Genomic DNA, 288358 nt, shown 5'->3' on the forward strand with positions numbered 1-288358 from the left:
TATGTTTCTTGTTTATAATCTAGTGCCTGAGAAAAGAAAACAATCCAGTGTTAGAGGAGGACTTTTGTCAACTTAATGTCAAGAAAAATCAGTATTTTGTATAAGTTAAAAAGGCAGAAATGAATTTTTTGGCCTATTTTCCAGAATTCAGTATTGTTTTTAATTTTCCCATGGGAAAAGGTTATGTAACAGGTTCTCCACTAAGAAAGAAACCAGGATCTGCTTGCTCTGAGTATAAACCAGGTAAACTATATCTTATCTCTAGGGAATGTGGCTTACTTTGCATTAAAATATTTTTTCTAGATATGAAAATAAGTAACAGAAACAGAATGATTGTAATTACCAAGATGGATATCTAGAACTCCAAAACTGGAACGATATAATTTTGAAATTTCTACTATATAATAAACAATGTCAAATCACCAGGATAACTTCATGTACATTTGTCATAAAATATGAAAAATTTCATAAGGAAAAGTCCAAGGGAGCCCGAAACAGGAATCTCAATCATCCTAGTCAAGGTTTGACATGTTTATCTGCTATTGCAAGTTTATTAATGTTGTAGCCACTGGGTTACTCTGCCTGTATATATCCATTCTATCTATCTATCTATATATCTATCTATCTATAATACTCATCTATCATTCATCTCTCATCTATCTATTCATCCACCTCTCTGAGAGATTACATAACAGATATTAGGATGAGATCCAAATAACATTTCTCTGCAAGGAAGTTTAAGATAAAGGAAGGAAGGAAAACATTGAAATATAAGCTATATCTTCCTTTCTTATAACTTACCTTACAGTACTACTGAATTTCAACAGTAAAACTTGTCTGACATTTCTACACAATATTTTTCATTCTATCTGCTATGTGCAGGTATTAGTTCCCAAGATGTCACTTGATGAACAAATACACTCTGTTGAGGAAGAGTAATTCATTTCTATTCAAGAACCAACCCCGGTGAAGTACAGGCAATAAAAACTAAGATGACTGGATGAGTAGGAGCTTAACTTGACTTGATGTCTCCAGGGAAGAAGCTGCTCTTGAGTTTTCAGGTTCCCTGGATGAGCACAAAAAACAGCAAGAAGAGACCAATGAAAGGTTTCCCCTGAATGTGGCATGTTTGTCTATGCATTTCTTAACTGAACACTCCTGGGGTAGCTGATGTCTTTTGAGAACTATTATTTATACCTAAGAGGAAAACAACTCCCAAATATTGTTGTTGTTGTCTAGAATTTTAGAGTGGCTTTTTCCCAAAGAAATACCTACAGGTACATAAATATTTCACAACTGTATAAGTAATAATTAAATTTTATTGCTCTCATAATTTTATTTTTAAATGAGTTTTACTTATTTTCAATTTATTTGACAGGTGGGATGGTGGGAGAAGAGATTTTTGCATCTGTTGCTTGATTCTCAACTGTCAGAAAAGTTCCAGTCCAAAGTTGATGTTGGAATTCCATCTAGGTCACCCATGTGTATGCCAGGGGTTCAGCCATCATCTGCTGTCTCACCAAGATCTCATTAGCAGGAAGCTGGATTGAAAACAGGAGCTGGAACTCAAACCACATACCCTGATATGGGATGCAGGCATTCCAAATGGTGGCTTAACCTGCTGGGCCACTTTACCCACTCTTCTCACATAATTTTAATTGTCTTTATTAGTTAGTACTCATATTTCATAAGTGTATCTTATTTTGTGAATCAGCTTTTCAAGAATTTATGCATTTTCTTTCCTTTGAGTTAACATTCATTTTCTTTTTGATATATGTAAATCAAGACTACTAATGCATTGTTTTATCAAAATGTAAAATATGATTTGAAATTTGTCTTTGTTTAAATATTTTTGTTTCTACAGAGTTTTAAAGTCTTGGGAAGTTGTATATGTGCCGGCTTTCCATATGAACGCCAGTTCATGTCTCAGCTGCTCCTGTTCTGATCCAGCTCTCTGCTTATGGCCTGGGAAAGCAGTGAAAGATGGCTCAAGTTCTTGGGCCCCTATACACCCCATGGGAGACCCAGAAGAAGCTCCTGGATCCTGGTTTTGAATTGGCCGAGCTCCAGCCATTGCAGCCATTTGGGTAATGAACCAATGGACCGAAGACCTTTCTCTCTGTCTCTCCCGCTCTCTGTCTATAATTTACCTCTCAATTTTTTTAAAAAAGAATATGGATCAAGAGAGCACATCCAAATAGTGTTGAAAGAATGTGGTTTTTTAAAAGATTTATTTATTTATTTGAAAGTCTGAGTTACAGAGAGGCAGAGGCAGAGTAAGAGAGAGAGAAAGAGGTCTTCCATCCATTGGTTAACTCCCCAGATAGCCACAATGGCCAGAGCTGTGCCTACCCAAAGCCGGGAGCCAGGAGCTTCTTTCAGGTTTCCTACATGGGTTCATGGGCCCAAGGACTTGGGCCATCTTCCACTGCTTTCCCAGGCCACAGCAGAGAGCTGGATTGGAAGAGGAGAAGCTGGGACTTGAACCAGCAAGAATGCTTTAACTCATTATTAGTCAGTGAGATGCAAAATAATGTAACAAGCTGCCAATTCATACTCAAAAAAAACTAATAAAAACCATATATTGCTGATATGAATGAATGAAGTTTTACCTTATGTTGTTGGGCACATATATGAAGAGTTATAGAAGTTTTTTTTGAGAAAGTAATATGAAAATAATTAATGAGGCTTATAATATAGATACTCTGCGATCTAGTTACTCCCTTCTAAACATCTATTCTATTAAAATAAAAAGGCCAATACATAGAAATATTTATTCAAGTGTTTGATTTGATGCATGGCTTATATTAGCAAAGCAGTAGAAAACCAAGTGAAAATCCCTAACGATGAATCTAAATGAACACACTCTTATGTGAGTTTTTATTGTCCCTTACTTCAGATTCAAAGTCTAGTTGAAACACTTTGTTGGCCAAGCCTAGATTGCATAGTCATGTTCTGTAAAAAAAAAAAAAAAAATATATATATATATATATATATATATATATATATATGAAAGTCAAAGTTCCAGAGAGGGAGAGAGACAGAGTCCATCCTCTGGTTCACTCCCCAGATGGCCACAATAGCCAGGGTTTGGCCAGGCTGAAGCAAGGAAACAGAAGTTTCAGCTGGGTCTTCCACATGAGGGCAGGGGGCCAAACACTTGATCCATCTTCTACTGCTCTCCCAGGCAACCAGCAGGGAGCGGATCAGAAGTAGAGCAGCCAGGATGAGAACTGGTAACCCATATGCAATGTCAGAGTAACAGGCAACTTTACCTGCTATACCGCAATGCTGGCTTCTAAATAAATATTTTTAAAGGACTAGGCCATTACTGTTTGAATATTTTTCTCTCCTGCCTTAAGATAGTGCCTTTTTCAAGAAGTTTCACAACGCCTTACCATGTCTCCATTGAATAAAAAATGAAGTAGTGAAGAAAGGGAGATCTAAGATAGAAAAGAGAAGAGAAGAGGAGGGGAGGGGTGGGGAGGGGAGAGGAGAGGAGAGGAGAGGAGAGGAGAGGAGAGGAGAGGAGAGGAGAGGAGAGGAGAGGAGAGGAGAGGAGAATGAAAGAAAACAACTTTGAAACTCCTTAGTAGAGATGAAAGGTGTGGCTTACCCTCCTAAGCCAAGGACCCACTTTGGAACTGGAAACCAAAGCCCTAGTCTGTAAATCACATACTCCTCTAACTCAGGGTTCATTCAAAAAATAAACCAAGTACAACATAGTGTTTCACAATATATTTATTTTTTATATAGATTTATTTACTTATTTGAAAGGCAGAGTTACAAAGAGAGAGAGAGAGAGGTCTTCCATCCACTGGTTCTCTCCCCAAATAGCAATGGTGCTAAGTTTGTCCAAAACCAGCAGCCAGGAGATTCTTCTGAGTCTCCCACGTGGGTGCAGGGGCCCATGGACTTGGATCATCTTCCACTGCTTTCCCAGGCACATTATCAGGGAAAGGGATTGGAAGTGGAGCAGCCAAGACTCAAAATGACACCCATATGGGACACCAGCACCATAGGAGGTGGCTTTATCTGCTATGTCACATGCCAGTCCCACAATATATTTCTTAAAAATTGCACACACACTAAATAAGCATTTTTCAATAAATAGGAATTTTTTATTGCACAACAGAATGGCTCAAAGTCAGTAGTTGAAGTATATTAATATTAGAAAAAGGGGGCTTTTACATTTTTTAAAGATTTGTTTTATTTATTTAAAAGTGACAAAGAGAGGTAGACACAGAGAGAGAGGTCTTCCATCTGATTGTTCACTTCCCAGATGGCCGCAATGATCAGAGATGCACCTATCCAAAGCCAGGAGCCAGGAGCTTCCTCCAAGTTTCCCATGTGGGTGCAGGGGCCCAAGGACTTGGGTCATCTTCCAGTGCTTTCCCAGGCCATAGCAGAGAGCTGAATCAGAAGAGGAGCAGCCAGGAATAGAACCAGCGCCCATATGGGACGCTGATGCTTCAAGCTAGGGCTTTAACCCACTGTGTCACAGCCCCGGCCCCACATTTTTATTTTTTAATGTCCATTTGATTTGAAAGACATAAAGAGAGAGAAACAGAGAGACAGAGAGACAGAGATCTTCCATGCTCTGGTTCACTCCTCAAATACCTGCAACAGTCAAGACTCATCCATGCAGAAGCCACGAGCCCAGAACCCAATCCAGTTCTCCCACATGGATAACAGGAATCCAAGTACCTGAGCCTTCATCTGCTACCTCCAAGGGTGCATATTAGCAGGAAGCTGGATCAGAAGCAGAGGAGCTGAGACTCAAAAGGACACTCCAATATGAAATGCATATCCCCTAAGCAGCATATTAACACCTCATCAAATGCCTGCCCTAGGCAAAAAGTATTTTAACAAATATTTATTGAGGCTGGCGCCACAGCTCACTAGGCTAATCCTCCACCTGCAGCACCAGCACCCTGGGTTCTAGTCCTGGTTGGGGTCCTGTTCTGTCCCAGTTGCTCCTCTTCCAGTCCAGCTCTCTGCTGTGGCCCAGGAGGGCAGTGGAGGATGGCCCAAGTGCTTGGGCCCTGCACCCACGTGGGAGACCAGGAGCAATGGAGACCAGGAGCACCTGGCTCCTGGCTTTGGATTGGTGCAGCGCGCCAGACATAGCGGCCATATGAGGGGTGAACCAACAGAAGGAATACCTTTCTCTCTGCTTTCTCTCTGTCTCTCTCTGTCTCTCTCTCTCTCTGTCTAACTCTGCCTGTCAAAAAAAAAAAAAAACACACACAAATATTTATTGATCTATTTTTTTGCTTTGTACTAATTCAGAACTGTAGGCTCTCCAGTTCCCAGAACTGAATAAATTCATTTATCTACATAGACTTGTATGAAATTTTAGCCACTATTTATCCACTATTCTCTTTAGAACTCAGTTTTTTCAAGTGTAAAATGGGAATGCACTCTGAGTCACTTCTTGAAAGATTCTCCTAGCTCTAAACTAAGTGTGTTTGATTTTCAAGAGACTGCCATTTTCTTATATTCTGTCTGGCTTAGTCTTCTATTTGCATAATGGATCACAGAGGCTGTTCTTTCCGTAGGACATTGCCTATACTAACACAATGTCCTGTAATTACTTCTTCTGCATTAAATCAAAAGATAATTTTGTTTTTAACATACGACATTTAAATAGTATTGTTGGTTTCAAGATTACTTCAAAATCCATCGTCATATTCTAATGGGATTAGTGGGGAAGGTATAATTCTCTCCAAAATGTAGGTGAGAAGGCTATAAACTGATAATGGGAAGGGACCTCCTGAATCCTGACCCAGTGCCTGCTCTCAGCAGGACCCTGTGCTACAGGGACACTGCTAAGCAACAAGGTAAACTTCCTTGTGGAATATTTATAGTTGATTACTGTTAACAAAGCCCAGTGCAACTTATTTCCATCCAAGTTAATGGTCTCTGAAGGCTGAAGCAGAAGTGATGTCAGCCCCCCTGTCATCCATACCTTAGGGACAACAGGAAGAAAGAAGCTGTTTGCCAAGGAACCCAACTAGAGAAGTCAAAGAATCAGGACACCACAGCCAACAGTTTCAAAAAGGTTATAAAGGAGAGGGTTAAGGTGAGTCATAGAAGTGTGTAGAAGGAGCACAGGGACACTAGCAAGAAGGGGTCTGTCAAAGGAGTAGACCAGGCAATCTGTTGAGCGGCGAAGGAGGACTTCACAAGGAACAGCAAAGAACAAGGAGAAGTTGAGGCTAGCAGCAAGTAATGGTCTCATGAAGATTCACACCCAGCTAGTGGTCACCAGCAGAGAAGCCTGGAAAGGGGAGGTAGAAGCACAGTACTGGAAACCCTTCTGTGACATAAAGTGTGCAGCAGGTGTTGGGAACACAGAGGCCTCTGGATCCTCCTGGCAGCGTTATGTTTGACATACACACAGTGGGATGGGAAGTCTGCTGTCAGTTTCCAAAGGCCAATTTACCTGCTGCAGTTTTCTGACCCAAATGGATTTTAGGGTCAACCTGAAGCCTAGATCAACCCACACAGGACGTGAAATGACCAAATGGAGGTAGTATACAGGTACTAATATCCTTCTTCCCCAACACTTCCTGGGAAATTGCTTCTTTCCTTATTACACTGATAAATATAAGTTGATAAAGTAATGTGTTACACACCAAATCAATGGACCAGTTTTAGTTGGTAATAGGTAAACCCAAGGCATTTTACTGTCTTTCCAGGTGAAAAGTGTTATTACTCCATATAGAGAACAATAAATTATAAAAGTGAATAACAACTGAAATGTCAAGGCAACAGGGAGGCAGGAGAAAAAATATTTTATGGGATAGGATTGTTACTAGGCAGAAAATTGAAATTTTTTTTAGTGTGAGAACAAAATTTTAAAGTGTAAATTGGTGTAGATGCAAAATATATTGTTATTTCTTTTTGGTGGGGATCTATACCTACTCCCCTTGCCCATTTTTTAAATGAGAAACAGACTAAGAATTTTAAGAGATGTGTCCCAAAGGATATAGATATCAAGTAGTGTTGGTCTCAGAACTGGAGTTCTTAAAGTTTGGGGAGCCAAATTGTGATACCTACCTAACAAAATCTTAGAGTCAGTGTCTAGATCATAGGAACATACAGACAAAGGGAAAGGCATTTGCTCAGTACTACTTGAGAACTTTCTCTGAGAGGTGTGCTACAAACTTGGGCTGAATAGAAAAGTGAGACAACATCCCAGGAACTGACAGCCTCATGAGGAAATCAGGCACACACAGAGCAAATGTCAGCACACTGGTGGTAAACCTATCATAACCACCAGCGAAGTATTCAGAGGCTACACAGCATGAGTGACCAGTTGGGGGAAAGAAGGGTGGTGTTACTGAGTAGATGACATCTGAATGGGATCCTGGAAGATCAGTATAAGTGTTCTAAACATCAAAGGAGCAAGGCCATTCCAAGTTACAGGAGTCAAAGGAGAAGGAAAAAATGTTTTTGTTAGCACATTTGTGGAGCAGAAGTGCTGAGAGGCGGCCAGAGGAAAAGTCAGCCCTGGAATGTGAGGCTCTGTCCCTCCCAGCTTTGCAGTCATCTAGGACTTTCCTTGGGCCACACAGAGAAGCACCTGGTAAGTCACCAAGCATCGCGTTAGCTGTGTCATAAGATGGATGTTATGGCGACAGTTTGACAGATCGTTTATTTTCTTTTAAACATTTATTTGTTTATATAAGGGAAGCAAATTTTGTGTATTTCATATTTACATGATGCATTTTAAACTCATGAACGATGACAAATTGTCTCAGTCTACCACAAAATGTTTCCTAGCCTTGGCACAGAGTGTCCCAAGTCCCAGAAATCACTCAGCACTGAGAAGAATAGTCTCTGTGCCACTGAAGGAGGTAGAGAGGTAAGAAGACAGTGACACAGTGATCCATGACAGATGTACCTGCAGCCATGCTCCCAGCAGGAGCCCAGCTTGGATCCCAGTTCCATTCCAAACCCTGCTGAGTGTTTCAGTATTGCCCCTGAGCCTTGTGGCCCAGGTACACCATTTGAATGTTTGTCTCCAGTTTATAAATAAACTGTTAGAGCAAATATTATTGGAAAGATGGTGTTTGCAGTATATAGTTACATAGGTAACTGAAGCATTGGAAACCAAAACCAAGATCGGAGAGGGCGGTTACTGAACACAGAGTCTGTTACTTTTAACCTTGGAGAAAACAACTGCTCCCTGAAACCAAGCAGCGTCTCAGAATCAAGAGCTGGGGAGAGTATGAGGTGATAATGATGAAGAGAGTAATGAAGAGCGAAGGTGAGAGAGGGAGATTCTTTCTGTCCATATTTGGAAATGATGCAGAATGGATATGCCATGGTTACAGATTTTAAAGGAATCCTGAGTCATATCTCTTCTTCTTTTGGCAGATGTGACCAGCAAAGAAATGCAAAGTGGCAACCAGACTTTTGTGTCTTATTTCATTTTGGTGGGCCTGCACCACCCACCACATCTGGGGGTGCCACTCTTTCTAGCTTTCCTTGTCATCTACCTCCTCACTGTCTCTGGCAATGGGCTGATCATCCTCACCGTCTTATTGGACATCCGGCTCCACCGCCCCATGTACTGGTTCCTATGCCACCTCTCCTTCTTGGACATGACGATTTCCTGTGCTATTGTTCCCAAGATGCTGGCTGGCTTTCTCTTAGACAGTAGGCTTATCTCCTTTGGCGGGTGTGTGGTCCAACTTTTCTCTTTCCATTTCCTGGGCTGCACTGAATGCTTCCTTTACACACTCATGGCGTATGACCGGTTCCTAGCCATCTGTAAGCCTTTGCACTATGCTACTATCATGACCCGCAGTGTCTGTAACTACTTGGCTTTGGGCACCTGGTTAGGAGGGACCATCCACTCACTTTTCCAAACAAGTTTCATGTTCCGGCTGCCTTTCTGTGGCCCAAACCATGTTGACTACTTCTTCTGTGACATCCCTGCCATGCTGCGCCTCGCCTGTGCTGACACCACCATTAATGAGCTGGTCACGTTTGTGGATATTGGCTTCCTGGCTCTCACCTGCTTTATCCTCATCCTCACTTCCTATGGCTACATAGTGGCTGCCATCTTGCGAATCCGGTCTGCAGAAGGGCGTCGCAATGCCTTCTCTACCTGTGCCGCCCATCTCACTGTTGTCATTGTCTACTATGTGCCCTGCACCTTCATTTACCTGCGCCCTGGCTCGCAGGAGCCCTTGGATGCGGTGATAGCTGTTTTCTACACTGTCGTCACTCCGCTGCTTAACCCCATCATCTACACACTCCGCAACAAAGAGATGAAGGCAGCATTACGGAGACTTGGAGGCTTCCAGGAAGTACAGTGTCACTGACTCCATCCAGCACAGATGCCGCAGACACGGAAATGCAGGGCACTGGATGGGACACCAAGCAGTTGACAAGATTTTCACACAGAAAGAGAAATAAGGACACACGGAGAGGATGACTCCTAAGTAGAGAGGGGGGAACCTGGAAAGTTCCACATGTAACATGCTCTCAAATGTGTTTTTCATGTATCTTCCTCTAGAACCAATCAAAGCCACTCAGCAAGGGTAGCACCTTACAGAAAAGGCCCAAGCTGAGTAAAATATCCATTTAAAGGTTGTGTTTCTCTGTGCATCTATCTATATGTATGCTATTGTGTCTATTCCCCGTACAGATTATGAATAAATAAAGCCAGCTCTTTACAGGCTATAAATAACCTTTACATAAGCCATCTGATTTGATCTTGACAAGAATTATGTGAGATGGGTATTATTTTTATTGCCATGTAATCATGTAATCATGGAAGAAATGAAGTTCAAGTGGCTTTTCCAAATTCCCTTCTGTCTTCTACCTTAACAAACATCATCGGATATGATTTTGGACTTGAACTTAAGGGAATAATTTCATCTCAGTGTGAGGCATTCATTTCAGGTGCACTGCACCATGACCTGAGTAGATCTAGTCTTCTGAGCTAACACTGGGTTCTGCTTTTTTATGTTTTTTCAAGATTTTACTTAGTTATTTAACACATAGAATTACATACTGAGAGACAGAGAAAGGTCTTCCATCCACTGGCTCACTCCCCAAATGGCTGTAACTGCTAAAGCTGCTCCCATCCAGAAGCCAAGAGCCAGGTCACCCACGCAGGTGCAGGGGCCCAAGCACTTGGACCATCTTCTACTGCTTTCCAAGGCCATAAGCAGAGAGCTGGATCGAAGTGGAGCAGACAAGACTCGAATAGGTGCCCGTAAGGATGCCGGCACCACAGATAGAGGCTTAACCTACCACACCATAACACCGCCCCCTGGGTTCTGCTTTGATGAAGTTCAAAAAGGTGTAACAATGATCAGCTTCATTGCGCTGGGTACACAGAGTGTCCCAGAAGCTTCCATGGATGTTAATAAAACAAATTGAAATTTCAGGGGACTGTATGTGCAACCACACTCTTGCATTTGTTAAATAGTTTTTTGGTTTCAGTGTGGTGTGGGTTTGAGTTGGATGGAGCACATATCTAGTTGCAAGCAAATGAGCAAATTGTGACCCAAAGCCTACCCTGATGGAGTTTCTTGTAAGTGATTTCTAAGTAACCTCATATTTTAAGATTCAAAAGTTCCACAATTGTTCCATTCTTAGTGCACCCATGATAAAACCATGATAAATGATCCAGAAAATGGGTGTAATGCAGAAAAATACTCTTGGAAAAGAGACAAGAATAGAAGTGTCATAGCAAAATCTCATTTTTTGTCAACATAGATACTTACTAGCCACATTTTTAACCCATCATTGATACACTAATGTAAACAGTGAAATATAGTAAGCATAATTTGTTAAAAATATTTGTTTGAATTTTGAGTATTTTGACTTTATTTTATTGGGTGCAAAGCACCAGGCTTGAACTAATTGATGGGAATTTAGGTCCCCTTATTTAAACCATACATAAAGAACATTCTAACATTTATGAAATATCTGTATTGGAATAGACTTTTCTGTGGGGTAATGATATTCTCATACTGAAAGCATCATAGGAAAATCACTGATTTGGGGTAACTGGTTGGGAAAAAGTTTTTATTCTATCTCATCTAATTTTCACAATTAATGACTTCTACTAATAGGACATTCTACTAATAGGACATTCTGCCAATTTTTATTGAAAAAATTTACTCATTTATTTGAGAAGCAGAAAGACAGAGAGAGAAAGAGAAGTTCCAGATACTCCTTCATTCCCCAAACACCCACCAAGGCCTCCTAGCTGTTTTTGAAGCTAGGAACCAGGAATCCAATACAGATATCCCATGTGGAAGACAGGAACCCAATTATTTAAACCACTACCGCGGCCGGCGCCATGGCTCAATAGGCTAATCCTCTGCCTGCAGCACCAGCACTCCGGGTTCTAGTCCCAGTCGGGGTGCCGGATTCTGTCCCGGTCGCTCCTCTTCCTGTCCAGCTCTCTCCTGTGGCCCAGGAGTGCAGTGGAGGATGGCCCAAGTGCTTGGGCCCTGCACCCGCATGGGAGACCAGGAGAAGCACCTGGCTCCTGGCTTCGGATCAGTACAGTGCACCGGTCACAGCGTACCGGCTGAAGCGGCCATTGGTGGCGGGGGGTGAACCAATGGAAAAGGAAGACCTTTCTCTCTGTCTCTCTCTCTCACTGTCCACTCTGCCTGTCAAAAAATAATAATAATAAACCATTACCTCTACCTTTCCAGGTCTGTGTTAGCAGGAAGCAGAGGTGAGGAACCAAAGCACAGTATGGAACTCAGGCACCGCAATATAGAATGTGTCTTATCCAGTCTTCACTGGTGTCTTAACTATCAGGCTAAATGCCCACCAAGATTTCTGATTTAAAGATGGTACACACGAGCACATACTTTGATATAACATTTATAACATATATACTTTTAAATGAAAAATGTTCTATTAAAATGTTCTATTTCACTATTTTAAAATCATACACAGATGAGGAAGATAAATTTTAGAAATTTCAAGAGAACTTAGCAGGCTACTCAGCTTCTCTTCAGGCAGAGCAACAGAGTGAGGAGGGCAGAGAGACAGAGATACAGACAGAGAGGTCTTCCATCTGCTGGTTCACTCTCCCACAGTCAGCTCTGGGCCAGGTTGAGGGCAGAAGCAAGGGACTCCATCCTGGTCTTCCACATGGGGGGGCGGGGAGAGGGCAAGATTCCAAGTGCCATCATCTGCCACCTTCCCACACTCATTAGCAAGGAGATGGTGTTTCTAATTTTTAAAAGCATTTTATAAAATTTACTCCACTTGTGTATACATTTTGATAGTTTTTAACACATTATACCAGTTTTGCAGCCAGACCCACAATCTAATTTTAGAGCATTCTGATCACAATGTGCCCATTTGCTATCAGTCCCTGTTCTCATCATGGCCCAAGGCATTTACTAATTTGCTTTCGTTCTTATTCATTTCATATACACTCATCATAGAACAAGTAATATTTTGTGTCTGATCTATTTCACTTAGAATGCTTCTGAGGTTCATTCACATTGCAGCATATTAGTATTTCCTTCTTCTTATAGCTACGTGGTACTATGTAATATGCATATACCACATTTTGTTTCTCGTTCACCAGTTTATGTACAATGGAGTTGGCTCAACATTTTGGCTATTATTAATAATGCTGCTGTAAACATTCATCTACAAATATTTCAAATATATATTTCCTATTATCTTGTTTAAACATAGGAATGAATTCTCTATGTCATTTGGCAACCTTTTATTGAGACCCTACCAAACTGATTTTCATAGGTGTTATATTATTTTGATGACCATCAATATTTTATTTCACTACATCCTTGTCAATACTTGCTACCTTCTCCCTTTAAAAAAAATAGTGCCATCCTAATAACTTTTAAATGGTATTCCACTGTGGCTTGATGTGCATTTACCTAGTGACTGATGATGCTGAATAGCATTCCGCATGCTTATTTGGTATTTCATACATGTTATTTGATACAATGTACAAAATTTCTCCCTTATTGCCAATGACAGGATTTTATTTTTATTGTCAAATAGTAGTTCATTGTGTATACATACCACGTTTTCTTTACCCATTCATCTGATGATGTTTGTCATTGGCAGTAATTGGATGAAACCAGAGGACAGCATTTGAGTGAAACAAACCAGACAGAAAGACAAATACCACATGCTCTTCATATTTGGAAACAAAAATTTAAAAAAATAAATCTGAATACAGAATATGGATTACTAGAAGTTGGGAAAGGTAGCAGGATTGAAAGAGGTTGGATTAAAGAGCTGGAAGCTATATATGGCTCATTAATTGTGACAAATTGACTAATATAATATACTGATAATAGGGGAAAGAAGGTGAGTCATATATGGGAACTCTGTATCATTACTTTACAATTTTTGTTTTGTAAATTTAAAACTATTCTAAGATAAACTGCTAAAAATGAAATTAAAAATAATAAAATTTCATTTTCCTGACTTTTTAAATTTACATAAAGGGAAGAAATTTCATGTATACAGTTTCAAGAACATAATATTTCAAACCCTCCCCTCCCCAATTGTGTTATTAGACATCTGAGTTTTAAGAGTTCATTGCATATCCTGCTGCCACCTTGTTACTGGATATGTGACTTGAAATTATTTTCTCTAAGACTGTGTTTTGCTTTCACTAGTTACTTTACTCTGAGAAAAATAATACATCCCAAGACTAGGGTGTTAGACTTTGAAGATGATAACTAATGCTCCAGGTCACATGGTGTCCTGCTACTTGGGACTGCCTCTGATTTCTTGCAGTTTTAGGATTTATCTCATATTGGTTTCCTTTCATTCAGGAATCATAATGCTGTACTGCCTTTTGCCCAGTGGCTGAATGAAATTAACTCATAGATCTTTGTCTGGTTTCTTGTACTTCCACAGTAGGAAGCTATTCCCTGTAGCAGGTAATGCTTTATGGACAGATGTAAAAATCTATTGTTGATTTTTGATAGCCTCCTTCATATCCAAAATATTTGCTGAGTATCAGATTTGATATAATCATTTTTCTGTGGGTTATCTGCTTTCTATTTAAGCTGAATATAAGAAATAAAAAAGAAAATGTGAAACAGATATTTTATAATTCTCTTTTTGACAATCTTTATTTAAAAGGAATAATGATTCTATAAAAAAGAAAAAAAATTGTGTCACTGAGCTTGTAGACATTTGTATGATTCTAAATCAGTGCTCTGGGATGCAGTGAGAAAGCAGAGGAAATTAAACAGAGTTTTCATTATCTGGTTGAACAAGAAAAAATAAGGTTCTATGAGATGAAATTGAACTTTTATTAATGTTATATCATAAATACCAGAGTTCCTGCTTTGAAATGATCTTTCATTCACTCTTGAGAGACAAGTGTTAGCCAACTAGCCTACAACATATAGAGCTAAGGATCTATGACATAGTTTTAACACCTAAGTGTGATGCAATCCTTGGTCCCTAGTCATCCCTTTTTCACAGCTAATTATATTGATTTTTAATATTTTACACAATTCTTTAGGTTCATTGAAACATATTTCAATGTGCTTATATTCACCATTTACTTGCTTGTTTTTTACTTGATAAATACAAGGAATTTTATATCGTGTGTTAAAAATCATAATGTAGGAAGAAATATCAAAAAAAATTTAAACAACTGCTGATTTGTGTAGCTGAAATTTTGCTTTGTTTCTGATTTAAAGATAAAACAAAGCTTCTTTCTTGCCCAGAATCATTTACTCCTTTTCTTGCTTACTACATCAGCTAAAAAAAAAGTCATATAAGGGTCAAAATGAGTATGCTGTTTTTCCTCAACTTTAAAAGAAATATGGTTAACTCTCATCATGAAATGGTAAGTTCCTAGAGTCATTGTACTAATTATCCTTGATCATGCTTTTTAAAGTTCCTTTCATAATACCTTTAGTTGAATTTTTTAATTAACACAAAATTATTCATAGGTGTTTTCCAATTGAAAATTTATCTCTGTTAAAAATAAGAGTGGGAATAAGAGAGGGAGGAGATATACAGGTTTTTACATGTTCCCTTGGACTTACCTCTGAGGGTAAAGCTAAAAACTTGCCATGGGACTCCAAATCCCATTAAGTGGCAGATACCAATGCCATCTTACTAGTTAAAATGATCAGTTTAAGTTCATAAAGATAGGATTAAGTGTCAAAGGGATCACATAAATAAGACCAGTGTCTGCTAATAATAATAGATAGAACTAAGAAGGAGAGAATGATCAAACATGGGAAGCAGGAAACATAGCAGACTCATAGAATGGCAGATGTCCTAAACAGCACTGTGGCCTCAGAATCAGCCCTTAAGGCATTCAGATCTGGCTAAAAAGCCCATAAGAGCATTTCAGGCATGGAAAGCCAAGACACTGTGGCAAAAAATGACCTAAATGAAAGATCTCTGTGAGTAAGATCCTGGTGGAAAGAAGGGGCCGTCAAAGAAGGAAGTACCTTTCTCTGAAGGGAAGAGAGAACATCCATCAACTTTGATTATGGCCCTGTCTAAATAGTGTCAGAGTTTGTGAATTCAAAAGACTTCCATAGCCTTGGCAGCTCATGACAAGAGCCTCGGGTGATCACTGATGTCATAAATAAGAGTGTCAATTTTTAAATCAACAACAAGAGTCCCTGTGCACTTGCTCCCCATGTAGGAACTCTGTCCTTAATGTGTTGCACTGTGAGAATTAATAGTAAAACCTGTCTTCAAACAGTACTTTATACTTTGTGTGCCTGTGTGAGTGCAAACTGTTGAAATCTTTACTTAGCATAGAGTTGATCTTCTGTATATAAAGATGATTTAACATGAATCTTAATGAAGAACGGAATGGGAGATGGAATAGGAGGTGGGACAGTTTAGGGGTGGGAGGGCAGGTATAGGGGGAAGAATCACTTTAATCCAAAAGCTGTACTTATTTATTTACTTTTTGACAGGCAGAGTGGACAGTGAGAGAGACAGACAGAGAGAAAGGTCTTCCTTTACCGCTGGCTCACCCTCCAATGGCCACTGCGGCTGGTGCACCGTGCTGATCCGAAGCCAGGAGCCAGGTGCTTCTCGTCTCCCAGGGGGTGCAGGGCCCAAGCACTTGGGACATCCTCCACTGCACTCCCGGGCCACAGCAGAGAACTGGACTGGAAGAAGGGCAACCGGGACAGAATCCGGCACCCTGACTGGGACTAGAATCCGGGGTGCCGGCACTGTTAGGCGGAGAATTAGCCTATTGAGCCACGGTGCTGGCCCAAAAGCTGTACTTATAAAATTTATATTTATTAAATAAAAGCTTTCTATAAAAAATGAAGTTCCTTTCAGCTATTATCTACTATGTTATTTTTCTTATAATTATTGTTGAATTTTACTTAATCTTTTTCAAAATTTATTGGAGGATATTTATTTTCTCCAATTGGTGAATTACAGTGAAAGATTTTGAGGTGCTAAAATATCTTTATCTTATATGCAAACATAATTTCATGTTATGACATATGTTAATTTCTAATATTTGCATCTATACTCATAAATATAAAAATTGATATTTTCTCTTGTTCATTATCTTTACTTGGAATTTATGTTAAGGTTATGTAAATTGAATAAATGCAATCTTTTAATATTTAGTCTCTAAAAAACTTATAGTGAAATTTGAGACATAGCATAATAAAACTTGCATTTCAAATATAAACATAAAATCACCAAGTCTCCAGCCAAAAAAAAATCAAATACTTTATAAAACGAAAGAATTAGAGCATAGGCAGGCATTTGACACAGTAGTTAAGCTGCTGCTTGGAATGTCCACATCCCATACTGCAGTGTCTAGGTTGGAGTCCAGGCTTCAGTGTCCATCCCAGGTTCTTGCTAATGCACACACTCAGAAGCAACAGCTGACAGCTCAAGTACTTGCATTCCCACCATCCACAGGGAAGACTCAAACTGAGTTTGAGGCTCCTGGCATCAACCTGGAGTAACCTTGGCTTGTTGCAGTCATTTGAAGTGAACCAGTGGATGGAAAACATCCCTGTCTTTTCTCTGTTCCCTTTTTCTGCCTCTCAAATAAGCAAAATAGATGAATAACAAATTAAATTTTTAAAAAAATTAAACTAGGAATCAGGCATACAAAACAAATACAAAGTGACCCATATACAAAACAAAGCAATAATGGAACTACATGGATCCCAGTGAAAGAGTGTAAGCCAATGGTTTTATTTCCAGCTAACTTGCCCTTCAAAGATTAAGGCTATGTAGAAAAAATGTTAAATATAAAAGACCTTAAAGAGTTCTGCACTGGGACCAGTGCCTGGCAGAGTAGGCTAAGGCTTCGCCTAAAGTACCAGCATCCCATATGGGCATCCGTTCCAGTCCCATCTGCTCCTTTTCAGATCCATCTCTCTGTTAATGGCCTGAGAAAACAGTAGAAGATGGCCCAAGTGTTTGGGTCCTACACCCATGTCGGAGACCAGGAAGAAGTGCCTGGCTCCTGGCTTCAGATGGCCCCATCTCCAGCTGTTCCAGCCATTTGGGGTGTGAACCAGCAAATGGAAGATCTTTCTCTGTTTCTCCCTATCTCTGTCTGTAACTCTACTTCTCTGATAAGTAAATAAAATCTTAAAAAAATTTCTGCATTCAACAATCCTTCTTGAACAATCTAGTAAACAATGAATACTAACCAAACCAAAGACGAGTAGCAAAACTTGAGCAAAAAGGCAGATTGTAAATTCAAAATGGTATAATTGCATACTCTAGATTAAAATAAAATGTGACATGATCCATATAGAAGTACATACAGATATGAGTATGGATGGATTCATGTCCGTGCATATAATTTTTTTTGTCTTGGAAGAGCCTAGGAATGATAAATTCTCAGTATCAATGAGTATAGCTGGAAATCAGATCTTAGCTTCCAGTGTCATGCCCAAATAAAAGGGCTCCCTAGAGAAGTCATTAAGACTAGGGTTGGGGGCAGAATACAACAGGAACCTGGAATATGTTGAGGTTCCAAGAAATAATAAATTAAATGGAAAAGATGGGGTACATCAATAAAAGCAACAGGGCACAAGTGGCCAAGTGAAAGAGATATAGGTGGACAAAACTAGTGCAGAGAATAAAATTGATAGTTGTAATTCAGAAGAAAACATGTACAAACATAAATAAATAAATGAATGAACAAAAAACCCACAAGACAAAATCTCAAAATTATAGCATTCATAGGCAAAATACAATAATAAGATACAAAATCAGTATGCAAAAATTATGAGAGATACATAATATACCACAGATTGAAAATGTGTTTCCCCTGAAACTTTTGTCATACCCAGTATGAAGAAATACTGGCATCATTCATCCACTAATATGGTGCCCTGAACAGTGTACAATATTGATTTTCTGATGTTACTAAAAAACACATCCTTTTGGTCTACTCAAGAAAGAAAATCATGCATACCCAAATTTAGAAATATTATACAAAATTAACGACTAGTATGTAATAAAAGGAGTTATGAGCAATTAGGAAAGAGTAAAGGAGAGTCATGGATGGGAAATGAAGGAGACTTGACGAATAAATGCAATGCAAGTTCCATACTATGTCCAGGAAGCTTAAAAAGAAAGATGCTGAGAAAATAGTGAAATTGAAATATTGTCAGTAGCCCTATAAGAGATGGGATATAAAATGGCTTGTGAAAGTCTAAATATAAAGCATGCAGAAGCAAGATCCAACAGCAAGAAAGGAGTTGAAAGAAAAGTTTCATGTAATTCAATATCTAATTAGGTTTAGGAGATAAAGGATATGAAAACCCAGGGAGATCTCGCATTTCAATATGGCCCAAGAGAAAAGCTCAATGAGAAAGGCACCTATAAACAATTCCCAAAAGTTTGAACAAAGCTTTACAGGAAGAGCCTAAATACACTCAACAAATTGTCCTGATAATTGTTCAGTCTATTCTCCAGGGCTTCACTATCAGACACTTGAGGGTTGTGGGGAATTGAAATTCTAAAGAACTCCCTCTGGGTGAGGGAAGTGGGGGTGGGGGAGCTGTTTTGTTCCTGGCTGATGTAACAGCACCAAAACATTAACCAAGATGCTTCAAGTTGGACTGCAACTCCCTGATGACACACAGCAATGATAATGTGCCTGTGACATCTGCACATGACAGACTTAATGAGGAGGACAGATACATCACAAAGTTGGAATATAGGCAATAAATATACACGCAAAGCAAGCAGGAATTACCATGCATGTATACATTCCGTTATTTACAAAGTGCATTTCTGGTAATAATTCTTAATGTGCCTCAGAGAAACTGTGGATCTCATTTTGAAAATTTCATCATCAAGAAACAGGCAGCAAGAAAACATGAAAACTGACCAAAACTGTGAATCACTTGAGGGGCAAGACCAAGATGGCATGGCCCAATGGATAATCTTATTTCAGGAAAAGGAAACAGCTGTTTATTCTCTCTCCTGAAGTCAGTTTAGCTGCAAAGGGGATTAGTAATCAATAATTGGCATGGAGACAGAGTATTCCAACCAGACCATGGTCAGCTACTTTTACCTCGAAGGTCTGATGTACATTGCTGACCATCCCAGCCTCTTTTTTCTCCTCTTCCTCCTCATCTAAACCATCACAGTGATTGGGAATCTCCTTATTCTCATCACTGTGGGCTCTGACACTTACCTGCAGTCTCCCATGTACCACTTCCTGGGGCACCTCTCCTTCCTGGATGCGTGTTTGTCTACAGTGACAGTGCCCAAGGTCATGGCAGGCTTGCTGACTCTGGATGGAAAGGTGATCGCCTTGAGGGCTGTGCCATGCAGCTGTACTGCTTCCACTTCCTGGCCAGCACTGAGTGCTTCCTGTATACAGTCATGGCCTATGACCGTTACCTGGCTATTTGCCAGCCCCTGCACTACCCAGTGGCCATGAACTGGCAGGTGTGTGCCAGGCTGGCTGGCATCACTTGGGCCATAGGGGCCACACACTCTGCAATTCATACCTCTCTGACCTTCCACCTGCTCTACTGTGGTCCTCACCACATTGCTTACTTCTTTTGTGATATCCCCCCGGTGTTGAAGCTGGCCTGTGCAGACACCACCACCAATGAGCTTGTCATGCTTGCCAACATTGGCATTGTGGCTGCTGGCTGCCTGATCTTCATTGTCATATCGTACGTCTTCATCATGGCAGCTGTGCTGTGCATCCACACAGCAGAGGGCTGGCAGCGGGCCTTCTCCACCTGTACTGCCCACCTCACAGTGGTGCTGCTCTACTATGTGCCCCCTGTCTGTATCTACCTGCAGCCAAGCTCCGGTGGGGCAGGAGCTGGGGCTCCTGCTGTCTTCTACACAATCATCACTGCAATGCTCAACCCTTTCATTTACACGCTAAGGAACAAAGAGGTGAAGCAGGCTTTGGGAAGGCTGTTGTGTCAAGTCCCTGGAGATCGCCCAGCAGGTGGCCAACCCCCATAACCTGACTGTAAGTCTCTTACTTCACCAGCAAAGGCAAGAATCAACCGTATCTTTAAATGAGTAGAGAAACGAGTTCAAGTATAAGTCAGAAAGACTGAGTTTCATCTCAGCCACTAAATCGTACCTCTATTTGGTCAAGTGACCTGTGTTAATGTCTCTGTTACAAACTCTTCGTCCACAAATGAAAGAACTGGACTAGGTGATGTCTAGAATATCCAAAATATAACTACTTTGCCTGAGGTATGGAAAAAGTTATTCATATGCTATTTATTTTATACTTGATTTTTTTAAAATTTATGTAATAATTTTATTAAGTATATAATATACACTAAAGATTGCAGAAAATAAAAATGCCAGATATACACAATAAAATAAGTCTTCAACCTGTTAAAGAGAAGAAACCACATCTTTTACAAAACTATGATAGATTTACAAGGGGGAAAAGTAACTGACTTAAGGTTACTTAGAAAGTCTCATTATCTTTATTTTCACCCTCAAAGTCATACATAGCTAAGACTGTTCTGAGTGGTAGACATACATGGATTTCAAATCAGTTGGCCCTAGGACTGGTCCAACCTTGACTCCACAAAATACAATTTTGTGCAAACATTATCTTACTTGGTTTTCAACAAGATTAAAAATAGCTAAATTTTAGAATTTTCTGAGGGCTAAGGCGGAAAGTTATGTTAAATATCTAATATTAAATAGGTGTTCCAGTTTCTTACCAATCAAGCTATAGAAATCTAAGAGATCTTATTATATAAGCCAAGATTCAAGCTGTCTCTGAATCAATAGCAAAGTTTTGGTCTCTTGATTAAGCAAGTATTTAAATAGAGTGATTATAAAAAATAAAAAGCAATTTCCACACTACAAGATGATAACAGATACATCAAATTTCTATTAAATAAGTTAGCCAAGTAAGTGGGAGGAATTGTACTATGTTCAGAAAAATGAATGAATGGCCCTAAACTAATCTATAACCATAAAAGAATCTAGAAAGTCTTACTAAAGAATTTAGATTATGAGTAAATTTCATTTCTACTTCTTTATTTCTCCTCTTTTTCATCATATATAGGAATTCTCTCATCCTCATAATTCATTTTAAATACTAAATCATAGGATAAATCAGAGAAGAAGAAGGGAAGAGACAGTTGGTAAAATGACCAGTTGATTACATAGAAGATAATAAATAACACCCTAAATGTAGGAGAAGAAAACATTGCCAATTTGGGTGATTACACTAGAGATATGAGATTTTTTTGGAGAATTAGGTTGGACAGAGCTGTTTTAAGTGTGAACAAGTCAAAGACTGTTAGAATGAGAGGAGTAAAGCTAGTCATTTTTGATGTACTCATATGTAAAACATTGTGCTAGGTGTTTTATCTATATAGATCCTCATGCAAACTATATTTAAAGAGAATGCTTTTATTTTTATTTATGTTACACAAGTGGGATAACCAACACCAAGGGGAATTTGAGTAAAGTAAGTTTTACAAAGCTGAGCAGAGAACAATGGAAGCCAGGATTTCTACTCAAATCTGTATGGTTTCAAAGGCTATACATTTCAGTTGTACAATCATACCTTAGAGATAATCAAACTCTATGCTCACAGTTTACCCAGTTATATCAGAGGTATCAAAATCATTTAAGGTCCACAAAGAAGGGAAATGTTCTTTAAGGTAAGATGTAGTTGATCCTTGAACGGTGTCTTGTCCTCTTTAAATGAAGACTTTAAACATAGCATTGCTGGAAATGAAAAACACAGAGAAAAAAATGACAACACAATGAAGATGCAGCATTCATCCATAATTCAGTTCTAGTGCTTCCACGGTATCAATATAACTGCAGGAAGGCCAGAACTGACTCGGGCAACTCATCATTCCTATCAGAGTAGGCTTAAAACACAGGTGAAAATACAGAGAGTCAAATATACAATGAGAGATGACACTAAAACCAGCTCCAGTCCTGTCCTACACCATTCCTCAATCTTGTCAAGTGCCTGCCTTTCAGATATTAGTGGATACATTATGGAAGATTTGACTATGCAATTCCAGTCTTATACTCTTCTCAACTTTAGCCATAACATTACTATATCTGTCTATCCAGTAATAACTCTTTACTCTCTTGATTTTTGCTTCTCCACATCTGTAGTATGGATTCTCCAGCACAATGGCCTATTATACACTTCCACAATGGCACTAACTGATACCCTGACTGATACTGTTATTAAAAGTTTTATCTGTATAACTGGAATATAAGAGTTTAAATGCAAAGACCCTTTATATCTATAAAGTATTGCAAGCAAAATAACTCAGTAAAAAGAATGTACTACTTCAGTCTATAAAGTCTGTGAATAATGTGAAACTCTGTAAGATGTATAGTTGTGCCATCTCTTGATGGGAAGTAATGGAATTTTAAAAAATAGCATTAAAATATCCTGTAGTGTATAGTTTATGTTTTATGGTAACTTTACACTTATCTCCCATTTTAATTATTATTAAAATTCTGGCATGTAAAATACAGTGACTATCTGAAAACACTGAAGTCAAGAGATCACAGACTGCAGAGGACCTATGATGAACAACGATTTTCCCAGGAATGTTGCAGAAATACTTGAGCTTTGGATCTAGTGTCCCACTTGGGACCCTTCAGAACCTCGCCGTAAGCATTGCCTCCATCTGCTGTTCCTGAGTTTTGTCCCAGTATAACAAACATGCATTAACAGATAAAGGGCCTTCCTGAGTTCCATGAGCCACTCTGGCAAATGATGGTACATGAGGAGGAAATGTTGGAAACTGATTCACAGTCATTCAGTCAGTTAACCACCTGGACTGCACTTGTGTCTGAGGTTGGGTCAGTCTTGTAGAATTGACCCTTCAATATTTGAGATCTCCAGGTACACAGGTCAGAATGGACTTAAACTGTAAGATACCCAGCTGATGTTAGGGAATTGTTTATTGGAAAAATAGCACAGACACCTCACAGAAACATACTGTGTTGAGTGTGAGTACAAGGAAAAACAGTTGGAGTGGACTATGTTAGAATGGTGAGCACTCTGGACTCTGAATCTGGAGAAAAACATTGGTTTTCCAATACACAATATTGATGATAAAATATATTCATATATACTCAGGGAGACTCTCAAGAACAAGAGATTTTATTTGGAAATACCAGAAGTGTTGCAATCTGGGATGGGCATGTTATCAAATGCATAGGAACATCTGAGGAAATCTGGACAACAGCACCCTTTAACAACAGACTTCTCTGTACATGCAAACTGCGTTGAACAAAGATGATTGAGGAATGGAACTCAGTACAGGAGTTGACATGTATTCATTGATGGAGATGTTTATTGATAGGCAACTGTCCTCATGCCAGGGGCTCATCTGAAATACTGGGTGCCAGAGGAATTTCCTCTGATAAATTCTGGAGGAGGGAAACCTGCAGATATTTCAGGAATGCACCCATAACAGCCTCTTCTTTTTCACATAAAAGTTTATTTTTTATCTTGTTTATTTAAAAGACAAGGAGAGAGAGAGAGAGATAGAGATAGAGAGAGAGAGAGAAAGAGAGAGAGAGAGAGAAAGAGAGAATCTCCCATCCACTGGTTCAGGTTCACTCCACAAGAGCTGAACCAGTTACCAGAAACTATCGTGGTCTCTCACACATTTGGCAGAAACTCAAGTACTTGGGCCATCATCTGCTGTCTCCCAGTTGCATTAGCAGGAAGCTGAGTTGAAGGAACTCAGTCCTTTGCAATCTCATTGAGATGCATGCATCTCAAGCAGTGGCTTAAGCCACTGTGCAACAACACTTACCCAAGAGCCACTTTCCTAGGTGCACTCCCCACTCCATTTGGTTAGGATTCAAACAAATGATTCTTTTTATTTTGAGTAATTTCCACTATAATCATCAGAAAAATGCAGAAAAGAGATACAATGGGCCAGCGCCACGGCTCACTAGGCTAATCCTCCACCTTGCGGCGCCAGCACACTGGGTTCTAGTCCCGGTTGGGGTGCCGGATTCTGTCCCGGTTGCCCCTCTTCCAGTCCAGCTCTCTGCTATGGCCAGGGAGTGCAGTGGAGGATGGCCCAAGTACGTGGGCCCTGCACCCCTTGGGAGACCAGAATAAGTACCTGGCTCCTGCCATCAGATCAGCGCGGTGCGCCGGCCGCAGCACCCTGGCCGTGGTGGTCATCGGAGGGTGAACCAACGGCAAAAGGAAGACCTTTCTCTCTGTCTCTCTCTCTCTCACTGTCCACTCTGCCTGTCAAAAAAAAAAAAAAAAGAAATACAATGAAATATGACTCCACTACTTAAGATGACTATGGTCAAAAACATATTGACAAGGATATGGAGAAAGAGAATCCAACTACCTTATTGATACAATTATAAATTAGTATATTCATTATGAATAACAGTATGGAGTTTGCTCAAAAAACTAAAAATATAGTTACCATTTGAAAAATCAAATGGGAGCATTTCTGGGTATATACCTGAAAGAATTGAAACAGTATTGCAAAGAGATATCTGTATGCTCATGTTCATTACAGCACTATTCACAAAAAAAAATCATAGAAGTAACTTAAATGTCTTTTGGTGGATGCATGTATTTTTTAAAAATGTGGTACAGATTATGGCATTGTAGTACAGCAGGTTAGGCCATTCCCTGCAATACTACATTCCATTGAGTTCCAACTGCTCTGCTTCTGATCCAGCTCCCTGTTAACATGCCTGAGAAAGCAGTAGAAAATGGCTCAAGTCTTTGGGCCCCTGTACCTACAGGGGAGACCTGGATGGAGTTCCAGACTCCTAGTTTTGGCATGGTCCAGCTCCAGCCATTGCAGCTATTTGAAGGCTGAACTAGTGCATGGAAGATTTCTCTCTCATTCTGACTTTCCTTCCATCCCTGTAACTCTACCCTCAAATAAATAAATAAATCTTTTTAAAAAATCCATAATTAGTGATATAAGATAAAGATAACATTGAATTTCACTGAAACAGAAAAGGCTGCCAAGCATATACAACTTGATTGCCACTTGAAATTTCTATCTTATACTTGGTGAAAGTATGCTTTGGTTTTTCATTTTTATAATTTTCTTCATTTGAAGGCAGAGAGCCCGTGAAAGACATGCACACACACAGAGGTCAAGGGATGTCTTAACCATTGATTCACACGCCAAGTATCCACAAAGTTCAGGGCTGAAATAGGCAGAGGGCAAGAATTAGGAGTTGAATCCAGGTATCCCACAGGGTAGCAGAGACCCAACTACTTAGATATACATTATCAGGAAGCTGTAATGAAAAACAGAGCCAGCACTCAAACCTAGGCACTAAGATATGGGTTAAGGGCATCCCTAATGTCAGCTAAACCACGGCATAAAATGTCTGCCCTAAAAGTACTCTTCTTGAACTATCTACACATTGCCATATTACAGAGAATTCAACAATTCACCTGTATTCTGCTATATTCTTTTTCATGTGTAAGCCTATTATCTGTCAGGATCCAGCTTCATTGATTTATGGATATATTGATTCTTAGTACTTCTTTATCATTATTTTGAAATAGATATATTGGGGCCTGTGTTGCAGTATAGCAGGTAAAGCTATGGCCTGTGGTGCAGGCATCCCATATGGGCGCCAGTTGAAATTCCAGCTGCTCTACTTCCAACCCAACTTCCTGCTAATGCACCTCAGAAAGCAGTGTAGGATGGTCCATGTGCTTGGGCTCCTGCACCCATGTGGGAGACCTGGAAGAAGCTCCTGGATCCTGGCTTTGGCCTGCCCAAGCCCTGGCCATTATAGCCATTTGGGGAATGAACCAGAGAATGAAAGATCTCTCTGTATCTCCTGTATCTCTGTAATTCTAACTTTCAAATAAATAAAACATTTTTAAAAGAAGCATATATATATATATACACACACACATACACACACACACAAACATACATTTGTGATAATTTAATCAGTGAAGTACTTTTACTTAAAGGTCTTCAAATTCAAAGCCACCAGTCTTATTTCAATATATTTCTATAAATGTGATAGCTTTTTACTTCAGTGATGTGTTAAAAATACAAGCAAAGATACAGTTATAAGAATGACATAATTAAATTTTATATAGAATATATGATAAAAATTAAATAATTTTAACAGCAGTTAATCCAATCCATATATGTGTCTCTGCACAATTCTTATAAAAGGCAAAAACATGAACAGCTATGATTAAGTAAGCACATGCAATGACAGCTACAGCAAAACCGTCCACAGGAAGACAATGATGGGGAAGCGTCACTGGTTAAAGGTGCACACTGATGTAACAGACACTATGTGAAAAGAAGAGTGCATCTAAAAATGACTGGGATGTGATTTTTAAATCACTATATAGAACTTTCCAAACATGTATTCTTTCATTAATTTACATGATATCTTTGAAATGAGAAAAGAAAAGAAAATCTCTTGTGCAGGGCAGGGCAATTTGGTTTTGCTTAATGGTTTTATTTATTATTTCATGGATTTCACTAGACCTCACCCATGGAACCCTTACCATATGCCCAGGGTTGTTTAAAAATGAACATAGACAGGACTTCAAAACAAATCCCTGTGTAACTCTTTTACGACATATGTATACATATCTGCTCACTCATCATGCCCTCTCCTGAACACCTGCACCCAGCTACAGCTTGCTGTAAACAGCTAGCCCTCTGAGAGCACAGACATTTCTGTCTCAGATCTTTTATTGTTAAAAAGAGCTTCATACAGTATAGATTCTGAGTTAGGTTTTGCTGATTAAATATATTACATTGGTCAACACGGTGGCATAGCTGGTTAAACTTCCATTTGCAATGTGGCATTACCATATCAGAACATTTGTTCAAATCCCAGCTGCTCCACTTCTGTCCAACTATCTGCTAAAGCAGTGGGTGGAGCCCAAGTAATTGGATCCCTACCTCCCACCTGGGAGACCCAGATGGAGTTCCAGGTTACTGGCTTTGACCTGACCCAGCACCAGACTTTGTGTCCATAATGGGATGAACAAGTAAATGAAAGGTCCTTCTGTCATCCCCTCTCTCTATCACTCTGCCTTTAAATAAGTAAATAAATACAAGGAGTCTTTCCAAAAGGCACACTATTTTTTTCTGTATAAACTTCAGAGACAAAAGGAAGAATAGAAATAATAAATAGAATAATTACTGAAGATTGAAAATCTTTTTGATGAAAGAAAAAATATTACCCGTGATTTTTAAACATTAGTTATAAAATTCTTTCCAACAAAGATATTTGATGTCCCAGTAACCACATTCCTACCCTGAAGTCCCACCAGTTAGTAACATTCAGCTTTTTATCCTTACAATATCAGTTTAAGTGCTTCAACGAAGCTGGAGTACAACAGAATAAACTATTCTCCATATACTCTCTAAAAGGATGAAGCCTGATATTACAATTCTTACATTGTTTTGACTTGTGAGAGGATTTATGTACCAGATTGATTTTCCCTATTACAAATCATTTGAATTTCTATTGTCAGTCTTAACTATTACTTCCCTAGATTTATGTATTGTGCGCCCTTAGCAGATTCAGCATCCATAACCAATCCAATTCTACTTAGGAGAGAACACTTTTCTTCAAAGTCTTACTCAATGCAACATGAACATCTTTGTTCCTCAAACTGTAGATGAAAGGATTCATCATTGGCCCCACAATGGTATAAAAAATAGTAGATATTTTATCTTGAGGCAGAGACCCAGCAGAAGAAGGCTTAAGGTACATAAAAGCTGCAGATCCGAAGAAAAGACAAACAGCAATTATGTGGGAGCTGCAGGTACTGAAGGCTTTGGATCTGCCATGGGCAGAATGGATGCGGAGGATGTTGGAGAGGATCCTGGTATAAGAAACAAAAAGAGTGAGACTGGGCACTGTTACATTGATGCCCACCACAATGAAAACCACCAGCTCATTGATGTAGGTCCTTGTGCAGGAGAGCTGGAGGAGTGGAGCTACATCACACACAAAATGATTGATGATGTTGCTGTCACAGAAGGTGAGTCTCAGCATGCACATAGTGTGGGCCATGGCACCTGCAAACCCCATTGAATATGTCCACACTGTTAACATGAGGCAGACCTGAAGGGACATGTTGATCTTGTACAGCAGGGGCTTACAGATGGCCACATATCGGTCATAGGCCATCGATGTCAAGATACAGCACTCATCAATTACAAAGAAGGCAAAGAAAAAGAGCTGAGTCATGCACTCAGCATAGGAGATGATGTTCTCTTTCACAAAACTCACCAGCATTCTGGGGATTATGACACAGGAGTAGCAGAGATCAATGAAGGACAGGTTGCAGAGGAAGTAGTACATGGGGGTGTGCAGGTGAGGGTTCAGACCAATCAGAGCAATCAAGCCCAGGTTCCCCACCACAGTGACCACGTAGATTGTCAGGAAGAGGAAGAAGAGAGGCAGCTTAAGTTCTGGCTGTTGTGTCAAGCCCTGCAGGATAAACTGGGTCACTGTGGAATCATTTTCTGAGGTCATTCTTCTCTCGAATATATCTGTGAATGGAAGAAAAATAGAAACAGTAACAGATGAGAATCCAGCTTTCTTCACCCAATCCCTCTCTCATTAGACTGAGACCAAGAACAAGAGGATAAACTCAAGCCCACCCTGCTGTGCACTTTCATCTCCTCCATTTTACAAAACTGAGAGAATGTTAAAGCTTATGGTCAAGAAGACTTAGAACATTTCTGGAAGAAGGAGATTCAGGAGCTGTCTGACAGCTCTTGACTCTACAGTGTCTCCAGTCCATGACGCCCACCTCAGGGTAAATGGTGGTCTCAGATGAAAGGTGCTGAGGCATTTCAAGAACTCCTGGGCAGCTATAGATGAGGTGTAGAAGGAAACTAGCAGGGCAGATGCAATCAACACTCACCCTTCTGCATCAAGAATCAGAGGAAGATCTTGTAAACTCTTCCCCTCTGTTCTCACTGATGTGCAGGTGGCTTCGATGAATTTCAGGGGTGAACAGCTCAGAAAAGAGATTCTTTCTTGTTTCATGTAAATTTGGGACTGAGGATGCCAGAGCACATTCTTCAATCTCCCAGGCTGTAGAGAGCCTTGAGTCACAAATCATGGTTTCTCACAGTGCCTCTTCCCAAGGTGTCCTAGCCAACACAGGTGGGGTTAAATAGCATTTGCCAGTGCCAGCAGAGCCACTTGCCAATATGACTCAGAGAATATTATGGGTTAGGAAATCCAAGGGGCCTAATTACAAATTGGAATACCTATGTTTCTCCAGTGTTTCCCTAGAGGTCAGCCTTTTAGCAAAGCACAGTTTCCTAGACCGCCTTTACTGTCAAGTTCATTTTAATGGCACTGACTTTTTAGAACAATTCCAGTGTGCACATATTTTGGTGTTCTACTAAATGAGTCATATCCCCAAAACAAAAGGCAGGATGGCCACTCATGCAACCACATCAAAATTCATATATGAAATACTATACATTTATTTGTTTTTCTTCTCACAACACATTAAGCCCCCACAATCATTTGACTTCAAGCTCTTAAAGAATAGGGTTACTATTCATTTTCTACAATGTCATTTCTGCAGCAACTTAGAGAAATACTTGGCACATATATCAGTTAGTTGATTTAAAAAAATGAATGATTGAATGATAATCTCTTCTCCATCTGTCTTGTTAACTATACTTGATCTTTCAATAAAATTTTGTCCATTCAAAAATTATTTATGTAGTTTTCATGTTATATTTGTAGACCTGAATGTGGCACAAGATAAAACATGAGTAGGGCACATATACTCAAAGAGGTCATCAAAGAGAACCAGAGAAAGGCTCACATTTCCCTCCTGCCTGAAAACATGGAGAACTTGCATAGGCTCTCCAGGAGGTCTCTCCCCAAAGGACTACAAGAGCATAAACTCAGATCAAAGGTAGGTTTGAATCATTACAGAAAGCTCTCAAGAACAAACCCTAAAGATCTGCTCAATATAGAAGATCATCAGAAGCCACTCATTATTTTTATTTATTTATTGGCACAGAATTGAAAGGGTGAAAGTGCAAATGTGGGAAGCTTTGTATGGTGGCAACCTAAAGGAATGAGCTTCAGGAAGCAAATATACCTATAATTCATCAGCCTACCAATGATTTTCAACAAAATTCTCTGAGTTACACTTTTACTATGAATGTTTCTTAGAAACCAACATGTGGAAAAGGTGTAACAAAGGAAGAATCTCCAGAACTTCTCATAATTGAGGATAAACATAGAAATAAACTTATAGATGTTAATCTATATATTTATGAAAGGTCTTCTATATGCTGATTCACTCCCCAAATGGCCTCAACAGCTGGTGCTGGGCCAGACTGAAGCCAGAATCAAGGAGCTTCTTCTGGGTCTCCCACATGGGTGCAGGGGTCCAAGAACTTGGGCCATCTTCTACTGCTTTCCTAAGTGCACTAGCAGAGAGGTAGATTTGAAGTGGAGCTACTAGCACTCAAACTGCCACCTATACCTGCTATGTCACAGCACTGGCCCCAGTTTCTTTTTATGTAACTCAAGCCCCATATTTTCTAACTTGCCAAGTAACTGGTAACTTAAGATTGATATTATACTACACAATGAAGATACATTAAAAAAAAGTGTTCTACATAAATGGATGTTTGATTTGCAAGATTATGTCAGACTAAGCTAACCTGCTAAAATACCCAGAAATCATGGCCAATGTCTAAAATGATTTATATAGTTTTCATGTAGTTTCAATGTCTAAAATATAATAACCTAGATTCTATACTGTAAAGGAGAATTTTTCAAGTAAAATTAAATTGTCCGATGCTCACAGATAGTTATTGCTAATTAAATGAAAACCACAACTTATTATCACTGATTCAGTCAAATACAAAATATTTTCATCACCACAGAATCCTCCATGTTGCCCTTTCAAACCCAAGGCTTTCTTCCTGCTTCCAGTCCCCCATTACTTCCTGGCAACCACTAATGTTTCCTCTAATTGTGTAACTTTATTATTGAAAATGGTTATGCACAACCACATCTTATGGCCAGTGAAATGCCAGGGTTCAAATCACAACTCCACTTCAAATCTGGATTCTTATTAATGCACACCCTGGGAAATAGCTGCTTGTGATTCAAATAATTTGTTTTGTGGTTTCCACATGGAAAACGAGGCTTGAATTCTCAGGCTTCAGCCTGGCATAGTCACAGTTGTGAGCATTTGAAGAAAGGATCAGAGGATGGGAGACCTTTTTCTGTGTCTCCTCTCTGTTTCTCTCTCTCTCTCTCTCTCTCTTTCTCTTTCCCCCCTCTCTACCTATCTCACTGATTTTCCAATGGATAAGCAAATAAAAGTGTAAATATAAATATGCACAATGAAAAGTTATTGCACAGTAAATGTCAAGAAAATGAAAATAAAACCAGAGAATATGAGAAAATATTTCCAAGCAATATATTTGATAAAGACCTCTTGCCCCTAATAAACAGGCAACTCCTAAACTCAATGGAAAAATTTTTAAAACAATAATCTATTTCGAAAACATTTAAAGGAACTGAATAGATATCCCATACAAAAGACATAGATGGTATATAAGAAGGTACTCAATGCCCCTCTGCAATTGTGATTTATTATGAAGAGAGCACATTTGTCCTTTGTCACAGTACTTGGCAAGGATACATGTCTCTCTATGCCAATGAGACTACAGGAAGCGTTAGGCTCCTGAATACCCAAAGGATGGGGACTTGTTGCAAAGGCAACTTACCATGTGATTGGAATTATCAGGCCTATCCACAGTCACAATCCTTGATCTCCAGGTAGGAAGGAGAGGCCAAAGATTGATGGATCAACAGTGGCCCACAACTTAATCAGGCATGCCTATTCAATGATGCCTCCATTAAAATCCAAAAGGATGGAGTTCAGAGAGATTCTTGATTGGTGAAAAAGAATGCATGCATTTGCCATGTGGTATATCCCAATTCCACAGGAACTATACCTGCACTGGGGACTCTTTGGAACCTCCCTCTAAGCATTGTTTCCATGTGTTGTTCCTGAGTCGTATTCTTGTATAATAAAAATGTCACATTAAAAAAAAAAAGGGCTGTTCAAAGTCTTGTGAGCAATTCTGAAAATGTTAAATATGAGCAGAGGATATGCAAAAGTGAATTGCAGCAAGTCAGTCAGCAATACAGTTAACAGCTTGTACTTGGAACGGTGTCTGTGATTGGATCAGTCTTGTGGGACTGACCCCTCAACCTGTGAGATCTGTCACTATCTAAAGGTAGATAGTTTCAGAATGGAGGCAAACTGTAGGATCCCCAGCTGATATTAGAAAATTGGTTGGTGGGGAAATATCTCACACAACACATGAAAATATTTTGTGCTGAGTGTAAGTGTAGGAGAAAACATCTAGCAACAGTAGTGACATCTGAGTAAATCAAAACAAGAGGATAACCTTTAAATACACAGAAACTGCTTTGGCCAATTCCCATTGGTCAAAGCAGCCCAGGTCAGGAATTGGCATTTGTTCTTTGTGGAGACAGCTCTTCTAGGCAACTCTTTGGTGACAGGAGCTTTTCTAAATACTGCTAACCAGAGAAATTTCTTGTGATAACCCTCACAAGCTATTAACTAGAGGAGTGAATTATGCAGTATTCCAGGAATGTACCCACAAAACTCTAATTTTTATATGAAAGTTTATTTTTGCATCTATTTAAAAGGCAGAACCCAGAGAAAGATAGAGATGACAAAGCTTGATTGATATAGATGAAGGTGATAGAAATAGAAATAGAGATGGAGATAGGAATAGAAATAGAGATAAGGATAGAGATAGAGATAAAGATATATATATATACATATATATATATATAGAGAGAGAGAGAGAGATGAGAGAAAGAGAGACCTCTGATTATCTAGTTCACTGCCCAAATATGTGCAACAGTCAGAGATTGGCCAGGCTGAATGCAGTAGCCAGAAACTCCATTGCATTTCCCACCAGGGTGGCAGGGACCCAAGTACCTGAGCCATTGCTTCCTGCCTCCCAGGTTGTGCCTTAAGGAAGCTGGTTCAGAAGAAGAGGAGCTAGGACTCAAGCCAAGCAACTCTGTTGTTGGATACCAGCATCCCAATAAGAAACCATACTATGCCCAATGCTGGCCCCAGGTTTTGTGATTTCTTTCATTTTTATTTCTTTTCATTTCTTATTTGGAAGCCAAAGTTTAAATTTACTAATGATAACAAAATAAGGTGGGAGAATCTTTTGGAGGTGATGGATATGTTTATGGTCTTGAATGTAATCATGATAACATGAGTGTTTGTTTATTTTTAAATTCATCAAAATATGTACATGAAATATGCCAAGATCTTTGAATGTCAATTATACCGAAATAATGCACTTTATTTTTTTATTTGATAGGTAGAGTTATAGACAGTGAAAAAGAGAGAGAGAGAGAGAGAGAGAGAGAGAGAGGTCTTCCTTCCGTTGGTTCACTCCCCAAATGGCCGCCACAGCCGGTGCTGCACCAATCCGAAACCAGGAGCCAGCTGTTTCCTCCTGGTCTCCCATGTGGGTGCAGGGGCCCAAGCACTTGGGCCATCCTCCACTGCCTTCCTGGGCCACAGCAGAGAGCTGGACTGGAAGAGGAGCAACCAGGACTAGAAACCAGAGCCCATATGGGATGCCGGTGCCGCAGGAGGAGGATTAACCAAATGAGCCAGGCTCTGGCCCCCGAAATAATGCACATTTAAAAATGAGAATTCCTTCGATGTGCTATTGAAACTCAACACATTTTAAGGGAAAAAAATCAGTGAGCTTCAAGATAGGTTCAAAGAAACTGCTTAATTCCAATTCAAAAGGAAAATGGGAAACTGTAGCATATCAAATAAATTTGGCACAACTTCAACAGTGTTAATAGAGGCATAACTAGAATTGAAATACTTTTTGCAGATGTATCCAATTGTCTACATATTTTTTTTATTTATTTTATTTATTTTTTATTTAGAAAATATAAATTTTCAAAGTACAGTTAATGGATTACAATGGCTTCCCCCCCATAATTTCCCTCCCACTCACACCCCTCCCATCTCCCGCTCCCTCTCCCATTCCATTCACATCATGATTCATTTTCAATTATCTTTATATACAGAAGATCAATTCAGTATATATTAAGTAAAGATTTCATCAGTTTGCACCCACACAGAAACACAAAGTGTAAAATACTGTTTGAGTACTAGGTATAGCATTACTTCACATTGCACAACACATTAAGGACAGATCCCACATGAGAAGTAAGTACACAGTGACTCCTGTTGTTGACTTAACAATTTGACACTCTTGTTTATGGCGTCAGTAATCTCCCTAGGCTCTAGTCATGAGTTGCCTAGGCTATAGAAGCCTTTTGAGTTTGCTGACTTCAATCTTATTCCAACAGGGTCATAGTCAAAGTGGAAGTTCTCTCCTCCCTTCAGAGAAAGGTACCTCCTTCTTTGATGGTCCTGTTCTTTCCACTGGGATCTCACTTGCAGAGATCTTTCATTTAGGTCTTCCTTTTTTTTTCCAGAGTGTCTTGGCTTTCCACGCCTAAAATACTCTCATGGGCTCTTCAGCCATATCCAAATGTCTTAAGAGCTGATTCTGAGGCCAGAGTGCTATTTAGGACATCTGTCATTCTATGAGTCTACTGTATATCCCGCTTGCCATGTTGGATCATTTTCTCCCTTTTTGATTCTATCAGCTAGTATTAGCAGACACTAGACTTGTTTGTGTGATCCATTTGACTCTTAGACCTATCAGTGTGATCAATTGTGAACTGAAATTGATCACTTGGACTAGTGAGATGGCACTGGTACATGCAACCTTGATGGGATTGTATTGGAATCCCCTGGCAAGTTTCTAACTCCATCATTTGGGACAAGTCCGATTGAGCATGTCCCAAATTGAACATCTCCTCCCTCTCTTATTCCCACTCATATTTAACAGGGATCACTTTTCAGTTAAAATTTAAACACCTTAGAATAATTGTGTGTTAATTACAGAGTTCAACCAATGGTACTAGAACAAAAAAAAAATATTAAAATGGATAAAGTATTACATTGTACATCAACAGTCAGGACAAGAACTGATCAAGTCACTGTTTCTCATAGTGTCCATTTCACTTCAACAGGTTTCCCCTTTGGTGCTCAGTTAGTTGTCCCTGATCAGGGACAACATATGATATTTGTCCCTTTGGGACTGGCTTATTTCACTCAGCATGATGTTTTCCAAATTCATCCATCTTTTTGCAAATGACCAGATTTCGTTCTTTTTGACTGCTGAATAGTATTCTATAGAGTACATGTCCCATAATTTCTTTATCCAGTCTACTGTTGATGGGCATTTGGGTTGGTTCCAGGTCTTAGCTATGGTGAATTGAGCTGCAATAAACATTAGGGTGCAGACCGCTTTTTTGTTTGCCAATTTAATTTCCTTTGGGTAAATTCCAAGGAGTGGGATGGCTGGGTTGAACAGTAGGGTTATATTCAGGTTTCTGAGGAATCTCCAGACTGACTTCCATAGTGGCTTAACCAGTTTGCATTCCCACCAACAGTGGGTTAGTGTCCCTTTTTCCCCACATCCTCTCCAGCATCTGTTGTTGGTAGATTTCTGAATGTGAGCCATTCTGCCCGGGGTGAGGTGAAGCCTCATTGTGGTTTTGATTTGCATTTCCCTGATTGCTAGTGATCTTGAATGTTTTTTCATGTGTCTGTTAGCCATTTGGATTTCCTCTTTTGAAAAATGTCTATTGAGGTCCTTGGCCCATCTCTTAAGTGGTTGTTTGTTTTGATGTTGTGGAGTTTCTTGATTTCTTTGTAGATTCTGGTTATCAACCCTTTATCTGTTGCATAGTTTGCGAATATTTTCCCCAATTGTCTAGATATATTCTAATATTTTTCAGCCCTGTTGATAAACATTTGTTTTCTGCGCAAATAAGGCTGAAATAAATGTTTGTGTGCTAGTCTTTGTATTCTATGCATTCATATATCCTGAGTAAATATGTAGGAGTAGAATAGCTGGGCCATATATTACTTCTACTTTTTTTAGAATTATTTTATTTATTTGAAAGACAGAGTTACAGAGAGAGGTAGAGCCATAGAGAGAGAGAGATCTTGCATTCCACTGGTTCACTCCTCAAATGACCACAATGGCCAGAGCTGAGCTGATTCAAAGCCAGGAGGTTCTTCCAGGTCTCCCACATGAGTGCAGGGGCCCAAAGACTTGGGCCATCTTGTACAGCTTTCCCAGACCATAACTGAGAACTGGATTGGAAGAAGAGCAGCCAGGACTTGAACAGGTGTCCATATGGGATGTCGGCACTACTGACTGGGGCTTTAACCCACTGCGCCACAGCGCCAGCCCCATATTACTTATACTTTTTAACAGTTATTTATTTATTTATTTATTTATTTATTTATTTCAAGTACCATTGCAGGGAAAGAGATAGAGAGGTCTTCAGTCTATTTGTTTATTACTCAAATGGCTACAACAGCTGGGGCTGGGCCAGACTGAAACCAGAAACCAGGAACTCCATCCAGTTCTCCCACATGGGGGGCAGGGGCCTATGCACATGGGTCATCTCTCACTGCCTTCCCAGGAGCATTAGTGGGGACCATATTATAAGCAAAGCAGCATAAACTCAAATCAGCACTCTCATAAGAGGTACAGCTATCACAGGCAACCACTTAACCTGCTGTGCCACGGTGCCAGCCCCTACTTCTATGTTTACCTTCTGAAAATTCTGCCAAAGTGTTTACTATTTCACACTCCTGTCTGTGGTGAATGAAAGGTCCAGGTCCTCCCAATCATCCTCATTTAGTCACGAATATGAAAATGGTCAGTCTTATAATTTCAAATATTCAAGTAAGTACATAGTATATCTCTATATAATTTGTATTTTCCCAATGACACAAATATCATGCAGCACTTTTCATGTTCTATCTAACCACCCTTGTAACTTCTTTGGTAAAGTGTTCAAATTTTTGTCAATTTTCAGTTGGACTGTTAATTTTCTCATTGTTGAGTTTTGATTTTTTTTAGGTTTTCTGAACACAAGTTATATTAGATATTATTGTCAGATATCTTAGTCTGTCTTTCCTTTTCATTCTCTTAATGGTATCTTTCAAAGAACAGAAAATCTTAATTTTGTTGAATTTTAATTTCTCAATTTCTTAATATGCTTTATTATTTTGGGGTTCCATCTAAGAACTTCTTGCTAATCCCAAACTCCCAAGAATTTTCTCTTATGTATTCTTTCAGGATTTTTAAGCCTTTAAGTTTCACACAGTATATTTTGAAATAATTTTTGCATACAGAAGCATTACTGATCTAAGTTCATTTTTTCTCATATTCGTCAAAGTATTTCAGCACCAATTATCAAAAAAAGGATTCAGGCTGCTGAAGTCAACAAAAATGTCTGGAAACAGAGATTAGTGACAGGTGGGTGGTGTGAAGAGCTGGTGCTGTTGGCCATTGATGGATGCTTCACACTTTTGAGAAGAATGAGTTAGAGAAAGTGTGGAGAGTGAAATTACTAGGCTAAGTGGAGTTTAGGTCTAATTTTTTTTAATCTGTTCATTTATTTTCAAAAGAAGCTTTACTATGCTATATCCCCTACAACAATATATGAGGGTGGGGTTTATTCCTATCATCACAGACATTTGGTATTATGATCTCTTTATAGCCATCTGAGGGGTATGTAGTGGTACTTGAATTAGATTTTACCTTATACATTCTTAATTCACACAAATATTGAGCTTTTTTCATATACTTATTAGCCATTTTCATGCCTTCATTTGTGAAATGTCAGTTTAAATGTGGTGCCTATTTCCTGATTTGGTAATTTCTCTCATTCATATTAAAATTGCAAAAGCTCATAGCAAGAGTCTCGGGTGATTGCTGACATCATAAATAAGAGTGCCAATTGTTAAATCAACAACGGGAGTCACTGGGCTCATGCTCCCCACGTAGGATCTCTGTCCTTAATGTGTTTAACTATGAAACTCAAAAACAACACTACTAGTCAAACAATACCCTATACCTTGTGTGGTTGTGTGAGTGCAGCATGTTGAAATCCCTGCTTAGTATATACTAAGTTGATCTTCAGTATATGAAGGTAATTGAAAATGAAACGTGATGAAGGGTGGGATGGGAGAGGGAGTAGGTGAGGGGAGGGCCACGGGAGGGAGGGAGGTTGTGGGGGGAAGCCACAACAATACAAAAGTTGAATTTTATATTCTACTTAAAACTATTGGTTGAACTCTGTAATTAATACACAATTACTCTTAGGTGTTTAATTAATGCTATAACTAGTACTCAAATAGTATTTTACACTTTGTGTTTCTGTGTGGGAGCAAAATGTGGAAATCTTTACTTAATATACGCTAAATTGATCTTCTATATATAAATATAATTGAAAATTAATCTTGATGTGAATGGAAGGAGAGAGGGAGTGGGAGAGGGGAGCATTGTGGGTGGGAGAGAAGTTACGGGGGGAGGAAGCTATTGTAATCCATAAGCTGTACTTTGGAAATTTATGCTCATTATGTAATAAAAAATTTTTTTTAATTGCAAAAGACAAGTATAAGGAAAGCCAAGCTGCAAATTGGGAGAATACATTGTCAAAATACATATCTGGGCTGGTATTGTGGCACAGTGTGTTAAGCCACTGCCTGTGATGCCAACATGCTATATTGGAGAACTGGCTCCAATCCCAGATGCTCGGTTTCCCATCCAGCTCCCATCTAGTGTGCCTGGGTAAGCAGTGGAAGGTGACCCAAGTACCTGAGCCCCTGCCACTTATGTGGGAGATCTTAATGGAATTCCAGTTTCCTAATTTTGACCAGACCCAGCCCCCGCTCCTATGGCCATCTAAGGAATGAACCTGCAGATGGAAGATCTCTTTCTCACTTTGTTTCTCCCTGTCACTTTGCCTTGAATAAAAATCAAACATTAAAAAACCCTATAAATATTATGATAAATGACTTATTCTAAGAAAATATAAACAAATCTTAAATATATTATATTTGTGTAACATATTATTTATCATTCCTTTACTTTCAACCTACCTATGTGAGAGTAATTCAAAGGTTCATGAAAGATAAATGTATTACAAAAAAAAACTATGCATGCATTTCTAAAAATTTTTGTACCAAAATGACCTAATGTTTAAATCCATTTTCCACAAACATTATGCAGTACCCTCATATTATATTTGAGTGAGTTTCTTGTAGGCAACATGCGGTTACCTCATACGTCAATACACGTTGACAACCTGCCTTTTAATTGGCCTTATAATTTAATTTATTTAGGCTATGTTGGTTTAGATGTCTGCAGAGGGAATCTACCATGGTAGTCATCAGTGTCTATTTCTACCCTTTGTTTTTCAGTCTTTCTTTTGCGATGCACTTGGCTTGCTAGGGGTTATTTAATATTTTCTCAGAATTAAATTTTGAGTCATCTGTGGTGACTTGAATTTTATCTCTCTGGGTAAATGTTTAGTATTTACCTTAGGCATACAATATTTAATCATATGGTCTACATCTGTAGACCATATGTCTACATTGCATTAACAATTTATGACATTGAGGAAAGTGTAGAAACTTTGCTTCTATTTGGAGGCCACTATTTCTGTATCTCTAATCTACACTTAAATTTATTCTGTGAAAGTTTTAATTTCACATATTACAAATTTTAGTTGTCTAAATTCTCTTTGGTTACTCTGAAAAAATTTAATGAAATTAAACTTCTGCAAATAAAAAATTTTAGCAAGTGCAAAATATTAATGGTATCAGATAAATTTTATTAGGTAACCTTGTTAACTGTTTTCAATATAATTTTGATACATTGCTGGAAGTAGTGCTTTCTTAGGAGTTTCTTTTAATTTGGTTATTGGAAAGAGAGAGAGACACACACACACACACACAGAAGGAGAATATAACAAATGGCAAGAGATAAAGCTCCCATCTGCTGTTTCAGTCTCCAAATGCCCTCAATGGCCAAGACTGGATCAGTGCAGAAACAGGAGCCAGGAATACAGTCAGGGGATGGTGGGGCTGGGGGAGGTGGTAGGAACCAAGTTACTTGACCATCATCACTGCCTCTTAGGGTCCACATTAGTAAGAAGCTAGAGTCAGGAGCAAGAACCAGATATTGAACCAGATATTCAGACGGGTAATGCAAGCAAGCTAAACACTACTCTGAACACCCTCTCTATATCTGAATTAAAGTTTTGTTTTGATATATTTACATGCCCATGTGTGTAGTAAATAATGGAGATCTTATGGACCCTTTGCATAGATTTTCCTCCTGGGAACACCTTGCATGACAATTGCACAATATCACAACCAAGATCTTAACAATGGTCTTCTATAGCCACATGCTCCTCTGTTCCAATGCTGCCTCTTCCATGACACTTGGCCAAGACCAACTGGTTTATATTTCCATAATTTTGCATATTTTTTTCACTTTGTATAAATGTCCTCTGAATATTCATACAGATTGTTGTGTGTATCAATGGTTGACTTTTTTTCTATTGCATGGTATGAAAGTACAATAGTTTGTCTAGCCATTAACACTTGGAAATATATCTCAGTTACTTCCAGTTTGGGGGTATGATGAGAAAAACTGGTATAACATTTGAGTACAGGGTGTTTTTTGTGCAATTATATGTCTAAGATAAATGCCCAGGAATACAGTGACTGCATAATTGAAGTTTTATGTTTAGTGTTTTAAGAAAATGTCAGACTGTCTTCCAAAGTGGCTATGATACCATTTAGCATCTGCTCCAGCAATGCATGGGTGAACTAGTTTCTCCACATCTGGGCCAACATTTAATGCAGTAACTATATTTTATTTTAGCCATCCAGACAGTTGTGGAGTAATATCTCATTCTGGTTGAATTTTTATTTCCATAATATCTAGTGATCTTGAACATTTCTGAATGCTTAATATTTTTGGTGCTATTTTCCATGTTAATATCCTCCTCAGTGAACTTGCTCTTTAAAATATTTTTCTATTCTCTAATAAGATGCTTGGTATTTTTTAAACTGCTGAGTTTTGAAATTTTGATGCTTTCCAGATACATTCCAGGGTTCTTCACCAAATGTAAAATTTCCAAATGTTTTCTCCCAACCTGTAGCTGGTCTTATTGCCTCTAGGTCAAAAGCATCTAGAAACAATTTAGGATAATAATTTAAATTTCCAAATATTAGACTTAATCCAAAGATCTGTTTTTCCTTTTAGAACATGTTCTGAACTCTTGAGAACATCCTATAGAATGCTTAATATATTGTTGCAAGATCACCAGGATAAGTTGTAAAAAGCAATATTTGTCTATATTATCCTGAAAGCAACCATGAGGCTCCTGGATCAAGGAACATTGTTGGTATTTTAGGCAACAGCTGCATCCATCTGCCTTGCCCCAGCCCTTCCAGGATAACATGATGAGAGCCAGTCTGGCTTTTCCTGCCTGTAAGGCCAGACATTGTTGCATTGGAGAATGATTTGAGAGAATGAACCCTTCAGCGAACATAAGAGGCTTGCCCAGAAGCCTGCCTCCATTCCGAGAGAGGGAGAAGTCAAGTCTCCCTGATGTGAACATACTTATCTAGTGTAGAGAAAGGTTAAATCTAGATTCTTGTCCTTTGAAAGTAAATAAATTTCTTCAAGGGGAGATAAGCAAGTGTCTCAGCATTTACCACATCCATCATCACCACCAGTTTTGCATGGTTATGGTTGTACACTTTGAGATATAAACATATAAGACCAGTCCTATAACCTAGGTTCCCATAAAATTTAATAGAAAGAACTAACTGTGCACAGCACAAGAATATTCACTTCCTTACATTATGTTGAACATTATTTTTTTTTTTTAAGTTGGGCTTTTTTTTTCTCTTTTTTTTTTAAACTTTTATTTAATGCATATAAATTTCCAAAGTACGACTTATGGATTACAATGGCTTCCCCCCATACCGTCCCTCCCACCCACAACCCTCCCCTTTCCCACTCCCTCTCCCCTTCCATTCACATCAAGATTCATTTTCGATTATCTTAATATACAGAAGATCAGCTTAGTATACATTAAGTATGGATTTCAACAGTTTGCTCCCACACAGAAACATAAAGTGAAAAATAATAGATGATTTTTTTTAAATGATGATGAAATCAGAGCAGACCTATTGTCATGTTTAATCCCAGTGAGAGGCAAGTTGGGAATTGATAATTTCTTTTTTTTCTTTTTTTTTTTTTTTTTTACAGAGGATCAGTTTAGTATGCATTAAGTAAGGATTTCAACAGTTTGCACCCCCATAGAAACACAAAGTGAAATATATTATTTGAGTACTCGTTATAGCATTAAATCTCAATGTACAGCACATTAAGGATAGAGATCCTACATGAGGAGTAAGTGCACAGTGACTCCTGTTGTTGACTTTACCAATTGACACTCCTGTCTATGGCATCAGTAATCTCCCTATGCTCCAGTCATGAGTTTCCAAGGCTATGGAAGCCCTCTGAGTTCTCCGACTCTTATCTTGTTTAGACAAGGTCATAGTCAAAGTGGAGGTTCTCTCCTCCCTTCAGAGAAAGGTACCTCCTTCTTTGATGACCTGTTCTTTCCACTGGGATCTCACTCGCAGAGATCTTTTGCCAGAGTGTCTTGGCTTTCCATGCCTGAAATACTCTCATGAGCTTTTCAGCCAGCTCCGAATGCCTTTAGGGCTGATTCTGAGGCCAGAGTGCTGTTTAGGACATCTGCCATTCTATGAGTCTGCTGAGTATCTCACTTCCCATGTTGGATCACTCTCCCCTTTATTTACTCCATCAGTTAGCGTTAGCAGGTACTAGACTTGTCTATGTGCTCCCTTTGACTCCCAGTCCCTTCACCATGACCAACTGTGAACTGAAACTGATCACCTGGAACAGTGAGATGGCATTGGTACATGCCACCTCGATGGGATTGAATTGGAATCCCCTGGTAGGCTTCCAACTCCACCACTTGGGGCAAGTCAGCCTGAGCATGTCCCAAATTATACATCTCTTCCCTCTCCCATTCCCACCATCATGTTCAACAGGGATCACATTTCAGTTAATTTTCAACACTTAAGAATAACTGTGCATCAATTACAGATCTAAACCAGTCATATTAAGTAGAACAGATAAAAATCTACTAAGAGGGATAATGTATTAAGTTGTTCATTAACAGTCAGGGCTATGCTGATCAAGCCACCATTTCCCATAGTGTCCACCTCACTCCAACAGGTTTCCCTCTTGGTGTTCAGTCAGTCGTCACCGATCAGGGAGAACATATGGTATTTGTCCCTTTGGGACTGGCTTATTTCACTCAGCATGATGTGTTCCAGATTCCTCCATTTTGTTGCAAATGACTGGATTTCGTTGTTTCTTACTGCGGTATAGTATTCTAAAGAGTACATATCCCATAATTTCTTTATCCAGTCTATCGTTGATGGGCATTTAGGTTGGTTCCAGGTCTTAGCTATTGTGAATTGAGCTGCAATAAACATTAGGGTGCAGACCTCTTTTTTGTTTGCCAATTTAAATTCCTTTGGGTAAATTCCAAGGAGTGGGATGGCTGGGTCGAACTGTAGGGTTATATTCAGGTTTCTGAGGAATCTCCAGACTGACTTCCATAGTGGCTTAACCAGTTTGCATTCCCACCAACAGTGGGTTAGTGTCCCTTTTTCCCCACATCCTCGCCAGCATCTGTTGTTGGTAGATTTCTGCATGTGAGCCATTCTGCCCGGGGTGAGGTGAAACCTCATTGTGGTTTTGATTTGCATTTCCCTGATTGCTAATGACCTTGAACATTTTTTCATGTGCCTGTTGGCCATTTGGATTTCCTCTTTTGAAAAATGTCTATTGAGGTCCTTGGCCCATCTCTTAAGTGGGTTATTGGTTTTGTTTTTGTGGAGTTTCTTGATCTCTTTGTAGATTCTGGTTATTAACCCTTTATCTGTTGCATAGTTTGCAAATATTTTTTCCCATTCTGTCGGTTGTCTTTTCACTCTCCTGACTGTTTCTTTTGCAGTACAGAAACTTCTCAATTTGATGCAATCCCAATAGTTGATTTTGGATTTGACTGCCTGTGCCTCCCGGGTCTTTTCCAGAAATTCTTTGCCTGTGCCAATATCTTGAAGGGTTTCTCCAATGTTCTCTAGTAACTTGATGGTGTCAGGTCGTAGATTTAGGTCTTTAATCCACGTTGAGTGGATTTTTGTGTAAGGTGTAAGGTAGGGGTCTTGCTTCATGATTCTGCACGTGGAAATCCAATTTTCCCAGCACCATTTATTGAATAGACAATCCTTGCTCCAGGAATTAGTTTTAGATCCTTGATCAAATATAAGTTTGGGTTGATTTCTGGTGTTTCAATTCTGTTCCATTGGTCTATCCATCTGTTTCTGTACCAGTACCATGCTGTTTTAATTACAACTGCCCTGTAGTATGTCCTGAAATCTGGTATTGTGATGCCTCCGGCTTTGTTTTTGTTGTACAAGATTGCTTTAGCTATTCGAGGTCTCTTGTGCCTCCATATAAATTTCAGCACCATTTTTTCTAGATCTGAGAAGAAGGTCTTCGGTATCTTGATTGGTATTGCATTGAATCTGTAAATTGCTTTTGGGAGAATGGACATTTTGATGATATTGATTCTTCCAATCCATGAGCATGGAAGATTTTTCCATTTCTTGGTATCCTCTTCTATTTCTTTCTTTAAGGTTTTGTAATTTTCATCGTAGAGATCTTTAACGTCTTTGGTTAAGTTTATTCCAAGGTATTTGATTGTTTTTGTAGCTATTGTGAATGGGATTGATCTTAGAAGTTCTTCCTCAGCCATGGCATTGTCTGTGTATACAAAGGCTGTTGATTTTTGTGCATTGATTTTATACCCTGCTACTTTGCCAAACTCTTCTATGAGTTCCAATAGTCTCTTAGTAGAGTTCTTTGGGTCCCCTAAATACAGAATCATGTCATCTGCAAAGAGGGATAGTTTGAGTTCTTCCTTCCCAATTTGTATCCCTTTAATTTCTTTTTCTTGCCTAATAGCTCTGGCTAGAACCTCCAGAACTATATTGAATAGCAGTGGTGAGAGTGGGCATCCCTGTCTGGTGCCAGATCTCAGTGGAAATGCTTCCAACTTTTCCCCATTCAATAGGATGTTGGCTGTGGGTTTTTCGTAGATTGCTTTGATTGTATTGAGGAATGTTCCTTCCAAACCCAGTTTGCTTAGAGTTTTCATCATGAACGGGTGTTGTATTTTATCAAATGCTTTCTCGGCATCTATTGAGATAATCATATGGTTTTTCTTCTGCAGTCTGTTAATGTGGTGTATCACATTGATTGTCTTGCGCACATTAAACCATCCCTGCATACCAGGGATAAATCCCACTTGGTCTGGGTGGATGATCTTTCTGATGTGTTGTTGCATTCTATTGGCCAGAATTTTATTGAGGATTTTTGCATCTATGTTCATCAGGGATATTGGTCTGTAATTCTCTTTCAGTGCTGCATCTTTCTCTGGCTTAGGAATTAAGGTGATGCTGGCTTCATAGAAAGAATTTGGGAGGACTCCCTCTTCTTCCATTGTTCTGAATAGTTTGAGAAGAATTGGAGTTAGTTCTTCTTTAAACGTCTGGTAGAATTCAGCAGTGAATCCATCTGGTCCTGGGCTTTTCTTTGTTGGGAGGGCCTTTATTACTGTTTCAATTTCTGTCTCAGTTATGGGTCTGTTTAGGTTTTCTATGTCTTCCTGGTTCAATTTAGGCAGGTTGCATGTGTCCAGGAATCTATCCATTTCTGATAGGTTTCCCTGTTTGCTGGCATACAAGTCCTTGTAGTAATTTCTGATGATTCTTTTTATTTCTGTGGTGTCTGTTGTTACATTTCCTTTTTCATCTCTGATTTTATTGATTTGGGTCTTTTCTCTTCTTTTTTTAGTTAGTTGGGCCAATGGGGTGTCAATTTTGTTTATTTTTTCAAAAAAACCAGCTCTTCGTTTGGCTGATTTTTTGTAATGTTTTTCTTGATTCAATCCTGTTGATTTCTTCTCTGATTTTAATTATTTCTCTTCTCCTACTAGATTTGGGTCTGATTTGCTGTAGGTTTTCTAGATCCTTGAGGTGAATTGAAAGCTCATCTATTTGGTGTCTTTCCAATTTCTTGATGTAGGCACCTATTGATATAAACTTTCCTCTTAACACTGCTTTTGCTGTGTCCCATAAGTTTTGGTATGTTGTGCTGTTATCCTCATTTACTTCCAGAAAGTTTTTGATTTCTCTTTTGATTTCTTCTATGACCCATTGTTCATTCAGGAGCATGTTGTTCAATCTCCATGTGTTTGCGTATGCTCTAGGGATTCCTGAGTTGCTAATTTCCAACTTCATTCCTTTATGGTCTGAGAAGCTGCATGGTATGATTCTAATTCTTTTGAATTTGCTGAGACTTGCTTTATGGCCTAGTATGTGGTCAATCCTAGAGAAGGTTCCATGTACTGCTGAGAAGAATGTAAAATCTTTAGCTGTAGGATTGAACGTTCTGTATATATCTGTTAGATCCATTTGGGCTATAGTGTCGTTTAAATCTACTGTATCCTTGTTGATCTTCTGACCGGATGATCTGTCTATTTCTGAGAGTGGAGTATTGAAGTCCCCCAGTACTACTGTATTGGGGTCTAAGTCTCCCTTTAAGTCCGTTAATAAATCTTTTAGATAAACTGGTGCCCTGTAGTTAGGTGCATATACATTGATAATTGTTATATCTTCCTGTTGAATTGATCCCTTAATCATGATATAGTGTCCCTCTTTGTCTCTCTTAACAGTTTTTGTGGTAAAGTTTATGTTGTCTGATATTAAGATGGCTACGCCCGCTCTTTTTTCATTTCTGTTGGCATGGTATATCTTTTTCCAGCATTTCACTTTCAGTCTGTATGGATCTTTGTTGGAAAGATGTGTTTCTTGTAAGCAGCAAATAGATGGGTTTTGTTCCTTAACCCAATCAGCCAATCGGTGTCTTTTAACTGGACAGTTCAGGCCATTCACGTTCAAAGTGACTAATGATAAGTGGTAACTTTGCCCTGCCATTTGCCAAAGATAAGTTCTAATATATGCTTTGAATTCCCTGTGATCTTTTGCTGTGAGCTTTCCTTCCTTGGTTTCCTTCCTTTACCTTCTTTCATAGTGATGACCGTGTTTCTGTGTTTCTGTGTGTAACACATCTTTAAGCATCTTTTGCAGGGCTGGACGAGTGGCAACAAATTCTTTCAATTTCTGTTTGCAATGAAAAGTCTTTATTTCACCTTCATTCACAAATGATAGCTTTGCAGGATATAATATTCTGGGCTGGCAGTTGTTCTCTCTTAGTACCTGGGCTATATCTCGCCATTCCCTCCTAGCTTTCAGAGTTTCTGATGAGAAGTCAGCTGTGAGTCTGATTGGAGATCCTCTGAGAGTAATCTGACATTTCTCTCTTGCACATTTTAGGATCTTTTCTTTATGTTTCACGGTGGAGAGTTTAATTACAACGTGTCGTGGTGAGGATCTCTTTTGGTCGTGTTTATTAGGGGTTCTGTGGGCTTCCTGTACTAGGATTTCTCTGTCCTTCTCCAAACCTGGGAAATTTTCTGCTAATATCTCACTAAAAAGGCCTTCTAATCCTTTCTCCCTCTCCATGCCTTCAGGAACTCTTAGAACCCGAATGTTGGGTTTTTTAATAGTATCCTGAAGATTCCCGACAATATGTTTCAGATTTCTAATTTCCTCTTCTTTTCTTTGGTCTGACTGTATCCTTTCCTGTTCTCTGTCTTCTAAGTCCGATATTCTCTCTTCTGCTTCACCCATTCTGTTTGTAAGGCTCTCTATTGTGGTTTTCATTTGATCTATTGAATTCTTCACTTCAGTCACTATCACAGTTTCCTGTTGTACTAGTTGTTTCGTTTCATTTTGATTCCTCCTTAATATTTCATTTTCACGAGAGAGATTTTCTATCTTGTCCATTAAGGATTTGTGTAGTTCCAGAATTTGTTTTTGAGAACTTCTTAATGTTCTTATCAATTTTTTGAGATCTGCTTCTTGCATTTCTTCTATGTCATCATCTTCATAATCTTGAATTGGGGTGTCTTTTTCATTTGAGGGCGTCATGGTGACTTCCTTGTTTTTATTACCTCGGTTTTTGCGTTTGTTATTTGGCATATTGAAGATATTTGGTTTCTTCACTGTGGTGCTTTTTCTTGTTATACTATGACTCTAGATTAAGTGGACTATCTGTTTTTGATGGAGCCTTAGGGCTTGAGATGGGTGTGGCCTGAGAGCTCTGTTTGGTGTGCCAAAGGTGACACTCCCAGGTTAGGCGTGGTAAATCTCTCTCTCTCTCTCTTTTTTTTTTTTTTTTTGATTCAAAAGGGAAGTTATTCTGCACAGCTGAACGAAGTTGGAGGTAGTTAGCAGGCAAATGATATACCCACAGGAGCCAGAGATCAGAAGCTCTTTCCCAAGGACCACACAGGGAATCTGTTCGGCCCTCAGAGTGGGCTCAAATTCTCCTTCAGCCTCCCACTGGGTTGCCAAAGTTACGGAATTGTAGCGTCTCTGGAGAGTGCTCACGTGAATTCCGTGAGTTCTCTCCCCCACCGTCTCTTTTTTCACAGTCTCAGTTCAGTAGCACCACAAATTTACTAGGTCCTAATCTCCTGTTAATTCGCCCCGCCCAGAGTCAGGTTTTTCTGCTAGGCTCAGGGCCGGTGCAGACCTGAGGTCACTCTGCTTATGACGTATGTCCAAGATGGCGCCTGCTCTTTGTCTTGCTCGCCCTTGAGAGGTGAGCGGAGAGAGAGAAACCCGTGTCCGTACTAGTCACCTTTTTTTTTTCTCTCTCTCTCTCTCTCTCTTCCAGTTAGCCTTGTGAACTTCCCCCCCGGGGGTCGTTCCCTCTAGTCTCCTCTCTCCGCTTGCCTGCCGGTGTCTCGGGCTATTGAGGTTCGGCTCACCTCGCGTTCCAGCGCTGGTGTGTTGAGTCTGCCGCTGATGTCCATTATTTTTAATACACTTTAAATTTCAGTATGGTTTCAGAGTGCAACTGGAGACCATTATGCTTAGTGAAATAAGCCAGTCCCCAAAAGGTAATCTTCATATGTTTTCCCTGATTGGTGATAACTAATATACAAAGTACACAAAAATTAATGTATAAGAGCAAAATTTTGAGATTTGATTTGTGTTTAGAGCCCTTACCTATACTCTTGTGGAACAGTGGTTTTTCCACTTAACTACTTGTTGAACTCTATATAGTAAAAAGCTAATCTTGTGATTATAAAGTAAATGGAAATTATGTCATTCTAAAAATGAAAAGATAAATAAGAAAATAAGGAGAAGGGAAGTTGAGAGTGAGGAAAGGAGAGAAGTGTGGGAAGTGTCACACTCTTCAAACTGTATGCATGAAATATATGAACTTTGGGGCCAGCGCTGTGGTGTAACTGGTGAAGCCTCCAACTGCAGTGTCGGCATCCTGGTTTGAGACCAGCTGCTCCTCTTCCAATCCAGCTCTCTGCTATGGCCTGGGAAAGCAGTATAATATGGTCCAAGTCCTTGGGCTCCTGCACCTGCATGGGAGACCCGGAAGAAGCTCCTGGCTCCTGGCTTTAGATAGGCACAGCTCCAGCCATTGAGGTCAGTTGGGCAGTGAACCAGAGGATGGAAGGCCTCATTCTCTCTCTGCCTCTCCTTCTCTCTTTGTGTAACTCTGACTTTCAAATAAATAAATAAATCTTTTTTTAAAATTTTATTTATTTAATTTTTTTTGGACAGGCAGAGTGGACAGTGAGAGAGAGAGAGAGAGACAGAGATTAAGGTCTTCCTTTTCCGTTGGTTCACCCTCCAATGGCCGCTGCAGCCAGCATGCTGTGGCCGGTGCACCATGCTGATCCAAAGCCAGACGCCAGGTGCTTCTCCTGGTCCCATGCGGGTGCAGGGCCCAGGGACTTGGGCCATCCTCCACTGCACTCTCGGGCCACAGCAGAGAGTTGGACAGGAAGAGGAGCAACTGGGACAGAATCCAACACCTGGACTGGGACTAGAACCAGGTGTGCCTGCGCCACAGGTGGAGGATTAGCCTATGGAGCCATGGCGCCAGCCTAAATAAATAAAGTTTTAAAAAATATATGCAATTTGCTCTCTTTGTATAATTTTTAAAAGATTTTATTTATTTATTTGAGAGGTAGAGTTATAGACAGTGAGAGGGAGAGACAGACAGAAAGGTCCTCCCTCTGTTGGTTCACTCCCCAAATGGCTGCAACTACCAGAGCTGCGCTGATCTGAACCCAGGAGCCAGCTGCTTCTTCCTGGTGTGGGTGCAGGGGCCCAAGTGCTTGGGCCATCTTCTACTGCTTTCCCAGGCCACAACAGAAAACTGGATTGGAAAAGGAGCAGCCAGGACTAGAACCAGCACCCATATGGGATGCCAGCACCTCAGGTAGAGGATTAGCCTACTCTACCATGGTGCTGGCCTCTGTATAATTTTTAAAAAGAAAAAAATAGGTTTAAATTTACAAGCAAAAATTATGAAGTAGCATAGAGAATTCACCTATGTCCCATGCCTAGATTCTTCTAATATTAATATCTTATATTAGTTTATTTGTCACAATTAATGAACTACACCTAGTTTCTCCTATTTTTTTTAATCCAAACTCTGTCTATGCCTCCCACCATTGTCACCCTCTGTAAATCACATCCCATGTTCATATTTAGGGATTTTTTTCAGCTCTCATATGTGAGTGAGATCATGGAATATTTGTCTTGCTGGGACTGGATTATTTCACTTAGCAGGATGTCGTACAGTCTATTTTCCTGCAAATGGCATGATTTCATTCATTTTAATGGTTGAATGATATTCCACTGCTTCTATACCACACTTTCTTTATCCAGTCATCTGATGAGGATACCTTGACTTGTTCCAGTTGTTTCTTTTCCTGTATACCACATGCATATCCTAATAGGTACCTGCCCTCCACCATACCACTGCCACACAGCCCTCACTCTGCAGGGTGGTCACTGTCTCTGGGATTTTACCACAGATACTCGCACTGCCTAGAGTGTTCCTTGTGCTTGGTTCCCTCTTGTAAGTCAGTTGTCACTGTAAATGTCACCTCCTCAAAAAAAAAAAAAATCCTGATGACCAGTGTAAAGTAATCACACAGTATTCTCTGTATCTTCGTATCCATGTGACTGTGCATAACACATTAAGGGTATATCCTCTTATATCTGCTCACTCATCATGTCTCCTCCTAATGAACACCTGCACTCCATCTCACCTTGCTATGAGCAGTAACCCTGTAAGAGCACAGACACCTTGTGTTCACACCCCCACAAGATCTTTGAATTTAAATAAAACCTAGTGCAGGGTAGATGCTCAATAATATTTGCTTATGAAAATGCCACATTGTTTATATCATATAAAACTCATGAGAAAAAAGGAAGAAAATAATAAAGAGAAATATGAATGATAATGAATTAATATTTTGCATCAATCCAGTGAAAAGAAAAAATTCCTCCACTAATGATTCTAAACACTTGTAATAAAGTTCTTCCCAGTGAACACATAACATGTCCATGTAGTTGTATTTCTACTCTGAAGACCCAGCAGTTAGTCTCATCCAGCTCTTTAGCCTTACATAATTATAAATCATAAAATGAAGCTGTAGGACAATGGAAGGGATGACTCTCAAACTCTCTGAAATGATGAAATTGACATCTGTAACTAATTTTCCTTATTACTAAATCATTTGAATTTTTATTATGAGTCCTTACTCATATTTCCATGAATTTATATAACATGTGCTTAACTAGGAATTGACTTCTGTAACAAAACAGCTTCACGTTAGAAGAGGACACTTTTCTTCAAAGTCTTAATGCAATGTGAATGTCTTTGTTTCTCAAACTGTAGATGAAAGGATTCATCATTGGCCCCACAATGGTATAAAAAGTAGTGGACACTTTATCATGAGCCAGAGACCCAGCAGACGAAGGTTTAAGGAACATGAATGCTGCAGATCCAAAGAAAAAGCCAACAGCAATTATGTGGGAGCTGCAGGTACTGAAGGCTTTGGACCTGCCATGGGTAGAATGGATGTGGAGGATGTTGGGGAGGATCCAGGTATAAGAAGCAAAGAGTGTGAGACTGGACGTTGTTACATTGATGCCCACCACAATGAAAGCCACCAGCTCATTGACATAGGTGATTGTTCAGGACAGCTGAAAAAGTGGATAAATATCACACACAAAATGATTGATGATGTTGCCATCACAGAAGGTGAGTCTCAGTATGCACATAGTGTGGGCCATGGCACCCACAAACCCCATTGCATACACACCCACCGTCAGCATGAGGCATACCTCAAGGGACATGGTGTTCTTGTACAACAGGGACTTGCAGATGGCCACATATCGGTCATAGGCCATCGATGTCAATATATAGCACTAATCAATTACAAAGAAGGAGAAGAAAAAGAGCTGAGCCATGCACTCAGCATAGGAGATGATGTTCTGTTTCAAAAAACTCATCAGAATTCTGGGGATTATGACACAGGAGTAGCAGAGATTGACAAAGGACAGGTTGAAGAGAAATTAGTACATGGGGGTGTGCAGATGAGGGTTCAGACCAATCAGAACAATCAAGCCCAGGTTCCCCACCACAGTGACCACATAGATTGCTAAGAAAAGGAAGAAGAGAGGCAGCTGCAGTTCTGGCTGTTGAGTTAATCCCAGCAGGATAAACTCAGTCACTGAGGAGTCATTTCCCAAAGCCACTCTTCCCTCAGACATATCTGTGAGAAGTGGAAAAATAGGAATATTAAAATGTTGACTCCACTCACTTGAGTCTAATGGGAGTGCAACACAGAAGAGGTAGTGTACTCCAGCTGTACCCACAATAGAGAAGTTAACTAAAGCCCACCCTCTATGCAACTTCATTTTCTACAATTTTTTAACTGAATTAAAGTGTAAAGATGAATGTAAAGAAACCTATAGGCAATTTCTGTAGGAAGGAGATCCAGGGACTCTTTTTCACTCTTGACTCTGCAGCATCTCCAGTCCACCTGTGCCTTCTTCAGGGTCAATTGTGGTCTCACATGAAAGGGGATGGTGCATTTTGAGGACTCCTTGGTTTCCACAAAGAACATTTTGGAGGCAAATAATGGGAAAGATACATCAGCACTCACCATTCTGCCACAGGAGTCAGGGGAGGGCCTTTTTAACTCTTCATGCTTAATACACAGGGGAAATTAGCTTTGATTGATTGTAGAAGCAAGCAGCCCAGAAAAGAGATTTACATTTGCTTTGAGCAAGTTGGCAACTGAGATAGCCAAATCACATTCCTGTCTCCCAGGATCTGGGAAGCCATAAGACAAACAGATCAAGGATTCTCACAGTGGCTCTCCCTCGAGTGTCTTCACAGCTTTGGGGGTGTTAAATAGCATGTACCAGCACCAATAAAGCCACTTGCTAATATGACTCAAAGATGTTTATAAGTTAGGAAATCCAAGGGACCTAATTAAAAACTGGAAAACCAGTGTTTCTCCAGTGATTATCCCAGAGGTCAGGCTTTCTTTCAAAAGAAAGGCAGGGTAACCTCTCCTGCTTCCACATTAACTCTTCATATATGAAATATTATAAATTCATCTGTTTATTTTTCTTATTCTTCTGATATCACATAAACACATATCCTACTCCAAAAATCATTTGATTTTAAGCTCCTAAAGAGCAGCAATATTACCCATTTTCTGCAATGTTACTTCTGCAGCAACTCAGAGAAATACTTGGAACATCTGTTAGGTACTCAATAAGTATCTGGCATATGCGTTAGGTACTCACAAAATAAAAGAATAATTGAATTATAATTTCCTCTACATCTTTCCTTTAACCTACAGTTGCTAAGAAGTATTGTTCCTCAAGCAGAAATTTAAGTAGTCTCTGTGTTTATACTTATAGACCTGAATGTAGCATAGGAAAAACATTGGGTAGGGCACGTATACACTTAGAGGCCACCAAAGAGAACGTCAGAGTTGAGGTAAAGAGCACAGTTAAAGACTCACGTTTCTCTCCTTTCTGACCCTCATATTGAGAACTTGCACAGGCTCCCCGAGAGGTCCCATTGTCTCTCCCCACAGGACTACAAGAGCACAAACTCAGGGGCTGGCACCATGGCTCACTTGGTTAATCCTCCACCTGCGGCACCAGCATCCCATGTGGGCACCGGGTTCTAGTCCCGATTGCTCCTCTTCTAGTCCAGCTGTCTGCTGTGGCCCGGAAGGGCAGTGGAGGATGGCCCAAGTGCTTGGGTGCCTGCACCCATGTTGGAGACCAGGAAGAAGTACCTGGCTCCTGGCTTCAGATCAGCACAGTGCTGGCAATGGCAGCCATTTGGGGAGTGAACCAATGGGAGGAAGACCTTTCTCTCTGTCTCTCCCTCTCACTGTCTGCAAATCTACTTGTCAAATAAAATTAAAAAAAAAAAAAGAGCATGAACTCAGAACAAGACCAGAATTGGATCAATATAGAAACCTCTCAAGTGCAAAATCCAAGGATCTGTTCATCAGGAATCACTTAAGATTTTTATTTCTTTATTGGAACAGAATTGAAATAGTGAAAATGTGAAGTAAGAAACTATTGTAGGTGAAAACCTAATGTAAAGAGCTTCATGTAGCAATTATATTTTTAATTCATCAGCTTATGAATTATTTTCAACAAGTTGTCCTGAATTAACAATGCCACTGTGAGTAGTTCTAAGAAATAGACATGTGCAATAAGTTTACAAGTGAATATTCACCAGAACTTATAATTTGAATTAAAAATAGACAAGAACTTCCCAAATATACTAACCCATATGTTTTAGTAAATGATGTTGTTGTTACAAACAAATTTAGAAAAAATAGGAATGTTGGTTAAAAAAAAAAAAAACACAGTCAGTTTTGAATATGGTAGAATCCAGTTACCAACTAGACAGCCACACAGAAATACGTGACAGGTAAATGCAAAAATAAAGGGAGCTAGAAAGGTTAAAATGTGAGGAAAACATATGGAGATGATTGCCAGAAATACTATAGGACGAGGGTAGCATTTGGCCTACTTCTTAGACAGTTGAAATGCCTGTGTCCCACTTTGGAATCTCTTGACTCAACCCCAGACTCTGGTTCCTGATTCCAGCTACTGCTAATAATGGAACCTGAGAGGCAGTGGTGATCCCTAAAATGGTTGGATTCCTGCCATGTGTATGGTAGACCCAGATTGACTTCCTGGCTCCTGGTTTCAGGCCCATGGCCATTAAAGTCATTTAGGGAATAAACCAGTTGTTGGGGGCTTTTTCATTAACTTTCTCTCTTTTTGTTTCTGTCCCCCACAGCAACTCTTAAATTAGTTAATTATTTTAGTAAATTCATGGGATTAGGTGAGTAAAAAGAAAGAGCAGAGGCAAGAAAAAAAGTGAAACCCCTATTTTTAATTTTACTATTGGGATAATTTAAAACACCATCGCTACTAAAATATATCTCAATTGCTATTTTCAGGATCTTCAAAATTCGTCAGGGAAAACTTGCAATTGAGCCCATGAGAGTGATATTCCTTAGTCTACAACAATGATGAAGACCTTAGTGATTAATTAAACTGTGTGCTCACTATGAAAATGTTAACAACTCTTATTTAGGTGACACAAGAGTCAGAAATATTCCCTGGAAGTTTATGCTACATCAAATCACATAGCAAGAAATATTTTATCCAGGATTCTAATGTAGAGCTTAGAATTAAAGTCATTATTTCCCTGCAATATAATCTTTTTTAGTCAAGTCTTTGCCGCTGCCTTCATTCCTACAATAACTCCTGGGAATCATTAATAATTTCTCCATTTCTATACATTTGTCATTTACAACTGCTATATACACTCATAGCTAATACAGAACAAAGTATCAGGTATTGAGTCCCAGCTCTACTTCCAATCTAGCTGCCTACCAATACACACTCTGGGAGGCAGCAGGTAATGGCTCAAGTAATTGAGTCCCTCTCCCATATGGGAGATACAGGCTTGTGTTCCTAGCTCCTGGCTTTAGCCTGGGCCAGCCCCAATTGCAGTGAGCATTTGAGTAATGAATCAAAGAATGGGTGATCTCACTCTGTGTCTCTTCTCTATCTGCCCCTGTCTCTGTTTCTGCCTTCCATCCTTCCTGCCTTTCTCTTTCTCTTTCTCTTTCTCTTTCTCTCTCTCTCTCCCTATCCCCCCTCCTTGACAAATAATCAATAAAAATGTAAAAATAAGTACAGAAATTGTCAACAAAAAAGAAAAAAGAAAGCTAAAAAGACATTGAACAATGTTCGAACAATGTATCTGAAAAAGGCTTAATATCCATAAAATAAAAGGGACTCCTAAAACTCAATAGTAAAAGTAAAATAAAATAGTCTAATATTTATATGAGTTTAATAGACATTTCCATAAGGTAGATACATGTATAATGGACAGATTGTATATGAAAAGGAGCTTCAATATCAAAAGCTGCTTCAATATCACTGTGAAATTGTACTGACAATAAGAAAACATTTTTGTTCTTCATCCAGGTATTTGTCAAGGACAGATGTCTTTCCTGCTAATGAGATTGCAGATGGCTAGGGCTCCTGGATACTGACAGGATGGGGACTGGCTGCATGGGAAACACTCATGTGAGTACATACAGCTATCAGCCCTATTCTCAGTCCCACTCTTTGGTCCTCAGGGAGAAAGGAGATGTGGAATATTGAGTGGGTCACCAATAGCCAATGACTTAATTAATCTTGTCTATTTAATGATACGTCCAAAGAAAACCAAAAGGAAGGAATTCAGGGAGCTTCTGAGTTGGTGAACAAGAACACATCTGCTTGCCTCATGATGCTCCCCAGCCCTACAGGAATAAAGCATATGTACTGAGGACCCTTCCAAACTTCTCTTTAGCATCACTTTCATCTGCTGTTCCTCAGCTGTATAACCCGTGTGTAAATAAAGAGCTTTCCTGAGTCCTCTGAGCCATGATGACTCTCATGATCATGCTGATCATGATCACCTTCATGATGGAACATGAGAATGGAAAGTGCAACTGATTTAGAGCCAGTCGGTCAGAAGCACAGCTAACAGCCTGCCCTTGCACAGGCTGTGCTTGGGTTGTTCTTGTGACACTCACCCACAACCTGAGATTTAACACTAAGTTCTGATAGACAGGGTCAGAATGGAGGTAAATTATAGGAAACCCAGGTGTGAGAGAATTGGTTGGTGGGGAAATACCTCACACACCTCACAGAAATGTTTCATGTTGACTGTGAGTATAGAGAAAAACAACTGGAGTTGTCCTGTTGTAGAATGGTGAGCACTTGGGACTCTTAATCCAGAGAAAAACTGTTCGTTTTATGCAGTATTAGTATTATGCAATACTAGTGTCAATTTTTAAAAAAAAAATCATATAATCATTGGGGCGCCGATTCTGTCCCGGTTGCTCCTCTTCCAGTCCAGCTCTGCTGTGGCCCGGGAAGGCAGTGGAGGATGGCCCAGGTGCTTGGACCCTGCACCCACATGGGAGACTAGGGGGAGGTGCCTGGCTTCTGGCTTCAGATCCGCGGCATGCCAGCCTTGGCGGTCATTTGGGGAGTGAACCAGCAGAAGGAGGACCTTTCTCTCTCTCCCTCTCACTGTCTAACTCTGCCTGTCAAAAAAAAAAATCATATATTCAGAGATACAGGTCCAAATGTACATGAGATTTTATTTTGGAATAGCAGAAGGGTTGCAATCCAGCTTGGGCATGCTATCAAATTCCTGGATACATCTGAGGAAATCAGGACAAAAGAGTAACTTTTAGAGAGTGAAGTAGATGCAAGCTCCTTTCAGTAAAGCTCACTGGGCAAAGAACATAGTGCAGGAGTGAGTGTTTTTTCCTCCTCAGATGCAGTTCTTCTAGGCAACTTTACTGATACCAGGACCTTGTCTAAAATACTGCAGGCCAGAGAAATTTGCTATGATAATATCTGGTATAAGGAGAAGTGCAATACACAGGTGTTTCTGGAATGAACATAAAATACCTCTTCTTTATAGATAAAAGTTTATTTATTTGAAATGGAGACGGGAAGAGAGAAAGAGAGACAGCATTTCCACACACTGGCTGATTCTCCAATCCAGGGCTGGACAGGCTGAAGTCAAGAACCAGGAGCTCTATCCTGGTTTCTCATGTAGGTGGCAGGAACCCAAGTACTTGGGCCATCATCTGTTGTCTCCCAGGTGCATAAGCAGGAGCTGAAGTGGAAGAGGAGGAGAGATTTGATCCCATGCACTCCCATATAGGAAGCAAGCATCTCACACAGCAGCTCGATCCACTTGTCGCAATGCCAATTCAAGATACCTTCCTTAGGTACACCTGTCATTTGATTTTTATCAGGGTTTTGACACAAATGGTTCCAATTTGTTATTGGTCATTTCCACACTAATCTTCAGGGAAATGCTACCAAAATCAAAATGATATATCAATTTCTACCTCAAAGTGGCTTTTATCAAAAAACATAAAATATAACTCATTTTTTTAAAAGAATGGTGGGGGTAGGGGAAGGAATAATACCTTATAATGTGCTTTAAAAATTTTGGAATTCCTGGGGTAGGCATTGTGGCAGAGCAGGTTAAGCTGCACCCTGGGATGCCAGCATCCCATGTAAGTGCTGAATCAGTTCCAGGCCTGGCTGCTCCACTTCCAATCTAGCTCCCTGCTGACACACAACACAAGGTGACCCAAGGGTTAGGACCCTGCCACCCATGTGGGAGACAAGAATGGAGTTCCTGGATTCTAGATTCCAACCCAGGCCTAGGCCTTGCAGTTATCTTCAGAGTGAAACAAAAGATGGACAATCTCTCTCTCTCTCTCTCTCTCTCTCTCTCTCTTTCTGTGTTGTTTCCTCTCTTCTGCCTTTCAAATAGATTAAAAAATTAAAAGTGCATTCTAGCTAGAAGAAGAATATATTTTCAAAACAACAAGTGAAAAGAAAGCGTGGGAAGTGAAATTGCTAGGTTAAATGGGAAGGTTAGGTTTAGCTTTATTTGAATCTGACATTTTTGAAAGAAACTCTACCATGTTATGTCTCCTCCAGCTAAATATGAGTGTTGAGTTTATCCATATCTTCACCAACACTGGGCATCATTGCTATTTTTATTTACTGTCATTCTAATGAGTACATAGTTGTAGTTCATTTTGATTTTGATTTGTATGTACTTAACACATTGTGATAGTCAACATCTTTTTCACACACTTATTAGCCATTTTCATGGCTTCTTGAGTGAAATGTCAGCCTAGATTTTGTGCCTATTTTATGACTTGGCAATATCTTTTCTTTATGTTAACTTTTAAGATATGATTAAGAACATAAAAAGTCACACTAAACTGTGAGAAATGTGTATTTTCAAAATGTGTATCAGACAAAAAGATAGGGTATGTGTCGAGATTTCACAAATAAGACCAGTGTAAGCAAATAATGAAGGATAGAATTAAAAGGGAGAGAATGATCCTGCGGGGGAAACAGGACACACAGCAGACTCATAGAATGGTAGCGCTCCTGCCTCAGAATTAACCCTTGGGACATTCGGATCTGGCTAAAAGGTCCATAAGAGTCTCACAGGCATGGAAAGCCATGACACAGTGGCAAAAACAATCTAAATGAAAGATCCTGGTGAACAAGACCCCAGCAGAAGGAACAGGCCATCAAGGAGGGAGGTGCCTTTCTCTGAAGGGAGGAAGGAACCTCCACTGTGATACGGCCTTGACTAAACAAGTTCAGAGTTGGTGAACTCAAGGGGCTTCCATAGCCTAGACAGCTCATGGCAAGAGCCTCGGGTGATTGCTGACGCCATAAATAACAGTGCCAATTGTTAAATCAACAATGGGAGTCACTGGGTACAGGCTCCCCATGTAGGATCTCTGTCCTTAATGTGGTTTACTATGAAACTTAAAAACAACACTACTAGTCAAACAATACCCTATACCTTGTGTGGTTGTGTGAGTGCAGCCTGTTGAAATCCTTGCTTAGTAAATACTAAGTTGATCTTCAGTATATGAAGGTAATTGAAAATGAAACTCGATGAAGGGTGGGATGGGAGAGGGAGTGGGAGAGGGGAGGGCCACGGGAGGGAGGGAGGTTGTGGGGGGAAGCCACAACAATGCAAAAGTTGCACTTTGTAAATTCACATTTATTAAATAAAAAAATAACTATATAACAAACAAACAAAGAAAAAGAAAAAAAAGAACTTAATGCTTTACCCTTTTAGTATTTTTATGTTCTACTTAAAACTATTGGTTGAAGCCGGCGCCGTGGCTCAATAGGCTAATCCTCCACCTTGCGGCGCCGGCACACCGGGTTCTAGTCCCGGTTGGGGCGCCGGATTCTGTCCCGGTTGCCCCTCTTCCAGGCCAGCTCTCTGCTATGGCCAGGGAGTGCAGTGGAGGATGGCCCAGGTGCTTGGGCCCTGCACCCCATGGGAGACCAGGAAAAGCACCTGGCTCCTGGCTCCTGCCAGGATCAGCGCAGTGCGCCGGCTGCAGCGGCGGCCATTGGAGGGTGAACCAACGGCAAAAAGGAAGACCTTTCTCTCTCTGTCTCTCTCTCTCACTGTCCACTCTGCCTGTCAAAAAAAAAAAAAAAAAAAAAAAAACTATTGGTTGAACTCTGTAATTAATACACAATTACTCTTACGTGTTTAATTAATGCTATAACTAGTACTCAAATAGTATTTTACACTTTGTGTTTCTGTGTGGGTGCAAACTGTTGAAATCTTTACTTAATATATGCTAAATTGATCTTCTGTATATAAAGGTAATTGAAAATTAATCTTGATGTGAATGGAAGGAGAGAGGGAGTGGGAGAGGGGAGTGTTGTGGGTGGGAGGGAAGTTATTGGGGGGGGGAAGCTATTGTAATCCATAAGCTGTACTTTGGAAATTTATGTTCATTAAATAAAATATAAATATATAAAAAATGTGTATCAGAAAAAGGACTTCTCAGTCAGATAAAGAGGGATTAGGGTATCAACAAAAATAAATCAGAGTGGTTTGCCTTTTTGACCATGAGACTTGATGTAAATGTACACAGTTTTATATGAGTCTGTGACATGTATCCAATTTTATTTTTCCAAAATAAATATTTTATTGTGTTACTATAATGTGGATAAAGCAAGTTTTTTTCAACAATGTAATCATTAATGTTACAATGTAACCATTTCTCTTACAGGTGTTACTCAGTTCTGCTTTCTTAATTCTGATTTTTCAAGTCAATTTATGAACTATAAAATAGTGATTTCACAAATACCTTATCTCACTCAGAGTAAAAGCCAGTTAATAGATTAAACTTTTGAATAAGGGCACACAATGGGTGAGCAGATATATGTGTACCTATCCTAGAGTGTTATATAGAGTCTTATACTAAGATGATGATACAGAGAGTACTTGTGTGATGTCTTTACACTGGGTGGCCAGGGAGGGCTTTTTGAGGAGGTGAAATTTACACTGAGAACTGAATGACAGGAGGGAGCCAAGTACATGGAACATTCCAGTCATACAGAGTGGCTGAGGCAAAGTCCCAGACCATCTGATGAGTGTGACAAACAGTGTGACAGTGGTGTGGTTAGGAGGGGTACATAATAGGATATTATGTGTGCAGACAAAGATTTAGGAAATAAACTTTAGGGATCAAGGCTTTGCAACCTTTGAAAAGTGGTTGTTATTTTCACCCAAAACTAACTTATTTGATACTAATCACACAAAAAACATTAACTCTTCTTTCTCCTCCCACCTTATCTCATTTTTAACACATCCTGGAGTTATGTCAAGGGTTCCATGGTGATCTGTAGTGAAATCCACTAAACATTATCTTTTAAATAACACTAAATAGCTCTGAAATTTTTAAAAGATTTATTTATTTTATTTGAAAGGCAGAATTACAGAGAGAGAGGAAGAGACAACAAGAGAGGCCTTCCATCCACTGGTTTACTCCCAAAATGGCTACAACAGCTGGGGATGAGCCAAGCCAAAACTGGGATCCAGGAGTTTCATCCAGGTGTCCCGCATGCGTGCAAGAGCCAATCTTCTGTTTTCCTAGGCACATCAGCAGGGAGCTGGATCAGAACTGGAGCAGCTTGCTATTTGTGTACACCAGCTAAGCTGCTGCGTGGAATGCCTACATTCCATACTGTAATCTAGCTTCCAGTTTATGTACACCCTGGGAGATAACAGGTGATGCCTCCAACAGTTGGGTCCCAATCACATTCATAGGAGACCTGGATTGAGGTCCTGGTCTCTGGTTTCAGCTTGGTCCAGCCCTGCCTTTTCAGTCATTTGGGGAGTATGAAGCAGCGAATGGAAGATTTCTCTCTCTCTCACTCTCACTCTTGCTCTGTATTTCAAATAAACAATAATAATACAGGGAAAATATGACTGATGGTAAATTAAGATTTTAAAATCTATTTTGTGAAAGGGAAAAATTTCTCCACAATGGATCATAAAACATTTGTAGGGATGTTCTTCCCAGTGAATATATAGCATGACTCAGCATCTATATTCCAACCCTGAGGCCCTAGAAGTTAGTGTCATCCAGCTTTTTCTCCTTATAACATCATAATTACTTAAAGGAAGCTGGAGAATAATAGGAGGAACTATTCTACAGATTCTGAATGATCTAAGGCCTAATACTGCTTTTACATACATTTTCTTGAGTTGTGAAATGACACCAACAACTAATTACTTTTCATATCATTAAATCATTTGCATTTTTATTTGGATTTTCTACTCTTCTTTCTCTGAATTTATTTGTAATGTGCCCTTATTAGGAATTGGAATCTATAACAAAAATACAGCTATGATTAAAGAAAGGATGCTTTTCTTCAAAGTCTTAGTGCAACTTGGGCATCTTTGTTCTTCAAACTATAGATGAAAGGATCCATCATTGGCCCCACAATGGTGTAAAAAATAGGGGATTCTTTCTCTTGAGGCAGAGACTCAGCACAAGAAGACTTTAGGAACATGAATGCTGCAGATCCAAAGAGACAAACAGCAATTACATGGGAGATATAAATACTGAAGGCTTTGAACCTGCCATGGGTCGAATGGTTGTGGAGGATGTTGGAGAGGATCTGAGTATAAGAAACAAAGAGGGTGAGACTGGGCACTGTTTCATTGATCCCCACCACAATGAAAGCCACCAGCTCATTGATGTAGGTGCTTGTGCAGGAGAGCTGGAGAAGTGGATGGATGTCACATGAAAAATGATTGATGATGTTGCTGTCACAGAGTGAGTCTCAGCATACATGCACTGTGTGAGCCACAGCACCTACAAACCCCATTACAAATGTCCATACTGTTAGCATGAGGCAGACCTGAAGGGACATGCTGACCTTGTACAGCAGGGGCTTACAGATGGCCACATATCGGTCATAGGCCATCGATGTCAACATACAGCACTCATCAATTACAAAAAAAGGAGTAGAAAAAGAGCTGAGTCATGCACTCAGCATAGGAGATGATGTTCTGTTTCACAAAACTCACCAGCATTCTGGGGATTATGACACAGGAGTAGCAGAGATCAATGAAGGACAGGTTGAAGAGGAAATAGTACATGGGGGTGTGCAGGTGAGGGTTCAGACCAATCATTGCAATCAAGCCCAGGTTCCCCACCACAGTGACCACATAGATTCCCAGGAAGAGGAAGAAGAGAGGCAGCTGCAGTTCTGGCTGTTGAGTTAATCCCAGCAGGATAAACTGGGTCACTGAAGACTCATTTCCTGAGGTCATTATTCCCTTGGACATATCTGTGAAAAGAGAAAAAAATAGCAATTTAAAAATATGAGAACCCAGATCTTTTCACCCATCCCTACTCTAATGACATTGAAACCCAGAATGGGGAAGAGAACTCCAGCCTATCCTCTGTGCATCTTCATTTTTTGCAGTTTATACAATGGAGAGAATGTGTAAAGATTAGTGTCGAGTACATCTGGGAAGGCAATTTCTGCAGGAAAGAGATGCAGGGTCTCTAAGACAACTCTTCCTCTCTAGCATCTCCAGTCCATGTCTGCCTACCTCAGGGTCAATAGAGTTCTCAGCAAAGAAAAGATAAGACATTACAAGGATTCCCAGGCTCCACAAATAGGATTTGGAAGGAGTTAGCAGAACAGACACAATCAACACTCACCCTCTTGTCTTGAGATCCAAGGGAGGACCTTGTTAATACTTCTCCCCTGTTTTCATGAAGGAGCAAGTGACACTGATCAATTTTACCAATGAACAGACCAGAAAGGAGATACTTTCTGTTTGAGGCTACTTTGGGAATTAGAGACTAGAACACATTCCTCAGTTCTCCAGACTCTAGGATGCCATGAATAACAGGTCATTGTTTTGGGTGGTGACTTTGACCAGAGTTTTCTTGCCAGCCTAGTGGATAATAAGTAGTGTTTTCCAGTACCAGAAATGCCAATTACTAATATGGCCCAAGGGTTTTTATGGTTGATAAAATCCAAGGGATCTCATTAAAGGTTGGAAGACCTATGCGCCTCATCTGCTTCCCCAGAGATCAGAATTTGCAGCTGACAGAAATTACTTACCCTGCATCTACAGCCTGGTTTAAGATAATGACATTCACTTTTTGGAACAACATTCTACATACACTTGGTTTCCTACCAAATGAATCACATCCACACTCCCAAATAGAAAAGCAATATGATCACTGCAGAATTCACATCATTTGTCCATATTTATACATTTATCTGTTTGTTTCTTGCTCTTATTCTCCCCACAGCATATAAATACACATTCTGAACCCACAAATAATTGAATCTGAGCTACAAAACAACAGAAATGTTTTGTACTTTTTTCAATATTATTTTTGCACCTTCTTTGAGAAATGTCTGGCATATATGTTAGGTATTCTACTATTCTTTTACTTTCAATCTACTTATATGAGGACAGTTCACAAAATTCATGGAAAATGCATACATTTAATTTTTTTGAAGATTTATTTATCCATTTGAAAGGCAAAGTTACTGAAAGAGACAGAGACAGAGATCTTCCATCTGCTGGTTCACTTCTCAGATGTCCACATTGGCCAGCACTGGGCCAGATCAAAGTCAGGAGCCAGGAGCTTCTTCCTGGTCTCCCACATGGATGCAGAGGCCCAAGTACTTGGGTTATATTTCACTGCTTTTCCCAGGCCATTATAAAGGAGCTGGATCAAAAGTGGAGCAGAGGCCAGTGCTGTGGTGTAGTGGGTTAAAGCCCCAGCCTGTAGAGCGGCATCCTACATGGCCACCAGGTCCGAGTTCCAGCTGCTCCACTTCTGACACAACTCTGCTATCACCTTGGAAAGCAGTACAAAAATGCCCCAATTCTTGGGTCCTCTGCACCCTCCTGGGAGACCCAGAAGAAGCTCCTGGCTCCTGGATTTAGATTAGCTTAGCTCTAGCCATTGCAGTCATTTGGGGAGTGAACCAGAGGAACAGAATACCTCTCTCTGTAACTCTGCCTTTCAAATAAATAAAATAATTCTTAGAAAAGAAAGTGGAGCAGCCAGGACATGAACAAGTGCTCATATGGGATGCCAGAATACCAGATGGGTGCCTTTAGCTGCTATGCCACAAGGCTGTTTCCACATTTAAAAATTTTGTACCAAAACAGCTTGATCTTTTAATTCCATTTTTCAGAAATATTTTGAAGTAGCTTCATACTGTTGTACTTGAAGTTATAGACAGTATATAGATTGATCACTTTTAAATGCACTTGACACTCTTTCCTTTAGTTGAGCCTTCCATTTAATTTATTTAAATAATTTATTGACTTATTTATGTCTTAGGAACTACTCCATATTTGTATTCTGTTTTCTCTTGTTCCTTTTTCTCACTCTTTTGTTTCCCACTTTATGTTTTTTAAGATTTATTTATGTATTTATTTGAAAGGGAGAGTTACAGAGTGGCAGTAATAGAGAGACAGGTCTTCCATCCACTGCTTCACTCCCCAAATGGCTGCAACAGAACCTATTTGAAGCCAGGAGCCAGGAGTTTCTTCAGGATTTCCCATGCAGGTGCAGGGATCCAAAGAATTAATCATCTTCTGCTGCTTTCCTAGAATCATTAACAGGGAGCTGGATCAGAAATGGAGCAGCCAGGAAATTAACCCATGTCCATATGGGATTCTGGCACTGTGGGCACCACTAGTCACCACCAGGTCTTAGTGTCAGTACCCTAACTTTTTTTAAGATTTATTTATTTGGGGCAGGTGCTGTGGCATAGTGGGTAAATCCACCGCCTGCAGCTGGAACAAAAATATCATTTGATATTGCACTCAATCTACATAGAGGAAATACTTAAGATAATTTTTCAAAATAGGAAAAGGTAAAAGTAATTAAATAGAAGTAAGATTTTTACAGTTTTCTTAAAGTACTGTCAGTTGCGTAAGTTACATGTTGTGATATCTATGGTAAACACTAAACATATAGAGAGAAATAAAATTCAGAGCACTATAGATGACTCAAATTTGAATTCTTTTTTTTTTTTTTTTTTTTTTTTTTTTTTTTTTTTTTTTTTTTTTTGACAGGCAGAGTGGACAGTGAGAGAGAGAGACAGAGAGAAAGGTCTTCCTTTGCCGTTGGTTCACCCTCCAATGGCCGCCGCGGCCCGCGCGCTGCGGCCGGCGCACCGCGCTGATCCGATGGCAGGAGCCAGGAGCCAGGTGCTTTTCCTGGTCTCCCATGGGGTGCAGGGCCCAAGCACCTGGGCCATCCTCCACTGCACTCCCTGGCCACAGCAGAGGGCTGGCCTGGAAGAGGGGCAACCGGGACAGAATCCGGCGCCCCGACCGGGACTAGAACCCGGTGTGCCGGCGCCGCTAGGCGGAGGATTAGCCTAGTGAGCCACGGCGCCGGCCTCAAATTTGAATTCTGAAAAAAATATCAAATAACCCTTGTGGAGGCAAGAAAATGGGAAACAAGGAGTAGGCATTGTGGCACAGTGGGTTACAGTTGCTTGGGATATCTGCTTCTTATATCAGAGTGCTGGTTCAAGTCCTGGCTGTTGCACTTCTTGCTGAGCACCCTGATACTGCAGGAACTTGAGTTCCTGCCACCCATACAGGAGATCCAGATGGGGTTCCAGGCTCTTGTCTTCAGTTTAGCCCTGCTTCCATTATGTAGGACATTTGGGGAGTGAATCATCAGATGGAAGCTTCCTTTCTCTCTCATAGAGAGAGGAGAGGCACTGAGCAGGGGAGGAGGAAGTCTTCCATCCACTGATTCACTCACCAGTTGGCTGCAATGGCTGGAGCTGCACCAATCTGAAGCCAGGAGCAAGGAGCTTCTTCCAGGTCTCCCACATGGGTCTTAAAAATATTTTATATAGGGGCCAGCACTGTGGCTCACTTGGTTAATCCTCCACCTGCAGCGCTGGCATCCCATATGGGCACCAGGTTCTCATCCCAGTTGCTCCTCTTCCAGTCCAGCTCTCTGCTGTGTCCTGGAAGGACTTGGGCCCCTGCATCCACATGGGAAACAAGGAAGGGGTACCTGGCTCCTGGCTTCGGATCGGCACAGCACCGGCCATGGCAGCCATTTGGGGAGTTAACAAACAGAACGAAGACCTTTCTCTCTGTTTCTCTCTCTCACTGTCTATAGCTCTATCTGTCAAATAAATAAAAATAGTCTTATATTTTATATTATATTTTATATTGATATTTTATATACATCTTTTTATATTTTTTAGTATTTTTTATTTATTTGACAGGTAGTCATTGCATGTCACAAAAGTGTCAATTTTGCTTCTATAGATTACCTTTTAGGTGCTCTCTTAGTTATCACAGGTCAGGGAGAACATATGGCATTTGTCCATTTGGGACTGGCTTATTTCACTAAATATGATGGACCAGACCAAAACCAAGAGTCTGGAGCTCCATCTGGGTTTCCCACATGGATGGCAATGACTCAAGTATGTGGGCCATCCTTTGCTTCCTTCCCAGGCATAGTAGCAGGAAGCTGGATAGGAAGCAGATTCAAACTGGGACATCACAAGGGGCAACTTGAAGCACCGAACCACAATACAAGACCATAACATTGTTTTGCATTACTAAAAAGGAAAAAATATAAATTGGCAACTAGTATATTATGTGGCTGCCACATGGAATTTCTGCTTTACACTCAATGAAAATGTCCCTTTATTTTTAAAAGTTTTATTCACTGATTTTATTTATTTGAAATGCAGAGAAAGACTAGCAACAGCTTTTTTTCATACTATTTGTTGAACTCTTCACTTAGTATAGAGTTAATCTTACGTGTATAAAGTTAATTGAAAATAGATCTTGGTAAAAAAAAAAAAACAAGAATGGGAATAGGAAAGAGAGGAGGAAGAAGGGTGAGAGTGTAGGTGGGGAGAGTCCGTTTGTTCTTAGAGTTATATTTATGAAATGGATGAAGTTTGTATATCTTAAGTAAAAGTTTTTGGGGGGCCAGTGCTGTGGTTAAAGCCCTAGCCTGAAGCACCAGCTTTCCATATGGGTGCCGATTCTAGTCCCGGCTGCTCCTCTTTCAATCCAGCTCTCTGCTATGGCCTGGGAAAGCAGTGGAGGATGGCCCAAGTCCTTGGGCCCCTGCACCCACATGGTACATCTGGAGGAAGCTCCTGGCTCCTGGCTTTGGATTGGCACAGCTCCAGCCTTTGCAACCATATGGGGAGTGAAACAGCAGATAGACAACCTCTCTCAGTAACTCTGTCTTTCAAATAAATAAAATAAATCTTTTAAAAAAGGTTTCTGGAAAAGTTATGGTGGGGAGAGTCATTGTAATCCATAAGCTGTACTTTGGAAATTTATATTCATTAAATAAAAGTTTAAAAAAAAAAAAAAGGTTTCTGGGGAAAATAATTAATTAATTATTTGATCAATCAATTAAAAAAAAAAAAAAAACAGGTTCAGACAGAGAGAGTCTCTCACTCACTGGTTTACTCCCCAAATCAAAACAATACAAAATGGCTTTCAGACAAGCCAAGTATCAGCTTACTCACTTTCCCAAATGTCCACTCTAAAAAACATTCAATAATTTGTCCTTCCTTCAGTTACATTGCATTTAATGTACAACTTACTCATTTGTATGTGTCTCAAGAATGAAATGCAACCCAATGGAATTGTCTTTTAGACATCTTGCCTTCTTAGGACTTCTTTTGATTGATTTTGAAATAAATAAATGATAAGTAAAATTACAGTTGTACCATCAATAATGTACAATACTGTTGTTTTCAAGTTTATATCCACTGCACTTGTAACCACATATTTCTGTAAATATAATGCTTTTAACTTCAATGTTGTATTAAATATATAATTGAAGTTATAGTTATACAAACTGTAGAAATAAGCTTTCTAAGAAATATTTATTAAAAACTAAATAATTTCAAAGGAAATAAACTCCACACATATTGATGAGTAATTCTTCTCAACTACAGAACATGAATAGCTACAAACAAGTTTGTCCATGCAAAAGCAATGACAACTACAGTACAACTGCCAGCAGGCAGATATGAGTGTAAAATGTCACTGATTATAAGATACATATTGATTTTGGGACATTAGGTAAAAAGAAAAGTGCATAGAATTACTGTAATGTGACTTTTAAATCAGTCAACATGCACCCCTCCTCCACCACACCACTGTCACACTGACCGTTGTACCCGCTGGGATGGTCACTGCCTCTGAGCCTTTGCCCCCGCTACTCCCTCTGCCTAGAGTACTCCATGTGCTTAGTTCCTTCTTGTCTGTCAGCACTCATAGGACATATCACCTCCTCAGAAAAGCCCTTCCTGACCACTCTGTCTAAAGTACAACTTGCAGGTACTCTATCATCACCTTAATATATCATTCTGCATAACATTTCCATGATATGTCTGCATGTATCTGCTCACTCATCATGTCTTATGAACGCCAACCCATGTACACCTTGCTGTAAACAATCAGCCCTCTGACAGCTCAGTCATCTCCTGTCTTTATCACCAGGAGATCTTTGAATTTTAAAAACATCTAGGTACAGGGTACATACACATTATGTATCTGCTTATTAAAATACTGCATTATTTATATCACATAAACCACTGAGGAAAAAAGGAAGAATGAAAATAATGAGAAAATTATAATTATTTAAGATTTTGACATCTATTTAGAGAGAGGAAAAGTATTTCTCTACCAATAATTGGTAAACATTTATGGTAAAATTCTTCCCAATGAACACATATGATGCTTCAGTACCTATACTCTTTCCCTGAAATACAACCAGTTAAACCTTTTATCTGGCTGCTCCATAAGGTTATTTGTATTTCTTTTTTTTAATTTTTATTTTTTTTTATTTTTGACAGGCAGAGTGGACAGTGAGAGAGAGAGACAGAGAGAGTTTATTTGTATTTCTTGTTCTTAACCAGACCCAGAAGAAAATCCTTGGTCTCCATATCTCACCCTCTCCTAAGATGACAATGAGAACAGACCAGAGACCAGAGGGAGAAAAGCATCCTTTGCAGTTCTGCATTCATGAAAACAAAGCAATCCCCCAAAACAAAATCTCCTATAACTTTCAACAGAGGGTTGCTAAATTAATAAATGAATTTAAGTCCACCAAACATGATATCTCCATGAAAAAAAAAAGCTGCACAATTTCCTAGTCAAAAAGCTCACAGTCTTATCATTTCTGGTGTAATTTTCATGCAACTTTTTCTATTTAAAACACACATTATAATTCCTGAAATTTATCTTAAGAACAGAATGAACTCTTCTTCAGACTTTCTCTGAAAGGCTGAAGTTCTGACACTCCACTTCTTTATATTTTCTTCATTTGTGATCTATATAACTAAATTATTCCTATTTTCTAAATTATTCACATTTTTATTTTGATTTCTTACTCTTCTTTCCATGAATATACATATCATGTGTCCTTACCCAGAAATGGCATTGATAACTAATACCATTTTATTTAGGAAAAGAACTTTTTCTTCTGCAAAGTCTTACTCAGTGCAACATGAACATCTTTGTTCCTCAAGCTATAGATGAAAGGATTCATCATTGGTCCCACAATAGTATAAAAAACAGTGGATACTTTATCTTGAGCCAGAGACCCAGCAGGAGAAGGCTTAAAATATGTAAAAGATGCAGCTCCAAAGAAAAGACAAACAGTGATCATGTGGGAGCTGCAGGTTCTCAAAGCTTTCGACCTGGCATGGGCTGAATGGATGTGCAGGATGCTGGAGAGGATCCTGGTATAAGAAACAAAGAGAGTGAGAATGGGCACTGTTACGTTGATGAGCAACACAATGAAAACCACCAGCTCACTGATGTAGGTGCTTGTGCAAGAGAGTTGGAGGAGAGGAGGTGTTTCACACATGAAATGATTGATGACGTTGCCATCACAGAAGGTGAGTCTCAGTATGCATCCAGTGTGGGCCATAGCACCTGCAATTCCCATTGTATATGTACACACCGTCAGCATGAGGCAGATCTGAGGAGACATGATGACCTTGTACAGCAGGGGCTTGTAAATGGCCACATATCTATCATAGGCCATCTATGTTAAGATATAACACTCATCAATAGCAAAGAAGCAGAAGAAAAAGAGCTGAGTCATGCACTCAGCATAGGAGATGGTGTTCTGTTTCACAAAACTCACCAGCATTCTGGGGGTTATGGCACAGGAGTAGCAGAGATCAACAAAGGACAAGTTGAAGAGGAAGTAGTACATGGGGGTGTGTAGGTGAGGATTCACAAAAATGAGAACAATCAAGCCCAGGTTCCCCACCATAGCAACCACATAGATTCCTAAGAAAAGAAAGAAGAGAGGCAGCTGCAGTTCTGGCTGTTGAGTTAATCCCAGCAGGATAAACTGGGTCACTGAAGACTCATTTCCTGAGGCCATTCTTTCTTCACACATACCTGTGATTAGAGGTACAACAGAAACATTGAAATATGGGAACCTTGTTCTCTTCACCCAATCCAACACTAATGAATTACGACCCAGAATGAAGGAATGAACCCAAGCCCACCCTTCTGAGCACTTAATGTCAAGAAGACCTGGAAGCAACTTCTATAGGGAGGAGCTCCTGGGATTCTTCAACCACTCTAAACTGTACAGCCCCTCCAGGCCACGTTTTGCCCTCCTCAGAGTCAATGGTGGCATCAGCAGAGAAGGTGAGCCATTTTGAGTATTTCTGGGCTCCCACAGATGAGGTTTGTGAGTACTTAGCAGGACAGATACAGTCAACACTCACCCTTTTCCCTCAGGGCTCAAAGAGGACTTTGTTAACTCCACTCCCCTATTCTTACACAGGGGCAAGTGGCACTGATAAGTTTGGGCAGTGAGAAGTTCAGAATGATTTTCCTGTGTTCTGATCAAGTTTGGGATTGAGGGAACCAGAGCACATTGTTCAGTACCCCAGGCTCTGGGAAGCCAGGAGTCACAGATCATGGTTTCTCATGGTGGCTTTGACCGGTGTTTTCTTGTGAGAATATGTTGTGATAAAAGGGATTTGCTGATACCAAAAGAGCCACCTCCTAGAATGACCCAAGGGTTTTTTATGAGTTAGGAAATCCAAGGGACCTCATTAAAAATATGAAAACTTATGTTTGTCTTCTGTTTCCCCAGAGATCATGCTTTGGAGCTAACATTAATTGCCTCCACTGCATTTACAGACTAGTTCATGATAATGACATTCCTTTTTCCAACAGCAACTTTACACACACTTGCTTTCCTACCAAATGAGTCCTATCCCAAAACAGAACCAGGATGACCTCTCCTACACCTGCATCTCTTTCTATATGAAATACTGTAAATTATCTGTTTGTTTCATGTTCTTATTTTTTTAAGATTTATTTATTTATTGGAAAGTCAGAGTTACCCAGAGAGAGGAGAGGCAAAGAGAGAGAGAGAGAGTGGTTTTCTTTTCTTTTTTTTTTAATAAAAAGAAAACTTTATTGTTAGAAAGTTTCATATCATACTGTATCTTTACACTCATCCATTGGTAGAAATTCTTCTTTTTTTTAACTTTTATTTAATGAATATAAATTTCCAAATTCTTCTTTTTTTTTTAACTTTTATTTAATGAATATAAATTTCCAAAGTACGGCTTATGGATTACAATGGCTTCCCCCCCCGCATAACGTCTCCCACCCGCAACCCATCCTATGGTTCACTCCCCAGATGGCCGCAATGGCCGGAGCTGTGATGGTCCGAAGCCAGGAGCCAAGAGCTTCTTCTGGGTCTCCCTCATGGGTGCAGGAGCCCAAGGACTTGGGCTGTCTTCTACTGCTATCCCAGGCCACGGTAGAGAGCTGGATCAGAAGTGGAGCAGCCGGGACTAGAACCAGCACCCATACGGGATGCCGGTGCATCCGGCCAAGACATTAACTAATTGTGCCACAGCGCTGGCCCCATCATGTTCTTCTTTCTACAACACATAAACACACATTCAGAACTCACAAATATTTTAATATAAGCACAAAAATATCAGGTACATTATCTATTTCCTTCAATGCTATTTCTGTAGCACCTTTGAGAAATACCTGGTACACATATTAATTACTCAATAAATATTTTATAGTAAAGGAATGAAAGAATGATAATCCCCTCTCCATTACTCATGAAACCCATAACAAATTTCTAGCCCCAAAGAACAGGCATATGTAGTCTCAATGTTTCTTGTAGACTTGAATTTAACACAAAATAACATAGGAGGAGCATGTAAAAGGCCATTTCTGAACTCTCAGAGGTCATGCAGGAGAACTTCAAATTAGTGGTGATGAGTGCAGGAAAAGACTATAATTTCCATCCTCCCTGAACATTACACTGAGAATTTTTAGTCTCTCAAAAGTTCTCAATGTGCCCCCTACAGGACTGCCAGAACAAAACTGCAGGTCAAAGCCACATTTAGATCAGTAGAGAAAGTTCTCAAGTGCAAAAACCAAGGAGCCATTCACTACAGAAGGTTTTTATCTTTATTTTCATTTTTTAGCACAGAATTGAAATAGTAACGGTGCAGATGTAGGAAGATTAATATGGTGGGAATCTGAAGGAATGAACCTCAGCAGACAATTAACATTTATAATTCATCAGCCCATGAATGATTTTCAACAAAAAACCCTGAATTAGCAGTGCTACTGTGAGTAGTTCTAAAAATACACTTGTGGAAGAAGTGTTACAATGGAAGATTCAATTTCTCATATTTATAGTTAAAATAGAAAAAACTTCCCAAAGATTGTAACCTATATGTTTGAGTAAATGATGTCATTGCTGCAAACAGAAAGAATGCACAAAAAGTAGGAACATTGGTTAAATTTGTACATTCAGTTTCGAAGTTGGTGGGCTTGTGTTGCCAAATGGACATCCAAGTAGAAGTATACAGTAGGTCTATGCTCAGGTAAAGGTTAGAACATGGAGAAAATGTATGGGGGTGATTTCCATAGATATTAAAGTTATGGGACTGGTGCAGAGACGATGATTACTTAGAGTGTCGGCAACCATAAGAACATCTGCTTCTGACATTAAAGTATCTAGGTTAGACTCTAGGCTCTGGTTTCTTATTCCAGATTCCTGCTAATATGGACCCTGGGAGGCAACAGTGATGTCTCAAGTGGTTGTATTTCTGCCACACATATGGGATACTTGGATTGAATTTCTGGCCCCAGGCATCAGTCCTCAGGCCACTGAAGCAATTTAGGGAGTAAACCAGTGGATGGGCACACTTTCTCTCCCTCTGTCTCTCCCTCTTGCTTTCTCTTCTGACCCCAACTCTTGAATTAATTAACTAATCATTTTTTTTAAATAAGTCATGGATAAAGTGTTAAAGAGAAAAGTAGAAAAAAGCAGAGGCAAGAAAAATGTAAAACACCTATTTTTATTTCACTATTAGGATAATTTGCAACTCGATAATTACTAAAATGCATCCCAATTATTATATTCAGACTCTTCAAAATTGTTAGGAGACCAAAAGTCCTTAAGGGAAAACTTGAGAATTATCCCATGAGATTGATATTTCTTTATCTATGGAAATGATCAAGACCTTAGTTATTCATTAAAATGTATATTTTCTATGGAAATATTAAGAGCTCTTATTTAAGTAAAAAAGAAGAGTCAGAAACATTCCATGGAAGTTCATGTTGCATCAAATCACATTGCAATAACAGTTTTATTCCAGTAATTTAAGCTAGAGCTTAGAATGAAAGTCATTATTTCATCTGCAATATAGCCAGGGCACCTGGAAGCAGATACAGTATGAATGTAGAAAAATTCTGGGCTTTCTTTGCATTGCAAAAATATCTCATTCCCTTCCTTTTTTCTTTTTTTTTTCTTTTTTTTTAACTTTTATTTAATGAATATAAATTTCCAAAGTACAGCTTATGGATTACAATGGATTCCCCCCACATAACATCCCTCCCACTCGCAACCCTCCCCTTTCCCACTCCCTCTCCCCTTCCATTCACATCAAGATTAATTTTCTATTCTCTTTATATACGGAAGATCAGTTTAGCATACCTTAAGTAAAGATTTCAACAGTTTGCTCCCACACAGAAACATAAAGTGAAAAATACTGTTTGAGTACTAGTTATAGCATTAAATCTCAATGTACAGCACACTAAGAACAAAGATCCTACATGAGGAGTAAGTGCACAGTGACCCCTGTTGTTGACTTAACAAATTGACACTCTTGTTTATGGCATCAGTAATCACCCTAGGCTCTTGTCATGAGCTGCCAAGGCTATGGAAGCCCCCTGAGTTCACTGACTCTTATACTTTTTAGACAAGGCCATGGTCAAAGTGGAAGTTCTCTCTTCCCTTCAGAGAAAGGTACCTCCTTCTTTGATGACCCGTTCTTTCCACTTGGATCTCACTCGCGGAGATCTTTCATTTAGGTTTTTTTTTTTTTTTTTGGCCAGAGTGTCTTGGCTTTCCATGCCTGAAATACTCTCATGGGTTTTTCAGCCGGATCCGCATTCCTTAAGGGCTGATTCTGAGGCCAGAGTGCTGTTTAGGACATCTGCCATTCTATGGGTCTGCTGTGTATCTCACTTCCCATGTTGGATCGTTCTCTCCCTTTTTTATTCTATCAGCTAGTATTTGCAGACACTATTCTTGTTTATGTGATCCCTTTGGTTCTTAGTCCTATCATTATGATCAATTGTGAACAGAAATTGATCACTGGGACTAGTGAGATGGCATTGGTACATGCCACCGTGATGGGATTGAATTGGAATCCCCTGGTATGTTTCTAACTCTACCGTTTGAGGTAAGTCAGCTTGAGCATGTCCCAAATTGCACATCTCTTCCCTCTCTTATTCCCACTCTTACATTTAACAGCGATCACTTTTCAGTTAAGTTTCAGCACTTAAGAAGAATTGTGTATTGATCACAGTATTCAACCAAAAGTATTAAGTAGAACAAACAAAAAAATACTAAGAAGGATAACATATTAAGTTGCTCATCAACAGTCATGGTGAGGGCTGATCAAGTCACCATTTCTCCTAGTGTTCATTTCACTTTAACAGGTTTCCTTTTTGGTGCTCAGTTAGTTGTCACCTATCAAGGAGAACAAGTGGTATTTGTCCCTTTGGGATTGGCTTATTTCACTCAGCATAATGTTTTCCAAATTCTTAACAGGGATCACTTTTCAGTTAAAATTTAAACACCTTAGAATAATTGTGTGTTAATTACAGAGTTCAACCAATGGTACTAGAACAAAAAAAATATTAAAATGGATAAAGTATTACATTGTACATCAACCGTCAGGACAAGAGCTGATCAAGTCACTTTCTCATAGTGTCCATTTCACTTAAACAAGTTTACCCTTTGGTGCTCAGTTAGTTGTCACCAATCAGGGAGAACATATGATATTTGTCCCTTTGGGACTGGCTTAATTCACTCAGCATGTTTTGCAAATTCCTCCATCTTGTTGCAAATGACCGGATTTTGTTGTTTTTGACTGCTGTATAGTATTCTATAAAGTACATGTCCCATAATTTCTTTATCCAGTCTACTGTTGTTGTGTATTTGGGTTGGTTCCAGGTCTTAGCTATTGTGAATTGAGCTGCAATAAACATTAGGGTGCAGACCGCTTTTTTGTTTGCCAATTTAATTTCCTTTGGGTAAATTCCAAGGAGTGGGATGGCTGGGTTGAATGATAGGGTTATATTCAGGTTTCTGAGGAATCTCCAGACTGACTTCCATAGTGGCTTGACCAGTTTGCATTCCCACCAACAGTGGGTTAGTGTCCCTTTTTCCCCACATCCTTGCCAGCATCTGTTGTTGGTAGATTTCTGTATGTGAGCCATTCTAACCGGAGTGAGGTGAAACCTCATTGTGGTTTTGATTTGCATTTCCCTGATTGCTAGTGATCTTGAACATTTTTTCATGTGTCTGTTGGCCATTTGGATTTCCTCTTTTTAAAAATGTCTATTGAGGTCCTTGGCCCATCTCTTAAGTGGTTGTTTGTTTTGATGCTGTGGAGTTTCTTGATTTCTTTGTAGATTCTGGTGATCAACCCTTTATCAGTTGCATAGTTTGCAAATATATTTTCCCATTCTGTTGGTAGTCTCTTCACTTTCCTGTTTCTTTTGCAGTACAGAAACTTCTCAATTTGATGCAATCCCAAATGTTAATTTTGGCTTTGACTGCCTGTGCTTCTGGGGTCTTTTCCAAGAAGTCATTGCCGGTACCTATATCTTGCAGGGTTTTTCCAATGCTCTCTAATAATTTGATGGCGTCAGGTCATAGATTTAGGTCTTTAATCCATGTTGAATGGATTTTTGTGTAAGGTGAAAGGTAGGGGTCTTGCTTCATGCTTCTGCACATGGAAATCCAGTTTTCCCAGCACTATTTATTGAATAGACTGTCCTTGCTCCAGGGATTGGTTTTGGATCCTTGTTCAAATATAAATTGGCTGTAGATGTTTGGAATGATTTCTGGTGTTTCTATTCTGTTCCATTGGTCTATCCATCTGTTTCTGTACCAGTACCATGCTGTTTTGATTACAACTGCCCTGTAGTATGTCCTGAAATCTGATATTGTGATGCCTCCAGCTTTGTTTTTGTTGCACAAGATTGCTTTAGCTATTCGAGGTCTCCTGTGTCTCCATATGTATTTCAGCATCATTTTTTCCAGATCTGAGAAGAAGGTCTTCAGTATCTTGATTGGTATTGCATTGAATCTATAAATTGCTTTTGGGAGAATGGACATTTTGATGATACTGATTCTTCCAATCCATGAGCATGGAAGATTTTTCCATTTCTTGGTATCCTCTTCTATTTCTTTCCTTAAGGTTTTGTAATTCTCTTCGTAGAGATCTTTAATTTCCTTGGTTAGTTTTTTCCAAGGTATTTGATTGTTTTTGTAGCTATTGTGAATGGGATTGATCTTAGAAGTTCTTCCTCAGCCGTGGCATTGCCTGTGTATACAAAGGCTGTTGATTTTTGTGCGTTGATTTTATACCCTGCTACTTTGCCAAACTCCTCCTTGAGTTCCAATAGTCTCTTAGTAGAGTTCTTTGGGTCCCCTAAGTAAAGAATCATATCATCTGTAAAGAGGGATAGTTTGAGTTCTTCCTTCCCAATTTGTATCCCTTTAATTTCTTTTTCTTGCCTAATAGCTCTGGCTAGAACTTCCAGAACTATATTGAATAGCAGTGGTGAGAGTGGGCATCCCTGTCTGGTACCAGATCTCAGTGGAAATGCTTCCAACTTTTCCCCATTCAATAGGATGTTGGCTGTGGTTTTTCATAGATTGCTTTGATTGTATTGAGGAATGTTCCTTCCAAACCCAGTTTGCTTAGAGTTTTCATCATGAAAGGGTGTTGTATTTTATCAAATGCTTTCTCGGCATCTATTGAGATAATCATATGGTTTTTCTTCTGCAATCTGTTAATGTGGTGTATCACATTGATTGTTTTGTGCACATTAAACCATCCCTGCATACCAGGGATAAATCCCACTTGGTCTGGGTGGATGATCTTTATGACGTGTTGTTGCATTCTATTGGGAGGATTTTATTGAGGATTTTTGCATCTGTGTTCATCAGGGATATTGGTCTGTAATTTTCTTTCAATGCTGCATCTTTTCCCGGCTTAGGAATTAAGGTGATGCTGGCTTCATAGAAAGAATTTGGGAGGACTCCCTCTTTTTCGATTGTTCTGAATAGTTTGAGAAGAATTGGAGTTAGTTCTTCTTCAAATGTCTGGTAGAATTCAGCAGTGAATCCATCTGGTCCTGGGCTTTTCTTTGTTCGGAGGGCCTTTATTACTGTTTCAATTTCTGTCTCAGTTATGGGTCTGTTTAGGTTTTCTATGACTTCCTGGTTCAATTTAGGTAGGTTGCATGGGTCCAGGAATCTATCTATTTCTGATAGGTTTCCCTGTTTGCTGGCATAACAAGTCCTTGTAGTAATTACTGATGATTCTTTTTATTTCTGTGGTGTCTGTTGTTACGTTTCCTTTTTCATCTCTGATTTTATTGATTTTGGTTTTTTCTCTTCTTTTTTTAGTTAGTTGGGCCAATGGGGTGTCAACTTTGTTTATTTTTTCAAAAAACCAGCTCCTCGTGTGGATGATTTTTTATAATTTTTTTTGGATTCAATGTTGATTTCTTCTCTGATTTTAATTATTTCTCTTCTCCTACTAGATTTGGGTCTGGTTTGCTGCAGATTTTCTAGATCCTTAGGTGAATTGAAAGCTCATCTATTTGGTGCCTTTCCAATTTCTTGATGTAGTCACCTATTGATATAAACTTTCCTCTTAACACTGCTTTTGCTGTGTCCCATAAGTTTTGGTATGTTGTGCTGTTATCCTCATTTACTTCCAGAGAATTTTTGATTTCTCTTTTAATTTCTTTTATGACCCATTGTTCATTCAGGAGCATGTTGTTCAATCTCCATGTGTTTGCGTATGCTCTAGGGATTCCTGAGTTGCTAATTTCCAACTTCATTCCTTTATGGTCTGAGAAGCTGCAAGGTATGATTCTAATTCTTTTGAATTTGCTGAGACTTGCTTTATGGCCTAGTATGTGGTCAATCCTAGAGAAGGTTCCATGTACTGCTGAGAAGAATGTAAAATCTTTAGCTGTAGGACTGAAAGTTCTGTAGATATCTGTTAGATCCATTTGGGCTATAGTGTCGTTTAAATCTACTGTCTCCTTGTTGATCTTCTGTCCTATTGATCTGTCTATTTCTGAGAGTGGAGTATTGAAGTCCCCCAGTACTATTGTATTGGGGTCTAAGTCTACCTTTAAGTCCCTTAACAAATCTTTTAAATAAACCAGTGCCCTGTAGTTAGGTGCATATACATTGATAATTGTTATATCTTCCTGATGAATTGATCCCTTAATCATTAGTGTCCCTCTTTGTCTCTCTTAACAGCTTTTGTGGTAAAGTTTATGTTGTCTGATATTAAGATGACTACGCCCGCTCTTTTTTTCATTTCTGTTGGCATGGTATATCTTTTTCCAGCCTTTCACTTTCAGTCTGTATGGATCTTTGTTGGAAGGATGTGTTTCTTGTAAGCAGCAAATAGATGGGTTTTGTTCCTTAAGTCAGTCAGCCAATCGGTGTCTTTTAACTGGACAGTTCAGGCCATTAATGTTCAATGTGACTAATGATAAGTGGTAACTATGCCCTGCCATTTGCCAAAGATAGGTTCTAATATATGCTTTGAATTCCCTGTGATCTTTTGCTGTGAGGTTTCCTTCCTTTACCTTCTTTCATACTGATGACCGTGTTTCTGTGTTTCTGTGTGCAACACATCTTTAAGCATCTTTTGCAGGGCTGGACGAGTGGCGACAAATTCTTTCAATTTCTGTTTGCTATGAAAAGTCTTTATTTCACCTTCATTCAAAAATGATAGCTTTGCAGGATATAATATTCTGGGCTGGCAGTTTTTCTCTCTTAGTACCTGGGCTATATCTCACCATTCCCTCCTAGCTTGTAGGGTTTCTGATGAGAAGTCAGCTGTGAGTCTGATTGGAGATCCTCTGAGAGTAATCTGACATTTCTCTCTTGCACATTTTAGGATTTTTTCTTTATGTTTCACTGTGGAGAGTTTAATTACAACATGTCGTGGTGAGGATCTCTTGTAGTCGTGTTTATTAGGTGTTCTATGAGCTTCCTGTACTAGGATGTCTCAGTCCTTCTCCAAACCTGGAAAGTTCTCTGCTAGTATCTCACTAAAAAGGCCTTCTAATCCTTTCTCTCTCTCCATGCCTTCAGGAACTCCTAGAACCCGAATGTTGGGTTTTTTAATAGTATCCTGAAGATTCCCGACAATATGTTTTAGATTTCTAATTTCCTCTTCTTTTCTTTGGTTTGACTGTATCCTTTCCTGTTCTCTATCTTTTAAGTCCGATATTCTCTCTTCTGCTTCACCCATTCTGTTTTTAAGGCTCTCTAATGTGTTTGTCATTTGATCTATTGAATTCCTCACTTCATTATGATTTCTCGTCACTATCACAGTTCCTGTTGTACTAGTTGTTTTGTTTCATTTTGATTCCTCCTTAATATTTCATTTTCACGAGAGAGATTTTCTATCTTGTCCATTAAGGATTTCTGTAGTTCAAGAATTTGTTTTTGAGAACTTCTTAATGTTCTTATCAATTTTTTGAGATCTGCTTCTTGCATTTCTTCTATCTCATCATCTTCATAATCTTGAATTGGGGTGTCTTTTTCATTTGGGGGCGTCATGGTGACTTCCTTGTTTTTATTACCTTGGTTTTTGCGTTTGTTATTTGGCATATTGGAGATATTTGGTTTCTTCACTGTGGTGCTTTTTCTTGTTATACTATGACTCTAGATTAAGTGGACTGTTTTTGATGGAGCCTTAGAGGCTTGAGATGGGTGTGGCCTGAGAGCTCTGTTTGGTGTGCCAAAGGTGACACTCCCAGATTAGGCATGGTAGATCTCTCTCTCTCTCTTTCTTTCTTTTTTTGATTCAAAAGGGAAGTTATTCTGCACAGCTGAACGAAGTTGGAGGTAGTTAGCAGGCAAATGATATACCCACAGGAGCCAGAGATCAGAAGCTCTTTCCCAAGGGCTACACAGGGAATCTTTTCGGCCCTCAGAGTGGGCTCAAAGTCTCCTTCAGCCTCCCACTGGGTTGCCAAAGTTACAGAACTGTAGCGTCTCTGGAGAGTACTCACATGAATTCTGTGAGTTCTCTCCCCACCGTCTCTTTTTACACAGTCTCAGTTCAGTAGCACCACAAATTCACTAGGTCCTAATCTCCTGTTAATTCACCCCTCCCAGAGTCAGGTTTTTCTGCTAGGCTCAGGGCCGGTGCAGACCTGAGGTCGCTCTGCTTATGACGTATGTCCAAGATGGCGCCTGCTTTGTCTTGCTCACCTTTGAGAGGTGAGCAGAGAGAGAGAAACCCGTGTCCGTATCGGTCACTTTTTTTTCTCTCTCTCTCTCTCTCTTCTAGTTAGCCTGGTGAACTTTTCCCCCAGGGGTCGTTCCCTCTAGTCTCTCTCCGCTTGCCTGCCAGTGTCTCGGGCTATTGCGGTTCAGCTCACCTCGCATTCCAGCACTGGTGTGTTGAGTCTGCCGCTGGTGTCCCAAACTATGGGCTCCCATGCTCTCCACGCAGGTCCACTGTGAATCACTAGTTCCGGAAGAGTTTCTTCTGCTGTTTCTTCCCCTACTCTTCCTTGAACCTGCAGTATCTCCACTTTTATTAAACTGTCTCTCCCCGGACTATCAGTGTGCTCCCTTCCTATTCTGCCATCTTGCCTGCAACCTCCCTTCCTTTTTTCATGATGGCCACATGAGAGTAACTCAGTTATAACAAAGTATGGCAAATGATTCATCTTTTTCACTGAGATACATCGTAACACTAAGCACTCATTTCTGACTTCTTTTAGGTAATGGAAGCCCATATGTTCTAACTTGCCAAATCAGTGGTAATTTAAGCTTTATATTACACTATATCATGCAGAAAAGAAAAATGTGTTTAACTAAGAGGACTTATGGTTTGCAGGATCATGTCAAACTAAATTAACCTTCTAGAACATGCAGTACCACTGGCCAATATATTTTAATGTCATGACCAAAGTTCTATAATGTAAAGGAATTGTTTATAAATAAAAATAAACTATCAGGTGCTCATTTCTACAGAAAGTATTTCTAATTTAAAGAAAATTGTAGCTTATTTTCATAGGTTCAAACAAAATATAGAGTATTTTCATTACAAGAAATTTTCATGTTGCCCTTTTATACTCAGTTCTTTCCTGCCTCCATTTCTCCCTTAATACATGGAAACCACTAACATTTTTCCATTTTTATACATTTATCATGGAAAACTACTATGTAAATCCACATCTCCTATCAGATTGCCAGAGTGTAAGTCCCAACTCCACTTCTAAACTAGCTTCCTGCTAATGCACACCCTTGGAGGCAGTTAAATGGTCCAAGCAATTGGGTCTCTATCTCTCATGTAGGAGATCCAGAATTGAGTTACCAGCTCCTGGTTTCAGCTTGAACTAGCCCCACTGTTGCAAGCATTGGGGGAAAAATCAGCAAGCAGGACATCTCTGTCCGTGTGTCTCTGTATCTCTCTTATCCAACCCAACTGTTCCCTGTCCCACCTTTGCTTTTAAAATAAACATGAAATGATAACATGATCAACTGTCTAATTGGGATCTAAATCACACAAGAAAAGTCTTCCATATAACATTTCAAAAGGACTGAATTTAAGAACTGATTTAGTAGCTGTTCTTATTTTTAAGATGGCATTAGGGAATAGATTTAACTATTTCTGAGGTTTCTTGGCATAGTTGACTTTAAAAACTGATTTACCTTTTCTAGTTTTCATGGATATTATGGCCTGTAGGAAGAATGTGTCTTGCATGTAATTCTTAAGGCTTTATATATTTGCTGAGTTATCATAGCAGTGAAGAAGGGAGACTGTTGCTCTGCAGGGTGCCTGGGAACCCAAAGCATGGAATAATATGTTTTGGTAAGAATTCAGCCACTCCTCTTGCTTTTTCTGTGTGACTTGGGAAGGCTTCTAACCATCCAGTGAAGCTATCTATAAAGACCTAGAAGTGCTTAAACTGTCCAGTAGAGGGTGTTTGAGTAAACTCCGCTTGCCAGTCTTCCCCTGGATGAGTGTGTTGATGTTGCATGGCTCAGGTGGAAGTAGGAAAAATTGAGGATAACCTGGCTCATTTTGGAAGCATAGTTCACAAGCCCTCATTGCTTCTTTAACAGTCTTGCTGGGGTCTTCTTTCCTACAAATCACAGTACCACACTGCAGTCATGAAATCTCTTCCCAAGTGAAGAGCATTATTTAAATATTTAATAATTTCCTGCTTGAGGAAAAAAATTCTTGACATCATGTTTTAATCATCCACCAGCATCCTTCTTAAGTCCCTTTTCATTTGCCCATGTCTCCTCTTCTAAAGGGTATTGTGAACTTATAGGTAAGTCTCCTGAGACAAGCATCAAAACAGCTTGAGTTTCTATGGCCTGGAAGGCTGACATCTTAGCAGCCCTACAGCTAAGTTATTTCCTTTAATGATCTGAGTATCCTCTTTTGATGTCTCTGACAGTGAGTTACCACAATCTCCCCAGGCATCAATACTGCCTATAGTAGTTTTAATATTTCATCATGATATTTAGTTGGGAAGCTCTTTGCATTAGGCAGACCTCTTTCCTTCCTGATAGCACCATGGGTGTGTAAGATTAGAATAGTGTATTTGGAGTCTCCTACATATTTCATCTCAATCCCTTCACTGGTTGTGGAGCCCAAATACGAGCAGCAAGTTCAACATTTTGGGCAAAGAAATTGGGTGGCAGGGTTTTTCCCTCTACAACATCCTGTAGGCTAACAATGTCCTTCCAGATTTTTATATGTGTAACTCTTTGTACCAGTAAAACATTCAGCATCAGAATTAAGTAATTGCGCATCCTCTAGACCTGGTTTGTTAGAGTATGTCTGTTCCATAGTTTCTGTGCAAGAGTGTGATAATTCCCTACCATCTGTTTCAGGCAAAATGTTGACTGGAGTTAAGGTTTGACAGGTTTTGAGGATTTGAGGACTCAGGGGAGTCCTACAACATGGCCTGATAGCTTAAGAATTGACCTCAAGAAGACAGTATTGTGTGCAGCTTATTAAGTCTCTGATTTGGATGTCAGTATCCAAATCAGGGTGTCAGAGTCCTAGTTTCTCCACTTTTTTTACCTTTTATTTAACAATAAAAATTTCCAAAGTACAGCTTATGGATTACAATGGCTTCCTCCCCACCCCATAATTTACCTCCCACCCACAATGCTCCCATCTTCCACTCCCTCTCCCATTCCATTCACATCAAGATTCATTTTCAATCCTCTTTATATACAAAGATCAGTTTAGTATATATTAAGTAAAGATTTCATCAGTTTGCACCCACACAGAAACACAAAGTGTAAAGTATTGTTTGAGTACTAGTTATAGCATTAATTCACATTGCACAACACATTAAGGACAGAGATCCTACATGAGGAGTAAGTGCACAGTGACTCCTGTTGTTGACTTAACAATTTGACACTCTTGTTTAGGGCCTCAGTAATCACCCTAGGCTCTTGTCATGAGCTGCCAAGGCTATGGAAGCCTTTTGAGTTTGCCGACTTCAATCTTTTTTAGACAAGGTCATAGTCAAAGTGGAAGTTCTCTCCTCCCTTCAAAGAAAGGTACCTCCTTCTTTGATGGTCCATTCTTTCCACTGGGATCTCACTTGCAGAGATCTTTTATTTAGGTTTTTTTCCTTTTTTTTTTTGTTTTGTTTTGTTTTGTTTGCCAGTGTCTTGACTTTCCATGCCAAGACAGATCCGAAAGCCTTAAGGGCTGATTCTGAGGCCAGAGTGCTGTTTAGGACATCTGCCATTCTATGAGTCTGCTGTGTATCCCGCTTCCCATGTTGGATTGTTCTCTCCCTTTTTTATTCTATTAGTTAGTATTAGCAGACACTAGTCTTGTTTATGTGATCCCTTTGACTCTTAGACCTAGTAGTATGATCAATTGTGAACTGAAATTGATCACTTGGACTAGTGAGATGGCATTGGTACATGCCACCATGATGGGATTGAATTGGAATCCCCTGACACATTTCTAACTCCAGCTTCCTAATAATGCAACTGGGAAAGCAGCAGGAGATGGCCCAAAATCTTGGGTCCCTGCCACCCATGTGAGAGACCCAGATGGAGTTCCTGGTTCCTCAATTTGACCAGGCTGTTGCAGCCATTTGGAAAATAAACCAGTGGGTAGAAGTGCTCTGTGTGTTTGTGTGTGTGTATGTCCTTCCCTCCCCCCTTTGTCACTCTTCCTTTCAAATGCATAAACAAATAAATCTTAAGAGAAAAAGAGTTAACCTCTAGTTAGCCATTGATAACATTTAGCATCAAGGACCCCCTGTATTTGATGAGGGATAGTTCCTCAAGAGTTGATTTGGGGCTGGCGCCGCGGCTCACTAGGCTAATCCTCCACCTTGTGGCACCGGCACACTGGGTTCTAGTCCCGGTTGGGGCACCAGATTCTGTCCCGGTTGCCCCTCTTCCAGGCCAGCTCTCTGCTGTGGCCCGGGAGTGCAGTGGAGGATAGCCCAAGTGCTTGGGCCCTGCACCCCATGGGAGACCAGGATAAGTACCTGGCTCCTGCCATCGGATCAGTTCGGTGCACCGGCCACAGCGCGCTGGCCGCGGCGGCCACTGGAGGGTGAACCAACAGCAAAGGAAGACCTTTCTCTCTGTCTCTCTCTCTCACTGTCCACTCTGCCTGTCAAAAAAAAAAGAGTTGATTTGGATATTGCTTCAACCACTGTAACAGTAGCAGCTACAGTCCTCAGGTATTCTGGACATCCTGCTGCCACATAATCTGGCTGTTTACAGTGGACCACTGGCTAAGTCCCCAATTTCTGACTATGGATACCTAAGGCTAGTCCCTTCCTTTCCTCTATGTACTGAGAAAATGACTTTTCTACACTGGGGAGCTGTAGGGCAAGAGCAGTTTTAGTTTTTACTTCAGTTCTAGAATGTTCTCTGGAATCCCCCAGTCCATTCCAGGGGCTCCTATTCTGTTTATTTAAGGCTCATATAAGAGCTTCACTATGTCCTCAAATCTAGGAATCCACATTTTCTTCAAAAGCTTGTCATTCCTACCAATGTCCTGAGTTGCCTACCTGTTAAGTGTGGCAGCACTGAGAGATTGCCTCCATGTAGTCAATTGTCAAATCCCATCTTCAGGGAGCAATTGTATGTCCTGGATATTTTATCTCTTGTGATAAGATTTGGATTTTCACAGAAAAAGCAACAGCCATGTTCTCCCAGGAAATTTAACATCCTTATGGCATTTTCATCAGTTTTCTAATAGGATTACAGATGAGGAGATCATCTGGATAATGGTTCCTTATTTACTCAATAGATGTCTCCCTAAGAGGGATATTGGGCATTCTGATTCTATGAGTAAACTATGAGAAACTGTCAAGTATCCCATTGCACAGCTATAGAGAGAAGTAACTTTTTTGGCCTTTTCTTCCCATCTACTCCAGATTTGGTGCAAGACTGACATGTCAAGGGTCCAGAGAAGTCAACTAGGACAGAGCAAGCCACTCCCATGTCTAATAAGATTTCAATCATCAACCTGTCATGTCAAGGATCACTTTAGGCACCTCAGCAGGGAAGGTCAAATATTCCACTGAAGCCAGTGGGTGTCTTTGGGCCTCTTGAGTCCTCAGCAGTCTCCGCCACAAGGTACAGGCCGATCCATGCCATATTCAGGACTCCAGGCAATCTCATCTCTAGTGCCCTTCCTGTTGGCACAGACGGCAAGGCCCAGGAAGCTTCCCTCTTCCATGCAAGCAAGGATAGTTCTTTATCCAATGGCCCTCTACCTTACAATGCTAATATTTGGTACCAGAGAATGGTGGCTCTAATACCTATTGCCCAGATCCCATGCCTCCAAACTTCTCTTGGCCTGGGTGTCTCCTGGGTGACAGTTAAGCTGTGTACCATAAGAAGTCTGGCCTTGCATCTCTCCTCCTGTGATCCCAGTTTTCCTCCTCAGTCCCATTTCAGTCCTACCTTATCTCCAAGCACTGTGTTTACCATTTGATTTAGTGCTATCTAAAGACCATTAGGGCTCAGATCCATGGTCTGGCCATTTTGTAATTTTCACCTATTATCAGGTGTGGACTCACTAGTGAAGTGAGTGCCCAGTACTTGACCATCCTGGCATAATTACATGTCATTATTGTAGTTTCTAAAGTCTTCAACCAATACTCCCTGTAGTTTATTGGTTTTACTACACCTTTTTTTCATTCCCACTAAGAGGTAAGTTATGAAGTAATTCCTATTGTCCAGATAAGGAGATCCCATCTGGTAATTTCAACCAGGAACAGTTATGGGGAGGGCCATGAATCCCACCTGGGTGCTGCCCTATTTCACTTGACCTTAGGCAGCCCCAACAGCTACCCTTCACTTTTCCTCCACTGTGTGTTTTAACTCATAGACAGTAGGACCTCTCTGTCTTGCCAAGTCAGGTTGTAAGTCATAGTAACTCAAGTAAATTCTTGCATGATTTTTTATTGGTTCTCAAAAAATCATACAGGCTTTTCCTTGCTTAAGGAGATATAAGACATAGAGAAAGAATGTGGGCCTTGATGTTATCTCTGTCCGCATTGGAGACCTCTCTCAGAGGGAGGAGGTTTCTTTCAGACTTTTTATATCATGGCTCACTGCAAGTATTTGCTGGACTTAGGACTCTCATCATCCTGACTGGAGGGTACTGAAGGTAGGGGTGGAAAAGACCTCTAAAAGGAGAAGAAAAAAGAGTACCCAGTTGAATGAGGAAACAACCCAGGAAAGAAGAAGTATAGGATCCTCCTGCTCTAGAGGTCAGGGTGAAGAAGAAATGGGAAAGTAAGTGGACCTCATTGGAGGAGCACATGGTAAAGAATTATCTAACTAATCAGGCTCCTGCTTAAAAAAGGGAAACTTGATGGGAGCCAGACAAACCCTACATGCTTGTTTGGGTCAGGATCCTGATATAGGGCCATAAAGGCTTATTTGGAAGCTCTGCCCATTTCCCTCCTCTCTTACAAAACTGATCCAATTGGAGAATAGTATTATAGCTAGTGCACTCATTTATTGGGCAAGTATTCCTGGTCCTCCAGCTTGCATCCAGGCCAGGCTATGTTATTGAAAAAGGAGCCCCTTTTTCTTTAGACTTTCCAATTTAAATTTGTCCCATTCAGCCAAGATGCACCCTAATGTGGAGTCCCTAGGGATAGAGTTCTCTGTTTTTGGTTCTATCTCTTACTTGATGCTAGGTTTATTTTCTCTTTGATGTAGTCTCAGTTGCTTTATATCCTCTGCCACAGGTACCTCTCTTTCTTAAAGAATCAACAACAATAGTATTGTCAGTTCCTGCGAAGACTACAAAGAAGTGCATAGCACTTATTCCTAAACTCTAGATAGGTGCAAGAGGGGGTATTGAAAAGTGGCACCCAAAGCCACAACACAGAAAGCATGTTTAAAGAGACAGAAGACGAGAGGATGGTATTTGTGGAGGACAACTTCAAAGAAAAATTCCTAATAGAAAATAGCATAGAGAAGTGATTGGGCAATAGTGATTTGCAATATCTACAGCCTGAAATATTTGCTCAGGCTTAAGAGGCAAATCAAAGAAGTGATAGAGAAATGGATTGTGGAAAAGCTGCTGCTGTTTCAATAATTGTAATTTATCCCCAGGAGTGAGGGCTGCAGTTTATGTGTCTGGAGTTTTCTATGCCCTTCTTAAGAGTTTCTCAGAGGTAAAAAGAGTAAGAAGACTGAGCAAGGGGCAGTTATGTTTCCAAAGATTTTGGAAGTGGTAGAAATATGAAAGAATAGAAGTTTCCTTAGAGTTTCCAATTAAGTGGCCCTCCCCAGTGTAGTGGAGAATGCATTTGAGGGCCCCAAAGGAGGAAAGAGGAAGAAAGTCCTGCCTGAAGTCATTGGATAAGTATAGAGCCATTTGATCATCCTTACAGAGGCAACAGTGGTTTGGAAACTAGGGAGAGGAACAGAGTGAAGAAAGCAGAAAGATTCATATAAGCCAGGACTGACAGTCAGATATAGCCATGACCTGAACAAGGAGGAACAAATGAAAAAGAGATAGATCCTAGTCAACCTGCACAGCATGGGCATGTGCCCTACTAGTGCATCCAAGATTGACATTAGGCTTTGACTAGGATTGCTTTAATCAGTACAGTGTAGAGTATGCACTCTCACCACCCTAGGATATAAGGCAGCTAAGGTTCCTGGATGGGAATGAGATTATAGCTCTAAAGGAAGTCACTGAAAAATCAGATCTACTCAAGTGTCCTAGAGTATCTGTCTAGAGTATAATTCCAGCCTTTGGAGAACCCTCCCAGAATCTAGCACCCACAGTGAAAGATTTGGGGCCCCACTGAGTACCATAAAAGAGAAGGAAAAAAGATAGTAGTCATCAGTAGTCAGGCAGTCAGGCCAATTCATGAGAGAGGATTGAATGAGGTGTGGGTGTCTCAAATTTAGCTGGATTAGGCTCCATTGTCTCTTAGTTGACTGTAGCCTTTTGGATGGCTTGCCCTGGAAGATGGTGCCAGACAGTGAGAGCTGCCCAGCACCCAGGTCCTTGACTTTGCCTCAAGAAAGAATTGAAAAGCAAATCAGAAAAGACTGAATAGTGAACAGCAAGCATTTTATTGCAATTCCAGCTTTGTACTATGGCATACAATGGAAGATAGCAGTGATGGCACAGTACTTGAGTCATTGTAACCTACATGGGAGACTCAGATTGAATTCCAGGCTTCTGGCTATTGCAGACATTTGGGGAGTAAATTTTATTGCCCTAATATTTATTTCCCTAATGACTAATAACATGGAGCATTTTTTTCAAGCAATTTACCATCCACTTGACTCTTATGAAGTAACTTCTCAAATTTTGTACATTTTTATTTAAGTTGTTTGCTTTCCTATTATTGAATTTGGGTATTACTTTAGGTATTCTGAGTGTAAACTTTATAAGATGTTAGCCACAAATATTTTCTTCTACTTTATTCTTGGCCTTTTTAATAAATAAAAATAACCTAGAGTGACTAGATGGATTTTTTAAAGAAAAAGAAAAAAAATACCACTATGAGCTGCTGACAAGAATCTCACTTCACCAGGAAGGCCTGATGACCCCATCTAAAGTACAACTCACAGGTACTCTCTGTATCATTACCTTAATATATCATTCTGCATAACATTTCCATGATATGTTCGCAGGTATCTGCTCACTCATCATGTCTCCTTCTGAACACCTGCAACCTATTCTACCTTGCTATAAACAGTTAGCCCTCTGAGAGCATAGATGTTTTGTGATCTTCACTACTAGATCTTTGAATTTTAAAAATAACCTGTTACAACGCAGATGCTCAGCTAATATCTGCTGATGAACATGTCATTATTTATACCATGTAAGTCTCCTCCATAAAAAGGAAAATGAAGATAATAAAGAGAAATTGCTGACAGATAATGGTTTAAGATTTTAAAATCTGTTTGGAGAGAGGAAAAATTTCTGCACTAACAGTTAGTAAATATTTATAGTAAAATTATTCCCAATGAACTCATAGCATGTTCCAGTAACCACCTGCCCTGAAGTCCAAGTGTTTAAACACAGTGGAGGTCTTCTTTATCTAGATATTCTAAAAGATCATTTTTGCTTCCTATCTTTAACCAGAACAAGACAGAAACCTTCCAAGTCTTACCATCCCTTGAGATGACAATGAAAGTGGACCAGAGACCAGAGTGTGAAGAGTATCACACTTCTCCCTTAATGGAAACAAAGCAATCTCCCAAGACAAAAGCCTCCAAAACATTACACAGAATGTTGTTCAACTTATGAATAAGTGAATGAATCTAGATTCACAGAAGTTAATATCTCCATGACAAAGTTGCACAGAAATCCTAGATGTGTCAGAGTCTAAAAATTCAGTCTTACCATTTATGGAGTTAACATCATTCAACTTTTCCCTCTTACAGTGATATCATTACTACATTTTTTCCTGAGAATAACAGAATGAAAAGTTCTCCAGGCTCTCTGAAATGTTGAAGGTCTGATACTCCACTTGCATCCATTGTCTTGACTCATGAAGTGATCTATGTAATTAAATTAATTTACCTCTTTTCCAAATATTACCATTTGATCTTGATTTCTTACCCTTCTTTCCATGGATTTACATATCATGTGCTTTTTACTAGGAATTGGCATCTATAACAAAGACTGCTCCAAGTCAGGAAAGTATGCTATTCTTCAAAGTCTTACTCAATGCAACATGAACATCTTTGTTTCTCAGACTATAGATGAAAGGATTCATCATTGGCCCACAATGGTGTAAAAAATAATGGATACTTTATCTTGAGCCAAAGACCAAGCAGGAAAAGGCTTAAAATACATAAAAGATGCAGATCCAAAGAAAAGACAAACAGTGATTATGTGGGAGCTGCAGGTTCTTAAAGCTTTTGACCTGGCATTGGTAGAATGGATGCACAAAATGCTGGAGAGGATCTGAGTATAATAAATGAAGAGAGTAAGACTGGGCACTGTTATGTTGATGCCCACCACAATAAAAATAACCAATTCATTGATAAAAGTGCTTGTGCAGGAGAGCTGGAGGAGAGGAGGGATGTCACACAGGTAATGATTAATGATGTTGCCATCACAGAAGGTGAGTCTCAGCATGCATCCAGTGTGAGCCATGGCACCCACAAAACCCATGACATATGCACATACCGTCAGCATGAGGCAGACCTGAGGAGACATGGTGATCTTGTACAGCAGGGGCTTACAGATGGCTACATATCTATCATAGGCCATCGATGTCAACACACAGCACTCATCAATTACAAAGAAAGAGAAGAAAAAGAGCTGAGTTATGCACTCAGCATAGGAGATGATGTTCTGTTTCACAAAACTCTCCAGAATTCTGGGGGTTATGACACAGGAGTAGCAGAGATCAATGAAGGACAGGTTGCAGAGGAAGTAGTACATGAGGGTTCAGACCAATCAGAGCAATCAAGCCCAGGTTCCCCACCACAGTGACCACATAGATTCCCAGGAAGAGGAAGAAGAGAGGCAGCTGCAGTTCCGGCCATTGAGTTAATCCCAGCAGGATAAACTGGGTCACTGAAGACTCATTTCCTGAGGCCATTCTTCCTTGAAATATTTCTAGGAGAAGAGAAGAAACAGTTACATTAAAACTAAAGCCCAGTTGTGGGCATTTTGCCTAGGAGTTAAGATACCACTTCCAACATCCAAATCCCTTATTTTTACCAGAGTTCCTAGGACAGAGTCCCATTTAGTTCTTTTTTTTTTCTTTTTTTATTTAATAAATGTGAATTTACAAAGTGCAACTTTTGTATTGTTGTGGCTTCCCCCCACAACCTCCCTCCCTCCCGCAGCCCTCCCCTCTCCCACTCCCTCTCCCATCCCACCCTTCATCGAGTTTCATTTTCAATTACCTTCATATACTGAAGATCAACTTAGTATTTACTAAGCAAGGATTTCAACAGGCTGCACTCACACAACCACACAAGGTATAGGGTACTGTTTGACTAGTAGTGTTGTGTTTAAGTTTCATAGTAGAACACATTAAGGACAGAGATCCTACATGGGGAGCCTGTACCCAGTGACTCCCATTGTTGATTTAACAATTGGCACTGTTATTTATGGCGTCAGCAATCACCCGAGGCTCTTGCCATGAGCTGTCTAGGCTATGGAAGCCCCTTGAGTTCACCAACTCTGAACTTGTTTAGTCAATGCCGTATCACAGTGGAGGTTCCTTCCTCCCTTCAGAGAAAGGTGCCTCTCTCCTTGATGGTCTGTTCCTTCTGCTGGGGTCTTGTTCACCAGGATCTTTCATTTAGGTTGTTTTTGCCACCATGTCATGGCTTTCCATGCCTGTGAGACTCTTATGGACCTTTTAGCCAGATCCGAATGCCCCAAGAGTTGATTCTGAGGCCGGAGTACTGTTTTGGGCATTTGCCATTCTATGAGTCTGCTGTATTTCCTGCCTTCCCTGCAGGATCATTCTCTCCCTTTTAATTCAATCCTTCATTATTTACTTATACTGGTCTTGTTTGTAAAATCTCTTCAACACTTACCCTATCTTTTTTTGATCGGTTGTGTACTTATACTTATCACTTTACCAAGTGCGCTAGCATTGGTACATGTCTCCTTGATGAGATTGAGTTGAAATCCCCTGGCACATTTCTAGTTCCACCATTGGAGGTAAGTCCTAGTGAGCCTGTGCCAAGCTATATATCTCCTCTCTCTCTTATTCCTACTCCTATGTTTAACAGAGATCACTTTTCTGTTAATTTTTCAACGCCTAAGAATGATTGTGTATTGATTACAGAGTTCAACCAGTGGTATTAAGTAGAACAAGAGCAACAACAACAACAACAAAATACTAAAAGGAATAAAATAGTAAGTTGTTCCTCAACAGTCTAGACAAGGGCTGATCATGTCATTGTCTCTGATAGTGTCAATTTCACTTCAGTGGGTATATTTTAGATGCTCGTTTAGTTGCCATCGATCAGGGACAACATATGATATTTGTCCCTTTTGGACTGGCTTATTTCACTCAGCATGACATTTTCCAGCTTCCTCCACTTTGTTGTAAATGCCCAGATTTCACTGTTTTTTACTGCTGTATAGTATTCCATAGAGTACATATCCCATAGTTTCTTTATCCAGTCATCCGTTGATGGACATTTAGGTTGATTCCAGGTCTTAGCTATTGTGAATTAAGCTGCAACAAATATTGAAATGCAAATGGCTCTTTTTTTCTCCCCTTTAATTCCATTTGGGTAAATTCCAAGGAGTGGGATGGCTGGGTCCTGTGGTAGTGCTACATTCAGGTTTCTGAGGACTCTCCAAACTGTCTTCCATAGTGGCTTGACCAGTTTGCATTCCCACCAATAGTGAATTAGTGTCCCTTTTTCCCCACATCCTTGCCAGCATCTGTTGTTGGTTGATTTCTGTATGTGAGCCATTCTAACCGGAGTGAGGTGAAACCTCATTGTGGTTTTGATCTGCATTTCCCTGATGGCTAGGGATCCTGAGCATTTTTTCATGTGTTTGTTGGCCATTTGGATTTCCTCTTTTGAAAAATGTCTGTTAAGGTCCTTGGCCCATCTTTTTATTGGGTTGTTTGTTTTGATTCTGTGGTGTTTCTTGATCATTTTATAGATTCTAATTGTTAATCCTTTATCTGTTGTGTAGTTTGTGAATAACATCTCCCATTCAGTCAGTTGCCTCTTTACTTTCTGTTTCCTTTTCTGTAAAGAAACTCTTCAATTTGAGGTAATCCCATTTGTTTATTTTATCTTTGATTACCCGTGCCTCTGGGGTCTTCTCCAGGAATTCTTTGCCTGTTCCAATATCTTGAAGGGTTTCCCCTATGCTCTCAATTAGTTTCATGGTGTCGTGGTGCATCTCTAGTTCTTTGATCCATATTGAGTGGATTTTTGTATAAGGTGTAAGCTAGGGGTCTTACTTCATACTTCGACATGTGGACATCCAGTTTTCCAAGCACCATTTGTTGAAGAGGCTGTCCTTGTTCCAGGGGTTGGTTTTAGGTCCTTTGTCGAATATGAGTTGGTTATAGATGTTTGGATCGATCTCTGGTGTTTCTATTCTTTTCCATTGGTCTATCCATCTGTTTTTGTACCAGTACCAGGCTGTTTTGATTATAACTGCCCTGTAGTATGTCTTGAAGTCTGGAATTGTGATGCCTCCAGTTTTGTTTTTATTGTAAAGGATTGCTTTAGCTATTCTGGGTCTCCTGTTTCTCCATATGAATTGCAGCACCGTTTTTTCTAGGTCTTTGAAGAATGACTTTGGTATTTTGATTGGTATTGCATTAAATTTGTAAATTGCTTTTGGGAGAATGGACATTTAGATGATATTGATTCTTCCAATCCATGAGCATGGCAGGTTTTTCCATTTTTTTGTGTGTCATCTTCTATTTCTTTCTTTAGTGTTTTGTAGTTTTCATCATAGAGGTCTTTGGCATCCTTGGTTAAATTTATTCCAAGGTACTTTATTGTTTTTGTGGCTATTGTGAATGGGATTGATCTTAGAAGTTCTTTCTTGGCCACAGCATTAACTGTGTAAACAAAGGCTGTTGATTTCTGAGCATTGACTTTGTATCCTGCTACTTTACCAAACTCTTCTATGAGTTCCAATAGTCTCTTATAGGAATTTATTGGGTCACCTATATATAGTATCATGTCATCTGCAAATAGGGATAGTTTAACTTCCTCCTTTCCCATTTGTATCCCTTTAATTTCTTTTTCTTGCCTGATGGCCCTGGCTAAAACTTCTAGGACTATATTGAATAGCAATGGTGAGAGTGGGCATCCCTGTCTGGTGCCAGTTTTCAATGGAAATGCCTCCAACTTTTCCCCATTCAATATGATGGTGGCCATTGGTTTGTCATAAATTGCCTTAATTGTGTTGAGGAATGTTCCTTCTAACCCCAATTTGCTTAGGGTTTTCATCATGAAAGGGTGTTGTATTTTGTCAAATGCTTTCTCTGCATCTATTGAGATAACCATATGATTTTTGTTTCTCAATTTATTAATGTGATGTATTACATTGATTGACTTTAGAATATTGAACCATCCCTGCATACCAGGGATAAATCCCACTTGGTCTGCGTGAATGATCTTTCTGATGTGCAGTTGAATTCAGTTTGCCAGAATTTTGTTGAGTATTTTTGCATCTATGTTCATCAGGGAGATAGGTCTGTAGTTTTCTTTCTCTGTTGTGTCTCTTCCAGGCTTAGGAATTAAGGTGATATTGGCTTCATAGAAAGAGTTTGGGAGGATTCCCTCCCTTTCAATTGTTTTGAATAATTTGAGAATAACTGGGGTTATTTGTTCTTTACATGTTTGGTAGAATTCAGCGGTGAAGCCATCTGGTCCTGGGCTCTTCTTTTTTGGTAGTGCGTTTACTACTGATTCAATTTCTTCCATGGTTTTGGGTCTGTTTAGATTTTCTATATCTTCACGGTTCAGTTTAGGAAGGTTCTGTGTGTCCAGGAATCTATCCATTTATTCAAGTCTCCCCAATTTGTTAGCATACATCTCTTTGTAGTGGTTTCTGATGATTCTTTTTATTTCTGTTGTGTCTGTTGTTACATTTCCATTACTATCTTTGATTTTACAGATTTGGGTCTTCTCTCTCGTTTTTTTGGTTAGTTGGGCCAATGGTGTGTCGATTTTGTTCATTTTTCAAAGAACCAGCTCCTGGTTTTGTTGATCTTTTGTATTGTTTTTTCGTTTGTTTGTTTCAATTCTATTTATTTCTTCTCTTCTCTTTAGTATTTCTTTCCTCCTGCTGGGTTTGGGCTTGATTTGCTGCTGTTTTTCTAAATCCTTGAGGTGCATGGAGAGTTCATTTCTTTGGTTCCTTTCCAGCTTCTTGATGTAGGTACCAATTGCTATAAACTTTCCTCTTAGCACTGCTTTTGCTGTGTCCCACAGGTTTTTATAGCTTGTGTTATCATTTTCATTTGTTTCTAGAAATCTTTTGATTTCTCTTTTAATTTCTTTGATAACCCACTGTTCATTCAGGATCATGTTGTCCATTCTCCATATGTTTGCATATGGTGTAGAGATTCTTGGGTTGTTGATTTCGAGTTTCACTGTGCTATGGTCTGAGAAGCTGCATGGTAAGTTTCAATTTTTTTGAATTTGTTGAGGCTCCCTTTATGGCCTAGTATATGGTCGATCCTAGAGAATGTTCCATGTACTGGGGAGAAATACATGAACTCTGTGTCTATGGGGTGGAAAGTTCTGAAGATATCTATTAGGTCTGTTTGGTCAATAGTGTCAATTAGCTCTGTTGTTTCCTTGTTGAATTTCTGTCTGGTTGATCTGTCCATTAGTGAGAATGGAGTGTTGAAGTCCCCTGTTACTATTGTATTTGAATCTATATCTCCCTTTAAATCCTTTAGTAATTCTTTCAAGTAGCCAGGCACCCTGTAATAGGTGCATATACATTTATAATAGTAATGTCTTCCTGTTCGATAGATGCTTTAATCATTATATAGAGGCCTTCTCTGACTCTTTTAACAGTTTTTATGTTAAAGTCTATTTTTTCTGATATTAGCATGGCCACACTAGCTCTTTTTTGATTTCTGTTAGCTTGGAGTATCTTTTTCCATCCTTTCACTTTCAGTCTGCATGCATCTTTACTGATAAGGTGTGTTTCCTGAAGGCAGCATATAGATGGGTTCTCTTTCTTGATCCAATCAGCTAGTCTGTGTCTCTTGGTAATAGATTAAGACCACTCACATCAATGTGATTATTGTCAGGTACTGTCTTTTCCCAGTCATGTTTCCTGAAATCAGCTGTTTATGTATTTTGAACTTTGTTTGTACCTTACTCTACATTTGCTTTTGTTTATAGTGATATTCTTGTTTTTGTATTTCTGTGTGCAGCACATCTTTGAGCAAGTGCTGTAGGGTTGGACATGTGGATACAACTTCTTTCAGTTTCAGTTTGTCTTGCAAGATCTTTATTTCCCCTTCATTAATAAATGATAGCTTTGTAGGGTATAGTATTCTAGGTTGAATTGTTTGAAAATTACAAAACCTTAAAGAAAGAAATAGAAGAGGATACCAAGAAATGGAAAAATCTTCCATGCTCATGGATTGGAAGAATCAGTATCATCAAAATGTCCATTCTCCCAAAAGCAAATTATACATTCAATGTAATACCAATCAAGATACCAAAGACCTTCTTCTCAAATCTGGAAATATGATGCTGAAATACATATGGAAACACAGGAGACCTCAAATAGCTAAAGCAACCTTGTACAACAAAAACAAAGCTGGAGGCATCATAATACCAGATTTCAGGACATACTACAGGGCAGTTGTTATCAAAACAGCATGGTACTGGTAAAGAAACAGATGGATAGACCAATGGAACAGAATAGAAACACCAGAAATCAATCCAAACATCTACAGCCAACTCATATTTGATCAAGGTTCCAAAACCAATCCCTGGAGTAAGGACAGTCTATTCAATAAATGGTGCTGAGAAAATTGGATTTCCATGTGCAGAATCAGGAAGCAAGACCCCTACCTTTCACCTTACACAAAAATTCACTCAACATGGATTAAAGACTTAAATCTATGACCTGACACCGTCAAATTATTAGAGAGCATTGGAAAAACCCTGCAAGATATAGGTACTGGCAATGACTTCTTGGAAAACACCCCAGAAGCACAGGCAGTCAAAGCCAAAATTAACATTTGGGATTCCATGAAATTGACAAGTTTCTGTACTGCAAAAGAAACAGTCAGGAAAGTGAAGAGACTACTGACAGAATGGGTAAATATATTTGCAAACTATGCAACACATAAAGGGTTGATAACCAGAATCTACAAAGAAATCAAGAAACTGCACAACATCAAAACAAACAACCACTTAAGAGATGGGCCAAGGACCTCAATAGACATTTTTAAAAAGAGGAAATCCAAATGGCCAACAGACACATGAAAAAATGTTCAAGATCACTAGCAATCAGGGAAATGCAAATCAAAACCACAATGAGGTTTCACCTCACCCCGGTTAGAATGGCTCACATACAGAAATCTACCAACAACAGATGCTGGCAAGGATGTGGGGAAAAAGGGACACTAACCCACTGTTGGTGGGAATGCAAACTGGTCAAGCCACTATGGAAGTCAGTCTGGAGATTCCTCAGAAACCTGAAGATAACCCTACCGTTCGACCCAGCCATCCCACTCCTTGGAATTTACCCAAAGGAAATTAAATTGGCAAACACAAAAGCTGTCTGCACATTAATGTTTATTGCAGCTCAATTCACAATAGCTAAGACCTGGAACCAACCCAAATGCCCATCAAAAGTAGACTGCATAAAGAAATTTTGGGATATTCACTCTATAGAATACTGTACAGCAGTCAAAAACAATGAAACCCGGTCATTTGCAACAAAATGGAGGAATCTGGAAAACATCATGCTGAGTGAACTAACCCAGTCCCAAAGGGACAAATATCATATGTTCTCCCTGATCGGTGACAACTAACTGAGCACCAAAGGGGAAACCTGTTGAAGTGAAATGGACACTATGAGAAACAGTGACTTGATCAGCTCTTGTCCTGACTGTTTTTGCACAATGTAATACTTTATCCATTTTAGTATTTTTTTTTTGTTCTAGTATTATTGGTTGACCTCTGTAAGTAACACACAATTATTCTTAGGTGTTTAAATTTTAACTGAAAAGTGATCCCTCTTAGCAATTTGGAAAATATTATGCTGAGTGAAATAAGCCAGTCCCAAAGGGACAAATACCACATGTTCTCCCTGATAGTGACAACTAACCAAGCACCAAAAAAGAAACCTGTTAAAGTGAAATGAACATATGAGAAACGGTGACTTTATCAGCCCTTGCCCTGACTGTTGATGAACAACTTAATACGTTATCCCTCTTAGTTTTTTTGTTTGTTTGTTTGTTCTACTTAATACTTTTGGTTGAATACTGTAATCAATACACAGTTATTCTTAAGTGTTGAAACTTAACTGAAAAGTGATCGCTGTTAAATATAAGAGTGGGAATAAGAGAGGGAAGAGATGTGCAATTCGGGACATGTTCAAGCTACTTGCCCCAAATGGTAGAGTTAGAAACATACCAGGGGATTCCAATTCACTCCCATCACGGTGGCATGTACCAATGCCATCTCACTAGTCCCAGTGATCAATTTCTGTTCACAGTTGATCATACTGATAGGTCTAAGAGTCAAAGGGATCACATAATGTCTGCAAATACTAATTAATAGAATAAAAAAGGGAGAGAATGATCCAACATGGGAAGTGAGATACACAGCAGAGTCATAGAATGGCAGATGTCCTAAACAACACTCTGGCCTCAGAATCAGCCCTTAAGGCATGCGGATCTGGCTGAAAAGCCCATGAGAGTATTTCAGGCATGGAAAGCCAAGACACTCTGGCAAAAAAAAAAAAAAAAATGACCTAAATGAAAGATCTCCGCGAGTGAGATCCCAGTGGAACGAACAGGTCATCAAAGAAGGAGGTACCTTTCTCTGAAGGGAGGAGAGAACTTCCACTCTGACTACGACCTTGTCTAAATATGATCAGAGTCAGTGAACTCAAAAGGCTCCCATAGCCTTGGCAACTCATGATTAGAGCCTAGGGTGATTACTGATGCCGTAAACAAGAGTGTCAATTTGTTAAGTCAACAACAGGAGTCACAGTGCACGTACTCCTTATGTAGGATCTCTGTCCTTAATGTGTTGTGCAATGTGAATTAATGCTATAACTAGTACTCAAACAGTATTTTTCACTTTGTGTTTCTATGTGTGTGCAAACTGTTGAAATCTTTACTTAATATATACTAAACTGATCTTCTGTATATAAAGAGAATTGAAAATGAATCTTGATGTGAATGGAAGGGGAGAGGGAGCGGGAAAGGGGAGGGTTGCAGGTGGGAGGGAAGTTATGGGGGGGAAGCCATTGTAATCCATAAACTGTACTATGGAAATTTATATTCATTAAATAAAAGTTAAAAATTTTTTAAAAAATAATATAAATAAAAAATAGTGACTGCTGAAATGAAGGCAATAAAAATAAATATTATGAAATAAATTATAAATGTAAAAAAAAAAAAAAACTTGAAATATATCACGCCATTCTCTCCTTGCCTGTAGTGTTTGCGATGAGAAGTCTGGGTTGAGTCTGATTAACTTACCCCTGAATGTGTTTTGTCATTTCTCTCTGGCACATTTTAGGATTTGTTCTTTGTGTGTCACTGAGCTGAGTGTTGCCACAATGTGTCACGGTGAATTTTTCTTCTGGTCTTTCCTGTTGGAGTCCTGGCTATCTGCTGGATTTGTCTGTTATCCAGCTGCCTTTGTTTGAAGTTTTCTGATATTATTTCATTGAAAACACCTTCCAATCCATTCTCTCTTTTCACCCCCTCGGGGACTCCTATTATCCGAACATTACACCGTTTGATTGAATCTTGCAGGTCTCCGACCGCATTTTTTAATTTCTTCTTCCTGCGTTTGAACTGACTGTATTATTTCTGGAAGTTTGTCTTCAAATTCTGATATTCGCTCTTCTATTTCATCTGTTTGATTTCCAAGGGATTCCACGGTGTTTTTTATATGGTCAATTGAGTTTTTCATTTCCAGTATTTCATTCTGGCTTCTCTTTAGGATCTTTAATCCTTGGGCTTGTTTTTCATTCAGCTCTCAAATCTGTTTCTCATTATTTTTAAGTAATCTGGTTATTAATTTTCTGAATTCTTTTTCTGGCATGGTTTCAAATTCTTCTTCTTCAGCCTCTGTTATGGTTGGTTTAGCCTGCTCCATTGGCAAGTTTATATGTTCTTCTATATTCTTATTGTGAGTTTTTGTTTTGTTTTTCAGCATTCTGTTTGGTTTATTTTTCAGGTTGATTTCCCTCTGCTATAGGCTGCTGTGGGTCTGTACCAATATCCAGTGTAAGCAAGCTGCTCTACCTCCTAGAGTTTGTTTATTTATTTTTTACTTATTTATTTATTATTTTTTTTGTAACTTGAGTGGGCTGGTGTCAGGGCTTTGAGGTGCCAATCTCCACCCCTTGGAGGCTGGTTTCCCTGTTCCTATGTTCCCCTTTATGTGTCTGTGCTTGGTTTTCATTTGTCAGCCACTCTCCCTCACAGTTCCTTCAGTGCAACCACCTTTGGACTCCACCCCTGTTGCTTCCTCCTTCTGAGCTGAGACCAGCCTCTGTTAAGCTGGAATGTAAACAAGCAGGATGGCTGCTCTCTGCCCACTGCAGCTCTGATTGTGTGGAGGATCCTGGCATTTTTTAATCCCTCAGTTCATCTCCTCTTCCTGCGGGCGCTATTCGATTTTTTTTTTCTTCTCGTAACTTGAGTAGGCTTGTGAGCTGCCCTACCCCACTGTGCCCATCCCCAGCGTAAGGAGTGTCTTATCACTCCACTCCACCTTTGGACTCCACCTCTGGAGGTTAGTGCTGAGGCAGAGGCAGTTCACCTTTAAGCCCAAATGTAAACAAACAAGATGGCTGCTTCCTGCCTGCTGCAGCTCCGATTTGGGGGAGGGTGGAGGCAACAAGGGAACCTGGTGTGTTTAGTCCCTCAGTTCATCCCCATGAATCATGCACTCTTTCCGCAGGCACTACTCTGTGCTGTTTTCGATTTCCTCCACCACTCAGTCATGCATTTCTCACTGTCTGTCCCAGGGTGGCTTGGGGGGAGGGGCAGCAGTGGCTGGTGCAGCCCAGCGAGCACCCTGCCTCACCTCAACTTCTAGCGCTGGTGCATACACACTCCTGCTGGTGTCCTGCGCTTCAGGCGTCCTCCTTGCAGGTCCACCCGGTCTCCCCAATCTCAGAAGAATTTCCCTTTCCCCGAAACTACAAATTCTCACCCTCTCTGTGAACTTTTCCTTCCTGGACCATCGGGGTGCTCCCTCCCTATTCCACCATCTTCCAGGACCCCATTTAGTTCTACATTGCAGCTTCCTGTGAACATGCATCCTAGGAAGCAGCTGGTGAGAGCCCAAGTACTTGAATCCCTGCCATCCACTTAGGATACCCAGACTGACTTCCTCACTCCTGGCTTTAGCTGTCACCTGCTGCTATTTGGATATTTGGGGAGTGAACCAGTGGTGAGGTGGGGGAATCTCTCTCTTTCTGTTTATCTGTTTCACTCTCTGCCCTTCAATTAGTAAAATAAATTATAAAATAACATATTAAAACATGAGACTCCAACTCCTTCCACCCAACCCTTTTCTAAAGAGATTGAGACTCAGACTGGAGGAGTGAACTCACGCCCACGCTTCTGAGAACCTTCATTTCTCCATTTCACTTTATAAAATGTGTAAAGATGAGTAACAGGAATGGCTAGAAGGCAACCTCTGTAGGAAGGAGATTCAGAAGTCCTATGACCATATTTAACTGGACAGCATTCTGCTCCATCTGCCTTGAGAGTACACCAGGGCCACCTCTGGGTCAATGGTGGTTTCCACAGGAGGGGTGAGTCATTTGAAGAACTTGCCTGCCAAGGATGAGATTTGGAAGGAGACCCACAAGGCAGATACTATTAACACTCACCCTCCTGCATCAGCAGTCAGAGGCAGAACTTGTGAATCTTGGCCCCATGCTCACAGAGGCAAGTGGCTCTGAAGAATTCTGTGTGTGAACAGCCCAGGAAAGAGATTCTCTTTTGTTCAGGGCAAGTTTGATACTGAGGGAGCTAAAGCACAGACTCCAGGTGCCCTGGTTCTGTGAAGCCATGAGTCATAGATCACGATTGTTGGCCAGGGTGCCTTTGCCAGCTAAAGGACTGATAAATAGCATTGCTAGTGCCAGAGGTGCTGCCTGATAATATAACCCCTGGGTTTGTTATGTATTAGAAAATCCAAGAGACCTAATTAAAACTGAGAAGGCCTATATTTTCCCAGCATTCCCCCCAGAGATCAGGCTTTGCAGCCAAAAAATTTACTTACCCTGAATTTACAGCTTTGTTATCATATTGACTCTTCAGAACTATATCACTTTACATACATATTTGTTTTCTTCCAAATGAATCATGTCACAAACTAGAAAAGTATGAAAATAAATGCTGGCATCCACAGCACCTGTCCCTTTCTGAAACACTATACATTTGTCCATTTGTTTCTTTTTCATGTTCTCTCCACAACACAAAAGCATACATGCATTCACCCACAAACATATGAATCTAAGCTCTAAAGAGCAAGGATTTTTTTTTCTTCAATACTATTATGCAACAATTAGGATGATATCTAGCATATTTATTAGATACCTAATAAATATTTAATAATGAAATAATTAATGAATAATTGTTTCTATCATTTCTGAAACCTATATTTGACCCTGCAAAAAATTATTGTCCTACAGGCAAAGGCTTATGTAACATCAGTGTTTTTATTTGTAGACCTGGATGTTGCACAGAAAAACATGTAGAGCATGCAGAAAATCACTTCTGAAATTTCAGAGGCCACTGAAGAGAACTTCAGAGTAGAATTACTGAACTCAGAGAAAGATTGCAATTTCCTTTCTCCCTGAATATCACATTGAGAACTGGAATAGACTCTTAAAAGATCTCAATGGCTCTGCCCACAGGAATGCAAGAGCATAACCTCAGATCAAAGGCAGCTTTGAATGATCATAGGAAGCTCTCAAATGAAAAAAAGTCAAGAATCTCCTTACTATAGGAGATCATCAGGAGCCACTCAAGACTTTTCTTTATTTTTTTGCACAAAATTGATCTAAGATTGATATGGTGGGCCCCAGGTGGAATGAGCTGCAGGACTCAATTATGTTTATAATTTACCTGTCTGATTTTCATCAAAATGCCCTAAATTATCAGTGGCACTATGAGTTGTTCTCAGAAACAAACATATACAAGGGATACTACAAGAGAAGATTCATTGAAACTTCATAATTGGAATAAAATGGAGAAAACCCTTCAAAATGATAGTAACTTATAAAGTCTGACCCTGTGGCATAGCAGGTAAAGCCACCACCTGCAGTGCCAGCATCCCATATGGGTCAGTTCAGTTCCACTTCTGATCCAGCTTTCTGCTATGGCTTGGGAAAGTAGTAGAAGATTGCCCACGATGGTCCCTGCACCCAAGTGGAAGACCCAGAAGAAGTTCTTGGTTCCTAGATTCAGATCTGCCCATCTCCAGTGGTTGCAGCCATCTAGGGAGTGAACCAACAGATGGAAGACCTCTCTCACTCTCTGCCTCTGCCTCTGCCTCTCCCTCTCTGTAGCTCAGCCTTTCAAATAAATTTTTTAAAAAGGTTTTTTTAAATAGTAATTGGAGTAAATCACAGTGTTGCTCAAACAGAAATAACTCAAAAAATGAAAATACTGGTAAAAAATTTTAAATTCAGTTTGAACACTGTAAGCATGATGTGCCAAAATCATACAATAATTAAATACATAAATAAGTGTAAAGAGATAGTTAAAATGGATAAAATCATACAGGGATTATTTCCATAGATATAAAAATAATGTCATTCACCTTGGGTAAGTGTGTGCCCTAGGAGGTGAGGCATTTCACATCAGAGAACCTGAGTTTGACTCCCAACTCAGTCTTCTGACTCAAGCTTCCTGCTAACTCAGACTGGTGACTTAGCATGGCTCAAGCAGTTGTAGTTGTTTTCCTGTCACCAGAATGGAAGACCTGAGCTGGGTTCCTCACTCCTGTCTTTCACCCCCCAGCTAATGTGAGCTGGGAGTGAAGGGAGTGAACCAATAAATGGAAGTTCTTTCTTTCTCTCTCTCTCTACCTCTGTGTGTGTGTGTGTGTTTCTAATAAAGAAGTTAATAGATATTGACTAAAAATGAAATTAGAATTTAGTGAGTTATGAGAAAATTAGAAAAAGAGTAGAGAGTGAGGGGGAATTGTGAAACCTCCCATTTTGTATTCTATAATGAAGATAATTTAAAACTCAGGGGCCAGTGCCATGGTGCAGTATGTTAGTCCTCCACCTGTGGCACCACCATCCCATATGGGTGCCAGTTCTGGTCCCTGCTGCTCCTCTTCTAATCCAGCTCTCTGCTGTGGCCTGGGAAGGCAGTGGAAGATGGCCCAAGTGCTTGGGTCCTTGCCCCCACAAGGGAGACTGGGAGGAAGCACCTGGTCCCTGGCTTCAGATTGGCACAGCTCCAGCCATTGCGGCCATTTAGGGAGTGAACCAATGGAAGAAAGACCTTTCTCTCTGTCTTTCCTTCTCACTGTCTGCAAATACCTCTCAAATAAATAAATAAATAAATCTTTTAAAAATAATTAGCAAAATACATTCCAACTGGGACCCAAAATACCTGAAGGAAAATTTGAAATGTATCCCTGGAGATAGAAATTCCTTGCTATAGAAATTCTATTGCTATAACAATGAAGACCTTGGTGATTGATTAAAATGGATATTTTCTATGGAAATATTAAGACTTCATTTTTCTTAAAAGATTTATTTATTCATTTTAAAGTCAGAGTTACACAGAGAGAGGAGAGGCAGAGAGAGAGAGGTCTTCCATTCAATGGTTCACTCCCCAGATGGCCGCAATGGCCAGAGCCTTGCTGATCTGAAGCCAGGAGCCAGGAGCTTCTTCCAGGTCTCCCATATGGGTGCAGAAGCCCAAGTACTTGGGCCATCTTCTACTGCTTTCCCAGGCCATAGCAGAGAGCTGAATCAGAAGAGGATCAGCTGGGACTAGAAATGGCACCCATATGGGATGCTGGCGCTTCAAGCCAGGGCGTTAACTCACTGCACCACAGCGCTGGCCCCAAGACCTCTTATTTAGGTGAAGAAAGAAGAAACATTCCATAGAAGTTTATATTATACCAAATCACATTGCAAGAAGAGTTTACTCCAGGGTTCTAAGTTAGAACTCAGAACAAAAGTCATTATTATTTCAGTTTCAACATAACCAGGGTACCAACCAGCAGACATGGAATGAATGTAGAGAAATTGTAGGATTTTCTTTATGTTGCAAAACTATTTTACTCCCTTTCTTCCATGGGTTTAATGGTCAGATTAGCTTATGTGAAATTGTTGTCCTTTTCACTAAGCTGTACTACAGTTTCTTTCACTGATTCCTAAATTCTCTTTAAGGTGGCTCAAATCCTATATGTTTTAACCTGCCAATGTCAGTGGTAATGTAAGCGTTATGTTCCACTGTAATTTATCATACAGATACAGAAAAGGAAATGTATACTTTATCTGAACTGATTTTCAAATTACAAGATTATTTCACACTAAGCTAACTTTATAGAAACATTAGCTGGTATATTTTAAATATGAATATGTAAATAAGATTATATATTATAACAGATTTTTCCAAGTAAAAATACATAAGACCCTCATTTTATGCATGTAAGCATTACTAATCTAAAAAATCACATCCATGTTACTGTTGATTTTCTTTCTCCCTGCCTCCTCCACCCTGTCTTAATACCTGGAAATCATTAATATTTTCTCCACTTTTGTACATTTATCATTCAAAAATGTTATATGCATTTCAACAAAAGCAAACTACATAAAAACTGTGTGTTTTCTTTTTTGTTTATTTAAGTGTGTTTGTGATTGCTCATTGGAGCATATTTATAATGACCACTTTAAAACTGTCTTGTAATTCTACTGTCTCTGTCACCTTGGTCTTAGCATGTTTCTACTTTGACTTTGAAATCTTCCTCATTCTTAGTAAAACAAGTGATTGGTTTTGAAACCTGGATATTTTTGTATCTTGTATGAGACTGAATGTTATTTGAACTTTCTGGCTGGGAAATATGGAGACACGACCTCACCGTCCAGTAGAAGTCCAGTTTCCTGTTACTCCTAATTTATGCTTTGGGGAGCTAGAATTCAAGCCCCTCGCAGGGCATCCACTCTCTCTGCAGTGTCTGTGCATGTATTAACTTCCATAAGTAAGAGAAAATGGGATATTTTTCTTATTTTTCTGGTTTATTTCATTCAGCATAATTATCTCTAGCTGCATCCATTTGGTTTTAAGTGTTGGATTTCATTCTTTTTGATGGCTGGGTAATATCCCATTAAGTATATACATACCACACTTTCTTTATCCAGTCATCTGTTGATGGACATCTAGGTTGGTTCCATATCTTAGCTATTGTGAATTGAATTAAACTACTGTAAACATGTGTGTACATACAATTCTTTCATATGCTGCTTTCATTTCCTTTGGATATATGCCCAGGAATAGGAAGGTTGGTCATATTATAGACCTACTTTTAGTTTTCTGAGGAATCTCTGTACTGTCTTCCTATGTTGTGGCAGTCTATATTCCCACCAACAGGGCATTAGGCTGTCTTTTTCTCCAAATTCTTGCCTTGAAGCATTTCTCCTTTGTTCCCCTCTAATAATTTAATGGCTTCAAGGCTTGGGTTTAGATTCTCGATATTTTAGTTGACTTTGTACAGGAGCTAAGTTAGGGGTCTCATTTCAAACTTTGCACATAGAAATCAGATTTTCCCAACCTCATTTGTTGAAGAGACTCCTTTCTCCAGGAAATAATTTTAGCTGATGTCAAAAATTGTTTGTAGGTGTGTGGGTTAATGTTGGGTTTCTATTCTGTTCAATTGGTCCACATGCCAATGTCAGTGAGGACCATGGAATTCTCCCTTAGTCAAAACTCACAGCAGCATAGGTTGCAGCAGCCTCTTCTCACCTGGCCTGGAAAGATGGTGCTTCCCAGCTGGGCGCCAGCCCATGAATATGCAGGAGTCACTGGTGGTGCACGACTGGCAATTGCATGTCTATTCTCTCATCTCACTGCTCCACAGAGACTCTTTTCTGTTCTGTCCATTATCCACTGAAAATTTCTGCCAAGCTGTCTCCTTGGAACATGACCCTTCCTTTGTTTTCCAGATATCTGTCTGTGGGTAAAGTCAGTGTAACTTCTCCCTAATCAGCCATCTCTGATCTGCACTGGATCACAGTCTTCTAACTCTTTATTTCTGGAACTTTTTTTTTACTACAACGATTAAGCCTTTGACTGCAGTGTAAATTAGAAGTTTTATCTCTGGGCCAGCACTGTGGTACAGCAGGTTAACGCCTTGGCCTGAAGCGCCAGCATCCCATGGGGATGCCAGTTCAAGACCCAGCTGCCTCTCTTCCTATACAGCTCTCTGGTATGGCCTGGGAAAGCAGTAGAAGATGGCTCAGGTCCTTGGGCCCCTAAACCTGTGTGAGAGACCCAGGGGAAGCTCCTGGCTCCTGGCTTCGGATGGGCACAGCTCCAGCTGTTGTGGCAAATTGGAAAGTAAACCAGTGGATGGAAGACCTCTCTGTCTCTCTTTGTCTCTGCCTCTCCTCTCTCTGTATAACACTTTCAAATAAATAAATAAATATTTTTAAAAAGTTGTATCTCAAAACAGTAAATTTAGAGCAATATTATTCATTTACAGTCTCAAGAACATTAATAGTGTTACTTTAAAATGGTCTCCAAGTGTAGTGCATGTGGGATACAGTGGGTTCCTTCACTGGAGTTTTTCTGAATGACTCTCATATGTGATGAGAATTTCAGTTCTCCAAAAGGAAAATACATTTTCCAAATTTGTTTAGGGAATCCTTTCAAGAATGGCAGGCATAAAGCAAGCATTCTTTATATAGCAGTACCAATCTGAGTCTAAGTGAGCAAGAGATGTAAGAAATACATTGTTATCTATTTTTAAATTGCTCAACCAATTTCTAATTCAATTCACTATTACCAGCTAATAGACATACAGTTCTCAGTTTTCTAGTGCCAAGGAGTTAGGGCCTTGGAGAAAAGTATCTGTCACCCACCTGAGCCTCTGTGTCATCTCAGGGAACCAGCGCCTGTTGAGATCTTATTGCTCTCTGGTGCTGGGGAGCCAGTCTATACAGAAGCCAATGAAACATAGCTCCCTCAAATAGAGTGTGTCACTGAGAGCACTCTTACTAAGCTGATCCATGTTGAGGAACAAGAAACTGGGTGTAAACAGGGCCCATCTGTCTCAGATGTGTCTTTGGGTGGGGTCATCTTTGAAGCCTCCATGTGGATACCATTCAAGAAACTGGATTCCTGTCCCATAATCCTAACAAGCCTGCTATTTTCCTTGAATTTTTCACCTAAATCCTAATGCCTCAAATACTGTTAGCTTCACTAGAAGACTTCAATTATTTTTAATATTTTTTCACTTGTATTTAATAAATATAAATTTCCAAAGTACAGCTCATGGATTACAATGGCTTCCCCCCCATAGCTTCCCTCCCACCCACAACCATCCCATCTCCCGCTCCCTCTCCCCTTCCATTCACATCAAGATTCATTTTCAATTCTCTTTATATACAGGAGATCAATTTAGTATATATTAAGTAAAGATTTCAACAGTTTGCACACACATAGAAACACAAAGTGTAAAGTATTGTTTGAGTACTAGTTATAGCATTAATTCACATTGCACAACACATTAAGGACAGAGATCCTACATGAGGAGTAAGTGCACAGTGACTCCTGTTGTTGACTTAACAAATTGACACTCTTGTTTAAGGCATCAGTAATCACCCTAGGCTCTTGTCATGAGCTGCCAAGGCTATGGAAGCCTTTTGAGTTTGCTGACTTCGATCTTTTTTAGACAAGGCCATGGTCAAAGTGGAGGTTCTCTCCTCCCTTCAAAGAAAGGTACCTCCTTCTTTGATGGTCCATTCTTTCCACTGGGATCTCACTTGCAGATCTTTCATTTAGGTTTTTTTTCCTTTTTTTTTGTTTTGTTTTGTTTTGTTTTTTTGCCAGTGTCTTGGCTTTCCATGCCTAAAATACTCTCATGGGCTCTTCAGCCAGATCTGAATGCCTTAAGGGCTGATTCTGAGGCCAGAGTGCTGTTTAGGACATCTGCCATTCTATGAGTCTGCTGTGTATCCCACTTCCCATGTTGGATCGTTCTCTCCCTTTTTTATTCTATCAGTTAGTATTAGCAGACACTATTCTTGTTTATGTGATTCCTTTGGTTCTTAGTCCTATTAGTATGATCAATTGTGAACTGAAATTGATCACTTGGACTAGTGAGATGGCATTGGTACATGCCACCTTGATGGGATTAAATTGGAATCCCCTGGCACATTTCTAATTCTACCATTTGGGGTAAGTCAGCTTGAGCATGTCCCAAGTTGTACATCTCCTCCCTCTCTTATTCCCACTCTTATATTTAACAAAGATCACTTTTCAGTTAAATTTAAACACCTAAGAATAACTGGGTGTTAATTACAGAGTTCAACCAATAGTATTAAGTAGAACAAAAAAATACTAAAAGGGATAAAGTATTAAGTTGTACATCAACAGTCATATTTATTTATTTTGAAAATTAGAATTACAGAGAGAAAGGGAGAGAGAGAGAGAGAGAGAGAGAGAGATCTTCTTTCATCTGTTGGTTCACTCCCTATATGGCTGCAATAGCCAGTGTTGGGCCAGGCCAAAGCCTTGAGCTTCATTTGGGTCTCCCAAGTGGGTAGAAGAGGCCCAAACACTTGGGCCATTAACAGGTAGCTGGGTCAGAAGTGGAGCACCCACAACACAAACCATTGCCAATGTGGGATGCTGGCATTGCACACAGCGGTTTTATGCACTACACCACAATGCCAGTTCCAGGAGATTCAATTTTTTAAACACAAGCAACAGAGTTCTTCTTTCCTAATATTATTGTTGTAAATTCTCTTCCAGAAGTAATGACCTAGACATTTATTGGGAGAAAGTGGAAACAAAGAATATCTGAGGGGAAACCCCTATTATTATTTCAAAGTTATTTTCCACCACTCTTAGATTTACCTTTAGAAAATGCTAATAAAGAATTTGACATTGGAGTAGGCATTTGCAGCAGTGGTTAAGTCATATACCTGGATCCCATGTGGGAATGCCTGGTTCAACTCCTAGCTATTCTACTTCCAATACAGCTTCCCATGAGTGCACACCCTTGGAGGAAGCAGATGAAGCAGATGACAGTTCAGGTACTTGGGTCCTTAGCACCCATGAGGGAGAACCTAAAATACTTCTGGGATCCTAGAAAATGAAGTGTTTAAAGTGGGTGAATAAAAGGATGAGTGAGGTGATGATGCTGCCTTGAGTTTGGATTATGTGTCTCATACTAGGTTAATAACCCTCGATAAAATGAATGCCCCTTGTCTTGGAACATTGTAGTTTGTCATGTGGCCCCTTGTGTAGTCCTCTCCTCCAGTGGATCGGGGGCTTGACCACGTGACACTGGACTTTTCACTGATGGGGGATTAGCAAACATGAAGCAAACAGAGGTTTGAGAAGTGTTTGGCATCTCTTGCTCCTGGAAACTCTTCCTGATACACATGCAGGAGGCAGAGCTTCTCTTTAGAAGACATGGAAGCCAAAAAAGAGCCAGCATAAATCCAAAGACCCTAAAGGTATCCCCAGTTGCACTGTCAGTTGACTGCAAGCCTTTGAGTGACTCAGGTAAGACCAGAAGGACTATCCAGCTGAGCTTGTAGCAAATCCCTAATTATGGGAAAATAAAATGGTCACCAAAGCCAGTCAGTGATAAAGTAATTTTATTGTATTCATAAGAAAAATAAACAATAGGATAAAATAATTTAATAGAGTGAAAGATACAAATGATCCTTAAAAGAGTGTGGAAGAAAGTTGAGCTTATGCTATGTACATTTCAGTATTCTGCAATACTGAAATTTCCTATACATCAAACTATCAGACTTTTAAAAAGTCATTTGATTCAATTAGTTTTAAGTGGGATTTGTGAGGGGGGCAGAGCCAAGATGGCGGAATAGTGAGGGCGCACACTGATAGTCAGGGAAAATTTAGTTTAATAAAAGTGGAGTTACAGTAGCCTCAGAAAAAGGATCAGGAAAAAATTGCAGAGGAAACTCTTCCAGATCTACTGGCTGTGACTCGGAGGACCTACAGGGAGAGCAAGGTCGCCTACCAAGCGGAAGCCAAGCTGCGGGAGCCGCAGGGTCTGCACGCCAGTGTTGGAAGGGGAGTGGATGTGACACAGATGGCCAGCGGGCAGAGCAGGGACGCCCAGGGCTCCAAGTCCATACATTGGTGCTGGAAGGGGAGGTGAGCTCAGTAACCTGACACATTGGCAGGGAAACGGCAAACAGAATCTAGAGGGAAGTGGGCTTGAGGCGGGAAAGTTCACCAGACTGACTATAGGAGAGGAGGGGAAAAAAAAGTTGGGGGGGGTACTGGTAGAGACGAGTTTCTCTCTCCGCCAACCTTGCAAAGGAAAGCAAGAGAAAAAGAGCAGGCCCCACTCTGGATATACATAACAAAAGGGTAGAGCTAAGGAACTGAGGCCTACAATTCAGTAGCCTAGGCAACCCAGTGGGAGTCCACAGAAGAAACTGAGCCCGCACAGACTCTTTGGGTAGAAGCCAGAGATCGGAAGCTAAATACCATCAATTCTGCTCAGCTGTGTGGTATTACTTACCTCCTGAATAAAAAATAAAATAAATAAATAAGTATATATATATATATAGAGAGAGAGAGAGAGAGAGATTTACCATGCATAACCTGAGGGTGTCACCTTTGCACACCCGTAACCCGGAAGAACCAAGCAGAGCTCTCAGGCCACACCCATCTCAAGCCTCCAAGGCTCCTCCAACAGCAGACAGTCCACTTAACACAGACATAGTATAAAAAAAAAACTCACAGTGAGGGAAGAAGAATTAACAATGCCAAGCAACAAACACAAAAATTGAGGGAACAAGATCAACAATGACACTATGATGCCTCCAAATAAACAAAACACCCCAAGCCAAGATTATGAAGATGATGAAATGCAAGATACGGATTTCAAAAAAATTATGATAAGAACATTTAGAAGTTTTCCAAAGCAAATCCTTGAACTACAGAAATCCTTATTGGACAGGATTGAAAATTTCTCTTGTGAAAATGAAATTTTAAGGAAGAATCAAAATGAAACTCAGAAACTAGTAGAACAGGAAAGTGTGATAGTGAAGAGAAATCAAAATGAAATGAAGAGCTCAATAGATCAAATGACAAACACATTAGAGAGCCTTAAAAACAGAATGGGTGAAGCAGAAGAGAGAATATCAGACTTAGAAGACAGAGCACAGGAAAACATACAGTCAAACCAAAGAAAAGAAGAGGAAATTAGAAATCTAAAACATATTGTTGGGAATCTACAGGATACTATTAAAAAAACCAACATTCGAGTTCTAGGAGTTCCTGAAGGCATGGAGAGAGAGAAAGGATTAGAAGGCCTTTTTAGTGAGATACTAGCAGAGAACTTTCCAGGTTTGGAGAAGGACAGAGACATCCTAGTACAGGAAGCTCATAGAACCCCTAGTAAACATGACCAAAAGAGATCCTCACCACGACACATTGTAATTAAAATCACCACAGTGAAACATAAAGAAAAGATCCTAAAATGTGCAAGAGAGAAACGTCAGATTACTCTCAGAGGATCTCCAATTAGACTCACAGCTGACTTCTCATCAGAAACCCTACAGGCTAGGAGGGAATGGTGAGACATAGCACAGGTGCTAAGAGAGAAAAATTGCCAGCCCAGAATATTATATCCTGATAAGCTCTCATTTGTGAGTGAAGGTGAAATAAAGACCTTTCATAGCAAACAGAAATTGAAAGAGTTTGCCACCACTAGTCCAGCCCTGCAAAAGATACTTAAAGATGTGCTACACTCAGAAACACAGAAACATGGCCATCAATATGAAAGAAGGTAAAGGAAGGAAACCTACCAGTAAAAGAGCACAGGAAGCTCAAAGCATATACCGAAAATATCTCCGGGAAAATGGCAGGGCAAAGCCACTATGTATCAATAGTCACATTAAATGTTAATGGACTTAACTCTTCAGTTAAAAGGTACAGACTGGCTGAATGGATTAAAGAACAAAACCCAACTATTTCCTGCCTACAAGAAACACATCCCTCTAACAAAGAGGCATGCAGACTGAAAGTGAAAGGTTGGAAAAAGATATTCCATGCCAACAGAAACCAAAAAAAAGCAGGTGTAGCCATATTAATATCAGACAAAATAAACTTTAATACAAAAACTGTTAAGAGAGACAAAGAGGGGCACTATACAATGATCAAGGGTTCAATTCAACAGGAAGATGTAATTATTATAAATGTATATGCACCTAATTACAGGGCACCGGTCTATTTAAAAGATATGTTAAGGGACTTAAAGGTAGACTTAGACCCCAATACAATAGTACTGGGGGACTTCAATACTCCACTCTCAGAAATAGACAGATCAATAGGACAGAAGATCAACAAGGAAACAGCAGATTTAATCGACACTATTGCCCAAATGGATCTAACAGATATCTACAGAACTTTCAATCCTACATCTAAAGACTTTACATTCTTCTCAGCAGTGCATGAAACCTTCTCTAGGATTGGTCACATACTAGGCCATAAAGCAAGTCTCAGCAAATTCAAAAGAATTAGAATCATACCATGCAGCTTCTCAGACCATAAAGGAATGAAGTTGGAAATTAGGAACTCAGGAAAGCCTAGAAAGTATGCAAACACATGGAGACTGAACAACATGCTCCTGAATGAACACTGAGTCATTCAAGAAATCAAAAGAGAAATCAAAACCTTTCTGGAAGTAAATGAAGACAACAACACAACATATCAAAACTTATGGGATAGGGCAAAAGCAGTAGTGAGAGGCAAGTTTATAGCAATAGGTGCCTTTATCAACAAATTGGAAAGTCACCAAATAAATGAGCTTTCAATGCATCTCAAGGACCTAGAAAAACTGCAGCAAACCAGACCCAAATCTAGTAGGAGAAGAGAAATAATTAAAATCAGAGAAGAAATTAATAGGATTGAATCAAAATAAAACATTACAAAAAATCAGCCAAGTGAAGAGCTGGTTTTTTGAAAAAATAAACAAAATTGACACCCCATTGGCCCAACTAACTAAAAAAAGAAGAGAAAAGACCCAAATCAATAAAATCAGAGATGAAAAAGGAAATGTAACAACAGACACCACAGAAATAAAAAGAATCATCAGAAATTACTACAAGGACTTGTATGCCAGCAAACAGGAAAATCTATCAGAATGGATAGACTCCTCGACACATGCAATCTACCAAAATTGAACCATGAAGACATAGAAAACCTAAATAGACCCATAACTGAAACAGAAATTGAAGGAGTAACAAAGGCCCTCCCAACAAAGAAAAGCCCAGGACCAGATGGATTCACTGCTGAATTCTACCAGACATTTAAAGAAGAACTAATTCCATTTCTTCTCAAACTATTCAGAACAATTGAAAAAGATGGAATCCTCCCAAATTCTTTCTATGAAGCCAGCATCACCTTAATCCCTAAGCCAGAGAAAGATACAGCATTGAAAGAGAATTACAGACCAATATCCCTGATGAACATAGATGCAAAAATCCTCAATAAAATTCTCACCAATAGAATACAACAACACATCAGGAAAATCATCCACCCAGACCAAGTGGGATTTATCCCTGGTATGCAGGGATGGTTCAACATTCACAAATCAATCAATGTGATTCACCACATTAACAGATTGCAGAAGAAAAACCATATGATTATCTCAATAGATGCAGAGAAAGCATTCAATAAAATTCAATACCCTTTCATGATGAAAACTCTAAGCAAATTGGGTATAGAAGGAACAATCCTCAATACAATCAAAGCAATCTACGAAAAACCCACAGCCAACATCCTATTGAATGGGGAAAAGTTGGAAGCATTTCCACTGAGATCTGGCACCAGACAGGGATGCCCACTCTCACCACTGCTATTTAACATAGTTCTGGAAGTTTTAGCCAAAGCCATCAGACAAGAAAAAGAAATCAAAGGAATACAAATTGAGAAGGAAGAAGTCAAACTATCCCTCTTTGCAGACGATATGATTCTTTACTTAGAGGATCCAAAGAACTCTACTAAGAGACTATTGGAACTCATAGAGGAGTTGGGCAAAGTGGCAGCATATAGAATCAATGCACAAAAATCAACAGCCTTTGTATACACAAGCAGTGCCACGGCTAAGAAAGAACTTCCAAGATCAATCCCATTCACGATAGCTACAAAAACAATCAAATAACTTGGAATAACTTAACCAAGGATGTTAAAGATCTTTATGATGAGAATTACAAAATCTTAAAGAAAGAAATAGAAGAGGACACCAAAAAATAAAAAAAATTCCATGCTCATGGATTGGAAAAATCAACATCATCAAAATGCCCATTCTCCCAAAAGCAATTTATACATTCAATACAATACCAATCAAAGACATTCTTCTCAGATCAAGAAAAAATGATGCTGAAATTCATATGGAGGCAAAAGAGACCTTGAATAGCTAAAGCAATCTTGTACAACAAAAACAAAGCCGGAGGCATCACAATACCAGATTTCAGGACATACTACAGGGCAGTTGTAATCAAAACAGTATGGTACTGGTACAGAAACAGATGGATAGACCAATGGAACAGAATTGAAACACCAGAAATCAACCCAAACATCTACAGCCAACTCATATTTGATCAAGGATCTAAAACCAATTCCTTGAGCAAGGACAGTCTATTCAATAAATGGTGCTGGGAAAACTGGATTTCCACGTGCAGAAGCATGAAGCAAGACCCCTACCTTTCACCTTACACAAAAATCCACTCAACGTGGATTAAAGACCTAAATCTATGACCTGACACCGTCAAGTTATTAGAGAGCATTGGAGAAACACTTCAAGATATAAGCACAGGCAAAGAGTTTCTGGAAAAGACCTGGGAGGCACAGACGATCAAAGCCAAAATCAACTATTGGGATTGCATCAAATTAAGAAGTTTCTGTACTGCAAAAGAAACAGTCAGGAGAGTGAAGAGACAACGGACAGAATGGGAAAAAGTATTTGCAAATTATGCAACATATAAAGGGTTGATAACCAGAATCTACAAAGGAATCAAGAAACTCCACAACATCAAAACAAACAACCCACTTAAGCCGGCGCCGCGGCTCACTAGGCTAATCCTCCGCCTAGCGGTGCCGGCACACCGGGTTCTAGTCCCGGTAGGGGCGCCGGATTCTGTCCCGGTTGCCCCTCTTCCAGGCCAGCCCTCTGCTGTGGCCAGGGAGTGCAGTGGAGGATGGCCCAGGTGCTTGGGCCCTGCACCCTATGGGAGACCAGGAAAAGCACCTGGCTCCTGGCTCCTGCCATCGGATCAGCGCGGTGCGCCGGCCGCAGCGCGCCAACCGCGGCGGCCATTGGAGGGTGAACCAACGGCAAAGGAAGACCTTTCTCTCTGTCTCTCTCTCTCACTGTCCACTCTGCCTGTCAAAAAAAAAAAAAAAAAAAAACCCACTTAAGAGATGGGCCAAGGACCTCAATAGACATTTTTCAAAAGAGGAAATCCAAATGGCCAACAGACACATGAAAAAATTTTCAAGATCACTAGCAATCAGGGAAATGCAAATCAAAACCACAATGAGGTTCCACCTCACCCCGGTTAGAATGGCTCACATTCAGAAATCTACCAACAACAGATGCTGGCGAGGATATGGGGAAAAAGGGACACTAACCCACTGTTGGTGGGAATGCAAACTGGTCAAGCCACTATGGAAGTCAGTCTGGAGATTCCTCAGAAACCTGAAGATAACCCTACCGTTCGACCCAGCCATCCCACTCCTTGGAATTTACCCAAAGGAATTTAAATTGGCAAACAAAAAAAGCAGTCTGCACCCTAATGTTTATTGCAGCTCAATTCACAATAGCTAAGATCTGGAACCAACCTAAATGCCCATCAACGGCAGACTGGATAAAGAAATTATGGGATATGTATTCTTTAGAATACTATACCGCAATAAAAAAAAAAAACAATGAAATCCAGTCATTTGCAACAAAATGGAGGAATCTGGAAAACATTATGCTGAGTGAATTAAGCCAGTCCCAAAGGGATAAATATCATATGTTCTCCCTGATTGGTGACAACTGACTGAATACCAAAAAGGAAACCTGTTGAAGTGAAATGGACACTATGAGAAATGGTGACTTGATCAGCATAACCCTGACTGTTAATGAACAACTTAATACGTTATCCCTCTTAGTATTTTTTTGTCTGTTCTACTTAATACTACTGGTTTAATTCTGTAATTAATACAGTTATTCTTAAGTGTTGAAATTTAACTGAAATGTGATCCCTCTTAAATATAAGAGTGGGAATAAGAGAGGGAAGAACTGTACAATTTGGGACATGCTCAAGCTGACTTGCCCCAAATGGTAGAGTAAGAAACATACCAGGGGATTCCAATTCAATCCCATCAAGGTGGCATGTACCAATGCTATCTCTCTAGTCCAAGTGATCAATTTCTGTTCACAATTGATCATAATGATAGGACTAAGAACCAAAGGGATCACATAAACAAGTCTAGTGCCTGCTAATACTAACCGATAGAATAAATAAAAGGGAGAGTGATCCAACATGGGAGGCGAGATACTCAGCAGACTCATAGAATGGCGGATGTCCTAGGCAGCACTCTGGCCTCAGAATCAGCCCTGAAGGCATTCGGATCCAGCTGAAAAGCCCATGAGAGTGTTTCAGGCATGGAAAGCCAAGACACACAGGCAAAAAAAAAAAAAAAAAAAAAAACCACCTAAATGAAAGATCTCTGTGAGTGAGATCCCAGTGGAAAGAACAGGTCTTCAAAGAAGGAGGTACCTTTCTCTGAAGGGAGGAGAGAACTTCCACTTTGACTATGACCTTGTCTAAATAAGATAAGAGTCAGTGAACTCAAAGGCTTCCATAGCCTTGGAAACTCATGACAAGAGCCTAGGGTGATTACTGATGCCTTAAACAAGAGTGTCAATTTGTAAAGTCAACAACAGGAGTCACTGTGCACTTACTCCTCATGTAGGATCTCTGTCCTTAATATGCTGTACAATGAGATTTAATGCTATAACTAGTACTCAAACAATACTTTACACTTTGTGTTTCTGTGTAGGTGCAAACTGTTGAAATCTTTACTTAATGTATACTAAACTTATCTTCTGTATATAAAGAAAATTGAAAATGAATCTTGATAAGAATGGAAGGGGAGAGAGAGCATGAAAGGGGAGGGTTGCGGGTGGGAGGGAATCATGGGGGGGGGGGAGCCAATGTAGTCCATAAGCTGTACTTTGGAAATCTATATTCATTAAATAAAAGTTTAAAAAAATTAACAAATAGTAATGATACTTTTAAAAAAAGTGGGATTTTGGCCGGCACCGTGGCTCCCTAGGCTAATCCTCCACCTTGCGGGGCCGGCACACCGGGTTCTAGTCCCGTTCGGGGCACCGGATTCTGTCCTGGTTGCCCCTCTTCCAGGCCAGCTCTCTGCTGTGGCCCGGGAATGCAGTGGAGGATGGCCCAAGTGCTTGGGCCCTGCACCCCATTGGAGACCAGGATAAGTACCTGGCTCCTGCCATCGGATCAGCGTGGCAGCCATTGGAGGGTGAACCAATGGCAAAGGAAGACCTTTCTCTCTGTCTCTCTCACTGTCCACTCTGCCTGTCAAAAAAAAAAAAGTGGGATTTGTGAAAATGGTTTTTTTTATGCATTCATTCTTAGATTTAATTACTTTGGATGTAGCAAAGATATTTATGTTATATTGAAAGTCATCAAAAGAATCTCCATGGAATTTTAAAAAAGGATCTCCAAGGTATTTAAACTAGATATATTGGACCAATAAAAAAGTATGTTTAAGAAAATCAGATCTTGTACACTTTCTTTTGCCAAAGATGTGACTTTTCTGGAGGTAGTCTTAGTTTAAGGTTCTTCTTATCCATTCCATTACTAATATATTCCATCATTCTTCACTAGAAGGTAAAGATTTTATCCAAGTTTAGAAAAATATTGTGAACATTTGTCAAAATATCTTTTAGCCCAATGTGAAAGGATATATGGGATAAAGGTCATATGTATCTGTAAATGTCAAAATTCAGGAACTCAGAAAATGAAAGAACAGTTGGTGGAGCTGGCAGCAGGTATGGTCTAGAGATCATCTGTCAATGTTGCCTTCTTGCTAATTATCATAACTTTTGTGGATGTGGATGCATCAGATGTATGCATTTGTTCTGTAAAAAAGAAACAACAGGTTGTCTTGGTATAAATATTCTAAGACACTGGAGACATCCCAATTCCTGATGAAATGGATTTTCCCAAAGATTTTTCCTGTAAGTGATGAGGTGAATTTCACAAAACCAGGAAAAGTCAATCTGAAGGGACAATGACACATGTGCTCCAGTTCTGATCCTGAACTCCACCTATGAGTAGAGTGCTTGTTGCCTGCAGTTAGCTAGGTTGGGAAGTACTAGCTAGCTCTCAGTTTCAATGGAATCTCTACTGCCCTATGAATTCTTTTCCTTTTTCAGCTGTTTTAGTTTACATCTGCATCTGATTAACACATAAAGCAGCCTGAGATTTATATATTCTCTTGTCTATATTTTAGAGATAAATTGAAGCTGACAGAGAAACAAAAATAATACCACAGGAAAATGATGCCATGAGATTTTTCACTCTGGAAAGCTTGTTTGACAGGAAGACAATACCCTTTTCCTCAATGATGCCAGTTTCCTTCAAACTGCTTGAAAAAGCACTGGGAGACTATCGAGTGGAAAAGGGAACTAAATCAAACAGGCATTGTTTAGAACCCCTCACTTGAGTTTAATCTAGAGCATATTGACAATATGTAGAAAGGTCTTCAAACCATTTGTGGAAAAATAGAATTAAATTAATACACAATTATTCTTAGGTGTTTAAATTTTAACTGAAAAGTGATCCCTGTTAGGAATTTGGAAAACATTATGCTGAGTGAAATAAGCCAATCCCAAAGGGACAAATACCACATGTTCTCCCTGATAGGTGACAACTAACTGAGCACCAAAAAGGAAACCTGTTAAAGTGAAATGAACACTATGAGAAATGGTGACTTGATCAGCCCTCACCCTGACTGTTGATGAGCACCTTAATATGTTATCCCTCTTAGTATTTTTTTTGTTTCTTATACTTAATACTTTTGGTTGAATACTGTAATCAATACACAGTTATTCTTAAGTGCTGAAACTTAACTGAAAAGTGATTGCTGTTAAATATAAGAGTGGGAATAAGAGAGGGAAGAGATGTGCAATTCAGGACATGCTCAAGCTGACTTGTCCCAAACGGTAGAGTTAGAAACATACCAGGGGATTCCAATTCACTCCCATCAGGGTGGCATGTACCAATGCCATCTCACTAGTCCCAGTGATCAATTTCTGTTCACAATTGATCATAATGATAGGACTAAGAACCAAAGGAATCACATAAACAAGAATAGTGTCTGCAAATACTAGCTGATAGAATAAAAAAGGGAGAGAGCGATCCAACATGGAAAGTGAGATACACAGCAGACCCATAGAATGGCAGATGTCCTAAACAGCACTCTGGCCTCAGAATCAGCCCTTAAGGAATGCGGATCCGGCTGAAAAACCCATGAGAGTATTTCAGGCATGGAAAGCCAAGACATTCTGGGGAAAAAAAAATACCTAAATGAAAGATCTCGGCGAGTGAGATCCCAGTGGAAAGAACGGGTCATCAAAGAAGGAGGTACCTTTCTCTGAAGGGAAGAGAGAACTTCCACTTTGACCATGGCCTTGTCTGAATATGATCAGAGTCGGTGAACTCAGGGGGCTCCATAGCCTTGGCAGCTCATGACAAGAGCCTAGGGTGATTACTGAGGCCCTAAACAAGAGTGTCAATTTGTAAAGTCAACAACAGGAGTCACTGTGCACTTACTCCTCATGTAGGATCTCTGTCCTTAGTGTGCTGTACATTGTGATTTAATGCTATAACTAGTACTCAAACAGTATTTTTCACTTTATGTTTCTGTGTGGGAGCAAACTGTTGCAATCTCTACTTAATGTATGCTAAACTGATCTTCTGTATATAAAGAGAATCAAAAATGAATCTTGATGTGAATGGAAGGGGAGAGGGAGTGGGAAAGGGGAGGGTTGCAAGTGGGAGGGACGTTATGGGGGGGAAGCCATTGTTATCAATATTCTGTACTTTGGAAATTTATATTCATTAAATAAAAGTTAAAAAAAAATTTAAAAAGTATTACTATATTGTGGTTCCAAAAATGTTTTGATTCAAAACATCTTTTCAGTATATATGGAAAGGTTATATAATGAAAAACCAGCCATGAATTTCAAAACATTTTGCTGCCACAATGAACTGAAACAAGTAGTTTGGGCTCCAGTACATTGATCTCTGCCATTCATATAAGAAACCTGGATTAAGTTCTTTCTTTGTGCATTAGCCTACCCAGTCATTTGCAGGGTGAATCAGTGTTACTTTGTCACCAAAATCACCTAAACAATCCAGGGTACCTGATATTTCTGAGCAGTTGTCCTGATTTATTGCATTTTCTTCCACGGGGAAGGTAATGTCTTCCCCAAAAATGCTGAAGAAATGTTCAATTAGAAATTGTACAATGGCAACCTGTAACAAAAATGGGCAAAAATAGAATGAATTTTTATATTTGGCAACAGTATATACCTTATTCCATACAAAAATCGTATACCTAACACAAAATGTGAAACTCAGAATTTCAGGAAAAATTCCGAGTTGACAAAAAAGTATGAAAATCCATTTTCTCTGGCAAATTATGTCAATTTTGAGAGCACTTGGGTACATATTTTTATGTTATTCTAGTCAGTTGATTAACATTATCATTTCTGAACTTAGTTTTCAGCATTTTTCATCAATGAATACCTCTTTACAGATATGACATTTTCAATTAAGATTTCTAGAATGGTTAGAGTAAAAATATATATCCCATTCTGAAATCTGTAAAGCAACAAAATAGATGCAAGCTTGGGGAATTCACTTTCAGGGGTGTATCCTAAACTTGTGAATCAAAGATTCTTGTTTAATTCTTTTGGCAAGAAAGGAGGCAAGTGGAGAAAATATATGCCTTTCTAACTTCAGTCTCTCCTTGTGCAATGCCCTGCCTCATCTCAGTATGACTTTCTGAAGGAACTTAGAGAAAATCTTGGCCCCTTTGGCATCATGAATGCATTAGGATATTTTCAAATTTCAGTTGATATTATATTCCATGAGCAGAGATGAAATCAGATTCAGGCATATCTCTGAATGAGTCACAACTGGCAAAGGGAGTTCAGTGTGCACACCCACATTGCCAAAGCCACCCTAGCAGTCACTCAGCTCCTCTGAGTTACAGCTTCTACCATTTATCAACTGAGGAAGCCTTGGCTTACAAATGTCTCCCTCAATGGAGAGACCTAGACTTGAAGACTGTTTTGTACAACACAAAGTCCATGTTCATTTCCTTTTTGTTAAATGTGTTTTTTTAATTTGAAAGGCAGAGTTACAGAGAGGAAAAGGCAGAAAGAGAAAGAGACAGTCCATCAGCTTGTTCACTCTCCAAATGGCCACAAAATACAGGGAACCATCTTTCACTGCCTTCCCAGGCACATTAACAGGGAGCTGGATCAGAAGCAGAGTAGCTGGGATTTGAACCATCACTGCAATATGGAATGCCAATATCATAGACAGCTGCCCAACCTGTTGTACCATAACATTGGCCACACTCCAAGCTGCTATCATCATGTGACTCTCTTCTTACTTTACACTATTATCAGTCTTGTGTTTGGTTTTCAGATGGGAAATAAGAAATGATCCCCTGCTATCAATGTCTCGCTTACTATCTCACCTGCCCACAACTGCCAGAAGAATGAATGACTATGGCCCTCCAGCGGAGTACCTAAAGTGAGAACTTCAAAATGGTCCATCAGCATTAAGATAGTGAACTGTAAATGCAAAGTGGAGACAGTGCTCCCTAGGGCATACAAAGGAGACATCTAATTACCTTTCTCCTTCTTTCCTTTCTTCTTGCTGAGATTGTGGAACCACGTAGCCAAAAAAGACTTGGAGCTACACAAGATGACAACTTTGAAGCTGTCATATTATTCAAAGATGATTGCTTTGCAATCTTCTCTAAGACTCCAAATAGGGAACACAGGAGTTTAAAGTTCGATTTTGGCAGCTTACCTAAAAGTCTGAACATAGAAAAGTATACTCTTAACACAAGAACTTTAATTGAAGACATTGTACATCCAGAGAAAAGGAACTAAATGTTTTGTTTGTTACTGGCAAAAGCCAATGAAAGTACTGGTCAATGTCCTAATGTGTCTTCAAAGTATTGTCTGCAATATTTCTTCAAATCTACTATGTCACGTGTTAAATTGAGCAAATCTCATTACTATCTAATGTAACAGAAGCATATTTAAGATATTTATTAAATGCCAGAATTTGACCACTTGGAAGCTTCTTGATGAATGTACCTCTTTGCTTCTTTGTAAGGTAGTAGCACAAGAATGCCACCCATGGCAAGAGTACAAAGGTTTCCAGTTATCAAATAGACTCATCACAGCTTAGGACTACACACACAAACATGTCATGAATTCAATTCCTAGACCTCCACTGGACTTCTCTGGCTAGCTAACACATTGACAATGATATACAAAGACCAATGATCAGTTGGGCCCCTTGCCTTTGACTTGAACTTATGAATTTCCTCCTGTATCCAGGCAGTATGTTCAGGATGAGTACAAAGGTCAAGGACTCCGTATTAATAATGTTAAGAGAAACAAAGGAATGACAGCAGCATGCATGACCCACATACCTTTCTAAACTGGCCTCCATCTGTGTGACCAAAAACTCTTGTCAGTGGTCATGATTTTTTTTTTGACAGGCAGAGTGGACAGTGAGAGAGAGAGACACAGAGAAAGGTCTTCCTTTTGCCATTGGTTCACCCTCCAATGGCCACCACAGCTGGCGCACTGTGGCCGGTGCACCGCGCTGATCCGAAGCCAGGAGCCAGGTGCTTATCCTGGTCTTCCATGGGGTGCAGGGCCCAGGTACTTGGGCCATCCTCCACTGCACTCCTGGGCCACAGCAGAGAGCTGGCCTGGAAGAGGGGCAACCGGGACAGAATCCGGCACCCCGAATGGGACTAGAACCCGGTGTGCCAGCGCCACAAGGTGGAGGATTAGCCTATTGAGCCGCGATGTCAGGCTGTGGTCATGATTTTAATGGATAAAGTGCTAAAACAGCTGATATTTTTAAGAGATTATTGGTATCCTCACCTCTGAATTGCTGCTATTTGAGTCTCCTCATTCCCTTTATCCAGGACACAAAGCCAGTTATTATACAGGTCGTCCGTAAATATACTTCCTGGGATACTTCCTAAAAAGCCCTTATAGGGATTCAAAAAAAAAAGTTATTCTCCTGGAAAACATGATTGGCTAACCTACAAGAAAACTTTAATTGAAGTACTCAGTTTAGTCTCCAATTTTTTCACAGATACCACCAACTCTGACCTACAAAGAGCTTGCTTTCAACTCTCCACTTATTTCCACATGTCAAGCCACAGACTTGCACTTTGGCCAAAAGTAGAAATATAAATGAGGGTTCTAGGCATGATGGGAATGAAAATAATGTATCCTCCCATCATCTGTCAATTCCTTCTTAGGTACATTTTACAAACTAGGACAAACGAGATTTGCTGATGAATCATCCTCATTCAATTATTTTCTTAACAAGAAATAAACATACACATATTGCCTGTTTATTTCAGGCCTGGTGCTTTTAATTCTTAGCAGGAAATGTTTAGAATCAAATAACATAAGTACCCACACTCATCCATGCAGTCACATGCACATGGAAAGGGAGGAGTAGGCCTTCTGACTTGTGCTGTGTGGGTTCCTAAGGAGAAAACTATCATTACAGCCTCACTCTTCATGTCTTTATAGATTCAACTCTTCCAGTTGTAAGCATAGGTTACCAGACACCCAATTCTTACCTACACATTATTCTGCACAACCCACTGGCTGGCACACATACAATCCCCACAGAAAGGAGACAATCATAATTTATATAGAATACAATTTCAGGTCTTTGCCTTTCAGAGCAATGGATGAGCTTCCTAAGTGGAGCCATGGAAGATCAGTCTACTTATGGTGTTGATGAATAATGTTAATATCATTAAATTGAACCCTAAACTTTCTCAGGTTTTCATTTTCTTTATGATGGCATGTAGGGAACTTGTTATAGATGCTTGCTAATGTTGTTTGCACTGGTCTCATTATATAGACCATGAACCTTTGTAATAGCAACTGGTTTAGGAAATGCACTCAAGAAGCTATCTTCATTATAAGCCAGTGAAGCTCACTCATTTTTAATATTTATTGAGCTATTATTTGTTCCAGAAACAATTACTACTGAAGATAGAGCAATGAAAAGAGAGCTTCATTCTAGTAATATCTTTACTGTGTGATCAGTGTCCAGTAGACTTCCATGGAAGTAAGGAGTGTTCACTGAGTATTCCACGGAGTGGACCCAGTAAGCGGAAAGCAGAACCACTTGAACACTGGCTGGCTCTGGGAGTTTGGCAGACTCAGTGCACCTTGGGCTGATGCAAACCACACTAACAAACACTTGGGTCATTTGTCTTTTCTGTGGTTTCCTGGATCCTGAGGCACTGCACATTAGTGGAGCTAGTTCTTACAGCCACAACACAAGCCAAGCAGAAGATGTGAAGGAAATCATGTTAGGCCTCTGCTTCTAGACACCTCAGTGGCAAAATCAGTGTGGCCCTGTTCACATTCCTATTCCTACCCTAAAACAGTTCTCTAGTTGTATGACATGGTGTTATCAAGGATCAGATTGCAAAGTCTTCAGGGAGAATCACTGAGTCTTGCTGGAAATTAAATTGATTTCATGTGTATACCTTATGGGGGGGTAAAACTCAACATGTTATTCATATTATTGTCTAAGCACAGTCATGTCAAAATGAGCCATTACTATATTGTTGCTATGTGTCCTATGGCCAAATATGAGGAGGGGGAAGGAAACATCAACTGGATAATTGCAGTGGAATTTTCAGAACCTGTTTGAAATCACAACCACACTACCATATTTTTTACACAGCTTCTAAGAAGTAGTAAAATGTATCAATTCAATTTTTTCTCCATTCTACTATTTCTCACATATAGAAATATACTGAAATACTTGTGATTTAGTTGTATCATTTCAAAACTGTATTTATTTTTCATGGAGTTGAACGGAATGTCCAGTCTTCTGAAATAATTATGGCTATTACACCTGCATTGATAGTGAGATTTTGAGGTAAAGGCTTATGTTGGGAGCAAGGTTACTCCACACTCTCTACTGAGGATAGTGTGTTAAATGTAGTAACTACGAACAAAGCATATCAGAGTGGTAAAAGTGAAGGAACGCAAAAAGGTAAAAATCCTTCACATACCATTTTTAAAGTGCAGACATGACAAGAGCCTAGGGTGATTACTGATGCCATAAACAAGACTGTCAATTTGTTAAGTCAACAACAGGAGTCACAGTGCACGTACTCCTCATGTAGGATCTGTGTCCTTAATGTGCTGTACATTGTGATTTAATGCTATAACTAGTACTCAAACAGTATTTTTCACTTGGTGTTTCTATGTGGGTGCAAACTGTTGAAATCTTTACTTAATATATGCTAAACTGATCTTCTGTATATAAAGAGAATTGAAAATGAATCTTGATGTGAATTGAAGGGGAGAGGGAGCGGGAAAGGGGAGGGTTGCAGGTGGGAGGGAAGTTATGGGGGGGGGGGAAACCATTGTAATCCATAAGCTGTACTTTGGAAATTTATATTCATTAAATAAAAGTTAAAAAAAAGAAACAGGAGAAAGGGTGATGAGGAACTGAATGTGAATGGAGGTTCTGATGGTCTCTTTTGAGTATTTGTTGATTCACTGTGAAGCAGAGTATGTGCTGCTACAGCACAGTTCTCTTAACAGTTTTCAAAAGCTCAGAAGTCTTGTGTGGAAAATTATCCTTTGTTACAAAGACAGTGTGAAAGTTACCCAATGCAGGATACTTGCTTGGGTAGGATTTTGTATATAGAAGGGTAGGTCTGACAGTATTTTTTTTTTTCGAGTAGCAATAAAAATGATGGTATTTTTGTATTGGTTCTTGAGGCTGAGGAAAGCATGTGCAAACCATGGGATTTTAAACTGAGAGAGTAGCTGCTTTTAATAAGAACTTTATAGCATGTTTTCCACAATCTTAATGCCACAGGTCTATTATTATTCTTGGATCATCATCATTAAGGAAACCCATCCCACAGCTTCCATACCATACATGGATGATGCTAGCACTTTTCCTACCTTTAATGTAGTTGCAACATCAATAACAGACTCACTCTCCCAGTTCACATGGCGTTCATAATTTAGTTTGTACCTTAGGGTTCTGCATGATTTCTCATTGCCATGTTTTTTGAAAATGTCCTTTGTAAGTGGACCTTTCTGTTCAATTAAAAGAATCATATCCTTTGGATAAAATAAAAGGCATAAAATCATATGATATTTCATATCCACAAGTCCCAAGCACAAGCATGCCCCTGTTGTGACAGAAAGCTATTTCATACAAGGTTACAGGTCTGGAGAACAAGAATAGAGATCAAATTTAGAGATCTCATTTTGGTGTCTCTGAATGCACTTTGTACCCAGAGTCATTCCATGTTCATACAACAAAACAGCTTAAGTGCTTGATTTAACAATGTCATCCTTTGCAGTGAATTTTTACTTTTAAATTCAATTTCTCTGCTTCTAGGCCTCTATGGAATTGCTCTTTTATAAGCAAACGTTATATACTCATTCTCCCCAAAAACCAATAATTGCCACATTAATTGTCCAATAATTGTGGACATCATATTGCTAGATTTATTTTCCATTCCTTTATTCCCCTCCAAGTGACTATATACCCCATTTCTATCTCCTGGTCTGCCACGTCACTTTAAAACCTGTCTCCTCTCAGAAACCTTAGGATTGCATTCCTGTGTCACTAGTCTTTTGTTTCCTACTGCTCTATCTTCATAACAAATACAGAAAAATAATTCTCAGAGTCAAGTATCTTAGGGCATTTTCTTTTTGTTGTTGTTTTGTTTGTTTAATTATTTAGGTATGTATTTGAAAGGCAGAGTGACAACAGTGATGGAGAAACAGAGAAAGATCTACCATTTGCTGATTCACTCATCAAATGGCCAAAACAACTCCAGGGCTGGGTCAGACTGAAGCCAGAAACCAGAAACTCCATCCCAGTCTCCCACATGGGTGGCAGGGGTCCCACTATTTGGGCCTCATGTTCCCTTCCCAGTCTTTTTTTCTCTCTAGGGCATCTTCAGCCAAGTACACCACCAGCAAGTACCTACCTCAGTGACCTTGGGTACAAAAAAGAACTTTACTAAGACTTTCCTTTACTGGGGGTGATGATACTCACAGATTTGCCAGTATTCACCATGAAAGATGCAAAGTCCAGTGCCATATCTACTGTGTACCTGACATTATGAGTTTCTTCACTTCTAGTCTAAGATTCCCTTACTTAAAAGATGAACTTGGTGAGATACTGGACCCTCAATAAATTTACCACTGACTTTATAGTCCACCAATTTTCAGTCAAATAGTCCCCAATCTGCAGCTTTCATTTCACAAGTTCTGTTAGAGTGGAAAGAGTAAAACATGCCAGTGGATGAATTTTTATGTTGAAGCCTTGGAGAGAGAAATGGAATACATGTGAGGTATGTTGAGTGGTAAGATTGAATTGTATAGAAGAGAAAATGATAAGAAACTTGAGATCAGTGGATAGTTCAGGTTCTGAAGGAGACAAGTGGAGAATGTGAAGGTGAGGTGGACTCACAAAGACTCAGACACACAGAGCCCATTGGGAATTTCCTGTGCATGTGTATGGGGTGCTTTGCTGAAGCCAGTGACATAGATAGCTGTATCTTCTTTCCTGTTGAATTTTCCATATCACTTGAAATGCCTACATAAGATTTTCCTTCATTGAAGTAGCACGAATAAAGCTTCTTAGCCAATGCTGGTGGCTATCTAATGATTCCTCCACTTGGGTGACAGACAGACGAGGAGACTTGACCCTTCCAAAGGTGGGTTGTTGAAAACCAAAATGAGACCTACCAGTAGAGATCTGGGCAGTTTGTCTTCTTTACAAACATCTTGAATGAGAGACTCAAATAGCTGAACTGGCCGAGGTGAGCTCGGGATAGGTTCTTTGGGCTGTAAATCCTTGTTTCTACAAAGACCCCACTGATTCAGCCACTTTCTTACTGAATGTATCGTTTGAGTTCTCTTCATGTGACAATCTGAGGGAGAAATGAGAGGTTTAGATGCAAAGCTGAAGTCAGAGATGCTCATTTACAGTGATCCCAGGCTATAGCACACGTATTGAAGTGGCTAGAAAGAAATTGCATCTCTTGTATAGAAATGTCTAAACCCTGAAATGGCACCCAGCACCCAAGTGGTGAGAACATGTTCTACTTTCCCATATCATAGAACTGCTAATGAAATCTAGAGTTTGAACAGTCTCATGTTCAATTCTTTAGTGGGAATATTTGCCAGACAAGGCTAGCCACAGCTTGTTGCATTATACAGTGAGGTTTTTAGCCTGTAGAGGTGCAAGTTTCCTGATGCTAAGTTTAAACTGCATGTTCATTATCAAGTCTCATTTGAAAAGCTAAAAGGCATTTGATATTCCAAATAAATCAGAAGCTGATAATCATCTCTGTTCATAGTCAGGCTCCTCTCACTTTGGGATTTCTTTTCTTTTTTTTTTTTTTTTTATTTGATAGGTAAAGTTATAGACACTGAGAGAGAGAGACAGAGAGAAAGGTCTTCCTTCCATTGGTTCACTCCCCAAATGGTCGCTACAGCCAGCGCTGCACCAATCCAAAGCCAGAAGCCAGATGCTTCTTCCTGGTCTCCCACATGAGTGCAGGTGCTTGGGCCATCCTCCACTGCCCTGCTGGGCCACATCAGAGAGCTGGACTGGAAGAGGAGCAACTGGGACTAGAACCCAGTGCCCATATGGGATGCCGGTGCCGCAGGAGGAAGATTAACCAAGTGAGCCATGGCACCGGCCCCTGGGATTTCTTATTTGGCATTTGGAATGCCTAACCACTGCCTACTATCTCCAATCACAGGAATCTCTTTCTTTGCACAAGTTTTCTGAGCCTACTCCTCAGCCATTCTCTGGCCCCTTCTTCCTGAGGGCTGAGAACTTCAGGCAAGTCAGTGGGTGACCTTATTCCTCTTTCACCAGTTGGTGTCATTGGTTGTGTGGAATAATTCTCAATGGCCTTGTTCCTTGTGACATCTGGCCAAGTGAACCAAAATGCTTTCTTACTGATCAGCAGCCCCTGCAAATTGAATGCTGATCAAGGATTGCTTCTCAAAGAAATGGTGATCAGTAACAAACAGCTGAATTCCAAGGATTTACTGCTCAGGTGCATACCTTTTCAATAAGGTATCTAAATGCTTTCTCAGTTAACCTCCTTATACCAAATCATAAACTGAGTCAACTCAATGCATTCTTAAAGCAAGAACTTTAATTTAAAACATTGTAAAAGTCATGTGTAGCCTGATAGATGACTGTGTTTCCAAAATCCGACTTAAAGACACATACACAGGGCACTTGATGGGCATTGTGTGCATCACCATTGCACACACATGAGGGCAGCACTCCTAGTGGACAGAGATCAGGAGGGGCTCCTCATTATGCCACTTAGAGGAACAGATAATCAAAATTTTTAGAGCTTCAGGTGGCTCAGTTTGTACATGAACAATACTACTTGCACCTCTTTGACTGGGCTACGTAATATACTACTCAACAGAGTCTAGGTAGGTACATAGTGGTCTAACCAAAGGCAATTAAATGATCCAGGGTACCTGCAGTTGCAGGGTAGCTTTTTGGATCTATTGTGATTTCTCCAACGCAGGTGAAGATGTCACTCCTAAAAATCCTCACGTAATTTTCAATTAGAAATTGAACAAGGGCAACCTGTAACACAAAGGCCAAAATAAAATGTATTTTTATATTTTGCATCACTATAACCCATATTTCATATATGAATTGTGGATCTAACAAAAATGTGAAACTCCAAAAATTCAGCATTGATATTAAAACATATAAACCCATTTTTCTCTATGAAACATTATCAGTTTTGAGAGTATTTGTGCAACAGATATCTAAATTCTTTGAATCCATGGATTAACACTTTCAGTTTGCACCTTTTTTGTGGGCAGCTTACATTGATGACTACATTTTTAGAGATATGACATTTTCAATTAGGAGGTTTGAGGTGAAAAAGTATAGTCACATTTTAATATTCATATAGCACCCAATAGACACAAACTTGGGAATCTCAATTTCAAAGTAGTCTGTACTCAGGAAGCAGAGATTCTCAGCAGCTTCTATTGGCAAGAAAGGAGGCAGGTAGAGAAAAAATGTCTGCTTGTCTGACTGCAGTCTCTCCTTGTGCACTGCCCCACCTCACCTCAGCCTTCTGCCTCACTTTCTGGATGAGCCTGACTTTGTCATGTTGTCACTCCACTGTGATGTTCTGGAATCTTAGGCTCATTCTTTTTAAATTTTATTTAAGTTAGGGAAGTTTCATCTATTTCATATACACAGATTTTGGAACATAGTGACACTTCCTCCCCTACCTGCCTCCCATCTATGCTTCTTCCCATCCTCCACCTCCCTCTCACATTCCTATGCTTAATTTTTACAGAAATCTATTTTTCAGCTTCTTTGATGCTTAGTGTAGGCTCATTTTTATGTTCTTCCAGCAGAGCAGAAATCAGACTCATATCTCTGCATGAGTCACAATTAGCAGAGCAAGGTCAATGGGTGCACCCACACTGCCCAGACATTCAGGCAGTGTCACCCAGTTCTTGCGTCACTGTAATTATAACCAGTACATAAATAAAAATCTTCAGCTGGGAAACAGTGTTCAACGTCACACTCAGTGGTGATGCCAGCATAGAACCTTGTTTCCTACAACATCAAAGCCCAGGTTCATTTCTATTATACCACATGAATTTTTTCTTTCTAAAGCTTATCTTGAATCTGTTGTCCTGATTCTTGGATGGAAAAAAGTGACTCAGTGCTCTCCCAATCCATTAGTGAATGCAAGAAGGATGAATATATTCCAGAGGAGTACCTGAAGTGTGCACTTCAAAATGATCCATCAGAATTAATACACTGAATTTTAGACACAAAGTAGAGACAGTGCTCCCTACGGGTAAAAACTAGACATGCAATTACCTTTCTTCGCCATTCTGTTTTTCGTTCTGAAATGTCAGAAATACGTGGCCAAAGCAGGCTTAGAGCTACCTGCGTGGACAGGTCAGAAGTTGTTTCATTAAAAGATGTTGAATTCATGGCTATTTTAAATAAGGAGCCAAACATGGACTGTAAGATAGTAGCATTGGGTATTGGAAGTAGTGTGAAAAGCCTAAACACAGAAAAATGCATTCTTAAAGCAAGAACATTAATTTAAAACATTGTACTTACTGATGAAATGGAGCAAAATGCCTTTAATGCCATTAGCACAACCAAGTTAAAATACTGGGGAATGTAGCAAAATGTCTTCAAAATATTTTCTGTAATATTTCTCTGAATCTACTACATTATGTGCTAAGTGCAGCAAATACCATTAGAACTCAATTTAATAGAAGCATATTTAAAATAGTCATTGCACTCTAGAATGTAGCCAACTGAAAGCTTCTTGATAAATTTAAACAGAAATTAAATAAAAATAGCTCCTTTGCTATTTAAAGTAGTAGCACAAGTTTAAGAGTGCAAGAATTATTAATTGTCTAAAAGACTCATGCCAGGTATTAATGCACACACAAATGTGTCATTCAATTAAATTCCTGAACCACTTTTAGAATTCTCTGGCTAGCTGACTTTTTGATAATGTTACACAAAGACTACTACTCGATTATTACTCTAGCTTCTGTCTTGAGCCAATGATTTCCTCTTTGTAAATGTCAAATATTCTGCTTGTGTATAATCCACTCCATAAAAATAACATTTGGAGACAAGCAAAAACTGAATGACAGAGGGAAGACTGGTATCCTTTTCTAAACTAATCTCCACATGCATGACCAAATGAAACCCTTTGTCATAGGTCTTGATTTAATAGATAAAATGGCAAAATAGAAGCTGATTTTTTTTAAGAAAATATGGAGGTTTTTTTAGAAAGCCCCAGAGTAATTACTGCATTATCACCTTTGAAATGCTGCTATTTGAGTTTTCTTGTTTCCTTCATCCAAAACATGAAGCCAGCTATCATAAAGACGATCCGTAAGAAGACTTCCTGGAATGCTTGAAAGAAAATTCTTATATAGGTAAAAAAAAAAGAAATAAATCATATTATTCTCATGGGAACAGCCATTGGCTAACCTAGAAAGAAAACTTTTGATGCTTTGAGTTTAGTTCCAATGTTCTTCACAGACACCAAACTGTGACAGCTCCAAGACTATCTCCAACTCTCCACTTAACTTGTTCTACAGAAGCATGCATGTGGATTTTCTGTGTCCAAAAGCAGAGAATACATACAGGGTGTCTAGACAGTGGTGGGAATGGAGACAAAGTCTACTGCCATTATCTGACACTTCCTTCCTTAGAAACATCTTACAAACTAGTAAGATCTGTTGTTGAGCCATATTACTTCTACTATTTTCTTGATAAGAAATAAATATACACATTTAGCCTGTTTATTTCATGCCCACTAGTTTTAATTTCCAGCAGTAAAGGTTTGGAATCAGATAACATAAATATCTACATCCATGCATACACTCATATACACTTGGAAAGTGAAGATGAAAGTTTCTGACTTGAGTTGTGTGTTCTCAAAGGGAGAAAACTCACATCACAGTCTCATTCTTCACGTCTTTATGGAAATTAATCTCTCTATAGGTCTTTTTATTTTAAAAATTTATTTATTTGAGAGGTAGAATTATACACAGAGAGGAAGAGACAGAGAAAAAGGTCTTCCATCTGCTGGTTCACTCCCAAGATGGCCACCATGGCCAGAGCTGGGCCGATCCAAAGCCAGGAGCCAGGACCTTCCTCCTGGTCTCCCTTGTGGGTACAGGGGCCCAAGCACTTGGGCCATCTTCCACTGCCTTCCCAGGCCTTTAGCTTGGAGCTGGAACAGAAGTGGAGTAAGCGGAACTTGAACTGGCACCCATAAGAGATGCCTGTGCTGCAGGCAGAGGTTTAACCTACTAGCCACAGCATTGGCCCCTCTTTATAGTTATAAGCAGAAAGGCCTTGCATATATTACCATATGCCTAGTTTTTACCTACAAGTTATTCTTTACATCCATTGGCTGAAACACGTATAATCCCCACAAGAAGATTTTAAGCATAATTTAGATATATCACTAATCCAGGTCTTTAGTTACCCAGACTATAGATAAGCTTCCTAGTGGATCCAAGGAAAGTTTGCTCATTTATGGCACTGATGAACAATGTTAATAACGTGAAATTGAGCCCATGAAACTTTATGAAATTTCAGTTTCTTTATCTAAGCATAAGTAGTTGGTTTAAGAAATGCATCCAGGCAACTATCATCATTATAATCCAATGAATATTCATACATTTTAATATTTATTTAACTAGGGAGTCCGGCAAGATGGCGGAATAGGAAGGGAGCACACTGATAGTCTGGGGAGAGATAGTTTAATAAAAGTGGAGATACTGCAGGTTCAAGGAAGAGTAGGGGAGGAAACAGCACAAGAAACTCTTCCGGAACGCGTGACTCACAGCGGACCTGCGTGGAGAGCGTGGGAGCCCACAGTTCGGGACATCAGCGGCAGACTCAACACACCAGCGCTGGAACGCGAGGTGAGCCAAACCTCAATAGCCCGAGACACCGGCAGGCAAGCGGAGAGAGGAGACTAGAGGGAACGACCCCCGGGGGGGGGGGGAAGTTCACAAGGCTAACTGGAAGAGAGAGAGAGAGAGAAAAAAGGGTGACTAGTACGGACACGGGTTTCTCTCTCTCCGCTCACCTCTCAAGGGCGAGCAAGACAAAGAGCAGGCGCCATCTTGGACATACGTCATAAGCAGAGCGACCTCAGGTCTGCACCGGCCCTGAGCCTAGCAGAAAAACCTGACTCTGGGCGGGGCGAATTAACAGGAGATTAGGAGCTAGTAAATTTGTGGTGCTACTGAACTGAGACTGTGAAAAAAGAGACGGTGGGGGAGAGAACTCACGGAATTCATGTGAGCACTCTCCAGAGACGCTACAATTCCGTAACTTTGGCAACCCAGTGGGAGGCTGAAGGAGAATTTGAGCCCACTCTGAGGGCCGAACAGATTCCCTGTGGGGATCTTGGGGAAGAGCTTCCGATCTCTGGCTCCTGTGGGTATATCATTTGCCTGCTAACTACCTCCAACTTCGTTCAGCTGTGCGGAATTACTTCCCTTTTGAATCAAAAAAAAAAAAAAAAGAGAGAGAGAGAGAGATTTACCACGCCTAACCTGGGAGTGTCACCTTTGGCACACCAAACAGAGCTCTCAGGCCACACCCATCTCAAGCCCTAAGGCTCCATCAAAAACAGATAGTCCACTTAATCTAGAGTCATAGTATAACAAGAAAAAGCACCACAGTGAAGAAACCAAATATCTCCAATATGCCAAATAACAAACGCAAAAACCGAGGTAATAAAAACAAGGAAGTCACCATGACGCCCTCAAATGAAAAAGACACCCCAATTCAAGATTATGAAGATGATGACATAGAAGAAATGCAAGAAGCAGATCTCAAAAAATTGATAAGAACATTAAGAAGTTCTCAAAAACAAATTCTGGAACTACACAAATCCTTAATGGACAAGATAGAAAATCTCTCTCGTGAAAATGAAATATTAAGGAGGAATCAAAATGAAACGAAACAACTAGTACAACAGGAAACTGTGATAGTGACTGAAGTGAAGAATTCAATAGATCAAATGAAAAACACAATAGAGAGCCTTACAAACAGAATGGGTGAAGCAGAAGAGAGAATATCGGACTTAGAAGACAGAGAACAGGAAAGGATACAGTCAGACCAAAGAAAAGAAGAGGAAATTAGAAATCTGAAACATATTGTCGGGAATCTTCAGGATACTATTAAAAAACCCAACATTCGGGTTCTAGGAGTTCCTGAAGGCATGGAGAGGGAAAAAGGATTAGAAGGCCTTTTTAGTGAGATATTAGCAGAAAATTTCCCAGGTTTGGAGAAGGACAGAGAAATCCTAGTACAGGAAGCCCACAGAACCCCTAATAAACACGACCAAAAGAGATCCTCACCACGACACGTTGTAATTAAACTCTCCACAGTGAAACATAAAGAAAAGATCCTAAAATGTGCAAGAGAGAAACGTCAGATTACTCTCAGAGGATCTCCAATCAGACTCACAGCTGACTTCTCATCAGAAACTCTAAAAGCTAGGAGGGAATGGCGAGATATAGCCCAGGTACTAAGAGAGAACAACTGCCAGCCCAGAATATTATATCCTGCAAAGCTATCATTTGTGAATGAAGGTGAAATAAAGACTTTTCATTGCAAACAGAAATTGAAAGAATTTGTTGCCACTCGTCCAGCCCTGCAAAAGATGCTTAAAGATGTGTTACACACAGAAACACAGAAACACGGTCATCAATATGAAAGAAGGTAAAGGAAGGAAACCAAGGAAGGAAACCTCACAGCAAAAGATCACAGGGAATTCAAAGCATATATTAGAACTTATCTTTGGCAAATGGCAGGGCAAAGTTACCACTTATCCTTAGTCACTTTGAACGTGAATGGCCTGAACTGTCCAGTTAAAAGACACCGATTGGCTGATTGGGTTAAGGAACAAAACCCATCTATTTGCTGCTTACAAGAAACACATCTTTCCAACAAAGATCCATACAGACTGAAAGTGAAAGGCTGGAAAAAGATATACCATGCCAACAGAAATGAAAAAAGAGCGGGCGTAGCCATCTTAATATCGGACAACATAAACTTTACCACAAAAACTGTTAAGAGAGACAAAGAGGGACACTATATCATGATTAAGGGATCAATTCAACAGGAAGATATAACAATTATCAATGTATATGCACCTAACTACAGGGCACCAGTTTATCTAAAAGATTTATTAACGGACTTAAAGGGAGACTTAGACCCCAATACAGTAGTACTGGGGGACTTCAATACTCCACTCTCAGAAATAGACAGATCATCCGGTCAGAAGATCAACAAGGATACAGTAGATTTAAACGACACTATAGCCCAAATGGATCTAACAGATATATACAGAACTCTCAATCCTACAGCTAAAGATTTTACATTCTTCTCAGCAGTACATGGAAGCTTCTCTAGGATTGACCACATACTAGGCCATAAAGCGAGTCTCAGCAAATTCAAAAGAATTAGAATCATACCATGCAGCTTCTCAGACCATAAAGGAATGAAGTTGGAAATTAGCAACTCAGGAATCCCTAGAGCATACACAAACACATGGAGATTGAACAACATGCTCCTGAATGAACAATGGGTCATAGAAGAAATCAAAAGAGAAATCAAAAACTTTCTGGAAGTAAATGAGGATAACAGCACAACATACCAAAACTTATGGGACACAGCAAAAGCAGTGTTAAGAGGAAAGTTTATATCAATAGGTGCCTACATCAAGAAATTAGAAAGACACCAAATAGATGAGCTTTCCATTCACCTCAAGGATCTAGAAAACCTACAGCAAATCAGACCCAAATCTAGTAGGAGAAGAGAAATAATTAAAATCAGAGAAGAAATCAACAGGATTGAATCAAGAAAAACATTACAAAAAATCAGCCAAACGAAGAGCTGGTTTTTTGAAAAAATAAACAAAATTGACACCCCATTGGCCCAACTAACTAAAAAAAGAAGAGAAAAGACCCAAATCAATAAAATCAGAGATGAAAAAGGAAATGTAACAACAGACACCACAGAAATAAAAAGAATCATCAGAAATTACTACAAGGACTTGTATGCCAGCAAACAGGGAAACCTATCAGAAATGGATAGATTCCTGGACACATGCAACCTACCTAAATTGAACCAGGAAGACATCGAAAACCTAAACAGACCCATAACTGAGACAGAAATTGAAACAGTAATAAAGGCCCTCCCAACAAAGAAAAGCCCAGGACCAGATGGATTCACTGCTGAATTCTACCAGACGTTTAAAGAAGAACTAACTCCAATTCTTCTCAAACTATTCAGAACAATCGAAGAAGAGGGAGTCCTCCCAAATTCTTTCTATGAAGCCAGCATCACCTTAATTCCTAAGCCGGAAAAAGATGCAGCACTGAAAGAGAATTACAGACCAATATCCCTGATGAACATAGATGCAAAAATCCTCAATAAAATTCTCGCCAATAGAATGCAACAACACATCAGAAAGATCATCCACCCAGACCAAGTGGGATTCATCCCTGGTATGCAGGGATGGTTTAATGTGCGCAAGACAATCAATGTGATACACCACATTAACAGACTGCAGAAGAAAAACCATATGATTATCTCAATAGATGCCGAGAAAGCATTTGATAAAATACAACACCCGTTCATGATGAAAACTCTAAGCAAACTGGGTATGGAAGGAACATTCCTCAATACAATCAAAGCAATCTATGAAAAACCCACAGCCAACATCCTATTGAATGGGGAAAAGTTGGAAGCATTTCCACTGAGATCTGGAACCAGACAGGGATGCCCACTCTCACCACTGCTATTCAATATAGTTCTGGAGGTTCTAGCCAGAGCTATTAGGCAAGAAAAAGAAATTAAAGGGATACAAATTGGGAAGGAAGAGCTCAAACTATCCCTCTTTGCAGATGACATGATTCTTTATTTAGAGGACCCAAAGAACTCTACTAAGAGACTATTGGAACTCATAGAAGAGTTTGGCAAAGTAGCAGGGTATAAAATCAATGCACAAAAATCAACAGCCTTTGTATACACAGACAATGCCATGGCTGAGGAAGAACTTCTAAGATCAATCCCATTCACAATAGCTACAAAAACAATCAAATACCTTGGAATAAACTTAACCAAAGACGTTAAAGATCTCTACGATGAAAATTACAAAACCTTAAAGAAAGAAATAGAAGAGGATACCAAGAAATGGAAAAATCTTCCATGCTCATGGATTGGAAGAATCAATATCATCAAAATGTCCATTCTCCCAAAAGCAATTTACAGATTCAATGCAATACCAATCAAGATACCGAAGACCTTCTTCTCAGATCTGGAAAAAATGGTGCTGAAATTTATATGGAGGCACAAGAGACCTCGAATAGCTAAAGCAATCTTGTACAACAAAAACAAAGCCGGAGGCATCACAATACCAGATTTCAGGACATACTACAGGGCAGTTGTAATTAAAACAGCATGGTACTGGTACAGAAACAGATGGATAGACCAATGGAACAGAATTGAAACACCAGAAATCAACCCAAACATCTACAGCCAACTTATATTTGATCAAGGATCTAAAACTAATTCCTGGAGCAAGGACAGTCTATTCAATAAATGGTGCTGGGAAAATTGGATTTCCACATGCAGAATCATGAAGCAAGACCCCTACCTTACACCTTACACAAAAATCCACTCCACATGGATTAAAGACCTAAATCTACGACCTGACACCATCAAGTTACTAGAGAACATTGGAGAAACCCTTCAAGATATTGGCACAGGCAAAGAATTTCTGGAAAAAACCCGGGAGGCACAGGCAGTCAAAGCCAAAATCAACTATTGGGATTGCATCAAATTGAGAAGTTTCTGTACTGCAAAAGAAACAGTGAGGAGAGTGAAAAGACAACCGACAGAATGGGAAAAAATATTTGCAAACTATGCAACAGACAAAGGGTTAATAACCAGAATCTACAAAGAGATCAAGAAACTCCACAAAAACAAAACCAACAACCCACTTAAGAGATGGGCCAAGGACCTCAATAGACATTTTTCAAAAGAGGAAATCCAAATGGCCAACAGGCACATGAAAAAATGTTCAAGGTCATTAGCAATCAGGGAAATGCAAATCAAAACCACAATGAGGTTTCACCTCACCCCGGTTAGAATGGCTCACATGCAGAAATCTACCAACAACAGATGCTGGCGAGGATGTGGGGAAAAAGGGACACTAACCCACTGTTGGTGGGAATGCAAACTGGTCAAGCCACTATGGAAGTCAGTCTGGAGATTCCTCAGAAACCTGAAGATAACCCTACCGTTCGACCCAGCCATCCCACTCCTTGGAATTTACCCAAAGGAATTGAAATTGGCAAACAAAAAAGAGGTCTGCACCCTAATGTTTATTGCAGCTCAATTCACAATAGCTAAGACCTGGAACCAACCTAAATGCCCATCAACGATAGACTGGATAAAGAAATTATGGGATATGTACTCTTTAGAATACTATACCGCAGTAAGAAACAACGAAATCCAGTCATTTGCAACAAAATGGAGGAATCTGGAACACATCATGCTGAGTGAAATAAGCCAGTCCCAAAGGGACAAATACCATATGTTCTCCCTGATCGGTGAAGACTGACTGAACACCAAGAGGGAAACCTGTTGGAGTGAGGTGGACACTATGGGAAATGGTGGCTTGATCAACATAGCCCTGACTGTTAATGAACAACTAAATACATTATCCCTCTTAGTAGTTTTTTTTTGTCTGTTCTACTTAATATGACTGGTTTAGATCTGTAATTGATGCACAGTTATTCTTAAGTGTTGAAAATTAACTGAAATGTGATCCCTGTTGAACATGGTGGTGGGAATGGGAGAGGGAAGAGATGTATAATTTGGGACATGCTCAGGCTGACTTGCCCCAAGTGGTGGAGTTGGAAGCATACCAGGGGATTCCAATTCAATCCCATCGAGGTGGCATGTACCAATGCCATCTCACTGTTCCAGGTGATCAGTTTCAGTTCACAGTTGGTCATGGTGAAGGGACTGGGAGTCAAAGGGAGCACATAGACAAGTCTAGTACCTGCTAACGCTAACTGATGGAGTAAATAAAGGGGAGAGTGATCCAACATGGGAAGTGAGATACTCAGCAGACTCATAGAATGGCAGATGTCCTAAATAGCACTCTGGCCTCAGAATCAGCCCTAAAGGCATTCGGAGCTAGCTGAAAAGCTCATGAGAGTATTTCAGGCATGGAAAGCCAAGACACTCTGGCAAAAGATCTCTGCGAGTGAGATCCCAGTGGAAAGAACAGGCCATCAAAGAAGGAGGTACCTTTCTCTGAAGGGAGGAGAGAACCTCCACTTTGACTATGAGCTTGTCTAAACAAGATAAGAATCGGAGAACTCAGAGGGCTTCCATAGCCTTGGAAACTCATGACTGGAGCATAGGGAGATTACTGATGCCATAGACAGGAGTGTCAATTGGTAAAGTCAACAACAGGAGTCACTGTGCACTTACTCCTCATGTAGGATCTCTATCCTTAATGTGCTGTACATTGAGATTTAATGCTATAACGAGTACTCAAACAATATATTTCACTTTGTGTTTCTATGGGGGTGCAAACTGTTGAAATCCTTACTTAATGCATACTAAACTGATCCTCTGTAAAAAAAAAAAAAAAAGAAATTATCAATTCCCAACTTGACTCTCACTGGGATTAAACATGACAATAGGTCTGCTCTGATTTCATCATCATTTTTAAAAATCATCTATTATTTTTCACTTTATGTTTCTGTGTGGGAGCAAACTGTTGAAATCCATACTTAATGTATACTAAGCTGATCTTCTGTATATTAAGATAATCGAAAATGAATCTTGATGTGAATGGAAGGGGAGGGGGAGTGGGAAAGGGGAGGGTTGTGGGTGGGAGGGACGGTATGGGGGGAAAGCCATTGTAATCCATAAGTCGTACTTTGGAAATTTACATTCATTAAATAAAAGTTTAAAAAAAAAAAAAAAAAAAAAATATTTATTTAACTATTATTTGTCCTGCAGTCAGTAGCACTTGAGATGAAACAATGAAGTCAGAAGACACAGTCCCATTCCAGTAAAACTTCACTATGTCATTGGTCTGCAATAGCACCCATATCAATAATATGTGTTAAGCAGGTATTTTGTGGAGTTGGATCAGCCTGTGGAGAGAGGAAATCCTCAAGCTGTGGCTGGCTCTGGGAGCTTGCCAAACTCAAGGCACTTTTGGTGATACAAACCACTTGAACACACACTTGCATCATGTGCCTTCTTTCTGATATCTTAAACCAGGTGAAAAGCTGGATTTTTTTAAAAAATTTATTTATTATTTATTTGAAAGGTAGAATTACAGAGAGAGAGAAAGAGAAAGGTCTTCCATCTGTAGTTCACTCTCCAAATGACAGCAATGGTGGGAGTTGGGCCAATCTGAAACCAGAAGCCAGAAGTTTGCTCTGGGTGTCCCACGTGGGTTTTTTAGAGGCTGAAGTATTTGGGCCACCTTCTGCTGCTTTCCCAGGAACAATATAGTAGCAGGCAGATGGATGGGAAATAAAGCAGCTAGGATTCAAACCAGTGCCCACATGGGATTGTGGCACCGCAGGAGGTGGCTTAACTGGGTATGTCAGAGTGCTGGCCCTGGGAACTGGTTATTAAAGTCACAACACAACCCAAGAAGATTATGCCAAAGATATTTGCTATTGGGTCTCTGCTTCTAGACACCTGAATGACAAAATCAATGTGCCCCTGGTTATATATCTATTTCTTGTCTAAAATAATTCTCTAGTTATCATACTTGGTAATCATAAAATTTATTTTTAATCATCACTACAGTGACATATTTTGTACATAGCTCTTAAAAAGCAGCAGGATGGATTGATTCATTTTTTTCTCTGCTCTTTTATTTTCTCTTATAGAAATATAGCAGGTACTTGTGATTTAGCCTCATCTTTTCAAAATGTATTTATTTTCCATAGAGATAACTAAATATTCAGAATTCTGAACTAACTTGGGTACTACACCTGAATTCAGAGTCATTTTCAAAGCAAGGCTTGTGTTGAAAGTTACTCTACTTTTAGTACCATGGATAGTGTGTCAAATTAGTTACTAACCAAGCATACCAGAGTTCATGAAACTGAAAGAAGGCAAAAATGGTGAAATTGTTCCTATACCACTTTTAAAGTGCAGACATAGGGGACAGGGGAAAAAAATCATCATTAAATAAATGGAGGTTTTGATGGCCCTTTTTTTTTTTTAGCCTTTGTTGATTCAGTGTAAAGCAAATTCTGTAACAGCTTTCAAAGCTTAATAGAATTTTTTTAAAAAGAGAGCTTGGTGATAATATGGTGTGAAAATCATCAAATCCAGAAGGTTTGTTTGGATCCTCATTCTGTGTTGGGAAGGGTAAGTTCTGACATGATTTTGGGAACAGCATTATAATAATATTAGTTCTATATGGATTGTTGAGAATAAACAGGACAGGGTCATCTGTGATGATCAAAAAAAAAAGCATATGAAGTCCACGGGGCTTTCAACAACCAATGAAGTAGTTGCCTTCAACATGTACTTTGTGATATTGGTTTCAGAATCTTAAATTTAGACCTATTATTGTTCTTAGGCAACCATAATGAGTGAATATAGGTGATGCTAAAACTTTTCCTACCATGAAGGTGGTTGCAACCACCAGAACAGACTGCCTCTTCCAATTCACCTGACGTCCCAAATTCAATTTCCTCTGCAGTGCTCTACATGATTTCCGATTGCCCTGTTTTCTAAACATGCCCGGTGTGCACAGACTTTTGTGCTCAATTATGAAAAGCATATCCTGTGTGTGAAATAAAGGGTATAAAATTATATGACATCCCATTTCCACAAACCCAGAACACATGTATGTCTCTGGTATGACAGGTACCAAAAATATGAAAAGTTACAGCTAGCTCTACAGAGAATGGAATGAAAATAACTATGAAGATTTCATTTTGGTGTCTCTGAATACATTTTGTATCCACCAGTCATTCTATGTTCAAACAACAAAACATGTTAATGCTTGATTTAACAGTGTTATCCTTTCCAGTGAATTTACACCTCTAAATCCAACTTTCCCAATGATTGTCCCCAAGGGTGGACATTTTATTTCTATATCCGTTTCCATGTTATACTCCCTTTAGAGTGACTATATACTCCATTTCTGCCTCTTAGAGTTGTCTTCTCCTTTAAAACCAAGCTGAAAACTGTTTTCTCTGAAACCTTCTGATTGCATTCCCTTTTACCAAGTTTATTTTTTCAATTTCCTACTGCCCTATTTACATGTCTAATGCAGAAGAACAGTAAGTTTCAGAGTCAGTTATTCTGCAGCATTTTCAATCAAGTATGCCATTTGTTTGCTCAGTGAGCTTGGTCACAATAAAGAACTTCATTAGGACTTTTATTCCTTTGGTGACATGGGGATGTCAACACAGATTTCTTCTACATACACTTATGGAAGGTGCAAAGTCTAGTGCAGCATCTGCCATGTAGCTGACATGATGAATTTCTTCACATCTAGCCTACAAATCCTTACATTAAGAGATGAGCTTGGCTGAACCCTCAATAAATGTACCACTCACAATGTAGTACCCCAATTTTTATAGGCCTCAACCTGTAGCTTCCAATTCACAAATTCCTTTAGAATGAAGGATTCACACATGCCAGGGGATGAATTTTTTATGTTGAAGCCCTGAAGAGACAAATGTAATACATGTGAGACATTTTGAGTGGTAAGATTAAATTGCCTGGAAGAGGAAATGACAGGAAACTTCTGATTAGCAGATAATTCCGGTTCTTAAGAATCCAAGGAGAATGTGAAGGGGAGGTGGACTCACAGAGACTCAAACACAGAGCCCATTTTAATTTTTCTGTGCAAGAGTATGGGGTCTTTTTGCCGAAACATAGACTTGCTTTTTTCACTCTGCAATACCTAAATGAGATTGTCTGCATTGCAGTAGCATGAACAAAGCTTATCAGCCAAATATGGTGGCTATCTCATGTTTTCTCCACTGGATGACAGATTTCAATGAGGAGACTTGACCCCTCCAAGTTCTCTCAACAAAGATGGGTTATTGAAAACCAAAATGAGACCTACCAAGAGAGGTCTGGGCAAGTTGTCATTCTTGCAAACATCTTGGATTAGAGACCCAAATAGCTGAGGTGGCTCAGGTGTGGGCAGGGTAGGTTCTTCAAGCGAGCTGTCCCTGCTTCCATAAGAGCCCCACTGATTCAGCCACTTTCTTAAAGAATGTTCACTTTGAGTACGTTCCTGGTGGGGATCTGAAGAAGAAGTGAGATGATTAGTTGCAGAGTTGAAGTCATAGATACTCATTTACAGCATTTCCAGGTTATGGCACATATGTTGAGTAATTAGAAAGGGAGAAATTGTATCCTTTGTTGTGTAGGAAGGTCTACATTCTGAAATTGGCTCCCAGAACCCATGTGCTCTCCTTCCCCATCTCCTAGAAACTGCTAAGGAAATCTAGAACAGTCTCATGTTCAACTTTTGTGGTGAGAATACTTGTTAGATGGTGCTAGCCACAGCTTGTTGCATTGTACCATGAGGTTTTTAATATATAAAGGTGCAAATTTCCTGATGCTAAGTTTATAGTAAATTCATGGGTAAGATCTCACCTGAAAAAGTAAAAGGCATTTGGTGTTCAAACCAATTGGACATTGATGATCATCTTATTGCATAGTAATTCTCCTCCAATTCATTTATCTTCCCTGGCATTTGGAATGCCTAGCAATTGCCAACTATCTCCCATCATAGGAATCCACCCTTCCGCACACAAGTGCCTGAGCCTACTCCTTAGTCATTCTCTGGCCCACTCATCTGTAGGGATGGCAACTTCAGGCAGCTTAATGGATAACCCACATTTGCAGTCGGTGTCCTTGGTTGTGTGCAATGATCCTCTATGCTCTTATGCTTTGTGACATCTGACCAAGTGAACCAAAATGATTTCTAACTTATCAGCAGTCCCTGCAAAATGAATGCTGATCCAGAGTCGCTTTTCAAAGAAAAGGTGATCAGTAACAAACAGCTGAGTTCAAAGGATTTATTGCTGTGTGAATGCCTTCTCAATAAGATATCTTAACATTTTCTCAAATAATCCCCTTACAGCAAACACTGTAAAATTCAACTGAGGAGCCAAGGTGTAGCCTGATAGATGGCTGTGTTCCATAATCAGACTTTAAAACACATCTACTGGCCACTTCAAGGGTATTGAGTGTATCACCTTTGCATACACATGAGGGCAACTCTCCTGGTGGTAAGAAAGATCAAGAGGGCTCCTGGTTCTGTTGCCTCTTCATGGTACTAGTCTGAATTATAGACTACTTAGCAGAAGTTTTGGTTCATATAAGCCCTGATCCAAATGATTTCAGTTCTCACTCATTTGACCCAAAGCAGCCTAGACATCATTTGACTCAATCCTAATACTACATCCAGTTTAGTAGTCTCTAGGAAAGATGCAAGCAAGAAAAATGTCAGATCTACCTAGAATTCATTTCTGTGCCATTTTCAAAGAAGAGAAAGAAGGAAGAAGAAAGTCAATGCATTATTAAATCCAAGGGCCTATTTCTGTATGTAGCATGTGCAAAGTTTTGTCCAAATTTTACATTAGTACATAGCTTGTCCAGTTTAATGCAACCTGATGTACCTACACTTAAGGACACACAATTGTCTCATGGTCAAACTTCAGGTTGATTGTAAGCCCATGGATAACCGAGATTCATACAAAAGAACTGTTCAGCTGAATCTTCACTAAAGCACTAACACGCATCATCAAGCAAATGAATGGTTATACAAGTGATGTGTGTTATGGAATCATTCTTATTGCATCCATAAGAAGCATATACATTATGGTAAACAACTAGGTATATGAATATTTCTAAATATGGTAGAAATGGAAGATGGAATATGTATTTTATCAAATATGTCTGAGGAAGTTCTAAATGTTTGTGGAAATGCAATTTAAACTTTATTTTTATTCAACCACTTTTAAATGCATGCATAGATGTCATATGAAGCACATTTCATTAACTTTGCACAATAATGTATTCATACCAACTTGTTACAACACGTCTCAATAGGATAGTTTCAGACACCTGCAAGGTTATGGCATCTTTATTCAGCAAATATTGATGTAATAACTAAGACAAGGTTTATATGGAAGCATGGGTTGAATGCTGGTGGACTCACTGATGCTTTATGAAAAAGTGATGAGGACAATGTCCTGAAAAAAATCAGCAGTTTGCAAATTTTAAGGAGTGACAATAGGATGTTAATGATGAAGCCTGCAACAGCATACCATCTACAAAAATTTGCACTTGCCCTGATGGAACAGAACTGACTAGTAGCAGCAGAGACTTTAGAAAACACCATTGACTTGGGGCCAGTGCTGTGGCATAGCAGGTAAAGTCGCCACCTGCAGTGTCAGCATCCCATATGGGTGCTGGTTCGAGTCCCAGCTGCTCCACTTCCAATCAGCTCTCTGCTAAGGCCTGGGAAAGCAGTGGAGGATGGCCCAAGTCCTTGGGCCCCTGCACCCACATGGGAGACCCAGAGGAAGCTCCTGGATCCTGGATCCTTGATCCTGGATCCTGGATGCTGGATCCTGGATCTTGGCTTTGGATTGGCACAGCTCTGGCCATTGCAGCCATTTGGGGAGTGAACCAGTGGATGGAAGACTTCTCTCTATCTGCCTCTTCTTCTCTCTGTGTAACTCTGACTTTCAAATAAATAAATCTTAAAAAAAAGAAAACACCATTGACTTCTCAGAAGGGCCTAGTTTCACAATTAATGCCTGAAAAGTGAGTGATGAACTAAAGATAAATGATCTAAAAACATAATCAAAAGTATCTTCTCTAGCCAGCACCATGGCTCAATAGGTTAATCCTCTGCCTGCGGCACCGGCACCCCAGGTTCTAGTCCCAGTCAGGGTGTCAGATTCTATCCCAGTTGCCCCTCTTCCAGTCCAGCTCTCTGCTGTGGCCCGGGAGTGCAGTGGAGGATGGCCCAAGTCCTTGGGCCCTGCATCCACATGGGAGACCAGGAGAAGCACCTGGCTCCTGGCTTTGGATCAGCGTGGTGCACTGGCCGCAGTGCACCAGCCACAGTGGCCATTGCAGGGTGAACCAATGGAGAAAGGAAGACCTTTCTCTTTGTCTCTCTCTCTGTCCACTATGCCTGTCCAAAAAAAAAAAAAGTGCCTTCTCTTAGTTGAAAGTACCTCATGGATATCATTTTACCAGAAATTTGGTTATTATTGGATGGAATGTGTGGCCTTAATTTAAACTCAGAGAAAGCCTGCAGACACTTTGAGAAAATAGTCCATAACACACTGTTAAAGGAAATGAAGCAAAAGCAAAATCCAAGGTAGTAATGGAGATTCAAATCTATGGAGATTAGAAAATAGAGGACAGAGAGCAAGGTGGGCCTTAACATTTTTGAGAAAGTAGTTATTGAGGTAATGTTAATGAAAGTATAGTGAAAACAAAAGAAGTAGTAATAGGATTCTTATCTTCATAACTCAGAAAATGAACAGCAGAGAGCTGGGTAGACTCGTACCAGGTGGGACCTTGTCAACTTCCCCAACTTGTGCCTCCTCATCAGTCTCTATGCTTGAGCAGGACTCCAGAGGTGTCTGCAATTCCTCTGTTAAAATAAAAAAAAAAAAACAGTTGTCTTAGTATGAATATGCTCAGATACCAGATTCAACTTCTGGTATTGGGACAAAAAATTATTAAATACATGCACTGCTTCCTCATGATAAGTATTTTCTTAAGTTTTTAAGCTTCATGAAAAAAGTTCATGAAAATATACATTATGAAAAAACTATGCATGGATTTAAAAATGATTTTGACCAAAATAAATATATAGATTCCATCTTTATATTTTATTTTTAACTTTAAGTACCACCTTTGAATGAAATATGTGAAGTCCCCTTGCATAAAGGAGAAGGCGAGATCAGATGGGATGAGCTGGCAACATCATAAATGCTCATCCAGTGTCCAGCTGAGAGTCAATCATTGAAAAACATGAAGCTACAAAGTTGTCTTAAATTACAATGTTTTGTGTCCAGTTCTGTACCAGGAAATTCAGTTCTTTCTGGACACAAGCTGTGAGAAGCAGTGAGAAAAATCTTGCAGATATTTTTGGAAAAGTTCTTAGTGTAATATTAAAGGAAGCAAGGAATAACAAGAGTCATGATAACAGTGCAAATTCTAATCATCAGTGATTTACAAAATAGAAGACAGAGAGCTGGATGGGTCCATACCAGTTATGGATCTGAGGTCTTCCTCTACGTGATCTGTGTAATCAGTATCTATGCTTGAAATGGGGGTAGGCACCAGAAGTGGTACCAGGTTATCTGTGGAAAAGAAACCAAAAGGTTATCTAAATTTTTGTTGTCTAAAAATTTGTATAAATATTCTCAGATTCTAGACTCATGTCAACTTCTGATATTGATAAGTTTTGAATCCATTTATCTATCCATCCATGAATGTTTTGAGGCTTCATGGGAAAATTAATTAAAATATATTTTATGAGAAAATGATGTATGGATTTAAAATTTTTGGCCAAATAAACTCCTGTTTTCAATTCTAATTTATATTTTTTATTTTTATCTCTGAGTACATTTCTGCAGGAAATGTCCTCTTAGATAAAAGAAAAGGAAAAAAAGATCCAATAGGGTGAGCTGGTAACTTGGAAATTGTTCATACAGTGTTCAGCTGAGAACCAATAATCAAAAACCATGAAACAAAAAGGTTGTCTTAGCTTAAGGTGCCTCATGTCCAATTTTTTATCATGAAGTTCAATTCTTTCTTTACAGAAATGGAAGATTTCATCCAAAGTAAGAAACATCTTGCAAAGTTTTTTTTTAAAGAAGTTATTAGTGTATTGTTAAGGGGAGTTCAGGAAAAATCAAAGTGGTTAAGTAATTACGGAGATTCTAACCTAGTAAAAATTCTGACATAAAGCTGGGTGGGCCCATATCAAAGGTGGGCTTAGAGTCACCCTTCAGCTCTTCACTTGTTTTAATCAGTGTCACATCCATGGGTTGGCAATCAAGAGATTGCACCTCCTTAGTATCTGTGGAAGGAAAAAACAAAGATTGCCTTGGTTATCAATATTCTCATATAATGGAGTCAGGTCAATTCATGATCAAATGAGCTTTCCAAAATATTTCCTCTAAGCAATAAGATGAATATGATAAAACCACTGATTGGAAAACATAGGAAGGGACTCATGATACATGCCCCCAAGTCCTACTAAACTCACCCTTATCAAATTGCTAGATGTCTCTTAGCTACATCTACCTAGGATTGAATGGTACAAATTTCTAGGCTCATGGGGATTTCTACTAGTCATATTTTGTGATGTTCTTTTTAAACTAATTTGTTTTGCATTCATCATCTTTAACCCTTAAAGCAATCATAAAATTCAGATATTCCTTCCATATTTTACTGGTATGAGCCTGAGTGACAGAATAACTGCCAAAGACAGGGCCACTACTCAATGATGGCACAGGGTTCTAGCTTCCAGAACAATTGGAAGACATCAGAGCAAGTGCTTTGCTCCTCAGTGATGCTGCTTCATTTCACACCCTTTCAAAGAGCACTGGAATCGTGGGATGCTTCAGGTACCCCAGAGTGTCAAAGGAGCCGATATAAAGCAGGCAATACTGTGAGCCTCTTCAATGAGTTTCAACCTGGACATATTAATGATATGTCTGAGAGTACTTCAAAAAGTTTATGGATGAAAGAATTTTAAAGTAGGACTTCATGTTGGTCAAAAATATTTTCACATGATGTCAAAAATATATATTATGAAAAATTATACATTGATTTGAATATGTTTTGTGCCATAAGCCTGACATTTTAATTCCATGTTTCCAAAGAATTTGTGAGGTACTCTCATATGAAAAGGCCCCATTTAAATTAGGTTAGAAAATGAATCCACACAATGGATCATAGCATGAGGTCTCTCAAGCAGTTATGATTTGAACAAGCAATTCTGTACATTAGGGACCTCTTCTCAACTTTTCTTTGGTCTCAAGACATTATGAAACTGCTCCTGAACTGTGGAAGCCTTGAAAAGGCAGGGGCAGTAGAGTCGTGGGCAGTACAACATTGTTCTTGGTACTGGCCCCTGAGCTCTAGAACTGACACTGCCTAAGCACCTTTCTCACACCTGGTGGCCTTGTTATCTGTTTCTCAGCAAAGCCAGTGACCCCAGATGGAGGATCTGCCATGTTCTCATGGAGATCCCAGAAAGCTCTCACCCACAATGTTGTCACTGTCCCCCGAGACATTATTGCAATTCACAGCATTGTCCCCAGTATTGTTGTAGAAAATCATGGGTCTCTTCCGCAAGACTGAATTGGTGGCATCTTTAAATATCTCAGGACAGTTCTGTATTAGAAAGTATGTCAGTGAAATCTGTGACACAAAAGGGTGAAAATAAGGTATTCTTTTTTAATTTTACATAGCCATAAATCATGTCATATGTGAATTTTAACATTATAAGAAACATGAAATTCAGAATTATGAGAAAACTTCAGAGTTAACATAGAATTATATAAACTAGTTTTCTCTCAGAAATAACCATTATACTCTCTAGAATATTGGGTAACTAGGGATTTGCTGAATTGCTAACATTTTCAAATCAATGGCTTCACCATAAAGATAATTTCAATGTCATCCATAAAGGAAGTTTGGCAGGTCATCAAAGAAGGAGGTACCTTTCTCTGAAGGGAGGAGAGAACTTCCACTTTGACCATGGCCTTGTCTAAATATGATCAGAGTTGGTGAACTCAAAAGGCTTCCATAGCCTTGGCAACTCATGACTAGAGCCTAGGGTGATTACTGATGCCATAAACAAGACTGTAAATTTGTTAAGTCAACAACAGAAGTCACTATGCACTTACTCCTCATGTAGGATCTCTGTCCTTAATGTGCTGTACATTGTGATTTAATGCTATAACTAGTACTCAAACAGTATTTTTCACTTGGTGTTTCTATGTGGGTGCAAACTGTTGAAATCTTTACTTCTTTACTTTATACTAAACTGATCTTCTGTATATAAAGAGAATAGAAAATGAATCTTGATGTGAATGGAAGGGGAGAGGGAGCAGGAAATGGGAGGGTTGTGGGTGGGAGGGAAGTTATGGAGGGGGGAAGCCATTGTAATCCATAAGCTGTACTTTGGAAATTTATATTCATTAAATAAAAGTTAAATAAAAAAGGACGTTAGGGGTGAAGATGTATGGTTGCATGGTAAAATCTCTAAAGTATTCAGTATACAAAGACTTGTGAAATACACTGGCCCAATGATATACCTTAAACTTGGGAGGCAGAAATTCTCAGTGAATCCTTTGACAAGAAAGGAGTCAGCTACAAACAGAACTTCTGCTTGACTAGGCTTCCTGTAGCCTTGCTCTGTCTCCCCTCAGCCTTACATTGAGAGGGAGCTCGGGGAGGAACTGTGTCTGCATTTGGAATGTTGTGGCTCTCTTAGGATGCTCTGCATCCAGTGCCAGCAGCAGAGAAGATATAGACAAGCATTTCTCTGAATGAGTCACAGCTGGCAGAGTAAGGTCAAGGTGTGTGGAGCTAAGTGTGCTCATTTTGTGCAAGCAAACAAGGCAGCGTCACTGACAGCCAGGAGAGATGGATGCTACCCCCACTGCCATTGCTCAGCTGAGAAAACCCTGGTGTAGAGACCTGGCTCAAATGTACACAACCTTCAACAATGAGAATTAGAATTGTTGCACCTTATTTGTCCAACAAACCCCAGGTTCCTTTCTATCATAGTGCATGAGTTCCTACTCTCTCCATGGGTAAGTCAAATCACTGTTCTGTCTCCTGAAAGGGAAAGGAGAAGTGACTCACTGCTACCTTTTTCCTACCTAACATGCCGCCCTCCTGTAGCTCCCAGGATAGGATAAATGAACTTAACACTCTGGAGCAGTATCACTAAAATGTTCATTTTAAAAAATGGTCTTTCAGAATTCATATCCTGAATTTCAGATTCCAAAGGGGACCCTGCTCCTCAAGGGCATAAAAATGAGACATCTAATTACCTTCTTCCTTAATTCATCTGCTACCTCTGAGCTTCTGGAAGTTGAATGCCATAGAGGAAGAATTCTTGGGGCAAGACACAATGATAAGTCTGAGGTAGTCATAATTTTGAATGTAGACTGTTGAACAATTTTGTTTAGGGACCCAAACAGGCACTTCAGGATAATCAAATTGGCTTTCGGCAGCTGGGCTAAGAGCCTAAACACAGAAAACGCAGTCATTTTCTTCAGCAACTTGCATATACAAAGAAAATAGGGCACTTTGAATGCCTTTTAACACAACACAATGAAAATACAGAAAATGAACCAACATGTCTAAAAATCACTGCCTGCAGTTTTGGTGAAACCATAGCAATGTGCTTTAACTGCAGCAAACTTTCTGAATACCTAAGTAAGCATAAGTAAATTTTAAAAAACAGTGTTGCATGCCATATGTGTGGCACTGAAAGTTTACTGTTGAAATTAAACAGCACACAAATTGAAAGCACTACCTTCTTTTTAAAGGTAGTAGTACAAGAATGCTGCCTCATGACAAGAGCCCAATGTTATAATTTAACAGACTCAGTCCAAGTTCAAACACATACAAAAATGTTGCATTGTACACCACATATAGACCTCTCAGCTAGCTCTTGGATTATATTTAGGTCAGACCACTGATAAATTGGTCTTATCTCTTGGACCAATGGTATTCCTCCCATATCAATGTCACAAATTCAGAATGTGTACAATGGTGAAGGACTCCATATCAATAACATTAGGAGAGAATTAAGAACTAAGTGACAGAGGCAAAGCCTATATCTTTTTTGATTCTGGCTTTCATTGTGTGACCAGTGAGACCCTTTCACATTGTTCCTTTGTTTAGTGGATAGAGCTCTTAAGCAGATCTAGTATTTTTCTGCATGCTGTGTAGGCTGTGGTTGTGAAGCAGAGTTAAAGTACAGTAATTAATGGCCAGCGCCGTGGCTCACTAGGCTAATCCTCTGCCTTGTGGCACTGGCACACTGGGTTCTAGTCCCAGTCAGGGCACCGGATTCTGTCCCAGTTGCCCCTCTTCCAGGCCAGCTCTATGCTGTGGCCCGGGAGTGCAGTGGAGGATGGCCCAAGTCCTTGGGTCCTGCACCCCATGGGAGACCAGGATAAGTACCTGGCTCCTGCCTTCGGATCAGCGCGGTGCACCAGCCGTGGCGGCCATTGGAGGGTGAACCAACGGCAAAGGAAGACCTTTCTCTCTGTTTCTCTCTCTCACTGTCCACTCTGCCTGTCAAAAAATAAAATAAAATAAAGTACAGTAATTATTGTATCAACACCTCTGAATCGCAGGTACTTTATTCTCGTCCTCTTTCTCAAATACATCAAGCCACTGGTCATACAGCTTGGCTGAAAATATAGTTCCTGGCAGGCTTCGAAGAAAATCCTTATAGAGTTTAAAAGATAAGTCATGTTAATTTGATGCCAAATATATGAGGTTAATTACAAAGAAAAATATTTAATTGAAATATTCAGTTTAATCCCAACTCTCTTCTTAGACATCCAAACTATGACCTCCAATTCTCTGAAGGGCTCATGTGGAAATGGGTGCTTAACTTTCTTCTGACTAAAGCTAGAAGCAAAAAAGAAGCAGCTAGGAAGTTCTGGGAGTGAAGAAAAAGTCTCCTCTTCCTGTGTGAATCATCTTGTTTGTATATTCTAGCAAACTCATTCAAACCTACAGAGTCTGGTTCTGCATCACCCTCAACCCTATCACTTCCCCAAAAGTATAGAAAAATACCTGTTTTACTTGTTTATATCAGACCCAGTGCTTTTAAACCTTAACAACAAAGGTTCTTAATCAAATGAACTAAATATAAATACATGCACTCATTTACAATGTTAAGTGAGGATTTGAGCTTCTGATGGCAGTTATCTGTTGTTCTTGCGGACAAAACTCCCTAACAGCCTCACTCTAGATTTCTTTCACACCTTAACATTTAGTGTTCTCAACATGAAAACAGAGGATTGTGGAATATGCATTTCCAAATTCCCAATAGGTAGGTTGACTTCAGAATGAATCCTTATGTTGGAACATATATGCCCTCTATACAAGGGAATCATACAACTTAATCAAAGCACCAGTCTAGGGCTTAGAGTATTTGGGCTAGATGCATGCAAAGGAAATCTTCTTAACTGATGCGTCAGAATATTGGTCACATCATGTGGCTGATGAACAAGTCTTACCACTGTAAAGTCAGTCCTTCTCCTAAATTTCATGAAACAGTCACATTTTTTGGACAACAGTGAGGGCAGGCTGTCATTGCCTTGCCAGCTTTCCTTCAACTGGTCTCACTAGAAGCCTCAAAACTCTCAATAGCAATGAATATAGAAGATGCATTCCAACAACTACTGCAATTGTAATCCAGGAACAGTTCAGTAGCTCTAATTGACAGCTCAATTCAATTTGGTCCTGATCAAATATTTGTGTCTAGTCTGGACCACCTCTCCAGGTATTTCCCATGGTATTTCCCAAGGATCAGATTTTAAAGCCTTCAGTGGGGTTTCTCTACGTCTTGCTGGAAAGTGACATGAATCTCATGTATGTTCCCTAGTATATGTTGCTATGATCTGAGTATAGTATTTGTCACCTATAAGTCATCAGTGGCCTATTGCTATTTCTCATATGGCCAAACATGGAGGATAAAGAAAGACCAAATGTGATACAGATTCTCATAGGTTTTGAAGGCCCATTTGTAGATATTATCATGTTAACATATTTTTCCATAACTCTTAACAAAATTCAAGTATGTGGAAGGGTATGTGGTTGTTATTATTTTCCCTTTTGCAAGTATTCCTAGATATTTAGAAATTTTTGCATCTTTTGAAACCTACTTATATTTTACATTGATTATATTTTAAGAATTCTAATCCAATTTTGACTGCTGCATCAACTTTTAAATTCAGATTTCTGAGATGTGCCTGATGTTATAGGTGGATTACTGTTCAAATACAACTGTGACTATTGGGCTAAGCCCAATCCAAAAAACAAAGTATACCAAAGGTGATCAAAGTGAAGTCAAGTACAATGGCAGAGTCCTTTGTCCACCACATTCTTTTAAAAAGGCATAAAAGACAGGGGAAATGACTGAAGATTTTCTTTGCATCTATGTGCATTTGTTGATTCATTGTATGGCAAATATTTGCTGACCATCAAAAACTTCTAAGAATGGAGTGTTCAGAGGTCAGTTTGAAGAAAAAGGAAAATTTATCTGACATCCAATGTTTACACAATGAAGGGAGTAGTTGCCTGCTACGATTTCCTGTCTCTTGAGTATTCCATCTATTAAATCTATTAACCTTGGAGTAGTCGTGATGAATGAAACCATCCACATACCTCCATGTTTTGCATACATGATGCTAGAACTCTCCCTACCTGTAATACAGTGGCTGCCACAAGAGGAGATTCATTGCTCCAGTCAACTGTACCTCCGGAACTTATTTTTTGCTTCAGGGCTGTGTAAGATGCTATGCTTCCTGGTTTCCTGAATATTCCCTCTGCCTGTGATCCTTTGTCAATAAAGTAAAGTAAATCCTATGGCAAATAAAAAGGAGAACAAGAGGTAGGGCATTCCAGATCCAGAAGCCTTGAACAAAGGCTTATTTCCATTTATTTTCACAATACTGTTGTATTAATACAAAGATAAGAGATTCAATGTAGTTCACAGATACAATTCTAAGAATATAATGATGCTTCCCTCTCTGCCCTTCCTCTATATCCACTCACGCTCTCTCCCCACCTTTCACCCCTACTTTATTTTCTTTTTTTCTTTCCAATTTAGACAAAAACAGCAAGAGTGTGTGAGGGGACACTGAGAGAGCTGAAAGGAATGAAGGAAATTGTTTTGGGATCTCTGAATATATTTTTAACACTTCCATCTGAAGAATTTCAACATGCTTTTATCATATTTTCTTTTTCAGTGCACTGAACTTTTAAATCAAACTTCTCTGATTCAAGCTTCTAATGAACCACTCTTTATTAATTATTAATTTACTATGCTTTTCTCAGTACTTCCTTGATCTTGCCCACATAGGGAAACTTAGCTGTCACACTTATTTATCATTGGTTTACTATGCTTCAGTGACTGTGACCCATTCCTACTTCCTGTAGTCCCTTGTACTCATTTAAATCCAGGCTAAAAATCCATCTCTTCCCTGAATCTATCTCGGACTGCATTCTCTACTCACCAGATTTTCATTTCCTATTTCTCCACCTTCATGCCCATGGGAGAAGGTAAAGGATTTTCAGGGTCAGGTATTCTAGGAATGTTTAATCTACTAGCCCACTCATTTTCACTCTAACTTTGGGCATTGAACACAACCTTAACTAATACTTTCTTTTTATCCGCTGTTGATGTCTGGATGATGATCCTAGCAACTCCTTAAACTTGTTGCAAATTCTACAAGGTCTGGACAATATTTAACATGAAACTAACTTGATAAACTCCTTCCCACCTAGCATAACACTCCCTACATCTAGTAGAGTACATGGGAGTACTGGACAATCAACAAATAGGGTGATTATGAAGTATATTAATTGGAAATAAAATGGGCCACATTCTCACATGATAGAAGCATGAATATATGCCAAAGGATGTATGGAAGCATTTGAGCTACAAATAGCATACCTGTGAGATATGCTGAGTTGCAAGATTGAGTCATTTGAATGAGGAGGAAGCAATGAAAGGACACTGAAAACTCATGCAGAGTTCAAGGAAGAGGTTAAAGGAGAATCTGAGGGTGAGGTGGACACAGTGGTTCAGTCACACATAGCCCTTTGTGGTTTTTCTGATCAGTTCTATGTGGATCTTAGCTGAAATCAGTGGAACCAATAAGAATATCATTTTTTTGCTTTTGTGCCTGACTGTGAAATCTAAATCTGATTTTTCTTCCTTGAAGCAATACTAATAAAGCATTTCAGCCAAAGGAAGGGGCTGACACAAGATTTCCTCATCTGGAAACCGAATAACAGGAGGACACCTAACTCTCAACATTGCTGTCCTTGGAGGGTTGTAGAAAATTGAAGCGAGACCTACCAAAAGTGGGCTAGTCAGTTTTTTCTTCCTAGACAGCACCAAGAGGGAGGCTGCATGGAACTGGACTGACAAAGGAGCTGCTGAAGAGTCCCCCTTGGTCAGATCACGCCACTTTTTGCTCTTGTTCGGCCTGAACAGTCGGGTCATATGCCTACCTGGAGAGGAAAGGAGGTTATTAGAGTAGATGAGTGAACTAGATTCTAGTTTCCACCTTTCTATTTGACAGATATTTTCAGCCATAGTTAGAGAAAAGAGAGAAGTTGTGTTATTTATTGTGTAGAAACTCCTACATTCTGAAATCGGCCAATCGCATTCATGTGGTATTGATGAATTCTTCTTTCCCATTTCCTGTAAACTTGTAGATAGGAAGCAGATATTTAGCCTAGTGGTTAAATACCCGAGTCCCATAGTTTGATTTCCAACTCTTCCTCTTGATTCCAGATCTTTCCGAATGCAGACTCTGGGAAGGAGGCAGCACTGAGGACTCAAGAAATTGGGTTCCTCTCAAGGGAGATCTGATTAAATTTACAGATCCCAGTGTTGGCCCTGACCCAGCCATGACCCTTTCTGGCCATTTGGGGAGTGAATTGAAGGATATGAAATTTCTATCTCACTGTGATATTCTCTCTCTCTCGCTCACTCTCTTTCTCTCTTCCCCTTTAAAATCAACTGCCAATGAAATACAGAGGTTTGAAGAGACTCAGGTTCAGTAGAAGATGGTCCAAGTCTTTGGGCCCCTGTGCCACGTGGGAGACCTGGAAGAAGCTCATGTCTCCTGGCTTCAGATCAGCACAGCTCTGGCTGTTGTGGCCATCTAGGGAGTGAACCAGTGGATGGAAGACTCCTCTCCCTCTCTCTCTCTCTCTCTGCCTTTTCTCTCTGTGTATAAGTCTGACTTTCAAATAAATAAATAAATCTTAAAAAAAAAAAAAAGAAAATCAGTTACTGCCACCATATTTCTCATTTTCCTAACAAGTTTCTTAGCAGAGATACATCTATAAAAAGAACACTGGAATGATAGCAGGAAAATGGAAAGCAGGAAGCTCAGAAACCCCTAACCACAAAGATTCAGTCCGGGTCTAATCTAGATCTGTGTCTGAAGCAGATGTGTAAAGTCAGCTTGCTGTGGGCTCATTCAGAGTCCATTCAAGGGGCCACCATTGAAACATAACTGGTTAAGCTGCTGCCTGAGATACTGCATCCCATATGGCCACTGGTTCAAGTCCTGGCTGCTTGACTTCCCTTCTAGTGCCCTGCTAATGCACCAGGGAAAGCAGCAGAATATGGTCCAGATCCTTGGGCCCCTACACCCATGTGGGGGACACAGGTGAAGAAGCTCCTCGCTTCTGACTTTGGCCTGGCCGAGCCCTGGCTGTTGGAGCCATTTGGGGAGTGAATCATGGGATGGAAGATCTCTTTCTCTCTCTCTCTCTAATCCTGCTTTTCCAAATAAATAAAATAAATATTTAAAAAAGATTCAGTTCAGGCTACAACCCCTCAGCCACTTCTGCCCAAGGCAGAACAGATCCCAGTTCAACTGCACAAATCTTTGCTCTCCTAGAGATCTTCCACTTTGTGTCTAAGTCATGCAGTAAATTGATCACCTGCTGCTCTCAGCTGAGATTCAGAGATAAGCCCAGGGATGGGAAAGTCATGACTTCTCAGAAGCTGCACTGTAATGTGACATAGGTGGGTATGGGCACAACTATGTACAGAAAATACCCAGGGCATCCAGAGAAGACTAAAGACCTAACACAGAGAAATGAAGACAAACTTCTAGACCAGAGTTTGGTCTTTGAATGGATTCTGTAAGCCTGAATTTGCATGGGCATAGGGTTTCTGTTTCTACTGCTCCCCTTCCCCCATGGAGAGGAGCTTTGGGTCATGAATTTCTTACCAGGGATGTGACCTGAAAGAAGGAAGTTGCTGAAAAAGAAAGGACTCACCACTCTTGCACTGGCCTGTGGCCTGGCACCTGGGTTTCAGAATGAAATAGCCGCATACATGTGAGCACAACTCTTCTAAGGTAGATTCGTGGAGGCTGGGAAGAACGACAGCATTCTCAGATGCAGGTGACGGGTGCTCAGCTCGAAGGTAGGTTGTTTGAATTGTGTATATATTTTCGTGTCCTATGCAGAGAAAAATTTCAATATAGATCAGGCTGATGGGGATGATCAAACATGCCTTGTCATCAGCATGGGTACCACACTAGGGCCTGCTGAAGTTCTCCTGGGCCTTTGGGAAAGAAGAGGGCTGTCTTGTGAGTGAGTATCATGCAAACTCTCTGAAGAGACACCATGTAAAGCAGGTGTCCCAGCAAGGAACTTTTCAAAAGTAAAGAGAACAAAAGTGGAAACCTGTTGCCTAGTTTGGAATGCATACATCCCTCTCTGCATTCCATGTTGGTGACATCTGCTGTTTCCATCAGAAAATATATAAGGCCTCCTGATTTTCTGCCTTGACACCGACTAGATTTTTATGTCTCCTGCAAGTTACTTGACCCCACTATGATTACCTTCATCATTTTCAATCCTTAACCTCCCTTGTCACATAAACATCTAAGTGCAAATGCATGACGAAACATCAGTGGTTAACATTCTGTGAATTATTAGACCATACATGTCATGAGTTGCTGTGATCAATAATCTCACTTCTGTGCTGGCAATCAAGAGAGACTTCATTTCATGTTGTCAGCTCTATAGTCAGGACTGCTCAAGAGCAGTGGAACCATGGTTTGCTGTGACCATTCCCTCTCAGGGGCCCTCCCAGCTAACTAGCCAAGGGAAGGCAACAGGGTGTTGGAAACCTAGAGGCATTGTGCAAAGTGCTGTTTCCAGAGTGCAAACCCAGTCATTTATTTTACTCTTACATCCTTGAAATTGCTGGTGACCCAAGAAATTCTCAGAGATCCTATAATAGAGGGTCGATATTTATCACAAAAGTGAAGATGCCTGTGGTGATTCCTGTGTCCCGCATTGAACTGCCTGGGTCTGATCCCTGTCCATAGTTCTTAATTTCAGCCTTCTGCTAATGCAGACCTTGGGAGGCAGACATGATGGCTTGAAAAGCTGGATTCCTGCCACTCATATGGGAGAACTGGATTGAGTTTCTGGTTCCTGGCTTCTGGCTCCTGCCTCAGGAGCCATTTAGCACTTACTCAGTCTCTCCTGACTCTCTCTCTCTGCTTCTCAGAAAATAAATTTTAAAAATTTAAATATCCTGTACCTTAAGATGTATATTTTGATATTTTATTAATTTACTATAAAGGCAGAGTTAGAGAGGGGAGGTGGAGAGAGAGATCTTCCATCTGCTGGTTCATTCCCCAAATGGCTGCAATGGCCGGGGCTGGGCTAGGTTGAAGTCAAGAGCCAACAGCTTCATCTGGGTCTCCCATGTGGGTGAAGAGGCCCAAGTCTTGGGCCATCCTCTGCTTCTTTCCTAGGTCCACTTGTGGGGAGCCAGATGAAAAGTGGTACAATCAGGACACGAATCAGCCCCATATGCGATGCCAGCATTGCAGACAGTGGCTTAACCTTCTACACCACAGTGCCGGACCCAAGATGGGTTTTTTTTTTTTTTTACAAAGAATAAATGTTCTCTTTTTTCCATTTACAATCTATCACTGAATTTTACTTTTTAATTTATTTTTTTTTTCATTTTCATCAGGCAAGATAGTGAACAAGAATTATAGTAACTTCTGTCTTACAGGAAAAGAAACTTCCATGACTTTAGCACAATAAAACCAAAATGTCAGGATGCACAGGAGTTAATCAACACTTGAGTGTTGAGAGCCTGTTAAAGTACACATTCAGGATGGCAGCCAAGGGGCCACCATGAATGATAAGCTCTTAAAATCTTCAGAGCCAGTAGTGAAGTATGAACCTGTTCTATGCCTACGTGTAGAACATGTGTTATGTAAATTAAAAGCCTTTTGTTAAAATATATTGCCAGTTTTTACCATTTTTACATTATTTTATTGCCAAATAACTTTTGCAAAGATGTCAACGTTCAGTGAAAACACAAAAAAATAAACAAACGTGCATTGTGCAGGTGGAAGTTTCCTCAGATGCACTCAGCGATTCCTGTATTCTGAGACTGCAGTATATCTTTCCAAAAAAGAAATTTCATATTTAAATTTTACAGATTACGTGAAGACATCCTAAGTTACACATGAAAGTGCTTCCAAGATTGTTGAACTGTAAGCAGGTAAGAGGAAATGCTGTGTGATCTTCCTAGGAATCATCTTCAACATTTTACTGCAAGGTCTGTGACAAACATTCTCCCTCCTCTCCTTCTAACCACTCTGTTTCTATTAAGGACATGAACAAGTTTGCTCATCCTTGAATTGTTTGTTCTGTAGCTAAATTGCTCCAAAACTATCTTAGGAGAGGTATAATCCTTTTATCAATGACCTCTAGATCAAATGCTACAAAACTCAACCTTACAGGCCTTTCTATCAGAAATGTGATTATTTTGATTTTCTTATTACACTGATACACATTCTGGGCATAGATTTGGCATTAAACAAATCTTACCAATAAGAGGCTGTGGAACCTCTTCATTTGCAGAGTTGACCAAGAGTTGGTAGTCTTTTTCAGAGCCCTTGGAGAAAAAAGAATGAAGCATCACAACAAATCATCAGTACATACCTTCAGGACTTATTTCCTTAGTGTTTCCACATTTCCAAACAAGAAAAGGACCGGACCAGTGTAAATGCTATTCCATCCAATGGGGTGACCACAGTTTTTGAGTTAGCAAGACTGGTTTGTTTAAGTACCTCCTGTCCCTCTTAGAACCTCCAGGAATCTACCCCACATTTTTGCTGTATCGCTGTTGATAAGCCATGTATCTGTGGACCACAGTGTAGTTGGCTGGGTGCTTTCTGTGTGCTCCATGGAATGAGAAATCACATTTATGCCTTTTCAAAAGGAAAGTCTGATCCTGAGAATTCTGCCTTCTGCTATCCAGTTTCCTTAGAGAATGTTGCGTTTACCCTCACATGTCCTTGTCCACACAACCCTTTTGCCTATGGAGTCACACACCTGCCATGACTATGCTTAAACCAAATAACACTTGGAGGATATCATAAGATACCTTGAAAGAGCAGAATGTCAGCCCACTGGCTTCCATTCAGACAAGCCTCATTCTGGAGACAAAAGGGACAAGGACTCTAATCTGAGGAATAGGCCAGCTCCAGGAAACAATCCCCCTAGCAGCTCTGGAAATGCTAGTTGAAACCAACACACCTACACTGTGTATCTCTTAAATAACTTTCGTGTCTTCCAAAGGAGACTGAAGCAAAAACATGATTCAGATGGAGTTAGTGTGGAATGCTAGTATGATTGCTCTTGATTCCTGATGAGAACACAAGACCTTGACATTACAGAGTATCCCAGAGAAGAAGGCTATCTCACACATGCATGCACACACACACACACACATACACACACAGACGCAGCATAATATTCTCAAAACTGTTCTGCCAATAGGAAGTGAGACCTCAGAAAAGTCATTTCTTTTAAGGTAGGAGTTAAAAAGCTTCTGTTGAAATACCTTGACTTGGACATAGACAAACTCTTTGTCAAAATGGAATGATTTCTTGTCTGATGATACCAGTCACTTCAACAAAGGAAAACACTGCATACTAAAGAAAATGAACTATGTTTTTTAAATCAATGTCCTGTGACCCACCCCCCTAACAACTGACTCTGTTCCAAGACTGGATTGCATTCCTGGCTCCAGGCTTCAGCTCCAGAACACCCCAGTGCATAGTGTGCATTCAGGCACTAAACCAATGAGTTGGACCTCTCTATACAAGCTTCTTTCTCTCTGTTTTTCTCTATATACATCTCTGCCATTGTATTTCTGTCTGTCTGTCTCTCTCTGTACATGTCTTTTTGAAAATATATCAGTCACAAAAAATCAAGGTTGCTATTTAAAAGTGGCTGTTAGTTACTTACAGTTAATCCTAGTACTGGCAGTGATAGGTTGATGACATCATTCGCTGTGTCTAAATTGGTTACTGTCACAATTATAGACTGTAAAAGGAAAAGGAGAAAAACATTGCTGAAATGGAAGAATTTTGGAGCACATGACAAAATTATTATCAATTGTTACCCATAAGTTAAACACAAAGTTTGTTTTTAAAGTTCACAAAGTGTAAAGTAGAGCACTAGTCCTTAGTTAGAACTTATTTTCATTCCTTTATATAACAGGAAGCCAATAGAAAAAATTTCAGTAAAGCATATAATTCTTTTTAAATAAAGAAGCTATGACACTCAAAATAAAACAGCTTAGGTGAGGTAAACAAATGCTGCAAATGCTGAGAGGGCATTTATTTTAGTACCATAACTTCTCACACATTCATTTCTAGTCCCTTAAGAACTGGCTATCACAGCCACTCTTGTTTGACCAACCAGAATGGAAGGAGCACTTTATCTGAGTTAATCACCAAACTTACGGAGACAATAAATCCAGGGCTTACAACTGAATGTTTTAGAAATTGAAGTTCCATTCCCAGCTCTGCCAGTCAAGAAGGGATCTAAAACAGCTCTCTATTGCCCTCACATTCACAGATTCCTCTATGGAAACCGGAGATGATTTACAGAAAAATCACATGAATAGTGTTTGTGAAATCAAATCTAGAGTTCACTAGATACTATACAAGACATTGTTTTTAAATAAGATAATATAGAAGCAAGAGCATGTATCATGGATTTAGTTGGAGAAATCAGACAAATCCATAATGAGGTCTGGGTCCTCTAATAAGCAATGCTTAAAGGGAACAAATAAATAGCAAAATTGGACTCCCACAGGCCTTAAGTATATTAAAACAAACTGGGTAGAAATATATTTCCAATTTATTTCTTTCCTTTGAATTCTTTTTTATAGGAAGATTGTCTTTATTATGTTTCATCCCCTGATGTTCTCTTAATAAAAGGGCATTTGTTAAGGAAATCAGAAAAAAGTATGATTGTAATTTACTAAACAATTTCATTCATTGGATACCATGCTCCTAATTTTTCTTGTTCTTTTTCTTCAATTAGATTTTTTATTTATAAATATAAATTTCCAAAGTACAGTTTATTGATTACAATGGCTTCCTCCCCCATAATTTCCCTCCCATTCGCACCCCTCCCATCTCCTGCTCCCTCTCCCATTCCATTCACATCAAGATTCATTTTCAATTATCTTTATATACAGAAGATCAATTTAGTATATATTAAGTAAAGATTTCATCAGTTTGCACCCACACAGAAACACAAAGTGTAAAATATTGTTTCAGTACTAGTTATAGCATTACTTCACATTGGAAAACACATTAAGGACAGATCCCACATGAGAAGTAAGTACACAGTGACTCCTATTGTTGACTTAACAATTTGACACTCTTGTTTATGGCATCAGTAATCTCCCTAGGCTCTAGTCATGAGTTGCCAAGGCAATGGAAGCCTTTTGAGTTCGCCAACTTCGATCTTATTCAGACAGGGTCATAGTCAAAGTAGAAGTTCTCTCCTCCCTTCAGAGAAAGGTACCTCCTTCTTTGATGGCCCCGTTCTTTCCACTGGGATCTGACTCACAGAGATCTTTCATTTAGGTCTTTTTTTCCAGAGTGTCTTGGCTTTCCATGCCTAAAATCACTTTTCTATACTAGCCTTATTTCCTCCTAAAATATTTTGTGTGATCTAAACTTACTATAAAGAACAAAGAAATGAGATATCTGGGATATCTAGTGCACAACAGTTCATAAATCAAATTTTACTCAATTGAAGCTATTCTTCCCAACAGCATGGGAAAATGAGGTAGAAACATGCTGATCTCCTAAAAGTGTGATCCCTCCAAGTCAATTCAGTCCTGATATTTTATAGAAAGGAACACCTTTCCAAAATCCACTCTATGTGGAACAACAGCTCAATGCAATACTTGACCCTGGAGTTCACCCTATCAGGAAATGGAGCATTATAGGAGTCAACTGATAAAATGGGAGCATGAATGGTAGATTACAATATTATATCAGTGTTCAGTTTACAGGTGGAGACTGTATAACCACTGTACTGCCTGGAAATACACAGGCATTCAGTACTGAAGGGCTTTAGTGAATGTAACTGGCCTTTGGAAATAGATATTCACATGCAAATGCCTAGATAAACCAGAAAAAATAAATAGTAATGCAAGTGGGGCAAAATGGTACCAAAAAGGAACCTTGGGATAAAAAACATTTGATATAGTTAGCACTCTTTTGTACATTTCTGTATGTTGACAAGTCTCCAAAATAAACAAAAGTATTTTAAAATAAAGTAGATATCATTAAAAAATGAAAATAAGAAGCAACAAAGGGACAAATACCATATGTTCTCCCTGATCGGTGACAACTGACTGAACACCAAAAAGGAAACCTGTTGAAGTGAAATGGACACTATGGGAAACGGTGACTTGATCAGCATAGCCCTGACTGTTAATGAACAACTTAATACATTATCCCTCTTAGTAGTTTTTTTGTCTGTTCTACTTAATATGACTGGTTTAATTCTGTAATTAATACACAGTTATTCTTAAGTGTTGAAAATTAACTGAAATGTGATCCCTGTTAAACATAAGAGTGGGAATAAGAGAGGGAAGAGATGTATAATTTGGGACATGCTCAAGCTGACTTGCCCCAAATGGTAGAGTTAGAAACATACCAGGGGATTCCAATTCAATCCCATCAAGGTGGCATGTACTAATGCCATCTCACTATTCCAAGTGATCAATTTCAGTTCACAATTGATCATAATGATAGGACTAAGAGTCAAAGGGAGCACATAAGCAAGTCTAGTACCTGCTAACACTAACCGATAGAATAAATAAAGGGGAGAGTGATCCAACATGGGAAGTGAGATACTCAGCAGACTCATAGAATGGCAGATGTCCTAAATAGCACTCTGGCCTCAGAATCAGCCCTAAAGGCATTCGGATCTGGCTGAAAAGCCCATGAGAGTATTTCAGGCATGGAAAGCCAAGACACTCTGGCAAAAGATCTCTGTGAGTGAGATCCCAGTGGAAAGAACAGGTCATCAAAGAAGGAGGTACCTTTCTCTGAAGGGAGGAGAGAACCTCCACTTTGACTATGACCTTGTCTAAACAAGATAAGAGTCAGAGAACTCAGAGGGCTTCCATAGCCTTGGAAACTCATGACTGGAGCATAGGGAGATTACTGATGCCATAGACAGGAGTGTCAATTGGTAAAGTCAACAACAGGAGTCACTGTGCACTTACTCCTCATGTAGGATCTCTGTCCTTAATGTGCCGTGCATTGAGATTTAATGCTATAATGAGTACTCAAACAATATATTTCACTTTGTGTTTCTATGGGGGTGCAAACTGTTGAAATCTTTACTTAATGCATACTAAACTGATCTTCTGTAAAAAAAAAAAAAAAGAAATTATCAATTCCCAACTTGACTCTCACTGGGATTAAACATGACAATAGGTCTGATCTGATTTCATCATCATTTTAAAAAAAATCATCTATTATTTTTCATTTTATGTTTCTGTGTGGGAGCAAACTGTTGAAATCCTTACTTAATGTATACTAAGCTGATCTTCTGTATATTAAGATAATCGAAAATGAATCTTGATGTGAATGGAAGGGGAGAGGGAGTGGGAAAGGGGAGGGTTGTGGGTGGGAGGGACGGTATGGGGGGGAAGCCATTGTAATCCATAAGTCGTACTTTGGAAATTTATATTCATTAAATAAAAGTTAAAAAAAAAAGAAAGAAATGTTTTAATTCCAAAAGAAATACCACCTTGTGGAAAATACTTTAATAAAGCAAAACACTACAGTTTATGTACATTTAACAGGTATTATTTCTGAGCATGCCCATTCAGATACTACTGGTTATTATTGCTTCATATTACCAGTAAATTACTTTTTATGTATACAAAGACATAGAACTATATGTGAAAATATATTTTCCCATATGGTCCTTTCCAAATGCTCGCTCACTTGCTCTCTCTCCCTCCTCTCTCTCCCCCTTCCATTGCTAATCACCTCCACACACACACACACATACACACACACGCACAACTTCTTTGTCTCTCACAATCCCTGCCTCTATTCCTGTCTACCTCCCTTTTACTCTAAGTAGGAACTTGAAGCTTCAATTGAATAAACACACTTACAGAAGTACTTCTGTTCATAGCCTCAATGTTGATTTCAGTAAGGATGCTATGCATGTAGTTCTCTTCTTTGGCTAAATTTATTTGCCTAATAAAATTCAGTAATAACCAAAAATAGATGAATTAGCTATCGGCACATTTCAGATCAATCCATATTGCAAAAATTTCTGTATATTTGATGTTTTATACATATACATATATATATTACAGTATAATTCAGCAAGATCAAAGTATGGATAGGAACTATAAACAAAAATAATTCTGGAAAATAAGACATGGTCCAGAGACTCACAGGTGGCACTGTGATCCACTACTCAAAGTACTCCTGCCTGGATTGAAGGCCCTGTAACCTTCTAGGGTTGAAGAGTAGGAGGGGGCAATTACTTTGAGCCTCACTCAGTAGAGTAAGCTGCACTCACAGGAATGTAATACATAATGAGAATAACGTTAGCTCCAAGCCACAGGCTGGCAAAAAGGAAAAGATGAGAGGGGCATTTAACTTCCTCAACAATAAAGCATGCATGTAAATGAGGGAATATTATTGAAAGCATATGCAGAAGTCCAAATCAGAAATTATTTGAGGACAGTTTAACAAAGTATCTATTTTTAATAGTGAAATAATTTGGGGCCATGGCTTGCAGAAATTTACACACTTCTATCACAAACTAAAGATTCAAAGCATGTATTCTGGCCAAATACCTTTCAAGTAATGAATACCATTTTTCTTTTATCGCTGAAGATCTGCAATTAGACAAATGGGAAAAATTAGATGTCACAAAACATAGATTCTACCATGCTGGGACGGTCATTGCAGATTACCATCCAGAAGGCAGTGGCGGCTGGTGGGAATGCAGGTGTAGGTAGTTCTCTCATACTCAGGTTCTCGATGAACTCTGCTCTTGTACAGCAACGTCACAAGGATGGAAACAGGTTTCACAGTGAAAGACACTGATTTGGAATTTAAGCATTAAATTTAAATTTAAACAGTAGACTATGGGATGCAAGCTCTGTGACCATGGGAAAGTATGTGAACTGTTGTAAGCCTCAGTCTCCACAACTGAAAAAGTGGTTAATTAAACCTCAGAGAGTTCTTGAATCTCACTTGCTCTCTCCTATTTCTTTATCCTCCACCATCTCCTTCTTATTGATCCTTTATCTCTAAATAATAACTTTCTTCAAACTGAAGTTTTGGTGGAACTGAATCCCCTTTGTGAACCTAAATGGCCATAAGAACACAAAATAGCCCTACTCTGTGTAAACAACTACTTTTTAGCTATTAACTTCACAGATGCCCACTATAAAGGGTCAAACACTAATAATTTTTCTGAGTTGAATGCCATACACTTGTTGTGCTAAAGTTTAGTATGTGCAAAGGAACTGGTGAGCAACTATCAATGACGAATATATGAGAAGTCTATAAATTCATCTGAAACTCTACTGGGGAAGATAATACCTGCATCTTGAGGGGAGTGATGTCGGACAGTGGATTGTATTTCAAGCCTCACTCCCTCCAATTTTCTTTCTAAACACCAAACACCTACTCCCCAAGTAGCTCCCAGAGCCCCTTTGAAAAGTCATTGCTGGAAAAAAAAATGAAGTTACTACACTAATTCCCACTATTTGACTATCCTTTCAGTGGTATTTGCATACAAAAACCTCTTGGGAGAAAGCACAATGCAGCCAAGTGCTATGACTAGAGGTCAAAATGTGAAGCAGTGCCATATTACATGAGCAGATTAAGATGCTTTTCTTTTCAAAAAGAAGTTTGGACAAAAATTTAATGACTTTTTTCTATCTATCCTGGACAAGAGGTGGTCAACTGTGTCCTTCCATGTCCAAGTAAAACAAGATAGAGTTGTGGTACTTACGGGAAAGTGGCCACAAAATTCAACAGTGGCCATCCCAGACGGAACGATCTCTCGACTAAACAGGGTTTGCCTTTTCTCTGTGTATCACGTCCACATTCAGCTATCCATAGGTGGTTCACTGGTATTCTGTAGTTTATGTTGAGAGACTTCTCATAGCTAGGAAAGATAATCAAGCAAAGTCTCTGTTAGTTGGCTACTTGACAAAATTCTCAACAGCTGAGCTCCTGAGGAAACCCAGGTTCTCCCTGTTTCAGGACAACCACCTCTCCTTCACATCTGTTTCCCTCAGTGCAGAGCACAGAGAGGCCTTCACCAAGAGTGTCCTCAGAAAAGGCTGGCCCAGGAAGACCTGAACACACAGAACTGCAGGTAGCCAATAGCTACCAATGGACTGCTCTTTCTCTGAATGCTGACTATGGGGCATGGAGCACACTCTGTATATTAAAGATACTACTTTTTGAGAGAGTCACTCTTATTATCTACATATCATGTACTTCAAAAAGTACTTCAGAGGCCAAAGATTGAAAATGGCCTTTGTGAAGAAACAATTAAATCCTCTTCATTATTGCATACAAACTAAAATTCACTTACCGTACAAAGTGCATACATGTCACTTGATCAAGTACTTGCTGAACTTGGTTACTAGATCACCCTAAAATGTCAGCAAGTTTCCCCAGAACCTGAAGGTGGGCTGAAGTCTAAGGGAACCTAAGTCACCCAGTTTCTCTCTCGGGATAAGAGGAACAATGCTGCACTGATTCGGGGTGACTGATTTGACCAAATTAATTGAATCAAGGCATAACACAATGTTCCATTGTGAGAGTGAGGTGTTACAAAGAAGAAATAAGTTTGTTCACATAATGGGGTTATTTCTTTACAAAGTATATTATTGCTTAACAAAGAAGCTTGTCATACTGATAGTGACTGTGAATGTACCCAACCATTTACGATGGTAATGGCTTCAATCAATTTGCTAAAATATGTGATACGATCTTAGGTAAGGTGGCAGCATTCAGCACTCAAAAGCACCCTATCAAACAACCTATGCTTTCTCTGTCTCAAAGGTCTGAGGTATATAAGCCAAATTCAAATACCTTTGACTGCTTATCCTTTCTGATATCCACAATAGATGTACAAAGTAAATAAAATTGTCTTTTAAAAACTGCCCTATTCTTGATTGTATTTTCTACAGTGTCATAACACAAATCAGGACCTGCATGTTATTTGTTGATTAAATGAAGAATCAAAATATTTGCAAAAGCAAAAGTAAAATCACTCTATTTGCTTATAGTAAGAGTTCATGAAAACACAATTTATTAGTGGTAATATATTTTATGAAAATCAGGACAGCATATATTATATACATACCTTGAGTTAGATATTAGTAAAACCAAATGATACAAAATTGCCAAATGCTTCTTTTTCTTCAATCCAGCTCTTAAGGTCACAGGGCCATGGATCAGGATTTCATGGTCAACACCTTCCAGCAATGTGATCTTTTCAATTCGGTTGTCAACCGCAGGGAGCAAGCTGTCCCTTAGGTACACCAAACACCCAGAACAGACAGTCATGATCAAATATATGACAGTTTATGCCAAATTTTAGTGGTTGCCCTGTGATAAAAATTATAGACTCAAGTCCCCAAACAGCTCTACAGCTACAAGCCAAGTGAGGTTGTAGTTTTCAAAGCTATCAAAGAGAAGAGGACACTTCAGGAGCTGGATGGAAACCACAATCAAGGGCAGTGCCCAAGGGCAGGCCCTTAGAGGTGGGGGAAACAAGGCAGCAGCAGCTCAGATCAGAGGCCATGGGGAAGGGGGAAGAAGGGCCCTAGGCTGAGAGTGTAACAAAAAGGGAGCAACCCACCACATCTAATGCTGGGCAGACACTTTCTGAGGACTGACCACTGGATGTAGTAACATGGAGGTCATGGGTAACCCTGAACAAATGAGTTTGGAGAATTGAAAGGAGGAGGGTTGTTTGGAGGCCTGTGCTAGGCAGGGTGGCCACCCTAAAGATGCACCTACTCTGACCCCTATAACCAATGAATGCACCACTTGGCAAAAGAGGCTGTGCAGATGTAAGAATGTGAACAATATTATAGGGAGATTAACCTTGTGAGCTGAAACTACTCACGGGAGCCCCGAAATTGAAGAAATGTCACATGGATTGAGTCAGGGAGATGCACAAAAGGTGGAACCAAAGAGAGCTGAAGGGTAAGAGAGAGGCTGAGTGAATCACACGGGTAGGAGCCACATGTGAACGTGAGACAGAACACAGCCAGCTCCCAAGAGCCAACATCAACCATGAGCTGACAACCAGTGGGGAAAGGGAAACCTCAGTACTGCATCCTCAAGGAACAGAATTCAGCCAAAGATCTGATGAGCTCAGAAGCAGATGCTGGCCCAAAGTCGCCAGGAAGAAGGGCAGCCTGCCACCACCATGACCAGGCCTAACAAACCCTAATCAGAGGACCCAGAGAAGACCAAATAATCCTCTGACCTACAGGCTTGGAACAAGACATCCCTGTGCAATCTTAAGTCACTAAGTCTCTGATAATAGTTGTAGCTGCACTTAGGAAAAAAAAAAGGATTTTGTTCTGTGGGACTGTGCTTTGCTGTAATAAGCACAAAACTATCTGAATGTAGACTTGAAGTCAGCAGGAAATGGAAACTAGAAAAAGTTTGAGGAAGCTGTGAAAAAAGATCTTGAAGACTCCTTGAGAAGAACCATGGACATTCAGGATTCTGCCACTGAAGGCTCAGAAGGTACTGAGAGACATTAACAAAATTAAAGTACCAATGTCTCTACCTAGCCAAGTATCACTGGAGCACATACAATAAGAAAATGTGTGATGTGGAAAAACAATATCAGTTTATAGTGTTACATTGAAAGATAAAAGTAAAATATCAAAAGCAAAATTCTGTAAAGTTCTCCATAATCATTTGCTGCTGTTTCATTCTGATTGACAGCAACAGGTATGTCCATTGACAAAAGTTCCTGTCACATTTTTACTGGAAAATAAAATATTTTCTTAATGTTTTAAAGCAATTTATCTCTTTATATATATATATATATATATATATATCCATTCAGTTACCTAATAAACACTTATTCTACCTCAGTCACTATCTACATGCTGTAAGGGCCACTTAGATATGAGTTTTTACTTACCAAGAGCTTAAAAAGGAGAAAACACTTTTTTTAAACCTATTTAATTTACCCACCATAGGTAAAACAAATGACATGAAGATTTGGGAAAAAGTAATTATAACTGACTTTCATGTTAACATGAAAATTTGTATAATGATGGGTCTATTAAACTGAATCCCATCTTACATAAATCAATATTCACATTTGGAGGAGAAAGTGCTAAATAATACCAAATGATAATAGAAACATCCAAAAGTTTCTGAACACCAGAGCATGCTTAGATATCAGTTGAAAGAAAGCAAAGGAAAGAAAGAAAGAAGGAAAGAAAGAAAGAAAGAAAGAAAGAAAGAAAGAAAGAAAGAAAGAAAGAAAGAAAGAAAGAAAGAAAGAAAGAAGAGGAGAGGGAGGGAGGGAGGGAGGGAGGGAGGGAGAGAGGAAGAGAGGGAGGGAGGGAGAAAGGGAGGAGGAGGAAGGGAAGGGAAGGAAAGGAGGGAGGGAGGGGGAGGAAGAGAGGGAGGGAGAAAGGAAATCAGAGTGAAAGAAAGAAAACTAGAGTGAAAACAAATGAAGTTCTTTCATAAATAAGGCAGCCCTTTCAGAGACCTACAGAAAATTATTTCCCATGGAGCCAAGGTCTCCCCTAAGCATACAAATCTGCTCTCTTGAGCTCAAGGGCAGTAATCTAAGAAGCATGATCAGCTTTTCATTAAATCAGTGCTAAGGCTATAAGTTCCTGTTTCAGGCACCAGCAGAGAACAGTTCCTGGGACCCCCAGTCTGTCAGGATGATCAGCAACAGTAAAAGGAGGGCCTACCTGGCGCAGTGAACTTTTGAATGACGTCCGAAATGTTTTAAACGCTTTTTGGTTGATGAAAACATCTTTTTTTTTTCTTCAATTTTAAGCACTAGAATGCAGTCCTGTCTGCAGCAATCGCTAAAACACTGTGGGCTAATCCACAAAGACCAGATTCTGCAGTAGTCAGGACAGCCCACCATTATGATGTCACCACTCTGAGGCTCATGTCCTAACCAGGATTCTCACAGGCTGACATACTGGTTTCCTTGATTTTGGCCCCATGTTTCGATTCTTCAATTGTTGATTCACACAGAGTTGTAACAAATAACACAGAGATACCAGCAAACTTTCATTCAGTTCTCCCAAAAAATACAGTACAATTGAATATTACTATAAAATTATATAATATTGTATATAGTAACATTATATACAATACTAAAATAAGTTTTTCTTTATTTATTTATATACTTGAAAAGCAGAGGGACAGCCAGCGAGAGATTTTTTATCCTCTGGTTCACTCCACACCTAAGGCTGTGTCAGGAGCTCTATCCTGGTCCCCAACATGAATAGTCATGGTCCAAGTACTCTGACCATAATTTTCTGTCTTTTCAGGTGCATTAATAGAAAACTGAATCAGAATGAGAGCAGCAGGGACCCCAGCTCACACTCTGATATGTGTTGGCATCACAAACAGCAACTTAATCCCTGTGCCACAATGCCAGCCCCAAAGTAGGTATTTTTATTATTTTTGTCTTGATTTGTTTGTTTCTTTAGAAGCATCTAAGGCTGGGCAATGTGTAAAAATATGACATTTATTTATCTTAAAGTTGAGAGGCTGAAAGGCCAAGATCAGATGTCCCACTGATTTTGCCACCTTTCCTGGCTGGTATCTCCTTGCTGTTTCTTTACAAGGCAGGGAGAAAGAGGTGAGATTCAACATGGGAATTTGGAGACACACAATTCACACCACATCAGTCTTACTTCAGTTATTGCATTGAACACTGATGCTTCTACACTAAATGCCAAATAGCATATCAAGGTGATGCTATGCCAGTAATACCAGTATTTAACCACATCACATCACAACACAAAGCTATTTTCTTCTTTCTATTTTTTCCTTAAAACTTTAAGTGAGTGTTGAAATGGCAATATAGAAAAGAAGACTTTGTAGAGATGATCACAGGAGATTTGGGGTCAAACTACGTGGTTTTGAATCTGCTTTCATTATTTACTACCTATGGGACACTGAGCAAAGCAGTTATCTGTTAATGTCTCAGTGCCTGTATTTGCAGACATGATGGGCAGAGCTCCTCAGAGGGTGTCAGGACAATTACATGAGGTCATACTACAGAGAACTGAGGATTGTACCTAACACAGTAATCCTGTAAACATCAGGTATGCTTCCTGGAGGCAGAAAGCCTTCCCCTTGCAAACTAGCAAATGGTATCGTGGGTGTGCTTCCATGTCCAGAGAAGGGAGAAGGAACAGGTGGTAAAATCAAATACATGGAACAATGACAAGGTGCCAAGCTCCTGGCCAGGTGGCCTACGGACACGACCTCACTTCTTCCACTTCACATTGTGAGCTAAGAATCTTTATTTCCATTCCACAGATGTAGAGACTGATGCTTAGTGGAGTTAAATAACTGAGAGCCACATATTCAACCTTTTGTAGTCAGGATTGTTGGATTCCTGAGTTACACAGTGTTTCCACAATCAAGCAATGCTTTCCCCTGTGGAGGAGGGAAAAACACTCCTCTATGTGACATCACATCCTGTCCAGGGAGGTTGCAGACTCAGGTACCTGGCATGTATCTGAGGCTTCATCACTCTCTGTATCTAGAGAGGGTGCTCATTCAAACTCACTCACTCTCTTCTCTTTCATGGCTGGTTCTGAACATTTTAACCTCTGTGGGCAGCTTGTTGCCAACTCTCAGACAGCAAGTTGGCATCAGCTGTCAGAGCTGGCAGGAGACATCTGTTAATTTAAGCATTTAGACCCACCTTCATGACAATGGCCAGGCTGTCCACGGTGGCCAGTTTTAACAGCCCTTTCTTGGGGTGGCAGTGGGGTCCAATATGTTAAGCCCCTGCATGCAACCTCATCATCCCATTTGGGAGTGCCAGTTTCACTTCTAGTTGCTCTTCCTCCAATCCAGCTCCCTACTGATGTGTCTGGGAAAGCAACAAAGGTGGTGCAAGTACTTGGGCCCCTGCCACCCACATGGGTGACATGGTTGGAGTTCCTGACTCCTGGCTTCAGCCTGGCCCAGTTTCAGTCACTGCATCCACCGGGCAGTGAACCAGCAGAAGGAAGAGTTCTCTCTCCTTCCATCTCTCCCCCTTCCTGTCTGTCACTCTACCTGTGAAGCAAACAACAATAAAAACACTTTCCACTCTGTGCTCAACCTGATCTTCATCCTGAGTCACTGCTACTGTGAGTTTTCCCTTCTCAATCTGCTGCTCTGATGCTGTCATATTTGCTCCACCACGTGATGCATCCCCACATCCTGACAGAAAGCACTTGTCTCTGTGCCCTTTTCTGCCCTCTGTGGAACGTAACTGGAAGTCATACTGAGCCTTTCGGGAACCCAGCTGAGGACAAAGACTGCATTCAGTGATATGAGTGGAACCCTGAGTACCATATAAGAATGTGCCATAACACTAAGAAATAAATAAAATTTTGAGACAATATTTGAAAAATTTAAAACAACTGTAAGATATGGGACGTACAAAATATCTATGTTGGAGATGGTGTTGTGGTGCAGTGAGCTAAGCTGCCATCTGCAACACCATCATCCAATATGAGAGCCAGTTTGAGCCCCAGCTGCTCTGCTTCCAATCCACCTCCCTGCTAATGCACCTGGGAAAGCAGCAGGTGATGGCCCAAGTCCTTGGGTTCTTGCATCCATGTGGGAGACTCATAAGGAGTTCCAAGCTCCTGGCTTCAGCCTGGCCAAGCCCCAGGTGTTGCAGCCATTTGAGGAATGAAGTAAGGATTCTCTCTCTTTATCTCTCTCTCTCTCCTCCCCTTTTCTTTTTCTCTCTCCCCCACTCTGAGTGTGTATGTGTGTGTGTGTGTTTGTAAATCTGCCTTTCAAATAAATACATAAATCTTTTTTAAAAAATCTAAATGCACCTTAAATAGGTACATAGGCACTATCATCTTTTCATTAAAGGGAGAGTTCTTACACCACAGAAGAAAACTGTAGTACTAATATTACAAACTCTTTGCCATGATTCATAGAGATGAAGGGAAAAAAAAAAAACTCAGCTTCAAAACAGGATAACACAAGAGGCAAAGGGAGAAAGTTCAAGGAAAACAGATGTAACAGTTAACTCCTGAAGAAAATAGATACCTAAAAGAAAAGAAAAATTGATATTTAAAAAAAGTTAACACTTCCAGAATCAAGAAGGGAAAGAGTGACTAAGAATTAAGAACAATCAGAAACATTTAATGTTTTATGTTTATGATCCTAGATAGTAAACACACTATTAGCCAAATGAGTAATTTCTTGAGGGTTTGAAGTCTAAGCTTAAGGAATCCCATGATCTAACACTTGACAAATGTATTTCAGTTTTTAATGTCCTAAGATTACATGTTTTCCCTCAACAGGTAAACCCATTCTAAGTGGTCCATGAGTATAGGGCAATTTAATAATTGGAATAATGTAAATGCTATTTCAGTTTGCCCAGCCAGCATACAAATAAAACATGAAAGACAACAACAACTCTGATTGAGAGTAAAAGCAATAGAAGTATGTATCTAAAAATAATATAACATAAATGTTAAAGCAGTAGAGAGATATGACAGGTAATGTCACACAAATGTGTTTACTAAAACAGACAACAAAATATACAATTTCAACATATTCTTTAAAATTGAAAAGATAACCACCAGAAGACCCAAACAGTATGACTTGGAAGTCATAGGTATAGATAGACATGGAAATGGTGGAAATGTGGCCAAACTATCTCTTCTTTCAGTAGATTCCTTCTGCTACAGTTTTCTGAATTTGTTTCCCAAAGTCTTGTGCTAGAAACTCAACCCCCAGTGCAGCAGTGTTGGGAAGTATTTTCATCATGAAGCTTCTGCCTCATGAATGGATTAAAGTCCTTTACTCAGGAGTGGGTTCAGTATCCAAGGAACTGGTATGAAAGGAAAGTGAGTTAGGAGGGCCAGTACTGTGGCACAGTGCTTCACCTACTACTTGTGATGCTGACATTCCATATTTGGAGTGGTGGTTTGAGTTGCAGCTGCTCCACTTCCACTCCAACTCCCTGCTAATGCACCTGAGAAGTCATCAGATCATGGCCAAAGTACTTGGTCTCCTGCCAACCACATGGAGAATCAGAATGCTGTTCTTGGCTCCAGGATTTGGTGTGGCCCATACCTTGCTGTTGTGGCCATTTTGGCAGTGAACCAGGAGATGAAAGATATTTCTCTGTCCATCTGCCTTTAAAATAAATTAATAAATCTTTTTTAAAGAGTGGAGCAGGCCTGTCTTGCTGTCTCTCACATGTTCCTTTATGCTCTTTTGCCCTTCCATTAGTTGTCATGTTATGACACAGCAAGAAGGCCTTCATCAGATGTGGTCTCTTAATCTTGGACTTCCCAGTCCCCAGAACCATGAGCCAAATCAATTTCCAGTGTTTATAAATTACACAGTGTGTAGTGGTCTGTGCGGATCACAAAACTCACTAAGGCACTAACTGCATTGAAAGCCAAGAAGTGGGAGTATTAGCATATGATTTAAAAAAATACAATAACCACCAACATAACAGAAGAGGCTTTAAAATAGGGAGCTAGATTAGAAGTGGGGAAGTGTGGGAAAAAAGCCAGGTGGAGGATTTACTTTTTGTTGTTTGATGTTTTGTATGTGTCTGTATATTCACTTTATCCTATAAAAGTTAAAATGAGAACAAAAAAATGTAAAGCTTGCTGCACCTGCTGCTCTTAGCTCTACCCTCACTCCCACCCCTTCCCCAATGGCAGCCATTCTTCCTACATTCATGATCAGATTCTAAGAAGAAGTAAAAGAGAATAATAAAGAACAATCATGCTCATGTGTGGGCTATCTGGGGTCTTTCTACCTGGTTCTCAAGATCTCTCTTTTTAATGGACCAACCTTTTGAACTAACTTTTGACTAATCCATGGCATCTAGAATCTCATTAATGTTTTACAGAGCAATGGAATTATTCTCTTATTTCTTGACAAGAGTTAACATCAATTCATTGATCATTCCTGTGTCCTTATAGTTTTTTTTTTAATTATTGATTAGCATCAACTACTTGCCAGTTGAGATCTATTTGATCTCTCTAGGCAAGAATGACAAGTCTGTGGCAGAGTGATGAAATTACTAGAACCAAATAAATAGAAAATCATCTATTAAGTTACAGTGCTGAGGGAGAAGGATAGCAGTCAGTATTCTATTCCTTCTGTTTTCAGAGAGAAGAGTGAATTTCACTTCACTCCTGAAGAGAACATACCTGAGAAACTTCAGAAGTTTTCTCTAGACGTACCCCAACTTGCACTGAGGTGCTGAAAGCAATCGACACTAGACATGAGGACATGAAAACACAAGAAAGAATAATGTCTCCAGTGCTCACTGACAAAACAGTGACGTACATGACGAGTTTCCCAGAAGCAACAACAATGCCACCAGAAACAACACACACACGGAAACTCACACACATGGATTTGTGGGGGCACAATTGCTAACAGGTCATTTGGGTTCAGGAAATAGAGACTCACCAGCTGTGCACTCCATTTTTCTTTTTTTAATGTATATAAATGGAACAGATTTCATGCATTTCTTATACAGTTTTAAGAACATAATAATACTTCTCACTCTCCCTCCCTTGCTCTCTCCCACCTTCCTCCTTGCTTCCTTATGGCTGTGTACTCTTGCACTGGTCTTCCATGCAGCTGGGACCCAAATGTTCTCTGATCTTTGCCAGCTATAATACAGGAATCTGTAAGTTGTATACTATTCCCTTTGGTTGACAAGAGTCATTTCCATGATTCTATTTGTGACAACTTTTGCAGCAGAACTGTAGTTTCCTTTCTGACTACTAATCTCTTGGAGGGCTGAACAAAAGTAGGAATTTGAATTGATTTAATTTCAAATGAACCACAGAAGCCATGTCCATCCCTGTGAAAGACAACCCAGGATACAGAGGCAGTTATAAGGATTCAGGTATCCAAGAAAGACTCTGCCTGAGATTGAGCTGCTCCTATGAAATGGGAACAAAGGAATTGGAAATTTTACATCTGTTGGTTTTTCATGTGTGAAGGAAAAAGTGGAACATTTTTATGTTATCTATCCAGTCTTTGCAATTGCTTCAGGGAGTCTGGTGAGATATTTTAGACAACATAACTGGCCATGATTACCGATAAGTACTAGAATAGGGAATGGATTCTCAGTTTAGAATGCTCATCAGCAGTTTAAGAGGGACTTAACAGCAGAAAGATGCAGGGCTTAGACATAGAGAAGGCAACAGTCCTAGGAGCATGCAGACTTCCCACAGGGATGAACAGCCCACCCTGGCTCACCTCTGATTACTTGTGCAGTCCTGTGGGTGGTGGCATTTCTTCTCAATCCTCCTCCACGATTTTTCTATATCAGCTTATCACCATCGAATCCTGATGTATTAAGATATTCATGGTGTACTTTTGAAATCTTTTGCTTACAGCAATGTGCCAAAATACTTTAGGTATACATATTTCTGAATACAGATAGACACCTATCTGTTTATCTAAGTATCTATGATTAGAAAAAATGTCTTAAACTGCCTATCTGGAGGCTACCTCAAATCCCCTTAAACAAGGACAATGGAACACGCACTGTTCCCTGCTGAGAGAAGAACAAACAGGCAAATGCAGGGAGGGAAACTTAATGCTCCACTATTCTAGTTTGTATTCCAATCCTGATATCAGAAAATGGTACTGCAGCCTTCTTTCTCTCACTCTATCTCAAGCAGCAAAGGAATCTTTCCAAAACAGCATGTGGCCCAAGTCTCCCACTTCCCCATCAACCCAACCTGTATTCACTCCAAAGCTCACTGAACAGGTGTGAGCACCTCACTGGTGCCTGGCACAGGAGATGATCCAAACCCATGAAGCTCCCTTTCCAGATCTGGAAGCACTATACTCACAGCCTGTTGTACAGAGCTATGCTGGCTATTAGTCGTTGCAAATACACAATCCAAAAGCTGTTTTGTAGAAATATTGTGGCCACCAGAATCAACACATCTTCAAAACAAATAATTTCTATACTTGGAAAGTGAGTCTGCCCTTTCTGAAAGTAAATTCACACCCACGACCCAAGGCATCCACTATTATATATATTATAATATATATAATATATATATTATATGTCCATGTCTAGACAGTTTTCAAAGATGTTCAAGATATTTCCTTTGCATCAAAATGAAGTAGATGTGGTCCATTTTATATTTAGAGGCCTTTTGGTGCACAGATAAGATTCCAAGACCATAAAGATTTTGTGGGAAGTTGTTTGGCTCAGGATGCCAGTACCCCACTTGGGATTCCTGGGGTTTGAGACCCAGCTCCTTTCTTGATTCCAGCCTACTGCTAATGTGCACCATGGGAGGCAGATGATGGTTCAAATACTTGGGTTTCTGCCATCCATGTGGGATACCTACACTGAGTTCCTAGCTCCTGGCTTCAGCTTAACCCAGCCCTGGCTGCTAAAGACATTTGGGGAATAAATCAATAAATGAGAGATCATGTTACCCATTTGTCCCTGTCTTCCTGTCTCTCTACCTTTCTAACTGATAAAATAAAATTCTCTTAAATTTTAAAAATGTTGGTCTGCTCTAAGTCTGACTGTGAAAATTTGCCAGGACCAGTGCTATGGCATAGTAGGCTAAGCCTCCACTTGCTGTACCAGTATCCCATATGGGTGCCAGTCATATCCTGGCTGTCCCTCTTCTGATCCAGCTCTCCGCTTATGGCCTTGGAAAATGGCCCAACTGCTTGGGCCCCTGCAACCGCAGGGGGGACCCCTAAGAAGCTCCCAGCTCCTGGCTTCAGATCAGCCCAGCTCCAGCCATTGAGGCCATTTGGGGAGTGAACCAATGGGTGGAAGAGCTTTCTCTTTGTCTCTCCCTCTGTCTATATCTCTACCTCTCAAATAAATAAATGAAAACTCTTTTAAAAAAAGAAAACCTGTTTGCCTAGAAAATGATGCAAATAAACATAGTTGAAGTAGACTCTACAAATAAATAATTATATTGCATTTCTCTCTTATAAAACTATATCAGATGATAGCAGAGAACAATAGGGAATGAGTTAACACAAAACAACTAAAGTTATTAGAGTGTCAGCTCTGACTTTTTTCTGCCAACCCATTTTTAAATGGTCTGGTTGCTGGGCTACAAGCTTTTTGCCAGACTAGAACAGAATTGTAACTCTAATAGATGAAGTAGCCAAACTGAATACTGTTGGCTTTCAAAGACATAACCCATTTAGAATGGAAAGATCTCTAAAGATCTGATTTTAGAAAATATAAATAACATTTGAAATAGAGGGGACAGCTTTTATTCTATATTTATTACAACATAAATTTTGATTATAGTCACTGAGCACAATGACTTGAAATATATTTCATATATTAATAAGCTTGAACAATACATTATTATTTGCAAGTTAAGCCAAAAGGAAATTCCTCCAATTCTCTCTGTAATGGAAGCTGGGGGGAGTCATGGATGGGCTTCCTTGACTGAAGACAGAAGCAACAGTCCATCTCAACTTTAAACAACAGTACAACTGATATGCCCATGAAGCCCACAATTCAACTTCTCACAACAGCATGAAATTCAGTGAAATAATTCACATCAAAGATGTAATAAACTGGGCTGGCACCACGGCTCAACAGGCTAATCCTCCGCCTGTGGTGCTGGCACACCGGGTTCTAGTCCTGGTCAGGGCGCCGGATTCTGTCCCAGTTGCTCCTCTTCCAGGCCAGCTCTCTGCTGTGGCCAGGGAGTGCAGTGGAGGATGGCCCAAGTCCTTGGGCCCTGCACCCCATGGGAGACCAGAAGCACCTGGTTCCTGCCTTTGGATCAGTGCAGTGCACTGGCCGCAGTGCGCTGGCCATGGCAGCCATTGGAGGGTGAACCAACGGCAAAGGAAGACCTTTCTCTCTCCCTCTCACTGTCCACTCTGCCTATCAAAAAAAAAAAAAATGTAGTAAACCAAAGATGCTAAGTGATTTTAATCTGATGCATTAATATGTTTGAACCCAGAAATCCCCATGTGAACTTCCAACCATAAAAGCTGAATATTACAATGTAGTCCATAAGCTGTACTTTGGAAATCTATATTCATTAAATAAAAGTTAAAAAAAAAGAAATTAAAAAAAAAAAGCTGAATATTAGTCTTGCAGGCTGAAGACATTCAGCTCAATTTGAACATTACAGCATTAGTGACATCTGGTGGAAAATGTCGGAGTTACAATGGAACATTAGCTAGCTAGTCTGATCTTCCATGTACAGTAATTTTAAGAAAAATTTACTATTAACACAAAAAAAGTATCAGAAAACTATCAAAAAAACTGACACATTATGAATGCCAATGAGGTTTTAACATATAGTTTAAAATACATAGCAGGGGACTGGCATTGAGGTGCAGCAGGTTAAGCTGCCACTTGTGGCCCCAGCCAAGAAATGCAGAGGAATGCAAATATATGCATACATTGTACCCCTTCCTGTATCACATACACAAGCACACATCTGCATGATTACATACATACATACATATACATACATATATATATATACATACATATATAACAAAAGGACCACTTTTCCAAAGCTTCTAAAAACCACGATTCAGGGCCAGCACTGCAGTGCAGCAGGTTTTAAGATGCAGTCTGCAGTACTGGCATCCTGGATGGGTGCCAATTTGAGTCCCTGCTGCTCCACTTCTGGTCCAACTCCCTGCTAATGTGCCTAGGGAAGCAGCGAAGAATGGCCCAAATGCTTGGGCCCATGCAGGCATGGGTGACACCTGGAAGAAGATCCTGGCTCCTGACTTAAGCCCAGCCCAACCCTGGCCATCGTAATCATTTGGGGAGTGAACCAGAGAATAAAAGGTCTCTCTCTCTCTCTCTCTCTCTCTCTCTCTCTCTCTCTCTCCTTTCTTCTGAGCAGTTTTTGCTTATTGTTTTCCTATTATGAGATTCCATTTCTTTTACTTGTATTACTGAATAAGTTCATTTTGTCACTTTAAGAAGGTACAAAAATGGTACATGGTTATTTTGGTAATGGTATTATGGTAACAATATGTGGTTATTTTAAACTGCTCACCAAAATTTTAGTATTGTATCTTACATAGAAATAATCCACAAATTAATCTAATTTAGTGTTATTCTGGGGTTCTAAAGTCAAATAACACTATATAAGTATGTTTAAGCAGACATACTGAAGAATTCAGCTAGAAAATTGCAGGCCCAAACCTCCTTCCCCAAAGCTGAAACCCTGTGGGGTGGGGGTTGTATAGTTTAGGTTCCTTATCTTTACAGCTACACCTGTGTGAGGATAAGGGGCCAAAGCTGTGTAACCCTTGCAGGAGATGTCCTTTGAACTCCCCACATGTGCTTTGAGTTTCCCTGGTGAGATTGCTAATGAGCTTCCTTTGGTGTGAGATGATTTGCTAATGAGCTTCCCTTGGTGTGAGAGGTGTGAGATGATTTGCTAAATGGTACCATAATGTGTGGAATGTCTCTGAAAACCTATAAAAACCCTGACCCTTGACTTCTCAGGGCTGCTCTGTTCCTGCGTGTTCAGAGGGCTTCAGCATGCTGGTCTGAATAAACCCCTTGCTGACTGCATGAGAGGGTCTCTTGGAGTCGTTCCTGGGGTGGTGGACGTTTCTCGACCCTAACATTTGGAGGTCTCACTGAGACCTGGTCTGCTGCCTGTGGACGCCTCCAACGGATATCTCTTGGGGTAAGTAAAGGCACCTATTCTTGTTATTCTATGTTGTGTTGTTATTCCGGTAGTCTGTGAACACTCTAGGTCTGTTCAAGTTTTCTGGTTTTCTGGTTATTGCGCTGGTGTAGTAGCTGTCAGGGCAGGCGCGTGAGCCCTTCCTGACTGTGGCCGGCAGACGTGCCCGGGGGCCACAGGCTATGGCCCTGGGGGACACCCCAGGAGGAAAAAGGAAGGCTGGGGACACCCAGGGGCTTCCGTTGGGTAGATGTTAAGTCTGCATCTGTATTGCCAGCGCAGTCGGTACGGCCGGTGTGGCCTGCGTATTATTTTAGGGTTTTTACAGACACTCTAATTGGTCGTTGTGTATTGATTTCCGTCATTGTCTCCCTGTTCATGTACCTTGTGTTATCTGAAACCATGGGTCAGACTGTGTCTACTCTGTAGGGGACGAGGCTCCCCACATCTGTAGGAACGAAGTGGGTCGCTCCCGCAGTGCGGCGCAGTGTGGCGCAGTGCGGCATGAGGCCAACGGTCCACTTTTGTCTTTTTTGTCCAGTGTCCTTTTTTGTGAGTCTCTTTGGTGTTTGTTTTTGGCTGTTTGTATTTACCTTTCTGAAACTCGTACAATGGGACGGACTTAGACAACTCTTAGAAAAGGAGACTAACCACCCTTTGTTCTGCAGATTGGCCTACTTTGAAGTAGGGTGGGCGCCTGAGGGCACCCTTGACATCCTGGTCTGGCAAGATCTGGTAGAAACTCCCTTTCCTGGTTAAAGCCTTTTTACTCCCTCAGGAACAGCCTTCGAAGGAGATTTTAGCCGTCCAGGACTGTCCTGGCACTATTCTATTTTACAGGGTGACTCTGAAGATTTTTTTCCCTCCTCCTTACCAGCCGCCCGGCCCTGGCTGTGGGGCCGGCAGTGGGGGCACAGGAGAGGGTACAAGAAGCAGCTTCCCAGGGGCCAGCAGATCCCTCCACTTTCCCTTCACTGGCAGCAGGGAAACCCCTGCTGTGCCGTTAGCAAGTGCTGGGAACCCCCTGTGTGTTCAAACAAAGCTGGCCCTTTGAGCCTCAACCTGCAGGACTCAGCTGGGGCCCAGGAATGGCTGGTGGAGGATGGGAAGGCGCGCCTCCTGACTCATTTCTCAGGATCCTAACTCCCCGAGCCATACCTGTTTCCCCCAGACTGACTCCCCATGGCCAACCAAATGGGGCAAGTAGACAGATCTTCTGGACTTCAGGACCCGGTAAGTCACCCTGGGGCGCTCTGTACTCAGGCCCGCCTTTGTGTGGAAGGGCGAGGCTTCTGTTGCCCCTCTGCCAGGTACCTGTCTGGTGTCTGTAATGGAAGAGAGTATGTATGTGGTGTAAATGTGTTTGTGTCTCCAAGGCCCTGCAGCTACGGAGTCTGAATGGGCCCTAACCTGCAGCTCTGTGTTCACCAGGCGGGCGAAGCGATCTCAGTCCGCATCAGTGCCTGTTTCAGAGGTTTTTATCATTTGTTTTGTGCAACCAAGGGGGACATTTTAGACTTTTAACTCTGTTTTGTGGTATGTTAACTCCACCCCTTTGCTAGGAGTGGAGGGGTGAAAGGTCAGCTGCCTGTCGGCATGGGGTAGTAATAACTTAAAATTCTTCTAAATCAAGTTAATCTCTGAGCTTTTCACCCAGGACACCCCAGCCCCCTGGTCCACATTCACTCTTGGGACCCGTCTTGCAGCTGCAGGAACAAGTCTGTTTCAGAGGCAGTACCAGGTATCTGACTGTTGACTGGGTGCAATCTGGGAGCCGGCAACAGGTGCTGTTATTCACTGCTGGGATGGATGGTGGCTTCTTCCCAACAGACACCTTTTGTCCCAGATTACCTGGCCTACTCCCTGCTTCATCAGCTTCATGGAAACACATGGGGAAAACAGCTTAGAAGCTCTGGTCAACTGGTATTACATGACTGCTCCCCATGCTTGACAGAGATGTAACTCGGAAATGTAAACTTGTGCCTGCAGCAATGCCAAACAGGGGCCCTCACAGCCACCAGGAATATGAAGAACAGGACAAAGCCTGTTTGGAGGCCTAGAGAGCCTCTGCTGGGTAGTAACTTAGCAAAGTCTAAGGACACCTGTTACTGTTTGCAGGACTCAGGCTGGGTGGAGTCCTTCCACACCAGAACAGAAAGCCAGAAAAGGCACCAGGGTTTTGCTGATTAAGATTTCACCCAGGTATGGGGTGCCTACCATTACTGGGAGATTGAGGCTGAAATTTGATGTGTTGCCTTGTTTAAAAATGTTGTCTTAATTTGGAGATTCTTAACAGGTTATTCCAAAATGTAAATCAAGAAAATTTGCAGATAAAAAAAAATCACAAGTGTAAATATGTGCTTAAGAAAGGTTAAAAAGAAAAGTGTGTTTTCAAAAAACATGGTTTGTAAAAATGACCAAATCCTGATGGCTAGTTTACTCTAGACCAAAATGGAAATGATGAAATGCTTTAAGTTACAGAAGGTGTGAGGAAGCCACAGAATGTTAACCAGATATATTGGATTTTGAGCCTTCTTGGCATCCTTCAGTCATTCAAAAAAATTAATTTCAAACATTTAAACTTTGACAATTTACAAATTGGCCCTTGGAAATTGTCGAACATGTTTCTCATCTTGTAGAGACACGAACTAATCAGGCTATTTGGATTATATCAGAATTACTGTCAAAATATAAAGTGGTGAAAAGTTAGTCTAATCATCTTGTGTTACAAGACACGATGGTTATCTTAATGAGAAAGCCCCAGAGGCCTAAAAGAGTTAAATACTTTGTAGAATCCTACAAGTGCTTTCAAAAATATTATAAAGTAAGCAAGTGCCTCTTGGTTAATAAGTTTATAATTTTATATGTGGCAACTTAATCTTGTCATCTACAGTTTTATATCAGATTGGCTGCTCATAAAACTAAAGCATTGTTCTGTGTTTAGCTATCCTCCTATAGGTTCTGATGGAATTTTTCCAGCCACATGTATTGTATTCAGTGCTTTGGGATGATTGTAACCAAATGAAGCCAATAACATATTAAAGGTACCAACTGTGAGAAAGTATGGTTAGCTGAGGTTAAATTTGCTGGTTAAACAAGCTACATGTAAGATATTTAAGATGTTTCCAAATATATGTATTAATATTTATGAAAGGCATTGGACCTTCTGGTAAATGTTTTCTTAGGTTGTTATCTAATGGTTAAAACTGATTTCTAAGCTTTCATGTGCTATTGCTATTGTCAGTAAGCGATCTGGGACTGGCTTCCCCATTTCCCTAGATGGCTAGCATTTTCCTGTAATGGCATAGCCAAAATAAGAACTTAAATTATAATTTCTTAGCTAGATTTACTTCACCATCAGCGAGGTAAACAGTAAACAGGAAAGACCTCCCTTTCAAAAGTTTTCCTCATGGGCATTGTCTGCCTCAATATAAACTACAGAACATGCCTGTGACTACAGACTTCACTGAAGATTAGAGATGGGACTTGAGCACCCCCTTGACTTGCATCCTCTGGTCTGCTTTAACAAAAACCAGGAGGAAAAGAAAGCTAGGCATCAGAAGCAGTGGGTGGCAGACCTATTAATGGCTGCTCTGTACAGTGATCTGCCCTCAAGGAGACCCAACAGGCCAGTCCACTGCAGTGGCTTTCAACGTGGCAAGCCTGGGCTTCAACAGAAGTCAGCTTGTGAAGAGCCCTGGCAGCTCTTCCAAGAGTTGGATCACTGGAAATGGACCTGCCCTGGAGTCGAAGGACACCCAGGTCAGAGCCACAGATCTTACTGGCTCTAAGCTGAAAAGCCCTTCACTCAGCCCAGCTTCCAAAGTGACCACTGCAGCTGAGGGGACAGCCAAGTAGGGTCAGCAACACTGCAGGCAGAGATGTAAATATCCTGTTAAAGATGCTACCTGCCTTTACCTGGCCAGCTCTCCTCCCAGGCCAGCTAGGTAATGGAAGTCAACAGGGTGCCCTCCCCAAGGAGGTTCTCTCCTCCCTTAGGATGTACCCTATGTAAAGAGATAGGTCTGGGCCTCTTAACTTACAAGGCTTTAAAGCCCACCTGATTATTAAGCCCCTTCTGTAAGTTTCTATTTGGCTTAGACAGCATCTTTCTGTCCTTTGTTATAGACCCTGACTAGAAGACCAAGGGTCAGCACTGTACAGTTGATGGTCCTGCCATCTCAATACTAGCCCCTAGATGAGCAGGCCATTAGAGTGGGTGGAAGGGGACCATGATTGGTCCCCATAGTTACCAGTAGAAAGAGGGAATGAAGAATTCAGGTAGAAAATTGCAGGCCCAAACCTCCTTCCCCAAAGCTGAAACCCTGTGGGGTGGGGGTTGTATAGTTTAGGTTCCTTATCTTTACAGCTACACCTGTGTGAGGATAAGGGGCCAAAGCTGTGTAACCCTTGCAGGAGATGTCCTTTGAACTCCCCACATGTGCTTTGAGTTTCCCGTGGTGAGATTTGCTAATGAGCTTCCCTCGGTGTGAGATGATTTGCTAAATGGTACCATAATGTGTGGAATGTCTCTGAAAACCCTATAAAAACCCTGACCCTTGACTTCTCGGGGCTGCTCTGTTCCTGCGTGTTCAGAGAGCTCCAGCATGCTGGTCTGAATAAACCCCTTGCTGACTGCATGAGAGTGTCTCTTGGAGTCGTTCCTGGGGTGGTGGATGTTTCTTGACCCTAACAATACCTCTGAACATAGTCACTAACATTAAAAAGTTTTTCAAAACTATATTTCAAATTAGCTTAACACAATTTTATATTGATAATCTTGAAATATTCTCATGTAATAGCCTACTTGATCAGACTGGTATGAAATCTAAACAATTCATACTACCTGGGCGCTTCATGAGAAACCTAAATCTTATTTTTAAATTGTGTGTTTGTATTGAACTCCATCACAATACCTGGGGAAATCCTTGTAAGATTTCTTAAACTGGGGGCCGGCACTGTGGTGTAGCAAGTAAAGCTACTCGTATCCCATATGGGCACTGGTTAGAGTCCCAGATGCTCCACTTCCAATCCAGCTTTCTGCTATGGCCTGGGAAAGCAGTAGAAGATGGCCCAAGTCCTTGGGCCCCTGCACCTGTGTAGGAAGACCTGGAGGAAGCCCCTGGCTCCTGGCTCCTGGCTCCGGATTGGCACAGCTCCAGCCATCACAGCAAATTGGAGTGAACCAGCAGATGGAAGGCTTCTCTCTCTGCCTCTCCTTCTCTATGTAACTCTTTCAAATAAATCATTAAAGAGGTCTTAAACCAAGATTATGCAAAAAAATAGATTTATTGGAAAATTCATCTTAATTAAGGGGATATTTTCACAGAAATGTGTGAGGAACAATTACATTTTTAACAAGCTAACACACTTAAAATATTAGAAGTCAAATCTTTCAATTGTGGGAATTCCTGGATTGTTATATTTATGTAGTCATTTCTAATTCTCTATAAACTACCCAGTTGGTCTCCATTTAAATATTCAATATTAATTTGTAAGTTAATGTATCACTCCCACAGAGGTAAAAACACAGCACATAATGAGTGATAAATTTTGTAATTACAGGTATGCATGTATCTCTTTGTCTGCTTAGCTTATAAATATCCAAGAAAGGCACATTAAAATTCCTCTCAATGATTGAGATTGGATTAGGTATTCTTGTTTCTGTACCCCACAGTTATGTTTTTGGTTTCTACATGTTTAATACTGTATGTATCTATATACATAAATGCATATATGTATAGTATCAGATTTTTTATTAGAGGTTTATTTGAAAAGTAGAGTTAGAGTAAGAGAGGGATAGACACAAAGAGAGGTCTTCCATCTGCTGGTTCACTCCCCAGATGGCCACAATGGCTGGAGCTGGGACAATTGGAAGCCAGGAGCCAGGAGCTTCTTCCAGGTCTCCTACATGGGTGCAGGGGCCCAAGTACTTGGGCAGTTTTCTTATGTTTCCTAGCTGCATTAGCAGGGAGCTGGATTGGAAGTGGAGCAGCCAAGACTCAAACCAGTGTGCATATAGGATGGCTTTACCCACTATGCCACAACACCAACTCTAATATTATATATTAAACTTCATATTTTTTAGTTCACACAGTTATATTGTTTTACGAGTTCAACCACAGTCACACACAAATATAGTATCATTAGATATTAAACTTTATTGATTCACATAAGCTATGTTTTTGATGTATAAAACAAAACATACCGCTCTGTTGGCATTCCATATAGGAGGGCTGCTTCATCTCTGATGTGCCTGGGAATGCAGCAGAGAATGGCCCAAGTACCTGAGTCCCTGCCACCCACGAGGAGACACAAATAGAGTTCCCAGCTCCTAACCTCAGCCTAGCCCAGCCCTGGCAGTTGCAGCCTTCAAAGCAGTCAACTGTCTCTGAACAGAATAAAAGCTGAATTTAAAAGTTTCTGGGGGCCGGTGTCATGGCTCACTAGGTTAATCCTCTGCCTGCGGTGCCAGCATCCCATATGGGCACCAGGTTCTAGTCCTGGCTGCTCCTCTTCCAGTTCATCTCTCTGCTGTGGCCTGGAAGGGCAGTGGAGGATAGCCCAAGTGCTTGGGCACCTGTGCCCACATGGGAGACCAGGAAGAGGCACCTGGCTCCTGGCTTTGGATTGGCATAGCTCCAGCCGTAACAGCCATTTGGGGGGTGAACCAAAGAGAAAGAGACCTTTCTGTCTCTCTCTCTCACTGTCTATTAATTTTTTTTTACAGATAAAGTTTCTAAGCAAATATGTAGTTTAAAAAACAAATTCCCACATACAAATCTTCCAAGCATCCGTTCCCTCAAGAACACTCCCCCTGGTCTCTCTATCCCACCTTTCCTAATTCCTCATTCTTTGTGTTTTCAGTTCTCCATGAATCTTCTACTCCATCCCTCTTACTCCAATAAGCAGACTTCCTGACTCAGCATTCGGTCTGGCCCAACTGAACATGCCAACCCTATCCATAACGTCACTCTAAACTGACATAAACTCACAGACACGTTAAACCCTAGAAGCAAGAGCAAGTTTTTATATCATCTGTAACTTGACTTCCAAACTTGTATACACCTGGGTTGCATTAGTAGGTAATTTAATGTATGAAACTTACAAATGACTCAAATGAGGATACATGCCTTATAAAAATGATACAATTAAATAGTAAATATAAAATCATTGGTACAATGCCTGGAACATAGTAAACTCTTACCAAATGCTACTTATATAATCATGGCAATGAAGGTGGTGCTGACACTAATGATAGCAACAGTGGTAATCATTAAGAAACTGACAGAAATAAGTTATTAGCACAACGTAATTTTGTTTTTCTTCACTGACAAACATTCAATCAGCATTCTACACTTATTTTAACATTTGGATCCCTCCTCTTTCTGGGAAATTTAAAAAATGTGTTGAACTCTTCAAATGTATTTTGTGTCCAAGAAGTGATATCAGAAAAGAAACCCTGGGCCGGCGCCGCGGCTCACTAGGCTAATCCTCCGCCTAGCGGCGCCGGCACACCGGGTTCTAGTCCCGGTAGGGGCGCCGGATTCTGTCCCGGTTGCCCCTCTTCCAGGCCAGCTCTCTGCTGTGGCCAGGGAGTGCAGTGGAGGATGGCCCAAGTGCTTGGGCCCTGCACCCATGGGAGACCAGGAAAAGCACCTGGCTCCTGGCTCCTGCCATCGGATCAGCGCGGTGCGCCGGCCGCGGCGGCCATTGGAGGGTGAACCAACGGCAAAAGGAAGACCTTTCTCTCTGTCTCTCTCACTGTCCACTCTGCCTGTCAAAAAATAAAAAAAAATAAAATAAAAAATAAAAAGAAAAGAAACCCTAAGTTTACCACCTTTATGCATTCTGCAGTTGGAACTTTCTCAGCTTGGCCAACAGAATACTCACCTGGGAAGGTGCTCTGTGAGCCAAACACTACTTTTATACAGCATTCAAAACTTTTTCTCCAGCAGGCACTTGGGAGCAGTTCTGGACACTCGTCCCACATTCCAGCTTGGGGTCAATGCTCTAGGGGACCGAGAAAGTCCTTCTGCCTCCTCCACAGCTTCTTCATGGCCATGATCACTTCCTTGTTTCTCAGGGTGTAGATGGCAGGATTCAGCATGGGGGTAACCATTGTATACAGCACAGAGACTGCTTTGTCCATGGAGAATGTCCGAAAAGGCCTTGCATAGATGTATATGCAGGGCACAAAGATTAAGGTGACCACGGCAATGTGAGAGGCGCAGGTTGACAGCGCCTTGCTACGATCCTCCCGTGAGTGGCTTCGGAGCATGACCAGCAGTGCTGTGTAGGATCCCAGCAACACCAGGAAACACATCAAGGTCACCAAGCCATTGTTAGACACCATTAGAAGCTCTAAGATGAAAGTATCCGTGCAGGCCAATTTGATCAACTGAGGAACATCACAATAAAAGTTGTCCAGCTTGTCAGGCCCACAGAATGGCAGCTGGATAGTCAATACAACCTGTACAATGGAGTGGATGAAGCCTCCCACCCAGGAGGCTGCCATGAGGAGCCCACAGACTGTCTGATTCATAATGAATGTGTAGCGCAGTGGTTGGGAAATGGCAACATAGCGGTCATATGCCATGACGGTCAGCAGGAAGATCTTGATACCGCCAATGAAGTGGAAGAAAAAGAGCTGAGTCAGGCAGGCATCAAAGGAAATGCTGGGGCTGCCCGAGAGCAAGTCAACCAGCATCCTGGGCACCATGGTGGAAGAGTAGCAAAAGTCCAGGAAAGAAAGATTACCTAAGAGAAAATACATGGTTGTGTGCAGACGTGGGTCAGAGGTCACGATGGCCACAATAAGAAGATTTCCAGTTACAGTCACAAGATATACAGCACAAAAGACAATGAAGAAGAAGCACCGCAGCTCCCATACCTGAGAGAGCCCCAGGAGGACAAATGCTGTGACCTGCGAATGATTTGCTGGATTCACCTGCTGGCTGTGACCAGTGAAATGCATCTGGTAAGGAAAAAACACACATTCATCAGAGGATCTGCAAAGTGCCCTGACACAATCTCCCCCATTCTCCACTACTTCAGTTACCACAAGCAGGGGGTTATAAGCGGTTCTACAGGACACCAAGCAGCTGAACATCATATGTTGATGTAATGAAACTCAAGGGCATAAAGCTCAGGACTGTGCTGGTGCTATTTTTGATTTTTGAAAATAAACAGTGATCAACCCTCAAAAACTGAGAAGTAAGGTATAAAGGAAAAATCTCTAGACTGAAAAGGAACATGAATTCCATCACTAACTAGTTGTATCATTGTTAAGAACCCTCTGAAGTTCTCTATGCCTCACTTCTCTCATCTATGATAGATTAACCAAAATACCCTCAGAGCCGTCTTCTTTTATTTTTTTAACTTTTATTTAATGAATATAAATTTCCAAAGTATGGCTTATGGATTACAATGGGCTCAGAGTCTTCTATAGTTTAATGTCTTATAGTATATGTGGCCTTGATTTAGAAAACCTGATGGATCTCCACATGCCAGGCATGCAGAGAGATCCCCTGACATAGTTCTCATTTATATCCCCAAATAAAAAACATCTGAAAGATACCCATAATATCCATGGATAAATACCATGGCCTTCTGAGAGAGCTCTACCTAGGATGTATATTATCAGTCCTAGAAGGATGCTTCTCAGCCTTTTGGCTAAGCTCAAGTGAAGGAAGTTGATATTATGGGAAAGAGAGAAAAATAGAAAACATGGTTTACCCTTTTCAAGGATATTAAAAAATAACTCTTTCCACTAAATTAAATAAGAAAACATGAAAGAAAAAGCTTCCTGTCTTGTGGCTCTGGGAAACTCAAAGAAACCAGTCTGTGGAGAAATAGAGGGAAGGGTAACTACAATACTTACCCACCTCTGAAGAGTTTGAGTATCTTTGTTAGTTTCAGGAACAATACCCACACTACCTGCTCAGTCAGGTGAAGAACAACAAAGGAGACTATAAAGATCAATTGAAATTTAAAAACTCATCATCTAAATGCAGAATAACCTCAACATTTCAAAATACTGAAAAGGTTTTCAAAATTCATTTCAGTATTTTATAAAGATGTTAGGAAATCTGACAAAATGAACTCTGGAACAAATCCCTTCACATTCCTTAATAGAAATGTTAACTATCACTTGAATTTAATTTTAAATAGATGTTTTAATAATATGTTCCTTTCTTGTCTCTATTCACTCATTAAGCATTTGCTAACTCTCCCTTACTGGGCACTATGTTCACCACCAAGGATTTAAAGAGAACAAGAGCATAAATGACTTAGGGCAACTCCAGGTGTGTAACACTCTGCAGAGGGCCTTCCCCTCCGGACTTCCTGCCCATGTCTTTAGTTTCATCATTCTGCACAGCACAAAGCTTCTCTCACACAAACCATGTGATCTGGAAGACACCAAACAATTCAAAGTTCTCAAAACCTGTCAAGCTGTGGGGTGAGGGGTGGGGATGGGCGGAGTGGGGTTATGCAGCATTGTGGGGAAGTGAGTCAAGCCAAGGCCTGAGATGCCAACAACCCATATGGATGCAGGTTCTTTTGTTTTTGTTTTTATTGTTTTTTGTTTCTTTTTTTTTTTTTAAGATTTATTTCATTTATTTGAAAGTTAGAGTTACAGAGAGGGGTAGAGACAGAGAGTCTTACATCTGTTAGTTCACTCCTCAGATGGCCACAATGGCCATAGCTGCACCAATCCAAAGCCAGGAGCCAGGAGCTTCTTCCAGGTCTTTCACATGGGTGCAGAGGCCCAAGGATTTGCCCCATCCTCCACTGCCTTCCCAGGCCATAACAGAGAGCTGGATCAGAAGAGGAGCAGCCAGGACCAGAACCAGCACCCATATGGGATACCTGCACCCCAGGCCAGGGCTTTAACCCACTGTGCCACAGCGCCAGCCCCAGGTGAAGGTTCTTATCACAGTTGCTCCACTTCTGACCCAGCTCCCAGTAATGAGCCTGGGAAAGCAGCGGAAGATGGTCCAAGTCCTTGGGCACCTGCACCCACATGGGAGACCTGGAAGAAACTTCTGGCTCCTGACTTTGGATCAGCACAGCTCCAGCCATTTTTGCCAATTGGGGAGTGAACCAGCAGATGGAAGACCTCTCTCTTTCTGCCTCTCCTCTCTCTGTATAACTCTAATTTTCAAATAATAAAATCTTAAAAAGAAAAAAAGAATGCCAGTCAAATTCTACTTGCTCCTCTTCCAATTAAGCTTTTCGCTAATGTGTCTGGGAAGGCAGCAGATGATGACCCAACTACTTGGGTCCCTGTCACCCATATAGGAGACATGGATGGAGTTTCAGGAACCTGGCTTCAGCCTGGCCCAGACCCGGCCTTTGCAACCATTTAGGTAGTGAACCAATGGTTCATATTTCTCTCTCTCTCTCCCTTTCCTTCTCTCTCTCTCTCTCTTCCTCTCAATAAATATTTTTTTAAAAAAGGAAAAGTCACATTTAAACTTAAAATATATTTAGAAAATACAGTTGAGCATTCTATGTATCAAACTTTACAGACATTAGGCAAATTAGTAAGAATAAAATTATAATCATAATTTCATGTATTTGAAGATAAAAAGAAGGAAAATAGATAAATTAGAATCCAACAAAAGACACTACGAAGGCACTGGCACTGTGGCACAATGGGTTAAGCCACCATCTGCCATGCTGGCATCCCATATGAGGCCTTGATGTTCTACGTCCAATCCTGCTCCTTGCTAACGTGCCTGTGAAAGCAGCAGAAGACTGTCCAAGTGTCTGGGCCCCTACACCCAAGTTGGAGACCCAGATGCAGCTCCTGACTTCTGACTTCAGCCTGGTCCAGTTATTGCAGCCATTTGGGGAGTGAACCAGTAGATGGAAAATCACTCTCTTTCTCTCTGTCTCTCTCTCTCTCTGAAAATCTGCCTTTTAAATACATAAAAGAATCTCTTTTTTTAAAGGTATTATGAGGGTACTATGCAGCAGCAGGTTAAAGCCTTGGCCTGAAGCACCAGCGATCCCATATGGGCATCAGTTCGAGTCCAGATGCTCCTCTTCCTATCCAGCTCTCGGCTATGGCCTGAGAAAGTAGCAGAAGATGGCCCAAGTCCTTAGGCCCCTGCACCCACATGGGAGACCTGGAGGAAGCTTCTGCCTCCTGGCTTCATATCAGCGCAGCTCTGGCCATTGTTGCCAACTGGGGAGTGAACCAGCAGATGGAAGACCTCTCTCTGTGTCTCTACCTCTCGCTGTAACTCTTTCAAATAAATAAATCTTTTTTAAAAAAAGGCACTATGAAGGAAAAATATAGAGTCAAGAATAGCCTACCTCTCTCCCATCTCCCACAATCCCAAAATAAAAAATGGACATAAGAAAAAACTCATTCTTTGCCTAAATTAACAACCTATATACAAATATATGGCAAACTTAAGCAAGATAGAAAAAGAAATGCAAATACAGAGGCACAGCACTGGGAGCTATCAAAAGAACAAATCACAAGAATTTTTTTTTAAATTGTGTGAAATACATATAAATAAATTTTAAGATCTAGTTACATGGATGTTTTAGGAAAATATAAAGAAGCCAACTAATGTTTTGAATGTGGAAAACATAACAGTGCAAATAATAACAATATAAATTCAAGAGTTTGTAAAAGAGTGCCCCTTAAACAGTAAAATACTCGATGGGGATAATACACTAATCCATCAAGATACACTTGAATCTTGAACTGCTATATTACCAGAACCTAACAGATATCTAGCACACAATATTTCAGTAACTCAATATTTACTTATAGGAAGAATAAAATACACTAACCACTAATTAGCAGAGATAATGATTGCAGCTATGGGGCAGGCATTTGGCCTACAATTAGGATACCCACATCCCACACTGGAGTGCCTAGTTCCAATCCCTGGCTCCAGGCCTTGACTCCAGCTTCCTGCTAATGCAGACCTGAGAGATGGCTAGGATGGCTCAATTAGTCACCTATGCAGGAGCGTGGATTGAATTCCTTGATCCCAACTTCTGTTCAGCCTAGTGCTACCCATTGTGCCTATTTGGGGAGTGAACCAACCCATGAGGACTCTCTGTTACGTGTGTGTGTCTGTGTGTGTGTGTGGTGGGGGGTGTATGGGTGTGTGTGTGTGTGTGTGTGTGTCCTTGTACCTCTCTCTTCACTCCCCCTCCTTGCCTCTTAAATACATGCTTTTGTAAAAATGTGGTGACCACCCCTATTCTTTTCAATAAGGCTAATATATTTTTACCACTACAATGAGACAAACACATACCCAATTAGAAGAAAAATATTAATTAATCTCAACACGAATATAGGTGTGAAGTTCTGAATAAAATACCAGAATATAGGTGTGAACTTCTGAACAGAATCCCAGAAAGTCAGAATCTGGAACTCAATGCAGGTCTCCCATGTGGATGTCAGGGACTCAGGTACTTAAGCCATCACTGCTGCTCACCAAGATGTACACCGGCTGGAAGCTTTACTAGAAGTGGAGCTGGGACTCAAATCCAAGTCCTCTGACATGGGATGTGGGCCTTCCCTGTGTTACCTTAAACACTGCACAGACACCAGCCCATTCTGCATTTCTGAAATTGAACTCCTTGTCTATCTTCCCACATCCTCCTGCTGCAAAACCTTGGTAATGACTATTCTTCCTGATTCTGTGACTATGACATGTTTGGATTTCACATACAAGGAAAATCTTGCAGTATTTGTCTTTCTGCATCTGGATTATTTTACTTAGCAGAATGCCCTCTAGATTCCTCTATGTTGTTGCAATTGGCAGAATTTCTTTTTGTTTCAAGGCTGAAAATATGGTTATGTTGTGTATGTGAGAGAGAGTGAGCATGCACACATATGGGACAAGTTGTTTTTTAATGTATTTATCCATTGACATTTAGGTTGCCTCCACATATTGGCTGTTGTGAATGATGTTAATAGAAACATGAAAAAAAATGTCTTTTTTGAGAAGATAAGATTAACAAACCATTAGCTGAACTAAGAGAAAAGAAAGAAGACTTACATAAATAAAATCAGAAGTGAAAGATAAAATTTTACATTGAATTCTCCAGGAGTATTAAGAATCATGAGACAATTATAAGCTATTATATGGTGACAAACATGATAATCTGAAAAAAATAATAAATTCCTAGAAATGTGCAACCTAACAAAACTGGATCAAGAAAGATAAGGCTTGAACAGACCAGTAACAATAGAAGGATGAACCAGTAATCAAAAACCTCACAACAAAGAACATTTCAGGACCAGATGGCGTCTCTGTTGAATTCTACCAAACATTCCAGGAAGAATTCTTAAACTGTTCAAAACAATAGGAGAGGGAACACTTCTAAACTCATTTTGTGGGGCCAACATTACCCTGATACCAGAACCAAACAATGAAACTGCAGGAAAAGAAAATTACAAGCCAATATCCCTGATTAAAACTGATGCAAAAATTCTCAAAAAAATATTAGCAAGCAAAGTTCAATTGCACATTGAAAGGACCACACACTATGACCAAGTAGGGTTTATCCCTGTGGTGCAAGGAGAGTCAACATACACAAATCAAAGTGCTACAACTCATCCTTAACAAAATGGAAGAGAAAAAACATGAACCTCTCAATAGATGCAGAAAAAAAGCTTTAGCAATGTTCAACTCAATAAAAATAAATTTATAATTCAACACAATGTTAGCCAAAAATGCTAGTAGTAATTTTTTAAGAAGTCGGATAGGTCATTCATAAGATCATCAAAAAAGGAACATGCTAAAAGTGGGAAATATTTTTAAAAATCTTTCATTACCAGATATTTAGAAGAACAATGCTCATGCATTTACAATAATTAAAGGGATGAACTGTTATCGTACAAAATGACAAATGAGACAGAATAAATGATATGCATACACCCATAAACTCACACACACATAAATATACAGACACTATACACTCATACTGCGTGCAGGAATTTAAGATATGATGAAGGTAGTACCTCAAATTAATAGAAAATATCAACTACTGAGTAAAGTTTTTCTAAATATCTATTTTCTTTAGCAAAAACTAATGTTTGACTTGTACACACTGTATATAAAAAGCAAATTCCATGTGGATAAAAATTTCTATTTAAATAACATTTAAAACAAATGTTCTAGAAGAAAACAACAGTCCAGGCCATTGTGCTGATTTGAGGAGTGAATGAGCAAATGGAAAATCCCTCTGTCTCACTCTCTCATGCCCCATCCTGCTCTTCCCCCTCCCCATTTCTCCTTCTCTTTGTCACTCTGCCTGTCAAATAAATAAATGAAGCTTTTTTTTTAGATGTTTTTGTTTATTTATTTGAGAGGTAGAGTTAGACAGTGAGAAGGAGAGACAGAGAGGTCCACCTTCCATTGGTTCACTCCCCATATGGCCACAATGACCAGAGCTGCACCGAACCGAAGCCAGGAGACAGGTGCTTCTTCCCGGTCTCCCACAGGGGTGCAGGGGCCCAAGCACCTGGGCCATTTCTACTGCTTTCCCAGGCCACAGGAAAGAGCTGGACTGGAAGTGGAGTAGCCAGGACTAGAACCAGTACCCATATGGGATACCGGCACCGCAGGCAGAGGATTAACCAAGGGAGCCATGGCACTGGCTCCAAAATGAAGCTTTTCTTTAAAAGTTGGGGCCCAGCATTTCGGAAGAGCAGGTTAAGCCTCTGGCAACACTGGCATCCCAAACTGGAGCACTGGTTCCAGTCCTGAATGCTCAGCTCTGCTTCTGATTCATCGCCCTGCTAGTGTGCCTAGGAAGGCAGAGAACGATGGTTCAAGTTCTTGGACTCCTGCCACCCATGTGGGAGACCTAAATGGCATTCCTCACTCTTGGCTTTGGCCTGGTCCAGACCTGGCTGTTATGGCCCTTTGAGGAGTGAACCAGTGGATGGAAGATCTCTCTCCCTCTTCCTGTTAAATAAATAAATAAACCTTTTAAAAAGGCTTTTTAGACTTTTTATAATCTTAGAGTGGATAACCCTTTCTAAGCAAGACACCAAAGCCAGAAGTCATAAATTGTGGGTGATCCCTTGAGATTGCCTGCCTGAGATTTCACCCCTGCCTTCTGCCAATTAGCTTGAAGATCGAATAGACTAGTAGCTTTCCAGGTGGCCTGGGCCACACCCAGGAGCAGTTTAACTGATTGGCAGAAGGTGGGGGTGGGGGAAATGTGCCTGGAGCTCCTGCCGCCTGGCAGCAGTCAGGCTAACTGCATGGGCTAGGCAGGCAGTCTCAGGGGATCGCCCACAATAAACCATAAATGAAATGACAGAAAATGTGTTACACAATTTAAAACTTTGGTACTCCATACACGTCGCAAAGTATAAAAAGAAACTACAAATTTGTGAGAAAACATGGAATACACAGGCTACCAAGCCGTATGATTAACATAGGAGCAATACCTTCCAAACACAAAGACCACCCCCTATAAGTCAGTGACTGGAAACTCGATAGCAATACCCACGGGGTATATGTAAAGATAATCCACAGAAGTACAGTGAAGGTATGAAAAGATGTTCAGCTGCAAAAGCGGTCCAGAACACATGATTCAACTTAGGTACATTAATAAGACAAAACTTTTTGAAAGCTGAAAATTCCTGTTGTTGTAAAAGGGGCAGAAGAAACAGTCACTCATCCACATCACTGAATGTCAACTCGTACTTCCTTTTGGAAATTAATTTGGCATTTTCTGTCTAAAATGCCAATAAGCACACATTTTGACTCAGCAATGCTACTTCTAGGTAACTAACACATGGAAATCATAAGAAATACAAAGATGAATGTACTGAGGAAATTGCAATCTTATTTGCTATAAAAATATAATAAATTATGGAAATTTTACAAAATGAAGCACATAATTTTTAATATCCTATCTGTTTTTAAAAATTGTATTTTGGGGAGCTGGCACTGTGGTGTAGCAGGTAAAGCCACCACCTGTGATGCCAACACTGAATATGGGTGCTGGTTTGTGTCCTGGCTGCTCCAGTTCGGATCCAGCTCCCTGCTAATGGCCTGGGAAAAGATGAAGCTCCTGGCTCCTGGCTTCAGCCTGGTCCAGTACTGGCCATTGCTACTATACTAGGAGTGAACCAGAGGATGAGAGATTCCCCCCCCCCCCCCCCACACACACACACACAGGTGCAGTGGCTCAAGGACTTGAGCTATCTTTTACTACTTTCCCAGGCCATAGCAGAGAGCTGGATAGGAAATGGAGCAGCCGGCACTCGAACTGGCACACATATGGGATGCCGGCACTACAGGCAACAGCTTTGCCACAGCACTGGCCCTGAGGAGTTTCTTAAGTCATGATTTGTGCTGAAATAATTAATCCTCTTTTTTTTTTACTATAATATATTTGAAAACAGATTTATGCCAGTGGAATGCTGCTACTTGCATGGAAGAGATTGCCAAGTATAAAACTTTAAAAATTATCAATGTTCTGTTCACTGGGTTTGCTTCCTGTCTCTCACCAGCCCAGGAGGAATTCTCTGCTAACGGCACCAGCAGATTCCCTGGGCTCTCTACCTCAGACTCTTCTGTGCCCAGTCTTACTTCTCAACTCTGAATTATTGCTTGTTTGTGTTCAATTCTCGGATACTTAATCGGAGTATTGTAGAAAGGTCTTCCTCAACATGAGATGACTTATGGTTTTCTCATGACCAATTTCCTGACCAAAGAAAGCAAACCCATCCTTGGCTAAGTACGCAGTCCAAATGCTTATTTAACACAGTCGAATTAGAATAAATGTCAAGTAAGAAAAATAGTGTATTTTGCATGCTCTAAATCCCCTCCTTAACTTCCTATCAAATTTACAACAGCTGCTATTTCAAACTGGTGGACAAATGATAGATACCTCTAAATATAATATCTCCTTGGAGCTTCATCCTTCATCAAATCATTGAGGGGCCGGTGCTGTGGCATAGTAGGTTAAGCCTCCATCTGCAGTGTCGGCATCCCATATGGGCAGCAGTTTGTGTCCCAGCTGCTCTTCTTCTGATTCAGCTCTCTGCTTATGGCCTGGGAAAGCAGTGGAAGATGGCCCAAGTGCTTGGGTCCCTGCACTGGTTTGAGAGACCCAGAAGAAGCTCCTGGCTCCTGGCTTTGGATCAGCCCAGATCTGCTGTTGTGGCCCTTTGGGGAGTGAACTAGTGAATGGAAGGCTTCTCTCTCTTCCCTCTCTCTCTGTCTGTAACTCTACCTCTCAAATAAATAAATAAATAAAATCTTTTTTAAAAATCACTAATTGAGCATTGGCTTCTCTCACTTGCCTCTAAGATCTTATAGGTAAGGGTTGTGTGTAACTCATTTTCTGATATAGAATCTTAAATGCTTGTGACACATAACAGGAAATCAATAATTTTTTAATGAATGGATGAGTGAATGGTACAATTCCGGCACCAGTGTCTGGCCACACATGAACTAATATGAGTTTCCTGTAACCCTTAACCACACGCCACACATGTAGGCAGTAGATCTCACTTCTCTACTGATGAACTGCGCCACATAAATCAACTGGACTTGTTAATGAATTGTTAAAGTTTCCCTCAAAGATAGTTCAGGATTTAATCCATCAATCCATTCAGTCACCTAACTAGGTCCATCCCTAATAGTTGCAGGGTCCATGGAAAGAGTACAATGGGTACTGATATACCTGCATATGTATTTAGAGTTATAATTCAAGCAAATAAACTTTGAAATGCAATAAATTCCTCCTCACGTGATGAATATGCTTGGCAAGTGATTCAAAATGTCAGGTATGATTTTGGAATTCTTAATCACTGAGAAGGTCTTCTCTGGCATGTAACAGGATGGGAATAAACAATTCTATCTTTCTTGCTATCTCCTCACCCCTGCCTTTATGCTGCTCATGAATGGGCCTCCTTTTTATGTATGTGGATGTAGCCCCAGCTGTCTCCAACCTCACCACCCAGAAAACAGCAATCACTCCTTGGCTATAGGAGAGCACATACTTTTGCCACCATCCACCCTTGGGAATGGTGAGAAGTACGTCCTAGAGAAGCAGAGAAGTCCTAGAAAAGCACCTGCAAATGTGTTCAGGGTTGTTTGTGCAAAGTTCTGAATGCAGAAACATGACTTAGAGACTTGGAGAGGGTAGCTGGAGTGGGGAGTTCAATATAGACACTTTATCATGGCATCTCTGATGCTTTGCCTCGTGACAAGAAGCCTTAGAAGAGGGGCGGAGACAGAAGTTCTCTTGATTAGGGTCTAAAGCCAATAATGCACCCAACAAACTGAGTGCCTACTCATCAAGCTATGTTTTCCATACAGTGTTTACAGCGTGTGTATTTCAATGACATCCGAGGACAAACCAAACCAACAAAAGGAAAAAAAGAAACACCAAGAAATGAAAGAGAAGAAAAATCCTGGAAAGACCTAGGTGGGAAGCATTCATTATTTGTTTAAATTCACCTTTATGAAACAATTTAGTTCCAAGGAGATTAACGTGAAACCAGAAGCTTGTGCAGTCCAGTATAGTAACTGCTAGCCAAGTCTGAGAACACACAGTGGAAAAGAGGCAGTTCCTTCAATAAAGGGCGTTCGGAAAATTAGATGTTCACATATAGAAAAATGGAATTGGGTCCCTGACATATAAAAATCGATTGAAGATGCATTTAAGGCTTAAAAATAAGACCAAATAATATAGAAAAGTTAAAGGAAACACCACATAAAAGTGATCTGGACAATGATTTCTGATTTGCTCCCAAAAGCACAGGCAACAAAAGAAAAAATAGACAAATTGGATCACATCAAACTAAAAAACTGAGCAATGAAAGAAGCAATTTACAGCATGAAGAGACCAGCTACAGGTAGGAAGAAAATATCAGCAGATCATATATCTGATAAGGAGTTAATATCCAAAATATACAAAAATTCATGCAAGTCAGTAGCCAAGAAAAAAATAATGGGCAGGAGTTGGGCATTTGTAACAGTAAGATGCCACTAGGAATGCCTACATCCCATATCTGAGTTTGAATTCCAGTTCTGTTTACAATTCCAGCTTCCTGCCAATGTGCACCCGGGAGGCAGCAATGATGACACAAGTATTTGGATCCCTGACACCGACATGGGAGATCTGGATTCAGTTCTGAGCTCCTGGGCCAGTTCTGTGGGCACCTGGGTAGTGAACCAGAGAATGAAGCAAACTACAGCAATCTCTCTCTCTCTTTCCTGTCCTCTCTGCCTCTGACTTTTCAAAGAAAAACAAATGTTTTCAAATATTTTTTAAAAATAAAAACAAATAAAGTATCTGAATAAAATTTTTTCAAAGGAAGATGTACAAATGGCCAACAGATACATGCAAAAATTGCTCTCTATTGAGTTTCCTCAATATACTAAAACTGTTGGGTCGGCGCCATGGCTCACTTGGCTAATGCTCTGCCTGCGGTGCTGGCATCCCACATGGGTGCCGGGTTCTAGTCCTGGTTGCTCCTGTTCCAGTCCAGCTCTCTGCTGTGACCCGGAAGGGCAGTGGAGGATGGCCCAAGTGCTTGGGCACCTGCACCCACATGGGAGACCAGGAGGAAGCACCTGGCTCCTGGCTTCAGATCGGCGCAGTGCCGGCCGTAGTGGCCATTTGGGGGGCGAACCAACGGAAGGAAGACCTTTATCTCTGTCTCTCTCTCCCATTGTCTAAATCTACCTGTCAAATAATTCAAAAAGTAAAATAAAACTGTTGTTACCAAGTGATCCAGTAATCCCATTTCTGGGCATATATCTGAGGATATAAAATCAGAATTTTGAAGAGCTATCTGCATCCCCATGCTAACTACACTGCTATTCATAATAGCCCAGTTACGCAAGGACCTAAGTATCCATCAATGGATGAATAAAGGAAATATAGGATGTGGACACAAAGAAACACCATTCACACTTTCACAGAAAGATAACCCTGTCATTTGGGACAACATAGATGAATCTGGAGGACAATAGGCTAAGTGAAATAAGCCAGACCCAGAAAGACAAATACCCCATGTTTTCACTTAGATGTAAAATCTAAAGCTGTTGAGCAAATAGAACCACAGAGTTAAAATATAGTTTCCAGAGTCTGGGAGAATAGAGAGAAAGGAGAGATGATGAAAAAAGTTTTAAAAAGTTCCATTAGGAGGAATGAAGTTTGTGAGATTTCTTGCACAGCACTGCAACTATAATTAAAAACAGTACCTTGGGCCAGCGCCACGGCTCACTTGGCTAATCCTCCACCTGCGGCGAAGGCACCCGGGTTCTAGTCCCGGTTGGGGCGCCGGATTCTGTCCCGGTTGCTCCTGTTCCAGTCCAGCTCTCTGCTGTGGCCCGGGAAGGCAGTGGAGGATGGTCCAAGTGCTTGGGCCCTGCACCCGCATCAGAGACCAGGAGGAAGCACCTGGCTCCTGGCTTCGGATTGGCACAGTGCACCAGCTGTAGCAGCCATTTGGGGGGTGAACCAACGGAAGGAAGACCTTTCTCTCTGTCTCTAACTCTGCCTGTCCAAAAAAAAAAAACTACCTTGTACACATATGTCATATGTAATAATACCACTTTGTGTCCCACAAATATGTACAATTATTATTTTTCAATTTATAATACATTTTAATGAATTAAACATAAAGATTGGGACCAGTGCTGTGGTGCACTAGGTTAAGCCCCCACCTGCAGTGCTGGCATCCCATTTGGGCACCTGTTCATGTCCCAGCTGCTCCTCTTCTGATCCAGCTCTCTGCTATGGCCTGGGAAAATGGTAGAAATGGCCCAACTGCTTGGGTCCCTAAACCTGCCTGGGAGACCCAGAAGAAGCTCCTGGCTTTGGATCAGTCAAGGCTATTGCAGCCATTTGGGGAGCAAACCAGCGAATGAAAGACTTCTCTCTCTCTCTCTCTTTCTCTCTCTCTGTAACTCTGTCTCTCAAACAAATAAATAAATATTTGAAAAAACAGAGATTACTTCTTTAACTTGCACTGGCCTTATATTTATGTGCTCTCAATAGCCCCAGGTGGCAAGGGGTTACTCTGCTGCACAGCTCAGACAGAGGACATTTCCATCATCACGGAAAGCTCTTCTGAACAGTACTAAAAAACAAAAAATCGAGCTTCATTTCAATGGCCTTCAAGGTTGGTTGTGACACTATGATCTGTGTCCACTTTCGATTCTCTGTCAATATGTCCCTGACACTAGACAACTATTTAGAAAATCAAAATATGGATAACAGCTTCAACTAATCTTGTGTGCAATATGAAACATTTTGTAAGAGCAACCCCAAAACTTGGAAGTACTGGGCAAGATGTCCTGCCTAGGCCACTAGTCTAGATTCAAGCTCCTTTGAACAGACTCATAAAAACAGAGTTGCATAAATACATAAAAAAACTGGATTCCAGTTTTGGTTTTCCTTTAAAAATCTGTATAGCCTTTAAATTTACTTAATTTCTCTGAATTCTAGTTTTGCTGTCTGTAAAATTGAACTGATAACAATGCTTCCAATTTTCTGCACTTTGATATTTTAAGTATCAAATAATGCAAGACACCCAATAGTAGAAATACAAGATTACTTCAAGAAGTTTGTGGAAAATGAAATTAAAAGATAAACTTATTTTGATGCTCAAAATTTTTAAATCCATGCATAATTTTTTTGCAGAATGTGAATTTTCCATGAATAGGGAATGTCTGGGTAAAGTTGAAAATGTCCAGTTTAAAAGAGAAACTATGGTAAGAAGTAGTAGTAGAAAAGTAGATGAAGGGAAGATTTTGGCCTCAACTTTAAATGTCGGAGTAATGAATTCCTGCTTTGGGTAGGGTTAATAAGCAGGGAAGCAAAGATATAAAATCTATAAAAATCCAGGCTATGGCATTTGAATTTCGGTTTAAGGAATGTTTTTAAACCGGGGACTTTTCCTTTAACGCACTAGTTAGAATCACAGATGTTTTATGCTTCTGCTTAATTACTCTATTCAAGTGAGCATTAATTACTCTGTTTCCACTTAGAGAGGAAACCCTTAGTTTAGTTTTAAATCTTATGCTAAAAAGGGAGACAGCTAATCCAGGAGAGGGTCTTTGGCTGGATTCCCAAGTCACTCCCTTGGAAAGGAGGCTCAGGGAAGTGAAAGGGCATCCCAATCTCTCAAGGTCAATTAAATGCCACAGCCCTCCTCCAGTGGATCCTTTCAGGCTCAGATGCTTCCAGATGAATAAGAGAAAGCTTAAATGCATGGAATAGCTGTGGTTCACTCACCTGGAGCTTTCCTTTTAAGACAGCCCTGTAGCAATCACGAATAGGTAGATTCGGGCTGAAATATTTAAAACTGCAAAGCCCTTGAGAGGGCTTTAGGAATTGAGGTTGGCACTTTCTCATGCAAAGGGATTATTGACAGAGCAGGAGGCGAGTGCCAAGCATGGGGCAGGCAAACCACTGGTGCTCACCCAGCCCGGATGCCCTTGGGACCACACCTGGAACCAGGGCCTGGAAGGGCAGTGACCCAAGCCGGTCATCCCTGTAGAATAAATTAACTGCTCTCCCTTGTCACCACATCACAGTGCTGTAGTTCAAGCATCACATTTTTAATTACTTTTCTCAAAATTCATATATTTTACATATCATATTTTATAGTCATGCCAAAGATTTACTGTGAGAGTAAAACTCCAGGCAATTACCTCAAAACTACACCTCAATCTGAGGTTTTTTTTTTTTTTTTTTTTTTGATTCTCAAATCACTTTTTGTGCAATTATTCTTTTTAAAGAGTTATTTAAAGGGCTAGTGTTGCAGATCAACTCAACTCCAGCCATTGTGGCCATATGGGCAGTGAACCAATAGGTGAAAGACTCTACCTCTGCCTCTCTGTAACACTGCCTTTCAAATAAATAAATAAACCTTTTTTAAAAAGTTATTTAAATAATTGATAATGTTGTATGCCTAATAAGGTAAATTATTTGCTGCACAAATTCTCAAATTACCAATGTCTTCTATTGATGCTTGTTATACAAGGGGGTTTGAAAAAGTTCATGGAAAGTGCACTTACTAAAAATCTTCACCTAGATCTCAAAATCTTTTGCACCAAAATTTGATGCCACTTTTGATTCTTTTTTAGCAGTCAAGAGCCACATTTTTGTCTTTTAAATGTTATCTAATAGTTTATGTTTTGTGTTTAGAAAGGCATCACCAATTCCAATCCTCATCCTATATCTCCTAAATTTTATTCTGCTGCTTTCCTTTGTTTTTTTTCCTTTAAATCTACAGAGTCTGGCATTTTCTTGATTAAAGAGCTAATGTTTTTTCTAAAAAGCTGAATTTATAAACTGGGCTTTTTGTGTGTCTTGGACCTTTACCCTGGCTTGTGATTTCTTTAAAAACCACATACTTGCCGGCGCCACGGCTCAGTAGGCTAATCCTCCACCTTGCGGTGCCGGCACACCAGGTTCTAGTCCCGGTCGGGGCGCCGGATTCTGTCCCGGTTGCCCCTCTTCCAGGCCAGCTCTCTGCTGTGGCCAGGGAGTGCAGTGGAGGATGGCCCAAGTGCTTGGGCCCTGCACCCCATGGGAGACCAGGAGAAGCACCTGGCTCCTGCCTTTCGATCGGTGCGGTGTGCTGGCCATTGGAGGGTGAACCAACAGCAAAGGAAGACCTTTCTCTCTGTCTCTCTCTCTCACTGTCCACTCTGCCTGTAAAAAAAAAAAAAAAAAAAAAAACACACATACTAAGTTTTTCAATGTATGCAAAGATTTGCTGCAAGAATAATATCAGTCCTTTGAAGAATCTGTCAACTCTCTTACCAGTACAACTTCACCCTTATTGTTTTTGAAATAATATACGTACATATCTTCCGCTGCTTTACCAGACTCATTAGCAGGGAGCTGGATAGGCAATGGATCAGCCAGGACTTGAACTAGCACCCATGTGGGATGCCAGCACTACAGACAGGGTTTTAACCAACTGCACCACCGAGCCAGCCCCTCAGCTCAATTCTTAATTCTAACCTCCTGTTAATGCAAACTCAAGGAAGCAGTAGGTGATTGCTAAGTGTGTCCTCGCTATCCAATAGGGGACCCAGATAGAGTTCCTGGCTCCTGGCTCCTGGCTCCTGGCTCCATGGCTCCCAGCTCCTGGCTCCAGGCTTCAGCCTGACCCAACTTCAGCCATTTTGGATATTTGGATAGTAAACCAGTGGATGGAAGCTCTCTGTCTTCTTGCCACTTTAATTACACACACACACACACACACGCACACACTAATTTTTATCCTTTGATTTTATCCAAAGATAAAATCTTTATCCAAAGATTTTTTTAAAAATCTAGTTGTTGTTGAACTAAGACCACTGTATTTCTAAATTATTGAAGATCATGAGGGGGATTTGTTTCTGGTTGCTGCTCCATTTCAAACCACAAATTAGAAAACTATAAGATGCCTATTGATATTATAATAGTTTCCTGGTTTTTTTTTCTTTTTTTTAAAGGAATTTATTTATTAACACATTAGATTTCCAGAGTCACAGCAAATTCATGATAATTACTACAACACATTCTCATCAATGTTCAAGCTAATGTAATATTAATACAAAGAGAACAAATTTCATGCAGTTCATATATACAATTCTAAAATTTTCTACAACAAATAACAAATTTATTTATTACAGTGTTTGAAGCCGAGAAGTCCAAGATTGAGGTACCAGCAGATTGAGAGCCTGGTGAAGGCTCTCTGTTTTATCTGAGGTACCTTCTGGCTGTCAGGACGGGTTGAAGTGTGGGGAGGTGGTGGGGGGTGGGGAGGGATGGAATCCCACCATGTTCCTAAATCTGTATATATGAAATATATAAAACTTGTATAACTTAAATACAATTTTTTTTAAAAAAATTGAAATTTAACTAATGGAGCATCTAAAGTCTCAGTAAACTAGTTTTTTTTTTCTTACTGTTAAGTAACTAGTCCAAATGCAATATGTAATGTTTTAAATTTTTATAGACACCTTATTAAAATGATTAAATATTTCTAAAATAACATTAGTGGGTAAAATATTAATAAAAATGACACAGTATTTTTGAGACTATTTTTTCCTAACTAGAAAGGCTATGGGATTCATAATGAGCACAGATATGTATATATATTTGCCACTTTAACCCTGCTGTTCTATAACATTAATAATAAGAGGAAATTCATGAAGCACAAAAAGAAGAGCAGAATTTCCAGAGAAAAATCTAGTAAACACTTGAATTTTGGATGCCTCAAACACAAAAAAGCTCACAGTGCTTTTAAGCACTATCATTACTGTCATCCTTTAGGTAGTGCAAATCTTTATTTCATTTCTAATTTTACCCAGAAATAAAAACTAATTCATTACATAATGCATCTTATCAATTTCAGTTTTCAAGTATTCAGGTAATATGACCCCAAGTATTTTATTTTGTGCCAGGAAAACACTTACAGAGTATTAAAGACAAGGAAAAATTCATATAAAATAACTAATACACTCTTCTGCCCAAAGACATAAGAACCAAGACTTAACACTGTAATTGCACAAATAATATGTAATAAGAGAAGGAAAAAAAAAGACAGTCCAATGTAATCAATGTCTTCTTTTTCAAGATTCAAAAACAGATTCCCAGTAATAGGATATTCTGAAATCTAAGGAACTACAAAAAAAAAATCAGAGTACATTAAATTTCTCTGCCATTTTTCCATAAATGTTTCTATTGTTTACCTTATATTTCCTTGGTACTTTTACTGGGAGATTTTATGCCTTCACCTTTCATAGTGATGACCAGGTTTCTGTTTGTAGCACATCCCTAAGCATCTTTTATGAGGCTGGACAAGTGGTGACAAATTCTTTCAGTTTCAGTTATGGAAGGTCTTTATTCTACCTTCATTCATAAATGAGAGCTTTGAAGGGTACAATATTCTGGGTTGACAGTTTTTTTCTCTTAAGACTTGGAATATATCTCACCATTCTCTCCTAGCCTGTAGGGTTTCTGATGAGAAGTCAGCTGTGAGTCTAATCAGAAATCCTGTGGAAGAAACCTGGTGTTTCTCTCGTACACATTTTAGCATATTTTATTTATGTTTTATTGTGGAGAGTTTGACTACAATGTGTCATGGTGAAGATCTTTTCTGGTCATGTCTATTAGGAGTTCTATGTGCTTTTTGTATTTGGACATTCTTTTCTTTCCCCAAATTAAGGAAGTTTTCTGGAATTATATCATTGTAATCCATTTTCTCTTTCCAAGCCTTCAGGAACTCCTAAGACCCACATATCGGATCAGCTGATAGTATCCCATAAATCTCCATCACTAGTTTTTAGTTTTATAATTTCTTCTACTTTTTTGGTCTGACTATAAAATTTCCATAGATTTACCTTCTAACGCGAATGTTCTTTCTTCTGTCTCAACACGTCTGTTCTTTAGGCTTTCCACCACATTTTTTATTTGTTCTATTGAATTCTTCATGTCCAATATTTCATTTTGACTTCTTTTTCAAATCTCAATTTCATGGGAAAAATATTCATTCATGCCATGTATGGATTTCTTTAATTTGTAAATTTGCTTCTGATTACTTCTAAGTAATCCTATGATCAATTTTTTTGAATTCCATTTCCAGAATTTCTTCAATCTCTTCATTTCTCATTCTAGTATTGACGGATTGCTGTGTTCCTTTGGAGGCATCTTGTTGTCTTCCATATTCCTGTCTCTTGAGCTGCTGCATTTATTTTTGGGCATTCGTGGAGATACTTGGTGGTTGGTTTTTTTTTTTTTTCCCTGTGATGGCTTTTTATCTCTGGACTATGCCTCTTGGATTAGTGGAATATCTGCTTTTTCAGTGCTGGGTGTGGCCAGGGAGCTCTGTTCAGTGCTTCAGGGTGAGGAGATTGTTCAAGGTGACGCGCAAATTGGGTTGGTAAATATCTTCTTTTTTTTCATCAGAGGGAAGGATTAATCTGCTCTGTTGGCAAAGTCTCATGCTCACCTCCTCTCCTCCAAGGAGACCAATGCCTGACCGCTAGCCCCAGTGTGTACAGTATTCATTCGTACGGCCACAAGAACCACACAAAGGATCCATGCAGTCCTTGGTGTGAGCACAGCTCCCACAGCAAGGACCCTCATCAGGGAATCAGGGAACCCAGAATGTGTGGAGCCAGCCACAGTGACTGCCCAAAGGCCCAGCCACTCCCAGGGCCCTCACACAAAACCACAGTGTTTTTGCAGTCCCAACACACAAGGCTCCCACAGTCCCGAGCGCCCAGCCCTCTGTCAATCCTCCCAGCCATACTCAGGTGTTTCTGCTCAGCTGGATGCTGGGCTCATGGACATGAGCTGGTGTACATTTAAGTATGTCCAAAATGGTGCCTGCTCTGTCTCAGATAGTTACAGGATGTTGGTGCCCGGTTGTCCTAGAGAGAGAAACATGTTCCCCTTTTTTTTCCCTCTGGGTTGGCAGGTACACTGTCCTGCACAAGGCTCCAAGCCCAACTCATGCCAGGCTCTTCCCACAGCTTCATCACCACTGACATGGGCTGCTGAAGTCTGGTCTCACCTCACTCCCCACAGCTGGTGCTGAGGCTCTTGGCTGCTGGGGTCCTGAGTAGTGCACTTCCACACCCTCCCTGTAGGTCCACAGTGTTCTGCTAATTTGCGTGGAATTTCCTCTGCCATTTTCTACCTAACTCTTCCCTGACATTGGACTCTCTCCAAGGTTTTTTTTTTTTTTTTTTTTTTTTTTTACTATCTTCCCCTAGATAAGAGCAGTAATCTCCCTCCCTGTTCCAGCATCTTGGTTGTATCTTGTACATATATTTTTTCCAAAGTACAGTTTATGGATTACAATGGCTTCCCCCCTCCCCCATAATTTCCCTCCCACTCGCACCTGTCCCATCTCCCACTCCCTCTCCCATTCCATTCACATCAAGATTCATTTTCAATTATCTTCATATACAGAAGATTGATTTAGTATATATTAAGTAAAGATTTCATCAGTTTGCACCAACACAGAAACACAAAGTGTAAAATACTGTTTCAGTACTACTTATAGCATTACTTCACATTGGAAAACACATTAAGGACAGATCCCACATGAGAAGTAAGCACACAGTGACTCCTGTTGTTGACTTGAAAATTTGACACTCTTGTTTATGGCGTCAGTAATCTCCCTAGGCTCTAGTCATGAGTTGCCAAGGCTATGGAAGCCTTTTGAGTTCACCAACTTCGATCTTATTCAGACAAGGTCATAGTCAAAGTGGAAGTTCTCTCCTCCCTTCAGAGAAAGGTACCTCCTTCTTTGATGGCCCCGTTCTTTCCACTGGGATCTGACTCGCAGAGATCTTTCATTTAGTTCTTTTTTTTTTTCCAGAGTGTCTTGGCTTTCCATGCCTAAAATACTCTCATGGGCTCTTCAGCCATATCTGAATGCCTTAAGGGCTGATTCTGAGGCCAGAGTGCTATTTAGGACATCTGCCATTCTATGAGTCTGCTGTGTATCCTGCTTCCCATGTTGGCTCATCCTCTCCCTTTTTGATCCTATCAGTTAGTATTAGCAGACACTAGTCTTGTTTGTGTGATCCCTTTGACTCTTAGACCTATCAATGTGATCAACTGTGAATTGAAATGTATCACTTTAACTAGTGAGATGGCATTGGTACATGCCACCTTGATGGGATTGTATTGGAATCCCCTGGCACAATTCTAACTCAACCATTTGGGGCAAGTCCAATTGAGCATGTCCTAAATTGTACATCTCCTCCCTCTCTTATTCCCACTCTTATATTTAACAGGGATCACTTTTCAGTTAAAATTTAAACACCTAAGAATAATTGTGTGTTAATTACAGAGTTCAACCAATAGTACTAGAACAAAAAAAAATACTAAAATGGATAAAGTATTACATTGTACATCAACAGTCAGGACAAGGGCTAATCAAGTCACTGTTTCTCATAGTGTCCATTTCACTCCAACAGGTTTCCCCTTTGGTGCTAAGTTAGTTGTCACCAATCAGGGAGAACATATGATATTTGTCCCTTTGGGACTCTTGTGCATATATTTTATTATCTCAAAATACACACAAGGGTGTAGACAGAGTTATAAGTTTAGTTTAGTGACAATAATCTTGGAAATATAAATATACAGTTTTTTTCATATTAACACCCATCAACTTTTGAAAGCTGCTCTATGCATGAATTTCAATTTTTACCAAAATAAATTTTCAATTCTATTTTCCATAAATTTATTGAAATACCCTCATATATTGTATATATTTATGTCCACATACATATAAACATGGGTATGAATATATCAATGAATATTAATAAAGAATACATTCCTTATGAAGATATTTTTCTTCTTAAAAGTTTTGTCAGTGCATTTTTCACTTCCTGGTTCCTCAGACTATAAATCAGTGGATTCAGCATGGGAATTACCGTGGTGTAAAATACTGAGGACACCTTCTCCTGGACTAGTGAACTGCTAGGAGCAGGTTTGAGATACATGGACATGAGAGACCCATAAAACATAAGAACAGCCAGCAGGTGGGAACTGCAGGTGCTAAAGGCTTTGGACCTGCCATCTTTTGAGTGAATACGGAGGATGCTAGTGAGGATAAAAGCATAGGAAATGATGATTGTCAGGCTGGTGGTTACCATGTTAAATCCCCCAATGATGAAAATCAGAAGTTCATCTATGTAAGTGCTCGAACAAGAGAGTTTAATGAGGGGGACGATGTCACAGAAGTAATGTTTAATGATGTTTGGTCCACAGAAAGACAACCTTAATATACAGCCACCATGAATCATAGCATCAGTGAAACCTACTGAGAAGACAGCAGCCACCAGCAGAGAACAGACCCGCGGGGACATGATGCTGTTGTAGAGCAGTGGGCGACAGATGGCAACATAGCGATCGTAGGCCATGGCTGCCAGCATGTAGCATTCAGAAATGACAAAAATGCAGAAGAAAAACAGCTGAGCCATGCATCCAGAAAAGGAGATGGCTTTATCTCCATATAAAAACCCAGCCAGCATTTTGGGAGTGATGACAGAAGAATAGCAGAAATCTAAAAAAGATAAACTGCTGAGGAAATAGTACATGGGAGTGTGAAGTTGGGAGTGCAACCTAATAATGGCGACCATGCCAAGGTTTCCCACAGTGGTAACTACATAAATCCCTAGGAAGAGGTAGAAAAGGGGCAGCTGAAGCTCTGGTTGTTCAGTGAGGCCTGAAAGGAGAAAGACAGTCACTGTGGAATGGTTTCTCATAGCCTTTCTCATTCAGCCTCCTTTGATAATTCTGTGAAGATGAGAGGGAAAGAGCCACATTAGAGAGAATCCCACTTATCTCCAACTCCCCAGGGCCAAGATCTTTCTAATTATGAAACATTGACTTTGTATGATGAAAACCAAAAAGCAGCACCCAGAAAAACAGTCATTAAGAACATCTACCTTGCTTGTAGATTTTATGAACAATCAACACATGTTCCTATGCCCACCAGTCTCTCCAGTTCCTTCAGACAATGACAGTCTTTCACTCCAGAGTGAGAGGCAAGATTAATGCTGAAGACTAGACCCAGACCATGCTGGGGTCTGAAGCAAATCAGTTCAAGAGGTGTATAAAGAGGAGGCTGGGGGTGAAGATACTTTTGTTGATGACACAGTTACCTAGGCTGACCCCATCTCCAGAACTTCCTGTGAACAGGTCAGTTATGTCAAGGTTTCCAAGAGTGTTCCACAGAATTTTAGTTCTGAGGAGTTGCTAATAGGTATATGAAATAAGTGACCAAACATTGTATGATTTACACAGAGTTAACTTAACCAAAGGATGGCTCAGTCTTCCTAGAGGACTCCACAAGACAGTCTTTTCCAAACTTATTTGATAATAGATCTTCCCCACACTTATTTTGAAAACATACTGTACACTAGTGTGACTCAGAACACATTTCAGGAAATATTTGCATTTACGTGATCACTCTATTTTTCATCCAACTGTAAGTTGATGCCCAAGTGGCAGGTTTATTCTTCTTACACTTCAGCACATGTAGGTGTTGGTTAAGGGCAGACCTCCCCGAAGTGTTTCCATCTTCTGAATTTTTGGCCGTCCTATGGGATAAGCCTACCTCTCACCAAGCCACTGAGAATTTCTTGATGCTCAACTGCTGCCATATTGAAACGCCAAACACCCAGATATCTGTGTTCCTCATGGAGGCACCCAAACAGCACTTCCTGTCTACAAACACACCTCTCTTCAGGAGAGGGCAAAGATGTTGCACTTCTTTGACTTGCCTGATCTGGGATCTACCATGTCCTTAACTCTGAGAAATCTAACCATGGTTCTCTGAATGTTGAGCAGCTCACAAAGCCCCCTCCACCTCCTCACGTGTGTCCAGAGATTGTATGGGAATCTGCTCAGACATCTGAGTCAGCATTTTCTCTTGTTACTGAGTTCAGGATCTGCGTTACTCCTTGGCTTTTCAAGAGGTCACCTGAGTCATTTTGATCACAATCGTTATTGCTTTATTAGGACAAGGAAGTCTTCTTTGGCAACTTGAGCTCTGAGCAGGTTTCAAATTCCACAGAATATATATTTTTTTGGATCTGCTCTTCTGCCATCCTCAGGGATGGAGATGGGCAATCATCTGCAAAACAGTGTCCTGTTGCCCTGTGCCCATTACCAAAACACCAGAGTCTTCCTTTCCTGCCCTCTCGCATCAATTAGCATGCACAGGTACAGTGTAGTCACAGAGACTACACAAAAATATCAAGAGTGTTCAAGGGCACTCATGTACAGTTTTCTGTTTTTATCTCATGGGTTTTCCCATGCATTCCTTTAATCTATCCCAAATATCACAAACACAATGACCACTCCCAGAATGTATTTAATTTTCCCACATTCCCCTAATCCAACTGGGCATGCCATCAAAGAAACATGTCTTCCATGTTGCCTGTGGTCTTTGTTTTATTCCAGTGTCCTGTTTTCTGCTCTTCTTGGTTAGATCTCTCTTTCCAGTATTGCACTTCCCACAAACATTTTCGGCTCATGTCCTTGTTATCAGTGTGATCCAGAGGCCAGCAGCAACAGTACCCTTGGGGAACTTGTTAGATATGTGCAGCTCCAGGTCCTACCCTCATCCCCTACTGAATCAGGATCTGCATTTTAACAAGATCCCGACAGGGCTTGTGTACACATCAAAGTTTGAGAGGTAGTATGTTAGATTATTCCCTCTTGAAGCTGAAATTTTCTTTCTTGTTTTTTTTCCCTCCTCTAAACCTCTCCCTTTTTTATCTCTGTGCCAAAAACATTATATGATCACATTAAGCTCATCTCTTTAATTATCTTCTCAAGAAAAGCTCTCTTGAATAAAACATAGAAACTATATAATTTTATATATCACTATTTTTCCACCTGTATTTGAATGCTTCAGTTCTATAGCAGTGTAATAGTCACATTAAACAGCTTGTTACAAAAAATTCTATTATGCTGTTGTGTTTGTAGGAAGACGTGTTATACAAATCTGCCTTAATACACATAAAAATTGGAAATGGTAACCAGCATCTACTATATCTAATCAACTACTAATAACAGAGATGAAATTTTGTTAGATGGCATGTCTGAGTACCTTCTAAAATAAACGACTACCCTGACTCATGGGACTCATGTGTTGTTAGCAATTATCAAAAAAAAAATTTTAAGAGAAAGAAGGTAGGAGGCAGTGGGGGAGGAAGAGAGGAAATACAGTTGTATTCTTGGAGTCATATCTATAAAATTCATGAAATCTGTTCTCTATATATTAATATATTTTAAAATGTAATTTAGAATGCATAGTAAGATGGCTTTTAAACATTTTGGTATATGACACAATATTATTAAACATATAACAATTGAAGATATTTTTTGAAAGTAGAGTCTGCTTTGCATTGCACATTAGAAATATAACATGGCCACATGGACAACTTAAGGTTTCCTAGAAACTTATTTTTATAAAAGCAAAAACAACAGATAAAATCAATTTTAATAATGCAGACTGATTTGGTGTGGCCAAAATACTATCATTTCAATATGTAATCCATATAAAAATCTTAATGAAGTTTACATTCTTTTTTAAAAGTCCATAGTGTATTTTATACCTAACAACACAAAAGTCAAAGTAGCCACATTTCAAATGCTCAGTAGCCACCTGTGCCTGGAAGTTATATATTAGACAGCACAAGTCTAGAATACATACTGTTTTCTGAATCTGACTTGGCAAATCTTAATTGCCTCCCTTTCAAGAAAGAAACCATTAGTACAGAGATGGCAAAAAGAGCCCTAATCATGAGTCACAAGATTTAGTTCCAATTCCAGCTTTAAGGTTTACAGTGCAATATGTGACTCATTAGAGTCTCTCTGTGTGTCATGCTTTCACCCATAAAAAAATAATACTTGCTTCAAAATATCATGCAAATCAAGTAAGACAATGGCATCAACACACTTTGTGCATTGTCATGTCTGTGTAAATATGTTTAAAGCTGGCAATTTCACATATTAATTCACAGAATTAGCTCTAGTCTACTAAATGAGATCAGTGGTCAAAGCACAAATGAGGCTTAAATGGTTGCCCATGGCCTCTTTTGTCTACTCCTATGTCTTGGTAACCTGAAAACATGCAGAAACTTTTGGGCTCATATGTGGACAATCAGCAGTCGATTTTAGAATACGTTTTAATGGCCACACAAGATGAACACCGTAATTCCAAAACTCACTCTCTTCCTCCTGAAGATTGCAGGTGAGTTTCTCTTACCCTCCTCCCTGTAGAAATTAAGATGGATGAACTATAACTTCTTCCTTAACAGATAACAAGAAACTGTGACTTTCATTCCCAGTCTCAGTATTTAATATCTAGAAATATAAAGACCAGTAGTCCCAAGAGTTTCTTATCTCCTGAGGTTTGCAAGTTTGTGTATTTGTAAGAACTGTTCCCAAGCTAGCCTATCATTTGGGGCTTCTACAATAGATTAAGTCCACTGATAGAAAAATAAGCCTCTTTGGAAGCTCATTAGTTAGTCAAGCAAATGTATTTACTGCTGAATGAATGAAGAAACATATACCGTGTGTGGCACAATAAGGTTTGGGCTCATAGATCAAACATCTCAATCACTATCATCTTCAACAGTCAAGAGGATCTTCATGAAAGGGCAGATTTTGAACTTTGCTTTCGAAGTTGAAGATAATTCACTTAAACTGAGAAGATATAAAGGCATATTCAAGATTTAGATTCAGATATAAACAGAGGAACAAAGAAGTAGAAATAATTATGTGAAAAACTTTGATAGTGGCATAAAGGCAGTGGATTCAATTCAGTATTGACTAATTATGGAAGCAAATTGTGTCAGTGATGATTCGGAGCCCAGAATCCAGTCTGCAGGGAGGCTTCTCTTGGACGCCTGGTGGAATATACCTGGTGAGCTTTGGATGATCTGTTTGTGATGCTCTTGAAACACTACATTCACTTGAAAGTTCCAAATTTTCAGGGACAAACAAGTAGGTCCAGATGTGAGTTTGAGAAAAATTGTGACATTATTTCATATTACCTCAAAAATAATTATGCACTTGCACTGTTAAAGACAGTGTTTTGGAGACAGAGTAATGGCAGTTCATACTTTATTCATTCAACTATTTGGGAGCTTGTTGAGACAAGGAACAATTTCTCATCTATGACTGTTTTCCCTATTGACTTAGGACAATGGTTGGCATACAGTTGCTTTAATTCTTTTAGCATCCTCACCCTCATCAGGCATCTATTTCTATCAGAATGCTTCATTATTGCTTGTCTAGAAAATCATGATCTGAAAAGCTAAAGAAAATGGGCTTATGGGGAAAATTTTCATCTAGCAGATAACTCACAAAATGAGATGAATTCTATAACTAAATGAAACAAATCATAAATGATGAGGTCTGTGATATTAGAAGAGTAAAGAATATGGCACGATATTCTTTCTTATCCTTAAAGTCAAATACCATGCATAATCACATGTTATACTTATCCTTGAAGGTCCGTTGCATAGAAAGCTACTGGAGTCAAGTACAAAATGTCAAGCATAGTCAGGATACTTCTTACTAGCTTATTATATAATGAATGACCTTTGGTAAAATAATTATTTTATCAGCCTGTCATGATTATGTCCATTACTATCTCACCATTCAAGCAGTTTATTATGGAACTAAAATTTATTTATAATTTCCTACACAAATATCATATAAAATATAGTTGATTACAAAAAGCCAAATGAGCAAATATAATTCAAAGGCAAACAGAAATGTTCCGATTATCATTATTCTTCTTTGCTAAAACTGATAATCAAAGTTGGCTAAGTAATATCTTTGCAATTATGCCAGAAATTCCTCCCGAAGTATAAAGAGAACCCTTAGGCCAAAAATAAGAAAATCATAAAGTCAGGGAGGATGGAGAGGTGACTTTACTATTGTTGTTGTTGTTGCTATCTTTGTTTTGTATTTTTCAACCTTTTAATCCTCAGCTAGGGCCTTTGGGGGGTTTTAGTTGGGGTGCTAGGTTTGGGAAGAATAACATAACCCATTTGCCTCCTGCAATCACTCTCACTATCACCATCTTAAATGCTGCAGGCTCCACCAGTAAAGGATACCTCCACTGCTACCTTTGCCCTAACAGAGCCAAGGGCAGGTGAACTTGGTTGTGTTTTGCTACATGTTTTATTCAGGAAATACTAATGGTACGTCAGTGCCTCACCAAGTTTATATTAAAAGCAAATTTCTGGTTGCCAGTGTTGTAGGGTAGTAGGCTGTTTCCAAGTGTGGCTCCAACATCCCATGGGGTGCCACTTCATGTCCCGGCTGCTCCTCTTCTGTTCCAGCTCTCTGCTATTGCCTGGGAAAGCAGGAGATGATGGCCCAAGTGGTTGGGCCCTTGTATCCACATTGGGGATCCAGAAGAAGCTCCTGGCTCTTGCTCAGCTCAGGCTGTTGCAGTCATCTGGGGAGTGAACCAACACATGGAAGACCTTTCTCTCTCTGTCTCTCCCATTCTCTGTCTGTAACACCACCACTAATTTAACACTAACTGTACTTTTTTTTTTTTTTTGACAGGTAGAGTTATAGACAGTGAGAGAGAGAGAGAGAGAGAGACAGCGAGAGAGAAAGGTCTTCATTCCATCGGTTCACTCCCCAAACGGCTGCCATGGCCAGCACTGTGCCAATCCGAAGCCAGGAGCCAGGTGCTTCCTCCTGGTTTCCCACACGGGTACAGGGGCCCAAGCACCTGGTCCATCCTCCAATGCCTTCCCGGGCCACAGCAGAGAGCTGGACCAGAAAAGCAGCAACTGGGACTAGAACCCAGCACCCATATAGGATGCCCGTGCCGCAGATGGAGGATTAACCAAGTGAGTCATGGTGCGGGCCCCTGAATCTTTTATTTCTTATCTAACAACTTTGTGGTGGAGTCTTTGATGATTCCTATATATAAGATCATTTATGACCTGAAGTTGTGAAACTGCCAGAAGAAAACACAAGAGAAATGCTTCAGGACATTGCATTAGACAAGGATTAAAAAAAAAAAAGTCAGATTCCAAGAGCACAAGGAGTAAAGCTAGAAATAGATAAATGGCTGGAGCTGGCACTGTGGCACAGCAGGTTAAAGCCCTGGCCTGAAGCGCTGTCATCCCATATGGATGCTAGTTCTAGTTCCAGCTGCTCCTCTTCTGATCCAGCTCTCTACTATGGCCTGGGAAAGCAGTAGAAGATGGCCCAAGTCCTTGGGCCCCTGCACCCATGTGAAAGACCTGGAAGAAGCTCCTGACTCCTGGCTTTGGATTGGTGCAGCTCTGGCCATTGTGGCCATCTGGGGAGTGAACCAGCAGATGGAAGACCTCTCTGTCTCTACCTCTCTCTGTAACTCTGTCTTTCAAATAAATAAAATAAATCTTAAAAAAAAGAAATAGATAAATGATATTTTGTTAAATTAAAGAATATCTGCAAAACAAAGGAAACAGCAGAATGAAGAGCCAATTTACAGAATGGGAGAAAAAATTTCAAGCTTTACAACTGACAGAGACATAATAACCTGAAGTAAACAACTCAGTTGTAAACAATAATAATAATCTAATTTAAAAGTGAGCAGTAGACTTAATAGACATATCTCAAAGACATACAAATGTCCAACAAATAAATGGAAAAAAATGTTCAACATCACCAAATATCAGGGAAATGGGAATAAAATCACAGTGAGATATTATCTCACCCACTGTTAGATTGGCTATTATCAAAAAGACAAAAGGCAACAAGTACTGGAAAGGATATGGAAAAAAGGCAACCTTGTACAAGGTGGGTAGGAATGTAAATTAGTACAACCATTGTAGAAAACAGTATGGAAGTTCCTCAAATAATTAAAACTAGAACTACCTTAAGATTCAGCAAGCCCACTACTGGGTATATATCCAAGGGAAATGAAATCAAAGATATCTGTACTCCATGTCTATTGCAGTGTCACTCCCCCATTCGTGGAGGAACGACACTAGACCCTCTGTTGTTCTTTCGTCTGCTCGGCCCTTCCCGGGTTTGCTGCTGGTCCTTCCCGGGTTGGCTGCCGATCCTTCCACCTCCGTGGAAGGGCGGCTCCCCCTGCCACTTTCCCCACTTCCACGGGGGAGTGGCACACCGCTGGCCGGCTCTCTCAGGGGCTGCTCAGATGTTATCCAGATGTTCCCTTTAGATGTTCCTGGTGCATGTTGTCTCTCTCCTCCTTTATAGTCCTCTTCCACCAATCCCAACTCTGCTACCCACACACCGAGTGCGCTGCTCTCCTCTAATCAGGAGCAGGATCAGCTCCTGCAGGTTATTGGTCGAACTGGAGGCAGCTGTGTAAAAGTTGTTTACTCCTCTCCCAGCGCCATATTGTGGGAGAGCAGATGCATAGAATAAGTCTTAATTCCAGTAACTTAGTCTAGTCCGGGTTGCTCCCCACATTGCAGCACTATTCAAAATAGCCCCCAAAATGGAAACAACCTGTGTCCATCCACTGATGAATGCAGAAAATGTGGTACATATCTACTGGAGGATATCACTCAGCCATAGGATGAAATCTTGTGATTTCCAACAAGATGGGTGGAACTGGAGGCCACTATGTTGAATGAAAAAAGTCAAGCAAAGAAATACAAGTATCACATGATCTCACTCTTAGATGGAGCCTAAAAAACAGGGATTTCATAGACTTTAAAAGATAATGTAAGTTGCTAGTGGCTGTGGAAGAAAGGGGAAAGGAAGGCTAGGAAAGGTTGATTAATGGGTACCAAAAATCACAGCTAGAGGAGACTAAAATTTCTGGGGTTCTGCCACACAACAGGGTGGCTATAAGTAATGTTAATGTACTGCAGATTTCTCTATTAAGAAAAACTAGAAGATTTTGAATATTTTACCATAAAAATGTTAAATGTTTGGGGAAATAAACTTATCCTGATTGGTATGATGCAATACATCCACGTATTCACAATATCATATAGTACTCCACACCTATGTAGAATTTTCATATATCTGCTTTAAAAAGTTGGTAGAATGTTTTTAGACAGTTTACATAGATATACAGGTGATTCATGAAGAGACACCTCAAAAACCAAACATTCCCCAGATTTGTAACTCCTGAACTAATAAGTTCCTTGTGTTCCATCTCAGAAATACTGAGAATAGTGCAAAGGGCCCCAGAGAATAAGTAATACATCCAAACACTACTCACAGCATTTACAACATCCTTAGGCTAAGAGTGGGTTCACTGGATGAGATTTTCAAAGGTTAGCACGCTGGAAAACCATCCAGGGCACCTGCTAAGAATGGATTCTATGCCTGCCCCTTTAAGGAATCTCCAATATCAATAACATCTCAGTGGGTTATTCAGTTAAGAAAGTTCTGCACATCAGGGAATCCATCCTTAATACCAATCCCCAGTTCTCTGAAAGATATCCTGATGAATCAGAGAGCAGTGAAGTCAAGTGACTGGCAAATGCTCCTGAGTAGAAGTGTAGACATACACCATAAACAATGTTATGTAGATAGCTTTTGTCCATAAATGCCACCATCACCATCTTCAGTAGGACCCAACAGTCAGAGAGAAAACATTTCACTTTTGTTGTAAGTGCCTTCAGTGTGCCGCACACTCTGTCCCTTTCCTTTAAGGATGATGTCAAGGGGAACTGTTTTGGCTACAAGGAACAGGATATAGTATTGCCTTGGATACATGACCCTCCATGGGAACCAGACTACCTGCAAGGACCTCTCAACTCCAAGCAAAAGAGTATTTCTGGGGGCCAGTATTGTGGCACAGCAGGTCAAACCACTCATTTGAGTGCCACTTCGAGTTCCGACTATTCCACTTCCAGTCTAGCTCCCTGCTAATGAGCCTAGGAAGGTAACAGAAGATGGCCCCACTACTTGGGCCCCTGGCACTCACATGAGAGAACCAGATGGAGTTCCAGGTGCCTGGAATCAGCCTGGCCCAGTCCTGGCTGTTGCACTCACTTGAGGAGTGAACCAGTGGATGGGATATCTCTCTGTCTCTCTCTGTCTCTGCAACTCTGCATTTCAAATAAATAATAATTTTTAAAAAATGAGTATTTATGGTGGCATATAGGGAGGTCCTGGATACCATCTTTTCACCTTAAAGAAAAAAAAAAGTATTCAATTGAAAGTCCCAGAAACCACACAATTAAAGACTTGTCTACAAAATCTCAGCTCTGGGAGACAGAACCTCAGGAGTTCTTTGTAACTTATTAAGCTTTCTGACTTGCAATTATTGTTTGGATCACAGAGGCACCTAATCAGAATGCTAAGGAGACTACACTCTGATTTAGATTTATAACATTTCTAATTCTTCATGGTCTCCAGAGCTCATGCTATTTAGAAAAAGGTTTAATTGCCCCAGATGGGACTATGTTCAATTATTTACAGGTGAATTCTATAATATTATACTATTATATAGTAATGCTACATTACTATTTTTAGATACCTACAGGTGGGAAACATTTTTTTCACGTTCATACTACCTCAAATGGATTCCACTTTTTAAAAAGATGTCTCTGGGAGCCAGAACTGTGGCATAGTAGGTAAAGCCTCTGCCTGAAGTGCTGGCATCCCATATGGGCACGGGTTCCAGTCCCAGGTGCTCCACTTCCGATCCAGCTCTCTGCTATGGCCTGGGAAAGCAATAGAGGAGGGCCCAAGTCTTTAGGCCCCTGTACCCATGTGGGAGACCCGGAGGAAACTTCTGGCTCCTGGCTTCGGATTGGCACAGCTCTGGCCATTGAGGCCATCTGGGGAGTGAACCAGCGGATGGAACACCTCTCTCTCTCTCTCTCTCTCAGCCTCTCCTTCTCCCTCTGTGTAACTCTGACTTTCAAATAAATAAATGAATCTTTTAAAAGATCCCTTAGCCTTTCATGCTTATCTTTCATAAGGATAACATGATGCATGAGTCATGGTGTACTTTTCACTTGCAAACCCTGCAAATCTGATAGTTCAATATCTGAATGGAGCAGACATACAGAGAAAGAGAAAATATATATACTTTTTTGAGGTTCTCATTTTCAAAGTCTGTTCAGATCCTTTACCAGGATGGGTATTTGGTCTAATGGTTAACCTGCTGGTTAAGACACCTGCACCCCATGTCAGAGTACCTGAATTCCCTCTCAATTCCAGCTTTCTGCTTATGTGTACCCAGGGAAGCAGCAAGCAAGGAATCTGGCCTTTGGGTTCCTGCCATCCACATCTGAAACCTCGGTGAAAAAGGGATTTTTTGAAATTCATGCATATAAGGAATCTTCAAATAGTTCATGGGAAATGTTTATTATAAAACAATCTGTGCCGGCAACGCGGCTCAATAGGCTAATCCTCCGCCTGCGGCGCCGGCACACCAGGTTCTAGTCCTGGTTGGGGCGCCAGATTCTGTCCTGGTTGCCCCTCTTCCAGGCCAGCTCTCTGCTGTGGCCTGGGAGTACAGTGGAGGATGGGCCCTGCACCCCACGGGAGACCAGGAGAAGCACCTGGCTCCTGGCTTTGGATCAGCGCGGTGCGCCGGCTGCAGCGCACCTGCCACGGCAGCCATTGGAGGGTGAACCAGCGGCAAAAGGAAGACCTTTCTCTCTGTCTCTCTCTCTCACTGTCCACTCTGCCTGTCAAAAAATAAAAAAAACAATTAACAAATAAAAAATCTGTGCCTGGATTTCAAAATTCTGCCAAATTGAAAAACTTCCATGCCTATACGCACAACTGAAGCAGAGGAAAACTGAATCACAAGACCAACATAAATTAAATATGTGAAACTTGTATAACTTAAATAAAATTTTTTAAAAATTAAATAATTACAAACAGAAAAGAACACAACAGAGAAGAAGGTGTTTAGCCTAGCAGTTAAAATATTTTAACATATACTTTATTGAAAAACATAGATAACATGTTAAAAGACTCTATGGCATTAGCATGAAAATGTAAATTAACATCAAAATGATTTACAAGACATCTATTAGAAGAGCTTAAATTTAAATAGACTATTGATAAGTATGAATAAGGATAGAGCAATTGGACAACTCAAACATTGCTGTGGGGAATATCACATGGCACAGGCTCTTTATAACACAGGTCAGCACTCTTTGTAAACAAGTCAAGCATATAAATACCATGTACTCTCACTTCCAATTATTTACCCAAGTGAAATGAGGATTTAGGCTCAAAGGCTTGTACACTGAAGCAGTAATGCTAGTAAAACCAGTGCTGTCTTATCTGACGCACCACCTTAAACCTCAGATGCTGTTTTATGCTCTGGCCCCAAAGCCATCTTGTACAATAAACTTCTGTCCCAAGCCCAGCCTGGCTTACTAGAAGTCAGGTGACAAAATGGCCCAACCAGAAGCATCAGCTCCACCTGCACCCTAACGGGATTTGCTGCTCCCACTTGCTTACCTCTGCAAAGCTATAATAAGACCTATTTTTCCACACAGGCTCTCTCTCTTGCCCTCTCTCTCCAGCCTATCAGATCCCTTCCATCCCCCAGACAATAAACTTTTCCTTTAATTCCAGGATTTTGTGTGGTTTGTGGTAGTCTTTCACTTAAGATAGCCAAAAACTAGAAAAGGTCAAAATGTTCACTAAAATCCATGGATAAAAATTTTGGTAAAAATCATCCAATATAATTCTTTTCATAAATAAAAGAAGTTAACTACTAAGATACCTCATTACAAGACTGCATCCAGAAAGCATTGTACTATGTGAAAATAGACACTAAAGGCTACATTCTGCATGATTTTAATTTATATGATACTGTAGAAAAGACAAACCTATAACAAGGTCTCTTAATCAGCCCTTAAGGCATTCAGACCTGACTGAAAAGCCCATGAGAGTATTTCAGGCATGGAAAGCCAAAACACTCTGGCCAAAAAAAAAAAAAAAAAAACAACTAAATGAAAGATCTCCACGAGTGAGATTCCAGTGGAAAGAACAGGTCATCAAAGAAGGAGGTACCTTTCTCTGAAGGGAGGAAAGAACTTCCACTTTGACCATGGCCTTGTCTAAATATGATCAGAGTCGGTGAACTCAAAAGGCTTCCATAGCCTTGGCAACTCATGACAAGACCCTAGGTTGATTACTGATGCCATAAACAAGACTGTCAATTTGTTAAGTCAACAACAGGAGTCACTGTGCACTTACTCCTCATGTAGGATCTCTGTCCTTAAAGTGCTGTACATTGTAATTTAATGCTATAACTAGTACTGAAACAGTATTTTCCACTTTGTGTTTCTATGTGGGTGCAAACTGTTGAAATCCTTACTTAATATATACTAAACTGATATTCTGTATATAAAGAGAATTGAAAATGCATCTTGATGTGAATGGAATGGGAGAGGGAGTGGGAAAGGGGAGGGTTGCGGGTGGGAGGGAAGTTATGGGGGGGGAGCCATTGTAATCCATAAGCTGTACTTTGGAAATTTATATTTATTAAATAAAAGTTAAAAACAAAAAAAATAAAGAAAAAATAAAAAAATATCAAAAAAAAAAAAAAAAACCAAGCAAACAACCACAGAAAAAGAAAAAAAAAATAGATTGGCTTAAGTTTTATTTTTTTGTCTTTTTTTATTTAAGGAATTTATTACTACATTAGATTCTCAGCATCATAGCAAATGCATAATAATCATTACAACACAGTTTTCATCAATTCTGCTAATGTGCTATCAATAAAAAGAGAACAGATTCAATGTAGTTAGTAGATACAATCTAATAAAGATACTTACTCTTCCTTCCCTCCCTCACCCTTCCACTTCTTTCCTCTCTTCCTTCCTTCCTTTTTTAATTTTTGAGATAACATATTTTATTACACCTTATGGTCAAAGACTTAATGTTCCACTAGACTCTAATTCAGCAGGAATATAGGCAAGGGCTATAAACAATAATCAAATGAATTCTATGATTATTATACTCATATACGGTAAATTTTAAAATAATCACAAATCACTAAAACTACAATAGTATAGCATTTTTAACCATTGGTTTGATAAAGATATAAAACAAAGCTTAACAAAATTATATTTGCCTCAGTACTGATAAGCACAGGGATTTATTTCTGTTATTTGTTTTTGGTTTTAGGGTTTTTTTGTTTTTTTTTTTTTTCAACTTTAGCTCCCGCATTGAAGGGAGAATATGTGGTATTTCTCTTTCTGTGTCTGTCTTCATTCACTAACTCAACATGATTTCCTCCAGTAGCATCCATTTTGATACAAATAGTAGAGTTTCACACTTTTGTATTGCTGAATAATATCCCTGTGTGTGTGTGTGTGTGTGTACCACATTATCCATTCACCTGCTGATGTACACCTTGGATGATTCCATTTTGGCTATTGTGAACAGTGCTAGCTAGTATAACATGGTGGTGCAGGTATCTCTTTGATACACCATGCTCATGTCTTTGGGTATATAGTCAGTAGTGGGATTGCTGGATCATATGGAAAGTCTATTTCTACTTTTTAAAGAAATCTCTGTACTGTTTCCCACAGTGGTTACACTAATTTATAGTCCCACCAACAGTATGTAAGAGTTCCTCTTTCTCCATATCCTCACCAGAGTCTGTAGTTTCTGTCTTGTGGATAATAGCCATCTGACAAAGATGAGGTTAAGGACCTGCTCTCACAACCTGCAGTGTAACTGAGACCAGATTCTCGGGGACTGAAGATACACATCCTAGGAAGCACAACTTCACCTCAAAGTCACAGTTTTCCCAATGCAAACCACTGTAGACAAGACCACTGTATCACTTATAGACACAAATGACAAGATTTAGCAAAATAAAATAAAATAATCACTCAGAGGCTATACTTCTAGGCTTACCTGGAACAAAAGCCAAAGCAAAAAGATACCTCACATTCCATCTAAACCACAAACTCTTCTCCAGTAAAATCTACTCCATAAAGAAGAGACCACTACACTAGATGCACAGATGTTAACACAGGGAGATAAACATAGGAAGCTTAAAGAAGCAGGGTAATGTGGCACCTCCAAAAGAACACAACAGGGCTGGAACACATATTATAGCGAAACAGATAAGGCTGCTGCCTGCTATGCTGGCATCCCATATGGGCACCAGTTCATGTCCCAGACACTCCACTTCTGATCCAGCTCCCTGCTGATAACTGGAAAAAGCAATGGAGGATGGCCCAAGTGTTTGAGCCCCTGCCACCTACATGGGAGATCCACATGAAATTCCTGGCTCTTGGCTTTGGCCTGGCCCAAACCTGCCTGTTGTGGACATCTGGGGAGTGAACTAGCAAATAAAAGATATCTCCCTTTCTCTCTTTCTCTCTCCTTCTCTCACTGTAACTCTAATTTTCAATTAAATAGATAAAAATGATTTCAAAAATCAAAAGAACACAATAGTTCCCCAGTATTGGATCCTCTTCTGAAGGAAATGTATGAATTGCCAGAAATAGAATTCAAAACAATGTTTGAAAGGAAACTCAATGTGACGCAAGAGAATACATATAGACAGCTTAAAGAAATGAGGAAATCAATGATTGACATGAAAGAAAAGTTTGTTGAAACAGAAATCATTAAGAGGAATCACATAGAAATTTTAGAGATGATATCTACAATCAACAAAATGAAAAATATGATTGAGAGCTTTAACAACAGAATAGGCCAAGTGGAGGAAAGAATTTCTGACCTCAAAGACAAGACTTTTGAAATAACCCAACCAGGCAAAAATAAAGAAAAAAGAATTAAACAGAATGAAGAAAGTCTATATGAAACAGGGCTACCATTAAAACAAATATTCATAATATAAGGATTCTTGATGCAAAGAAAAGGAAAGAGGCATTGAGAACCCGCTAAATGAAATAATAGTTGAAAATTCCCCAGGTCTTGAAAGAGACATGGACATCCAGATACAGGAAGCTTAAAGGATCCCAAGCAGACTCAATTTTCTCCATGGCATATTATACTCAAATTGTCAGAAGTTAAGGACAGTGAGAGAAAAGCATCAAGTTACATAAAAAGGAAACCCAATTAGACTAAAACAGACTTGTCAGCAGAAACCCTACAGGCTAGAAAGAGCAGGATGATGTATTCAAGATCTTAAAAGAAAAGCACTTCCGACCAAGAATATTATATTCAGTGAAGCTATCCTTAAGAAGTGAAGGAGAAATAAAGCATTTCCCAGATGAGCAAAAAGAGAAAATTCACCACACCAGATCAGCCTCACCAGAAATTCTGAAGGGAGTCCTGCTTTAGAAGTAAACACCATGAAAACACATGACACTACCAAATTCACTAACAGAACAAATATAATCAGTAACTGATTAACAATATGATAGATGTTAGTTCTTATCAATACTAACCTCAAATGTAACTGGATTAAATTCTCCAGCTGAAAGATTTAGGTTAGCTGAATGAATAAAAAACCAAGATGTCATTTTTGAGATAACATATTTTAATACACATTATGGTCAAAGACTTAATGTTCCACTAAATAAAGAGTTCAACAAGTAAAAAAAATTTATATATAGGCAACAAATTTCAGGAAAAAGGCATTTAAATAAATAAAAAACTAGAGAAACACATAAAAGATACTCAGGAAAAGAAAGTATGAGCCATGAATTTTATAATAGCTAAGCAATTATTTATGATTGAAAACAGTATTGAGCATATAAGGTCTACATAACTTTGTACCAGTTTCCCTTTTCTAAAATATCTATTGGAGGATAAATGTCATGCTATGAATCACAACTCAATGTAATGGAAACTTCAGTAAGAAAATAAGTTGTAAGGACTGAAGACATTCTTGGGTGGCTCTACAACTGAAACAAAAGGTCAGTGGAAAGGCAGAAATGAAATTCATATTCACACAAACTGAACACAACAGAATCTTTAATATGGGAAGAGAGTAAGTAAAATTGAATCTCACTTATTACTTTGTAAGATCAAAGGAAATCACTTAAAGCTTTCCAACAAAATACCAAAAAATAACTATTAAGTGTAGTTAAGTAAATCTGACGAAAATTCTATGTCTTAAAGAAGAAATGAAAGTTTGAATGAATATTAAAATTCTCTTACTGTAGTTAATAATTAAAAATAAATAAACATTAGAAATAAAAAGCTAAACGAAATAAAAGTAGTAGAATAATGAAAGGCTAGATTAAAGCTATGTCTCCCTAAACACCAAAAACATTTTATAAGAAGCACAAATATCACATAATTAATATTATATGCATTAATCAAATATATTAGTCAAAATAATATACACATTAATCAAATATATATATATTAAATATACCTCATAAAATGAATATACAAAATGGCCTAATGAACTGACTCCAAATGTTGAATGCATGTGGGCCTAAGCTGCATATCTTGTTTGAGAATTGGAAAGGACCTTACAGAACATTTTTCCCAACAGCTACAGAATACACATTCTTCTCATCAGCACATGAAGCAAAATTCAATTTTACACTGCAGACAAGAAAATATGCTCACATAGAAAAGCTAAAAATAAGAATAAACTAGATGTTCAAGAAAATGCAAAAAAAAAAAGGAAATCAACAGTCACAATGTTAATTCCAAACAAAATAGAACCAGTTCCAAGAATTACTAAAGAGACAATAACAAATAATGATGAAAGCTTTCATTCACAACAAATATATGAAACGTTTACAAATACTATTTAACAACTAACATGGCAGTAATTTTTGTATAGCAGAGACTATTGGGTAGATAAAGATCATAGCCATAATATTAAGATATCATTAATGCAACTTTCTGAGTTCAAAATGAAGTAGACCTAAAATAATTTACCCTGACTTGATCAGCCCACATTATGTGTTTGGCAATGTCATAGTATAGCTCAAAAATTTGTAAAACTATTCCTAATTTTTTAAATTCTTTTTAATATTTAAAGAGACAAAAATGTTAACCCATCTGATATGATCTTTACACATTGAATATATTATTAAATTATCACTTTATACTCTGGAAATATATGCAGTTAAAATAATAATTAAAAAGTAAAATTATGGCCAGCACCGCGGCTCAATAGGCTAATCCTCCACCTTGCAGCGCAGGCACACCGGGTTCTAGTCCCCGTCAGGGCACCGAATTCTGTCCCGGTTGCCCCTCTTCCAGGCCAGCTCTCTGCTATGGCCCGGGAGGGCAGTGGAGGATGGCCCAAGTCCTTGGGCCCTGCACCCCATGGGAGACCAGGAGAAGCACCTGGCTCCTGGCTTCAGATCAGCGCGGTACACCGGCCACAGCGCACCAGCCGTGGCGGCCACTGGAGGGTGAACCAACGGCAAAGGAAGACCTTTCTCTCTGTCTCTCTCTCTCTCACTGTCCGCTCTGCCTGTCAAAAAAAAAAAAAAAAAAAAAAAAAGAAAGAAAAAGTAAAATTATGATATAGAAGACCTAACTAAATTTAATGAAAAAAAGATATTATGAATGTACATCAAATTTAAATCTCAGTATCAGAGAACACCTTCTTTTCAAGTGTGTAGAATGCTCCTAAAACATAACTGTTACTCCAAGTATAAAAGAAGTTCTCAGAATTTTTTAAAAGTATCCACAATGCAAATAATGTTCTTAAAATACAAAGCAATAACAGTAGAAATTAATAGCAAAAAATTCCTTCCTAGTGCAAATTAAAAATATGCATTTTAGGGGCCAGTGTTGTGGCACAATAGGTTAAGCCGTTGTTTGCAAAGCTTGCATCCCATATCAGAATCCCACCTACTCTACTTCCAAGGCAGTAGAAGATGACCCAAGAACATGGGCCCCTGCCACCCATGTAGAAGACCATGATGGATTTCCAGATTGCTGGCTTCAGCCTAGCCCAGACCTATTATGGTCATTTGGGGAGTGAACCAATAGGAGGAAAATTCGCTCCCTTCCAACACCACCTCTTGTGATTTTTCAAATAAGTCAATCAATAAATATGTATATTAAAATATATTTTAAAAAAAGGCCAGCACTGCGGCTCACTAGGCTAATCCTCCACCTGAGGCGCCAGCACTCCAAGTTCTAGTCCCGGTTGGGGAGCCGGATTCTGTCTTGATTGCTCCTCTTCCAGTCCAGCTCTCTGTTGTGGCCCAGGAAGGCAGTGGAGGATGGCCCAAGTGCTTGAGCCCTGCACCCGCATGGGAAACCAGGTAGAAGCACCTGGCTCCTGGTTTCAGATCAGCGCGGTGCGCCGGCCGCAGTGGCCATTGAGGGGTGAAACAACGGAAGGAAGACCTTTCTCTCTGTCTCTCCCTCTCACTGTCTATAACTCTACCTCTCAAATTCAAAAAAAATCTTTAAAAAAAATAATGGGGGAAGTATTGTTTTAATTAAGTGAGGAAAGGGGGGGGAACTAGTTTTGCCATTCTCATTTGACTTTGTAATGCAAATGTCTAACAAAAAAGAAACAAGTGAAAACAATCAGAGATCTAAGAATTATAAAGAATGAAGTAAAATGGTGTCATTTCTGAGAACATATGAAAATAAAACTTGAAACCCAATGATAATAGATAATACCATAAAAGAACAATAATAAGGGCATGCAATAGGAGAATGGTATAAAAATGAACATCTCAAGTCAATAGACTTTTATACACAAATAATAGAGAATACAAAAACACAGTGGATGTGAAGATCTATTCAAATGACACCCATAACGAGAGATCAACACATTACTTCACAGTCATTTTCCAGCAGATTTAAACATAAGCAATGACATAAATGGAGAAAATCAATAAACAAAGTGCTTTGTAAAATGTTGCATTATAAAGACCATTATTTGCATAAACATTTTACTTTTTTAATCCATGAAATACTCAAAATTTGTCATGTGTTTGGCTACCAGGGAAGCTTTAACATTCAAACAGTACATTGTTTCAGGGTACATTCTTATTACAATCCATTTTAACAAAGGAAAAGAATTAGAAAAAATAGCAAACTGAAACCCATAGCTTCTGGTAATGAAGAATCCATGGTGAAATAAAAGCTAAAATTTTAAATGATCTAATATGAAACAAAAGGGGGGGATGCATATGAAATGTATGAGACACAAGCAAACTTCCTGCCTAAAGAACAATAGATAAATCTAGTCTAAGTGCTGGTGCTGTGGTCTGGATATGGGTTTGGGTGCTTCCCAGAGGCTGATGATGAAAGGTTTGGTCCCAGGATGGTGTTCCTGAGAAGTGGTGGAACTTCTGAGAGAGAGGACATAGTAGGAGGTCCTTTGGTGATAAGCAGGATGCCCTGGGAGGGGACTGTAGGCCCCTCTCTCTCTCTCACTCTGAATCTCTGGTGACAAACTCTTCCATACACGTGCACTTCTATTGTAATCTACTGCCACCCCACTCTCACTAGAGACCAGGTCAATGGGACTCAACTCATCTGTACATTGAACCTCCAAACCATGAGCTAAATAAACCTTTTCTCTTGTGACATTAACTGCCTCCAATGTTTTGTGATAATGATGAAACAGTTCATCTGAAATGTTAAAGAATAAAATTATTTTAAGCAGTTTAGAAGATAAAAGCAAAAAAAAAAATTCTAGAAGAGAAAAAAAACTAATCAATACAAAAGCTTGAAGTAGGGGCTGGCATTGTGGTTCAGTGGGTTAAGCCCTGGCTTTTAACACTTACAGCCCAGCTGCTCCACTTTGGATCCAGTTCCCTGCTAATGCACCTGAGAAAGCAGTGGAAAATCACCAGATATTTGGGCCTCTACTACCTATGGAGGGGATCCAAATGGAGTTCCTGGCTTCTTGATTGAGCCTGGCCCAGCCCTACCAATTATGTCCATGTGGGTAGCGAATCAACAGATGGACAAACTCCCTCTGCTTCTCCCTCTGTCTACGTCTATGTCTGTCACTCTGCCTTTCAAATAAATAAACAAACCTTTTTTTAAAGTCTTTAAAATAGCAAAATATTGTATTAAAAATCTTATTTCCAATTGGGTAAATATATAAGTAAAAAGATTTTTGAAAAGACTGATAAAACTACTAACCCTCTAATAACTAGAATAAGAAGAGAGAAAGCAAATGATATATTGTCCCCCTGCCACTACCACAAAAAAGTCAATCTTTATCTTTAAGGATATTAAAATATGAAATTATGTCTGGTATTTGTTGCAGAATAATTCAGGTTACAGTCACTGAAGCAAGATTAAAGATTCATAAATATTCATCATACTATTCTCAGCTTTTTCCAATTACACAATTTCCCTTGAAGCTACCATTCCACCTTTTTTTTTGTTGTTATTTGAATAAAAGTACCTGTTTCAAAAGAAACTGCCTCTACTTCTACATCCACTTCTCCCATCATTCTACCAGATTGCCAAACTCAGCAGCCTATGTTCATTTTGCACCTAATTTGATTTCTCTGCAGCATTCGAAAACACTGGTCAATCCCTTTTCAAAATGAGCCTCACAGTTACTGGAAGTAACTGGTTAGATGGAAGGTATACCTGGTTTTTCCAGTACTCTAGGCCCAAGGGTCAAGGGTCAAACATAAATAATTCCATGACAGTTAGCAGCCTTGAGAGCAGGCTGGTCTCACTGCAGTGCTGCAGGGTGGAAGTTATCTTCTCTGTTCCACAAGATACTTCAGCTTCTGCCATTGCCAATGCCTCAGCAGTCACCAAAACCCCAGATTTTGCCCTTCCTCCTGTGACTAATCAAATCAGAGAAGTCTATGAAATAACCGCGCAGTCTCAGCTAGAAATCCCACTCACAATGGTGTATATATCAAGCAGAAATATGCAGGCCATCAACATGCTCTCCTCCTCCTGGGCCACAGTCTTGTTGACAATAGGAATCATTGTGGATGAATGGGTGGAGCTGATCCCCAAAAGACAAACGATCAAGGTGAACCACAGTCCATGGATGACATGCTGCATTACTACTTGGCCAGAAGGTCAGAACTACCCTCTGGGAAGAAATGAGTGGTGAGGAAGGGTTCATCATTGCTTTAGTTTCCTGCACCTCACCAGCTTTTCCATTCTTCTATGGCACAACTTTCTCAAGCGGCAGTGTGTCCATTTCCAGAAACAACACAGGCAAGGCAGACTCCACAATCCACCATTTGCATGTTTGAGAGAAAAGTTCAGAAGCTTACCTATTTATCTGCTAGGCAACTGAGAAACGTTGGCAGTAGGAGTGGGGGTGAGGGCAGCGTAAAGCACAACTTGAGTGTGCGGAGTGTGAAAGGAAGGGAACTGGCAAGGAGGAAAAATAGGTTGCGTTGCCTCTGAAAGAAGGCAGGGTGAATTGGAGTATTTAACAAGAAATGAGTTCTGAGAAAATAATAGGAGAGAAAGAGGCTTACAGATACCAAGACAGGAAGCAGTTCTGGGTTCCTCTCATTCAGCTGAAGGGCCCTGCCCCTTTATGCTGCCTCTCTTGCTTTATTTGTTACTTAGTCAAATCTTCACTCTGTTCCCATTTCCACCTAGTGATTTCCCAGCCCCTTGCCTCACTACAGCTCTGCTTCCCAACAGGTGAGCTGGAAAGAATCCGGATGATGATGGTTGCAGTCCTCGGCATTTCCTTCTCCCTTAACTTGATCCTGGGTCTGGAATTCACCTATGTGATTCCTCAGAACATATATATACACCTCCTCACTGCCACCGAAGGTCTCCTCTCAGGTAACTTCCGAGCTCCTCTAACACAGGTGGGAGGTGTGACGGGTTTATGGGTCCAAGCTGCAGCCTCTAGCTAACTGACCTTCCCAGTTCTCTCGGTCAGACCTACATACAGCTTCTGAGTTAGGTCTATCACCAAAGCCAGGTCAAAGACACAGCCAATCAGAGTGAAACCTGGGAGGTCACGTGTATCTTGGGGGAATTAACTGAGCAAAAGAAAGTTCCTGAAAAAGGACTCTTTTTTTCCTCCTGTCTGGACATTAGGTATCCTTCTGGTCTGTGCACTCCTACTATATCACCAAAAGCTAAGTCAAGGTGAATCCGTGTACTTCACTAGATACAAGATCTCCCTGGCCACTTTCATTGCCTACTTAAACGTTTTCTTCTTTTTTGTCACTGGTGAGTGTCTGCAGGGTCTATGAAGGGTGATAAGAACCAATGCAGCCAAGATAGAGAAGAAGGTGAAAGGGTGGGACAGGGAAATGAAAAAAAAAAAAAATTCTACCCCTGCATTTTGACAGGCTAAAGCTCACCTTGATCCATTCTGCAGGACAGTTCCTATAGGGAGAGAGCTGGAGATCGGGCCTGTGTGAAGAGTGTCTTCTGTCTTTCACACCTTTTCCACCTTTAGGCAGAGATGACCACCACGGTCTCAGTCAAAGAGCACGGCTGGGACAGAATGCTCAATTATAGAGAGGGGCAAGGGACTGCGGAAGTAGAGTAAAGTGCCAAGCCTGCTTGAGGACAGGGAAAAGCAACAGCTGATGCTAAAGGGGCACCTACCAAAACCAGAAACCTTCATTCTTAATAAGTCTTTAAATTTTCATTTGCAATTGCACTTCCTAACCCGGAAAAAGACATCTCTTCCCTCAAAAAAAGTGTTTAAGCTACTGTGCATATAATTCCAGTCTCCTCCACTAAACCATTCCCCTCCCAGATGGAATAGGGTAGTTGGCTGGGACTCACTGGGCTTTGGGTCAGGGCCTTCTGCCAACATGGAGGGAAGTGTGCCTAGGACTCTCCATTGTTCCTTCATCCCACTCCCTGGTTTCTCATTTCCCTAGGAATCATCTCTCTCATACAGTGCAAGCAGTCCATAAATTGCAGCACCTGGCTGCACCTCACTACTCCTGCCAAGGAACGTGAGAATACACAGCTACCTAAGACTTCTGTCCAGGTGACGTCATTACCAGAAAACACCATAATGCCTCGCAGCATTGTCCGCAAGCACTCCTCCATGAGCTCGAAGGAAGATATTCCAAGCAAATCGCAAGTCCAGACGCGTCGTGTGACCTGGGCTTTATGATTGGACAGTGGGTACCTTTCAGTACATGCCCATCTTTATACAACTGCTTTGTGACTGTGTGCCATGTGGTCTCCAACCCTCTGCCCGCATTTGGCTTTGTGTTAATGACTGTGAATGGTTTGGAGACCTGTGAAAAGATCCAGATGATGGCTTTCTTTTTTATCCTGACATGTTGAATAAATAGTTTCTTCTACAATATTTGTTGCCAGTGTAATAAATATTTCCATGTAAATAAGACTTGCTGTATTCTTAACTGTGTATACCACAAAGATTAAAATACCTTTTATCATGACATGTTTCAAATATACAGAATACAAGACAATATGACAAACACCTATATACACATCCCTGAACTGTATAAATGTTAAAATTTCCTCTAGAAAATTTTCAACTAAATTTAGAGATGGAGGGGCAGGAGTTTAATCTAAGCTGCCAGTTGGGATATCTACATCCCACATGACAGTGCCTGACTTCAAATCCTGGCTCTGCTCCCAATTCCAGCTTCCTGCTAATGCACACCCTGTAAGCAGCAGATCTTGGCTCAAGTAAATGAGTCCTATCCACCCACGTGGGAGACCTGGACTGGGTTCTGGGCCCCCAGCTTTGGCCTGGCCCAGCCCCCATCACCGCAGACATCTGGGGAGTGAACCAGCAGATGGGAACTCTGTATGTACCTCTGCCTGTCTCTTTCTCTACTCCCTCTCTCCCTCTCCCTGTCTCTCAAATAATAATAATAAATATATCAATACAAAAAATAAATAGGTATAATTAATTTTCCTCTAACCTCTTCCTAATCTCATTCATCTCCTTTTTTTTAACATTTATTTTGTTTATTTGAAAGGCAGAGTGCATGATTAAGACACATCAAGTTCAATTCCAGATTCTACCTTCAATTCCAGCTGTCTGGGAGGCAGCAGATAATGGCTTAAATACCTGGGTCCCTGCTACCCATATGGGAGATTTGGATTGAATTCCAGGCTCCTGGAATTGGCTGTTGCTAACATTTGAGAAGTAAGCCAGCTGGAGGTGTCTCTCTCTCCTCTCTCTCTCTCTCTCTCTCTCCCTTTCAAATACAATGAAAATTAAAAATAATTTTAAATACATTAAGAAATAAGTTAGTTCTTTGCTTTTAAATTATTGCTAACTGTGTGGTGATACATGGTTACAACAAAGTAGAAACAAACCCTGTTCAGAAAATCTTATGTCTTCAGAAGATTAAAACTTATCTCACATGAGAATACAGGTAACTGCAGCAGCAACAGAACAAGAAGCAGTAAGGCATTTTACCAAGGAGAAAACAGTACAAGAAAAGATGCAATAATAAAGAGGCCATATGTCCGTTAGATTATAGAAAGCAATTGCACGTAACTCAGTGTACAGCAAAGACCCACTACAAATATATATATATATATAATATATTTGAAGTCATACAGAAGGAACGATTTTGAATTCTGATTTCTGAATAAACCGAATGATGTAATATAACAGTTGTCTGCATTTATCTGGGTAGCAGATGAATGAAATTAATAAATTTTATATTTCTAGTTACATAGTTTGTGCTCAAAGATTTTCTCACAAGGTAATAAACCAGAATATTTTTTCTCAAATTGATCTACCTGAAATATAATGTAATGATGGTCTATACAATGGAGTGCTAGGGGAAAATTCTGTATGTGATGTAAGGAGAAATCTCTGGAGGATGCCCTGAGTAATTATATAGAATGACAGCCATGCAGAGACCGACAGGGCGTCTACTCCAGTGTTCAATGCAGTCCTTACACCATCACTCACATTACCACTGTCAACTTTGCTATTGCTGTTGGATGTTGCTCCTCAGCCTCTTCTGTGAGGATTGAAACAATCATAACCTGTCCATAATGTAATCCGACCTTTAATCCAGTTATGACATTTTTCACTTTGCTGTGTATTTTTTTTATTTTTTTTAAAGTTTTATGATCAAACCAATGGTTCCATGTTGTTGTTGTTGTTGTTGTTGTTGTTGTTGTTGTTGTTTTTGGACAGGCAGAGTGGACAGTGAGAGAGAGAGAGAGAGAGAGAGAGAGAGAGAGAAAGTCTTCCTTTTTCCATTGGTTCACCCCCACAATGGCCACTGTGGCCTGCACGCTGCGGCCAGCGCACGGTGCTGATCCAAAGCCAGGAGCCAGGTGCTTCTCCTGGTCTCCCATGCAGCTGCAGGCCCCAAGCACTTGGGCCATCCTCCACTGCACTCCCGGGTCACAGCAGAGAGCTGGACAGGAAGAGCAGCAACCAGGACAAAATCCAGCACCCTGACCAGGACTAGAACCTGGTGTGCTGGTGCCGCAGGCGGAGGATTAGCCTATTGAGCCACGGCACCGGCCTGTGTATTTATTTTTAATTGAATAAACATCTATTATCCTACCACTACCCAAGAACAAGAACCATATCAATAATAGCAGCTACCTCCATCCAAGCTCCCCACACCAATGATAAATTTTGTGTTTATAATTACCTGTTTGTGAATTGCTTTATCATAAATACACATTTCCAGTTTTTGAAACTTAGGAAAAGGAATTTAATATCACTATATAATGTTTTCTGAGACTTATTTTGTTATTCACATACTTGGTACTAAAATTGATTTTTTTACACATACCTGTACCTCATTCATTTTCTCACTATATTTGTATTTCATTGTACTATACAGTTGTCCTCAGTCTTTGTCTAGATCCAGAAATCACCCTCCCATATCATAATCCACAAATGCTCAAGTTCTTCATATAAATGAGTTAGTATTCCCATAAGCCTATAGACATCCTCCCACTTGCTTTAAATCATCTCTAGATTCCTAATAACACCTAATCAATATAAATGCTAGGCAAATAGTTGTCATAATGTTTATGAATAATGACAAGAAAAATTTGTACGTGTTCAATACAGAAGCAACTGCTTGTTCTAATATTCTCAATACATGGTTGATTGAATCTGAAGATGCAGACTGATGGATGTATGAGGACGCCAGTTTTTATGTTCTTCTGTAGTCTGCCAAAAGGGCATTTAAACTGCTTTTACCTTTGCCATCATAATCAGTAAATCTCTGGACAGTTCTACATTTGTCCAAGTTTCTCTTGCGTGGAACAGGGGGTTGTAGGATAGGCAATTATCTCACTTGACAAAATAAGAGCAATTATTTTAGAAAGCAATTGTTTCCTTTTATGCACCTATCAGCAATGTCTAAGATATTTTTGATGCACATCTTCCCTATCACGCGATACTTTCAGAACTCCTGGGTTTTGGACAATTATGTTCATATGAGTTAGTACTTCAGTGTGGTTTTTTTGTTTTGTTTTGTTTTGTTTTTTGTTTTTTTGACAGGCAGAGTGGACAGAGAGAGAGACAGAGACAACGGTCTTCCTTTGCCGTTGGTTCATCCTCCAATGGCCGCCGCGGCTGGCGCCTGTGGCCGGCGCACCGCGCTGATCCGATGGCAGGAGCCAGGTACTTATCCTGGTCTCCCATGGGGTACAGGGCCCAAGCACTGGGCCATCCTCCACTGCACTCCCTGGCCACAGCAGAGAGCTGGCCTGCAAGAGGGGCAACCGGGACAGAATCCGGCGCCCCAACCGGGACTAGAACCCGGTGTGCCGGCACCGCAAGGTGGAGGATTAGCCTAGTGAGCCGCAGCACCGGCCTGAAGCCATTAAATATATTAACAATAATTACATCTATAAAAGTGACCTAGATCACCAGGGAAGATAACAAAAGGAGACAATCTACAAATTAGTTGAAGGATGGGCAACCAAAAGAAGAAAAATTAAGAGAGTATGGTACCACAGAATAGGATAAAAGACAAGGGGAGAACATTTCAAGTAGCATCGTGACAGACTGAAAGTATCTTCTACATGCAGTGGCAACAGATCTGAATGACTTCAATAAAAAAAATATATAGGATCTGGGAAATAAAACCTAAAAAAGAAAGAGGGAACATAAAACACAATACTATCAAGAAAGTTGTCTGGAATATAAGCAGTACTGTAATATGAAGGAAATGTGGATTAAATCAAAAATTATTTTGAAATACAAGATGCATTTTTGTGAAATGTTGGCTGTAAGAGTGCAGATGTGGGGACAGGCTGAGGCTACAGGACACAGGGGAGGAGTAACACTGGGTTGGTTCCCAGGGATGGCCAAAGGTAATGGACATCTGGAACACTAGTGGAAAGCTAGTTGTTGGGAGAAATTTGGGTTACAGACTAGTAACTAGGGGTGGATGCATTGAGAAGAGGAGCCATACCATGTAACATGCAAATTGTCACAGTGCCCTAAAAAAAAGATTTAATTTATTTGTTTGTTTGTTTACTTATTTATCTATTTGAAAGTCAGAATTACAAAAAGAGAGGGAGAGACACAGAGAGCTCTTCCATCTGCTGGTTCACTCCTAAAATGGCCACTTTAGCCAAGGTTGGGCCAGGCCAAGAGGCAGAAGCTTCATCCATGTCTCCCAGGTAGGTGCAGGGGCCCAAGCACTTGAGCCATCTTCTACTTCTTTCCCTGGAACATTAGCAGAGAGCTGGATCAGAAGTAGAGCAGCTGGGACTCAAACCAGCACCCATGTGGGATGCTGGCACTACAGACAGCAGATTAACCCACCATACCATGGCACCAGTCCCTCACAGTGCCTTTGGACAGCTGCCCTAAAGTGAATCTTAAGAAGACCTAAAGGCTTGGCCCTTGACTTTAAGTAGAAAATGATCACAAAATAAAGTATAATTCTATGGGTAGGCATTTGGTACAATAATTTAGTTTGAGTCTCAGCTCTGTTTCCAGTTCTACCTTCTTGCTAATGTTTACCCTGAGAGGAATCAGGGATAGCTCAAGGACTTGGCTCCCTACCACCAACATGGGAGAACTGAATGGAATTCTGGGCTTCTCTCTCTCTCTCTGCTTCTGTCTTTATCTGTCTCTTTGCATTTCAAATAAAAATAATTAATAAAGTTGATAAGTCAATGTAATTTTTTTAAAAAGTATAACTTTAATAACATATGCAAAATAGAACAAAATAATTAAGTCCATCGTTGAATAATACAATTTATTATTATTCATTGGTCAAAAATTATTTATTTAGTCATCCATGTACTATATGCTTTAGTGCCTATTATGTATGACAGTGAACAGAAAAGACAAAATCTATGACTTCAATCAGTTTAAATACAGTAGGTGGTGACACACCACAAATAAAATATAGAAAAAAAATTGTATGAAAAGATACAAGGTGACAAATGTTATGAGAAAAACTAAGGCAAGGGGAACAGGAAGTCTAGAGAATGAGTTTCAATTCTATATGAGGAAGTTAAGAAAGCCTTCTCTGGGAAGATGATCTTTAAATAAAGATAAAAAGAGGATGAGTGCATGAGGCATGTGGATATCTGGGAGAAAGGATTGCATGCAAGCCAGAGTGTAAGAAGCAGGTCCTTGTGCTGTAACAATCATTCACCAAGGGCAGAAATCATCTGAGAGCCTCTGCTGCCGAGGGGACCCAAGTTCATCAACACATGGCACTCTTAGTGAAAGCCAGAACACCTAGAAGACTGAACTGATTCCAAGATGCTAAGGAATTGGCCATCAGTAACTGTCACATGTAAGCAATAAATACCAACCAAATGTAAGAAAGCGATCAAGTAAAGCCATGTGATTTACTCATAGTGTCATTCTGAAAGTTTCTTTCAATGAATTCCTTCCATAACAATTTGAAGTTAAAGATTTAAAAAAGAAAAAAAAAGATCATCTGAAATAGAATTTGCACCAGTGGTTCTCAAAATCTAGTTTCTGGGCCAGCAGCACTAACATCACTTGGAAAGACATAAGAAATTAATACAACCTTGACCCACTACATCAGAAAACCCTGGAGGGGAAGCCCAGCAACGCATGTTTTAGTAATCCTTGTGGCTGATCCTGAAGCAGGCCAAGATTGAGAACCATGAGTGATGGAGAACCAGGTTAGCTTCCATTACCAAGAAGCCTGCATCACTGCTGGGCCCAAGAAGAGTCTTGATTAAATATCACCAAGAAAATTGCCATAAAATGTTCTTGACAAGTGATTTTTTTAAGTCATATAGCACACAGTACAAGGGTACTTCAGAAAGTTCACAGAAAACTCAAATTAAAAGATAAATTTATTTGGGCATAAAAATTTCAAAATCCATAAATACAAAGAGTCTTCAGAAAGCCCATGAGAAAAGTGTATTATGAAAAAAAATGCATCAATATCAAAAATTTCTGCACCAAAATAAGCATTTCCTTTAATTCCACCTTCCACAAGGTTTCTTGAAATCCCCTCATAACTTTTTTTATGCACCTTGGGCACCTGGCAATGAAATGACGCAGACTTCCCAAATAAAGAGGTCCCATCCTCACTCACCTAAATCTTCTGTGCTCCAACTCTCTCTGGCTTTTTCTGGTTCTGAAAAAAAAAAAAAAGTTTTAGTTCATATGATTTCTTCTCATTTTCATTTGAAGGAGAATGAGAGATCTCCCATCCAATGATTTACTGATTCACTTCCCAAATGCCCTAAACAGTCATGGGTGAACCAGGCCAAAACCAGGAGCCCAGAACTCCATCCAGTTCTCCTATGTGGATGGCAGGGATCCAAGTACTTCAGCCATCAATGGCGAATTTCAGCAGGAAGCTGGGAGTGGTGGCAGAGCTGGGACTTGAACCCAGTCACTCTGATAAGGGAGGGGAGCATCCCAAGCAGCATCTTAGCCAGCATGCCAAATGCCTGACCCTTAGTTCATATGAATTAATTAATCATATGTATGATTATCACTATTCAGCTCAGTATTTATTCACAAAAGATATGTTGAGTATATTTACTGAATTGTGGTCCTGGACAAGTCGCTTATTCTCTGTTAGGAAAAGAGTGCAGTTTGGTGCCTTCTCACACGGGGCACCAAATGTAAGAACAGGGGTGCAAAACAGAGAGGAAACAGAATACGAACTCGCAGCCAGACCAGATTTATTCAGAGAAAATAAATCTGCAGAGGCCAATCAATTGCCATCATGCTCACAGACCAAATAAACCAAAAATGGCAGAAGCCTTGACCCCAGCAGGCTGGTGCATTTTATATCTTAGGTGGGCTAGTGGGCGGGGCAGTAGGCAGAGATGAACTTCTCCATACTGGTTCTTCAGGTTTGGCCCACTGGCTTCCAAACCTGGGGAAGAATGCAGGGGTGGGATGGGGGACAATACAGGGTGTGAGACAGAGCTGATCTCTTGAAAGAAGGCAGGGGTAACAAGAAACCTAAAATGGCTGAGGCTATGTCCTTGTTCCATCATCCTCACTATCTCAGTTCTCTTATCAACAAAATGAATTCCAAAATAGTTTCTTTTGCAGGGACAATGTAGCATAAACTTGAAAGGAGTTATATCACTGTATGTTATAGAAACACTGGATAAATATTGTGTATTCTTTTCAGGACCTTTTCTAAAATTTTATGTGAGCTGCTAATGATACAAAGATGAACAGGATATAAATAATAATTTATATCTTAGTTTGAGAGAAATGGATATATAAGAAAATTTCATGACTGACCCATTCTAAAAATAAAGGAATTAGTACATCTGATTTTGGCCAAGGTAGAACAACAGAGGTTCTGTTTTATCTTTTGACTTAAGAAACTAAAGAAATGACAAAAATACACGAACCAAACACTTTCAGACATTGCACGGTGGGAAATGAAAGATTGCAATCATGGAGAAAAGTAAAGTGAATGCTCTGGCTTACAACCTGCATGCAGCACGCGGGAGAACATGCAAACCGCGTGGAAATTTTTCCAGCTTTTGAAGCCACAGCTCAGCATGCATCAGGCATTTGGGGCAGTGATTAAGACACCATTTAAGATGCTCAAATCCAACATCATAGTGCCTGGGTTGGAGTCCTAGTTCTGTTTCTGATTCCAGCTTCCTGCTACTGTGTACCTTGAGAGGCAGCATGTCCTTGAGTCCCTGCCACCCACATGGGAGCTTTGGATTGAGTTCCAGGTTCCTAGCTTCAGCCTGTCCCAACACTGCCTATTGCAAAAATTTGGGTAGTGAATCAGGGCATGGAAGATCTCTATCTGTATGTCTGCCTCAGTCTCTCTGTCATTATTCCTTTCAAATAAGATGGAAGTAAATATTTTTTTTAAAAAGAATGCATGAGGCTGGGGCCGCGGCTCACTAGGCTAATCCTCCGCCTGTGGTGCTGGCACCTGGAGTTCTAGTCCCGGTCGGGGTACTGGATTCTGTCCTGATCACTGGTCTTCCTGTCCAGCTCTCTGCTGTGGCCTGGGAGTGCAGTGGAGGATGGCCCAAGTGCTTGGACCCCTGCACCCACATGGGAGACCAGGAGGAAGCACCTGGCTCCTGGCTTTGGATCGGCGCAGTTCACTGGCAGTAGCAGCCATTTGGGGGGTGAACCAACGGAAGGAAGACCTTTCTCTCTGTCTCTTTCTCTCACTGTCTAACTCTGCCTGTCCCAAAAAAAGAAAAATCTCTCTCTCTCTCTCTCTCCTTTAAAAAAAGAAAAAAAAAAGAATGCATGAAAAAGAAATTACCTGGAAGTACGAAAGAATCCACAAGAAACCAATAGGCCAAATATTTTTCAGTGTTCACATAGGGATGAAAATAGTTTGTGTTCCTATCAGTCAGATTGGAAATACCTCTTAATATATAGAGCACTAGATAATGAAATAAGCATAAATTATCCATGGAGTAAAAGCAAACTTAGTTTTTGCTTAACAGAATTTTGAAACAAGATTTTAAAAGGATCAAATTGGTCCACAAGTAACTATTGACTAGAAATAATGCAATAAAATCTATCAATAGCAATTTAAAATTTGCACTATCCAATATTTAAACAAAAATTGCAGGAATGTTTTTGCCTGAAATGCACCCAGAAATGGGTGATTTCTATTTGTTCTGTTCTTTCTCTCACATGCAAAACTCTGTTCGGGAAGCCTGACCCAATTTCCTCTTGGCCCCATCAGTCTGTGGAGGATGTCAAAATAAAATTCCAAGTGTCCTTGACTCTTGCCCATCTATATTACCCTGACACATTCCATAGGCTCTCATTCTCCTGTGTACCACCAAATGTATCCTGGAATCCCCCAGGGATGCTTCATATATATTTATGAATTGTCACTTAAATTTCTGACTCAGGTGGTCCTGCCCTGAATTACAGTCTTTCAAACCACTTGAGGGAAAAGCTTCCTCATGGTCACTGCTGTCTACTCCCTATATGAAAGTGGGTGTCAGTGACAAAGGGCTGTCTTTCAACAACCTTGACACAGATCATTGAGGTGGTAGATATATTGTTCTGTTTGCTGGTATTCCTGCTATAGATAGGGAAACTAAGCTATATTCAAACCAGAAATTAGAAGAATTTCCATTATCCCTGTTTCTCTGGTCACAGATGTAAGGTTGCTTATACATCATATCTACAAGATCTCTTTACTTTCTTCATAGGGACCCTCTACTTATAATGTTAATGTTTATTTGTTTATTTATTTTAGAATGGCTACAATTGCATGTAGGATGGGGAGAATCGCTGTGTTCTTAAAGTTGTATTTATGAAATGCATGAAGTTTGTATATCTTAAGTAAAAGGTTTCTGGTGGTGGGGGGAGGAATGGCTACTATTAAAAAGACAAAAGGTACAAGTGCTGGTGAAGATGTGAAGTCATAGTGGAAAGCAATAAGGAAGATCCTTAAAAACTTAAAAATACAAATACCATATAAGCTAGCAAATCTACTACTTGGTATTTTTTTAAATACTTTTTTTTATTTGACAGGTAGAGTGAGACAGTGAGAGAGAGAGACAGAGAGAAAGGTCTTCTTTCCATGGGTTCACCCCACCAAATGGCCGCCACTGCCAGCACGCTGCGCCCATCTGAAGCCAGGAGCCAGGAACCCCCCGCCCCGGTCTCCCACGCGGGTACAGGGGCCCAAGCACCTGGGCCATCCTCCACTGCCTTCCCGGGCCACAGCAGAGAGCTGGACTGGAAGAGGAGCAACTGGGACCAGAACCCGACACCATATGGGATGCCGGCACTGCAGGCAGAGGATTAACCAAGTGAGCCATGGCACCGGCCCCTACTTGGTATTACATTTATATATGTACTTAAAATGAAATCAGGGCCGGCGCCACAGCTCAATAGGCTAATTCTCTGCCTTGTGGTGCTGGCACACCGGGTTCTAGTCCTGGTTGGGGCTCCAGATTCTGTCCCGGTTGCCCCTCTTCCAGGCCAGCTCTCTGCTGTGGCCAGGGAGTGCAGTGGAGGATGGCCCAGGTGCTTGGGCCCTGCACCCACATGGGAGACCAGGAAAAGCACCTGGCTCCTGGCTTCAGATCTGTGGGATGCGCTGGCCGCGACGGCCATTGGAGGGTGAACCAACGGCAAAAGGAAGACCTTTCTCTCTGTCTCTCTCTCTCACCGTCCATTCTGCCTGTCCAAAAAAAAAAAAAAAAATGAAATCAGTATGTCAAACCAAGCACTTGCATGTTTATTACAACATTATTCACAAAAGGTAATGTGGAAATCAATCTAAATGTCCATCAATGGATGAATGGATAAAGAAAATATGATGTAGGTAAACATAATAATAGAATATTATTCAGCCTTTAAAAAAAGAAAAACTGTCATTTCCAACAACATTAATGAGCCAAGAAGGACATTATGTTACATGAAATAAACCAGACACAAATAGATAAATATTATGTGCTCTTACTCATACGTGAAATCTTAAAAAGTTGATCTCATCAAAGCAAGGTTACCAGGACCTAGCTGTGGAATAAGCACTGGGGAGATGTTGGTCAAGGAATATAAAATTTCAAACCATAACTTTAAAAAAATTTTTAAAAGAATACAAAATTTCAGCAGTATGGGAGAAATAAGATCAAGAGATCTATTCTAAATGATGTTAGGAGAGTGGATGTGATCTGTTCTCTCCACAAAAATAGTAACCATGTAAGAAAATTCAAGTGTTGGTTAACTAGAATTAGTCATTTAAAATGTAAATGTACTTCAAAGCAAGGTGTTGTGCACAAAAAACATACTATTATCTGTTGATATAAAAAATAAATTAAAATATGTATTAAGACTTTGGTGTTTGGGTGCTTTGGATACACTAAGTAAACCAGGCACAATCGTTGAGTTTAAGAATTCTTAGATTCCTCTTTTCACATTTATACAAAGATACTTCAAAAAGTTCATCAAAAACAGAATTAAAACATTTTTGGTGCAAAAATGATTGAAATTTATGCATAGTTTTCTAATAAGAAACATTTTGCAGGAACTTTTTGAAGCCCTGTGGAGCTGGGCTGTAAGAGCAGCCTGCACTCTCCTACTGCTGAAGAGAGATGTCCCCCTATTATAATTCCCACATTAGTAATGGTATAGGGAAAGAGAAACATGTAGTTCACATTGTAGACTTGCGTCTCTGCGTATCAGGGGCAAAACTCTTTCCAGGTGGTGCTATCCCTTAGAGTCCTCCTATGCTCCTTTCGCCATCACAGGCTTGAGATACCAAGGTCCAATATGAAGGAGAATGACTCTGAATTACAAAATCTGCCTCCCTCCCGTGATGGGCAAGAGGAGTGTTGGCATATCTCACACCACCCAGAATACATTGAGAGTAGGCTTCAAGGCCAACAAACAGGAGCTTTCCTTTTGTTGTTCTTGTTCTTCAGAGACCCATGGGAGAGGCGACAGCTACAGGAGACAGCTGGTCGCAAAATTAAGGGTTTGGTATCATAGGTCCTCGCCACCTCTCTTTCTGTTGATTTCTACCTGAGAAACAAATCTTAAAATTTCAGGAAAAACTGTATTGAGCAAACATGGGCAATCACACTTTTTATTGTTCATAGATTATCTTCTAGATAAAGGAAATTCACTGATAAAGAGTTTACAAATAAAGTTTGAAATAGTTGGCATTTGCAAAATTCAGTAAGTCACATAGCAATTCAGTTCCAAATTCTCAACTGATCTTGGAGCAGAACCAGGTTCACAGAATGGAAGACTGATATTTCATTTAGCAAAAATTGATTCTCAATAAGTGTAAGAAGCAGAAGCCTCCTGTACCAGGAGTGGCAGAAGGTTATGCCTGACCCAATTCTATGGATTTAACAGCTATTCTCATGCCTTTGAATAGTAATAAGGCATAGGTGACATAAATTTTCAGTTAGGGCTACATCACATGGCATGTTGATGCATGAGAACATATTGCAGCTACACAGTGCCAGGAAGGGCACTGGTAGGGGAACACACAGCTGTCTCCTATAAATGGACCATAACAGGATTGACAAACGTAGGAGCAGCTGACAGGAACAGCTGAGATTCGTGACAAACTGATACAGATTAGAGAGGTATACACCTGTTCAAAGATTAATTTTTGGAAACCTGGAAATGGCGAGCTACATTATGAATTAGAGTAGTCTTTAAATCAGAATCAAATGTCTTGGGTCCCATTCCTGGCCCACCCACAAATGAAAGCAACAGTTTCAAGTAAATCAATACATTCCTATTTTCTCAATTGCCCCAACTGTAAAATAAAGCAGCTATTGCCTAGGACATCAGACTTCATCAAAACTTAGATCAATGCTAATCAAACTTTACTATGCAAGCAAATTACCTAGAAAGCTTATCAAAAATGCAGAACTAAATTACTCGAACTTAATTGAGATCCAGTATTTTGCATTTCCAACAGGTTCACACAAAATTCAATCATTTGTTTATTTTTTGTACTAGAGCACTACAATTTGCTAATTCTCCTAGGCAGAACTGATCAATAAAGGAACAGTTAGGATTGCCATTTTAGATTATGGGGTGAGGCAGATAAGTGAGTGGAACAGAGAATAGACCAACATATTAATCAGGAACACAGGCACAATCCAAAACTATGAAGAACTGGTACTGAAGTATACTATGCAAGTAGATATTGATAGGAAAAACATTTTAAAATAAAACAATGAGCATTGGTAGGAGTGTTTGATTCAGTCTGGATCCACAGCTCCAGGGAACTTTCATTTGTAAAGTGAGTCGTGAGCTCTGTGGTTGATTAAAGAAATAAGAAACTTATTTATCGTGATAGCCTAGAGAATCCTGGGTATCTGATTAACAGTATCATTATCAGGAAGCTCTGGGCTTTTTTACTTCTTTTTCCTTTTGTTTCCTCTTTCTCCACCCTCACTTATCTTACTCCTTTTCTTTTTTTTTTTTTTTTTTTTTAAGTTTTCACAATCTGATTTATTTGGACTTAATATCCTCCCTCAGAACATTTTTTTTTATCTTTTATTTAATGAATATAAATTTCCAAAGTACGACTCATGGGTTACAATGGCTTCCCCTCCCATACCGTCCCTCCCACCAACAACCCTCCCCTTTCCCACTCCCTCTCCCCTTCCATTCACATCAAGATTCATTTTCGATTATCTTAATATACAGAAGATCAGCTTAGTATACCTTAAGTAAGGATTTCAACAGTTTGCTCCCACACAGAAACATAAAGTGAAAAATAATAGATGATTTTTTTTAAATGATGATGAAATCAGATCAGACCTATTGTCATGTTTAATCCCAGTGAGAGTCAAGTTGGGAATTGAAAATTTCTTTCTTTTTTTTTTTTTTTTTTTTTTTACAGAAGATCAGTTTAGTGTACATTAAGTAAAGATTTCAGTCGTTTGCACCCCCATAGAAACACAAAGTGAAATATACTGTTTGAGTACTCGTTATAGCATTAAGCCTCAGTGTACAGCACGTTAAGGACCGAGATCCTACATGAGGAGTAAGTGCACAGTGACTCCTGTTGTTGACTTTACCAATTGACACTCCTGTTTATGGCATCAGTAATCTCCCTATGCACCAGTTATGAGTTTCCAAGGCTATGGAAGCCCCTTGAGTTCTCCGACTCTTATCTTGTTTAGACACGGTCATAGTCAAAGTGGAGGTTCTCTCCTCCCTTCAGAGAAAGGCACCTCCCTCTTTGAAGACCTGTTCTTTCCACTGGGATCTCACTCACAGAGATCTTTTTGCCAGAGTGTCTTGGCTTTCCATGCCTGAAATACTCTCATGGGCTTTACTCCTTTTCTATTCCAATTCCCTCCCCTCACCCCCTTTCCTAGCCTCTCCAGACAGGCAGTCATCATTTAGGTAGTTCTTTAGAAAACCTGCCATCTTTGAGATGCAAATAGCGTCAAGACCTTGTCCTCAGTTGCATGACCTGGGGATATCCTACTCTAACCAGAGAATTGTCCCTTTAAAATTTAAGCAATGAAAGTAGTGCCCCTACTCTCCCTGTCTCTATGGAATTGTAGGAGCCTAACTTTGATGGGCCCCAATTAGCAAGCATTGATGGCCTAATTACAGAGGAAAACACTTACCAATTAAGCATAATTCACTCTGCTGGACATATCCCTTTGATGAACCTCCCCCAATGTCCCCTAGTACTTTTGGTGTAGGCAGACAGATTCAGGATAAAATTGATTAGGTCTGTGAGCTGGAAGACCACACTTTCACCACGTTCCTGTGTGACCTCATGCCCCTAATGGATGCCCACCTGTCCATTAGACTACATAACCACTCCCCTTTGGAAGTGGATAAGAGGCCTGGAGCATGGTGGGCCCTTCCCTATGTTGCCCTTCCACTCTCTGCTTTCCTGCCTGCATGCTTGCTCTCTGCTTAGTATGGACCCAGCTTAGCTTCTAGACTTCCCTTTCTGCCCTGTACAAAGCCCTTACTCTCCTGCACATTTCTCTCACTGAATAAAATCCTTAAAAGCTTACCACGTTGTCTGGTTTATTTGCACCAGTATTCAGAATTCTCTGAATATGTGGCAAGAGCCCACAGGCATATTAATATTGAGGATTATTAATAAGCAGTCTGATATCATCATCTCACCATACTGGTAAAATCCTCTCACATCATCTCAGTGGAATTGAGTCCAGACTGAGTTCCAACCTCCTTCTCCTATGGCAAGAGCTGTGAATAAAGTCCTCTCTGTTTGACTTTGCATGGTGCAAGTTCTGCTTTGATGGTGTGCATAATTTTAATGTATGCAGATAGCATTATTTTATATAGCATACTGTGCTTCTTGTTTTAACTGAGAATTATGTTTTATAGATATGAGCATGATTTTATGTGTATGTCAGCTTCATTCTTTCTGACAGTAGCTTAATAATCTGTAGTTGAGCTTTGACTTCCTCACTATCTTCCTTTTTATTGTCATTTGTTTTTGCATGTTCTCACTCCTTTTTTTTATAGATTTACTTATTTTAAAGACAGAGTTATTAAGAGAGGTAGAGACAGAGACAGGTCTTCCATCCGATGGTTCACTCCCCAGATGGCCTCAATGGCTGGAGCTGCGCCAATCCAAAGCCAGGAGCCAGGAGCTTCTTCCAGGTCTCCCACATGGGTGCAGGGGCCCAAGGACTTGGGCCATCTTCTGCTTTCCCAGGCCACAGCAGAGAGCTGGATCAGAAGAGGAACAGCCGGGACTCGAACCATATGAGTTGCCAGCGCTTCAGGCCAGGGCATTAACCAGCTGCACCACAGTGCTGGCCCCGTCATTTGTTTTGCTTTGCAGTTGTTTGATTATTGACAAATTAGAATTTATATTTATGTGCATGTTTCTATCTAGTTTTCCTCTAAATTGCTGAGTTTTGCTCATTTTTCTATTGTGTTCACTGTATTACTCTTATTGTATTATTCTTGTAGAAGTTCTATGAACACTATGACTTAATTCTATGTGGTTATAAAAATTGTAAATATGTCTCCCAATCAGTTATCTATATATTAAGCTTGTCCACAGTATACCTTGTAGTATATTGTGAAATCAAGGTAACTCAGATTTATCAATCATCTATCTTATGACTTATATTTTATAACTTTAACATCTAAATTAAAGCATCCCAAGCCATATTTCAAGATATTATCTTATATTTTCTTCTATTTGTTTCTTGATTTTGTTTCACTTTGTCTTTACATTAAGAATGTTCACCCATCTGGAGTCTTCCTTTATGCAATATGGTTTGTAGGGATGTGGTTTTAATTTTCTCTTCTGTTTAACACTCTCTTAGCCCTTCTAATTTGTGATTTTTTTTTGTTTTTCTAGTTATGAGACATTTCTCTCCATGATTTCCTCAAAAACCATCTTCTCTCCATTTTTCTTCTTTCCTACTAAGACCAATCTGTAGATGACAGCTTAGCTTTTGTTGTGTTTTTAAACAGCTAGGTCCTGGTAAACACATTCTATCTTGTTTGCTTTCTAAACACGTTCTATCTTGTTATCCTATTCTGTTGCCTTCAGAAAAGTCCTCAGTGTAATTGTTCAACTCACATATGGTTCTTAACTATATTAATCCTAGAGTTTACTGTGGTCCTTATTTTAACAATTGTGTTTTGCATACTAACATTTGCTATTTGGCTCCTCAATGTGATTTTCTGTCCTTTTAAAGTTTCTTAACATCTTCCCTTAAATCCTGGAGTATCCTTATTTTGTAAATTTTAAATTCTTGTTCTAATGAGTAATTCCACTTCAGTTTTTATATGATGATATTTGTCTTTATTTATAATAGAAACTATATTTTTCCTTGTCTATTATTTGGCTGTGAACTCGTGTACCCCTAGAGACACCAACTGTTCTTTTTGGTAATGTGTGTTGGGGAACAGCCAAAAGCCATCTGGTTATTGTAAGGGAGTAGTTCACAAACCATGGGCCTTGGACAAACCTGATTCACTGCCTGTTTTATTAAAGAAAGTTTATTGGAACACAGGGAATGTACATTCATCTACATATTGCCCATGACTGCTTTAGCATAACAAGCAACAGAGTTGAGTAATGACAACAGAGAAGATACAGCTCACAACGTCTAAATTATTTACTATCTGGCACTTTTCAGAAAAAGTTAATTGACTGCTGATTTAAGAAGTGGAGAATATTGCCCAGGACCATAAACCCTTGTCATTACTTCCAATCACTGCTTTTCCATCAGTCAACACCTGTGTTGATTTCACCTTTGAGGTGATTTCCTTACAGTGTAATATGCAATATGATGGTCTCCATGTAGAGGAGTTTACAAATGTTTCCCAGCCTAGTCCCTCAATGCCTTGCTTTGTGCCCTAAGAACAATGTCACCACCACTTAGCTCATCAGAGTAGAGAAACGAAGGAAGGGAGGGAGATAGAGAGGGAGGGAGGAAAGAAAGAGGGAGAGAGAAAAAAGAGAAAAGAAAAAAATGATTTTCCTCCTTTAAACCCCTTCACTCCACCTCACCTCACCTCAGAGCCAGTGTTGAGGGCAGGGAAGATACCAATGTTTTCCAGAGCCCTCGCTTGTGAGTTTAAAATAAAATCATCAGGAAACTTGGGATTCAGATCTTCACCTTCCTCCTCCCAGCTCGGTCTCTTCAATGTGTGGCCTTCTGAAATGTGTCTTTAGTACACAGGAAAGTCGACAGCAGGAAATCATCTTGTCCAAAATGTCAGTAGTGACAAAGCTGAGAAACCCTGGTTTGCATGAATATAGAGGTCAAATAGAGAAAGAGATACTTATAACCCACTGGGCTGTTTTCATGGGTCAGGCACATAGCAGTACTTTATATTAATTATTTCACTTAATTCCTATAATAACCCAATGATACAGTTCTTTTATAATTCCATTACTATTATACAGAGGTGTGTGTGTGTATGAGAGAGAGAGAGAAAGAGAGACTTTATCACTTGGATACAATCTTACAATGTTAAAGATTTTAATAAACCCTGTTCTTTGTCTACCCAGATATATATGTGTATATATGTGTATATATATATGTATATTACATATGTGTGTGCACACATCACACACACATGGAGGGAGAGAGAGAGAGAGGCAATATCACTTGTCTACCATCTCACATAAGGAAGTTGAGAAATCTGGATTCAACTCAGTAACTTTGAGGCTCATTACACTTTATCAATCACTTTGCTACAATATCTGTTTCAGGGAATGTGATCTACAAGTAGGTGGGGTATTAACTTTATGATTTAATATTAATTACTGCGGTCCCAAGGTGCTTGTAGGGTAGCATTAGGGATAGTGACTTTCCTCCTATAGAGCTGTGTATGGAGAACGGGCACTACTTTGCACTGAGGACCAGGAGGAATTCTTGTTGGTAAATTGAGTAGAAATTTGAGTCCCCAAAGATCTGATGCTGGGTTTATGATGCACAGAGTGTAACACACGCTCAGTAATTTCTACCCTCAAGGGGCTCATCCAACTTGGGAAGAAAACTTAAAGGCAGGAAGAGTGTTTTGTACTTCTACTCATTTGTCTGAGAACTATGAAACATGGAACAGATTTTCATATGAATCAGATGACTTGTGGAGCTTTTTAAAAGATTATTGTTTACCTCTTAGCAAGGAAAGAAAAAAATTTTCTGGGAGAGCTCTTAAATAGCAATCATGGCATATCCTCTATCATAGCTCTTCTAACATCTCAAAGGCTGAGGTCGGTGATGATGGCTGCAACTCCTTTCATCACTAGAAGCTTTGTCTCCACAGTAGAGTGGAGAGGAGGAGCCCTCAATGTGCAGCCTAGTGAGGCTTGCTGAGAAAGAAAGGTGAGCTCTGAATTACCTTTCTTTTAATAATTTCCCTTCAAACCCAAAACTATATAAATGAAGGGTTATGAGGATTACCACATATGTGTTGCTTTTTTCAGCACTCAGTGACGACTGAGGAGAACAGGGGAATGAAGTGTGGAGACACTGGGAAGTGTATCAGCATTCTTCCTGGTCAGACACACACACACAGGTGAGGGAAGGAGGAGATGTGGAACCCTCAGGAATCAGCCTAAGAAAATTCGCTCCCTGGAGATCTTGCTTGAGTCTTCAGATAGCCCTGAAGGTCCTTCCCCTCTGGAGACAAAAATGAGAGTTCGTTGTTAATATCACCTTGTATTCCTCTGCTCACAGATCTACTGGTGAAGTGAATGGCTATGGAAAAAACTCGTCAGTGGTGGAGTTTGTTCTTGTGGGATTGTCAGAGCAACCTGAGCTAGAAATGTCCCTGTATTTTCTGTTCTTGGTGAACTACGTGGTTACTGTGCCTGGCAACTTGAGCTTAGTCACTCTAATTTGCCTGAATTTGCACCTTCACACCCCCATGGACTTTTTTCTTTGCAACCTGTCCTTCATTGATTTCTGTTATTCATTTGTCTTTACCCCTAAAATGCTGATGGGCTTTATTTCAGAGAGCAACATCATCTCCTTTGCAGAATGCATGGCTCAACTCTTTTTCTCTGCTTTTTTTGTCAACTCTGAGTGCTATGTGCTGACAGCCATGGCCTATGATCGTTATGTGGCCATCTGTAAGCTGCTGAAGTACACGGTTGTTGTGTCCCCAAAGGTTTGTTTTCTGCTGATGTCTGGTTCATATTTGATGGGGTTTTCTGGTGCCATGGTCCACACGGGGTTTATGCTTAGGCTCACCTTTTGTGATTCCAAAACCATCAACCACTACCTGTGTGACATCTTCCCCTGCTTCAGCTCTCCTGCAGCAGCATGTATGCCAATGAGCTTGCCAGCTCTCTCATTGTAGGTACCGTTATCATTGCATCGAGCCTCATTACCCTAGTATTTTATGCTTTCATTCTTTTTAATGTCATCACATGTCTCCAGCTAAAGGTTGGTCCAAAGCCATCTGCACCTGTGGTTCCCATATCATAACTGTTGGTCTGTTCTATGGATCTGGGTTGCTTGAGTATGTGAAGCCATCTTCTGCTGAATCTTTCAGCCAAGGAAAATTTTTGTCTGTGTTTTATACTCTCGTAGTGCCCATGCAGAACCTCCTCATTTATAGCCTCAGAAACAAGGATGTCAACTTGCTCTAAAGAAAACTCTGAAGAGAATTACAAATTAAGCAGCACTGCTAGGGCTGAGTTGGTCCTTTTCCATGGCAAGGTCTTTTTGTCCTCTTCCTATACCTCCTCATAAACTTCCTTCTAATCTCTTTCTTTCCTCTCTTCATCTTTCTTTCTATAGTCTTGGCAGGATTTCTACTCTAAAACACTTTCTTCTCTCTGCATGCAATACAGCTACGTGTGTCTTTCTTGGATGAGGGTCATCTTGGTCCCAAGGGGGCTCTGCCCCAGTTTCCATCTTTATGCCTGATGCAGATACTGAGCTGATATCTTTTCCTATCTAAAGGTAACCTACTTACTAGTTATTTCGTATGTGTCTTCATTATTCAAGGCAAGGCAAGGCGTTGGGTACTGTCCAATGTGTTCATTTCTTTCTTCCTCTTCTGAAACTATTACATAGAGTGCTTTCCTCTTTCAAGTATCTTACTACTTAAAACTGCATTAAAACAGGAGCCATGACAGAACTTGTGGACATGGTACAGATGTCAATTTTTTAGGATTCTTTCAGTCATGGTTCTTATTCTGGATTTTTAGCCTCATATCTATATAGGGACCATACACTTTATTGGATTAAGTTTCTATTGTCATTGATGGTTAGGTGAGGCTCACGGTTCTGCCCACCTTTCTCAAACTCCACCCAAAACAACAAGGCCTCAGTCAACTGATACTTTGTGATAAATAGAATTGAAATATTGATAATTTTTCCATTTATATGTGGATTGTGTCTGTGATTGTGATGAAAAATTACACAATGATATTCCTGCTTACAGTATCAAGAGCCACATGTGATGTCAAGTGTCTTTGTTGCCCTGGTTGTGTAACCAGGGTTTCCTTTTGCAAAGGAAAGTCTATTTATTTCTTTTAAAACACAAAAACATGTGTGGAGATCTTGCTCAATTGAGATTTGTTTGTTTAATATGTAAATTTTATTTATCCTTTTTTTCTTAGAAGAAATAATTGAATCTGAATTCATTAATTCATTACTGTATGCCACCTTCTTTACAAATCCTATTAAATATCCTACATATCCTATGATTAGGATATAGTTATATGACTTTTTCTAGGCCACACAACTAATCACACAGAAGCTAGTTTTTCTTTCATTCTTTTTTTTTTAAAGATTTATTTATTTGAAAGTCAGTGCTACACAGAGAGAGAATGAGAGGCAGAGAGAGAGAGAGAGAGAAAGAGGTCTTCCATCCACTGGTTTACTCCCCAGTTGCCTGCTAGTTTTTCAAACCATTGTACATCCTAAGAAGAAATGAAAAGGAGGGAGGGAGGGAGAAAAAAGAAGGAAGGAAGGAAGGAAGGAAGGAAGGAAGGAAGGAAGGAAGGAAGGAAGGAAGGAAGGAAGGAAGGAAGGAAGGAGAAAAGAAAAAAAGGAAGAAAGAAATTGTGAGAGAATAGAGAGAACCTCTGGAGAACTCTTAGAGAATGGGCTGAAAGTGAGAGTGGTACGGGAACTGACTCTCAGCCAGGATGCTGACAGATGAGCCGTGGACTTTAATGCCCAATGAGAATACACTCATGACTCTTTAAAGATCGATTTTAAAATGGGGTAAATAGGATGGGCAAAAAGGAAAAGCTTCATCATGCTCTTGTTCAATGGTCAGTCATTTTCTGGGAAGATAAGACTGAGGAGTTTAGGTCGAGTTTTCCTGGTGAGACGGGGTTATGGTTTCCACAGTAGTACTTTCATGTTTTGCTCTCTCCCATCCATCCTTACTTTGAATGATTTCAGTGCGGTATGGCCTTCAAGAGACCATGGTTCTTACCACTGCATTTTTATATTTATGGAAATCTATCATGATTTTTGAAAAATTTTTAAAAGACTGGCTTTTAAGATTAGCCTTAGCATGGAAAGCCAAGACACTCTGGAGGGAAAAAAAAAAAAAAAACTAAATGAAAGATCTCCACGAGTGAGATCCCAGTGGAAAGAACAGGTCATCAAAGAAGGAGGTACCTTTCTCTGAAGGGAGGAGAGAACTTCCACATTGACCATGGCCTTGTCTAAATATGATCAGAGTCGGTGAACTCAGGGGGCCTTGGCAGCTCATGACAAGAGCCTAGGGTGATTACTGATGCCATAAACAAGAGTGTCAATTTGTTAAGTCAACAACAGGAGTCACTGTGCACTTACTCCTCATGTAGGATCTTTGTCCTTAGTGTGCTGTACATTGAGATTTAATGCTATAACTAGTACTCAAACAGTATTTTTCACTTTATGTTTCTGTGTGGGAGCAAACTGTTGAAATCTTTACTTAATGTATGCTAAACTGATCTTCTGTATATAAAGAGAATCAAAAATGAATCTTGATGTGAATGGAAGGGGAGAGGGAGTGGGAAAGGGGAGGGAGCGGGTGGGAGGGATGTTATGGGGGGGAAGCCATTGTAATCCATAAGCTGTACTTTGGAAATTTATATTCATTAAATAAAAGTTAAAAAGAAAAAGGTTAGCCTTAGAAGATAATGATGTCAGCTATGATCTTTACTTTAATCTGAGTAAAATTATTGTTTTAGGGAAGAGCCAAGAATTTACAATTATGATAATACTGATCGCACCATTATAATTTTAAGACTTTCATTCCTTAAAAAGAATCTAAATGCTTTGTATTACTTCTATACTTCTTTTGTCTATATTCATTATAGTACTTGGTTAAATAGAAATCTTAAATTGATTTGGTTTGAATTTCAACCTAAAGGACGTATTTTACTATTTTTAAAGATTTCATTTATTTATTTTTATTTGAAAAATAAGATTTGAAAAATCACATACACAGGGACAGAGAGAGTGAGCAAGAGCAAGAAAGAAAGACAAAGAGAGGCCGGAACCACGGCTCAATAGGCTAATCCTCCGCCTGCAGCACCAGCACACGGGGTTCTAGTCCCGGGCAGGGCGCCACATTCTGTCCTGGTCATTTAGCTCCTTTTCCTGTCCAGCTCTCTGCTGTGGCCTAAGAGTGCAATGGAGGATGGCCCAAGTGCTTGGACCCTGCACCCGCATCGGAGGCCAGGAGAAGCACCTGGCTCCTGCCTTTGGATCAGCGCAGTGTGCCGGCCGCAGCGCGTCCACCACGGCGGCCATTGGAGGGTGAACCAACAGCAAAGGAAGACCTTTCTCTCTGTCTCTCTCTCTCTCACTGTCCACTCTGCCTGTCAAAAAAAAAAAAAAGAGGGAGGGAGAGAGAAAGGGGAGAGAGAGAGAGAGAGAGAGAGAGAGAGAGGAGAAAGAGTGCTTCCTTGTGCTGGTTTACTCCCCAAATGCCCTAAATATCCTGGGACTGGAGCTGGGCCAGTAGCCAGGAGCCAGGAACTCCATCCAGATCTCCAAAATGGGTGGCAGGGACACAAGTACTTGAGCCATCACTTGCCCAAAGTATTTATCTTGAAAGTTCACATGCTTTCAAAAATGATATAGAATAAGGGGCATGACATCCATGTCTATAAATCCTTAGTACTCAACAAAAACCTGCAATGTGAATCCACAGGCATAGGACATTACTGTGGTCTGAGTACTAGATGTAGTAAGGAGTACTCCCTGGTGAAGAACAAATCAGCAAATAGCCTGGGTCAATTCTGTGAAATCAACAGTCTCATTTTTCAGGACAGATTGCTTGTATTGAACTGGAAAATGTAACTTATTTAACTTTTTAATTAAAATGACATTTTATAATATTTGTAACTAAAGTTGTTCAAAGTCAAAGGCTTTAAATAATTAATGTCATAAGAAAGTAGACATAAGATACTGATAGAATATTTGAGCTTATTTTACCATTATTGAATGTTTGGAAGTTTTCTATGTATGCTTTGGGAGCGATATGGGTACATATTTCAAATCCTCTTGCTGTGTTGTAGCTTCTCCACACACACAGTCTGAATTGGAGAAATATTCAGCCTTATGCACTCGACTTTTGGTGTTGCCTTTACAGTCCAGCCTCTCTCTCTCCAGATCAGACACAAGCTACTATGGCTACTCTACAAATGCAGAAGCTTTCTGCAAATTAGGACTTCTCTGTAACTTTGAAATACACGAGATGAAAAAGTGAAACTGGTTCTGAAGTGAGTCGACACAAAATTTGTAAATGGAAAAAGATGATATCATACATCCTTTGAAAATGATTTTGATTTTAAATTTTTGAATGTTTTAAACAGTTATTTAAAACTCTATGTTAAATTGAATATCTATTGTTGTTCCGGTGATTGTAAAAATTTAGTAGTTATTGTTATTAAGAATTCTTGATCAGTAATTGCAAGAAGTTGTTTACTCCCAAAAACCTGAAACTGGGGTGAGGTTGTGGTACAGTGGCTAAGCTTTCTCCTGAGACACCAGTGTCCTAAATGGGTGCCAGTTTAAGTCCCAACCACTTCACTTCCTGTCCAGCTCTCTGCTATGGCCTGGGAAAGCAGCAGAAGACGGCCCAAGTCCTTGGGCCCCTGTAGCCATGTGAGAGTCCTGGATGGAATTCCAGGCTCTTGTCCACAGCCAGGCCCAGCCTAAGCCATTGCAGACATTTGGGGAGTGAACCAATGGAAGGAAGATCTCTCAGTCTCTCTGTGTCTCTCCCTCTCTGTGTAACTCTGCTTTTCAAATAGATAAATAAATCTTTAAAGAAAAAAACATACCTGACAGAAAAAAGTATTCCAGAAGAGAGCATAGCATAAATAAAATAATCACAAACTCTTTTAATCATGTTTTGTTTTAAATAATTTACATCGATATGTTATACAGTGAATAAACATAGTAATTTTTCTTTTTACCATCAAGCATATCGTGCACGTGGATCAATTTAATAAAGAAAGAAAAAATGAAAGAAAAAATAATCAATAAAATATCTACGTAGGTCACAAAATAATGTCGGGAATTTTTATTCGGTGTTTTTGGCTGTGTTTTTCCCAAAGTGGAAACCCCGAATGCAGCACAATACTAGATAGGTAAGTCGTTATGTAGTTCACTCAGGGCAAGTGGACTGGGTACATGGGATTCAAAAATGTTTTTTGCACCAAAATAAGCTTATCTTTTAATTCCTTTTTGCACAAACTGAAGTATTCTCATATAATGACTATGGATCAATTTATACCATCTGGATGCCAACACTGGGAAGGAGGGAAGCATGCTGTTGTCTTACACAGTAAACATTTTTTCTCCCCTTCTCCCTAATGCCAGAAAAGTTTGTTAGAGTCTGAAAAAGCCCACCGCCCGAGGAACGACTCCAAGAGCTTTTTCTCTCATGCAACCAGCAAAGGGTTAAAGATTTATTGATTATCCAGCATGCTGGGGCTGTCTGATCATACATGAGCAGAGCAGCCCCGAATAACCAAAGGTTAGGGTTTATAAAGGCAAAAACCGCAAAACCGGGAAGGGGGGAATACATGGTTGCTATGCACGGTTGCTATACACAGTTGTTAAAATCAAAAGAGAGTACATAAAATCAAGAGAGTATATGGTTACTGGGGTCAACATAACCTAAAACCTAAGTGAAATTAATATTTATCATAATCTTGACAATACCAGTTACAATATTACAATTAGCAATTAGGACTTGACATTAATGTAAGACACAGACAAATCACATCTTTATTATTAGCCCAGGTAACCCAGGTGCAACCTTTCTACTTTTAAGTTTGAGCAATCATGCTAGGGGGTTTTTGTGCGTTGCCAAGGGTGATGTAGTGCACTGCTATTGTCCGACTATTTGAGATCATAGTTTCAGACCAGAGTCTCACGGTGGGGGGGTGCTTTCTCAGAATGGAGTCTCAAGTGCTCCAAAATGGAGTCCCTACTGTCAAGGTGCTACTTTACTCTGTCTTATTTTTACAGCTGTACCAGGAAGGTTTAAACCTGTAAGCTTAAGCTTAACTTTTTACACCCGCACATATACAATTTTAACTCTTCAAGTTCAGTGCATAATAATGTCTGAGAGAATTGGTGATTTTGTTAGTTCTCCTGGCTATGAGGCTGGCTCTGTGGCATATTTCTGAGAGAAGAGGCACAAAATAAATGCTGTTTGCAGGAAACTATTTGCTTCATGGTATAGGGGACTTCTTTTGCTTTCTGTTTGCTTTCCCTTTCTTATTTGGGTACAGTTGTGCTTAAATGTAATTGTCGGAACTAGGCAGTTATGTCGTGAACATGAAGGAACAAACTCCCAGAACCATGGCCAACAGACGCTGTGCAGTGGTCGGCCCTTGATATGAGTGTTTGGTTATTTCATAAACTCCAGGACATTCTACTTCTTACTTATTGTGTTCTTTAAAGACTGATTTATTTGAAAGGCAGACTGTTAGAGAGAGAGGTACACACACACATACACAGAGAGAGAGAGAGATCTTCCTTCTACTGGTTTACTCTCCAAATGCCAAAACAGTTGTGGCTAGGACAGACTGAACCCAGGAACCAGGAACTCCCTCTGTACATCTCCTGTGGACGGCAGGAACATCAGTACTTGGTCATCTGCTGCCTCCCAGCCACGTTAGCAGGAAGCTGGATCAGGATGCTGGGGGCTAGAACCTGAACTAGCATTCCAGCGTGGGGTGTGTGCATCCCAAGAGAAGCTTACTTTGCTGCCATCACAGCACTCAGGCCCCGTTCATTACCATGTGAGAAATGGAAGCTCCTATTTTAAAAAGATTTTTGACAGATTATTCCATGATTCGAAGGAACTTTGTTATTAATAAATGAGTTGAAATCTGCATGTCCTAAATATTAAAGGTAAAATTAATTTATGATGATGGTAAGAGTTTGTGAAGACTTTAATTTGACTTTAAATCTCACCTGAGGAGTGCTTTGTATGTTTTGCTTTCTCTCGTGACTTCGAAATGTAAGCACTCTTCAAGCCACCCTTCAACTGATGATTGGATAAAAAAAATTCTTGTGGCACCAGCATTCCACAATGGAGTGCTGGTTTGAGTCCTAGCTGCTCCGCTTTTGAGCCAGCTCCCAGTTAATGTGCCTCATGAAGATATACAAACAAATAAAATGTTTCTGGAAGAAAAAAAAAGAAGTCAACAGAAGATGGCCCAACTACTTGGACCCCTGCTCCCCATGTGGGAGACCAGGATGGAGTTTCTGTGTCCTAGCTTTGGTCTGGCCCAACCCTGGCTGCTGTGGTTATTTGGAGAATGAATCAGCAGACGGGAAATCTCTCTATGTTCTATCACTCTGTGTTTTGAAAAAATAAATATTTAAATATTTGAAAAACATCTCTTTCTTATATATTTAAGAAATTAAGAGTTTACATATAAGAGTCAATGCACTCAGGGGCTGGCACTGTGGTGTAGTGGGTAAAGCCGCTGCCTTCAGTGCTGGCATCCCATATGGGCGCTGGCTTGAGTCCTGGCTGCTCCACTTCTGATTCAGCTCTCTGCTATGGCCTGGGAAAGCAGTAGAAGATGGCCCAAGTTCTTGGGCCTCTGCACCTGCGTGGGAGACCTGGAAGAAGCTCCTGGCCTTGGATAAGCAGAGCTCTGGCCGTTGTGGCCATCTGGGGAATGAACCATCAGATGGAAGACCTCTCTCTCTCTCTCTGCCTCTTCCTCTCTGTAACTCCACCTTTCAAATAAATAAATAAATATTTCAGAAAAAAAAATTCAATGAGGAAAGGTGTGTATGGAACGTCTATCAGAAGTTATGGGAATGTGTGTAATGACAACTGGTATTTACTGTTCATCATGTAACCGTATTCCTTGTACCTTGTTTAACTGTCACAACAACCCAGTGAGTGAGATATTATTATTACTACTCCTATTTTAGGAATTCTGTACCAGAAGCACATGGAGGTTAGGTTAGTTGCCCAATGTACTATATAGTCAATGAGTGTAGGAAGGTCCTCTTATTCCACAACCACCACTGATTGCTAGGATGAGAATAAATTGATGTTCTTATTACTAAAATGATACAGTTAAGTTCTGAGCACGTGGTGGGCATTTGACGTTGTTAATGCACCTGAATCCCACATCTGAATGTCTGCCTTCGATTCCCAGTTCAGACTCCAGATTCACCTTCCTGCTCATGCAGGCCCTGGGAGACGGCACTGATTGTTCAAGTACTTGGGTCCCTGCTGCCTTTCTGGGAAACCTAGATTGAGTTGCTGGATCCTGGTTTCAGCCCAGACCAGGCCTGGTCATTGTGGGCATCTGGGGAGTAAAACAGATGGGAGTTTCTCTCTCTCTCTTCTTCCTTCCCCTTCTCAAATAAATAAGATATAAAGATATACACATTTTTTAAAAAATATATACACATTTTTTTTAAAAGGACTTGCCCAGACACTCATGTAGACATCTGCAGCAGGTGTTTAGAAGTCTCTACTTTAGAAAGGACCATCATTACACATGATTCTAATGACTCTCAAGACAGGCAGCACCTGAGTTACTCTAATCTTTGAAAAATTTCAGATAAAGAAATCAGTAAGTCTGGAGGCAGATCCTGTGGGAATTGCCAGTTGGGATGTGAGATGAAAGAACCCAAGCCGTAGATTTCCCTGAAGAGATCCAGACAGTAGGGAGATGGAGTTGATTTTTGGCCCTGCTTTGGGAGATGTACAATCCCTTGAGAGAAGGGGAAACTTGAGTACAATTTTAGCTAAATACTAATCAGTCTAGAGTGTAAACACAATCCCCTTTTTCCTATCTGACATCCAGAATCCGTTCTCTTGGGAAGAGACTGAACAAGCTTCTATCCTTTTTATAACCAGGTACACTATATAATAAACTTACTTAAATCTTCTGTGTTCTTATCAAATGGTAAGTGTGGTAATAATAAAGACTTTATTTTTCTCTGGTGCTAGAGAGAAAAATGTATTATCATACATTATGCTATTAGAAATCATCATACATTATGCTATCAGAAATATTTCCAGGGCATCTCAGGAACCAGGTGTGGATGGCATCCTCTTAGAACCAAAGGAATTGAAGGATTCAAAATTATGGAATCTGAAGCTACTTTTCCAAGAACAGAAGATTAAACTACAAGACAAGGAAGGACGGAGGTATGGACTAAGGACAGTGAGTTCCTGAATTGTATGAATGTTAATGTCCTCTGTTTAAGGATGGAGACAATGGTCAGCTTTGCAATGCAGCAGGTTAAGTCTCTGCATGAAATTCCAGCATCCCATATGGATGCAGGTTTGAGTCATGGCTGCTCTACTTCCAATCCAGCTCCCGGCTGATGGGCCAGAGAAAGCAACGAAAGACAGCCCAAGTGTCTGGGCCACTGCCACCCATGTGGGAGACCAGATGGTGCACCAGGCTCCTGGCTCCTGGCTTCTGCCTGGCCCAGTCCTGACTGTTGCTGCCACTTTGGTAGTGAACCAGTGGATGGAAGATCTCTTGCTCTGTAACTCTTTCAAATAAAATAAATAAATATTTAAAACAATAAAAAAAGAATGGAGGCCGGGGTTCTAAACTAGACTATCCTGCCCTGATCCCGCTTTGTGCAATCCTGAATGCAAGTCAAGCAGGGAGAACGTGTTGCAGGGAGGAGCCCACATCAGTTCCTGCTCCACAGACAGAACTCTGTCATTTTTCTGTGACACAGACAGCAACTTAACCTCTACCAGACCACGCTTCCTTAGTTTAGCATTAGGAACAAGGTTTTTTAAAGATTTATTTATTTTTTACTTCAGAGTTACACAGAGAGAGGAGAGGCAAAGAGAGAGAGAGGTCTTCCATCCGATGGTTCACTCCCCCAATTGGCTGCAACAGCCAGAACTGCACCAATCCGAAGCCAGGAGCCAAGAGCTTCCTCTGTGTCTCCCACGCAGGTGCAGGGGCCCAAGGACTTGGGCCATCTTCCACTGCTATGCCAGGCCATAGCAGAGAGCTGAATCAGAAGTGGAGCAGCCAGGACTACAACTTGAGCCAATATGGGATGCTGGCACAGCAGGCAGCAGCAGCAGCCTCACCTACTACACCACAGCGCTGGCCCCTAGTCTTTATTTATTTTTTTTTTTTAAGATTCATTTTATGTATTTGAAAGGCAGAGTTAGAGTCCGAAGCCAGGAGCCAGGTGCTTCTTCCTGCTTTCCCATGCGGGTGCAGGGGCCCAAGCATTTGGGCCATCCTGCACTGCCTTGCCGGGCCACAGCAGAGAGCTGGACTGGAAGAGGAGCAACCGGGACTAGAACCCAGCACCCATATGGGATGCCTGCGCCGCAGACAGAGTATTAACCAAGTGAGCCACAGTGCCAGCCCCCAAATTCAAATGTCTACGTTTTCCTATAATGCTGGAGCTGAGCCTCTGTCGACTACACATTTCTACTTTGCCAACCAATACTCACATTCTGTTAAAAATAAATAACATCTCAAAAAATATAAAAGCAAAACTGAAACAAGTTTGTAGAAAATGATCTGAATACTTGGCATTGATTTAATCACATGCAGTGAAAAAGAGTAAGCACACTATCCCCAAATGCCACAGCTGGCATTATGTAAATAAACCACTAAACAGAGATTCAAATGTCTTTTCTTCCCATATATGTGAGAACACAGTTGTATGTTCATGTGTCTTTTGGAGGGGATCCTCCACTCAGTATTACTTTAGTGGGCTTCAGTGTCCAACTTTCTTTAAAGAAACCATACGGGAGAGAAGACCCCTCCCTACACCCCTTGGCAGCCAGAAACCAGATGTGTTAATCTGAGCTACACAGTTCCTGCTCCCACCTCAGGAAATTCATCTGCAATGATGAAAATCAATGGGGCCATTGAGAACTATTTGTGTGGTGAACTATTTGTGTGGTTACAGCAGGATCCAATAGCGTTATGCAACAATCTTATGGAACAGGAGAATGGTGCTTTGGCCAGACTGTTCCTGCTGAGCCACATCCACCTCTTGGCTTCTGGGGTTGCATTGGTTCTGCTCACTCCAGGTACTGCTGTACAATCTCACACCACGTCCACAACCCCAGGATTCTTGCTGCCAACTCCTAGAGCCACTTGCAATTACTTGTCAACATAAACCTTTTTTAAAGATTTATTTTATTTATTTGAAAGACAAAGTTAAGAAAGAGAGAGAGAGAGAGAGAGAGAGAGAGAGAGAGGTCTTCCCTCCGCTGGTCACTCCCCAGATGGCTGTAATGGCCGGAGCTGAGCTGATCCAAAGCCAGGAGCCAGGAGCTTCTTCTGGGTCTCCCAGGCAGGTGCAGGGGTCCAAGGACTTGGTCCATCTTCTACTGCTTTCCCAGGCCATAGCAGAGAGCTGGATTGGAAGAGGAGCAGCTGGGACTAGAACCGGTGCCCACATGGGATGCAGTCACTTAAGGCCAGGACTTTAACCTTTTGCACCACAGCGCCAGCCCAGTCAACATAAACCTTAACACAGTGGTTTCCCTGCATCCATGTAAGACAAATCATGAACTGAAAAAGACATATTTGTGAAAAATGTTAACTTCTAAGTAGTAGATATGAATAAATATTGAAGGAAAGGTTTTAGAGTGTTTTAATTCATAATTAATAATATACTGCAATAGTTTTTGTAACCCTCTCTGTATTTCACTTCTCAAAGGATAATACCCTAGTTTCCTGCTCTAACAAGTAATGCTATTATTGGCTTTCACAATGGTGGTCCTCATTCACATAAGAACCTTGTCTGCAACAATTTGGGATATTGACACTAAAACTTAGGAGTTAGGTTATATATAATCTTTGCATCTATTGAAAATTATAGGGAAGACAAGATCCAAAGGACCTAGTTTACCATTTTTATTAAATTTAGTGTAAAATTCAGATAACAACCTCAGAGAGCAGGCATTTTGCCAAGAGGTTAAAATACCTGCATCTCAAATTGGAATGCCAGGGTTTGATCCTGGGCTCCCGCTTCTGATTCAAGCTTCCTGCCAATGCACACTCAGGGAAGCAGCAAGTGATGATGTACATAGTTGGTCTGTGCCACCAAAGGGAGACACCTGGATTGAGTTCATCGCTCCCAGCTATAGCACTGGTCATGGCCTTTTGTTTATTCTCTCCCTTGCTATCTTGCTTGCTTGCTCTCTCACTTGCTCCCTCACTCTCCTCCTCTCTTTCTAGTCTCTGAAATTAAAAAATGTTCACACCCATGTCCTAGCCATGTGCCCAACTACATTCAACACAGGATTAATTAAATTCACTGTGGACTCTGGACCCTGTGATATTCACTCAGGATTAAAGGAAGATATAAGAGAACTAATAAATAACACAATGTGTCCCAGATAATGTTCATTGTCTCCCACATCGGCAGCTGCCTCTCCTTTTTATTTCCAAGGTTAGAACCCTGTTATCTACATCTCTAAACCTCTACTGACATCTTTATACAATGACAAATAATTTTAAAATAGCCTTTTAATGAAAGAGTTTCCAGCCTACTCTAGAACCCAACAAGCAATTTTATGGTCACAGTGAGGACAATAAGTATGTGGGTTCCCAAGTACATATGGTTGGTTAAAGAGTCTGGGAAAAACCATAAAGAAAGTTTTCTTTAAACATAAAACAGAAAAAAGGAATTAACTGAACAAAAGATGACATGGATTTTGTCAGATGGGGAGTGTGGGAGCAAGGCAGAGAGAATGTTCAAGAAGAAACTACTTGAAGGAAGGCTAGAATGTAACAGAACACTGTGCATCTCAGGGAGATCATAAGCATACAATAGCCACTGTGTGGAAATTACACATTAGGATGGAAAATAGATGCAGCAAAATGTTGCTATCAGTTAATTTCTAAGGGGTGGCCCAGTATGTAGAATGAGAATTTATTCAGTCTCAACAGGAACTGGATTGCAATCAGTTATCCAAGGCTAAGACTGGGTGCTACGAGAGGAGGAGTGGAAACTTCAGTAGCTAAAGAGGATGTCACATGCCCACCAAACACCGAGTTGAGGAATGCAGACTAATGCCCTTAGGACTACACACATGGTACCCTTTGTAAAATGGTACTCTTTGTAAAATTAAATTAGAGCCTCAGAATTCCTCAGTACTGACATCCTTATATGAGGAACTGCAAGCTAACTTAGTACAAATAGCTGAGTTGGAGTCAATTACAGCAGCTGAGCTTCCGACAATGGTAGGCGGCCAGCTGATTCAAATAAGGCAAAACACCACGCTGTAACTAATTCCTCTGTCTCTGTATATCACTTCTGTTTTCTGTCCCCAACCACATTTCAGTCCCCGAGTTCCTTAAATCTGTTCTGGTCCTGCTTCAATCTGAAAGCTAATTAAGAGCTTTCAACTAAATTTGTTGTAATTTTATCTTTTGACAGCATCATGGTTATTTTCAGCTCAGAAATGAATATGGATGAATCAGCAGAACAAAGCCTCAGAACTCGAGACTGTGTATTCTAGAGAAGAATAAAGAGACTCCCTCCTCTCCAAGGTGAACCTGAGGAATTCTTGCTGTGCTCTCCACAGAAATTCTACCTATTATTATTAAAAAGAACAATAGATGAATTCCCTGCTCTGTTCTTTCTTGCAGTAATGTTTCTCCTAAATACCGAAAGAAATGATGGCAACACTCATTGACTCATTCATTCAATCATTCAACAAATATTTTTTTGAACAGTTATTATGGCAGGTACTATATTTGGGATATAAAAAAAAAAGTTACCTACATTCACAGAACTTATGACTTGGAGGAAAATATCCTCTATAATACATATTATCTAACATATTATACTTCATAACACAATTATATTATTTTAACATTTATGTATTTTAACATGCTGTGGAGAATATGTGTTTACTTTGTGATGCACTTGATCTTTTATTGTTATGCTTGTTGTTTAGATTATTGACAATTTTATCATAGAACTCACTAAAGATTGTGATCATTGGGGCTGGCACTGTGGTATTGTGGATTAAGCCACCACTTGCAATGCTGGCATCCCATATGGGTGCTAGTTCAAGTCCTGGCTGTTTCACTTCCGGTCCAGTTCTCTGCTAAAGGCCCTGGAGAGTAGGGTAAGGTGTCCCAAAGTCCTAGGTTCCTACACCCACACATGAGACCTGTATGAAGCTCCTGGCTCCTGGCTTCAGTCTGGCCCAGCCCTGGCCCTTGGAGGCCATCTGAGGAGTGAACTGATGGATGGAAGCTTGCTCTATCTATCTATTTACCTACCTACCTACCTATCATCTATCTATCTATCTATCTCTATCTCTCCCTCTCTCTCTGTAAGTCTGACTTTCAAATAAATAAAATAAATCTTTAAAATAAAAAGATTGTGCTCCTTACCAAATCCAGTAAAGTCTAGATGACCCCAAAGGAGACTCACAATGTGCAAGGCCCTGGTGAAGAGATGGGCTGCATGAGCTCATGCAGAGCTGGTCCATTTCACACCCACATGTACTTGCTGGGGTGGATGCTCCATGAGACCTTTAAGTTGTCCACATAGTACATGCCACATATCCAGTGCCAAATGCAGCGTCTCATTGGTGTTCAGTAAGCACTAAGGAGCATTTATTCAGATAATAAGTAAAAGGGAAAAGAGGAGAAAATGTGGCCAGTATCCTGAAACCAGTCAATGAGAATGAGGAATTTGTTCAGGATCTGGTCACAGAGCCTTGGAGAATGTATCTGTATTCCCAGCGACTGTTCTCTAAGCCCTGGACAGAGAGGGCTGCAGGAGCACTATCCTCACCCCACCCCTGCCTCCAGGGCGGAGTGTGTCCTCCCACTCTGAGAGGGGGAGGAAGCCGCAGGAGACGAGGTCATTGGATGTCTGGGAGCTGCACCAGATGACTAGTTCCTGGGCACAACCAGATCCTTCTGAAGGCTTGGAAATCTTACAAGGAATTTCACAGGAATTGAATTCTTGCATTAGTTTGCGGAGGTACAAGCAGATGGAAATTATGTGTTTTAATGAATCATTTCTTGTTTTCAAATCTCAGGATCAGAGGTCGTCAGTGCAACCCTGCCCCCCATGCGTGGTAAAATATCTTTAAAGCATTTCTGGTAGAAGCTCATTCACTTCTGCCTGGATATTTTTAGTTATGGTCACCTGAACAAAGGGCACGTCCAATGCCTCACACTGTAGATAGCACGAATTCAACAAAGATAATTTTCCCAGATCCATGAAGTGGACATCAATCACCTGAAAAATTCACAAACACTTTAAAAGGTTGCAAACAAGTAAAACCATAGTTTTAATTCACAAAATATTTATTAAATTTCTGTGGGATGTCAGAATTATAATTTAAAAGTGTGTATCAGTATCAGTCTTCTTTCTGTTGAGAAATTAACTATTTGCAGGAAACAAATGTTCTACCCACATGGTTATTAGAAGATCAGTTCACAGCACATATATTGGTTATACAAAAAAAGTGTTGTATGATTTTTTTGAGAGAGAGAAAGAGAGAGTGTGTGTACACGCACTCCAATCCACTGGTCTAGTCCTCAAATGTCTGCAACAGCTGGGCCAAAGCTGAGAGTCAGGAATTCAAACCAAGTTTCCCACACGAGTAGCAGGGAAACAACTACTTGAGCCATCACCAATGCCACCCAGGGTCTGTTTTAGCCAGAAGTTGGAGTCAGAAACCAGAGCCAGGAGTGGAATTCAGGTAATCCAGCATAGGATGTAAGCATTTTAATCACTAGGCCAAATTTTAATTACAACACTCAAAATTTTATGTATTTTTAAATGTAAAACAATAAATGCCTGACCAGTACAAGGAGACACAACTCAAAAGAGAAACTAAAAATACTAAGCCAGGTAGTTCACTTAAGTATCCACCAGGTTGTGCTAGTGACTCAGTAACATTTTTAAACCAAAAAAAAATTATAAATGAAAAAGAATATTTCATGAGACTCATATTTTGTATCTTAGGCCCCTAAAATGTAAACTCATGGATCTTCTATAACTCCTTTTATAAAAATTAAACTCATCGAAACACAATTTTTTAAAAATAAAAAGTATTCTTTAGAGAAAAATTAATTAAACAGTTGGAATATATTCAATTTGCAAAACATATTGGACAATGTCTTTGTTGGGTAGTGGAAGGAGTAATGGCTAAGACTTGACAATCACAATATAAATAAAATACACAAGTATAAACAAATAATTCCAATACGACAGGATCATCACTGGCTCCAAGTGTTTCTTGTTTTGCTCACTGCTCCATTCCAAAACCTAGAATATATTAACAGCCCAATAATTATTTGCCAAATGAATGCTGTCATGAATTCATGATTATATAATAGATGTTGGTAGTTTTTATGTTCTGCTTATCAATATAATCTAGGATCTAAATGTGAAATTTTAATATTGAAAACAAGGCATGATTGAATATTTCTATCAACCAACAATAAATGTGTTTCTATCAAATAGTGTTTGAAACCAGGTTAAAATAATCAGGTGAATTTTTTAAATTTTTACTTATTTGAGAGGCAGGGTGGCATAGACAGCTGGTTGCCTCTCCAAATGCCCACATCTAGGGCAAAGCCAGGGTCAAAGCCAAAGCCAGGAATGCAATCTAGGTCTCACATGTGGCAGAGCCAGCACTGCTGCCTCCCAAGGTCTACTTTAGCAGGATGCTGCTAGAGTCAGACTGGAGCCAGGAATTGAACCCAGGTCCTGTGATGAGGGATGCAGCCATCTTACCTACTAGACTAAGTGCCCAACCCTATTTGGTGACAATTTCAATTTTACAAATCTCTCAGATCCACAGGAATAACTTCTCTTTCATTTTAGAATAAATGTTGTCAAAAAGATTTTTTATAAGTTCTCCCCAGAATATTTTGTATTATTCAATTGCATTATTAAATTTGTTGTACTTTATTTTATTTCAGCATATAAAATTAGTTGACAATGAATTTTAACTATATACAATCTCTGGAGAGACATATAAGCCCAGAATAAAGCTAGCCCATCTTTCAACCCTGTAAGTGCTAATATTGAAAACAAGGCATGATCGAATGTTTCTTCGTATCAACCAACTGTATTTATTCTGCTCTATGGACAAAGTTATCAAGAATATTTGCATGTGTCCACTTTGGCATTGAAATCACTACAGAATATTTCTCACATAAGGACATGGGGCACCATCTTTACTACTACCTTCTTTTTCATGTTGTCAATCATCTCTCAATTGCTGATCTCTATTCTCCCATTTCTCTATTTCATGTTTCTATTTCTTTCCATTCCTTCCTGGAATGCACTGTGTATTAGTGCAGAACCCCTGCAGCTGAAACCAGACAAAGATGGGCTTAACTAAAGTGGGATCTGCCACATTCTGATGGCTTTAGCAGATTCCTTAACTGAATCGTCATTTGCGCCTTGATGAAAGAAGATAACCAGCAGGAGTGTGCTATTTCTGCCTCAGAAGCAAAAGACAAATGGGAGTTGCCTGGGAAGATACTCAATCCACTCCATACAGTTTCAGGAATAAAATATTCTTTTTACAGTTAGGAAAACAAAGAAATTTCACTCTTGTAGCTAGTCCTTTGATCCTGAGCTTAGACAGACTAGTCTGTGGATGCACGAAGCCAAGGATATTTGTCCACAAACAGCTAGAATATAAAAGAAGAAAAAGTGAATCATTTTATTTCAGATTCACTTAACATAACATGCACTTAACATAACATAATTGTATTAGAGCTATAATACCAGAAATACAATTCTATGAACTTTGTCCAAAGTGGAAGGTAGTTTGGCAATTCACTTAACATACCATAATTGTATTACAGTTATACTACCATAAATACAATTCTATGAATTTTGTCCCAAGTGGAAGGTAGTTTGACAAACAGTGTAAGTCCTTGGAAATAAAAGCAAATGGGAAAAAACCAACAAGACTTTCAGTTCTAGCTTGATTTTTTTAAAAAAGATGTATAAATAAAATTATTTCCATAAATCCTATTTTATGAAGTGCATTTAATCAAAAATTGACTATAAATTCAACCCAAAAAATTCTTTTAGCATCAATGGTGTGGATCACATGATTTTTCTCCTCAGCTTTATCAATAAATACATCATATTAGTAGATTTCTTGATGTTCAACCCCATATGAATCCCCAGAATAAACCCCGCTTGGATTGGATGAATTACTCTGTTTTTTCTTGCTAAATGCTTGCAAATATTTCGTTTAGAATTTTGTGCTGATATTTATAAGTAAGGTTTGTACGTATTTTTTAATGCAATCTTTTCGGAGTTTTGGATTTTTTTTTTTTTTACTCCCTGTGTGAACGCAATTTTGAAGAGATTTTTTTTTGAGGTTTCTAGGCTCTGAATTCGTTCAGACAGTATCAGAATTATCTGTTTGTTGTTAGAATTCTTCTGTGAAACCATCTGGGTCTGGCAGTTTTAGTGATAGAACTCTTTAACAATTTTACTACTTCTGTAGAATTGTAATATTTTGATTTTTCTATCCCATCCAGAAATCATGTTGTTCAATTATGTTTTCCTAAAATATGGTCTCTTCAATCCAAGCTTTTAAATTCTTTGAACTAAGGCTGACAAAAACCTAATTTTTTTATTTCCTTTATGATTATTCCCCTTTTCTCCTACTTTTTTATTTGTTATCTCCTCTTTCTCTGAATTAGGATACCCAGCAGTTGAGATATTTCATTCATTTCTCTAAAAACAAGCTGTTAAATTTTTTACTAACTCAGTTATTTTTCTGCTTTCCCAATTCAATATTTCCATTTTTAAAGTGTATTGATTTCTACTTGTCTTTCTTTAGTTGGTTTTATTATGACTCTTTTCCAGACCTACTAAGTACAGAATTCATTTACCTTCATTGTCCTGTTTGTTAACAGAATAAACAGTTATCTGCTTTTTCTAGCCATTCTACAATTTTTTATTTTACTTTGATTTAAAGTAGCTTAAAAGAGACTGCCTAACACCAAGGTAATAGAGGGGACCAGCGGTGTAGCTCAGCAGGTTAAGCCACGACCTGTGATGCTGGCAACGTATACAAACTCTAATTCGAGTCCCACTGCTCAGGTTTCTCTTTATTTTTTTACTTTATTTAATAAATATAAATTTCCAAAGTACAACTTTTTTATTATAGCGGCTTTTCCCCCCCATAACATCCATCCCACCCACAACCATCCCATCTCCCACTCCCTCTCCCATCCCATTCTTTATCAAGATTCATTTTCAATTATCTTTATATACAGAAGATCAATTTAGTATATACTAAATAAAGATTTCAACAGTTCGCATCCACACAGAAACACAAAGTATAAAGTACTCATTATATCGTTAATTCACATAGTACAACACATTAAGGACTGAGATCCTACATGGGGAGTAAATGCACAGTGACTCCTATTGTTGATTTAACAATTGACACTCTTATTTATGACGTCAGTAATCACCCAAGGCTCTTGTCATGAGCTCTATCTCTCCTCTCTTTCTCTCCCTCTCTCTCCTCAACCCACACCACTCAGACAAATAAAATATCTTTATAAATCTCATGGAAAATGCTTATTATAAAAAAGGTGTGCATGGGATTCAACATTTTTTTTCATGAAAATAAACATTTTAAGCCATTTATTTGAAAGGCAGAGTTACTGAGAGAGAGAGAGAGAGAGAGAGAGAGAGCGGGAGAGAGAGCTCTTCAACTTGCTGATTCACTCCCCAGTGCCAGCAACATCTCAGGCTAGTCCAGGCTGAAGCTCAGAATTTCATCCAGGTCTCCCATGTGGATGACAGGAACCCAAGTACCTGGGCCACCATCTCCTGCCTCCCTTGCACACTAGCAGGAAACTGTACTGTAAGTAGAGGTGGGATTCTGTCCTAGGCATTCTGATACAGGATGTGGACATCCCAAGCTGCAACTTAACTTGCTATGCTATAACACTGGCGTATCCTATGCCTTAACTTATTACTTGTTTTTACCAAATAGCAATTTATTTATTTTTTATAGCAGCGTAGAATCACTTTTGTTCTTCCTCTTTATTGACTTTTTCCTAATGGGTGGGCCTAGACACAAACAGTCCTAGAGGGTGGTATTCAGTGAGGCCCAGAGGGTTGACTAGCAGTGAACAAGGTGTTAATTCAATTGCAACAAGTGAGTTAATATACGTAAGGCACCTCAAACAGTGCACATATATATGAGCATGCTAGGTAAACGCTGAGTATCGTTATTATGACAATTTACATGTAACTGAAGTATCAGAGTTCTTCTTCTTCAAAGATCTCCTCCGTTTAATAAATAGGAGAAAATATAATTTGTCTCTTGGCTGCTCATTCATCAGCCCATGCTTCAGGTGCTCCTCTGTGCAGTTCTCAGCACCCTCCGTGGATGTCTCACTGTTGTTTGCACCTAGAACGCTGCACTTTCACACCAGTGCCAGCAGAGAAGTAAATAGGGAGAAGACTTCCCATTGCAGCCTTGTTTCTTGCACCAACACACACTGTGGAACTGCTCAATTTTATGGAATAGAGAGTTACAAGCAAAGCAAAAGACAGACTCAGTACCTTCATTTGACTCTTCCCATACCCAAAAGATAAGCACCAAATATTTTTCATTGGGGGCTCACCTCAAGACAACCTCAAATTCTACCCTCTATTCAGATAGTGCTCATTCTTCTGCCATGATGTGAGATTCCACTTTCTTATATCTCCACATGAACTGCACTGGCCCTAAATTCACCTTCCTCCCTACACACACAGCAATTAATGGGAGTTATATTTACTGAATTCTCAACTATTCAAACTAAAATAGCAGAATGTATAGCAGAGCAGTACAGAATTGCCTTTGGCACTCAAAATGCAAATCACTTTTGGTACCCCTAAGAGTGAGGAGTATAATATGAATCCACTTTCTTCTTAATTTCTCCAGTGGTTAATCTCTCTCTCTCTCTCTTTCTCTCTCTCTCTCTCACACACACACACACACACAATCCAATCTAAATCAATTTTAAAAAATAAAAGAAATTTCCTAAAAACTCCATAATGTACACCATATCTTCAGAGCAGGACTGAGATAACATGCTACATAATCATGCAAATCCATGAAAATTCTTTGTTCTCCCTTTCACCCTGAGACCCATAAAACCTATGAAATTTGTCTAATTGCAAGATTGGATTTGTCTCCAGTTATCATCCCAAGGCCCACAAAGTTTGTAACTGAGAAGTAAAAGATTTGGGCTTTGATTTATCCTTATACATCAAGCCATATGAATTTCTTGAGTGAGGCCTTCTTTTATGTGTATATATATGTATATAAAGGCCAGGATTTACAATCCCTTGGCAAGCAAACCCTCTAAGATTTGGGAGATTGGCACTAAGGAATCTACCTTTGGTCTTTGGTAAGACTGCTCAAACTAGATTCTCATACAATGACCTGTCTCTTCTCTCAGCCAGAAATGTTCTTACTTAGACAAACTCATTCAGCCTACCAAGGAAAAAATGCAAAGCATTGGAGTCTCATTTCATTCATCTTTTCGACCTAAGATAGAATCTAGTAAACTCTAGGAAGTTAATAGATGCTAAGTTGCATTCAGTGAGCCTAGTTAAGTGGTACAAAATGATATAATTCTGAAGAAGACTATAGGCAAGAGAGTTCCATTTATCTAAGTAGAGAAAATGCCCTGTTTGAGGAAATAAATTAAAATTACCTGTAGATAAAAGGGTACTAGGGTATGAAGTTTAACAGGAATTAATCACCAAAGGTTCCAACAGACGCGTTAGAAGAGCACTCTCTTCAAAGTTTTATCCAGGGCAAGTTTAACATCTTTATTCCTCAAGCTGTAGATCAAAGGATTAAGCATGGGAACCACATTGGTGTAAAATATTGATGCTAACTTGCCCTGAGCCATAGACCCAGGAAAAGAGGTGGTTAAATAGGCAAACGCTCCTGACCCAAAAAACAAAGCAACAGCAGTTAGGTGGGAGCCACACGTGCTGAAGGCTTTGGATCTGCCCTCAGCAGAAGGAATCCGGAGGATGTTGGAAAGAATCAAAGCATAAGAGATGAAAATGCTGATACTGGATACTGTAATGACCACTCCAACGACAATGAAAAACACCAGCTCATTGACACAGGTGCTGGTGCAGGAGAGTTTCAAAAGAGGGAGGACTTCACACAGATAATGGTCAATGACATTAGAATCACAGAAGGTCAGTCTCAGCATGTTGCCCGTGTGGGCCATGGCCCCAGCAAATCCTATCACGTATGAGCCAAGCATCAGCAAAGAGCACAGCCGAGAGGACATAGTAATTGTGTACAGCAGAGGGTTGCAGATGGCCACAAAGCGATCATAGGCCATCGAGACCAACACATAACACTCGGAGTTGACAAAGAAGCAGAAGAAAAACAGTTGAGTCATGCACCCCACATAAGAGATTGTATTTTCTGATACAAAACCATTCAGCATTTTGGGAGTAAACACACAAGAATAACAGAGATCTATAAAGGACAAGTTGAAGAGGAAAAAGTACATTGGGGTGTGAAGGCTGGAATTCAGTGCAATTAAGATGGTCAAACCCATGTTGCCCACCATGGTGAGCATGTAGATCCCCAAGAACAGGAGAAACAGGGGGAGCTGGAGCTCTGACGGTTCTGATAATCCCACAAGAATAAACATGGTCACAGAGGAGTTGTTTCTCAAAGTCATTCTCTCAGGAGAGTCGTCTGGGGAAACAAGGACAAAGCACAAAGAGTGATGACAGTGACAAGTGCAGTGAGTGGAAGAAGGTTCTAGGAGATGAGCCAGTACACATATAATCTTTTTCTTTTGCCTTTCTTCCCTCATCAACAGCCCTCCCCATCCTAAGCTATTGACAACGTTTCTATAACAGTAGCTGAGTTCCCCTGCATGGACCATGAATTAAGCTAACGTGTATTAGCACAGGAAGCAAGAGTTCTAGTTTCATTTAAGCGGTGAGTAGAAAACATACTTCAACTGGCTGCCCAAGGATTCTCAGAAAGACACCCTAAGATCCAGAAATTCACTGCCTCAACTCTGAGAGAGAGTTCCCATGTTGTGTCCTTGCATTCTCTGCCTCCTTCTCCCAACTTCATATCCGGTTCCCACCGAGAGGGAGAGCCGGGAGTGCCCCCTGCCAGCTCTGTACCTCTTGCCTTTCTCCTCTAAACCCCTTCATTCCACCTCACCTCACCTCAGAGTCAGTGTCAAGGGTATGGAAGATATCAATGTTTTCCAGAGCCCTTGCTTGTGAGTTTAAAATAAAACCATCAGGAAACTTGGGATTCAGATCTTCACCTTTCTTCTCCCAGCTCGGTCTCTTCAATGCGTGGCCTTATGCTATGTTGTTTTCTGTTAGCAGACGGTGGTGCAGCCAGTGAAAAGCCTTACGTGCAGACTTTTCTGATGACCTTGGTGCTGAGAAACATAGCTTTTACAGACCCAGTTTCCAAGGTGCTTGAGGAACAGATAAAGGCTTCTGTTTGTGAATTTTCCCAGGTGGTCTTCAACAACTGTGTGAGGAAAAAAAAAAAAACCTAGCAACCCTCATTCTCACCAGAACTTCACAAGCTTGACAAGGGGGAACTTTAAGCCACTTGATGATCTCAGGGACCTGCTTAGAAAGTTTCCCCTGGGAATGCCTCCGGGATCAGTCTCTAGAGGGGAGAAACTGTGCTGTTGTTTGTAGCCTGAATCAGATGCTTATATCATTTATTAGGAGTCAAGGTTATACTCTAAGTTCCCCTTTAATCCAGGGTTTTCATGTCATTCTGTCCTGAGTTTATAGGCTCATCTTCTTCTTTCACTAACTCTTAGAGCCTATAATTGACTTCAAGACAGAATGGTCACATTTTTGCTACCATTTCCAATTTTTCAAAGGGAGCTTTGAGAGTAGAACCATATTTAAAAAAAAATCCAGGTTGTAGGAGCTACAGAGAGCACCTCAAACAAAATACTTTTAGGACCATGAGCTGCTCAGAATGGTAGAGACACCACACCACCACCTCCACAGACACCACCTACTCTCAGTTCTACTAAAGGACACAGACAGGCCTTTACTATATATGAGGAGATCAAAATATCACAACACCCATGCCAGGAAGTACACACACACACACACACACACATACCCTGCATGGAGTTACTCTATAGATGTGCAGTCTTAAGGTACAGCAACAGATGTACCTGAGGGTTTAATCCTATCATTATTCAGATGACAAAGTTATTCTTTATATGATCTGTTCTATGAATATACTCTTACAAGAATTCAAATCATAAAAGCACTTCACTTATAAATTTCCACTGCAGCTGCCTAAAATAATCCCAATTTTTCCTAGGACAGTCCTAATTTACACCAATTATCCATGAATAATTACTAATAGCACACCTCATTTCACTCTCAAAAGTGTCAGATTTGGATAACAAATTATATGGTTGCCCTACTAAAAAGAGCATAGGCAGCTATTCAGGTCCTCTGACCCCAGCAGTCTCCTAGACTCTCTGATTTCTATCTCCTTATTGACACAGTCTGTACTTCTCCCTCCTTGCCCTCAAAATACTGAATTTACACTGCTGAACAGGCAATGCTGTCTCTTCAATAGATCTTGGCTTCAGAATTGGGAAGAGTATTGAATGCAAGCTGCTTCTGATTTATACCTACCCAAAAATCCTAAAGCAAAGAAATACCCTAGTCACCTGCTTAAAATAGATAAAAAGGAAAAATAAAGGTAAAAGATGAGACTGGTACCAGGAATAGACATTAGTGCAATACACTGTTGGATACATTTAGATGGATAGATTAAATTGTTTAGTAGTACTTAATAAACTTGGGCATATTCATACATTCTGAACCAGCAATGCACTACTAAGTGTATATCCAATAAAATAAGTATACATGTTTATTTAAACACATGCCACATATGTTCATAGCCTCATTGTACATAATAGCCAAAAACTGAAAATAATCCACATGTCTAACAATCGGGTAATAAATGGTAAGATATTAACAATATAAAACTCTATATAGCCATGCTATATAGACATATATGTCATAAACCTATTATGAGGCAAAAGAAACCAAGTACAAAAAAGTACACAGTTTTGTTTCTATTTAAATAAAATACAAAATCAAGGAAACTAACCTATAGTGTTATACATCAGATAGCCTTTACTCGTGGCCAAGAAATCAAGAGTAAAGAAAAGAAGAGACATGAAGACTGCTTCAAGGATCCCAGCAATGTTTTGGGTCTGATAAGAGTTCTGGTTGTACAGATGTGTTCAGTCTCAAAAATTCATTGAGCTGTACCTTTATGTTACACTTGTTTAAAAGTATTTAAAACAGAACTGGAGAACAAAAAAATCATCCTACAAAACTAGTTTAAGACTAAAATTACTAAACAGCTTTGAGTCATGATTTCCTCGTTTGTAAAATGAGTATTTACTGACCTGACAACTTAGTATAGCAAAACATTCAAGAAAAGTAGCACTGTTTTTATTTCTCATCCATCTTGTGCCCCTTAAAATAAAAACGTGTTATATTTTTCTTATATAAAAGGAAAAAATCAAGAAGAAAGAGAATTAATGCATATGGAGCAACTACAAGTCCCTGGCATTATGCTAGATGTTTTCCAATGTAATATCATGTTTATAACAACCACACAATGTGTGTATGTGTGGCAGATTGTTTTTTTTCCCAAAGATGTCCATACCAGCACACACACACACACACAGCCACTCATATGAGTCCCACACTTTGTATTCTACATGTTCTTAGTGTAATAGGACTGGCATTCCTCCCATCAAGAGATGAGGTTGGGGCACTGTGGCGTAGAGTATTAACCTTCCACCTGCAGTGCCGGCATCCCTTACAGGCAATGATTCAAGTCCTGGCTGCTCCATTTCCAACCATCTCCCTGCTGATGAGCTTGGGGAGGGCAGCAGAGGAGGCCCAAGTGTTTGGGGCCCTGCACCATATTG

The 288358-nt window shown here is 40.0% G+C and overlaps 9 protein-coding genes and 4 pseudogenes across 17 annotated transcripts; 4 read left to right on the forward strand and 9 right to left on the reverse strand.

Annotated features, from left to right (window-relative positions):
* The first annotated feature begins 8372 nt into the window (after positions 1 to 8372).
* OR10G6 (olfactory receptor family 10 subfamily G member 6) lies at positions 8373 to 9341 on the forward strand. The gene has a single exon (XM_017347572.2). It carries the CDS (start codon positions 8406 to 8408, stop codon positions 9339 to 9341), a length of 936 nt encoding a protein of 311 aa, XP_017203061.2. The 5' UTR covers positions 8373 to 8405.
* Positions 9342 to 19498: 10157 nt separating this feature from the next.
* On the forward strand, positions 19499 to 20466 carry LOC100356166 (olfactory receptor 10S1; the record flags this gene model as incomplete). The annotated part of the gene is given in 2 exon segments (XM_008267176.3): positions 19499 to 19790; positions 19793 to 20466. Coding segments are annotated over 2 exon segments (966 nt in total), but the record flags the coding sequence as incomplete, so codon positions are not given.
* A 7602-nt stretch (positions 20467 to 28068) lies between these two features.
* Positions 28069 to 29010, reverse strand: LOC100345298 (olfactory receptor 8B3-like). The gene has a single exon (XM_008266865.4). The coding sequence runs from the start codon at positions 28999 to 29001 to the stop codon at positions 28069 to 28071; it is 933 nt and encodes a 310-aa protein (XP_008265087.2). The 5' UTR covers positions 29002 to 29010.
* Positions 29011 to 52391: 23381 nt separating this feature from the next.
* LOC138846158 (olfactory receptor 8B3-like) lies at positions 52392 to 53335 on the reverse strand (annotated as a pseudogene).
* Positions 53336 to 63406: 10071 nt separating this feature from the next.
* On the reverse strand, positions 63407 to 64453 carry LOC100344789 (olfactory receptor 8B3-like; annotated as a pseudogene).
* A 7070-nt stretch (positions 64454 to 71523) lies between these two features.
* Positions 71524 to 72474, reverse strand: LOC100354335 (olfactory receptor 8B3-like; annotated as a pseudogene).
* A 20449-nt stretch (positions 72475 to 92923) lies between these two features.
* Positions 92924 to 93598, reverse strand: LOC103349071 (olfactory receptor 8B3). The gene has a single exon (XM_070061049.1). The coding sequence runs from the start codon at positions 93596 to 93598 to the stop codon at positions 92924 to 92926; it is 675 nt and encodes a 224-aa protein (XP_069917150.1).
* LOC103350538 (uncharacterized) lies at positions 93447 to 177557 on the reverse strand. Of its 5 annotated transcripts, XM_070047786.1 has the most exons (28): positions 177228 to 177557; positions 174629 to 174796; positions 173261 to 173416; positions 172092 to 172133; positions 171396 to 171480; positions 167195 to 167272; positions 165770 to 165836; positions 163181 to 163363; positions 161235 to 161389; positions 159575 to 159733; positions 157479 to 157585; positions 156175 to 156370; positions 154375 to 154531; positions 153048 to 153182; positions 152368 to 152460; positions 151659 to 151745; positions 148182 to 148366; positions 146724 to 146885; positions 136325 to 136434; positions 135356 to 135545; positions 133975 to 134086; positions 132208 to 132392; positions 130402 to 130563; positions 127318 to 127427; positions 126039 to 126228; positions 124537 to 124648; positions 105127 to 105219; positions 93447 to 93775 (listed from the first exon to the last, which is right to left on the reverse strand). In XM_070047786.1, the coding sequence occupies exons 1-27, from the start codon at positions 177407 to 177409 to the stop codon at positions 105167 to 105169; spliced, it is 3621 nt and encodes a 1206-aa protein (XP_069903887.1). In that variant the 5' UTR covers positions 177410 to 177557; the 3' UTR covers positions 93447 to 93775; positions 105127 to 105166. The 5 variants fall into 5 exon arrangements, with proteins under 5 accessions (XP_069903887.1, XP_069903910.1, XP_069903899.1 ...); XM_070047785.1 differs by lacking the exons at positions 93447 to 93775; positions 105127 to 105219 and adding an exon at positions 121274 to 122247; XM_070047809.1 differs by lacking the exons at positions 93447 to 93775; positions 105127 to 105219; positions 174629 to 174796 and adding an exon at positions 121273 to 122247.
* A 153-nt stretch (positions 177558 to 177710) lies between these two features.
* On the reverse strand, positions 177711 to 213968 carry LOC100344537 (olfactory receptor 4D5). 2 transcript variants are annotated; one of them, XM_070047831.1, is made up of 4 exons: positions 196080 to 213968; positions 183766 to 183855; positions 182700 to 182767; positions 177711 to 181665 (listed from the first exon to the last, which is right to left on the reverse strand). In XM_070047831.1, exon 1 carries the CDS (start codon positions 197299 to 197301, stop codon positions 196192 to 196194), a length of 1110 nt encoding a protein of 369 aa, XP_069903932.1. In that variant the 5' UTR covers positions 197302 to 213968; the 3' UTR covers positions 177711 to 181665; positions 182700 to 182767; positions 183766 to 183855; positions 196080 to 196191. The 2 variants fall into 2 exon arrangements, with proteins under 2 accessions (XP_069903932.1, XP_069903923.1); XM_070047822.1 differs by having other exon boundaries at positions 182700 to 213968.
* Positions 213969 to 217081: 3113 nt separating this feature from the next.
* On the reverse strand, positions 217082 to 242401 carry LOC100345989 (olfactory receptor 8D4). Of its 2 annotated transcripts, none has more exons than XM_070047833.1 (2): positions 239965 to 242401; positions 217082 to 225165 (listed from the first exon to the last, which is right to left on the reverse strand). In XM_070047833.1, the coding sequence occupies exon 2, from the start codon at positions 219452 to 219454 to the stop codon at positions 218513 to 218515; it is 942 nt and encodes a 313-aa protein (XP_069903934.1). In that variant the 5' UTR covers positions 219455 to 225165; positions 239965 to 242401; the 3' UTR covers positions 217082 to 218512. The 2 variants fall into 2 exon arrangements, with proteins under 2 accessions (XP_069903934.1, XP_051675093.2); XM_051819133.2 differs by lacking the exon at positions 239965 to 242401 and having other exon boundaries at positions 217082 to 223397; positions 224923 to 232186.
* Positions 240202 to 242832, forward strand: LOC100344284 (transmembrane protein 225). Of its 3 annotated transcripts, none has more exons than XM_051818942.2 (4): positions 240202 to 240604; positions 241188 to 241334; positions 241596 to 241730; positions 241963 to 242387. In XM_051818942.2, the coding sequence occupies exons 1-4, from the start codon at positions 240211 to 240213 to the stop codon at positions 242022 to 242024; spliced, it is 738 nt and encodes a 245-aa protein (XP_051674902.2). In that variant the 5' UTR covers positions 240202 to 240210; the 3' UTR covers positions 242025 to 242387. The 3 variants fall into 3 exon arrangements, with proteins under 3 accessions (XP_051674902.2, XP_008258227.3, XP_002708365.3); XM_002708319.5 differs by lacking the exon at positions 241963 to 242387 and adding an exon at positions 242396 to 242832 and having other exon boundaries at positions 240203 to 240604; XM_008260005.4 differs by lacking the exons at positions 241596 to 241730; positions 241963 to 242387 and adding an exon at positions 242396 to 242832.
* A 7595-nt stretch (positions 242833 to 250427) lies between these two features.
* LOC100344031 (olfactory receptor 8C8-like) lies at positions 250428 to 262548 on the forward strand (annotated as a pseudogene).
* Positions 262549 to 281700: 19152 nt separating this feature from the next.
* Positions 281701 to 285879, reverse strand: LOC100343024 (olfactory receptor 8B4). Its single transcript, XM_051818899.2, has one exon. The coding sequence runs from the start codon at positions 285278 to 285280 to the stop codon at positions 284141 to 284143; it is 1140 nt and encodes a 379-aa protein (XP_051674859.2). The 5' UTR covers positions 285281 to 285879; the 3' UTR covers positions 281701 to 284140.
* Positions 285880 to 288358: the final 2479 nt, after the last annotated feature.

Source organism: Oryctolagus cuniculus, chromosome 1 (genome assembly GCF_964237555.1).
Source record: "Oryctolagus cuniculus chromosome 1, mOryCun1.1, whole genome shotgun sequence".
Lineage (NCBI taxonomy): Eukaryota > Metazoa > Chordata > Mammalia > Lagomorpha > Leporidae > Oryctolagus > Oryctolagus cuniculus.

Excerpts from the sequence above, each read along its gene's own strand:
- LOC100345298 (XM_008266865.4), bottom strand. The coding sequence starts at position 29,001 with ATGACCTCAGAAAATGATTCCACAGTGACCCAGTTTATCCTGCAGGGC.
- LOC100344537 (XM_070047831.1), bottom strand. The coding sequence starts at position 197,301 with ATGATGTTCAGCTGCTTGGTGTCCTGTAGAACCGCTTATAACCCCCTG.
- OR10G6 (XM_017347572.2), top strand. The coding sequence starts at position 8,406 with ATGCAAAGTGGCAACCAGACTTTTGTGTCTTATTTCATTTTGGTGGGC.
- LOC100344284 (XM_002708319.5), top strand. The coding sequence starts at position 240,211 with ATGACAGTTAGCAGCCTTGAGAGCAGGCTGGTCTCACTGCAGTGCTGC. Across the intron at positions 240,605-241,187 it reads CATTACTACTTGGCCAGAAG|GTGAGCTGGAAAGAATCCGG; the intron begins GTCAGAACTACC and ends GCTTCCCAACAG. Across the intron at positions 241,335-241,595 it reads CACCGAAGGTCTCCTCTCAG|GTATCCTTCTGGTCTGTGCA; the intron begins GTAACTTCCGAG and ends TCTGGACATTAG.
- LOC103350538 (XM_070047785.1), bottom strand. The coding sequence starts at position 177,409 with ATGGTGGGCTGTCCTGACTACTGCAGAATCTGGTCTTTGTGGATTAGC. Across the intron at positions 173,417-174,628 it reads TTACTAATATCTAACTCAAG|CTATGAGAAGTCTCTCAACA; the intron begins GTATGTATATAA and ends TATCTTTCCTAG. Across the intron at positions 167,273-171,395 it reads CTATGAACAGAAGTACTTCT|TCTATAATTGTGACAGTAAC; the intron begins GTAAGTGTGTTT and ends TTCCTTTTACAG.
- LOC100345989 (XM_070047833.1), bottom strand. The coding sequence starts at position 219,454 with ATGAGAAAGGCTATGAGAAACCATTCCACAGTGACTGTCTTTCTCCTT.
- LOC103349071 (XM_070061049.1), bottom strand. The coding sequence starts at position 93,598 with ATGTACTACTTCCTCTGCAACCTGTCCTTCATTGATCTCTGCTACTCC.
- LOC100343024 (XM_051818899.2), bottom strand. The coding sequence starts at position 285,280 with ATGGTCCATGCAGGGGAACTCAGCTACTGTTATAGAAACGTTGTCAAT.